General features: G+C 50.8%; 4 protein-coding genes, 1 long non-coding RNA gene and 1 pseudogene across 19 annotated transcripts; all 6 read left to right on the top strand.

Annotated features, from left to right (window-relative positions):
- Positions 1-1,460: 1,460 nt before the first annotated feature.
- Positions 1,461-6,874, top strand: LOC114813231. The gene is made up of 3 exons (XR_003760906.1): positions 1,461-1,674; positions 5,889-5,944; positions 6,516-6,874. It is a non-coding gene; the product is annotated as an uncharacterized LOC114813231 (long non-coding RNA).
- Positions 6,875-32,711: 25,837 nt separating this feature from the next.
- PLEKHA6 (pleckstrin homology domain containing A6) lies at positions 32,712-171,714 on the top strand. 15 transcript variants are annotated; one of them, XM_029068585.2, is made up of 27 exons: positions 32,712-32,759; positions 121,730-121,810; positions 125,163-125,277; positions 127,832-127,939; positions 128,450-128,522; positions 130,124-130,224; positions 135,037-135,239; positions 136,003-136,500; positions 137,135-137,654; positions 138,568-138,654; positions 139,927-139,980; positions 144,467-144,547; positions 147,837-147,905; positions 148,901-148,981; positions 149,186-149,335; positions 150,790-150,885; positions 152,419-152,530; positions 152,861-152,997; positions 156,025-156,174; positions 157,685-157,796; positions 158,281-158,390; positions 158,531-158,704; positions 159,735-159,923; positions 160,066-160,199; positions 160,496-160,641; positions 167,015-167,138; positions 167,937-171,714. In XM_029068585.2, exons 3-26 carry the CDS (start codon positions 125,176-125,178, stop codon positions 167,128-167,130), a joined length of 3,603 nt encoding a protein of 1,200 aa, XP_028924418.1. In that variant the 5' UTR covers positions 32,712-32,759; positions 121,730-121,810; positions 125,163-125,175; the 3' UTR covers positions 167,131-167,138; positions 167,937-171,714. The 15 variants fall into 15 exon arrangements, with proteins under 15 accessions (XP_028924418.1, XP_028924413.1, XP_028924417.1 ...); XM_029068580.2 differs by lacking the exon at positions 32,712-32,759 and adding an exon at positions 39,214-39,524; XM_029068584.2 differs by lacking the exon at positions 32,712-32,759 and adding an exon at positions 102,262-102,405.
- On the top strand, positions 123,184-123,284 carry LOC114813465 (annotated as a pseudogene).
- Positions 171,715-176,057: 4,343 nt separating the features above from the next.
- GOLT1A (golgi transport 1A) lies at positions 176,058-183,022 on the top strand. Its single transcript, XM_001508201.3, has 5 exons — positions 176,058-176,114; positions 177,717-177,808; positions 179,352-179,530; positions 179,878-179,941; positions 182,791-183,022. Exons 1-5 carry the CDS (start codon positions 176,090-176,092, stop codon positions 182,827-182,829), a joined length of 399 nt encoding a protein of 132 aa, XP_001508251.1. The 5' UTR covers positions 176,058-176,089; the 3' UTR covers positions 182,830-183,022.
- Positions 183,023-188,399: 5,377 nt separating this feature from the next.
- KISS1 (KiSS-1 metastasis suppressor) lies at positions 188,400-194,745 on the top strand. The gene is made up of 2 exons (XM_029068320.1): positions 188,400-188,502; positions 194,358-194,745. The coding sequence occupies exons 1-2, from the start codon at positions 188,400-188,402 to the stop codon at positions 194,732-194,734; spliced, it is 480 nt and encodes a 159-aa protein (XP_028924153.1). The 3' UTR covers positions 194,735-194,745.
- Positions 194,746-197,367: 2,622 nt separating this feature from the next.
- On the top strand, positions 197,368-223,136 carry REN (renin). Its single transcript, XM_029069655.1, has 12 exons — positions 197,368-197,388; positions 201,929-202,022; positions 204,524-204,737; positions 214,392-214,542; positions 215,812-215,935; positions 217,541-217,659; positions 218,148-218,344; positions 219,878-219,886; positions 220,361-220,483; positions 220,876-221,020; positions 221,703-221,801; positions 222,548-223,136. Exons 1-12 carry the CDS (start codon positions 197,368-197,370, stop codon positions 222,707-222,709), a joined length of 1,458 nt encoding a protein of 485 aa, XP_028925488.1. The 3' UTR covers positions 222,710-223,136.
- Positions 223,137-231,786: the final 8,650 nt, after the last annotated feature.

Genomic DNA, 231,786 nt, shown 5'->3' with positions numbered 1-231,786 from the left:
TGGTGCTTAAAATGGCAGCATAGTGAGTGTAAAACTTCCTTGGTGATGAGGTGTGTAAAATTACTCCAGTTCCTGAGTGTTGAGAAATCAAAAAGGACACCTCTTCTTTTTCAACTTTAAAATCAAAACCGTAACTAATGATCAGATTTTATTTTTGTATCATTTTAGAGGCAAAGTCAGGAGCCTTAGCGCCCTTCTTTATTGGCTCTGACAGATCCAAACTGATTTAATTGTATCCTGTTTGTTGGGGTTTTATACCTAAAACTATATTTCTGTGTATAGAACTATTTACAACTAATCTGTTAAATTGTAATAAAGATATTTGCAAGATATCAATTGTTTATTTTTTGTGCTTTAAATTAGTCACTGGTCAGGCCAGTTCTTTTGTGTCTTATTTGGTTAGGATATTAGTTATTCAGGAATCTGTAGCTGGTACAGAATCTTCTATTGAGTACGGAATGTAAAGTATTCAGCTAACTGTAGATTGTACATGAAAGTAGGTTGTCTGAGTGAAATTTGCACATAATTGCAACGTCTGATTTTTAACCCATCATTTTTAAACTGTTTCCTCCTCAGACTTTGCAGCCCAGTGGCTATAAAATAGTCAAATTGATTTAAAGTCTGTTGCATGCCTACTGCTTGAGGAAATGGTCATGAGTAATAAATTGATGAAGAGGGAGGAAAAGGGAATAATTCACTAACCAGATGAGAGTAGGTCTCAATCTCAGGCCCACTGGCTCAGTTTCCTGCTGATCTCCTGCTCTTGGCTTCTGGGCCTATAGTTCTCTTTGGGACTGGGCAGAAAATGCTTTCCCTTACCTGGGGCAGGGGAAGTGAAATGAGCGGCCATCTAGTCTTAGCCCCATTTTTAGAACTGGGCTGCTCTGTTGGCATGTAGCACAACCTGGAGTTTCATCACCCACTTTGGACTGTTTCCATAGTAGCATCTGTCCTCCTGGACCAATCTCCACCTTGGGGGTTAGTCTGAACCACTCAACCGGTAGGATGGGATGAGGGGAGAAAGAACCCCAGAGGAATGACAAGAGGTGAATAGACAGTGGAGGACCTGCTCCAGAAGGGCCCCAACTCGGCTAGGTAAAATCAGCCTGAAGTAGTCACTGATTTATCAAGAGTTTCCAAGGTTCTAACCCTCCAGTGCATTTCCTACTGCAAGGTGCTGCAGGGGTGGGGAGAAACCAGGGTCTACATGTCGAATAGAAAAATCCCTCAAATTTTGAGGAGCTTCGGTAGGCTGGATCCCAAACTTTATGGGCCTCAAACTCAGGCAGGAGAGATTGGGTTGAATCCTGGTGGGCTCCTAAATCCAAACCCAGCTGAGGCAGGACTCTATCAGGTTGTTACCGGATAACGTGATCACATCCAGCTAGTATCAATCAATTAGTCGACGGAATTGAGCACTTCCTGTGCTTGGGAGAGTACAATATTAACAGTCGGTAGATGTGTTCCCTGACCACAGTGAGTTTACAGTCTAGAGGGGAATAGTACAGCTATCTGTTGGCTAATTTCAAGCTGCATCTATTGTATGTGTTCTGTATTTATTAATGTTTAATTTGCTTTTGTGTAGGTAATGGTGTCCTTTTAAACTGGAAACACCTCTGGCAGGACCAAGAGTGAATGGTACTGCACATATCAGCACTATAATTAGTCCTTCATGTAAGTTCTCAGTCTTTTATGTCTTCTGTTAAACGCTTACTATATACCAGGCACCGTTCTAAACACTGGGGTAGATACAAGGTAATCGGGCCCCACCTGTAGCTCATAAATCTGAATAGGAGGGAGTAGAGGTATTTTGCAGATGTGGGAACTAAGGCATAGCGTGAAGTGACTTGCCCAAAGTCACAAGCATGTACACAGCAGAGCTGAAACTAGAATCCAGGTTCCTCTGACTCCCAAGCCCATGCTCTTTCCACTAGGCCATGCTACTTCAGCGTCAGTCCTGAAATTTTTTTGTTTTCTAGGACACTCCATCACCCGAAAAAACAGGTATGTAATATTTGTCTTAGTCTGAGGTTAGAGACCTTACTGGTGATTCTAGGTATGACGTTCCCCCAACCTTCCACTTAGAAATGCGCTCTTCGCTCTTCTACCCCTTAGACTGTAAGCTCCTCGTGGTCAAGGAACAAGTCTACTAATTGTATTGTGTTGTACACTTTCTACAGTGTACAATTTAACAGAGTTGGTAGACATGTTGACTCTATTTATTGCCACTGTTCTCGTCTGTCCGTCTCCCCCGATTAGACTGTAAGCCCGTCAAACGGCAGGGACTGTATCTGTTGCCGACTTGTTCATCCCAAGCGCTTAGTACAGTGCTCTGCACATAGTAAGCGCTCAATAAATACTATTGAATGAATGAATAAACATGTTCCCTGCCCCTGAGCTCACACTGTAGAGTGTTCAGTCCTCTAGACTAAATTTCACTTCTGTCACTACAAATTGAATTTGGGCTATAATCTGTCTGAAGACTTCACTTATCTAATGGCACCCCACATGAGATTTCTCCATTGTCAAAGTGGTGTAGAGGAAGAAAACATTATCAAGTAAGACTCTCTTCTTTCAAGATACCCAGGCAAATGCTTCAACCCTACTCTTGTCTTACTAAAGAGGCCTAGCCAACAGTACTGGGGTTTTTGATAGGTTCAGTGAAGTGGGAAATAAAAGTTGCCCCAATAATTTTGTTCTTAGGCAGCCTTGCTGTTCTACTGGGTTCCAGTTTGTTGTGGCTCAGGCCTGATGTAAACTGGACACTGCGTTGGAATACTGAACTACCAATTGGGCTAACACTTTTTTGAGGAGAAAGTTTAGCCCCAAACTGACAAAAGGAATATGTCAACTCAGAATATGCCTATAGAACTGAGAAGCAGTGTGACCTATGGAAAGAGTGCAGGGCTGGGAGTCAGGAGACCTGAGTTCTAATGTTGACTCCATCATCTGCCTGCTATACTTCTCCATACCTCAGTTTCCACATCTGTAAAATGTATTTAATCCATGTTCTCCCTCCCCATTAGACTGACATAGGGACTGCAGCCAACCTGATTATCTTTTTATTTACCTCAGTGCTCAGCGTGACTCAGTAGAAAGACCCAGGGCTTGGAAGTCAGAGGTCATGGGCTCTAATCCCGGCTCCGCCTCTTGCCATGTGTGTGACTTTGGGCAAATCACTTAACTTCTCTGGGCCTCAGTTACCTCATCTGTAAAATGAGGATTAAAACTGTGAGCCCCACGTGGGACAGTATCACCTTGTCTCCTCCCAACGCTTAGAACAGTGCTTTGCACATAGTAAGCACTTAACAAATACCACCATTATTATTAGTAGTAGTACAGTGCTTGGCCACATTATGAGTACTTAGTAAATATCATAATCATTTGTTATCCCTTCCACTTGAACTGTGAGCCCCATATGGGGAAGGGACTGTGCTATTTGATTATATTGAATATACCCCAGGGCTTAGCCTATGGTGACTGCTTAACAAATACCACAATTATTTGTGGTACCACAAAGTCTTGAGGGATGCTATAATGAAATACTAATCCAAAGAGGACAGAGGTGTTCCATTTCTAGACTGTATGCTTCTTGTGGAATGTGTCTAACCAAGTGGCACAAACACATAGTAGAAGCTCTGTGCACATAAGTGCTCTATAAATACCACAGATCGATTGATATCTCCCCAGTTTATGAATAGATGCCGCATTTGTGGTCAGCTGAGCTTTCTAAGAGTCCGTGTTCCCTCTGCCCTGAAGTGATCAGCTGGTGTTTTTCAGACCAGGTTTACCAGGTGATGGTACATAAAATGGCTTTTGACTTATTAGGCTGAATGCAGTAGTAATAGATTTGGGAGGCCTTTTTGTGTAGTAATCATAATTGTAGTATTTGTTAAACACTTTACTAATTGCTGGGTTAAATAAAAGATCATCAGGTCAGACTGTCTCCATCCCATATGGGGCTCCTGGTCTAAGTAGGAGGGAGAGCAGGCATTGATTCTTCATTTTGCAGATGGGAAACTGAGGCCCAGAGAAGTTGTGACTTGCCCAGGTCACACAGCAGGCACATAATGATGTTGGTGTTTGTTAAGTGCTTACTATGTGCCAAGCACTGTTCTAAGCACTGGGATAGATACAAGGTAATCATTTTGTCCCACGTGGGGCTCACGGTCTTCATCCCCATTTTACAGATGAGGCAGCTGAGGCACAGAGAAGTGACTTGCCCAAAGTCACACAGCTGACAAGTGGAGGAGTCGGGATTAGAACCCATGACCTTCTGACTCCCAGACCTGTGCTGTATCCGCTACGCCAGGCTGCTTTTCTAATGGCAGATCCAGGATTAGAACTAAGGTCCCCTTTACTCCCAGGCCTGAGCTCTTTTCACTAAGCCATGCTACTTCCTCATGCAGTTCTCAGTGAACATCTTCAGAGTTCTGATCACCTTAAGCAGTGTGGACCTTAATAATAATGGTATTTAAGTGCTTACTATGAGCCAGGCACTCTACTAAGCACTGCGGTGGATACAAGCAAATCAGATTGGACACAGCACCTTTCTCACATGGGGCTCATAACTAGACAGGATGGCCAGAGAACAGAACAGGGGGATGGCTGAGAGAGGGAGAAAGAGGGGCAGTGAGAAGATGAAATCTAAAGTCATGATCCCCCAGCCAATTATGTGCCAGGCCAGGATGGGCCAGGAGGAATTGAGACCACCACTTTCGCTCAGATGGCAGTAGGAAACAGGGGTCCCAGTTCAGCTGCAAGCTGGGCTTGGGCATAAGAGATGCCATGGTGGCTCCCAAGACCGAAACCCCTCCTAGCCTTGAGCTTCAGAGTGCAGTTTCCCTCAACTGCTCATTTCCCTTCCCATTCATTCAATCGTATTTATTGAGCGCTTCCTGTACAGAGCACTGTACTACACACCGCCGCCTCCCCACTTTCTCCCTTTCTCCTGCTTCTCCCCACCTCCTACCATCATCTCCTCCATTATATAGGAAGAGAGAATCTTACTACTCTTTCCCCTCTCCCTCTGTTCTCCCTCCAGCAGGCCACTTTAATTTTTAGGGGCAGCAATCAGGTAAGCTTTGCTCTTTTGGGGAAAACAAAAAAGCTAAAGTGGGAGAAAGGACCACAGCCTTTTTGAGGCAGATTCATTCAATAGTATTTATTGCGCACTTACTATGTGCAGAGCACTGTACTAAGGGTTTGGAATGTACAAATTGGTAACAGAGAGAGACAGTCCCTGCCCTTTGACTGGCTTTCAGTCTAATCCGGGGAGACAGGCAGACAAGAACAATGGCAATAATCAGATCTGCCAAGCTCACAGCTCACCGTGGTGTGGTAGAGCAAATCCCTCCATTTCTATCCACCTCAGGTCTTCCTTGTTCTTCCCTTTAAAAGCCACTTACAATAATAATGATGGTATTTGTTAAGTGCTTACTATGTGCCAAACACTGTTTGGGAGTTACAAGATAATGAGATTGTCCTACGTGAGGCTCACAGTCTTAATCCCCATTTTACCGATGAGGTAACTCAGGCACAGAGAAGTTAAGTGACCTGCCCAAAGTCACACAGCTGATAAGCGGCAGAGCTGGGATTAGAACCCATGACATCTGACTCACAAGCCACGCTCTTTCCACTAAGCCACCCTGCTTCTCTTGTATGGTTGTACCAATGATAATAATAGTGCTATTTATTAAGCGCTTACTATGTGCCAGGCACAGTACTAAGAGCTGGGGTAGATACAAGGTCTTAATCCTTATTTTCCAGATGAGGTTAACTGAGGCCCAGAGAAGTGAAGCGACTTGCTCAAGGTCACACAGCAGTCGTGACAGCTGGGATTAAAATCCAGGTCTTTCTGACTCCCAGGTCTGTGCTCTATCCACTAGGTCACGCCGCTTCTGGAGTCAGAAAAGTTTCCCTTAAACTTCGTTTTGATTGCCAGGTGAGTCAAGAGGCTTGGGATTTTTGAGTGTCAGAGCTATTGGCCCCATCACTTGGGGATTGTTCAAGGTCCTGGATCATTCCTTGGGTTATAATTCTGCATTTAAGAATAGAGGATTCTGATTTGGGACTGTTGTGGAGAACACAGGTAGTCATTTCTCAACTGTATTGGCTCTTACAAACAGCAGCATGGCCTATGGAAAGAGCCCAGGCCTGGGAGTCAGAGCACCTGGGTTCCAATCCCAGATCTGCCACCTGTCTGTTGTGTGACCTTAAGCAAGTCATTTGACTTCTTTGGGCCTCTGTTTCCTTGCCTGCAAAATGGGGATAAAATACCTGTTTTCCATCCTACTTAGACTGTTAGTCCTATGTGGGATAGGGACTGTGTCCAACTTGATTATCGTAAATTGACCCCAGCGCTTAATACAGTGCTTGACACACAGTAAGTGCATAACAAATAGCAGCAACATTATTATTAGTGGGGTACTATGTTTGTCAAATATGACTTGACAACACACAGTGTGTTACAGCAACATGGATTGTCTCACATCTGTCCTTTTCTTCTCCCGCAGCCTGCAGTCCTGAAGGATCCATCAGATGGGCCATCAATGAATCAAGATGACTCAATCCTGTTAGTTTCAGGAGAAATCCTTTCACACCCAGGAGTCGGCTGAGAATTGCAGCCCGAATTACAGTGTAAGAGTTATGGTTACATCACCATCTTCGCAGCCTCCACTGACTCTTTGATCTCTTCCCCAGGGGCAGCCGGGAGGAAAGAAAACTAAGATCTGGAGAGGATTCCTGGGCTGGTGAAGTCCTGATTGCCAGTCAAACCCAGAGGAGCTCCTATTTTCTTTTATAGTCTTTGTTAATATCTAGCACTATTCTAAGCACTGGGGTAGGTGCAAATTTATCAGCTCTTGCAATTGGATTTATACCCTTTATTTTCACCTTCCTCAGCTCTACAACACTTATGTACATATCTGTAATTTATTTATCTTGATGTCAGTTCCCCCCCCCGGACTGTAAACACGTGGGCAGGGAACATGTCAATCAACTCTGTCCTATTGTACTCTCCCAAGTGCTTAGCACAGTGCTCTGAACACAGGGAGTGCTCAGTAAATATGGTTAATTAATCAGTTCCTTGTCAGTCTGATCAAGATTGACCAGATTACTCAGTCGTCTTTTCATTCATTCATTCATTCATTCAATAGTATTTATTGAGCGCTTACTATGTGCAGAGCACTGTACTAAGCGCTTGGGATGAACAAGTCGGCAACAGATAGAGACAGTCCCTGCCGTTTGACGGGCTTACAGTCTAATCGGGGGAGACGGACAGACAAGAACGATGGCAATAAACAGCGTCAAGGGGAAGAACATCTCGTAAAAACAATGGCAACTAAATAGAATCGAGGCGATGTACAATTCATTAACAAAATAAATAGGGTAACGAAAATATATACAGTCGAGTGGACGAGTACAGTGCTGTGGGGATGGGAAGGGAGAGGTGGAGGAGCAGAGGGAAAAGGGGAAAATGAGGCTTTAGCTGCGGAGAGGTAAAGGGGGGATGGCAGAGGGAGTAGAGGGGGAAGAGGAGCTCAGTCTGGGAACGCCTCTTGGAGGAGGTGATTTTTAAGTAGGCTTTTGAAGAGGGAAAGAGAATCAGTTTGGCGGAGGTGAGGAGGGAGGGCGTTCCGGGACCGCGGGAGGACGTGACCCGGGGGTTGACGGCGGGATAGGCGAGACCGAGGGACGGTGAGGAGGTGGGTGGCGGAGGAGCGGAGCGTGTGGGGTGGGCGGTAGAAAGAGAGAAGGGAGGAGAGGTAGGAAGGGGCAAGGTGACGGAGAGCCTCGAAGCCTAGAGTGAGGAGTTTTTGTTTGGAGCGGAGGTCGATAGGCAACCACTGGAGTTGTTTAAGAAGGGGAGTGACAGGCCCAGATCGTTTCTGCGGGAAGATGAGCCGGGCAGCGGAGTGAAGAACAGACTGGAGCGGGGCGAGAGAGGAGGAAGGGAGGTCAGAGAGAAGGCTGACACAGTAGTCTAGCTGGGATATAACGAGAGCCCGTAACAGTAAGGTAGCCGTTTGGGTGGAGAGGAAAGGGCGGATCTTGGCGATATTGTAGAGGTGAGACCGGCAGGTCTTGGTAACGGATAGGATGTGTGGGGTGAACGAGAGGGACGAGTCAAGGATGACACCGAGATCGCGGGCCTGAGAGACGGGAAGGATGGTCGTGCCATCGACGGTGATAGAGAAGTCTGGGAGAGGACCGGGTTTGGGAGGGAAGATGAGGAGCTCAGTCTTGCTCATGTTGAGTTTTAGGTGGCGGGCCGACATCCAGGTGGAGACGTCCCGGAGGCAGGAGGAGATGCGAGCCCGAAGGGAGGGGGAGAGGACAGGGGCGGAGATGTAGATCTGCGTGTCATCTGCGTAGAGATGGTAGTCAAAGGCGTGAGAGCGGATGAGTTCACCGAGGGAGTGAGTGTAAATGGAGAACAGAAGAGGGCCAAGAACTGACCCTTGAGGAACTCCAACAGTTAAAGGATGGGAGGGGGAGGAGGCTCCAGCGAAGGAGACCGAGAATGATCGGCCAGAGAGGTAAGAGGAGAACCAGGAGAGGACAGAGTCCGTGAAGCCAAGGTGAGATAAGGTATGGAGGAGGAGGGGATGGTCGACAGTGTCAAAGGCAGCAGAGAGGTCAAGGAGGATCAGAATGGAGTAGGAGCCATTGGATTTGGCAAGAAGGAGGTCATGGGTGACCTTAGAGAGATCCTACCAGCTCTGGGGGGCTGACCTCACCTGGGCATCTCCATTCAATAGTATTTTTGAGCGCTTGCTATATGCAGAGCACTGTACTAAGCGCTTGGAATGTACAATTTGGCAACAGACAATTCCTGCCTAATAATGGGCTCACTTCTCTCCGAGCACCAACCTAGCTCAGCTCTCTGTATTCCAATTCCCTTCGGTTCCACAAAGAATGTACTCTGGACCCTGGAGAGGGAAGGCAGAAGAAGGAAGGGGTGAGTAGAAAGATGCACAGCCTAGTGGTTACAGCACGGGCCAGGGAGAAAAAGGACCTGACTTCTAATCCCAGCTCTGCCACGTGTCAGCTGTGTGACCTTGGGCAAGTCCCTTCAATTCTCTGGGCCTCAACTATCTCATCCACATAATAGGGATTAAGCCCATTCATTCAATTGTATTTATTGTCTTACTGTGTGCAGAGCACTGTACTAAGCACTAGGGAGAGTACAATATAACAATAAACAAACACATTCGCTGCCTACAATGAGCTTACAGTCTAGAGGGGGAGACAGACATTAATATAAATAAATTATTGATATGTAAAGTGCTGGGCTGGGAGGGAGGATGAATAAACGAGCAAGTCAGAGTGATGCAGAAGGGAGTGGGAGAAGAGGAAAAGAGAAGAGGGGGGCTTAGGGGAGCAATAAGGCTTTGAAGGGGAGAAGTGATTGTCAGATTTGAGGAGGGAGGGCATTTCAGGCCAGTTGGAAGACTTGAGTAAGGGGTATGGAGGTGAGATAAGATAGAGGAACAGTGAGAAGGTTGACATTAGAGGAGCAAAGTGTGTTGCCTGGGTTATAGTAAGAGAGTAGTGAGGTGAGGTAGGAGGGAGCAAGGTGATTGGGTGCTTTGAAGCCAATGGTGACGAGTTTGTTTGATGCCGAGGTGGATGGGGCAACCGGTGGAGTTTCTTGAGGAGTGGGGAAACTGTTTTTGTAGAAAAATGACCCGGGCAACGGAGTGAAGTATGGACAGGAGGCTGGGAGGTCAGCAAAGAGACTTGATACAGCAGTCAAGGCGGGATAGGGAAAATGATTATATTAACTTGGTAGCAGTTTGGATGGAGAGGAAAGAATGGATTTTAGTGATGTTGTGAAGGTGGAACTGACAGGATTTAGTGAAGGATTGAATATGTGGGTGGAATGAGAGAAAAGAGTCAAAGATAATGTCAAGGTTACAAGCTTGTGAGGCAGGAAGGATGGTGGTGCCATCTACAGTGATGGAAAAGTGAGGGGGAGGACAGAGTTTGTGTGGGAAAATCAGTTCCATTTCGGACATGTTCAGCTTGAGGTGATGGGAGGACATCCAAGCAGAGATGTCTTGAAGACAGGAGGAAATGCCAGACTGCAAAGAGGGAAAGAGATGAGGGCTGGAGATGTAGATTTGGGTGTCATCCTCATAGAGGTGATAGTTGAAGCCATGGGAGCCAATCAGTTCTGGTGGTGACTATAGAAGGAGAATAGAAGGGGACCCAGAACTGAACCTTGAGGGAATCCCACAGTTAGAGGTTGGGAGACTGAGAATGAGTGGCCAGAGAGCTAAGAAGAGAACCAGGAGAGGATGGGATCGGTGAAGCCAAGGTTGGATAATGTTTCCAGGAGAAGGGGGTGGTCGACAGTGTCGAAGGCAGCTGAGAGGTTCAGGAGCATTAGAATGGAGTAGAGGCCATTGGAATTGGCAAGAAATTGGTGACATTTGAGAGGGTAGTTTCTGTGGAGTGAAGGGGACAGAAACCAGATTGGAGGGGGTCCAGGAGAGAATTGGAGGAGAGGATTTTGAGACAGCGAGTGTAGACAACTCAGTTGAGGAGTTTGGAGAGAAATGGTAGGAGGGAGATGAGGCGATAATTGGAGAACTAGATGGGCTATAAAAATGGATTTCCCTACAAACTCTTTCTTGGGTGCTCTCCAGGCCAACCATTTTCCCTTGAGAAGCAGCGTGGCATAGTGAATAGAACACGGGCCAGCGAGTCAGAAGGAGTCAGTTCTGATCTCAGCTCTGCCATTTGTCTGCTGTGAGATCTTGGTTAAATCACTTCCTTTCTCTGTGCCTCAGTTATCTCCTCTGTAAAATGGAGATTAAGACTGGGAGTCCAATGTGGGACAAGGACTGTGTCCAACCCAATTATCTTGTATCTACTAGTGCCTGGCACATAGTAAGTGCTTAACAAATGCCACAATTATTATTATTTTCACTAACAAGTAATCTCCCTCCCTGTGCCCTGCCCAGGTTACTTGGCTTTGAGTAAGGTCACTGGCCACTTTGGGTAGTAAAAATAATAATATTACCAGCATAACTCTGAGAGCTGAGGGCCTATTAACCCCAGTGTTCAGTCTAGAGAATAGTAATAGTGTTGGTATTTGTTAAGAGCTTACTATGTACCAAGCACTGTTCTAAGCGCTGGGGTAGATACAGGGTAATCAGGTTGTCCCTCATGAGGCTCACAGTCTTAATCCCCATTTTACAGACGAGGTAACTAAGGCACAGAGAAGTAAAGTGACTTGCCCACAGTCACACAGCTGACAAGTGGCAGAGCTGGGATTCGAACCCATGACATCTGAGACTCCCAAGCCCGTGCTCTTTCCACGGAGCCACACTGCTTCTCTAAAAACAATGATTTAGACAATGCTGCACATCCCAACCAAAAATGGGGCGTCAATTGTTGAAGAAAGATCCACGTAGCACACTGGCATCCTGAAGGGAGTAGTTTTCTTTGAGTGAAACCTTCTTACGGAGAGAGAGACAAGGAGGCAAAAGAGAAAATTACCAATCAATCAGTAATATTTACTGAGCACTTACTGAATACAGAGCACTGTCTGAAGTGCTTGGAAGAGCACAGTATAATTGAGTTGACAGACACAATTCTTGCCCTCAAGCCGGGGAGACAGATATTAAAATCAATTGTAGATAGAGGTAGCAACAGAGTAGAAGGTTATGCACCGAAGTGGAGTGGGGTGTATGTCAAAGAATTTATGGCGACACATGCAAGTGCATACTGTCACAGAAGGGAGGGCAAATGGGCTGGGGAAACGAGGCTAGTCAGGAAAAACCTGAGAAACATCTTGACCAGTGGATAGAACACAGGCATGGGAGTCAGAGGGACCTAGGTTCTAATCCTAACTCTGCCACTTGTCTGCTGTGTCACCTTGGGCGAGTCACTTAACTTCTCTCTACCTCAACTGTAAAATGGGGATTAAGATTGTGAGCCCCATGTGGGTCAGAGACTGTGTTCAACCTGATTTGCTTGTATCCACCCCAATGCTTAGTGCTTGGCACAAAGTGAGTAGTTACCAAGTGCAGCGGTTATTATTATTGTTTTGGAGGAGCTACGATATAGCACCTGAAAATAACGCCAGGTGCTACAAACTAAGGACAACAACACAACAGAGGGCAGCCTTTTTGTGTTCCCAGTGGGGCCAGGATTATGGAGCTCTCATTGGCCTTTTCAGTCACCTGGGCACTCACAGGTAAACTTCACCACCTGTGGTGATTCCTTTTGTTGTGGGCAGAGAATGTGTCTCCCAAGGGCATAGTACAGTGCTCTGCACGCAGTAAACACTCAATGAATACAATTGACCGACTGACTGACTTTGAATATGAAGGGCGGCTATATCCATCCCAAGCACAGGCTTGGGAGTCTGAGGTCATGGGTTCGAATCCCAGCTATGCCACTTGTCAGCTGTGTGACTGTGGGCAGGTGACTTAATCTCTCAGTGCCTCAGTTCCTCATCTATAAAATGGGGATTAAATCTGTGAGCCTCATGTGGGACAACCTGATTACCCTCTATCTACCCTAGCACTTAGAACGGTTCTCCGCACATAGTAAGCGCTTAATACCAACATTATTATTATATTTGTTGTTTCGAGGCAGGTGAGAAGAGCTTTGGGTCACAGTAGGAACAGCTCCCACTCTTGGAGAACTTTTGTGCTCACAATAACTCAACATCCTTGTGCAAACCTATTTTTCATTCCTCCTCCCTCCCCCCAACTCCGGTGTCCTGTTTGTAGTTAGGCACCTTTGAGTTATGGCCCAATAAATCATTCCAAGATGTTTTCCAGATGTAAGTGCTTTGGATTTTCTATTTTATCACTCCTCCAGCCCAGTCCGCAAGGAACACTTGTCAACAGGTGGGTCCACTAGGAGGCAAAGACATCGATCCAATCAATTAACTGATGGCATTTGAGCACTTCTGTGTGCAGAGCACTCTTGATCTGCTCTTCAACTCGATGGATGAAGGGCTCTGGGCAAGAGAGGGGAGGAAACTTCTGTGATCAGCAGAAGGGGATCGATTTCATCCCAGGGGGAGACCATCTCAAATGGTTTGAATCATTAAAAAGGATATGGGCAGAGTGGATGGGTTCAGAGTATAGAGTGGACAGGAGTCCTCTAAACTAAGAAACAGGACGCTGGGGACACTTCAAACCCAATTAAGATGGGCTTGGAGGCTTTAGTGGGCAGCACAAGGTGGGGTGTGTTTTCCAGGGATTTGATTTCATTGAAATCCACCAGGTGGCGGCAGCCACTGGCCGCTTTAGAATCTGGAGATTCTAGTTGCTGGTGGTGAAGTGGTTCCCCCCGGAAGTTCATTCATTCATTCCACAGTATCTATTGAGCGCTTACTCTGTGCAGAGCACTGTACTTAGCGCTTGGAATGGACAATTCGGCCATAGATAGAGACAATCTCTGCCCAGGAACGGTTATCATAGGGCACCACCGCAGAGTAAATGGACAGTTCTGGTCCTACCTGAAGTGACTCTACTTTGTTAGGACAGGCAGACGGAGGATGTTCCTGACAGAAAAAATAAAATAGGACTCTTTTTGGCTGCCACAGTCTTATTGCCTTTCCTCTTCACATCCAGCAATCACTTTCCCCATCTTCCAAACTCTTTTTAACAGCACATCTCCTCCAAGGGGCCTTCCCTGACCAACTACTCATTTCCTCTTGTCTCACTCCCTTCCAAGTCACCCTTGCACATGGATTTGTACTCGTTATTCACTCCTCCCTCGGCCCCACTGAATTTATGTGCATATCTGTAATTTATATTAATTAGTGTCTGTCTCCCCCTCTAGACTGTAAACTCACTGTGGGCAGGGAATGTGTCTACCAACTCTGTTATATTGTACTCCCCCAAGGGCTTAGTACAGTACTCTGCAACAGTAAGAGCTCAGTAAATACAATTGATTGATTAACTGAGGAGAATGACCTAACTATTGGGAGTGAATCAGTTGATCATGAGTGAGTGAAGGGGTCGAAGGAGATCGTCTTGCCTGAGAAGACTAACTTCCCTGACTAAGCTCCCTCTTTTTTCTCTGCTCTCCCTCCCCTCTCCATCACACGGACTCACTCCCTTTGCTCTATCCCCCTTCCCTGCCCTGCAGCACTTGTGTATATATGTACATATGTATAATTATAGTTCTATTTATTTTTTATTAATGATATATGTATATATCTATAATGCTTTTTATAATAATGCTACTGATGCCTGTTTACTTGTTTTGATGCCTGTCTCCCCACTTCTAGACTGTAAGCCCATTGTGGGCAGGGATTGTTTCTATTTGTTGCTGAATTGTACTTCCCAAATGCTTAGTACAGTGCTCTGCATGTAATAAGTGCTCAATAAATAATGAATGAATGAGTGCAGACTGGGTTTTTAGATCTTGAGGTTTGTGGCTGGTTTCTTTTCTTGTTTTGTGTTTGGGTTTGTATTAAAGGCTTACTGTGTGTGTAGCAGTGCTGTGCGAAGCCCTGGGGAGAATTCAAGGACATTGATTGAGGCTGGGATAATGGCTTCCAGGGGGGCTTACCATCTAGAGCCGGAGAGGACAGACCAAGTGAATCCAGCAAAAATCCAGCAAAAACACAACCATTGAAGGAAAACCTCAGTGGCCAAGGTAGGTTCTCAGCCTCCTCACCCCCTCAGAAGAACAACCCTGATCCCTACTCCTTCAATCAATGGTATTTATTAAATGTTTATTGTGTGAAGAACACTGTACGAAGCCCTTGGGTGAGTGCAATACAACTGAGTTGGTAAATGTTTTCTGCCCGCAGTGAGCTTATTCTGTAGAGACAACACCCTTCTCAGGGTATTGGGTCTAGTTTTGGACAACTTCCTCTTAGGAAAGATGTGGAGGGCCAGAGTCACTAAAAGAAGAGAAAAATCAATCTAATGGTAAAAGGTAAGGAGATCTAGGAGGATTTAGCATTGAGAAGAGAAGGCTGGGAGTTCACTTTTTTATGGTATTTAAGTGCTTACTATGTGCTAGGCACTGTTCTAAATGCTGGGGTAGATACAAGTTAATCATGTTGACAAAGTCCCTGTCCCACATGGGGCTCACAGTCTCAATCCTCATTTTACAGATGAGGGAACTGAGGCACAGAGAAGAGAAGTGACTTGCCCAATGTCACACAGCAGACAAGTAGCAGAGCCAGGATTAGAACCCTGTCCTCATTGCTCCCAGGCCCTGCTCTATCCACTGAGCCACGATGCTTCTCACTGAATAATTGCCTTCAAGTCTGTGAAATTTTTTTCTGGGAAGGGGCCCTGCCAAATCGTCCTCCGTCTCCACTGAGGTTAGAGCAAGAATGGATGGACTTAGATGAAGCAAGAAGGGATTTGATATGCAGGGAAGGTAGAACACCTTGACTGTCATGGGGATCAAACTCAGAGATAGACAACAAGGAAGTCATGGCATCTCCACCCTTGGAAATCTCATCCAACGACCATCTGCCCTGGTTGATGTAGTCACTCGTTCAGCTGGAGGCAGGGGGCTGGATCAGATGATCTCTCGAGGGCTCCCCGGGCCCTGGGAGTCTCCGATAATGAGGCTTATCTGGGTCTGAGCATGCTCGTCTCCCCTCGGGGCAGACCCCAGCAGCAGCACTGAATGTTGCCATTGTAACCCAGTATGGCCCCAGGGAAGAGGGGTTTGGTAGTTGAATGAAGATCTGGTTACTGAGTTAGGGCAGGGAGCACCCTTGGTGGAAGAAGAGCAGGTGCAGTGTTGTACAGCTAATTTACCAGGCCCTTTGGGGTGGGGGGGGAATCTGGTGGCTGCTGTTTGATTTGGATTCTCTCCTCTCAACTCCCTTTGCAAGTGTGCAAAGTCAGTATAGATGGAATGCCCACTCTGGGCAGAACCCTGTACCAGGTGCTGTAGGGAGTGACAGAGCTAGGAGAAGAAAGCCTGAGAAGGAGCATGGCCTAGAGGATAGAGCACGGGCCTGGGAGTCAGAAGGTCATGGGTTCCAATCCCAGCTCCGCCACCTGTCTGCTGTGTGACCTTGGCAAGAAACTTTACTTCTCTGGGTCTCAGTTCCTTCATCTGTAAAAGGGAATTGAGATTGGGAGCCCCATATGGGACAGGGACTGTGTCCAGCCTGATTTCCTTTTATCTACCTCAGTGCATAGAACGGTACTTGTTGCATAGTAAGTGCTTAACAATTACCATCATTATCACTGTTATTATTCCAGTCTAGGCCCTCATGAGCTGTCGGTCTAAATGACAGAACATGTGTTTGCCCGGGAACACGTGCCCCCAAAGGCAGCCACATTCTAGTCAAGAAGCGGCATGACCTAGTGGAAAGAGCATGGGCCTGAGAGTCAGAGTACTTCAATTCTAATCCCAGCTCCACCACTTGTCTGCTGTGGGACCTTGGATAAGTCACTTCACTTCTTTCTGCCTCAGTTACCCCATCTGTAACATGAGGATTAAATCCTCCTCCCTCCAATTTAGACTGTGAGCCCCATGTGGAACAGTAACTATGTCCAACTTGATTATTATCTACCCCACTGCTTAGTACTTAGTACGCACTTAACAAATACCATAAAAAAGAACAGAAATAAAATTCATACTGATAATTAAGACATAACATGTGGCAGATACTTATACCCATCACTAATGCTAATAGAGATTTTTGTTTGTTTTGGGTAAATCAACAACTCTTTTGAGACAAGAGTGTAAACCTGAGCAGCAGTCTTCCCTACATGGCTCTGGGTGAGCCTAGTCTTGAAGCTGCTCCCAGGAGAGACTGAAGAATCCTCTAGCTGTTAAAATGGGTTATCTTATTTCAGAGTCGCAGGAGGGAGGAGGGTGAGGGATGCAACTTGTGCTAATAGGAGGCCGGGTTCTGTCTGAGCAGGAAACAGCTTGAATTTTTCTGTTGAGGGTGGGTAGGGAGGCACAGGCTATTTTTAAGAACGGGCTGAGAATGGGCTGGGGAAATTACTATGTTCTGTTAATGAAGCCTTGCCTGCCAGTGGGGAAGCCAGCCTGCATTGTGCTTCCTCCATCCCTCTCTCTGGCTCACTACCCTATTACCATACCCCCTGCCCCTCCTGGGCACAATGCCAGTATAAGATGTTTGGATGACTTTCCTTGCCAAGGATGGTTGTCGTGCAAGGAGGGCAGGGACCTGCCCCTTCCCTAAGAGGGTATGTGCGGTGGGAACCTGGAGCAGACTTTATGGGGTTGGGAATGTAGAAAGAAAGGAGAGACAGGGAAAGCCAGGCTGGTCTCCTGGTTGCTTGGCTTTGCTGCCACAGGTTGGCTCTTTGCGGTCATTTCTGAAAAATGGCAGATCCAGGGATGCCCAGGTGGCTGCTCAGGAACACCACAGTACTCAGGAACTTTAGAAAAGTGCGCCTCTGTTTTTGCCTGAATGAATGGGGCAACATGGCCTGAGTGATTTTTTAGAAAAATGATCTGGGTGGCAGAGTGAAGTACAGATTAGAGTGGGATGAGGCAGGAGAAAGGGACGTCAGCAAGGAGGCCGAGGCAATAGTTGAGGAGAGGATATGTCATTTTTTTACTATTGCTATTGCCCAGTCATTATTTACTATTTTTCAGATAAAGTTGATCATCAATTATGATAGTAAGGACATTTGCCAAGTGCAGTATTTTAGAATCTTATAAATTAAAGTGGCAAAGACACTGGCTGCCTACCAGAAACTGTTGCGCATAATTGTCTTTTACTTCTATTGCGAGTTCTCAAGGGCCTTAAATCCTGTGTTCTGCAGACAGTAGGTTTTAATGATGTTGATGATGTTGATGTATCAGGAATTTCTGATCTCATTATGCAATCTGCTGCTCCTTTAGAGAAGTGGCAGATAGGCTGGTCAGAGAGTCTCCTTGGGGAAGTGTTAGGGAGGATGGCTGAGGGGATACTGGGAGAGCTAGACTCCCACCAGCCCTCATGCTTCTCAATCAATCAATCAATTGTGTTTACTTAGTGCTCAGTATATGCAGAGCACTGTACTAGCACTTGAGAGAAAAATGAAACAGTTTGCAGACACATTCCTTGCTCACAAAGGAAGCTCGTTGTGGGCAGGGAATTGTCTTCCAAGCACTTAGTACAGTGCTATGATGGTGATGGCATTTGTTAAGCGCTTACTATGTGCCAGGCATTGTCCTAAGTGCTGGGGTAGATACAGGCTAATGAAGCTGGATAGATTCCCTGTCCCATGTGGGGCTCATAGTCTCAATCACCATTTTATGGATGAGGTAACAGGCCCAGAGAAGTGAAGTGACTTGCCCAAGGTCACAGAACAGACAAATGGCAGAGCAGGAATTAGAACCCATGGCCTTCTGATCTTACTCTGCACACAAGTAAGTGCTCAATAAATATGATTGACTGACTGAACAAACTTAAGGTCTAGAAGGGCTCACTTAAGCTCCTCCCTTAAGCTCCCTTGGTCTGGCTTTCTCCAGCAGCCTATGATTGCAGAGCCTCTGAGGTTAGTCATCTCTTTTTGGGAGGAGAAATTATCTGGGTTATGTGACAGGTATTCTAGGTAATAATTAATATTATGAACAACATATTGATAATAATGATGATGCTCATAGGAAAGTGTTTAAGAGGGGCTGGGGAAGCTGGAACATGGCTATTAATGCATTTTAAACACATGCTTCACTCTTTCCTTAGAGCTCGGAAGCAGAAAGACCAAAGACCCAACAACTGGGCTTCTTGTTCCTAGGGGCCTTTCTGGGCAAGACACTTGTGAAGCAGAGTGAAATGAACCTAGCTCCATTTTCTGTGGTCTGGAAACGGGGGTGGGGGTAGGGGGCTCCATTTTCAGGGACTTCAAAGACCAGTTAAATACAAGTCACTCTGGTTCCCATTTTCATCCCCCAACCTATTTCTGAGGCAGCCCCCAGCCAGTTGCTGCTGTTTTTATTTTTTTAATGGTATTTAAGCACTTACTATGCACCAGGAGCTGTACTAAGCACCGGAGTAGATAGAAGTTAATCAGGTTGGACACAGTTCATGTCCCACGTGGGGTTCACAGTATTAATCTCCATTTTACAAATAAAGTAACTGAGGGACAGAGAAGTTAAGTGTCTGACCCAAGATCATGCAGCGGACAAGGGCAGAGCAGGGATTAGAACTCAGATCCTTCTGTCTCCCAGGCCCGTGCTCTAATCCATGTGCTGCTCTGTTCAATTTGGGAGTGCTTTGCCACAGGGATCTTCCCTTGGGCCATCTTGTCTCGGGCCCGGTCTGGAGAGGATTGGCATCCTATAGCAGAGGGGCAGATCCCACTGCTCAGTGGCTTATCAGCAGAACCGGATCTGCCAGTGTTGCCTAACCTTCTTCCTGCTGGGCTGGGCTTCAGGGAGGCACCTGCTTCCTCTCTGTACTTTTCCAACCCAGCAGCCCAGAGGATCTCCCGTCCTTAGACCTCCATCTCCTTGACCTCCCTTAGTTTAACCTCCTGTGAGATTCGTTTAGCTGCCTGTTCTGGGAGTGCAAGGCAGAAGCCGGTCGAGTCCCTTCTGCCCTTCATCATCATTATCATCATCATCAGTGGTATCTAGCAAGTCCTTATGTGCGGAGCACTGTATGGAGCACTGGGGATAATACAACAATGGAATTGATAGACTTATTGCCTATCCACAGTGAGGTGTCAGTTTGGAGGAGGGCTCTTGGAACATAAGTAGAATCTAGATCTGTTGTTTCCGTGGGTAGAATCTAGGGCTCCTTGGAGATGTTTTGTCCAGTGCATGCTGCGTCAACATGATTATCTCCAGCATCTCCTTTCCCATTTGGAAATAGGCAAGATGTTCCTTGTAAGAATGATTGCAAGTCTGGAGCCTCTCCCTCTCCCCCTCTCCTCTTTTCTCCATTCCTCTCTTTCCTTCTCTCTCCCCCTCTTTCTCCCTCTCTCCCCCATCTTCCTCTTTCCCTCTCCCAACCCCCTACTCACCTAAAATTTCTCAAATTCCCTTTGGCTTGCTGATAGCTTGCTAGCCTTTCCCCCTTAAAACCGTTTGGAATTGGACCATCAATTTACAGTTCTAGTTAACTTCTAGTCTTGAAAAAGTTGCCTAAGAAGGTGACAGGTTCAAATTCTTTTTCTATTTCTCTTCTTCAGTCTCTGGAACAAAAATCTTTTGAACATCAACTTCAAGGCCTTTCACCCTCCTGCTACATCCCAAACCAATGTCTATGGGTCTTGAGTCCCCCAAGCACTTAGCACAATGCTTAGCACACAGTAAATAGTCAATAGTTAGAGAAGCAGCGGGGCTCAGTGGAAAGAGCACGGGCTTAGGAGTCAGAGGTCATGAGTTCGAATCCCAGCTCTGCCACTTGTCAGCTGTGTGACTGTGGGCAAGTCACTTCACTTCTCTGTGCCTCAGTTGCCTCATCCGTAAAATGGGGATTAAGACTTTTAGCCCAACGTGGGACAACCTGATTCCCCTGTGTCTACCCCAGCGCTTAGAACAGTGTTCTCCTCATAGTAAGCGCTTAACAAATACCAACATTATTATTATTATTAATAAATACTGATTGATTTATTGGCTCTTCCATTTCTAACCTACTGCCTATGCCCTCACCCATTTCCCCCACCCCCCAGCTCCACCAGCCTAAAACGATGCCCCCCCTCCCTCCAGTTTGGCCAATCATGTTCTTCCTCTCCTTCATAATCTTTCTGAAAAGCCACCTCCTCCAGGAGGCAGTCTCTGATTAATTCCCCTGCTTTTCCAGTCTGATCACCCCCTAGGTCATGTCAGTCTCTTTTGCCCTTCCTGATTGATTGATCCGCTAAAGCTCATTCTTCCTCTCTATTCTCATGCTTTTTAAACTATAGTTTCATCCATGGATGTGGACTTGTCTTCCCCTACCTAGGCTGTAAGCTCCTTGAGAGCAGGGACCCTGACTTATACTTCTGTCTGTGCCCGTAAACATCTAGTAAAGCACTCAGCATCCAGCAAGTGCTTAGCCAATACCACCGATATGGATAAAGATGGTTTCCTGCACTATTACGTTTGAACAACTTAACAGCTGTGGGAGCTATTGTTGTCTCTGATTTTTATTCTTATGCTACAAGGTTGCATCCCTTGATTGGGTGCCAGCTGACAAATGGATCAAGTAGATAAAATCATCTGAGAGATTCAAAGCCTCACTCATCATGGTTATCAGTTCTTCATTTCTGAACATTCCCAATGGGCTAGGCACCACTATAACTTGCTCCACCCTGGGAGAATATGAATATCAGATATTCAAATATCAAAATCATCATTTGAGTTTTTTCTTCCTTCCAAGAAATGCTGAGAAGCAGATAATAATAATAATAATAAATAATGATGGCGTTTAAGTGCTTACTATATGCCAGGCACTGTACTAAACACTGGACAGATACAGGCAAATCAAGTTGAACACAGTCCCTGTCCCATGTGGGGCTCAATCCCCATTTTACAGATGAGGTAACTGAGACCCAGGGAACTGAAGTGACTTGCCAAGGTCACGCAGCGGACAAGTGACCAAGCCAGGATTAGAACCTGTGTTCGTCTGCCTCCCGAACCTGGGTTCTAGCCATTGCACCATGCTGCTTCTCAGTGATGATGATGATGAGGATGTCCTGGTGTGGTCTCAGGTGGGAGAGAACCCACTTACATTTCCACTTAATCAAAGAAGACTTCTTGGATGAGGTGGCTTTGAGGGAAAGGCAGAGTTTGGCTGAACCGATGCCCTCGTCCCCCCCGGGGGAGGGTTGGGGATAGTAGCTTGGGCAGGAGAGGGATGGAGAGTCAAAGGTCGGGAGGGGGTGTGGGTGGAGAGAGGCAGGAGCTCTTGAAATCCATGTCCCACCGCACTCCCGACTCCGTCTCCCCCCTCCCTTCTCCTTAATCATCGAATAATAAATGATGATTGTTAAGTGCTTACTATGTGCCAAGCACCGTTCTAAGACCTGAGGGAGTTACAAGGTAATCAGGTTGTCCGCCGTGGGGCTCACAGTCTCAGTCCCCATTTTACAGATGAGGGAACTACCGCAGCACAGAGAAGTGAAGTGACTTCACAAGGTCCCCCAGCAGACAAGTGACGGAGCCGGGATTAGAACCCACGACCGCTGGCTCCCAAGTCCGTGCTCCTGGGCCGTGCTGCTTTAAACCTGCCCCTTGCCCTCTTGCAAACCCACCCTGCCCTGCCTTCACACTTCCCCCTTTCCGGGAGGCCCAGGACCGGTTCTTTACCCGGTGTGAGTCACAACTCCGCTGGCCTGGCAGCTCAGCCCAACCGGTTCGCCTGCGCCCCCGGAGCGGGCAGCAGCTGGACGCTCGAGGGCTCTGGCTGGGGGTGACCCTCCAACCCGGAGGGGGTGGCCTTTTGCTCCCCCTGCTTTCCTCGAGCCGGGGAGATCTCCGAAGCCAAGTCTTCCCAGAGGAGGAAAGACCCCCCCCCCCCGCCCCCCAGGCCTCTCCCAGGCCCTCCAGCCACCAGACCCAGCGCTGAGCTCTCGCCAGGCAGGGGCGGGAGAGGGATGCGCCCTGCTAGCCAAGCGGGCCGGGCAGGTGGACGTCACCCGGGGCCCGCTCTAATTGCGGGTCATTAAAGTGAAGGCAGCAGCAGGAGGAGGAGGAGGAGGAGGGAGGGAGGACTGCTGGGCTCCCAAGCAGCAGCAGCAGCAGCAGCAGCAGCAGCAGCAGCAGCAGCAGCAGGAGGGAAGTGGTGGGCAGGCCGGACTTGGGCAGCAGACAGGTGGGCAGCCTCCCGGTGCCAGTTCTACCGAACTGGGCTCTCCAGCCGGGCCTTCAGTCGCCCCTGGCTCGCCCCCCTGCCAGCTGGCCAGCCGGGGCAGCTCGGACCTAGCCACCTTTTGGAGCTGGGCCCTCGGAGGGCCCCTCCGGGCCTGGGATGGGCGAGGACGTGGCCTGGCTGGACCTGCCCGGCCGCTGGACCTACGGCGTGGACGGCGGCGGGAGAGTCTTCTTCGTCGAGTACGTTGTCCCCCCTCGCCCTTGGGCGACTGGGGGGTGGGAGGGTGGGGTGGAGGTTTGGGGGGGCTTCTGCGGGTCTCGAGGTTCGGGCCGGGGGAGGGGGTGTCCGGGGGGCTGACCACGGGGCCGGAACGAAAAAGGGAGTCATTTTCCTCGCGCCTTTTTTCCAAACGGGGCAAAGTCCTTTGGCGACTATTTGCTCATCACTCCAACGTCGCTGGGGTGATGGGGGCAGGGAAGGGAAAGGGCATTTTCTTTCCGTAACAAAGAGGGGGAAGAAGGATCGGGACCCAGGGGGCCCGGGGCCCGGACCCTCGTTTTGGACGCCCCAAAAGGGGCAGCGGTGGAGGGCTTTGGGAGCCTGAGACTTTCCTTGGCTCTTTCAGAATGGGAATAATAATAATAATGATGATGGTATGCGTTAAGCGCTTACTATGTGCAAAACACTGTTCTAAGGGCTGGCGCTGTTCAAAGCGCTAGGGGCTGGACCTCGAGAGGAGGGAACCCCGAAGGTCATTTCGCTGTGGGGTCTAGGTTCAATTCCTTGCCCTCTCTGAGGCTTTTCGAAAACAGGCAGAATAACTCGCTCCCACCTTCACAGGGCTGAGGGGAGCGGGGAAGAGACGGTGCTCGGGCAGATTTCTGAATTGTCCATTCCTAGCGCTTAGTACAGTGCTGTACACCCGGGAAGCGCTCAATAAATACGAATGAATGAATGAGTCCCCTGGAAAATAGCACGTGTCATCGTATCCGCTTTATGGCCTTAACTAAGCATATTACAATCGTCGGAGAGGAGGTAAAAAACAAATTCTCCCAATATCCAGATGTGCAGTGCCTCCGTCTGACTTGAACCAGAAGGAAATTTAGTCCTTAAACGGGGTTAATCGATCATCCGATCGCTTTTATTATGGAAATTAACCGCGCTGAAGCCCCTGTCTCCCGATCTGTATCTGTACCTTAAATCAGACTTAAAGACCTTCGGTTCCCTTTGGGCACATCACAGCCCTATCCTTTTTTTTTTTTTTAAAAAAAAAAAAAGGTATTTAAGTGCTTACTGTGTGCCAGGCATCGTACTAAGCGCTGGGGTAGAGGCAAGCTAATCAGGTTGGACACGATCCCTGTCCCTTGTAGGGCTCCAAATCTTAATCCCCACTTTACAGAAGAAGTAATAATAATAATAATATTTGTTAAGCGCTTACTATGTGCCAAGGACAGTTCTAAGCGCTGGGGTAGATTCAAGATAATCAGGTTGTCCCACGTGGGACTCACAGTCTTAATTTACAGATGAGGTAACTGAGGCACAGAGAAGTTAAGCGACTTGCCAAGGTCACACAGAAGACAAGTGGCAGAGTCGAGATTAGAACTCACGTTTTCTGACTCCCAAGCCCGTGATCTTGCCACTAGGCCATGCTGCATGCTGCAAATAATGGTGGTATTTGTTAAGTGCTTACTATGTGCCAAGCACTGGGCTGGAGTAGATACAAAGTAATTAGGTTGTCCCAAGTGAGGCTCAGCGTGGCTTAGTGGAAAGAGCCCGGGTTTGGGAGTCAGAGGTCGTGAGTTCTAATCCCGGCTCCGCCACTAATCGGCTGTGTGACTTTAGGCAAGTCACTTAACTTCTGTGTGCCTCAGTTCCCTCATCTGTAAATTGGGGATTATGACTGTGAGCTCCACGTGGGGCACCCTGATTACCATGTGTCTACCCCAGCGCTTAGAACAGTGCTTGGCACATAGTAAGTGCTTAACAGATGCCACTATCGTTATCGTTAATCCCCATTTAACAGATGAAGTAACTGAGGCATAGAAAAGTGAAGTGATTTGCCCAAGATCACACAGCAGGCAAGTGGTGGAGCCTCATTAGAACCCAGGTCCTTCTGACTTCCAAGCCCTGCTCTATCCACTAGGCCACCCTGCTTTCCTCTCCTCATCTGTCCACCTGGCTGGACTTCCTGGCTTCATGGACTTAACTGAGCTTCCTTTTTTTGTTCTCCTCCCCTTGAGTCCTAAACTCAATTGATCCCTGGATTAGGCTTGGTCAGTGAGAGTGAAGGTGGCTCACAAAATATAAACTCTTTGTGGGCAAGGAATGTGTCTGTTTTATTGTTTTATTGTACTCCCCCAAGTGCTTTAGTACAGTGCTCTGCATCCAGTAAGCGCTCAAAAAATACAATTGAAAGAATGAAGGAACAGCCTGGGAATTCTGGCCCTGGCTATCATAGTCCAGAGGCACGAAGGTGGAGAAGTGTCTGGAAGTGGTTGCTCAGTGGAAAGAACATGGGCTTGAGAGTGAGAGGTCATGGGTTCGAATCCCGGATCTGCCACTTGCCAGCTGTGTGACTGTGGGCAAGTCGCTAAACTTCTCTGTGTCTCATTTACCTCATCTGTAAAATGGGGATTAAGTTTGAGTCTCACGTGGGGCAACCTGATTACCCTGTATGTACCCCAGCGCTTAGAACAGTGCTCTGCACATAGTAAATGCTTAACAAATACCAACATTATTATTGGAGGAGCTGGCTGGGGGACTCATCTCCAGAAGTGACCAGGATGGGAGGGAGAGGGGAATCTCATCCCTCTGCCTCCCCTCCCCTTTCCTTCGCCTTCCCACCCCCTGGGTTTTCCCTCCTTGAGTTGCAGCTCACCTCCTCCCCTCAACCTCCCTACGCAAAAAATAAATAAATAAATACAATTGCTTTCCTGTGACTCATGAAAGTGATGCTTTCTTCCCCAAGAGTTGAGAAATGTGTGAAAGGATTTGAACCCCAACTGAGAAAAGTAATGCCTCTGCTGGTGCTTTTCCAAGAGAGCAAGTTAGAGGATGAGCCTGGAGCAGAGAAGGCTGAGGGGTTATTATTAGAATGGGCCAAGAGAATCCCGGGACCCGCCCACCCGCTTGCCCATGTCCTCCAGTGCCTGCACGAAGCCCAGCTCTTAGTGCTTTCCCCATTTACTCAGGGGTCAGAAGCAGAAGGGCCAGGTTTGAACTACAGCAGCAGGGATTTAGGTTAGGCATCAGAGAAGCAGCATGGAGAAGCAGCATGGCTCAGTGGAAAGAGCCCGTGCTTGGGAGTCAGAAGTCAGGGGTTTTGAATCCCGGCTCTGCCGCTTGCCAGCTGTGTGACTTTGGGCAAGTCACTTAACTTCTCTGTACCTCACTTACCTCATCTGTATAATGGGGATTAAAACTGTGAGCCCCACGTGGGACAACTTGATCACCTTGTATCCCCCCGAGTGCTTAGAACAGTGCTTTGCACATAGTAAGTGCTTAACAGATTCCACCCTTAGTGTAGTGGACAGAGTATGGATCTGGTAGATGTCATGGGTTCTAATCCTGGCTCTGCCACTTGTCTGCTGTGTGACCTTGGGCAAGTCGCTTCCTCTGGGCCTCAGTCTCATCTATAAAATGGGGATTAAAACTGTGAGCCCCATGTGGGACAGGGACTGTGTCCAACCTAATTATCTTGTATCTACCCCAGCGCTTAGAACAGTGCCTGGCACATAGTAAGTGCTTAATAGATACCATTATTATTATTATTATCATCAGGGGGAGCTTCCTGATAAAGAGATGATAGGCAGAAGAAGGAGTAGTCAGGTGGCATGCAGAGTCTCCTTCTCAGGGGGCTTCATCTGCTTAGGATGGTTTTGGGGGGGTGTTGATAATTGCCCCAACCCCTCCTTTCTGAGGATCCTAGGGATTTTTTAATATTTTATTTATTTATATTAATGTGTGGCTCCCCCTCTAATCTATAAGCTCTTTGTAGACAGTGAACGTGTCGATCAACTCTGTTATAAATAATGATGACATTTGTTAAGCGCTTACTATGTGCCAAGCACAGTTCTAAGAGCTGGGGTAGATACAAGGCAATCAGGTTGTCCCATGTGGTGTTCACACTCTCAATCCCCATTTTACAGATGAGGTAACTGAGGCACAGAGAAGTTAAATGATTTGCCCAAAGTCACACAGCTGATAAGTGGTGGAGCCGGAATTAGAACCCATGCTCTCTGACTCCCAAGCCCGTGCTCTTGCTACTAAGCCATGCTGCTTCTCACTGTACTCTCCCAAGCTCTTAGTACAGCGCTCTGCATCCAGTGAATGCTCAATAAATATGATTGGTTGTTTATTCTACTTCTCAGAAAGCCTGGATCACCTGCTCTCCAGATGTTTCAATCCTTATCTACTTTGTGACCTTGGCCAAGTCACTTCACTTCCCTGTGCCTCAGTTTCCTCATCTGTAAAATTGGGATTAAGACTGTGAGCCCCATGTGGGACAGGAATTGTGTCCAACCTGATTGTCTTGTATCTACCCCAGTGCTGAGTAAGGTGCCTGGCACATAGTAAGTGCTTAGTAAATACCACAATTATTATTATTCAAGCACATCCACAGTCTGGAAAAGTCTACTTTGCTTTGGGAAGTGAAGATGGCTCCCAGTGGACGATGTCATCATGTCCCATTCCAGATCCAGTTCCCAGTCAGGGATTGGGACTTCAACTGGGATTGGAAAAGCAGCATGACCTAGTGAAAAGACCATGGGTCTGGGAGCCAGAGGACCTGGGTTCTAATCCTGACTCTGCCAATTTCTTGCTGTGTGACCTAGGGCAAAGCACTTCACTGCTCTGTGCCTCATTTCCCTCAATAGTAAAATGTAGATTAAATAATTATGGTATTTGCTAAGCACATACTATATGCTAAACACTGTTCTAAGCGCTGGGGTAGATACGAGGTAATCAGGTCGTCCCACATGGGGCTCACCGTCTTAATCCCCATTTTACAGATGAGGTAACTGAGGCACAGAAAAGTGAAGTGATTTGCCCAAAGTCACACAGCTGATAAGTGGCAGAGCCGGGATTAGAACCCACAACCTCTGACTCCTAAACCCGGACTCTTTCCACTAAGCCACGCTGCTTCTCATGCCTGTTCTCCCTCCTACTTAGACCATGAGCCCTACGTGGGACGGGGGCTGGGTCCGACCTAATTAACTGTACCTACCGCAGCGCTTAGAACAGTGTTTGACACATAGGAAGTGCTTGACAAATACCGTTAAAAACAAACAAACCCTTTGGGGAGGCTCACAGCTGAGGCAGAGTTAGTGGGGGTAGGAGGAAGGGAAGTGGAGTGTCCCAGAGGGGTCGACAATCTCTTCTCCGGAGCCTCACATGTCCCTCTCTGTCTTCTTCACAGCGATGAGACCAAATCGACCAGCTGGTTGCATCCCGCCCAGGCCAAACCCATCCAGACCGGACACTGGTCTACCTCGGGTAAGTAGTTGGCCAGATGGAGCCCTCAAGCCCCTTGGTCTCCCTGGCCCTCTGGCCACCTGCACTTGCCCTCTTCAGTGGGAATAACTTGAGGGAATCATGGCGGTGGACCTCGTTGCCTCCGTCCAGGGCTGTGGCAAGGCTGTGGCTGCTTCGGATCCTACCTGAGGCTGGGAACCCAGGCCTAGGAGCCGGGGTGGGACCTATAAAATGCATGAAAGCATCTCGGGACCAGCTCCAGAGATGTTCTCCTCAAGGAGTGGGATTGGTTCTCCCCCTCTGGACTATAAACTCACTGTAGACAGGGAACATGTCATCAAGCAATCAATCAATCATATTTATTGAGCGCTTACTCTGGCAGAGCACTGTGCTAAGCACTTGAGAGAGTACAACATAACAGAGTTGGTAGACACGTTCCCTGCCCACAACGAGCTTACAGACTACTAACTCTGTTGTATTGTACCCTCCCAAGGGCTGAATACAGTGTTTCACACACAATAAGAGCTCAATAAATATCACTGATTGATTTTCGTGTACTTTCTAGTGTTGGGGAGGGAACGGGAGCAGGGAAGCTAGCTAAATTATTATTGTTATTGTTATTACTAAAGAATTCAGTCCTGTTCTCAGCTTAAAAGTACTTGGGCACCGCCCTATTTCCATCTTATCAATCAACCAATCATTGGTATTTGAGTATCTCTTCCTTTAGACTGTAAGCCTGTTGGGGACAAGGAACGTGTCTGTTATATTGTTATAGTGTACTCTCCCATGTGCTTAGTACAGTGCTCTGCACACAATAAGTGTTCAGTAAATACGATTGATTACCATATACAGAAAACTGTACTAAGCGGTTGGGAGGATACAATGATGAAAGTAGACACAATCCCTCCCCTCTAGGAGCTGATAGTCTAGCTTACTATATGCTAAACACTGGTAGATTAGATGAAACACAGCTCCTGTCCCACATGGGACAACTAAGAGTGTATTTATTCTTGCTGTCTCCTTCTACTTTTCCACTTGAACCCCTTTTCTCCTCTGACTCTAGAGATATAAGCAAGGTGAATGCAAGTGAATAGAAGCAGAGAGTTTCTGTGCCCTTTTAAAGATGTCCTTTAAAAAGTTAGGAGCAAAACTCTTTGCCTCCCAAAATCCCTCCCTAGCCCTTCTCTCCTTTTCCACAGTCAGAGGAAATATATCAATTAATTGATGGTATTTATTGAGCGTTAACGGTGCAGAATGATATACCAAGTGCTTGGGAAAATACAATTCAATAGTGATAACAATAATTGTGGTATTTGCTAAGCGCTTACTATGTGCCAAACACTATACTAAGCACTGGAGCATATACAAGATAATCAGGTCCCACATGGGGTCTCACATTTGAAGTAGGAGGGAGAACAGGTATTGAATCCCCATTTTACAAGTGAGAAAACTGAAACAGAGAAGTTAAGTGACTTGTCCGAGGTCACACAACAGACAAGTGGAGGAGTCAGGATTAGAACTCAGGTCCTCTGACTCCCACACCTGTACTCTTTCCACTAGGCAACCCTGCCCTTCCCAATAGAGTTGGTAGGTAAGATCCCCGCTCACAAGGAATTTACAGTCTGATGATCAGGAGCCCTGTCTCCCTGTTGCAGGATTTTGTGGGACCTATATGCTATTCAGACAAAAATTGCTATTTGCTGGTTGCGTGATTTCTACTTTTTCTGCCCCCCAGCCTATGTTCTTTGTCTTAGCTGGTTTGATCAGCTCAAAAAGTTGTACTGAGGTCTGTAGAAAGTGCTCGCAGTCCATGTTATAGATGCAACAGGATGCTTGCTCTCATGGGGTTTCCAGTCTAAAATCACATCAGTGTGTCCACTGCAATGCATGGCCAACCAGGGGTTCGCAGAGCCGGCCACAGTGGGAACACAAAAAGGGTAAAAAACGGTAAAAAAGGGTAAAAAATGAGCGCCCGGTGCTCTTTTCTCTTTCACCTCCTTGTCTCTCTTCCCATCGGAAACTTAGGCTTTAAGAGAGCTACTCCCTTCTTCATGTCAGAGAGCCAGGCTGGTCTATATTGAGCACTTCACTCCCAGTTTTCAGCTGGGTTGCCCTCTTGCATGAGGCTTTGTTTCACTGTGTCCTTAAAATGCTTCCTCTGCCCTCCTTGCTTTCGGTTTCTCAATTTCAGCTCTCCATTCAGCCGCTGTTTGGATGTCCTGCTGTCCTTCATTTTCCTCACTTGCGTACTCAGTGCAGCTGTGTTAAGGTGAGCAGATTTTCGATGCTAGCTTGTGATCTTGTCTGGCCGTTCGATTTTGAGTGTGGCCCACAAGTTATGCTATAGGAAATGTTCAAAGAACCTGATACAGCTTTATTCAATCGCATTTATCGAGAGCTTACTATGTACAGAGCACTGTACTAAGGACTTGGGAGAGTACAGTATAACAATAACCGAATTCCCTGCTCACAGCGAGCTTTATGGGATCCAGGTCTCTCAGCCATAGAGGAGGTTGGACGACACTAGATTTTCTGGAGACCTTTAGTTTGGTCTGGAGCCTGATACATGCTGTCAACATACTCTGACAGTCTCCCAAAGAGTGTACTGGCTTTCTTGATTCTGTTTTCTATTTCTCTTTCTATCACTGCATCGTTGGACAGTGTGCAGCTCAGTAAATATTATTATTGACAACTGATGGATCAGCATATTCTGGACACAATGTCTGCCAACATTAGCATTAGAGAAGCAGCGTAGCCTGGTGGATAGAGACTGGACCTGGGAATCAGAAGGACTTGGGTTCTAATTCTGTTTCTGCCACTTGTCTGCTGCGTGACCTTGGTCAAGTCACTTAACTTCCATGTACCTCAGTTACCTCATCTGTAAAATGGGGATTAAGACTGTGAGCCCCATGAGGAACAGGGACTGTGTCCGCCTTGAGTAGCTTGTATCCACCCTAGTACTTAGTATAGTGCTTTTAATGGTATTTGTTAAATTCTTACTAGGTGCCGGGCAATGTACTAAACTATACTATGTGCCAGTGCCAGTGCTTGGCACATAGTAAGCGCTTAACAAATGCAACAGTTATCATGTATTATCATCAAAAATAATAATTCCAGATGGTCCCACTACACCCATTTTTACCTCTCAGTGACACTTTTCCAGATCAATCCCTCAAAGTCGAATATTTCCTGGAGAGGTGGCTCTGAATTATGATGCAGAAGAAGATGGTGGAGGGAGAGGAGGGGGTGAAGAGAAGCAGCAAGGAGCAAGAAAACTATTTCAGTAAAAAAGGAATGATTTGGGCAAAGGCTCAGAGAAGGGAAATAGGAGGACCTAATATTCCCACAGGCCTCCATCACCCCACCTCCACCACATCTCTCCAGGGGCAAATGGTCACTTCCTTAGGGCAGGTAATAGAGTCTACCATGTAACAAGAGAACCCTGGCAGGGAGAAACTGAGTGAGAAATTTCTGTTTTAGGAAAGGTGGTAAATTATTTGCTCTTAAACCAACTCTGAGTTATTCAGGGCTCATCAATCTCATTTTTAGAATAACCAGACCCTTTATTTCTCTGTCGGTATATTGGGGCAGAGCTTAATGAACCCCTCCTAACTCCCATTCCCTCTTTTCCTGCTGCTTCACCCTCCACCTTCTGCAGTACAGCTCTTCCCTGTGCCCCTGTTTCTGATTCCGTTAGAATCTAGAATCTAAAATTCCTCTAGACTGTAAGCTTGTCTCTAGACTGCAAACTCATTTTGGCCAGGGAACATGTCTACCAGCTCAGGTGTACTGCTCTCCCAAGTGCTTAGTACAGTGCACTGCACACAGCAAGCACTCAGTCAATACTATCAATTGATTCAAAGATTGATTTAGAAATCACACACCAAGAACTTGGAGCGGCTGTCCGGACCCCAACTTTTCAACCTCGGTCTTGAAGCAGTACTGGAGGAGGTGTCCCTGCTCCATCCTGCCTTCTCATCTGAGTCCCTACATGGTGAGGAAAGGAATAGCTGATAAAATCAGAAAAGAAGAGTAAAATGAGCCTGAGAGTCAGAAGACCAGGCTTCTAATCCCGGCTCTGCCAATTACTTATTGTGTGATCTTGGGCAAGTCACTTGACTTCTCTGTGCTTCAGTTTTCTCAACTGCAAAATGGGGATTCGATACCTATTCTCCCTCCTATTTAGACTGTGAGCCCCATGAGAGGCAAGGACTGTGTCCGAACAAATTAACTTGTACCTCCCCCAGTACTTAGAACAGTGTTTGACACATGGTAAGCGCTTAACAAATACCATAAAAAACGAAAACAGAAGAACTTATAAGAGCCATGCCAAAACTTGAACCAAAAGCCAGAAGAAACCCAACCGGGTCTCAGAGAGATCACCCTCCTCAAACCTTAGAAAAGCCAAACCCACCATGGCTTCCTGAGGAGCAAGGACGGAATTCCATCGGGTGAGCCAAGGAGTACCGATCTCTGCTGACTGTGTGGCTTTCTTTGTGTCTGCAGAGCTGGCCCCGGGCTGGGAGATAGGCTTCACCTCGCTGGGAGCTGTCTATTTCATCAAGTAAGTATCTTGTTCCCCTTTCCTGCCTCACCTTGTTTCCTAGAAAGGGTGGAATTTGTTAGTCAAGGGAGAAATCGGGTTTATTTTTTTGGCAGCAGGAGGGAAACGCCTGGGGTTTGGTGGGGCAGCTACTGGTAATGTTGGAAGTGGGAGGGAGTGGGGGATGGAGGGGCACCTTAGAACCTAGGAGAGGTAACCCTGGTACCCGGCTTGACCGGAGGTGGGGAGCAGGAATAAAAGTCATAATTCACCAGGCATCTATAGAGCGGGCATGAGACGCTTGGAGTTTGTGCTGGATAACAATAGATAACAGACCACATTCCTCCCCTTTGGTAGCAAGCCGTCTAGTAATAGCAGCATGGCATAGTGGACAGAGCACGGGCTTGGGAATCAGAAGGTCAAGGGTTCTGATCCTGGCTCCGCCACTTGTCAGCTGTGTGACATTGGGCAAATCACTTCGCTGGGCCTCAGTTGCCTCATTTGTAAAATGGGGTCGAAAATATGAGACCCATGTCGGGCAGGGACTGTGTCCAACCTGATTTGCTTGAATCCACCCCAACGCTTAGTACAGTGCCTGGCACATAGTAGGCACTTAACAAATGCCATAATTATTATTATTACTATTATTAATAGTGACAGACAGCACACGGCCTATCTGCCTCAGTGCCTTATTCCATAGAGAGACTGGAATGGCAAGAATGATTTGAGGGGAAAGAACTGTTGAGTTGTACTAGCCTGTAAACTCATTGTGGGCAGGGAATAGGTCTGTTTATTGCATGGCTCGGGAGAAGCAGCGTGGCTCAGCGGAAAAAACCTGGGCTTGGGAGTCAGAGGACCTGGCTTCTAATCCCACCTCTGCCACTTGTCAGCCGTGTGACATTGGGCAAGTCACTTAACTTCTCTGTGCCTCAGTTACCTCATCTGTAAAATGGAGATTAAGACTGTGAGCCCCACATGGGACTACCTGATTACCTTGTCTACTCCCCAGTGCTTAAAGCAGTGCCTGGCATGTAGTAAACACTTAAATGCCATTATTATTTTATATTGTACTCTACCAAGCACTTAATTCAGTGCTCTGTATACAGTATGTGCTCAATAAATATGATTGACTGATTGGGAAGTGGATGGGGTTTATTGTGGAAGACCTTCTGGGGGAGGTGGCCCAGAAGTGGATGGGGTTAATTGCGGAAGACCTTCTAGGGGAGGTGGCCCAGAGCTGTGAAGGGAAAAGAAAGTGGTGGAGGCGGTTGACGGAGAATAGAGCCGGGGAGAGGTTCCGGCCCGAGGTTTGAACCAGGGCTCAGGGAAGGGAGCCGCAGGAACAAGTGAGGTTTCCGGATCCGATAGGAGAACTGGAGGGGAGGGGAGAGCCAGCCACCGATCCCATTCTCACAACCTTGGGGCTGCAGTACAGAGTAGTGGATAGAGCAGGGCCTGGAAATCAGAAGGTCATGGGTTCCAAACTCGGCTCTTCCATTTGTCTGTTGTGCAGCCTTGGGCGAATCACTTCACTTCTCCCTGCCTCAGTTACCTCATTTATAAAATGGGGATTAAACTGTAAGCCCTATATGGGACAGGGACTGTGTCCAACCTGATTTGCTTGTATCCACCCCCAGGCTTAATTCAATGCTTGGCACATAGCAAGCACTTAAGAAAAACCATAATAATAATAATTATTATTACTATACCCAGTGGGCTCCTGGGTCTTTCCCTCCCCCAACCTTCCATACCCTTCTGGCTGGGAGCAGGGTCCTGGCTCAGCCCAGAGCTCCTGTTCTTAGTCCCTGGTACTCCTAACCCACTTCCCCTTTCCCCAACTCTCTCTTGTTCCCCCACTCTGATCTGAGAAATGGTGTGGCTTAGTGGAAAGAACACAGGCTTGGGAGTCAGAGGCCATGGGTTCTAATCGCGCCCCTGCCATTTGCTGTGTGACGTTGGGCAAGTCACTTAACTTCTCTGTACCTCAGTTACCTCATCTGTAAAAATGGGGGTTAAGACTGTGAGCCCCACGTGGGACAACCTGATTACCTTGTATCTATCCCAGCACTTAATACAGTGCTTGGTACATAGTAAGCGCTTAACAAATACCATAATAATTATTATTATAGTGTACTCTCCCAAACGCTTAGTATAGTGCTCTGCACACAGTAAGTGCTCAATAAATATGATCGACGGACTGACTGACTATTGTCTTGGGCCCTGGGAGGGCTCTGGGAGGGACCCGAGGCGAGGTCCCTGCGAAAGGCTCCGGCTTGGTTACCTCGGCTCCTCTGTGTTTGAGGTGGAGATGGATCGTCTAGTTCCATTTGACTTGGACTCTGGCCCCTCTCCCTGGTAAGGACCTTTTCCTGACTGGTGGAGGCAGGATCCTGGAGTGAGTCCACCCTGCAGGGCCCCACCCCCCCACGCACAGTAGGAACGGGTAAACCCATCGGTGGGATGGGGTGGGGTGGGAGGAATCTGCCCCAAGCCCCATCTAAGAAGAGTGTCTCTTTCCTTTTCCATTCTCCTTTTCCATGTTGTCCTCGGGCTGGGACCAGAGAGGTCAGCTGACCCCTCCCCTTCACAGACATTCTAGCAGCCCCTGCATCAGCCGTGAGGGAGCCATGGGTGTCACCGTATCTTTGACAGCTGACCCTGCTGGTCCATGACTCATACCTTTCCCTCCTCTCCCATCTACCCTCTTCATTTAGTGAGGCTCCCCTGGAAAACTAACTGCAATCTCCCCCACCCAGGACCTCCCCCTCACCACCCAACCCCCAACACCCCGGCTGCCAGGAGGATGAGGAGGGTGGAGTGCTGGAACAGGAAGGGGATGGATGAAAATCCCTGCTAGGCCCCTGGGGACCAGTAATGGAGATAAGGGGTGGGAGGGGCCCAGCCAAGAAGCCAGGGTCGGGCTGGGCGTTGGCCCCCTTTTCCATTCTGGGTGCACGTATCTGGCTGAGCCACCCCTGCCCTCCTCTGCAGTGGCATTGCAGTGGGGCAGCTCGGGACATGTAGGCACCACCAGGTTTTTTTTGCATTTTTTTTGATGGTATTTGTTAAACGTTTACTATGTGCCAGGCTCTGTACTAAACACTGAGTTAAATGCAAGCTAATCAGTTGGACACGGTCCATGTCCCATGTGGGGATCACAGTCTTAATCCCCATTTTGCAGATGAAGTAACGAGGCACAAAGAAGTGAAGTGACTTGCACAAAGTCACACACATTAAACAAGTGATGAAGTCAGGATTAGAACTCGGGTCCTTCTGACTCCCGAGCTCGGGCTCTATCCTCTGGGCCATGCAGCTTCTCACTAGGCCATGCTGCTTTTTGGTTTGCTTCGGTTTGCTGGCCTGGCCAGAGTTCTGGCTTCGGGCCAGAGAGATGCCTGCGGTTTTGAAAGTGTCTTGTGATGCCAGGGTGTGAGCAGAGTTAAACTCTGGACTGAGGACTGTGCATGCTTTCAATTAGGCACCCCTAGAGGGCCCCAAAGCACAGATGACCGGACCTGGGGGCTTGGCTCTAGGTAATAATAATAAATAATAATAATAATAATGATGATGATGCTAATTATGATATTTGCTAAGCCCTTACTATGTGCCAGACAGACACTGTTCCAAGCGCTGGGATAGATACGAGATAATCAGGTTGGACACACTCCCTGTCCCACATACCACTCACAGCCTTATGGGAAGCGGCATGGCGTAGTAGAGAGACCCTGGACCTGGGAGTCAGACAGTCGTGGGTTCTAATCCCGACTCTGCCACTTGTCTGCTGGGTGACCTTGGGCAAGTCACTTCACTTCTCTGGGGCTCGGTTTCCACATCTGTAAAATGGGGATTGAGACTGTGAGCCTGTTTGCTTGTATCCACTCCAGAGCTTAGTACTGTGCTTGGCACACAGTAAGTACTTAACAAATACCAGAATTATTATTATTATTATTATTATGAATCCCCATTTTAGAGATGAGGGAACTGAGGCACAGGGAAGTTAAGTGACTTGTCCAAGGTCATACAGCAGACCAATGGGGGAGTCGGGATTAGGATCCTAGAATTCTCTCCCATCCTTGCCTGCTGCCTTCACTGCCACATTTTGTCTCCCTGGGTCCCCCGTTCCCCCGTCCCCCACCCTCCTGCTTCCTCCCCCATCTCCTATCAGCCCCAGGCTGAGGCTGTCCCAGGAAGGAGTGGACCAGAGCTAAACTCTGGGGCACAAAGGAAGGCAAGAAACCTTTGAAAGACAATCTGCCTCTGGGCTCGGGGAGGGATTAGAGGATCAAGGAGGTATTTTTTTTGTCTCTGAGCTGCTGAGTCCCCCCAATCCCCAGTGCTCCTCTCCCCTACACCACCTGCACCTCCGGTTCATCCCCTCTGAATCCCAGGGGCTCTGGGTCCTGTCACCTGGGACTAGCACTTTCCCTGCTGAATCTCACCAGTCAGGGTGGGGTCTGGCCAAGGACCCAGTCAGGGAAAGGTACAGCAAAGGTCCGCTTCACAGCCTTCCCACCCCCGGGGGTGAAGGGAGGGGGCCGCTTCACCCAACATCAGAGGGGAGAATTGACACCAGAGAGGTCAAGCATCTGCCTAAGGTACAGGGGCAGAACTGCCAATGGAGATTTGGACTCTTGGTGTGCCAGCCTTTAGGCTGTGCCCCTCTGCCCTCTCCCCTTCTCACTGTGGGGAGAGGGACATGCTCTGATTTAGAGAGGTGGCTATTCTTACCCCCAGGGTTTCCCCCTCCCTTGACCACTTCATAACCAAAGAAGGTTTCTGTGGATTCAATACCTATTCACCTCCTACTTAGACAGCGAGCCCCATATGGGACAGAGACTATGTCTGACATGATTAACTTACGTCTACTCCAGCACTTAGAACAGTGTTTGACACATAGTCATTGATTTATAATAATAATAACATTAGTATTTACTTGGTGCAGGCATTTAGAAACTTCAAAACAAAGAAACTCGGCTCCCTATCTACAAGGAGCTTACAGTCTTGCAAGGGAGACAGATATAAAAATATTTACAACTAGAGTAGTCAAGACAAATACTTGACTGTATAAGTGAATAAATAAATAGAGGATAGGCACAAATAAGTTCAAAAGTTCTAGTGTTGGCTGATTGGGGTTTATACTGTTCAAGTTGTTGACAAAGTAATCAGGGACGTCTTATTGGGCAAGGGATTCTTGGGCTTCTCCATCTCAATAATAACTGGGATGTTTTGTTAAGTGCTTACTATGTGCCAAGCATTGGGGCATATACAGGACAGTCAGATCAGACATAGTCCCTGCCCCACACGGGGCTCGAAGTGTAGAAGTCCACCAATGTGATATAGTGGTTTGGATGGGAAGGAAGGAGCTGAATCTGGAAAGGTTGTCAATTAATTAATCAGTCAATGGTATTTATTGAGCATTTGCTGCATGCAGAGCACAGTACTATGTGATTGGGAGAGCACAATACAACAGAATGTGCAGACACTTTCGTTGCCCAAAAGGAGCTTACATTCTAGAGGGAGAAGCAGGCATTAATACAGATAAACAATTTATAGATGTCTATGTAACTGATATGGGGCTAAGGCGGGGTGAATTCCAAATGCCTAAAGGACACAGATCTGAGGGCACAGGTGACAGTATCTTTTTAGAAAGCAGGAGATCCCAGTGGCCGAAAAGCCACAATGCATCCATTCCCCTGCCTCTGGACAAGTCAGCTGCAAGTCCTTACTATCCTTGCAGAATAGCAGGTCCTTGCTATCTCCAAGGAAAGAATCTACACAGCTCTTTTGAAGAAAGGAGTCTGGGATTTTGGGTGTGGGGAAGGGGGTCTTAAAGGGCCCCTTTGTCTGATCTGGACCAGTGACTCCAAATTCTCTATTTGCCTTTCCACTTCCCTCACTCCAGTCTGCTCTCATCACTGGAAAGGAACCAAGTATTCGGGCTTTATGTCTCCAAAGCTCCGGCCACCTCCACCCCTTTCGGCTAGCGTCCCTGGGGTTCAGGTCACGACTCCCCTCAGGGGAGGGGGAGAAGGGGAATTCCCCCAAGATCCGCCTGGCCGGCCTAGGCCAGAGCAGTCTTCTTCTCTGTCCCTCAGACTCCAGCTTGCTCTGGCTAACCAAACCCTGGCCCCGCCTCCCCCCCCCACCCCCGCACTGCAGAGAGACGGAGAAATGGGGGCATCTGAGGCCTCCAGCAGGGCCCAGCTGCCTCACTCCAAGGCCGAGGGAGGAGGACTCAGAAGGTCCCAGCGGCCAGTTCTGACCTCCCTTTGGAAAGGGACAGAGGAGCTCTTGGGCCATCTCCAGGACCCTCTGCCAAGCTGGCAGCTGTGGGGAGGGCAGTGGACAGGGTCTAATTGCAGCCTAAGACCCCCACGATGCCCCCCTCTCCCTCAGCAGGGTCCCCTTTTTCCCTCCCCCCCCACAACCCCGGGGCAGCAGACGGAGTCAGCGGCTTTCAGGGATCTATTTACTCCTGATCCTAAGTGACAGCTAGGGAGGGCCGGTCACGTGGCCCTGAAATCCCCACTGGGAGCCGATGGAGCATGCCCAGCTGCTCCTGCCTGGGAAAGATGCTGGATTCTGCAGCAGCCACAGCAACCCCCGCGCGCCGAGCCAGAGTCCCGCCGGGCCCCCGGCGATGAGTGATTAGCCCACGGACGAGCCAGGTTCCCTCTTCTCGGACTGGCCGCAGGGAGGACGCTCCCAGCCGGGGGACAGCGGGAGGCAGCAGACAGAGGGATGCTAGGAGAGGAGGTTGCCAAGCGGACCGGCTCTCCCAGACCGGTGAGTGGGCTTTGATGCGTCAATAGCCAGAGATGGAGCGGGGGGGAGCAGTGGGGAGAGAGATGGCCTCTGATTTGGGCTGGCAGCAGCCTAGAATCCAGAGCCCAGGCAGTGTGATTGCAGTACCCGTTCCTCTGCCCACCCCCTTCCCTGGCAGCTTTTCCCAACAATCATGGAGGCTGGGACTGCTAATTATCGGCCCCGCTCCGAGCTCTATAAATATCGAAAGCCCCTGGACAGGCGGAGGTGTCTACGCCCCTGGAGCCCGCTGGATCTGTACCTCCGCCCGATGGCTAGAGGAGACCAGCCTCCCCTACGGGTAACTCCTCGGGTGGCCGGGACCCAGGTGTCCCCACGCTGATGGGAGAGCGGTGGCTTTTTGAGGGGCCTGTACCCACTGCCATCCCCACTGCCGAGGCAGCACTGGTGCCTGTGGAGAGGCCGAGTGGGTGATGTGTCTGACTATACAACAGCACCAGAGGAGAGGAGGGTGCTCAGGGGACTGGGGGAATTGGGGTCTGCAGGGATGAAACAGGAACAGCGGAAGCTCAAGCAGCCATGGGGGTCTGGGCCCTGGTGGGGAGTGGAGAATGGATGGGGTGCTGAGCCTCGGGTGGAAGCGATGCAGGGGTGACTGGGAGGAGGGAGAGGAGCCCCAGAGCAGGGAGAAGAGAAGTGAAGTCTCTTTAAGGGGACTGGGTTGGGGGGCTCGAGGGGAAAGAGAGCTCAATCAGGAAGTCAGAGAGAGAGAGAGGGGAGTAACAGCGGGAAGGATGAAGGGATGGGGTGAGGAAAATCAAGGGGGCGGAGGAATGGCTAGCAGGAGACTGGGTTTGCGCTGGTGATGGTCTCTGGAGACTTGAAGCCTATGGAATTGCCCAGACTTTCCAAAATCCCCTCTCCTCCCACCCCCTCCCATGCTCTAACCCTTTGAGGCTCCCCTTCCTCTGCCAAGGAGCGTTGCCCTGGTGTTGCGTTCAGTCATTGCGCGGAGGCTAAACGGGGCCTGGTGCTCCTCAGGAGGCGAGGAGACCTCTGGCGGAAGGGAGGAGGGGCGAGGGTTGTTGGGATGGTTTATTGCCTTTGTTATGGGTTTGCTCTGTCTGAGGCACTGGGGACTGGGACAAGGCTATTGAAGAAGACCCTGGGTTTGGGGCCCACCTGGGGCTCCAATCTAAACATTGGGATTTTCTAGGAGCAGGTTGGCGATGCCAGGAACAGACCTTCAGATGGGGGCACCTGAAAAGGTGAATTTGGCCTGTGCCTCTTTATCCAAGGTTTGAGGGAGCGAGGAAGAGCCCCACGACAGGGTGGTTGTCAGTCAGGAAGTGTTGGTGTTTTGCGTTTCAGTATCGGCTGTGCACCACCCCAGAAGTGGCTGCTTTCGACGAGAAGGGAGGAGGGTGGCCCCCTGCAAGGCCTACTCTCCCTGGCAGTGGAGGTTTTTTGATCTTGTTTGCTTTGGACAGATCTCTATCACCTCAGAAACCATGGCAGAGGGGGAAAGGAGAGAGAGAAATTCTACCTTGACTCAGGGAGTCCCCTCTCCCCTCTCTCTGACCTAGCTTCCCCTAGACCAAGCAAACTAGAATGCCTGTGTCACCTTTGCCCTCCGGTGCTGGAGTGAGAATCACTGGAGACCTAGGGGCCTCCCGGTCGGCGGAGGTGCGCTAACCAAGTTATTAATGATGTGCGAGGAATCCCGAATGCTTCCTGCCACGGCTCAGACAATAGGGTCAGGCTCCTATCAGACCGTGGCCCTGTTGCTTCTCTACCCCTGCCGCAGGATGGCAGAGCGTGGTAGCTCAAAGCCTCCCTCCGTGGCTGGTTCGTTCTTTGACGTGGATCTGCCCAAATGAAATAATTACTGGGAATGCTGGAGAGCGAGGCTGCCAGCATAGGCTGGGGAGCCCCGGAGCCGACCCCGCTGAGGTTCCCTGAGGCTCAGAGCCAGCCCCCTTCTCTAGGCTGAGCCAAGCCCGATGCACAGGCTCTGCCTGACGACGTGACTTCAGCGGACTTCAGGAACCTCGGCGGGGGAGAGATGGGGAGTTATGGGGGACTTCTGAGAGGTCTGGGGGAGCCTTCCTCTAGAATTTAAACTCGTTAGGGGCTGGGAATGTGTCTGTCATTATATTGTACTCTCCCAAGCACTGTAGACACTTCACCCACATCCTGCCTCTGGCCTGGAACACCCTCCCTCCTCAAATCTGACAGTTACCGCCCCCCTTTCAAAGCCTATTGAAGACACATCTCCTCCAAGAGGCCTTCTCTGACTAAGCCTTCCTTTGCTCTTCTCCCACTCCCTTCTGTGTTGCCCTGACTTGCTCCCTTTATTCGTCCCCCTTCCCAGCCCCACAGCATTTATGTACATATCTGTAATTTATTTATATTAATGTCTGTCTCCCCCTCTAGACTGTAAGCTCATTGTAGACAGGGAATGTGTCTATTATATTGTACTCCCCCAAACACTTAGTACAGTCTTTGCACACAGTAAGCGCTCAGCAAATACTATCGATGGATTGACTTCAAGATGATTAAAGCCAAAGGAAAGCGTGGGGAATCCAGTTGCTCCTGGTTTGTCTCAGCTCCGGAAACACCTTGGAGATTTCCGAACAAGTGAAAAGTGAAGGTGGAGGGATTGAGATAAGACTTCAAAAACTTCCTGGTAGTGACGCCTGTAAGATGATAGATCAGGTGGTGGAATTTTCTCGTCTGAATGTCTTGGAACGCAGGATCCATTCATCAGATTGGGTTGTTGTGAGGAGCCCGACCATGCGACCAGGGACTGTGCCTACGTCTACCATCTCTATATTGTACCCTCCCAAGTGCTGGCATCTTCCAGGTAAAAACCTTCCATCAATCAATCAGTTGTATTTATTGAGTATTTACTTTGTGCAGAACACTGATTTGAACAGTTGGGAGAGTAAAATATAACAGAGTTGGTAGACGTTCCCTGCCCACAATGAGCTTACAGTCTAGAGGGGGAGACAGACATTAATAAAAATAAATTATTTATGATTTACCAGTCGTTCCAAGGCCATCCAACCCCCCCCAGCTATGGTCACTTTTCAAATTTTGCTTGTCTCCAGGTCCTTGTTAGTCTCCTCACACCTCCACCCCTGCCACCTCCCTTGAGGTATTCAGAGGTTTATTGGTTTGAGGTACTGTTGTGGCCTAGAGGGAGGGGATGGGCTAGAAGAGGTAGGTAGTCAGGAAGTTCTACCTGGAGAGGTAGGAGGCAGGACGTTCTTCCCCACTCTGAGATTTTGCGTCTGTCTCCTCAGGGAGCACACAGAGTGGATAATAATAATAATTGTAGTATTTGTTCAGCGCTTACTATGTGCCAAGCACTGTTCTAAACTCTGAATAGAGCACAGGCCTGGGAGTCAGTAGGTCATGTGTTCTAATCATGACTCTGCCATTTATCTGCTGTGTGAACCTGGGCAAGTCACTTCACTTCCCTGGGCCTCAGTTACCTCATCTGTAAAATGAGGATTGAAACGGTGAGCCCCATATGGGCCAGGGGCTGGGCCCAATCTGATGAGTTTGAATGCACCCCAGAGCTTAGTACAGTGCCTGGCATATACTAAGCACTTAAGAAATACCACAGTTCCTATTATTATTATTAGGGAAACCTAAGATTTCCCCACCTCTCCCCAAGAATCTGGTTGTTTCTGTGGCCTGGATGGGGCAAAAGGAATAGATTTGGGTTGAACTCTAGACTAGAAGCTCATTTAGCTCAATATGGGCAGGAAACGTCTAATTCTGTTGCCCTGTATTGTCCCAAGCACTTAGTATATTGTTCTGCACATAATAAGCCTCAATAAATATGATTGGTTGATTGATTGAAAGGAAGCAGTGGGTGAAGAGGCTGAAGCAGTGAGTGAAGGGGGTGTAGAAGTCTTCAGGAGAGGCTGAAGACTCACCCCCTCCCTTGTGAGGAACAAGGGTGGGCTGGAACACTCGGGAACATGGAATCCTTGAATTCCCGAAACTGGAGCAGCCACGGGAAAGGAAGGAGGAGAGGGAGGGAGTGTGCAGAACTGGGGAGGTAAGGAGAAGGAAGAGGCTCCCAGAATGGAGGAGGTACAGTCTCTACCACCAAGGAGCTGCTCTCAAAATGAGGTCACCCACATGGTCCTAGCTGAAAGAACCGGGAAGGGCTGTAGATTATACACTCTAAGCTCCTTGTGGTCAGGGAACACGTCTACCAATTCTGTTGCATTGTACTCTCCCAAGCAGTCGAGTCCTGAGTGGCTAACTCGTGACCAGAGATTATATTAGAGGGTTTGCGTCTCGGGGCCGCCGAGGGAATGATAACTGCAACTTAGAAACTAGATATTTTACTGTACAGCATGCAGTTAGCAGAAAATCAGAGATTCAGCTACAGCAACAAATACAACTGTAACCTGCCCAACCCAGGCATAGTATTCTCTTACCACGAGGTGATCAATCTCGTCCAGTGTTAAGGACGCACAGGCGTCCCTGGCCTAAGATGTCCCTAGGCCCAGGCTCTCTCTACCTTCCCTTCGGAGGATAGTGAGAAGCAGCTTGGGTCTCTTTTCCCCCTCCTCTTATACTATTCTAGTTGACCGTAATGTCGAGCTTCTTCCGGGAAGGCCCTAATCTTTTTACCACCAAATGCTTTGCACGGTTTTAGCATTTTGGGATGACAGTGCAGTTTCCTTTCCTCTTTGGTTTTCCTTTCTTCTTCGCTTTTCTTTTCTTCTCTAATCGGGAAGCCGGGGACTCCTCCACCTTGGCAGGATACGATAAACAGACGGCTGGGGATGGCGTGTTTGTTGAGAGAATTAGTTTAGGAAGTAGATGTTAAACGAGTGAGCCTCAAGAAGTGGATTCAGGGATCGGGTTAATGCCGGGGTTTTTAGTTTAGCCTGTTTTCCTTCAGCACTCCACCCCGGCCACAGCAAGAGCATGGTCCTGGCTTGCTTCCAGTGTACAGGATGTGAGTAGCCAGGGAGGAGAGAAGGGTGTTGCAAACCTGGCATCCCTTACATAGAGGCAAACAACAGATTATTAGGAGAATCAATAGCCATAAAAATATGAGGAATACAAAAATATCTATTATCATCTGGTCTTCACTTGGAGCCTATCTGTCCGCCTGGTTGTGATGACAGGAAGTGATATGCTGTAGGGCATTAAGTTTAACATGTTGTTTACGCAAGGTGCAAACTGCAGTCGTTACAAGTGCTTAGTAATAATAATAATAATTACTGTATTTGTTGAGTGCTTACTATGTGCCAGGCACTGTATTAAGCGCTGGAGTGGATACAAGCAAAGCTGTCCCACGAGGGCTGACAGTCTCAATCCCCATTTTACAAATGAGGTAACTGAGGCCCAGAGAAGTAAAGTGACTTGCTCAAGTTCACACAGCAGACAAGTGGAGGAGCTGGGATTAGAACCCGACACCTTCTGACTTCCAGGCCTGTGCTCTTTCCACTAGGCCACTAGAGAAGCAGCGTAGCTCAGTGGAAAGAGCCTGGGCTTTGGAGTCAGAGGTCATGAGTTCGACTCCCGGCTCTGCCACTTGTCAGCTGTGTGACTGTGGGCGAGTCGAGTCACTTAACTTCTCTGTGCCTCAGTTACCTCATCTGTAAAATGGGGATTAAGACTGTGAGCCCCACGTGGGACAACCTGATTCCCCTGTGTCTACCCCAGCGCTTAGAACAGTGCTCAGCACATAGTAAGCGCTTAACAAATACCAACAAATACCAACATTAGGCCACCCTGCTCTGCACCCAGTAAACGCTCAATAAATACCATTGAGAGAGTGAGAGGGGGCAAGTATACAGGTAGGCCTGTTATGTGATCTTGGGCAAGTCACTTATCTTCTCTGTGGATCAGTTTTCTCACCTGTATAATGGGCACTTGTTCTCCATCCTTTTTAGACTCTGAGCCTCTTGTGGGCTAAGGATTGGGTCTGATCTGATTATATTGTCGTTATTCCAGTGTTTAACACTGTGCTTGGCACACTGTAAGCACTTAACAAATAGCACAAGTATTAGTACTGAGAACCTCCATAGCTAAAGTGCTGTACGGAGTGTAATGGGAAGTGATGAGTGCAAGAAGAATCTGTCTCAATCCCCAAGGAGCTACGGATTCAAAGGGAGAGAACGAGTAGTTATAGCTTTCTAAACATAAAAATAGGCATAATTCCTAAGTGAAAGCAACACAAGACCTCCAATGTCAGAAACATGAACATAATTTATGGAGATTCCCTCATACTCAGAATCACACCTGAGAGTGAAGTACTGCGAAAGGCCTGGCTGGGATTAGTGATCAGAGGGGATAGTGATGAGTGACAGTTGATGACTTCGGCCCAGGAAAGCTTTCTGGAGGAGGTGAGATTGGAGCTTGCATGAAAGGACAGCAAGTATAATCTAATTTAAAACACTCCGGTTGCTTTCTTCTTCTCTGGTTGAGGAGCAGAGTGGCCTAATGGAAAAAGCTTGGGCCTGAGAATCAGAGGACCTGGGTTTTCATCCTGACTTTGCCACTTATCTGCTGCAGGTCTAAGTGCTTTGTGCCCAGTTTCCTCATCTATGAAATGGGGATAAAATACTTGTCTTCCCTTCTATTTAGATTGTGAGTCCCATGGGGGACAGACACTGTACCTAATCTGATTATCTTGTATCTACCTCAGTGCTTAGTGCATTGCTTGGCATATAACAGCACACTTAATAATAATGATAACAATAATAGTGGCATTTTTTAAGCACTTACTGCGTGCCAAGCACTGTACTGAGTGCTGGGGTAGGTATAAGATAATAAGGTTGGACACAGTCCCTGTCCCACGTGGGGCTCACAGTCTCAATCCCCATTTTAGAGATGAGGTGAGGCACAGTGAAGTGACTTGCACAAGGTCACAAAGACAAGTGGTGCAACTAGGATTAGAACCCAGGTCCTTCTGACTCCCAGGCCTGTGCTTTATCCACTCTAGGCCATGCTGCTTCTCTAAATGAACAAATACTATTAATATTATTATTGTTGCGGTTATTACTATTGGGGTGGAAGGTCCTGACTAGCGGAAACCCAAAATAACAAAACACAGGCCCCTGGGCTCCGAGAGTTCTGCGGTTTCATCCTCCTCCTGTTTGTGGGCAAATCTGGGGACCCTGAATTTGGATTAGGTCTCTCCCAAGAGAAGGAACCCAGCCACCGGCCACCCCACGCTCAGCCTCCCAGCTGCTTCAGGATGTGACCATTCCTTGACCTACCCAGGCAAGGCAGCGTGGCGGCCATGCTGGGTTGCTATGGTAACCTCCTGGCACCCCGCTGAGTTGTCATGGTAACCAGCCTTAAGGTGAAGAGGGGGTAATGGGAAGTGTCAGGGGAAGGGGTGAGGGGTTGAGGCAGGGGACGGAAGGAGGAGGGGAAGAGACCGGCAGAGAACAGTCTGCCCTAAACCCTCTCCAGAGGGGCTGAGGGGAGCTGAACTGGGCAGAGACAGGAAGGAAGGAATTTCGGGGGGGTTCTAGCTGCTATTTTGCTATTTTTGCTATTTTGCAATATTTTGCATATTGCAGGTCTGGATTTGAGAGATGGGACACTACAGGCAAGGAACTTTTCAGTGCTATTAACACCTTGTATTTCCATCCACCCCCTGTTCATCCCTACAACATCTCTGTGAGCAAAGGAAGGGGCAGAGGTGATTCTTCTCACTTTTCAGATCAGGAAACCAATACACAGGGTGTTTGAAGACTTCTCCAATGTCACCAAGCTGCTCAGTGCTGGTTTGGGACTGATAATAATAGTTTGTTAATAATAATAATTATTATTATTGTGGTATTTATTAAGCACTTACTGTGTGCCAGGTACTGTACTAAGTGCTGGGGTAGATACAAGTAAATCAGATTGGACACAGTCCCTGTCCCACATGGGGTTCACAGTCTCAATCCCCATTTTACAGCTGAGGTAACCGAGTCACAGAAAAGTGAAGTGACTTGCCCAAGGTCACATAGCAGACAAGCAGCAGAGCCGGGATTAGTACCGGTGACCTCCTAATTCCCAGGCTGCGGACTATCAACACACCATGCTGCTTGTCTTTGTTGAGCGCTTACTGGGTGCCAAGCACTGAGCAAGATGCTGGAGTAGACACAAGACAATCAAGTTGGATACAATCCCCGTCCCACATGGGACTCACAATCTAGGGACTGCAATTCAGGTGTCCTGGCTCATGTGTTACCCATCAGACCGCCTCCTTCTAGGGTCCTTCACAGGTTACAGTAGTACTGGGGAGAGCTGGGGCCATTTCTATAGAACTAGTGTGGGGCTTAGTGGATCAAGCGCTTAGTACAGAGCTCTGCACACAATAAGCAATAAGTAGGATTGAATGAATGAAGCGTAGGAATGAAAGAATAAAACATAGGCCTGGGAATTAGAGGATCTAGGTTCTAATCCTGGCTCCTTCCCATACTTAGTGTGTGAATTTGGGCAAGTCACTTCTCTCCTCTGTGCCTCAGTTCCTTCATCTGCAAAATGGGGATTCAATACCTATGCTCTCTTCTACCTAGCCTGTGAACTCCCTGGAGGACATGATTCACTCGTATCTACCCCAGTGCTTAGAACAGTGCTTGGCACACAGTAAGCACTTAACAGATACCACAGTTTTCTTTATTATTATTATTAATAAAGCTGTAAATATAATATATATATAAATATATATAATATAATAAAGGGAACTGTAACAAGTGCAGCTTCTCTCAATTACCCAGAGGTCCCTTGTTCAGTTTGTGCATTATCCAGGCCCTTTGCGGTTCCTCCATCTCTGCACCTCTTGACTATTGTTCTGCTCAGCAGTGAGGCCTCCAGGGGGTGGGAAGGGGGAGAGAGTGGCAAACTGACAGCCACCCACGCCCGTTCCTGGTTTGGCAGAGGAGGAGGGTGGAGCTGTGAGCCAGTGTTTTTTGGGCCATGGGTGGGTTTCAGTTATCCAGGCTTGTCCCATCTCCCGCTCTTGAGTGACTGAAAGGGATTTGATTTGGGATTAGCCTTCCGGGGCAGTGGGGTTGCCTCCACAGAGCCTGCTCTGGCTGGGCAGGTTTCTCTCGTGGCCCTGAAAAACCACACTCCCTTTTCCAGTCCTTCCTACCTGGTTGACTGGAAAAACACGTTTGGGTCTTCCCGGACAGTCGGGATTGAGGGGGCTCCGCCACTCCCATAGCTGATAGCCTGGGCTCAAGGTAGAATCCCGGAAACACTCCTTCTCTGTGGTCCCCGGAAGCCCGCTCCTAGTTTTTTTTTTTAAATTTATGGTATTTAAGTGTTTACTATTTGTCAGGCACTGAGCTAAGTGCTGCAGTAGATACAAGATACTACACAATCCGTGTCCTACATGGGATTTACAGTCTTAATCCCAGTTTACTGATGAGGTAACTGAGGCACAGAAAAGTTAAGTGCTCACTGAGTTCACACCGCAGTCAAGTGGCAGATACAGGATTAGAACCCAGGTACTTTGACTCCCAGGCCTGCGTTCTTGACATCAGGCCAAGCTGCTCTGCTGTCCTCTGACATCTCAGTGAGTGACCAGGAGCAGATTAGCTCCTCTCTTTGGGCCTCAGTTCCCCCATCCTCACCTCAGGAAAATCATTCTTGGGTGGAGGAAAGGCCTGGGGCCCACCTCCCTGGATTCATTTAATCTGATTAGTTCTTCCCTTTTCTTCCTCTCCCCACCTGTGTCCTTTGCCCTCTGAACAAGGAGGAACCTGAGGGTTGGGTGAGACGGAGTCACCCAAAAGGCATTTCCAGTTGGACGTGGATTTCTCTTTGACCAATTGCCTTATCACCCCAGCCCTGGCCTTGAAGACTTCCTGGATTTAAACGAGGAGAGGCTAATATGAAGGTGATGTCATCAGATTCAGGGGAAGCATATGCAAACCAGGCTCTGGACAAGGAGGGACATATTTGTTTTATGAATATATTGGGTTATGTGTTTGTGAATGAATTAAGAAGCAGCATAGTCTGGTGGAAGAAGTACTGGCTTGGGAGTCAGAGGACCTGGGTTCTAATCCCAGCTCCACCACTTGTCTGCTGCGTGAACTTCACTACTCTCTGCCTGTTTCCTCAACTGTAAAATGGGTCTTCAATACCTGTTCTCCCTCCTACTTAGACCGTGAACCCCATGCAGGACAAGGACTGTGTCTGAACTAATTAACTCGTACCCACCCCAGCACTTAGAACAGTGTTTGCCAAATTGTATTTATTCATTCATGTACAAAGATTTGTACTACGTGCGTGGGAACCTACAGTATAACAATAGACGTATTCCCTACCCACAACAAGCTCCACACTTAACAAATACCATGAAAAAAATAGGGTCGAATGTGTGTTGTTTGAGTTGTTCATTCATGTATGTTATGTAAGTGTTATATAAGTTCTTAAGCGTGTACTGCGTTGTTAATAAATTGTGTGGGTTTGTCTAGGTACTTGTGCAGTGGCAGTAAGGAGGCAGTCAGAACTTGGTCCTGGGAGATGTGATCCTGACTCTACCTCTGAAGTGCTGTGTGGCCAAGCCTCTGAGCCTTTCTGGGCCTCACTCTACCCATCTGTAAAATGGAGAGATCCACCCCCATCTCACAGAGAAGTTGGGGAGACAAGTTGAAACCACAGATGAGAAAGTCTCTTAAGATCCTGGGAAGGGGCATAGCTCAGTGGATAAAGCACGGGCCTGGGAGTCAGAGGACCTGGGTTCTAATGCAGTCTCTGGGGATAAAGACTGTGAACCCCATGTGGAAATGGACTGTGTAAAACCTGATTAGCTTGTATCTGCCCCAGCGCTTAGTACGGTGCCTGGCACGTAGTAAGCACTTACAGCATGACCTTGTGGACAGAGCACGGGCCTGGGCGTCCGAATGACCTGGGTTCTAGTTTCGGCTGTGCCGCTTGACTGCTGGGTGACTTCATTTCTCTGGACCTCAGTTCCCTCATCTGTAAAATGGGGAATAAGACTGTGAGCCCTATGTGGGACAGCGACTGCCTCCAAACTGATGAGCTTGTATCTACCCCAGTGTTTCAAACAGTGCCGGGCACATAGTAAGTGCTTAACAAATGCCATAGAAAGAAAGGACCTGGGTTCTAGTCCCAGTTCCGCCACTTGTCTGCTATGTGACTTTGGGCAAGTCACTTCACTTCTCTGTACCTCAGTTCCCTCATTTGTAAAATGGAGATTAAGACTGTGAGCCCCGTGTGGGATAGGGACTGTGTCCAACCCAATTTGCTTGTACTTACCCCGGTGCTTAGTAGAGTGCCTGGTACATAGTAAGCGCTTAACAAATACCATAATAATAATAGTAAGTACCATAAAAAAGTGGCTCTAGCAATCCAAGTAGGTTTCACTATCAAAATAATTCCTTATCCCGGAATATCTGACCGGCCTGGCTCCCAGCTGGTCTTCTGCATCCGGCCCCTGGGGCAGCAGGTGGCAGGCATCAGTTCTGTGGGAGTGAGGAGGGGTTGGGAGGCTGCTGGCCCTCCCTTCCTCCCTACCCACCCCCCTCCACCCTCCTGCACAGAGGGCTCCTCCTGGGCCTCTCTGAGGGGAGGCACGCAGAGAGGGTGTGCTTGGAGGAATTCCTACCTTTGTGACCACACCCCTCCACCCCCACCCACCCCATCTCTACTGTGCCAGCCCATGCACGCCTGCCACCCACATGCCCGCCTGCTTTCTTCTGGCGGGCAGAGCTTTAATCTGCAACTTGGGCCTCCTGTCAGTGGGTATGGAATCCAGTCCAGAAGGCTGATGTCATCTATCCTAAACCCGGGTATTACCAGCTTAACCCATCCCCTGGAGGCTCCAGCTGGGTGCTCGACTCCATCCCTCCCACCTTTCCTCCAGGACTTGACTCCCCTGCTCTGGGACTCCTGCTTCCTTCACTTCGAGGACCCGGGTTCTAATCCTGATCATGTCGCTTGCCTGCTGGGTGATCCTGGGCAGGTCACTTTCCTTCTCAGTAACCGTTTCCTTATCTGTAAAATGGGAATAAAATACCTGTACTTCCTCCCTCTTAGGCTGTGAGCCTTATATGGGGCTGGGGCCATGGCCAATCTGATTACATTGTATCTACCCCGGATCTTAGGACTGTGCTAGGCATAGTCACAACTATTATTATTATCATTATTATTATTCTGCCTAGTAGTTCTGGGGACTTCTGGTGTCTCGAGGGCTTGGGAGCATGGGGTTGCTTTCTTCAATGCCTCTGGCCGGGTCCGTGAATGGTGTTACCCATCTGAGTTGGTGTGGGGGGAAAGAGAGAGACCAGGGGAGGGCTCTGTAGGGGGAAAGAGTGTTGCTGCCTGAAGGAAGTCTGTGCCAGGGCACTAATGGGGTGGATGGCAAGATCCGCCCTTTCCTCTCCATCCAAACTGCTACCTGACTGTTACAAGGTCTCATAATATCCTGACTGGATTATTGCATCAGCCTCCTCTCAGATCTTCCATCCTCCTGTCTCTCCCTGCTCCAGTCTAAACTTCATTCCGCTGCCCGGATTATCTTTCTACAGAAAGGCTTTGGGCAAGTCACTCCCCTCTTCCAAAACCTCCAGTGGTTGCCTATCAACCTTCACACGAAACAAAAACTCCTCATTCTTAGCTTCAAATCTTTCCATCCCCTGGCCCCCTCCTGTCTCACCTCCCTTCTCTCCTCTACAGCCCAGCCCGCACACTCCGCTCCTCTGCCACTAACCTCCTCACGGTGCCTCGTTCTCGCCTGTCCCCCCGTCGGCCCTTGGCCCACGTCCTACCACTGACCTGGATTGCCCTCCCTTCTCACATCTGCCAAACTAACTCTCTTCCCCTCTTCAAAGCCCTACTGAGAGGTCACCTCCTCCAGGAGGCCTTCCCAAACTGAGCCCTCCCTTTCCCTCTGCCACTTCTCCCCTCCCCATTCCCCCTACTCCCTTCCTCTGCTCCCATTCCCATTCCTCTCCCCACAGCACTTGTGTATATTTGTATAAATTATTTATTACTCTATTTTATTAATGACATTTATATATCTATTTATCTTGATGGTATTAATGCCTGACTACTTTTTTTGTTTTGTTGTCTGGCTCCCCAGTTTAGACTGTGAGCCCGTTGTTGGGCAGGGATTGTCTCTCTCTGTCGCCGAACTGTACATTCCAAGTGCTTAGTACAGTGCTCTGCACACAGTAAGCACTCAATAAATACGATTGAATGAATGAATGAATGAATGAGGAGCAAGGTGAGGCCTTGAGATCCAACTGCTTCAACCCCCGGCCACCCCCGGAGTTAAATCAGAGTCCAGGTTGGCTTGGAGGAATGTGTTCCATTAGGCTTTGGGAAGTAGCATGTCTAGTAGAAAGAACACAGACCTGCAAGTCGGAGACTAATCCTGCCTCGGCCACTTATCTGCTGTGTGACCTGGGGTACGTCACCTAACTCTTCTGGGCCTCAGTTACATCCCCTCTAGACTCACTGTGGGCAGGAAATGTGTCTTGACTATTATATTGTACTCTCTCAAGCACTTAGTATAGTGCTCTGCACATAGTAAGTGCTCAGTAAATATGATTGAATGACTAATTGTCATCTATAAAATGGGGATTAAGACAAGTCACAACTTCTCTGGGCCTCAGTTACATCCCCTCTAGACTCACTGTGGGCAGGAAATGTGTCTTTATTATATTGTGCTCTCTCAAGCACTTAGTACAGTGCTCTGCACACATTAAGCGCTCAGTAAATATGAGTGAATGACTAATTGTCATCCATAAAATGGGGATTAAGACTGTGAGCCCCATGTGGGACATGGACTACGTCCAATCTGATTAGCTTGTATCTGCCTCAATATTTAGTACAGTGCCTGGCACGTAGTATGCGCTTAACAAATACCATAAAAAAGTGCACCCTGCATCAGCATGAAGGGGACAGGAACCTTCCATATCTTTGTCTCAGTCTGAAAGGTCTGCTCCCAGCCAACCTCTGGCAGCCTGAACCTCACTGCGGGGAGATGAGGGACATAGGAGGAGGAATCTAGGACTGGGTCGGAGAGGAGCAGGGTGATGGATGGAGAGAGTCTGTTTCGTCCAGGAGGAATACTCAGATTCCCGGCACATCGACTCTGCTCCCTAACCAAGTAGAGAGGGCAGAATGACCAAGGGCACGACCTTTCTGTGGGAATGGAGCAGGATGGCACTTTGCCAGGTTTAAACTGGACAGTTTTCAGATGATCTGTCCCCTTTCTGGTCTGTCCCCTGCATGTATGTGAGTGGTAGCCAGGGAGGAGTTGGCAAAGGGGGTCTGGTATGTTTGAGTGCTGTCTGTAATAATAATAATTCTGGTATTTATTGAGCACTTGCTATGTACCAAGCACTGGGGATGATCCAACGTAATCAGGTCAGACACACTCCCAGTTCCACATGGAGCTCAGTCTATTTGGGAGGAAGAAGAGGAGAAGCAGCATGGCTTAATGGAAAGAGCCTGGGCTTGGGAGTCACAGATCATGGGTTCTAATCCCAGCACCGCCACTTGCCAGCTGTGTAACTTTGGGCAAGTCACGTAACTTCTCTGTGCCTCAGTTACTTCATCTGTAAAGTGGGGATTAAGATTGTGAGCCCCACGTGGGACAACTTGATCACCTTGTATCCCCCAGTACTTAGAATAGTGCTTTTCATATAGTAAGCACTTAACAAATACCATGATTATTATTATTTAGTCCCCATTTTAAGATGAGGAAACAGACTCAGAATAGGTCAGTGAACAACTGACAAGTGGCAGAGCTGGGATTAAAACTCAGGTCCTCTGACTTCTATTATAAATAATAATGAAAACTGTGGTATTTGTTAAGCTCTTACTTTGTGCCAGACACTGTACTAAGCACTGGAGAGACAAATCGGGTTAGACACAGACCCTGTTCCACATGGGGCTCACAGTCTTCCTCCCCATTTTACAGTTGAGAGGCACAGGAAGTGAAGTGACTTGCCCACGGTCACACAGCAGACAATTGGCAGAACTAGAATTAGAACTCAGGTCCTTCTGACACCTAGGCCTATGCTCTTTCCATTAGGCCTTGCTGCCTCTTCATCCCCACCCTAATCCCTAGGAGAGGTCAGGAGATTTATATTAATATTCATTCATTCAGTTGTATTTATTGAGAGCGCTTATTGTGTGCAGAACACTGAACTAATGCCTGTCTGCCCCGCAGGACTATTTAAATTCGTGAGGGGCAGGGAACGTGTCTACTAATTGTCGTATTGTACTGCCCCAAGTGTATAGTACAGTGCTGTGCTCACAGTAAGTGCTCAATAAATACCACCGATGATGAAGGAGGGGAGAGCTGGCCTGCTGCCCTGAAGTCCTCCCGTTGGCTGAGAGCTGGCAAGAAGGTAGTCCAGGTGACTTTTCCTCCAGATTATTTGTTTTCTTCCTTGGAGTTTTATGCCTTTCGTCAGAGCAAAGGCTCAGATTTCCAGCCAGCAGGTGGCCTCCTCCCTCTTCTTCCTCCTTACTAGACTCCCTTGGTGTGCGGCACAGCACGGCTCCCGAGTGTCTTAACCACGAGAGGGTGGCCCTAGAACCCAGCTCTTGGGTGGGGAGGGCGGAAAAGGGAGCTGAGGGAGGAAGTAGACCCTGATTTTCCCATTTCCCACAGTTGTTCCCTTGGCCCAGGTCAGAGGAAAGGCAGCCAGATTTAGGAATGGGTATTGGCAGATTAAGGCCAAACTTGCTTTTCTGCTCCAGGTATCATGGCAGAGCAGGAGCTGGTTTACAGATGGGGAAACTGACAAGGAAGGCACCTGTCTTCGACAAACAGAGGGTCTTGAAAGGGACCTCAGTGCAACTCTCTGCAGGTTACATTAGGATATTCCCTGGATAGAGGTGGGTGGATAAAATCACTCTGGAAAGAGCATGGGCCTGGGAGCCAGAGGTCTTGGGTTCTAATCCCAGCTTTGCCAGATTTCTTAGTACACTGTTCTGCACCCAGTAAATAAATCAATAAATACCACTGATTGATCACTTGCTTGTGGCCTCAGACAAATCGCTTAACTTCTCTGTACTTCAGTTTCCTCATCTGTAAAATGGGAGTTCAACACCTGTTCTCCTTGCATCTGAGACTGTGAGCCCCATGTGGGACAGAGGCTATGATTAACCTGATTAACCTGTGTCTGTTCCAGTGCTTAGAATGGTACAGATAAGTGCTTAACCATTACCATAATAATAATAAAACTTTAAACCAGTGGAATCTCAACCTCTCTCATCCCATGAATCCTTTGACAGCTCCTAAGTGTACCAGACAGTGAATGGCACTTATTGAGTCCTTATCACGTGCAGAGCACTGTACTAAATGCTTGGGAAAGAACAAGAGTTGATAGCTTTCCTCATCCCCACCTGGCACGGTTGCCAGTTCAGCAGTTCAGAGCTCTAAAGCTCATATCTCTGTGATTCCCAATCCTGGTTTGAGGAACATTGAGTGGGTAATTTGGACAATGTAAGAAGTAGAGACCCACCTGTCTTTGAGACTCCCTCTGCCTCAATGATTCTAAGATGTTTCTGCCAGGTCACTGGAGGGAGTGGCCCTCAGCAGGCCCCTCTCATTCATTCATTGAGCGCTTACTGTGTGCAGAGTACTTTACTAAGCGCTGGGAAGAGTACAGCGTGACAATAAACCAACACATTCCCTGCCCACAACGATCTTACAGTCTAGAAGGGGAGACAGATATTAATATAAATAAACATAAAGTGCTGTGGGGCTGGGAGAGAGGAGGAATAAAGGGAGCAAGTCAGAGCAACGCAGAAGGGAGTGGGAGAAGAGGAAAGGAGGACTTAGTTGGGGAAGGCCTCTTGGAGGAGAAATGCCTTCAATAAACCTTTGAAGGTGGGGAGAGTAGTCCTGAGTCTGGGCATGAGACCTCCCTCTCAGCCCTCCTCCCTCGCCCTTCTGTGGACTGCCGAGGATTCTTCCCGTACTGTTTGATATGCCGCTCGGGTTTCCGGACCTGCAGATGGCGGCCCAGGGGGAACGGAGCCTGGGTTTCACTCTGGTAGTCCAGGACTCCCTTGCCATTTGGAGGCACAAAGCTTGAAAGACTCTGGGCATCTGGGATGAAAGGGACCAGGGCATCCCGGTTGCTGCTTCCTTTCTGGATCAGTACCCCAACGTCAGCCCCTCTCCTATTTCTTTGAGCAGATGGTCCAGATGGAGAAAAATAAACCATTTTCACGGTGGGCAAATTCCCAAATCTGGTACGCACCCAATATTCATTCATTCAATCGTTTTTATTGAGCGCTTACTGTGTGCAAAGCACTGTACTAAGTGCTTGGAAAGTACAATTTGGCAACAAATAGAGACAATCCCTACCCAACAACAGGCTCACAGTCTAGAAGGGAGGAGACAGACAGCAAAACAAAACATGTAGACAGGCATCAATAGCATCAGTATAAATACATAGAATTATAGATAGGTACGCATCATTCATAAAATAAATATAATAATAAATATGTACATATATACACAAGTGCTGTGGGGTGGTGTTGTAGAGCAGAGGGAGGAAGTAGGGGCGATGGGGAGGGGAGGAGGAGCAGAGGAAAAGGGGGGCTCAGTCTGGGAAGGCCTCCTAGAGGAGTTGAGCTTTCAGTAGGGCTTTGAAGGGGGTAATTGTGCTATTTTGGTGGATATATGGAGGAAGGGCATTCCAGGCCATAGGTAGGACATGGGCCAGGGGTCAGCTGTGGGACAGGCAAGAACGAAGCCCAGTGAGGATAGTCCAATAGTCTGTTTCCTTGGTCCTCTCTTATCCCAGGAGCTCCCTGTCCCCTGTAATAATAATAATGATATTGGTTAGCCCTTACTATGTGCCAAGCACTAGGGTAGATATGTTAATCAGTGTGGCGCAGTGGAAAGAGCACGGGCTTTGGAGTCAGGGCTCATGAGTTCAAATCCCAGCTCTGCCACTTGTAGCTGTGTGACTGTGGGCAAGTCACTTAACTTCTCTGTGCCTCAGTTCCCTCATCTGTAAAATGGGGATTAAGACTGTGAGCCCCACGTGGGACAACCTGATTCCCCTGTGTCTACCCCAGCGCTTAGAACAGTGCTCTGCACATAGTAAGTGCTTAACAAATACCAGCATTATTATTAATCAGGTTGGACTCAGTCCCTGTCCCACCTGGGGCTCAAACTCTTAATCCCCATTTTACAGATAAGGTAACTGAGACCCAAAGAAGTGAAGTGACTTGCCCAAAGTCTCATAGCAGACATGTGGCAGAGTAGGGGTTAACCCAGCTCCTCCGGTCTCCCAGGCCCATGTTGTATCCACCAAGACACGGTGCTTCCATGCTGCTCCTTCCTTTCTCTCTCCTCTCCCCATCCCCTGCCAGACTTCAGCTGGCAGCCTGTCTCACCATACAAGCTTCTTTTCTCCCCTTGTCTGGAGTGGAGAGAGAGAGGAAGGGACAAAATACTACCCACCCACACTGGCCAGCACCTCCGAGCATTCTACCCAACACCCACATCGATCAGTCAATCAGTTGCTTTTACTGAGTGCTTATTGTGTGCAGAGCACTGTACTAAGTGCTTGGGAAAGTAAAATATAACAGGGTTGGTAGATAAGTTCCCTGTCCTCAAAGAGTTTACGGTCTAGAGCGGGAGACAGTTACTAATATAAATTACAGGCATGTACCTAAGTGCTGTGGGGCTGAGGGAGGGGGTGAATAAAGGGTGCAAATCCCAGGGCAAGGGTGAACCAGAAGGGAGTGGGAGAAGAAGAAATGATAGGTTAGTCAGCAAAGCCCTCTCGGAGGAAATATGCTTTTAATAAGGCTTCGAAGATGGGGAGGGTGATCACCTGTAGGATACGAAGAAGGAGTGCACTTCATCCAATTTGCTCGAATCTACCCCAGCGCTTAGTACAGTGCTTGGCATATAGTAAGCACTTAAATTTCACAATTATTATTACTATTACTATAATTATTACCCACATCTTCACATCTACATTAAGATGTTTGAATCTTTATTTTCAAACACACCTCACGCCACTTCTGCTGGAAAACTCAGCTTTAATTGCCCCATCTCTGTGGATCCAGGCCCTTCCAGCCGGGCAACTCACCCCTAGAAGGGAGGGGCTTCAATCGACCCTTTGGTGGATTGATTGATTCCAGTGTGGGTGAGGATCTATTTACTTCAACAGCCTCCCCTCTGGCAAGTGTTAATTGCAGGAGCTCTAGAGGCGGTAATTACAGGCTAATGAGGTGGCTTTTGTGTGAGTCCGACTCCCCCGCACCATGTCGCCAAACACGGGGGGGGGGGGGGGGGGGGGTTGTTGCTTAACACCCATCATAGCCTGCTTGCACGTGTGGGCTTCTCCACTCATTTCCTCCTCCTTCCCCTGGGCTCTTCCGCCCCCTTCCTCCCTTGGGAAGCAGGAGAGGGTAGAGGAGAGGGAGGGTGGCACAGTCCCACACTTCACCAGCATTGTTGGGTGGCATGGGTTGGGATGCTTACCCACACGTAGCCTGAGCCTGGGGTGGAACTGGGCCCCAGCAGGATTCTGGAGTTGTAGGGTTAGATTGGTTTAAATTGAAGTTAAATCCATCGATGGTATTTACTGAGTGCTTACTGTGCACAGAGCACAATACAAAATGCTTCGCAGAGTACAAAAGAGAACAATTCTAGTAGTAAATAGAGAAGCGGTGTTCGCATCCCGGCTCTGCCATTTGTCAGCTGTGTGACTGTGGGCAAGTCACTTAACTTCTCTGTGCCTCAGTTACCTCATCTGTAAAATGGGGATTAACTGTGAGCCTCACATGGGACAACCTGATTACCCTATATCTACCCCATTGCTTAGAACAGTGCTCGGCACATAGTAAGCACTTAACAAATACCAACATTATTATTATTATTTAGTGGATAGAGCATGGGCCTGGGAGTCAGAACCACCTGGGTTCTAATCTGCCTCTGCCACCTGTCTGCTGTGTGACCTTGGGCAAATCACTTCACTTTTCTGTGCCTCAGTTACTTCATCTGTAAAATGGGGATTGATTGTGAGCCCCAAGTGGGACAGGGACTGTGCCTTACCTAGTTATCTTGTCCATACCCCAGCGCTTAGTACAGTGCCTGGCATAGAGTAAGCGCTGAACAAATACTATTAAAATGCAATAATAATATTATTAATAATAATGATGGTACTTGTTAAGTACTATGTGCCAAGCACATACAGATGAGGTAACCGAGGCCCAGAAAAGTTAAGTGACTTGCCCAGGGTCACATAGCAGATATGTGGCAGAGCTAGGATTAGAACTCAGGTCATTCTGACTCCCACGACTGTGTTCTATCCACTAAGGTATGCTCCCCTCCCTTCCCTTTCCTGCCAGGGCTTCTCTGAACATGCAAGACAGAAGAACCAAGGATGCTGGGTCTTCAACCCCAAACTGGCCTTTATTCCCCCTCCTCATCACCTGCCTGTGATTCTTACACATAATGAGGAATCCCGAATGAGCCTGGGAATGGGTGCACTTCCTCCTATCGTGGGGTTCCCAGTCACTTCAGCCAACTCCTCTTCCTTCTTCCCCCTGCTCCATATCAGGCCTTAGCAAGTGGGTCCAGGCTGCAGGTCAGGGTCAGAAACTTCTCGGGACTTTGGGTCCTCTCCAGGGTCAGCAAGCCTTGGTAACTAGAGGCCAGGTAGTGTACAGGGCTATTCTCCATGTCGGCCTGCACCGAATGGGGCTTAACTTCACTTAATATCACTGAACTTCTCGGTGCTTCAGTTTCCTCATCTGTAAAATGGGGATTAAATCCCATTCCCTCCTACTTAGACTGTGACCCCCTGTGGGTCAGGTCTTTGTCCAACCTGATTATCTTGCACCTACTCCAGTGCTTAGTACTGCACATGGAACAGACTAAGCGCTAAAGAAATGCCGCAACTATTAATTATTATGGGGGCCTTGCCTTTGGTCAGAGACAGAACTGTAGGTGGTCTTGGTCAAAGGAGAGGCAGTGTAGTTCAGTGGCTAGAGCTCTTTTTTTTTTTTGAAGACCTGAATCTTCCCACAACCCAACCCTCTTGCACTTATGTATCTTCATATCGTATTGCTTTCTCTTAACTGTAATGCATTTTAGTGCCTGACTGTGTCATCTGAAGGTTCCTTGAGGGCAGGGATCAGTTCTACTGATTCTAATATACTCTCTTAAGCACTTAGTACAGTGTTCTGTACACAGTGATGGGAGTGAGGCATTTATGGATTGCAACATTCCCTAGTGTTCAAACTAGTGAAGACTGTGCTGCTCTGGCCCCTTCTGCCTGCTTTAAATAGCACCAGTCCATGCAGGGACCACCTCGGGACTGGAAAAATCTGAGGCGAATGACAAATACAGTTTCCTAAACCCTGGTTTTCCCAGGAGACCATCCTGTGTCCCATGCCTTCTTCTGTTTACCCAGACAGTTTTCATTTCCCTCCTGAAACCAAGGGGTTCCCACTTTTCCGGGCACTGAATCTGGGGTTCGGCTTGTTTGTCGGAAAATCCCTCAATTTACTTATCACCGAGTGAAATAGAATCCTCTTCAGCTGACTCACAGCACAGGACAGAGTCACCAGTTTATAACATACCTGGAATGTTACGGTATTTCTACATACATTTATGCTCCCAACCTCTCCGCTGAACGGAGGATGAAACAGAAAGGTTAAATGACTTCTACAAGGTCACCCAGAAAAAAGCCTGAGAGACTCCCTATACCTTGCTCTCCTGGAGGGCCCCCATTCATCAGGCCATTAGACTCAGAGACTGGAGGCCCCTTGGCCCGGAGCCCACTTGTGGGAGTAGCCGCACAGGGCCCCGGGGGAATCCCAGCTGCCTTTTCTGGCCTTGTGACTGTCTGCCGTGTGCATGAATATGGAGCGAGAACAAACTCCAGCCAGGTTAAAGACTGTGTTAACCCTCTGGCCTCTGGAACTGGGGTAGGAGGGGCAGGAGGAAACAGCTAAATTCCTCCGATTGGCTGGCTCCTGTGCCCTCCCCTCTTTCTGGTACATACACCCTTCCCGCCGGCTCCCAGGAGGCAGGTGGATTACACTTGTCTCCCGCCTGGAGTCTGCCGTACAGCAGGAAAGGATTAAGCCCAGTGTGAGGTGTACCTGCTGAGCCAAGCAGGCTGTCTGTTCCTGCCCTGCCTGGTAAGAGAGCTGCTTCTGGGTGCCTCTGAGCTCTGGGTGCATGGGGAGACCGGGGGTGGTAGGCCGGATGGGGAGACCAGATGGGAGACTGGGGGGAGAAGGACGATTACGACTACTTCCTGCTGGCAGCCTGGCAGGGTGTTCTCCTGCTTCCTTGGTCCCACAGGAGACAGACGCTTACTCCCCCTCTAGCAGGTCCATGCGCTTTCTTTCCTCTCTCCTTTCTCCTCTCTTCTTTCAGCTTTCTCCTCTCTCCTTTTCCCTCCTTCCTGCTCTCTATCTTTCCCTTTCTCTTTTTTCTTTCTCGCTCTCTTCCCTTTCCCTCCCTTTCTCCTTCCCTCTTTTTTTCTCTTCCTCTGGCCCTGCATTCTGATTCTCTTCCTCTGGCTGTTTATTACTGTATCTGGGTCCCTGTTCTTTACATATCTTTTCCTCTCTGCCCCTGTCTTTTTGTCTCTGTTTCTCCTCTTGGTATTGCCCTTTTTGTTTCTTTTGTATTTCTCTCTGAATAGTGTCCCCATTCTTTGCCTCCCTCTTGGTTTTATCCAATCTACCTCTGTGCCTCTACTTTTTAAATAGTATTTGTTAAGTGCTTACTATGTGTCAGACACTGTTCTGAGCCCTGGGATAGATGCAAGTTAATTAGGTTGGACACAGTCCCTGTCCTGCGTAGGATTCACAGTCCAAGTAGGGGAACAGGAGAACTGAAACACAGAGAATTTAAGTGACTTGCCTTAGGTCACACAGCAAGCAATTGGCAGAGTCAGGTTTAGAACCCAGGTCCTCTGCCTCCCAGCCGATGCTCTTTCCACTAGGCCGTGCTGCTTCTCCTTGTCTTCCTCTTCTGGTCTTCCCTCTTATTCTTCCAAACCTCTCTATGTCCTTGTTCTCTGTCCTCCTGGAGTGTTTTCTGCCCCTTGGATGTCTCTCCTGTGCGTTCTGCAAGTCCGAATCTCTGGTGGTTGGGGTCAGGGAACCCACTGGCTAGGAAGACACCTTGGGTAAAGTCTGGGTCAGGGAATCCTCATGTTTACCCAAGGAGGGGCCAGAGTTATGTTGGGGGCATCTGGCCGTGGATGTCCTCCTCTCCTCTGCCTCCTCTCCGGCTTTACCATGGGGCCCGGGGTTCCCACTTGGCTCCGGATGGTCTTTTCCTGGGAGAGGAATTTCTCTGTCCCAGACCCCTGGAGAATCTCAAGAACAGGTTTTCCTGCTCCCTGAGTTAGGCCAACAGGATTTACCTAGGGAGGTCCATAGAAGGGGAAAGGCCAGACTAGGTGCTGGAAGATTTTGCTTCCTGACTAACCCGGGAACCCTCTGCTGGGGAAAAAACATTCTCTCTATGAGAGCCCCAGCCCTTTTGATTCTTCTCCCCATATAATTTGCTTTAGTATTCAGCCAGGAGAGACTTTTTAAAATATGGTACTTGTTAAGCACTACTATGGGCCAGATGCTGTACTAAGCTCTGGGGTAGATACAAGATAATCAAGTTGGACACAGTCCCTGTCCCACATAGGTCTCACAGTCTAGACTGGAAGGAAGAGGATTTAATCTCTATTTTATAGATGAGGTACCTATGGCACAGAGAAATTACAGTGATTTACACAAGGTCACAAAGCCGAGATATGGCAGAACCAGGAGTAGAACCCAGGTCTTCTGACTCTGGGACCTGGGCTCTACCCACTGGGTTACATTGGTTCCTTCTCTCTCCAGGGAGGTAGAAAACCAAATTCTCTGGATGGCTCTCCCTCAGCCCAGCACTTATCATCGCAGGGCCTAATGATCTGTTTATAACCAAGCCTCAGGGCTCCTCACTGCTTTGGCCTGAAGCTGAGTCTCCTGCAGGAAAATTTTCTCTCAATAGTTTCCCCCTCTAATATAATAATGGTGGTATTTGTTAAGTGCATACTATGTGCCAAGCATTGTTCTAAGGGCTGGGGTAGATACAAGGTAATCCCGTTGTCCCACATGGGGCTCACAGTCTTAATCCCAACTTTATGGATGATGTAACTGAGGCACAGAGAAGTTAAGTGACTTGCCCAGTCACACAGCCGACAAGTGGCAGAGGCAGGATTAAAACCCAAGTCCTCTGACTCCCAAGCCCGTGCTCTTTCCATTAAGCCATGCGGCTTCTCCCAGAGCTCTCTTCTACAGAGCTCTAGACTGTGAGCTCACTGTGGGCAGGAAATGTCAGTTATCATTCCTCTGCACACAGTAACAATCCTCTGTACACAGTAAGTGCTCAATAAATATGATTGACTGACTGGATGCTGGCGTTGAGTGATGATGGAGAATGAATGGTTGATGTGGGGTACTGCTGGAACTTGGTATTTATGTTCGTTCAGAGCTAAATATGTATCAGGTGCTGTACTCAGCACTGGGTTAAATACAAGATAAAAATGAGAAGCAGCGTGGCCTACTAGAAAGAGCACAGGCCTGGGCGTTAGAGGACCTGGGTTCTAATCCCAGATCTGCCACTTGTCTGCTGCGTAACCTTGGGCAAGTCATTTAACCTCTCTGGACCTCACATCTCTAAATGTGGAACTGTGTCCAACCCAATTATCTTTTATCAACCCCATCTCTAAATGCAGTGGTGTTTGTTGAGTACTTACTATATTCCAGGCACTGTGCATAAATAAGCGCTTAACAAACACCATAAAAAAAAAAAACTAATAGAGTCCCTGGAATCCCTCAGACCTTGGTCCCCGTTCTTTCATGTGGCAGTAAAATGAACTCCAAGGACTTGGTGCTGGAACAAAATCAGGCAGCAGGGCCTAAAGCAGTTTGCCCAAGGGACTATGTGTCAGAGAGGAAACTCTGGGGTGGGGGAGGACCGTGGAGGTCTCTGAACTGAGGGAGCTGGGAGCAGCCGGAGGGGTGGAGGGATTGAGGAGGGGAGAACATTATGGAATGTGGATGAATGGTTTGGAGCCATATAATTTTTGCCTCTGAAAGATTTTGAAAAATGAATCCGAGGAGATCCGATAGTTGGATGGAGGGCAGGAAGGCCCCAAGCCGGTGAACAGGAAACTGATGAATTCGAAAGGAGGGGCTGTCAGGAAAAATTAGGCCCTGCCTCAGGTGGCAGCTCTGCCCACACCTGAGCATGTTGCTCACATGGGGGCCCTGCCCTGCCCCGCCCCTCCTTGGCATTGCTGGGGGCATCGGGAGCTGTTATTTAAGAACATCCCCACTGTGAAGAAGAAAAAGAGAAGTGAACACAATCACGGTCTTTGGCTTCTTGAAAGCTGCTCCCACAGCTACAAGTGTCTTTGAAGGTTTTCTGAGGAGAATGTGAAGGAACCAGTTGCTTTCCAAATCCACAGGAGATTGACCCAGAGGAAGCAGTCTTACAATTAAAACAAGAGAGACTCAGGAAAGAGGGATTAGATCCTTCTTCTTTTTCTTCTTCTTCTTCTTCTTCTTATGGTATTATATTTTCATTCATTCAATAGTATTTATTGAGCACTTATTATGTGCAGAGCACTGTGCTAAGCACTTGGACTGTACAATTTGGCAACAGATAGAGACCATCCCTGCCCAGTGACGGGCTCACAGTCTAATCGGGGGAGGTAGATGGACAAAAACAAGACAACATAATCACGATAAATAGAATCAAGGGGATGTACACTCCATTAAAATAAATAGAGTAATAAAAATATATACAGATGATTTTCCAAATGCTTAGTACAGTGCCCTGCACACAGTAAGTGCTCAATAAGTGCGACTGAATGAATGAAATTCTTTTTATGTGTCATGCGCTGGGGAAGATACAAGTTAATCAGATTGGACACAGCTCCCACACAGGGCTCCCAGTCTAAGTAGGAGAGAAAACAGGTATCCAATCCCCATTTTACAGATGAAGAAACAGGTAGAAGTGAAGTGACTTGCCCAAGGTCACACTGCAGGCAATTGGCAGAACTGGTATTAGAACCCAGGTCCTCTGACTCCCAGGTTTGTGCTCTTCCCAGTAGGCTAATGCTTCAGATGTTAAATCAGGCAGTGGAGGAAGGTTGAGAAATCATCTTTGAGGATCTTCAAACGGAGAATAAACACCTGTCTCCTCATCTGTAAAATGGGACTAAATACTTGTTGCCCTGCGCCATGGACTGTAAGATTTAATGAGTCCTTAGTGTGTGCAGAGCACTGTACTAACCACTTGAGCACTATACTAACCGCTTGAGCACTAAACCAAGCACTTGATTGACAAAGCAGTCTGTTTGCATTGTCTTTCCCCCAGTACTTAGAACAGTGCTTGACCCATAGTAAGTGCTTAACAAATACCATAATAGTAGTTGCCCAGGATGGTTTAGGCTTTTCCTGGCCTGGGGAAGGGGATTTGGACTAGGTTTCTAGTTTGAGGATTCTGGGACTTTATGTCCTTTTCTTCCATCCTCCAGTCCTTTCCTGCTCTTTCCTGGGCTTGGTCCCTGAGCTGCAAGGACATGAATTCTGACACTGGGCACCTCCAGAATCTTGGTGTATCACTTTCTCTGGGGAGTCTCCAGTGTCGGTCATTAAGGACCTCAAAGCCCCAACTAGACCTGATCCTTCTCCCCATTAAGGCCAGGAGGTGGGAAGGTGCCAGAACTCTGATTTCTACCTTGCAGTCAAGTACCCAGGCCAGAAAAATTAAGCCTGGTCAAGGTGACCTGGTCAATGCAGGGCAGACTGGTTTTGAAGCCTGAAGCTCTCCAAGCCACTGACCTCTGTCCAGAGGGTCCAGAATGGCAGATCAAATTAGGCAATTGCAAATAATGATAATAATAATTGTGGATATTTGCTGTGTGCCGAGCACTGTAAGTGCTGGTTAGATAAAAGATAATCTAGTCCCACATGGGGCTGTCAGTCTAAGTAGGAGGGAGCACAGCTATTGAATCCCTATTTTGCCAATGAGAGAACTGAGGCACAGAAAAGTTAAGTGACTTGCCTAGAATCACCCAGCAGACACATGGCAGAGCTGGGAGAATCACCCAGCGGACACATGGCAGAGCTGGGATTAGAGCCCAGGTCCTCTGATTCCCAGGCCAGTTCTCTTTCCATTAAGCCACACTGCTTCTCTAAACATTAAACATAACAGTGTGCTTGCACATCTGTGAAAAGCTACTAAGGACATACTATCCATTGGGGCAACTAGCAGACCTTCTCGGATCTGCCTCTAGAAGCTACTGAGCCAGCGGCAGGGTAGGGGAGAGAGACACAAAAAGCCTGGCCAAAGATGTCGATGCTGGATGGGGAGAAGCAGTGGGAAGAGCATGGAGGGAAAAACAGGAGCAGGGAAACAGCATGACTTAGGTGAAAGAGTATGGATCTGGGATTCAGAGGATCTGGGTTCTAATCTCCGCTCCACCACTTGTTTGCTGGTGACCTTGGACAAGTCACTTCAGTTTTCTGGGCCTCAGTTACCTCATCTGGAAAATGGGAGTAAAGACTGTGTCCAAACTGATTATCTTGTATCTACTCCAGCATTTAGTACAGTGCCTAGTACCTAGTAAATGCTTAAGAAATATCAAAAAAAAAAAAAAGAACCAGAGCTACTGGATGCTGTCCTCTCTGAAGGGTTAGAGTAGGCAGATCAGATGCAGTTGATCCTTCTCCCTGCTGCATTCTATCGGAACGGTTCAGTTTAACCTCGCTCCTAACTCCCTGCCCATGAGCTACCGCTGTTGCTCTGAGCCTGGGCTGGGGCTTGAGCTTATGGGCCTCTGAGGGAAGAGTAAGAAATGGAAGGAAAAGCGAGTGTTCCAGAAAGTAGGAAAGAGAAACAGGTGCTCAGGCCGGTGGTTCCTCAGCCCCAATCTCCCCTGGAGATCCATATACCATACTGGGTCCTGCTAGCCTTTCTGATTGTTCTCTCTCACCCACATAGTCATTCTCTCACTCTCCCTCCCCCCAGATCCCTCTCCCTCTCCATCTCCCCCGCTTCCATTCTTCGCCAAGGGCCTACGGCTCTACCCTGAATAGGAAAAGGTCATGAGGGGATGTTGGGGGCATTGATGATTAAACAGGTGTCTGGGGGAGGGTGGTATTTCAACAGTGCTTCTGCGAACATCCTCGAAGAGAGCTGCCCAGTAAGGGGCTGGTCCTAGGCGCTCTGTGAATGCTGAGGTCTGGCACCTGGGCAAGGTCGGGGCACTGGCCGAGCAGAATGGGGTTAGCAGAACTCCTAGTTCTTCCCCAGGAATAAGCTGTGCCCTGTCAAGCTGTGCCCTTTGTTTTGGGCAGGGACCATGTCTACCAATTCTGTTATATTGTATTCTCCCAATTGCTTGGTACAGTGCTCTGCACACAGTAAGTCCTCAATAAATATGATGGATTGATTCTTGGACTCAAAGACCAAACCCCGTGCTGCAGTAATTCCCCTTCTTAGCAGGGCAAAGGGAGAAATAGCTCCAGTCTGACTTTTTATTTGCCCGCCTCCATTCCTCTCACTGTAGACTTGGAGGAAGCTATAGGGAGGATAGATTTAAAGAGAAAGGACAAGTGATTGGCTCTCTGGCCCACCTGTCTCCCCTGGCTCAGGCAACCGGCGCCTAGACGTCCCCAGGCCGAGTTCCGGGTCAGCTGGCGGAACCCGGGTCAGAGGCTTCGGCTGCCTAGGGCCTTGGAGAAAGTCGACCAAGCAGGACCAAACATGTTGGGAGCTCTGTAAAGCAGCTTAGAGGAAATTAAGTGGATTTCCTGGCAGAGTGGCAGAATCATGCCCCAGGCTTCATCATTCCGGAGGGGAGAGGGAAACCGGGTAGAGCAGGTGGGCAAGCCGGGTGCCACCGCTTTCATCGGCCCAGGGGCTGGTCCTCCTGCCAGCTTCAGCTATCTCGACAGACCCCTGATGGGACCTAGCAGTCCCCGGACGACACATAGTTTGTCTTGGCACTCCCCTCTCTCCACCCTCCTGTGTCCCACGGGCTCAGGGAGTTCCCAGTTTGGGACTAAATGGCTGAGGAAAAGCCTCAAAGCAGAGGAGGAGCGAGCTGACTTTGGGATGGATAGAGAAGTTGCTTCCTTCTAAGCGAAGCTTGGAAACATCTCACCTGAAGGGAAAAAACCAAGTCAGAGGGGACATCCCAAACTGTATTTGGTCCCCAGTGGCATGCTACAGATTTAAAATTTCATGTGTGGATTCAAACTTTCTTCGCAACGCATTCAAGTAGAGCAATGGGTTGAGATGCTGAGTGGTTCAATGGGAGAAAAGGAGGCTCAGAGAAATTAAGTGACTTGTCCAAAGTCACACAGCATCCCGGGGGCAGAGCAGGGATTAGAATCTAAGTGTTCGGCACCCCCTTCAGGGAAACCCTTACCACTTGGGGAATTGAATATTTTCCAGGACAAAGATCTCATTTTGCACCAATTGGTTTCTCTGGCTGCAACAGGCATATTCATGTGTGGATCCCTGGGGCGGTCCTCCCTTCCCCTGCCCTTCAAACCTAGTTAGCGTCCCCGGGTGTTACATAAACTAAGGAGAGGCACTCGTTCTTGCTGTCCGCCGGCACAGAACTCACTAGCGCTGGCAATGCCCTGCAGTCCCATTCCCACTGGGCTAGGGTGAGGCACTTAGCAGAGAACTCTCCTTCCTCCTTCAGAGAGAGAGAAGGCCCAGGCCACCTCCCTTTTTCCAGGAAAGGGAATGAATTTACCCAGAACTGAGAAGAGCCATCCCCTGCACTTCCACATCTGGGATGGCTTCAGAAACATGTCACCCCACCCAGGTGACCCTACACGTCGGACACACAACATCAAGCATTGCTGTCATGCCCAAGTCTGCCCAAGCCCCCAAACTTTATTTTTCTGAGAGGTCCTTCTGTCCACCCCCACCCCCTGCACAGCTCCAGAACTCATCCTTCTTGATGCAGGTGGCGCTTCCCATTTGGGCAGAGGGAGGCCGGGAGCCCCCCAGATCTTCAATGGCTGCTGCCTCCGGCCAACCCCTCTGATGGCCAATGCTGAGGTAGCCTCCTCTTTTGCTCATCCCTCTCATCTGGAGAGTTTAAGCTTCTTTCTTATCCTCAAATCTCTCTCTGAGTCAGGCAGGGCCAGGAATGGTTCTCCCGGCTTCCTGGATGGGGAGAGTGAGGCTCAGAGAGGTGAAGGGATCTGTCCAGGGCCAAATCTAATGGACAACTCCCAGTCCCCCGGAAGTCACCTGCTCTTAGACCATCCCCAGCCCCAGTCCTCCCTACTGCCATCATTCTCCCAGTCATCTACCTATTCAAGATGGGGCATCCCTCCCTGCTTCTGACTCTCTGGAGGGTTTCCTGCTGTCCATTATTCCCTTATTATTCGCTCCTCCCATTTTTCTCTTAGCCCCTGCTTAAGCACATTAACCCTGCACTTGGCCAGAGCCCCAAAGTAGCAGAGGAGGGGCAGTGTGGCCTAGCAGATAGAGCACGGGCCTGGGAGTCAGAAGGACCTAGGTTCTAGCCCTGGCTCTGCTGCTTGTCTGCTCTGTAATCTTGGGCAAGTCACTTAACTTCTCTGGGCCTCAATTCCCTCATCTGCAAAATGGGGATTATGACTGTGAGCTCCATATGGGACGTGGACTGTGTCCAACCTGATTACCTTATATCTACCCCAGCACTTAGAACAGTACCTGGTACACAGTAAGAGCTTAACAAATACCATTAAAAAATATAAAGTGGTTCTGTTGCTCCCAGCTGGCGCCAGGATGGAGCTACCGGCCACACCCTGGACCATAAAGGCTTTAGTCACCAGATAGCTCTTTATCCTATTTACAGTTCCTTTCCTGTCTGCTGTCCTAAACTCCGGAGAGCGAGTCACAGTCCCCACCTCCCATCCCAGAGTTGCTCTCCAGGGCCTAGTCAATCCATCAGTCAATCAGTGGTATTTATTGAGAGTCTACTGCGTGCAGAACACTGAACTAAGCACTTGGGAGAGTACAAAAGAGTTGCTGCCGAGCAGCTTGCAGTCTAGTGCTTTAGAGCATATCTGCCAACTCTAATGTACTGTTCTCTCCTAAACACTTATTACAGTGCTCTGAAATCAATCAATGATATTATTGAACAATTACTGTGTGCAGAGCACTGTACTGAATGCTTGGGGAGATACAATATACAGAGCTGATAGAAACATTCCCTGCACACAATGAGTTTATAGTCTAGAGGGGCTGGGGGAGCTTAGTCTGGAGGAGGAAAGCAGGGAGGGGCAGGAGGTTTAAGCAGCAGAGTTACTTCACCAGAAAGCAACTCCACTCCTTAAATATTACTCTGCCATCCCTCCCCAGGTTCCTGCTAGGAAAGCTCTCCTCCTTCTCAGTGCAGTGAAATCAGCTTGGCTCTATTAAATCCCTTGTTTTTTCAACTTGAAAGATGTTGAATAAATAGTATTGCGAAAGATTCACATGGGTTTCCATTGAACATAGAAACACAAATTGTCCTCTGTTGCTACACATTTCCAAAGACAAATGTGGGAGTTCAGAACTGAATTTGAAAGCAATGATGTTCAAAATCCCCATCACCAGGAAAGTCACTTGAGCGAAATGGATGATAGGCGGCCCTGCTCCTTTTAAGACTCTGCACTTAGGGTGGCTCTGGTGCTGTGGATCAGATGAGGTTTCTTGTATTTTCTGGTCAAAATCACTTCCATGTCTTCTCTATCTGCCTGTAGGCTTCCAATTTTCTTACAGGGACAAAGACACCTTCTTAGTGTGCCAGATTACAAAGAAAAAAGAAAACAAATGATCTCCCCCAACAGTAGTGGAAGGGGACTCTTGTGAATTCAGATACCTGATCTTTTAAATAGTCCCAATTCAATCAACAGTATTTAATGATAATGGTGATATTTATTAAGCATTTCCAAGTGCCAAGCACTGGGCTAAGCAATGGGATAGATGTAAGATAGTTAAATCAGATAATTGCTCTGGGATTTAGCTAAGAGGGAGGGGGAGCAGATACTTTATCCCCATTTTCCAGAGGAGAAAACTGAGCTATGGTGAGCTTACTCTGTAGGGAGTGTTGTACTAAGATCTTGGAAGAATCCATTAGAAATTAGTAGTCAAGATTCCTTCCCTCAAGGAGCTGACCAAAAAACTGGGGAGACAGACAGTAGAATAAATTACAGCCAGGAGGAAGCAATATCAATCGTATTTACTGAGCACTTACTGTGTGCGGAGCACCGTACTCATCACTTGGGAGGGTACAGTATCAACAGAGTTCTGTGTCCACAAGGAGCTTACAGTATAAAGGGCTGGATTAGAGAATAAAGAAATAGAGAATAAAAATATATGTGAAGGTGTGCGTAGTGATATTTTAATAGTATTAGTTAAGCACTTACTATGTGCCAGGCACTGTACTAAGCACTGGGATAGGTACGAAGTTGTCAGTTTGAACTCAGTCCCTATCCTGCATGGCACTCACAGTCTAAATCCCCATTTTAAAGAGGGGATAACTGAGGTAGAGAGGAGTGAAGTAGCTTGCCCAGGCTCACACAGCAGACGTGGTGGAGCCAGGATTAGACTCCCAGGTCTCCTGACTCCCAGGCCTGTGCTCTATCCACTAGGCCACGCTGCTTTCAGTGCCTCTAGGGGTCTGCTGAAGTGGCTAAGAAAAAAACTACCTTCCAGGATCTGACAGGTTCTCAATCGTGTCAATGATCAATATTAAGCCCGGTGACTTGGGGCTTCTCTAACCAATTTTAATAAGTCTCATGCCGGTTTTCTCGAGTGTTATGGCATCTTGACAGCCTTCCTAGGTGGCTCAGCATCCCCTCTCTTGGCATTCACCTTGCCTAGAGGCCTGGAATAGACCCTGGGACATTTTTTGTAGTATTAGTTTAGCGCTTACTACATGCCAGGCACTGTACTAAGTGCTGGGGTAGATACAAGTCAATCAAATTGGACACAGGCAAGATCTCACCTGGGGCTTCAGTCTTAATCGCTGTTTAACAGATGAGGTAACTGAGGCACAGAGAAGGAAAGTGACTTACCCAAAGTCACACAGCAGACAAGTGGCAGTGTACCCAGGTTCTTGTGACTACCGGGTCCATGCTCTAACCTGCTCTATGCTGCTGCTCTTCTTCTTTAGAAAGCTTCCAGTTCTAGAATTTGAGGAGCCAATCTTGGAATATGCTTCTCCTCTAGGTGTACTCAGAGACCTGTAAGGCTCGGCTAGGCCCTCGTCTTTACTTCCTTTCCCCTTTCTGAAACAGCCCGCCTTCACCCATCGTGCCCTATCAGGGCAGGGGCTATTTTTAGGACAGCAAGGTGGGCCTGCTGGATGTGAATACCAGGGAGGGTGAGAGTTGAGGCCTCTACAGCCTGGCCCCCTTGACCTGCTTCCCTGCCACTCCCCAATTCATGAGCCATCAGAGCATGGAGAAGTCATAGGAGGGGAGTTCTACACCCTTACATCAGCAATCGGTTTCCCTCAGTCCACCAAATAACACCATCATTTTCCCACCTTCCCCATTTGTCCCGTTATCTAATGATCCCCATTTTACAGAGAGGAAAAGTGAGTCCCAGAAAGTTTAGGTGATTTGCCCAAGGATGTAGAGCAAATGAATAGTAGAAATTGGACTAAAATCCCCAATCGATCAATCGCATTTATTGAGCACTTCCTTTGTACAAAACACTGAACTAAACACTTGGGAGAGTACAGTACAAGAGATTTCTTGCTCCTAATCAATAAGCTCACCCTGCTTCTACTGTCGAGCTTCTTCCCATGAGTCTTTGCCGACCTTCCAAAAGGCATCAGGTATAATTTCCCTTGTGGCCAACCCGTTTCGTCCCGCTTTGAGTCTTGCAACAAGCTTGCCTACTTAGAGGGCCCAAAGTCACTTGGCCTTGACTTTTCTTGGCTCACAGGAGGAGCCACAAGAGCCACTGGGTTAGCCCGAATAGTCGGGCCCTCTGATTGGCATGGGCCCGGCCCAGTGGGTGGATTTGTTGCCTTTTATCAGCAGGGATCAGAAAGGATTTGTGGAGTTAAAGGGTGGAATTTTGGGTAGTTCAGAGGCTGCACCACCCCAGACTGTATTTTCAGTTTTCCAACTCCCATCCGGTCATGGAGGGCATTGCCTCTCTGGGTTGCGGTAGGAGTGTATCAAGCCGGGAGAAAGACCCCAGCCTCAAGGAAGCTGCTGATTTGGCTCCTGGGATGTTCAGCATCAGATTACTCCAAGGGTGTTGGAGCATGTGCTTAGTGGTTCATAGGCTGGTCCTCATGCAGCGTGGCTCAGTGGAAAGAGCACGGGCTTTGGAGTCAGAGGTCATGGGTTCAAATCCCTGCTCGGCCACATGTCAGCTGTGTGACTTTGGGCAAGTCACTTAACTTCTCGGTGCCTCAGTTACCTCATCTGTAAAATGGGGATTAAGACTGTGAGCCCCACGTGGGACAACCTGATTCCCCTGTGTCTACCCCAGCGCTTAGAACAGTGCTCGGCACATAGTAAGCGCTTAACAAATACCAACATTATTATTATTATTATATTTTCAAGGAGGAAAAACAGTCACATCTGGCTGCCCCTTCCAATCAACCAACAGTATTTATTGAGCACTTACTCCATGAAGAGCACTGTACTAAGAATTTGGGAGAGTGCAGTTGAGTTGGTAGACAAGGTCGCTGCCCTCAAGGAGTTTACAATTTAGTCAGGGAGGCAGACACTAAAATAAATTACAGATAGGGGGAAACAACTGTGTTGAGTACCCAAGTCCTTAATCCTTCCCTATTGATATTTTACAGTCCCCAGAAGTCCCACTCAATCAGTGGCATTTATTGAGCACTTACTGTGTGCAGAGCACTGTATTAAGTGGTTGGAAGAGTACATCTCCTCCAAGAGACCTTCCCTGATTATGTCCTCGCTCCTTTTCTCCCACTCCATTCTGCATCACCCTGATTTGCCCGCTTATTCACCTCTCCTCAGCCCCATGTTCATATCCATAATTTATTTATTTATATTAATGTCTGTCTCCCTCTGTAGAGTGTAAGCTCTTTGTGGGCTGGGAATGTGTCTCATATCATTATATTTACCCTCCCAAGAGCTTCAGTGCTCTGCACACATAAATGCTCAACCAATATGATTGATATAATACATTCCTCCCCAAGAAGTCTCACCTACCTCTCCTCCCCCAAAGCTCAGCCCAGTGTGACCCAGGATCATGGAAATCTGCCCAATGGCTAGGCAGAGGTGACTCAACCGTGCACTCTTCCTATACTTGCAGAACGAGCCTGATGGTCTTCCCACTTCCCTAATGTGGGATGAGTGCTGCTCCAGATAGAGCTGACCAGGGGCGCTTCTTTCCAAACTTCTCCTCCCCACAGGGAGGCTACACTGGATGGGTCCATTGCTCCTGCCTGTCCTCTGCTCCCACACCCCAGGGACCAGATGAGAGGCCTACAAGATTCTCCCATTCTACAGTCAATTCCACAGACCCGTGTTTTCCTGTCGAAAAACCGGCTGGGCAGGACTTGGGGAACTCATAGGCTCTTAATTCTGAGGTGATCACTGTCAGCTGGTGGGAAGTGGAGCGGTGAGGGCCTTAGCCACCGTTTCCAGCTGCCACTTTGGAACATTCGTTTAGACCTAAATTCCTCTGAGTCCAACCCCTAAATTCTATTTAAATCCTGAGACAGGCTCTGATGCTAGCGTGTCTCCTCTTAGAGCAGGGAGAGCAGGGTTTGCTGCCGCTGGTTCCAGAAAGAGGGAGAGCCGCTCCTTGCCCTGGTGCCAGGGGAGACCCTCCCGACTTCCTGTCACCTGTTGATGATACTGATTTCCCCTTCAATAGCCTATTGACTCAGAATTCCCTGCTTCTCCTCATGGTGACTTATACCGCTCTCCTTCCCACTAGTAAACAGAATGAGCTCCTTGAGGACAGGGATTGGGTCTACTAACTCTATTGAATTCTCTCAAGGGCTTAGCACCGTGCTCTGTACACAATAAGTGCTCAATAAATACCATTGATTGATTAATTGCCAAGTGAAATGGTGAATAGTAAGCCCCAAAAGGGGCTAGCTAAATGGAGGCAGCAGTGGCTATTTCTAGTCTAATTCTAGTTCTGCTGTTAATGTGCTATCTGACCTTGGGCAGGAAACACCACCTCTCAGAGCCTCAGTTTTTCTGGTGGGGATGTGTTGTTGGAGGAGGGGAGCAGGGTGGAAGGAAGTGTGGTTTGTTCAAATGAAGAGCCCATCAGTGTCCCTTGCTTGAGTGCCTGAGTTGGCCTTTATCCCTGAATGTTTTTGAAAGTTTCCTGCAGCAGTAGGGATGGCTCAGGGTACCTGAATCGATGAGCCATTGCAGCTCACTTTCTGTTCTTTTCTTCTGGCCTCCTCCCCCTCTGCTGCAGGGTTAGGGGGAGGGTTATCAGCTGGCTTGGGTGAGAGATGAGGACAGCCTAGGAGAGTGAATTCGATGCCTTGTCTGATTGGGACACAGAGAGGACTGTTGAGGTGGGAATGGGGATGTGTTCTTAGGAGCTGGGAGAGCCAGTCAGAGCCAGGCACTGATTGTTAGGAGTTTCTTCACTCTTCCAGTCTTTTGGGGTCCAGCCCAGAGCCTCCCACTCTTCTAAGTATTGTTGATGGACTTTGTGACCTTGGTTGAAAAACTTACCTGCCGTGGACTTCGGTTTCCACATTTGTTAAATGGGGTTAATCACCTCTGCCTCTTAGGACTGTTGGGAGGACAAAGGAATTAATAAAGTGCTCTTCCTCCTTCAGGAGTGGAGGTCATGATGAGCTCTCCTCCTTTCCATACCCCTCCCCGCAACAGAAGGCTGGGATCAATAAAGAATAGGGGAGGTCTCTTTGGCCCCTCCTCATCCTGCTTGTCCATCTGTTTCTTCAGTCCCTTCTGGTCCAGCCTCCCCTGTAAGCAGGGGCCGAGGTAAGCACCTGGATTGTAGACAGATGTTTCCACTGGCAATATATCCCCCAGCTCCCCCAGCCCTTATCTTCAGAGCGCTCCTGCCTAGTTACTTTGCCTAGAGATCTTTAAAGCAGACTAGACTCTCATCTAGCTGTGCCGAATCCTGCCCAGAAACAGGGGACTGAATTTGATGGCCCCTTTAGTCGGGATTTGAGGTTCTCTTCTCTTCAAGAGAGATTCCCGCAAGAGCAAATGAGGTCAAGGGGTCTGAATTGGGTCTGGCAAATTTTGACCTTGGGACTACAGAGATGAGACCTTTTGGGAGAGGGGATTGTGGCTACCAGGTCAAATCTGGACTTTATCTTATCCCTTTGGAGACCCAGGACATTCATGTCTGGGGGCCCCCCAGAGGTTGGGTGCCGAGTAGGGGGGAGAGGAGGTAGCAGTTAGAATAATAATAATTGTGGTATTTAAGCATTTACTATGTGCCAGGCATTGTACTAAGCGCTGGGGTAGATACAAGCAAATGGGGTTGGGCACAGTCCCCTCATTCCACATGGGCTCACAATCTTAATCCCCCTTTTATAGATGAGGTAACTGAAGCCCAAAGAAGTGAAGTGACTTGCTCAAGGTCACATAGCAAACAAGTGGCAGAGCCGGGTGGGATTAGAACCCAGGTCTTCCTGACTTCTAGGCCCATTCTCTATCCACCAGGCTTCACTGCTTCTCTAAAAGCATCAAATCAAAGTTCGATGAATCAAAATTAAAAGCATCAAATAAATCAACCCATCAATCAATTGTATTTACTGTGTGCAGAGCACTGTACTAAGTGCTTGGGAGAGTACAGTACAACAGTGTAGCAGATACATTCCTTGCCCACAATGAGCTTACACTTGTCCTCATGTCTACAGCTGCTAAGCTGTTTACTGACTGCATTACGAGGCCTCAATTACTAAGATATTTAGATGGCCTTGTACTAGCCAAAACATGTGCTCGTTATGGGCAGGGAATGTGTCTGTTCATTGTTGTATTGTACTATCCCAAGTGCTCTGCACATAGTAAATACTCAATAAATACAGTGAACTGACTGCCCCTGTGCCTCAGTTTCCCCCTCAGGAAATTCACGCTCCTTGTAGAAATAGGGAAGAGAGAGAGTCAAGCTGTCATCACTTATCCTTTCATAGTGCTCCCCCAAATGGAGTTGCTTTCATTTTTGAATTGACTTTTTCACTAAGTAGGTAGGTGGAAAGCTTTAGTGGGAAAGATGGAAGTTGGACCTCATTTTCTACCTTGAAAACGTCCTCAGCCTCCTAGCTGACCTCCCTGCCTCCTGTCTTTCCCCACTCCAGGCCATACTTCACTCTGTTGGCTCCATCGTTTTTCTAAAAAATGAATCCACGTCTTCCCACTCAAAAACCTCCGGTGGTTCACCTCCACCTCAAACAGAAACTCCTTCCCATCAGCTTTAAAGCACTCAATCAGTTCTCTCCCTCCTACCTTACCTAGCTGATCTTCTAGAACCCACCCCACACACTCTGCTCCTCTACCCGCACTCTTTACTCTAACCCGCACTCTTTACCCTAATCTCGGCTATCCCATCACCCTCCCCTTGTCCACATTCTTCCTCAGGCCTGGAATTCCCTTCCCCTTCATGTTCGACAGACCATGACTCTTCCCACCTTCAAAACCCACCTAAAATCACATCTCCTCCAAGAGGTCTTCCCAGACTAAGCCCTTTATTGATCTATAAAATGGGGATTAAGCCTGTGAGCCCTATGTGGAACAGGGACTGTGTCCAATCTGATCAACTTGTATCTGCCCTAGTCTGGCACATAGTAAGCACTTAATAAACACCATAAAAAAATCTTACAGTGTACTGTCCTCTCCCAGTTGCTTAGAACAGTGCTCTGCACACAGTAAGCACTCAAATATGGTTGACTGACTGGCACTTAGTAAGCGCTTAACATGTACCATTTAAAAAAAAACAAACAGCACAACTTTCTCACAAGGCCTGACCCCTTTCACCCCATCTCCAGGGCTGAGTGATGCTATTAGTGAGTCTATAATTTAAAGATTTAGGAAAATATTTTCAATAAGTCAATGCTATTTACCAAGTGCTTACTGTATGCAGCTTCATCTGCAGTTTCTCCTGGAAACTTCTAGACCATACAGACTGGAAAGGAGGGCCCAGCCTAAACAGTAAGACTTTTTAAGACCCTTCCTCCCTCCTCCCTGGCTAGAGGGTGATTCCCTCACCTTCTTAGGTCACTCACTCTGTTGTCATTGCAAAGTCTAATCTAAAACCTTCCCACTGCAAGCTCAGCCCATTTCTTCTTGGTGTGTTCTCAGGGGAGATGGACTTCAATGTGCCATCCCTCAGGAATGGTTCTTTCATTCATCCATCCGATTTTATACGAGGCAGTCCAGTTTCCTGCTTATCTGCTCCTGTGAGATACGGATATGACAATGAATGTCTTTATGTCCAGTATTTTCATTTTAAGTGCCCAGCTGCCTGCCATCCTGACTTTTGTTGCTGAGTTCTGTGGCTTTGAAGTGTTCCTTGTGTACGCAGGGACCTGGGAGAGGAAGGTAATGATTCTGGAGCAAAGGAGTGTGTTGGCGGTGAGAACAGGGTTCAGGATGTGGGTAGAGTCAGGGGAACATCTGCAAAATATGGCATAAGACATCTGCATAACACCTCACACACAGTACGATGGACATGTGTCATACATGTCCCTTCTACTTCACCCTGACCTGCTCCTTTTATTCCCCCTCCCACCACAGCACTTCTGTAATTTATTTATATTAATGTCTGTCTCCCCCCATAGAGTGTCAGTGCATTGTGGTCAGGAAATAGGTCTGTTTATTCTAACATTGTACTCTCCCAAGCACTTAGTACAGTGCTCTGCACATGGTAAGTGCTCAATAAATACGATTCACTGACTGTGTAAGAGTTGAGGATCCACAAGGGCTGTCAGTGCCTCCTTTGCAGGAGCCTTACCAACCTCTCTGTTACTGCCGTCAGTGGGATGGAATTCCACAAGAGGAATGCTAGGGAAGGGAAAGGAAAGGGAGTATGCCGGGGGCTGGGCCAAGCCAGGAAAACCTCAGACTGTGCCAAGACACCGGGGACCAACTCCTCTGGCAGCTGCCCTCCTCGTTCTGCACATATGTGTCTCTTAAGGGCTGGGCCGGTGGCATCGAGCAGACTGAGTGCCAGCCTGGGAGTTGGAAGTTGTGGGTTTGGCTCCCAAATCTGCACCCAAGGCTTGCTCCTCAACGGATGGCTGGCTGTATCTTTCTGCAAAACAGGCCCCACGACTGAGGCTCCTTCTTCGCCTTCAGGCAGGTTGGGAGGGGAAAGGAAGGGAGGTTTGCCCAGCACCTGGGACTCCTGGAAGCAAGGATGCAGAGAAAGGCCAAGTATTACAGCAAGAGGGAAGACAGAGGAACTAGCCACAGCCCCCACATAAGTCCTGAGGCTGGGCTATAGCCTCATCTGAGAACGAGGGCATGCCAAGCGAGTTTTGCAAGCAGCAGGTGTCTCTCCACTCTCTACGCCCTGGATGAGACCTTCCCAAAATGTAGAGGGAACGACTTGGACCGAGCATCTGCTCCAGTTCCAGAAATTGCACTCTGCCAACCCCTTTTACCCATCCCCACTCATCTGTCGCTTAAGAGAACATCCTGGGGGGAATTCTGAGTCAGTAACACTTGGAGACAGCTGGAGTTGGTTTAGGCCCACTTTCTGGCCTTCCCCCATATCATGATAGCAGATGGAACATCCCATTTAAAGGGGAAACAGGTGAGTGCACAGCACAGGTGAGCAAGTTAGAGTCCAGCCCTCGTCCGCGCTGAGACGAGGGCACAGGCAGGAGAGAACGCTTCAATGGGCACCTCTGCTGATTTCCTTTCAACTCATCTGCTGAGTCGGGCTATGCCAGGACGGTAGGCTCTGGTTTTCTGCTTCCTCCAGTGCCCAGGTAAGAAAGTGGGCTTAGACCAGAGCTTCCCTCCTAGAAGCAGGAGATGGAGCCTTTCCAGCACCCCCTCCCCAAAACTAGCTGGGTGCGGGAGATGACAGGGCCTGGGGAGGCTATCTGTGTTTATGGGCAAACCTTTCCAAGAAGGAGTGGGAAGAGAGTCACCTGTAAGAGGACACCTGGGAGTACACAGAGGAGTGGTGACTTGAACAGGCTTACCATCCTGGGTGTCCGGTTAATTAGGCACCTACATGGTGCTCGCTGCTAATGACCGTGACATCAGGGGAGATCACAGATAAATAAGGCAGGCAGCTTTAGCCTGCCGGACAAAAGCTTCCTTCATGGCCCAGAGGGTATCTTTCAGGGCAGTGCCTGGCCCAGCAGCTCCTCCTGACAGCTGGGAGAAGGAAGCGGTTACCTTGAGACTGAGGTCTTTGATCTCTGCTCCTCACTCCCACTCCGTGAGGTTCCTAGCAGGTGAGGCGAAAGGGTTTCCTACATAGGTACTGAGTGTGGCCGGGGGGGAGTTACAGGATACCTGGGTTCACTCCCTGGCTCTGCCTCAGTTGGACTAGGTGGCCCTGGGCCAATCACTTAACCACTCTGAGCTTCGGTTTTCCCGTCTGCAGAATAGGGCGGGGAGGATGCGTGATTTACGGATTAAGAACCGGACTTGTTCCAAGGCCGAACGTCTCTGTTCTGAGCCCAACTAGTCGTCTGCCCAAACTGAGGCAGGGGATCAAGCCGGAGCAGGGATTCAGGACTTTGAAGTACAAGTAGTAGGGGAGAAGGGCCTTTTCTGTGCAGTGTGGAATTAAATGAATAAGATAATAGTGATGAAAATAATAACTGATACTTAAGTGTTTATGTGCCAGACACTGTACGAAGTGCTGGGGTGGATACAAGCAAATCGGGTTGGACACAATCCCTGTCCCACGTGGGGTTCACAGTCTTAAATCTCCATTTTATAGATGAGGGAACTGAGGCACAGAGAAGTGAAGTGATATGACCAAGGTTGTCGAGCAGAATGTCAGAGGCAGGATTAGAACCCAGGTACTTCTGACTTCCAGGCCCATGCTCTATCCACTAGGCCACGCAGTTTCCTTCCAAGATGTGAATTAAAAGAAAAATTGCTTTGTAATTAAGAGCACGGGGACATGCGATAATCACAGAAGGTTGTTAACATTTAGACACCTACTTGTTTCCCTTGGATTGTTATCACTATTAATAATAATGATAATATCACTATTAATATTTTGGGACAGTGCTTTCACTTCAGTGGTTGCCTCATTTTATCCTTAGAGCACCCCTGGGAAGTAAGGATTAAGGCAGATGAGGAAACAGGCAGAGAGGTGGAGTTCCTTGCCTTATATTCCACTACAGACCAGTGGCAGAGCTGAGAGGTCTTGGTTACAGTGGAATAGCTGGGACCCCCTAGTCTGCTAAAAGCAGCATCCTGGGGGGATGTTCCTGGCAGCTCTTCCCTAAAGGGGGGGGACCACCTGATTCTCGAGCTAGCCCCAGACTTCTGGGTCAGACAAATATTTACTACAGAAAGGGCTGTGGAGCAGAGGAACCGGTGCCCAGGTAAACGCTGCACTTGTGCTGGCCGAACAATGCCGTCCTTTATGATACTCTTGGCCGCTGCTGCCCTGGACCTGAGCCCACTCCGCTGGGGCACAGAAGCAGTTGGGGCAGCAAGTACCGCAAAGACGGATGGACTCTGGCCACCTACTTCTCCTCGGACAGGCTCAGGGGCCTTTCAACCTGTGGTTTTTGGGCTTGGTTCCTTCCTCTTGGGTTCTAGAACAGGAGCTTGGCTGGAAACAAGGGGAACTAGGGTTTGTCTCAGACTGGTGTTCCCTCAGTATGATTGGGGTCCTTTATTGGGCTTTTTGGTCATGCACACTCCCGTAGGTGAGTTTTGCTGTGAGTGGCGACTTCGAGCACAAAAGACCACTGTGTGTATGGGTGTTTCTACTGAGAACGGATCTAGAAGGGGCAGAATTGGCAGGAGGAAGGATTTAAGTTGGACTGTTAGGGTTAGTTGGGACCCTCAGACACATTCCAGAAAGCCTTGCGGGTACTCCTCCCCCTTCACCCTCACTTGCCAGCAAGGTGGAGAATGTGAACGTGGGGGAAGGGAGGGAAGAGGTGGCTTCAAATAGCAGGTGCTGCAGGAACAAGTAGTCCCAGGGCCAAAGCATGCATTTTGGCAGTTTCTTAAACTCCCAGTATGCCAGCGTCAAACTCCAAACACAGTCACTGGCTGGTTTGGATGTGGTTCCATGTTCGTAACGGCTCTGAACACAATCTGGGCTTCCGTGGGCAGGGTTCCCTGGAATCTGCTGGGGCCTTCATTTAATCAATCAGTGGTATTTATTGAGCATTCACTCTGTGCAGACCACTGTACTAGGTGCTTGGGAATTACAGTGAGTTATTAGTTATGCAATCTCCTGAGCTCATATCAAAGAGACGATCACTCTCCCCACCTTCAAAACCTTATTAAAGGCACATCTCCCACAAGAGGCCTTCTGCACTAGATGCTCATTTCCTCCTCTCCCACTCCCATCTGCTTCTTCCTTGCACTTAGATTTGCACCCTTTACTCACCGCTCCCTCAGCCCCACAGCATTATGTACATATTTGTAATTTATTAATTTATATGATTGTCTCCCCCTCTAGTATGAGTGCTTGTTGTTTTTTTTAAAATGGTATTTAAGTGGTTACTATGTGCCATCCCCTGAACTAAGCACTGTGGCAGATATGTTAATCATGTTGCACACAGTCCCTGTCTCACATAGGGCTCAGAGTCTTAATCCCCATTTTACAGAGGAGGTAACTGAGGCAGAGCAAAATTATATGCCTAAAATTACACAGCAGACAGGTGGCAGAGCCAGGATTAGAACCCAGGTCCTTCTGACTCCCAAGCCCATGCTCTATCCTCTAGGCCACGCTGCTTCTCTTTGTTGTGGGCAGGGAACATGTCTTCCAACTCTGCCATACTGTACTAAATAGTGTTCTGCATAAAGTAAGTGCTAAATGAATACAACTGATTAATTGATGGAGTACAATGCAAAGAGTAGGTATAGACCATTCCTTCCCACAGATTAGAGGGGGAGTCAGACATTTAAAATGAATTACAGATGGATATGTATATACGTACTGTGGGGCTGGGGGAGTGGTGACTATCAAAGTGCTTAGGGGACCTCCAAAACCTCGAATGGGCCCCCTCAACCTGCGGGGTCTCTGGGACACTTACCCCTGGTGACTTTTCCTGAATAGTTTAAGGCAACCCTGCCCAGAGGCAGGGGATGGACTTGACTACTTCTTGAGTTCTCTTTGAGCCCTGTGATTCCCTGTCTGACAAACCCTTCAAGCAATTTGAGAAAAGAGCTAGAAAAATGAATAATTCTAACTTTTTTATGTATTAGACACCTCACTAGTGGTCTACCCACTCCAGGTTTCCATGGAGCGGCAAGCCCGTGATCCGGGGCTGGAGGGGAGCTGGGCCAGGCTGGGCTGGCTGGTCTGGACTGAGGTCAGGGCCGGGAACCCCTCTTGGGGTCAGCTGGAGAGCAGCGGGAGCTCCGGCCCGGAGCTTGGGCCGAAGCCTCTAGAACCAGGTCAGCACATGGTCGCCTCTGTCTGGTTGCCTTCTGCCCACCACCCAGCCTCCTCCAGCCGGCACCCCTGTGACCCAGACCGAGCCCAGCACCCCTTCTTTCCAACTGGCCCTGCGGGGGAGAGGGTGAGGCTCCCTCCCACCCTGCACCCAATCAGTTAATCAGGCAGTCAATACTAGTCAATACTTCCACTGCGGACTTGCATGGAGGGATGGGGTGATCCCGAGCAGTGGCCTGAAGCTGGAGGCCTGACAGGTGGGTCAGCGGGAAGCGGGGCCGGCTCCCTCCGACTGGATCTGGGGGCAAATGGGGCTGCCCCGCTGCTCCTTGGACAGAAGCAGGGTGAGCTCTGTGAGGGGAAAGTGTGGGGGTGGCAGGTGGGTGGACTGAGCCGTGGGGGTGTAGGATCTGGGATTGGACTGTGCTCTGCCAGTCTCCCGAGGAGGCTTGCCTGTCTGTGAACTGGAGAGTGATCTATGTGTCTGGAAATTGAAGCACCAAGTTTTTATTTTGAGCTTGGGAATGAATTGGATGGAGTTTTGAGTGGGTGGGCTTTCCAGAGAGGTCCCTTCTTGCTGGGCACATAAAGATCCCCATGGGCTCTAGAGGGTGGCAGGGACACAAAATATGCCCACCCACCCCCCACCTGGCTCAGGGCTGAAGGGGACTTCTCTGGTGTACCCCCAGATCTGCCAGGGACCAGAGGAGCCCCCAGCTCACCCTGTACTTGACATCTGGGCAGTTCCACTTCTGTCTGCCCACCATTGACGCCAAGGGGCAGGGTGGTTTGGCATTGGCTGCCCAAAATACAAGAGTCTTCACCCCCATGAACCAAATTTTGGGAGGGGAGACGGTGGTCCCTACCCCTTGCTTCAAGGTGGCCCTTGTGCTTATGAGTGAGGAGTATGGCCAGTTAGTAGCTGGACTGAGAGATGTCCATCCTGGAGTGCCAACTTCCCGAAGCCTCAAACCATCTGACCTAGTTGTGTCAGCTCATAACCAGAAAGGAGAGATTGCATGTTCACTATTAATTTAATTTATAGGTGTTGGACTCCCCAGGAGGCATACCAATGTACTTGGCCCTATGGTGCTGTAAGGGAGAAGAATTCAGGGCCTTATTAATTTTTTTGTAATGGTATTTAATTGCTTACTATGTGCCAGGCACTGTACTTAGCACTGGAGTGGATACTAGCTAATCAGGTTAGACACAGTCCCTATCCCACACAGAGCTCACAGTATTAATCCCCCTTTTCCAGATGAGGTAATTGAGGCAAAGAGAAGTGAGGTGACTTACCCAAGGTCACAAAGCAGACAAGAGGTGCAGCCGGGATTAGACCCGAGGACTTTCTAACTCCCAGCTCATGCTCTGTCTACTAGTCCACACTGCTTCTGATCTCTTCCCTCTAAGAATTTATAATCTAACTTGAGCATTACAGACCATGGAGGAGAATATATGTAAACCATGATTACATCCCTCCATGAGGGACAGGGTCCATGTTTAATCCCCACCTGTGTATTCTAATAATAATGATGTTGGTATTAGTTAAGCGCTTACTATGTGCCGAGCACTGTTCTAAGCGCTGGGGTAGATACAGGGTAATCAGGTTGTCCCACATGAGGCTCACAGTTAATCCCCATTTTACAGATGAGGTAACTGAGGCACAGAGAAGTGACTTGCCCACAGTCACACAGCTGCCAAGTGGCAGAGCTGGGATTCGAACTCATGACCTCTGACTCCCAAGCCTGTGCTCTTTCCACTGAGCCATGCTGCTTCATTCTCTCCCAGCACTTAGTACAGTCCTCTGCATACAGTAAGTTCCTAAAATACTATAGTTTATTTTATATTGCAGGATGATTCGACATAATTACTCATCGATTTGTAAGGGGTTTTTTCTCCTTATTAGACATTCTTCAGAGTACAGGATATAAAAGCAAGAAAGCCTTATAGCTATCATATTTATTGAATCGCCGTGTTGTTCAGAGCACTGTACTAAGGGCTTGGGAAAGTAGAGTATAATTAGAAGACCTAATCCCTGCCCTCAAGGAATTTACAGTCTAGCTGGGGAGAGAAACACTAAAATAAATTTCACATGGGATAGATACATGAGTTAATGTTAAAGTAACAGGGTATGTGAGATAGGTGCAAAAGTGTTTCAGGAGTTTGTGAGTACTGAAGTGTGTAAATATTGTAGATTTGTTGGAGAACCAGTAAGGGGGATATAGCCAGAGGAAATGAGAAATTAATCGAAGACCTCCTGGAAGTGATGTGATTTCAGAAGGACTTTAAAAATGGGGAGAGCAGAAGTCTGGAATTTGAAGGAAGAGAAAGTTCTAGGAAGTGAGTAGATTAGTTAGCTCCAGAGGAATGAAGAAAGTGAGCTGGCGGTGTACAGGAGGAAGAGAGTAGATAAAGTAGGAGAGAGAGCTTATTGAATGCCGTAAAGACGGTGGTCAGGAATTTCTGCTTGATGCGGTGGATGGGGAACCCATAGATGGTTTTTAAGGAATGGGAAAAATGATCCAGGCAGCAGAGTGATATATGGAAGGGAGAGACTGGGAACCCGCCCTTAGATGGATTCCATAATCAGTCAATCAGGTGTATTTATTGAGCACTTACCGTCTGCAGAACACTGTACTAAGATCTTGGGAGATTGCAGTATAATGATAAGCAGATACATTCCCTGCCTACAATCAACTTACAGTCTAATGGTGGTCAAACAGGCCAGAGTCTTTAGGATTCTCATCAAATTCCCAGAAGAGTCCCCATCATGGCCCTTTTGAGGCAGCTGCTATTGTGTGTCTCCACTGTCCCCTATATTCAGGTTAGGGTGCCCACTGATGATTCTCCCAGATACCAAACCCCCAGATGCTTGGGTTGTCGAATGTCAAGCTCACAGAGCATCCGAAACCACCGGAACGTAGAGCATTACTCTTGGGGGCTCCCAGCCCCACAGCACTTACCTACAAATCTGTAATTAATTTATTTTTATTAATGTCTGCCTCCCCTTTTAGACTGTAAGCCCACTGTGGGCAGGGAATGTCTGTTTATTGTTGTAGTGTACAGAACTCTGCACACTAAGCGCTTGATAAATACGGTTAACTGACTTGTGGGTGGAGGGTCACCTGTCGCCCTTCCCCACACCCACTCACTAACTTGGTCGAGAATCTTTGTGTCCCCCTCCTGGGTCCCTTTGACTACAAATGCCGCTTCTGACCTGCGAAACCTGGTGGTAGCAGGGCACTTAAAACTACCGGATATAAGGGCGACCATTGCCATGACTGGACTGGGGGCAGATTGGTTGAAAACTGGCCTGACCAGTTTAAAATCGGGGAATGGCTACCCCACTGGTGGAGAAGGTGGAATCCAGCAAGCTTCAGCCTTCTGCCCACTGTGAGTCTCAGCCGAGGGGAGGGAAGTGAGAGAAGGGTGGGAATGGAGTCTTCCTCCTAGATTGGAGCATTCCAAGGCCTTTGTAGTCATGGGACTTAGAGGACAATTGGGCTCTTAAAGCTCATGTTTCAGGGATTGTTGAAGCCAGGATGATATGGGGTAGTCAGAATATCCCACAGGCCATTTGGGCAGTTGCCTGCTGGCCTGCATCCTTAGGAGGAGGGAGTCATTCCATCCATAGCCTCGTCCCATGGGCATCCTCAACGGTCTCTACCACTCCCCCAAATTGTCCTCCTCTCTAGAACCTCTGCCCCAGGATGGCATCGTGGGAATCAGTCAGAACTTCTGGTAGAGGCAGGCCAACCCTGATCTGGGGCTTTCTGCTTTCTCCTTCCTTTGTGTCACGAAAAGCTGACCCCTGGCAGAGGAAGAAGCATCAGAGCAGGGAGAGAATCTGGGCCTGTCTTACAGAACAGACTTTCCCCTTGTCCTCTGCCCCAAGGGAGGTTGAATCCATGGGTTCATTGTATCCCCAAGTTTCGCTTTCTTAGAAGCATAGCTTGGCCCTAGCCCCTTGCCCTAGGCTCAGTACACAGAGTCTCAACTGATGTTGCCAGTATATTTGCTGATTTGTATCCCCACCCAATCCACTCATTTCGTGTTCTTTCAAAAAAGCCTCTCTCTACCAGAACATCTCTCCTATTCTCCCAAGTTGGAGCAAATTATAAACTTCCTGGCCCGGAAGAAAGTGTGAAAGATCATTTTGTCCTCCATGTTTCCTCCAAGCAGGACCTCACTAAACTGTTCTAGTGAGCTTTGATAGTCTCATATTTTTTTAAAAAGGAAAGGGCACTCTACAGCCTCCCTTAGCCACCCATTCCAGTGTTCAAATAATTCTTACATCTAGACCAAGTCTCTTTTGCTGAAACTATTGCCTGTCTCCTCTTGTTCTGACCTCAATGGAATTGGTAACCTCAGATCTCATCTTTTATATAATACTTCTTCCCCCATTTCCCCATGTACACTCTGTCTCCCCGTCGTCCCTCCCTGGGCTCCAGGCCCCTGCCCAATCCTAGAATAGACACCCTCCTAGTGGGAGAGTGGTCCAGGAAAACCCATCCCCCAAGCTAGCCCTAATGGGCAATATCTTCTATCTCCAAATGCCATCACACCCTGCTAGATGTTAGGGACCTCAGCTGTTTACTTAGCACGCTATGTGAGCATGCTCCGTGCCCTTTCCTTCTTCAGCGGATGGGCCAGTGTCTGTTCCTAGTTAGCACAGAAACCCAAATCAGACTATTTGGCGGCTCCTCAAGGAGTTTTCAGGTTACCAGAGATCTCAGATAGGTGGATTGGTGTGGCTTTGTTGTTCTGGGAATGCTCCTCTCATTTGGGAATGCCCTCCCTGCTCCCGTAGACCCTTTTGGTTGGAAAAGGCATCCAGTGGATGGAAGGAAAAGACTTCTGGCTTCTTAGTCATTTTGAATGGCTTTAGAGGTCAACTAGGGGAGCAGGGAATACTTGGGTTCTCACTCTATCACCACTTGGCCTTGGGTTTGACGTTGCTTCTCTGAGTCTCCCCACTGGTCTATCAGCCCAGTCATATTAACTGAGTGCTTACTGTACTGTAATAAGGACTTGGCAGCAGGTCACTTCTTTGCTCTGGGCCTTGGTTTCCTCATCTGTAAAATGGGGGTTTGGCCCCCCTTCTCCCTCCTATTTGGACCATGAGCCCCTTATGGGCCAAAGACTGAGTCCCACTTCCTTCTAGACTCTAAGCTTGTTGTGGGCAGGGAATATATCAGCTTATTGTTTATATTGTACTCTCCCAAGTGCTAGTACAGTGCTCTGGACCCAGTAAGCCCTCAATGGCATGATTGAATGAATGAGAGTACAATTAAGCCATATAACAGACAGATTCCTTTCCCATATTGAGCTTACAGTCTAGAGCCGACAACTAAACATCAGATTTAGGCCAACAAGAACTTGAGGCCTGGGGTTGGAGGACAGGGCAGGGAACTCCATGACCCCAGTGGTCCATCTCTGGGCCCACCCCCAAACATTTTAAGAGACTTTATCTTTGGGCTCTCTGGAAAGTGTTTAATCCTAGAGGGTTTCCTGTGCTTTTTCTTCAAGTCGACTGTGCTCTCCAAGTCGACTGTGCTGGTGGATCCCCCAGGTAGGAGAAAGGGTGCACCCCCTACCTTTCCCCAAGGACCCCAAGAGAGTCTGGAATTCCCCATTGCCCCAAGAATTTTCAAGCTCTGAAGTTTTTAAGAATACTGGGTGGTGGCTGTGCTCTCCATCCTTCTTTTCCTTAACCTGGCAGCAGTCTGGGTGTGATCCTGAAGCAGACTTGAGGGAATCCCCAGGGAGATTTTTGCCTTCCAGTTCTGCTCTGCAGAGTTTTGGTAGAGTTTGTGTTTGTGTGTGCCCATTACCCTTATACATTCCTCATGGGTGTGGAGGCAAGGAGATGGACCGGTTGTCCTCTGAAAGACTCTTCCACGCCTGGTAGTCTATGATCTCACAGATGTCATGCCCTGTGATCTAGAAGCGAGACAGTCTTTTTGTGAGGGAACAGAGCGAGGGGGCAGCAGAGAACGGAGCAGATTATAAGGACATTCCAGGCTGATCAGCTGGTCAGGGTGACAGGTGACATTTTATCAGTGGCCATAGCTAAAGATGTGTAACAGGGCTTCCCAGTGGTCAAGTTTTAATAATAATTATGGTATTTATTAAGCTTTTTCTATGTACCAGGCACTGTACTAAACAGTGGGGTGAATACTAGCAAATCGGGTTGGACACAGTCCTTGTCCCACTTGGGGCTCACAGTCTCAATCCCCATTATACAGATGAGGTAACCGAGGCACAGAAAAGTTGTGTTGCCCAAGATCACCCAGCAGACAGGTGGTGGAGTCAGGATTAGAACCCATTCCCTTTTGATTCCTAGGCCCCTGCTCTATCCACTACGCCATATTTCTTCACTCTTGTACACAGTTGTGCTCAAGAGTGCAATGAGAAATGTGGGACTCGGTGTCAGAACTGACTTCCCATCCTCCGAGAAGTTCTTACTGCTCAGCAGGCTGTGGACCTCCTGGAGTGGAGAAGGCTGAGGAGTGATTTAAAAGCGATTTAAGATACTGTGAACTGCAGGGCGAGTTATGTCATTGATGCCCTGAACTGAAACGAGGCCCTGCATTCCTCCGGTAGCTCTGCCTGAATGAGAGTACCTTTTTTTTTTTTTAATTGGCATTTAGACGCTTACTCTGTGCCAGACACTGTACTAAGTACCAGAATAGGTACAAGCTAGTCATGTTGGACACGGTCCACGTCCTACATGGGGCTCACAGCTTTAATCCCCATTTTACAGATGAGGGAACTGGGTAAAATGGGGATTAAGACTGTGAGCCCCATGTGGGACAACCTGATTACTTTGTATCTACCTCAGCACTTAGAACAGTGCTTGGCACATAGTAAGCACTTAAATACTGTGATTATTATTATTATCATTGAAGTTACACAGCAGACAAGTGGCAGAGCTGAATTAGAGCCCAGGTCCTCTAATTTCCGGGCCTGTGCTCTTTTCTCTAGGCCACACTGTTTCTCATGATCGCCCCTTGATGATTAATCACTTTGCTCGGCAGGGACCCTCTGCCTCACATTTGTCAGTGGGCAAGGCTAAGCATCGTTCACAAGGCCTGTACATGTGTGCGTATGTGGCGGGGGCGGCGGGGAGGGCATATGAGCGCAAGCACGTGCATACGTCTGCTGGCAGGTAATTCTTTTTTTTTTTAAAAAAAATGTTTTTTAGGCACTTACTATGTGCCAGGCACTGTATTAAGCACTGGGGCGGATACAAGATTGTCAGGTTGGACACAGTCATTGTCCCACATGGGGCTTGCGCATTCATTCAGTCGTATTTATTAGGTGCTTATTGTGTGCAGGGCACTGTACTAAATGCTTGGAAAGTACAATTCGGCAACAGATAGAGACAATGCCTACCCAACAACCTGCTCACAGTCTATAACGGGGAGACAGACAACAAAACAAGTAGGCATCAATACCATCAAAATAGATAAAATCATAGATATATGTGCAGTCACAGTCTTAATCCCCATTTTACAGATGAGGTACCTCTGAGGCACAGAGAAATGAAGCGACTTGCCCAAGGTCACCCAGCAGTCTTCTGCTCCAGTAAGTGAGGCCACCTGGTGCTGAGCCTGGGGTGGAGAGCCACTGCTGTCTCTCTTTATTGCTGAATTGTACTTTCCAAGCGCTTAGTACAGTGCTCTGCACACAGTAAGTGCTCAGTAAATATGATATAAATGAATGCTGATGAGTGCCTAGGAAGAAAATGTCCAGAGGATCTCCAGGTCCACAGGGAACTGTACTAGGGGAGTCCAGAGAGTTTTTAGTTCGGCATTCCTCTCTACTGGTAGTTTTGAACCCTGGACAGGCAGCCGAGGGAGATTGTGAAGTCTTTATTAAGCAAAGCATGCCTTTTTCAGCCCTGGGAAGTTTAGGAGTTCACTTGCCTGATGGCAGGGGACTGACTCTGATAACCTCCTGAAATCTCTATGAGCTGAAAGATTCTTGGGAAGTCCTTGAGACAGTCTTCTAGGAGCAGCGCAAATACACTCAAAGAAACTCGAAGGGTAATTCTCAAGGGTTTAGAGTGTGTGTGGCCAGTGTTACAGCATACCTCCTCCAGTCGTATCTTGCCGTTGTATGGGGGTGGGCTTGTGCAAGGGATTAAACAACAACAGCCACTTCCAAGGCAGCTAAAGGAGAATATCCACATGTAAGGAAGCCAGGAAAAATTACTCGAAAGAGTCTGAGGAGAAGAGCTTCCAGGAGGGAAGCAAACACATAACCTGCTGGGAAGGGGGAGCAGAAGCTAATCCAGGCCTGGGGCAATCAGAGTATGGGGTGGGGGTGGAATCAGAGATTTGCCCCCAACTCTGCATCGCGGAGGCCCAGGAGAAAACCACCACCAGGATCAAACAGATGCCCAGTGCTTAGGGCTCATCCTGTGCAATCTTCCTCGTGCATGTGCAGCAGAATAGAGGCAACAGTGCAATCTTGGAACATATTTAAGGAGGTATATCTTTAAGAAGGAAAGTTCCAGAGTGGGACAGGCTGTACTGGCAGAGATAGGCAAGGGAGATGGCGATGATGATATCTGTTTAAAGTGACGAGAGTGCAGGTCTGGAAGTTAGATGATCTGAGTTCTAATCCAGGTTCCACAGCCTACCTGCTGTGTGACCGTGGGCGAGTCGCTTAACTTCTCTGTGTTTCAGTTCCCTCACCTGCAAAATGGGAACTCAGTGCCTGGTCTGCTTCCTACTTGCAGCGTGGCTCAGTGGAAAGAGCCCGGGCTTGGGAGTCAGAGGTCATGGGTTCGATTCCTGGCTCTGCCCCTTGGCAGCTGTGTGACTGTGGGCAAGTCACTTAACTTCTCTGTGCCTCAGTTACCTCGTCTGTAAAATGGGGATTAAGAATGTGAACCTCACATGGGACAACCTGATTACCCTGTATCTCCCCCAGCGCTTAGAACAGTGCTCTGCACATAGCAAGTGCTTAACAAATACCAACATTATTATTTTTATTATTACTTAGACTGTGAATCCCATGTGGGACCTGATTATCTTATATCTACCCCAGTGCTTAGTACAGTGCTTGGTGCGTAGTAAGCATTTAACAAATGCCAAAATTATTTTTATCATTTTCATTATAAATGTCATCATTATTTTAAGTCTTACTATGTGCTAAGCACAAGCGTAGATGAAAGAGAATTAGATTGGGGCTGAGAGTCTACGGGGGAGGGAGAACGGATCTTTCATCCCTGCTTTTACAGCTAAGGAAACTGAGGTACTGAGAAATTGTGACTTGTCCAACGTCATATAGGCAAGAACTGAGCATGAGAGAGGCCTGCTCATAAGTAGTTAAATCATTAATAAAACATGCCGTGTCTGTGTTGATTCCAAGTGAGGGTACAAGATGGACGATAGCATAATGTTGAGGGAACAGCATAGAAACTGTTGACGGGGAGGGGAGGGGCTTCTTATCTGCCCCCAAATTGTGTGGTCGCGGCATGTGTCCATCATCCACATGGGCAAAGGACCAACTTCCTGTCCTGAGCCCCGTATAATCTAGAAGATGAACCCAAGCTGTTTTATTGGCCAGAAGGGTCATCACCCACTGGAGCCGCAACTTGGGAGTGCTGCCTCCTTTCCCAACTGCTGATGTCCAGCAAAAGTCCTGCCCCATCCCTTGGTAGAGTAGATGATGATCCGGAGGGTCACAGAGGTAAAGGAAACAGCAGCATCAGCAGTCGGCCCCGAATTATGTCCCCGAAGCAGGGGACCCAGGCTGAGAGCGTGTGGGGTTGTGAGAGATCCGAGAGGGGGCTTCTGAATTTTCCTTGTGCTGCTAGATACGGCTGACTGGGAACCCATATCCACAGCTGCCCAGGAGCACTGACCTAGGGTACTCACCCTCTCTGGGGCAGCCACACCCCATCTTTCCTCACACAGCCATTTGGCCCCGGGCGGCCCGCCTTTCTACGAAGGCCAGGCTGCGACGTCTCCCGCGTCCCTGCCTGAAAGTTGCCACGTGAGGTATCTCGGGGGGCCCCCTTACCCTGCCTCCCTTTGGTGAGAAAGAGGGCAACGAGGAGTGGTCGGGAAGCTTGCTCTAGGAGGGTGGCCAGGGCCGGGTTTTCCCCTTTGAAAAGCCACCTGGGGGCCATGAAACAGTATCAGGCAAACACGCCAAACCCGTTCCTCTGCGGTTTGGACGCTTGGTGTTTCCCACCCCCCAAGAGCGTCCCATCTCTGTTGCTACGATTCAAACACCTCAGCTTCCTTCCCTCCCTGCCCCCTGTACCTCACCTCATCTCTCCGCCGGGACCCCCCAACAACCCTGCCCCAGTCTTCCTGATTCCCAGGAGGTTTGCTTGCTCGGGAACTGAGTTTTGCAAATGATCGCAGTGGATGGGCCTTTTGTGGGAGTGTGGATAAGGTGGGACAGGAGCAGGGTTGCGGGGGTGGTGGCTGGAGAGAGGGCTGGGGCAGTTCCCCAGGGGATGGGGGAGGGGAGACCAGGCATGCGTGGAATTCTCCAAGCATGTCCCGACCTGGCTCTTGCCCCAAATAACAACAAAATGCCAACCCCACCCCCAGCTGGACTCCCCAAAACAACCAATCCTCAATGGGCAGGTGGAGCGGGCTCCGTGGTGGGGGCCATGGGGGCCCCCACCCATCCTTCTTCAGGGAGCCAGACCCTCCCCCGGGGCTCTTGATCAGGATGAGGGGTAAAGCGGGACCTGGCGCCAGCCCAGAGCCGTTGGTGCCACTCGCACCAGGGTGGCAGTGGGGCAAGGCCCTAAGGCATCATTCGCTCCACAGGGGTGGAGACCTGGGGAGGATGAAAGAGGGATGGAGTGGGTCATATTCCTCTCCCCCCCCCCCGACCCCTTCCCTGAGCCTGGGACCAGAAAGCCTTCAGAGCAGGGAAGGAATGCTTTCTCTCCTGATTTGGAGCATTCCTGGTCTGCAGGTACTCAGATTTTGGCTACTGAGATCCCCCCCCCCCCCCCCCCAAGACCGAAAGTGCTGGAGGAAGGAAGTCTAGAACAACCCACCACTGACACTGCCCGGAGCGGGGATCCCAACTGGCAAGAGTCGGGGAGAGCCGAGGTTGGACACAACTCAGATTTTCTGTTAGCCAGAGGCCTTGTCTGCAGTGGTCAGGATGCTCTCCGAGGTCCAGGTTGCATCCTTGGTCATCACAGTGTGCCTCTTTCCATCGTGACTAGGATAGGCTGTGGCAGTGGGGCAAACCTCAGTCAGTCGTATTTATTGAGTGCTTACTGTGTGCAGAGCACTGTACTAAGCCTTTGGGAGAGTGTAATATAACCATAAACAGACGCATTCCCTGCCCAAAACAAGCTTACAGTCTAGAGAGGAAGACAGACATTAATGTAAATAAATTACAGACTTGTCACGCAAGTAAGAGGAAATGGGGAGAGATAAGATCCTGCATTGGCTGTGGGGAAACTGTCCACAATTCCCAAGTGGGAGAGGTTTATCTTTCCGTTGGCAGGGTTATGGTTTGCATGCTTGACTTCTTGTGGGGGGGCTTGTCAGATGTGGGGTTCCCCCTTCCAGTCAGTTGAGATTTGAGCCCAGGAATCCTAATGAGATCCTGTGGTCCACTGCTCTGCTACACTGCCTCGGGATGGAAGGGAGGCCCCATTTGAGATCACTGAGATCACCAAGAGCCATATTGAACAGGAAATGCTCTGGCAGCTATTCATCCAAAATCCTGAAACCAAAGCAGGGGTTGTAGGTCAGTTGCCATAGGAACTAAAGAACCTGCTGTAACGAACTAAAAGAGAGAGAGACAATAGAGGACTGAGCAATATTGCCTTAATGAGTATGGCTAGAGAGATTCAGCATGGCCAAGTAGAGAAAGCACGGGCCTGGGAGTCAGGATATGGGTTCTAATCCCAGCTCCACCACAGCATGGCCTAGTGGATAGAGCATGGGTCTGCGAGTCAGTAGGACCTGGGTTCTAATCATGGCTCCGCCATTTGTCTGCTGTGTGACCTTGGGCAAGTCACTTCACTTCTCTGTGCCTCAGTTACCTCATCTGTAAAATGGGGATTAAGACCGTGAGCCCCATGTGGGACAGCGACTGTGTTCAACTTGATTTACTTGGATCCACCCCAGTGCTTAGTAGTGTCTGGAACATAGAGCGGACTTAAGTACCATTATTATTATGTCTGCTGTATGGCCTTGGGCAGGTTACTTCACTTCTTTGTGCCTCAGTTTCCTCAACCTTAAAATGGGGATAAAGACTGAGTCCCCTGTCTGACCTCCAACGGCTCTAGTCCCCCCGCTCTTTCATCTCTATCCAAGGATCTCTCCCTTCTCAAAGAGTCTGGCTTTCCTCAGAGCCCCCTCAGGTCCTTCCCCCCACATCTTGAGTAATGTCAACCCGGCCCTGAGAGAACATGGGAATCAGACTCCCACAGCGAGATGTTGTACTTGGGCTGAAAGCATCCCCAGAGTGAGTGCCTCAGTTCTGGGTACAAGCTGCTTTTGATGATGATAATGACATTTGTTCCATGCTTCCTGGGTGCCAAGCACTGTACTAAGCACTGATGTAGATACAGGATAATCATATCCAACACAGATGATCTGGGTTCAAGGGGACAGAGGAAGGTGGGTAATTGAGAGATTCACCTGACCCAAGTGCCTCATTTTGGCCTCTAGCTTCACTCTCCTCCACTGTTCCAAGTTAAAAGATAAGGAGTTTGATGGCACCTGAGCCCCAGGGATGGTAATCATACATGAATAGGGACTTCTTTAGAGGCAGTCAGGCTGGTAAAGGTTAAACGGCGACCTGTTTCACCAAATATCCTGGTAGATGGTGTGTGTGTCTGGGTGTTCGTTCACTGTCTCATTTTATTAGCCTCTGCCTTTTCTCTATCTCTGTCTTCCTGCCTCCTTTGTGTCCTCTTCTTTTCTTTCTCTCTCACACACACACATTTTATTTCTCTCTTCCTCTGTCTCTCGTGCTTCAGAATCTTGCCTTTGTTGTAATGGAGTTTTTCTGTTTCCCTGCTCCTTGGCCTCCCCTTACCCCTGGCTTCTCACTCCTTCCATGCTCCGTTAGGGTGAGAACAGTGCTCCCGCGGGAAAAGGGCTCTCTCTAGAGCTGGAGAGGGGAGGCAGGCCAGCTTGGGTGAACCTGAGGAGTGACAAATGGAGGAGCAGATGGGCCTGGGGCTTGGGGAAAGGCCAGGCCTCTCCCATCGGCTCCGCTCTTTCCTGGTTCCCCCAGATACAGGGGGATTGGGCTCGGAGAAGGAGGGTGGCACCTGGGGTATTGGAGGGAAAGGCTGAAGGCATGTGTGAAAGAAAGGAGGATGGGAGGCCTCATCTCTTGCCAGCTGCAGAAAAGGTCAAATGCTGGGGTGCCTTCCTGGAATGGGAAGGGCAGGGCTCTGGTGGAAGGGGTTCGGGTCCCGGAGTTTCCATGCTGTGTTAATCCTCTGGCCCTTAAAGGGGAAGACCAGGAGGCTCAGTGGAGCACTGTGGGCCCAGGGAGCAGTGGAGGGAGGGTTCTGGTGGGACCTGAGGGAAGAGTGTGGTTGAATGGGGACAATTTCTGCAGAGAAAACTCGGGGGGAGTCAGAATTCACTCCGTGTCTGTTTAGAAGTATTCAGAAATTCAAACCACCCATGAACAAGAAACAGCTTCTCCTGCATCCCTCACCCACATTCCTCCCAGCCCTTCTCGCCCTCTACCCTAACCCAAACCCCCTTCCCCTGGTCTATTCATAAATCAATCTTAGATATGTGCCCTATGCTCCACAGACACACACCCCACCCTCCTTCCTTCTGAGGTTTCTAGTTATAACTAGAAAATTGTTCCCTCTAGAACAAGTCCAATTTTCTCTCTTTGATCTGGAGGCCCCAAATGAGGCTTGGTGTGGCTGGGTCAGAGACAGTTAGGAGCTCCCTCCCCAGGGACAGATAAATAATAATGGTTGTATTTGTTTAAGCACTTACTATGTACCAGGGACTGTAGTAAGTGCTGGAGTAAATGCAAACAAATGGAGCTGGACACAGTCCCCATCCCATGTAGGGCTCACAGTCTCAATCCCCATTTTACAGATGAGGTAACTGAGGCACAGAGAAGTGAAGTGACTTGCCCAAGGTCACACAGCAGATAAGTGGTGGGCCGGAATTAGAACCAATGACCTTGATACATCTTCCCTCCCTAGCCTATAGGCTTTTTACTTCCACCCCTCTCCTCCTCCCACACCCCCATCCCAGTCCCCATTGGTCCTGGATCCTGCCTCACCTGCCTCTCTGTCTTGGCCTTGTTTTCCTTTTAGTGGGTGTGTTCTTTCCCTCCAGCACTTGATCTCCAGGGGAAGCAGGGCAGAGCTTCTGGAGCGTGAATGCTCCAGCCTGCTCCTCAGCAGAGAGTAACCTCGCAACGTTCTTCTGGAAAAACTCAGTGCTTTTCAATTGCCCTCCAAGAAGCCAGACAGAGGACAGGGGTGATTTTCCTCCTTTTTTCAGATGGGAAACTGAGGCCCAGAGAAGGGGCTCTTCCTCCTATTTAGACTGCAAACCCCACAAGGGACAGGAAGTGTGTCTAGCCTGCTTAACAGGAAATGTGTCTAGCCTGCTTATCTTTATCTAAGCCCAAGCACTTAGTACAGTGATTAAAAAATGCTACTTTCATTATTATTATTATTGTTGTGACTGCACCCTGGTTCTCCTGATTTCCAGCCCAGGGCGCTCTCTGCTTGGCCTCAAACCTCCGGGCTTGAGGTCACACGGGTCAGAAAGGGGCCTCACCTCCCAAATCAGATTTCACCTTTTGACCCCCGAGGACTGGACTGGGTCCTGATGAGGATTTTCCTTTGCTGGACCATTTCAGTGGGGTGAAAAGGAGCACGGGGGGATATGGTGGGCATTTTCCAGAAACGGACACTGCGGCCTCTTAATGCTATTACTACTAGTGGTATTTCTTATGTTTTTTTCCTCTGTGCCAAGGGCAGTACTAAGTGCTGGGGCAAATTCAGGGTAATAAGGTCAGATGCAGTCCCCATCCCGCCCGGGGCTCATTGCAGAATGGGGAGGGAGAAGAAGTGTTTCCTCCCCATTTTACAGATGAGGAAACTGAGGCACTGAGAAGTTAAGGCCTGTGTGTGACCCAAGGTCACACAGGCAGCTGGCGGAGCTGGGATGAGAACCCAGGCCCTCTGACTCCCAGGCTCGTGCTCTTTCTTCCAGGCCAGGCGGCATCCCGTGCTGTGGAGCTGGTATTGCCTCTGCTGCTGCAGTTTTTATCTGCCTCTGGTGGCTCAGGCCTGTCCCTGTCAACCAAGTGAAGGCCCAGGCAGACAGGGCGAGTGGTGGGAGCAAGGTGACGGACATGCGGTTTCCTCGGGCCCCCCGTGCCAGAAGCTATGGGACCCCTCTCTGTCATGCCATCCTCCGGTGGGCTCATTGCTGGGCTAGGCCCAGGGGACACCCCTGAGCCCGAGATTTGGCCAGTTGGTGGAGGGGTTGGGGTACCTTAGTGATGCCAGAGCCTAGAGATACCTACTTGCTCACTCCTCTGGAGGCAAGAGGTGTGTTAGAGTAGAGTCTTGACACTTATTTATTTATTATAGTATTTGTTAAGCGCTTACTCCATGTTGAGGTATGTTAGGTAGAGTGGGGACTCGATTTATTTATTTACTTTATTATGGTATTTAAGCACTTACTCTGTGTCAAGCATTGTTCTAAGCGCTAGGTAGATGCAAGCTAATACTGCTGGACCCTGGCCCTGACCCACATGGGGCTCATAATTTAAGTAGGAGGGAGAACAGCTTTTGAATTCCCTTTTTACAGTGGAGAAAACTGAGGCCCAGAGAAGTTAAGTGACTCACCCAAGGTCTGTCTTCTCAGGTATCCTTTGCTCCCAGCACCTCTTCAATCAATGATATTTGAGTACTTTCTGTGTGCAGAGCTTGGGAGAGAACAATATAATAGAGTTGGTAGATGTGTTCCCTGCCCAGATTAGAGGGGGACTAGAGAGAGAGAGCACACAAGCAAGCTTGTGAGCTGCAAGGAGGGGGACCACGCTCCACCAGTGCCCCCTTAGTCAGCTGTGAGCTGGACCGCACTCCAGCTTCCCAGTATTCCCCAGCCTGTCAGGAGCATGGCTGGGCTCAGGGCCAGGACCCTCTGTGTCACCCAGCGGGCGGGGTCGGGGGCTGGGGGCTGCGGGGGACTGGCGATGTGCAAGATTGCTAACAGCATCCAGCTGGTCCCTGGTCTGCCAGATTTCCTGCCTTCAGGGTTTTCTTTTCATCAGAGCAAGAAGCCCAACCCAAGAGTGGGGAGCTCCCCACCCCACACCCTGCCCTGCCAAAATTCTGGCCTCTTCCCTCTGCCTCCTTACCCTCAGCCAGTCCCCGACCCTGAGATAACGGTCCCCTTCTTGGAGGTCACTGCTCCCTCCTCGGAGGTCGCCGCCACCCCCTCTTCTGAGATCCCCATCCCCCCCCATGTGATTGCCATCCACTCTTCCTGACTCTGCTGGAAATGACAGGAGTCAGGATGCTGGCCTTGGAGCCCGGTGACAGCAGAAAAGTGTTCTTCCCCTGGGGGTTGAGGAGGTGAGGAAGAGAGAAAGACATCAGTAAACAATGACCACTTTTAATGGAATTGATTGGGAAAAACCTACAGGAGGAGTAGCGTGGTCTAATGGAAAGAGCACAGGCCTGGGAGCCAGCCACCAGCCTGCTGAATGACCTCGGACACACCAGTTCATGTCCACAGTTTCCTCATCTGTAAAATGGGAATGAAGTATTTGTTCTCCCTCCCCCTTAGACTATGAGCTCCGTGTAGGACAGGAAGTGTGTCTGACCTGATTATCTTGTATCTACCCCAGCACCTAGTACAGTGCTGCACACATAATGAGTCCTTAAGAAATGTCACAATTATTACAAGGAGGCAAACTGGATCACAGCACATGAGGGTAACAATCTTAAAAGGAGATTAATGCTAATGAAAGAAAAAGGTCTGGTTCCTATAGGTCAGCCCACCGGAGTTTGCCACCTAGAGAATCAATCGATTGATCAGTGGTCTTTAGAAGGTTGGGATGTCTCCGCTAGCAGTTCCAGGATGCTTAATCATGGTGTTGGGTTTAAACAAAATTGCACTCAATTCAGAATGCCCAAAGGCAGAGTCTAACCATTCATTTTTAATAATAATGGTAATAATAATTATATTTGCTAAGCACTTACTGTGTTCCAAGCATTGTACTAAGCGCTGGCTAATAAGAGCAGGATAGTCTGGTTGGTCACAGCCCCTGTCCCGTATGGGGCTCCCAGTCTAAGTAGGAAGGAGTAAGGATGATTTCCCATTTTACAGCTGAGGAAACAGGCACAGAGAAGTTGTTACGTGCCCAAGGTCACACAGCAGCCAAGTGGCAGAACCGGTACGAGAACCTAGGTCCTCTGACTCCCAGGCCCGTGCTCTTTCCATTAGGCAATGCAGTAACCTGACCGCCGAGCACTACGAGATTTAGCAGGGGAGAAATGATGGAAAAGGAACAAGGAGCGGAGGGGATCTTTGGGAAGACTGATGTTCAGTAAAGAACATGAATGATCTGCTTTGCACATTAGCATCCTTTTTTTTTAATGGTACTTGTTAAGCGCTTACTATCATTCTAAGTGCTGGGGTAGATACGAGCTAATTCATTCATTCACTTGTATTTATTGAGCACTTACTATGTGCAGAGCACTGTACTAAGTGCTTGGGAGAGTACAATTCAACAATAAACAGACACATTCCCTGCCCACAACAAGCTTATAATCCAGAGGGGTAGATCAGCTAGTCAGGATGGACCCAGTTCATGTCCACATGGGGTTCACAGTCTTATTTTCTACTTTACAGACATGGTAACTGAGGCACAGAGAAAGGAAAAGACTCACCCAAGGTCACATAGAGGGTGGAGCCAGAATTAAAAGCCAATTCCTTCTGACTCCCAGGCCCCTGCACTATCCACTAGGCAACACCGCTTTTCAGCCCCTCTCCGTATTTCTGGACTCTGACACTCTGATGACGTCAGTAAACGGAGCCAAGTTCAGATTTAGGACTCTTGGCTGTCTGGGAGGGAGGTGGGGCAGGAAGCATGTTTCTCCAGGCCCGGTGGGTGGTGCATGTGCTTGTTTGGGGAAGCCAGAGTTGCCGGGCTGCGCGTAGCAGGACCCCTAAGATGAGAAGGTGGGAGTTGCGCTGAAGTCTTTTTAAGAAGCTGAGCCTGGCTGGGTGCCCGCTCCCAGAATGGAACCCTGGAGAGATGAGAGAGTGTCCATTCCGCCTGGGCGACTGAACGGTGAGCCGGAAACAGAAGGGATAATGGGGATCCAGAGCCCTGGACGGCTAGGGATGGCAGAGGGGAGCTGAAGCACCCAGGCTGCACACTGCAGATATAGCGATAACATTTATTAAGCATTTACTGCGTGCAGAGCACCGGAATAAGTTCGGGGAACAAGGTGGGAATTAGGGTCGCTGCTCCCCAAGGGGACCACGTTCGGTGAACGTAGGTGGGGGAGAGGAGCGTATGCTCAATAAGCTTCACTGATTGAGCAATAACACAGTAAAATACTAAAACAGCATTAAAAAAAGACAAATATAAAAAACAAAAACAAGAGTCAGCGTGCTGTGACCGAAAGAGCAGAAATTCCGGCTCCCTGTGATTCGGAGTTCAAAGCCCACCCAAAGCCACAGGGGCGGCTACCACGGCCACTCGTCTTTCCGAAGTTTTACAGAGGCCTCATACTGCAGGTGCTTTTTTCTTTCCCGCCGATTCCAACCAGGGTGGTGGAAAGCAGGCCAGGATGGGGGTCTACTTGACGGTGCAGAGAGAAGCTGGTGCTGGGTTCTGGGGAGGTGGTGTGGCTGGCATGTGGAGCATGTTGGGGCAGGGGCCCCGGGTGGTCGGGAAGGAAGGCAGTTTACCTGCCCGCGGTGGAGGGTGGCCGAGGACGCACGGGGAGGCGACTAGCAAGCTACTGGATGGTTCGTTCAGCCGTGCTGGAAGAGGGGATGAAGAGGCTCAGTGGCGGCCTTTGTCCCCGGCCGGGCGTGGACGAAGCATGCTGGGGGCAAGTGGAGGGGGGCCGGGAGAGAGAGTGGACTGGAAGCCCCTGGACTGGGATGGGAGAAGGGAATGGGAAGGCTAAGGAAGAAGGGGAGCTGATGTGTGACTTCCTTGACGTGCCCGGCAGAGAGAGGAACCGATGGTGGAGATGGAAATGACCTAGTTTAAGAGCCCTGTTCGATCATTTGCATAGATTTGCATAATCCATGCCCCCCACCATTTGGACTTTCCCAGATCGATGGTCATTTGTGAAGGAGGGGAGGGAAGTGAGGAGTTTGCTTACATCCACACTTGCCTGGTCTCTCCTCAGCGGTCTCTTTAAATAAATTAAAAGGCGGCATGCCTTATGCAAATCTATGCAAATGAGGCGCACTGGTGGCGAGTTCTCTGCAGCCCGAGGGGCTGGCTACAGCTGAGGCAGGAACAGACTAGCTCAGCCATCCCTGAGCAGCCGGAGAGGAGGCTTGGGTGAGAGGGAGGGTGATTTGGTCTGAGAGGCCCTGGAGCTCACAAACGAGCTCTCTTTCTTTCTCTCTCTTCTCCCCCCTGCACCCCCATCCCCACCCCCAAGATCTCTATCCCTTCCTCCCCATGGCTTAACCCGGCCTGGGCAGACGGTTGACCCCGTTTGACACCTCAGGGAGAAGCGGTTGTCACCCCCTTTCCCTCCCCACTAAAAATCTCCCACTTCCCCCATTGGCCCGCTGGGCAAATATTTCCTAATGTGGGCTCATCCGATTGGGCCTGACGCCAGCACCGAGACCGCCCCGGGTGGCGTATCTGCTCCGGTCGGCCAGGCCGGGCTGGGTGGGTATCCGCAGGGTGGGTATCCATCCTCCCTCTTCCACGTGGGAGGTAGAGGCGCTACCTTGAGTGGAGGTTGTCGAGTGCCTGGTGCCCACCAGCCGACCTTTGGGGGTCTCCGAGGAGCAGAATAGAACGGGGGCGTTCGCTGCCTGTCAGGAGCCTCCGGGTGTTGAAAGGGTTAAGATGGTCACCATTGAGGTGGCTGTTAATGATTGTTACAGCCAGGGACCTATTGGGTTTTAAAAGGAAAATACTGAAGGAACCTTAAAGGAGCCCTGCTGGAAGATACAGAGAGGAGGAACGAGAGGTGAGTGACAGAGAGATTGTTTATGTTTTTGTATTTCTTGTGAGCACGCATGCCACGAATCCTCGGTGGAGCTGGGTGTTTTCGTTCTAACTTACGTTTTTATTCTGACCAGTTCTTGTCTTGTGGGCCATTTCCTCTATCTGGAGTGAAATACCGAGCGCAGAGAGATCGGGTACAGAACTGAATTATAGTCTGAGACCTGGACATTGTGGCGTATCAGACCCTCTTCCACCCCAGGTGGAGGACAAAGTATGTCCGATCACACAACGCTGTCCCGAGACCCCTTCTTTCTTTCCTCGTCCCCACCTAAGCCATTGTCTGTGGAGAGGGACCAGGCTGGGGAGAGCAGCCTTTGAGGGAGTGGGGGTGGAAGATGAGAGGGACCTGGAATGGGGAGAGGAACCAGGCTGGGGAAGGTGACCAGTGGGTGTGGACGGTGAGAGGGACCGGGCTGGGGACGGTGGCCTGCATTGCGGGGTGGAGGACCAGGTTGGGGAGGGTGGCCTGCGGAGGCTGGATGGGGAAGACTATGCTGGGGAGGATGACCTGCAAGGTTCCTCTGGCCCACGATATCTTCAGGGCAGGAGCCGCCTCACTCCAGTAGGGAGGGATGGTGAGTGACCAGTGCAACCTAGGGAGCCTGGGACACTTGAGGGAAGGTGAGGGAGAATGGCTAGGTGGGCAATGGGAGAGGTAGCCCCATGTGGGGGACAAGGTCAGGTGATGAGGATGATGGTTGATATTTGTTAATAATATAATGATAGTTCTGGCATTTGTTAAGCGCTTACTATATGTCAAGCACTCTTCTAAGCACTGGAGTAGGTAAAACTAATCAGGTTGGACACAGTCCCTGTCCCACACGGGACTCACTGTTTTAATTCCCATTTTACAGATGAGGGAATTGAGGCCCAGAGAAGTTGTGATATACCTGAGGTCACACAGCAGACAAGTGGTGGAGCCACCATTAGAACCCAGGTCCTTCTGACTCCCAGGCCTATGTTCTAGCCACTAGGCCACAACGCTTCTCATCAGGTGTGATGACCATCAGGGAGCTTGCAAGGGGCACTGGACTGCCCCCCAAAGGGTAGCCTTACAGAGCAGTCTCAAGCCAGTGGGCTTGCCGAGAAATTCCCTGGGCAGCCCCTAGACACCCAGGGAGGAGTCGGGGAGGCATCCACAGCCTCGGCCAGTAGCCCCGGTGGCAGGACCGTCACGGAAATGATCCCAGCCCCCAGCAGACCTGCCAGTTGGCTAGCTCCTCTCATCAGGGTTGGGGGCAAGCGGTCAAGGATTCATCGGCACAGCTGCTGGAGCTCTGGACAGCGATTGGGTGGGGGGGTTCAACCCTGCACCCCGTCGGGACCTCCCTGCCACATTCTGCCTCTTTACCAAGCTCTCGCTGCCTACTGTTACCTGGGCAGCCCTGCCCGGTCTGATTTCTCCCTTTCTGCTCCCCTTCTCTGCTCTTTTCCTGTCCTTTTGAGCCGGCAGACACTCCCCCGCCCACAGTCTGCCTTGGCATTGCCAAGAAAGTTGATCCAACTTCCCCCAGTTCTCAGTCTTTTCTCTCTCTCTCTCTCTGTGTCCTTTCCAGCTGGCTTGGCAGCCAGGGTGACCAATGGGCATTGGGGTTCAGGGAGGCTGACCTGTGCCCTGGGTCACGTGCTGATTGTTTTGCAAGAAGGCACTGTTTCCCATTGGTCCACTGGCCGGGGCTTGCTGGGGCCAGGTGGGGCATGGTGATGCCGCTTCCGGCGGATCTGGTACGATTGACAGCGAGGGCCACTTGGCCTTCTCTCCGCCCCGTTGTGGATCTGTGGGCCAAAAGCTCCCCCTCCCATCCTCCGGTCAGCATCAACTACAGATAGTGGGCAGGGAACGTGTCTGCTACTTCTGTTGTATTGTACTCTCCCAAGAGCTTAGTACAGTGCTCTGCACACAGTAATCACTCAATAAATATGATTGACAGCAGTGTCCCAGTAGTTGTATCTTTGGATTCTCTCTCAGTGCTTAGTAGAGTGCTCTGCAATTTTAATTATTTATATTGATGTCTGTCTCCCCGCTTCTAGACTGCAAGCTTGTGGTGGGCAGGGAATGTCACTGTTTACTGTTGTGTTGAACTTTCCCAAGAGCTCAGTACAGTGTTCTGCACACAGTAAACAATAAATACGATTGAATGAATGAATGCTCTCCACACAGTAAGCGTTTAATAAAACCTATTACCACTGGTTCCCAAGCAAAGTATGGGTAAGGAGGAGGAAATTGGTGATTGGAGATATCTCTGGTCTGTTGCTCTCATCGCCCGCTACCATTTCCCTCAGTGCCCCACCCACTGCAACCTTAGACCTTTCTTCATGATCCCCCTCTCTGGCTTTCTCTGGTCGGGGCTGAGAGCACTTCTAGATCTGCTCTTCCATTTATCTTTCCATCGTCCTCTTGGAGTGCGAAAAGACAGAGAGGGTTTCCCCCAGTTTTGGAGGCAAGAAACGGGTGCGCAGAGTCACCAAATAATTTACCCAAGATCACACAGCACATCAAGGGCAGAACCAGTACTTGAACCCAGGTGTCCCGGAGTTCTTTCCACTGAGAGGCACTGTCTCCCCCTTCCCTTTGGCACAGGAGCCTGGAGATTTCCATCCTCCCCACTCTTTCTCCTATCTGCTCCTCTGGGCCTCCCAGGCAGACAGAAATCAGGGGAGTTTCCTGCAGCTCCCGGGCCCTTGGCCAGCCCCCGACTGAAACAGAAGCCCCGTTCGGATGCGTCTCCTCCATCTGGGAGTGATGTTCAAAATTCCCCCGATCCATATGTGGAGCCTGGCTGGCCTCTCCCCAACCCTTCCGGAAAGGGGCCCACCCTTGGCTCTCCCCGGGAGGTTCGGGGCTCATCTAGGGAAGCAGCATGGCCTAATGGATAGAGCACGGGCTTGAGAGTCAGAAGGAGCTGGGTTCTAATCCCGACTCTGCCACTTGCCTTATGTGTGACCTTGGAAAAGTCACTTACCTTCCCTGTGTCTGTTACCTCCTCTGTAAAATGCAGGTTAAGACCGTGAGCCCCAAGTGGGACAGGGATTGTGTCTAACCTGATGATGATGTATCTACTCCAGCACTTAGAACAGTCCTTGACACCTAGTAAACATTTAACAAATACTATGATTATCGTTATTAACTGGGATCCGGCAGATCATGGGGAGGGCCCTGAACTCACAGGCGGTTGGGATCCTGGGTCCGATCTGCTGTCCCACCTGCTCTCTGAGCGGAGGCGGTTTTGGGGAGATAAACCTCAGAAGGAGTCCTTTGTTTCCAGCCGTTTCTCCACGACCGCCCCCCGCCCCGCCGTCCAGCCCAGTAACCCACCTGAAGTTCCTGGCTGCTCTGCCTCACAGATTGAGCAGTCCCTCATTTCCTCTTCCCCAGACAAAGCGACTCTTCGGTGGCATCGGCTCGGGGCCGTGGGCAGGCGTGTGGGGCCCCCGGAGGAGCCCGTTATCAGCCGGAGGGGCACAGCCCAGCCCCGGGTAGGACCTGCCCGTCCCATCCTACTGGCCAATGGGTCTGAGGGTAGTGGCTGAGCCCCAGGCTCACGGAAGCCACCCCTCATTCCCCGGCCCCCTCTGTCTCTCTGTCTCTCCATATAAACTACGTGCATCTCTGCACTGCGCCGTGTGTGTACCCACACAGACACACACACACACTCTGCCCACAATGTAGGCAACACCACTTACCCCCCCAAACCTGGTTGAGGCAGAGAAGACTGCAATCAAACAAGTCACAATGGGCAGATGTGGAGAAGGAAAGAAATCGAACCAGTCTCTGCGTTCAGGAATACTTACCATACCCTGACACAGAAAACACACAATCCCCCCCACACAATACATGCAAGTGCTGAAACCAAACTCCAGAAGCAACCCACGTAACGGAGGCATAAAGCCACACACTCAGACCACAGACAACACATAAATGTCTCCAGTCAGGGTTCTTGCTGCTGCAGATGTCTGAGGGAGAGAAGCTTTATGGTTCTCATTATCCAGTGTTCTCACCTAAGGAGTGATTTACAGGGTCTGATTTATTAAATCCGCCTCAGCTCCCTTCTGAAGCAGGAACTTAGCACCGGGAGAGAAGGAGCTTGGTAGGAAGCAAAGCAGCATGGCGTAGTGGATAGAGCGTGGGCCTGGGAGTCAGAAGGTCATGGGTTCTAATTCCGACTCTGCCACATGTCTGCTGTGTGACCTTGGGCAAGTCACTTCACTTCTCTGGGCTTCCGTTCCCTCCTCTGTAAAATGGGGATTAAGACTGTGAGCCCCACGTGGAACCAGGACTGTGTCCAACCCAATCTGTATCCACCCCAGTGCTTAGTACAGTGCCTGGCACCTAGTTAAGGGCTTAACAAATACCATAATTATTATTATTATTATTATGAAAGAGCTTTACTCTGTACTGTCTTCCTTGCTCATTCTGCTCTTCTCCTCTGAGCCTCATTTTCCCTTAGCTGATAAATGAGTCTTAGCATTAGCCCCCTTCCCTTCTTTGCAGCCAAGGAGGACTTGTGACTTCCTTCAGCTTGGCAGCCTCCCTGACAGAGCTCCGTGCCACAGGGGTCGTGCCCATTGTCCAACTGGGGAAACTGAGGAAGGAGTGATTTAGTTCCCCAGAGAGGTAAGATTAGAATCCAGGAGTTGTGGCTCCCAGGATGAGGAAAGGTGGGGATGTGGGTGCAGGGGGAAAGTGAAACCCAGCAAAATCCCATCTCCTAGTGGGTGGGAGAAATGGAGGGGATGAGAAGTGTGTTTCAAGGAGGCCAGATCTGCTGAGCCGGAAGAAATTTTTCTGTTGACCTTTTGCTCATTTTGGAGATTGACAGTTGGTCTCTCAGCCTCAGAAGGGGAAGGCCACTCCTTATCCCCAGCCCGCTCCCTTTCTCTCTCCACACAAACCATGTGAATCCCAGCACTGCACTGTGTGTGCATACACACACACATACTCTTCCCATAGGCGCTATAGTGGATAGTGCATGGGCCTGGAAGTCAGAAGGACCTGGATTCTAATTCCTGCTCCACCACTTGTCCATTGTGTGACCTCGAGCAGTTCATTTAACTCCTCTGTGCCTCAGTTACCTCATCTGTAAAATGGGGATTCTAGACTGAGCCTGTTGTTGGGTAGGGATTGTCTCTATCTGCTGCCGAATTGTACTTTCCAAGCATTTAGTACAGTGTTCTGCACATAGTAAGCACTCAATAAATATGATTGAATGAATGAATGAAGACTCCGAGCATCAAGTGGGGCATGGACTGTGTCCAACCTGATTAGTTTGTATTTACCCCATCCCTGACTGAGTACAGTGCCTGGCACACAGTAAGCGCCTAACAAATGCCTTGAAAGAAAAGATTTGTCGGTCCAAAAGGAGTTGTTGGGTGAAGGTGGTGACAGGATTACCCCTAGAGGCACAGGCCAAGGTCGGGGGAGAGGGAAAGGTCTCTCTGAGGCAGAAGCATGGCAGGAGGGCGAGGGTCAAGAGGGAAGAAGCAAGGCATAAAGCTGCCTGTGCTCAGCATCTGGCTGCCCTGGAATTGGCCCTAATAATAATAATAATAATAATGGTATTTCTTAAGTGCTTACTATGGTGCCCAGCACTGTTCTAAGTGCTGAATGGACTGAATGGATACAAGGTAATCAGGTCAGACACAGCTCCTGTCCCACATGGATCTCACTGTCTTAATCCCCATTTTACATATGAGGTAATTGAGGCACAGAGAAGTGAAATGACTAGTTCAAGGTCACACAGCAGACATGGTGGAGAAGGAATAAGAACCCATGTCCTCTGATTTCCAGGCCCATGTTCTTTCCCCTAGGGTACACTATTTCTTGGATGGGGCCAGCCCTGAGGAGCTCTCCCGTGATCAGGGCTGCATCCTCCACCGGCTTCCCCGACTCCCTCATCACCTTTGATGGAGAATGTGAGACTCCAGGGGGAGCGTAGTACCCTGAGATGGCATCGAGGAGCCCACTCTTTGCTCTATCTGGCTACCCCTTTGCCTTCCTTCGCCTTAGCTAGGTCTCCCACCACAGGAGAAAAAGATATAAGGGTCAACTTGTTGGGGGAGGATAAAAGGAAGGGAGCAGAATGAGAATTCAGCCACAAACAAGAGAGGCCAGGCACCTATCCACACCCAGCCCTAGGCAAGAGGTGAACTGTGACAGTCCTGGTTTTGAATTGGTCCTTGGGAGGCAGGTGGTGACATGAATCTATGAAGCCTGGGTTCACTGGGACAAAGGATTCTGACCCTATCCTATGTCGGGGAGACTCTCAGAACACTGTAGTCGGGTAGAATACAGCTACTTCTGGGGTGTAACAGCAGCAGCTGGGAGAACAGCCAGGCCTTGACGGGAGGAAGATGAGCCAGGGGAGTGTATTCACAGCTGGGATAGCTCTGGGAGTCAAGACTCCGGCAGTCAAGCAGGACGCACTGACCCAAGTAAACGGAATTGGTTTTTAATTGGGAGCGAATGCGGGGCAGATACGGCTTCCGGCTTGTAACGAGGTGAGCGGGAATGAGAAGAGGGGCCCGGAGACCTGCCGACCTCCCACTACGGGATGGGGCTCCGTGCTCCGAGTAGGCAAGATGGAGTTGGCCGGCAGGCAGGCCTGCGGGGGAGACCAAAGAAGGGGAGCGGGGACAGCAGGTCGGCGTTCTTCTCTTGTCACCCCCCGCCCACCCCAACTTCCTCCCGTCCCCCTCGCCCCCATGTCGGACTCCAGCCAGAACCTTTTACGAGCTGTGATTCCGGCAGCCGAAACTGTTCAGGACCGAGGTTGGGTTTGTTCGGCCCCACTTGGCAGAATCCTGGGGGTTGTGAAGATAGGGTTGACTTAGGTTGTGAGGAGTGAGTTGTGGGAAGGGTGGAGCGGCAATCCCTTGGCTCGGTGTGCCTGGCACCAGTGGGAGGGTGATCTCCCTTGGATTCTGACCGCTTTCTGCCCTCTCAGAACTGCCAGCTCAGGATCCTTAAACGCCCTAGAGTTCATGTCTTTCCTATCGGGTCTGGCGGTCTGCTGGCCAAGGCCCAGAGCTGCAGCTCTGCCTGGGGGAGGTAGGGATGAAGCCGATGAGCTCTTGCTGGAGTCTGGTCTCCCCGGCCTTCCCCCCCCTGCTCTTCCCTCCCTCTGACCCCTCCACCCCCATCCCTCCCTCACTGGCAGATGGGTGATGTGAATAACAGGGCCCCTGGGAGGTGGCTGGGATTTACAGCCGTTTTCTCTGAATGTATTATCCAGCACAGCAATCAATCAGTGATATTTATTGAGCTTTTACTTTGTGCAGAGCACTGTACTAAGCACTTGGGAGCCTACAGTACCACAGAGTTAGCAGACACGTTCTCTGCCCACAGTGAGCTAAGAGTCTAGAGACTTGTGGGCCTTCCTCTCTCAGGAGTAGCATTCATTTGGGTGCTAGCCGGGGGATCCATCCTCCAGACTTCCAAATCTGCTAATTCGTTGCATTTGACTCTGGCCGGGTGTTGGTTTGAGGCAGTTGCTCTCAAAGGCAGATGCTTTGAGTGTGGTGAATTAGGGCAGACTAGATCGAGGGGAGTTGTGTCCCTCATCCTCCAACTCCATTAGGAACCAAACAAAAGCAGAGGGACATGAACTAAGCAGGAGGAGTTGAATTCGGACACCAGGAAGAACTTCCCAACCACCCAGATTGAGGGATACTGAAACAAGAGGCTGGGGAAATTGTGGAATCTCCTTCCCTGGAGTTCTTTCAATCTAACCTAGATCCCTACATCTGGACTAAGTTGAACAGTCTCAGGGATAAGGGGAGCTAGTCTCAGCTAAAATAGAAGAGGCTGTGATTGGGTAACCTTTGGATCTTATGGAGGTCTCTCTGAACCTGGGTTGGACTCAATATTTGCTTCTCAGGCTAATTAACTCTGGGGAGACCAGCTGGTGCCTAAAATGACTGGTCTTTTCTCCCAGCTACTGTTCCCCCAGCCTGCAGTCTCAACTGACTTGGGCTTGCCCAGCGGTTTTGATCAGCGTTGAACCTGGGGGCAAGAAACACGTGTGTAGGCCTGAAAGTCCCGAGCGGCGACAAAAGGAGGTTTGGCCAGCGCAGGGACTTGCCCAATTTTTTGGAGTGGCTCAAGTTTCTATTGTTTGACTGACTCTTGTTTTCGATAACTGCTTGTTTGGGTGACAGATGTTTAGGCAGTCAGTCCTCTAACTGGACTTGTTTTTCGAGCTGATTGAACATGGATTAAGCTCCATTCATGCAGGATGGCGGAGTACAGCGTGTGCATGCCAAGTGGTGACTCTGAGGGTAGGCGGCTGCCCGTGGGGGGCTGGGGGTGACAGGGGCTGGGCCCGGGGGTGGGGGGTAGGGCAGAGAACAGTCAGTCACCTTTGGACTGACGTTTGGGTGTCTCTCTGGGCGGCCTCTTGCGTCGGAGAGGGTTGGGGGAGTTGGGAGGAGAGCAGAAAGAGGGTGGGTCTGCGGCCCGGTGTGTTTACCCATTGGTTATCTCGATGGCCATGGGGATGAACGGGTGGGCAAGGGAGAAGAGGGATTTGGACAAATCCATCAGTTGGAAACGGCTAGGAAACAGGCAGGACGGGCCGATGCCAGATGAAAAGATGCTAGTCTAAAGCAGGAGGATTTACCTCATTTTTTGAATGATGTGTGGTGGAAAACAGCATGCAGAAGTTGAGGGGAGAGCTGATCCCAGCCATTGCCCTCCCTTGGCAGCTGAATGGCCCGTTCTGACCCGAAGAAACCCCGGGGTAATGGTTAAATGTAAAAAAAAAAATCTGGATAATTCAGGTTGACCCATTTTCAGGTATTCCAGGCAGATGAAATTTTAGCCTAAAATATCTATACCATTTCCACCACGGGATCTTTTGTTTTCCAGATTCAGTGGACAATTTTCATGCGTTGACTTTTATGATAGAGAGACCTGTCTGTGCTAAAGTTCATTTAACCCTCTTCTTGCCAAAACCATCGATCCCTGCCTTGAAATGAAGATCTCTTTTCTCCTCACAAAGGAAGAGAATGCATATTCTTCCTTTTTCCACCTCCTTCCCCAGAGCAGATGACTTTAATTTTCTTTCGTGGCTAATGAAGGTGGCTGTGAGCCAAGATGAGTAGCTAGGAGAGCCTGCCTGGGAAACCATGTGGCGAGGGTTGAGGTCTCTGAAGTACAGTGATTTTTGAAGAGGAAGCAATTCGTTTCATTAGTGGAAGAGAGTGGTAAGGTCCCAATTTATCCTTTCCTGGCCCAGAGGCCCAGTACAGGCAGCCCCAGAGCAGGGCAGGGGCAGAGGCTGGGGGATGGATGTCACGGGCTCAGCTTCTAGGGGCATATAAGGCAAGGAATTGGGGAACAGGGCGTGGAGAGGGGGATGGAACCAGGTCTCCATTCTTCCCTGGACAGGTCTTTCCCCAATCAGCAGAGGACACCCCCTTCTGTGCCCTCTCCTGGAATGAGGGTCCTTTGGGTCCCAAGCTAGGTTGGGTGAGCACCCCACTGAAAGCAGTGAAAGCACATGCCAGGCTTAAATGCCCCTCCTCTATTTTGGACTAGTGGGGCTGAGGCTAGGCAGTTATTGTGGGCCGGGAATGTGTCTACCAATTCCGTTATATTCTCCCAAATGTTTAGAACTGTGCTCTGCACACAGTAAATGCTCAATAAATACAATTGATTGATTGAAGGGACCTCTCCACACTCCTAAGGCGGGGGTGGGGGGCGAGGTGGATATTTTCCTCACAGGAGTGTTTATCTCTGAGATCTTGTTTCCCAGCAGCCCCTGGGGCAGCCACAACCTCCTCCACTCAATCAGTAATATTGATTGAGTGCTTACTGGGTGCAGAGCACTGTACTAAGTACTTGGTAGAGTACAATGTAACAGAGTTGGTAGGCATGTTCCCTGCCCACAGTGAGCTCCACGTGAAGCCTAGGCCGTTTCCGCTCTTGCTCAGACCAGACTGGATCACAGTCCACAGCTCTGTTGGGCTTTGCTGGGCCGGGCCCTGACTGGGATTATAAACTCACTGTAGGCAGGGAGCGTGTCTATTATTTTGCACCCAAGCACTTGGTACAGTGCTCTGCACACAGTACATGCTCAATGAATATGATTGGGATGGGCTGGAGACTTTTGAATCTCACAAGGCTGTTCCCCAAATCTGAAAGGTCATGCTGAATTTCAAAGCTCTAGACTAATATTCGTCAATTGCCATGGTAAACCGGTCAGGATAACACCACAGAGCTCCTAGGTAAACTGAGGTAGCAGTGGCTGTACCAACTGAGCATGTGGACAGGTCAGCCTTCGGGATCAAGACCGTTTATGATGGTAGAGGCAAAGATTTGATGTCTGACTTTGTGTCCATATCCCAGTTGAACAGTTCTCTCTTCCATTTGCAACCAGTTGCAAAAGGTGTCTCCCAAGTCACCATCACCACAGATGGTGATGTCCAAATGACTGCTGGAACAGGAAGAGAACATTGCTGGAGGCCAACGGGGCCTCGGTTGGTGTCGGACAGCAGGAAGAATTTCCTGTCTGTGAAGTGTTGGTGAGACATTCGAGTGGCCAAGAGAGTCTGAGGGATCTTCCTCGCAGGAGTAGAAGCAATAGTATTTATTAAGTGCTTATTGTAAACAGAGCACTGTACTAAACCCTGGGAGAGAGTACCGGAATTAGACATGATTCCTGTCCCTCAGGGTGCTCACCGTTTTAGAGTATGAGTGGAGAGAAATAATTGGATCAGGACTGTAAGGAGCAGTGGTAGTTAGTTGTAGCATTTATTGGGCCCCTTTTCGGTGCAGGGCACTGTATGAAACACTTAGGAAGTACCGAATAATGAAGTGACATGTTTCCTGCCAATCAGTTAATCACAGTGGCATATTGAGTGCTTACTGTGAGCTAAACACTGTACTAAGCTCCTGTGAGAGTACAATAGAGTTGGTATACCCAACTCCTGTCCTCAAGGAGCTTACAAGTCTAGTGGAGCCTGCACTCTAACCAGGGAGACGAATATGAAAAATATGAACAACCCTGTGAAAATAAATAATTGTAAACACACATATATATGAGTGCTAAGGAGGCTGCAAATGAATTTGTAAGTGCTAGAGAGGGCTGAAGGGATGCTGTGGATCTGGAAGCTGGGAAAGCATGTCAGAGAAGTGAAGGGATTTCAGGAGGAATTCAAATGTGGGGAGAGCTGTGCTCTACCTCAGGGGGCAGGGAGGGAGTCCCAAGCTCAGGGAGGGATATGAGTAAGGAGACGAAGGTGGAGGAGTCAAGAGGGACATTCTGCTATAATTAATGAATCATGTTTATTGAGTGCTTACTGTGTGCAGGGCACTGTACTAAGCATTTGGGAGAGTACAGTATAACAGAGTTGGTAGGCGTATTCCCTGCCCACAATAAGCTTATAGTCTAGAGGGGGAGACAGATAATATAAATAAATAAATTACAGCTATGTATATAAGTGCTGTGGGATTGAGGGAGAGGTGAATAGAGGGAGCAAATCTAAGTGCAAGGGTGACACAGAAGGGCGTGGGAGAAGGGGAAATGAGGACTTAGTCAGGGAAGGCCTCTTAGAGGAGCTGTGCCTTCAATAAGACTTTGAAGGTGGGTAGAGTGATTGTCAGGTATTCATTCAACGGTATTTATTGAGCTCTTACTTTGTGCAGAACACTGTACTGGATATGAAGAGGGAGGGTGTTCCAGGCCAGAGGCAGGATGTGGGCGACAGGTCGGCGGCAAAATAGATGAGAACGAGGTATAGTGAGTAGGTTGGCATTAGAGGAGCAAAGCGTGAGAGCTGGTTTGTAGTAGGAGAACAGCAAAGTAAGGTAAGGAGGGGACAGTGTTGACGATTGAATGAATGAATGAATTTAGTGCTTTAAAACCGACGGAAAGAAGTTTCTGTTCGATGCAGAGGTACAGAAGCTGTACCTTATATGGTTACAAGGTATGTTTGGAAGCATTCAAGGACAAGGAAGACCCTTTTCCAGACCAGAGGCAGGGTGGAAGGACCAAGAGGTCTCTTCAGGGTTTTCCAAACCTAGATCCCTAAGAAATTAATAGGGAGAGCCCTTGGATTCCAGAGGAGTAAATGATAGAATTTCTCTGCTCCTTCTGTAACCAGCTGGACTATGTAATCTCACATCTAGACAGATCTTCAAGCATTTATACCCCGTCCCCAATCCCGGCCTTTTCCCCCTCCTCTCCCTTCTCCTCTCCCCACCCGGCCAACTCTCCCCTTGGGGAGGTGAAGGAACCAGCTTCTCCTTCTCTTTTCCAGGATGACTCAGGGCATCAGAGCTCACTAAACCCCCACCCCATCCTATCGCCCCAGTGCCATCTCATGCCGGTTTCGCCACCAGCCAAGGAGTCCGCCAGAAACAGAGCTGAGCCGGACAGCGCCTCGCTGACTGGCTAATAACCAAGCCGGGGAGAAAGCCTCGTGTGGCCTGGCCGGGAGAGAGAGAGAGCGCGTCAGATAGGAGTCTATTGCGCTGATGTCTTCATTCATTTAGGTCCTGCGGCCACGGAGGGGATAGGCAGAATCAGCAAGAGGAGAGGGAGACTTATTTAACCAACCTTATCTCCCCAGGCAGCAGCGGCTTGGCCGCGGGAGGAGGTAGAGGCAGCAGCGATGAGCCCAAAACGGCTTCAGCCTCCTTAACTCTTGATCTTCCAGCATCCCGATGCTTCCCGGCTACAGCAGGGGCTCTCCTATTGAAGGAGAGAAGGGGGTCGGGGCTTTTGTCCAGGGTGCCACTTGGCACCGGGCATGTGCTGGGCATTTACAAAGGCAGCCGAGGTCCCACTTTCGTCTTCTTCTGCCAGCCGGGCTGGGCTGAAGTTGTCTACCTGCGCTGTGTATGTGTGTGATAGAGTGAGTGAGTGTGTGTGTATAATGTGTGGCGCGCACCCTTCACCTCTTTCTCCTTGGAGACTCGGCCGGGATGGTCTATTTCCCTCCTCCTTTAGCAGCGAGGGTTCAGTTTGAATCACGAGCCGGGTCAGTTAGATTCTCCCTCTCCTGGTGCCCAGAGGGACGACCGGTCCTCTCCCTCCCCGACCTGGAGAAAAAAGCGAGGGAGCCCCCGGGCCCAGGTTGGCCGTGCTGGCCCCGGTAAGAGCCGGGGCCGACGGAACCGCGGATGCTGTGGAGCCGGGGAGAACGCCGGCTGCAGGATGCTGAAGTTCCGGGCGGATCGGAGGGTCAGGTAGGACTCCTCGGAGCCGAGGTGAGGCAGGCGGAGGGGCTCGGCTGGCCTGGGGCCCAGCCCGGCGACTCCAGGCTAGAGGAGAAGGGGTGTCCGGGTCTGCCGGACTGGTGGAAGAACAGCGGGGTCGGTCAGTGGTTGCTGCATTGCAGTGTCTGGAAGGAGGTGCTCAACTCTGGAATCGGGGAGCTGGGACAGGAGAGAGGACATGGTTGCAGGAGGTGGGGAAGACGCGGGGAGATGGCGTTGTTTTTCCCAGGAATGGCTCCGGAGTGCTGGCAGGGAGGAAGTGTGGGTGTGCCGGGGAAGCGGGGAGCCCGGCGGAGTTTCTGCAGGGACTGTATGGTGCGGGGGAGCAGATGGAGCCTGGGGCCACTGGAGAATGTGCCAGAGAAAGCGGCAACTCGTGAGCGAGCTGGCAGCTGGCAGGTTCAAAGTCACTTCTCTAGACCAAGAGCCGCGGGGAGCTCGGCCCCCACAAACCACTGCTGCGATGACCTAGCTCTCCCAGAAGCACTTGAGAGAGGGCGGGGGGGTGTCCTTCGGGGCCCCAGGCAATGTCCAGGCTGCCCACCCTCCTCAGGATACCCTGCTGACCCAGCTGAAGGAGGTCCCCAGGCCAAGTTGATTGCCGGCAGGAGGGAGCCGCATGTGTGTTGTCAAAGGTCGATAGAGGAGAAGGTGTAGAGAGAGACTCCGACCAGGGTAGGGGTTGTCGGTCCCTGCAGGCCTCAATCGGAGGGGCTGAATGAGTCGTCGGGGCTTTAACCCCATAAATCTCCATCTCTCTTACGAGCACGTGGCCTAGTGGAAAGAGCAAAGGCCTGGTAGTCAGAGGATCTGAATTCTAATTCTGGCACTGCCAATTGCTTGCTGTATGACCTTGGGCAAATCACTTAACTTCACTGGGCCTCAGTTTCCTTTACTGTAAAATAGGGATTAAATCCTATACTACTTAACTCAGAGCCCCATGCGGGACAGGGGTTGTGTCCAACCTGATTGACTTGCATCTACCCCAGCGCTTAGAACTGTGTTGAACACATAATAAGCACTTAAAAAATATCACAGAAAAAAGCGCTGGAGCCAATTCCTCACTTCTCATCCTGCTTCTCTGTGCTGTGCCTGGGCCTCTCTCCTCCCTATCTCTCTGAAGCCAGGCAGCTCTTCAACCTGAATGCTTTGAGGACATCCAAGGCCTCCCTGGATCGCTGATCCAAGGTGGCCCGGGAGATTGTGGGTGATAGGTGAGGCCCCTCAGGGTCTGCCTTGGGCACAGTCGCCAGTCTCTGAACTGGTTTATGGAGTGCGGCCAGTCAGTTCCATGAGAACTTAGCCAGAATGGCACAGTCCCCGAATGGAGCACAGAACACCATAGGTGACACTGTGGGTTCTCCTCTCTAGGTCAGCTGCTCCTAGTGTGGATTAGTGGAAAGAGCACGGGCTTGGGAGTCAAAGGACGTGGATTCTAATCCCGGCTCCGTCACTTGTCTGCTGTGTGATCTTGGGCGAGTCCCTTTACTTCTTTGTGCTTCAGTTACCTCATCTGTAAAATGGGGATTAAGACCGTCCCACGTGGGACAACCTGATTACCTTGTATCTACCCCAGCGCTTAGAACAGTGCTTGGCACATAATAAGTGCTTAGCAAATACCATCATTATTATTATTACCCCTTCTCCACTGTCTGCCCCTGGGACTTGGCCAGTCTCCCAGCCCCAGTCCTCTCCCTCCCTCCCGCACCGCCCGCCCCCCTCACCTATGGAAATCGGTTAGTGGGGTTCTAGAGGAGAGGCCTTGCTTGAACCCCGCCCTCCCCTGACTTTCCCATTACGGTAGCCGGCACCACCGTCCTACCGGTCTCACAGACCTGTAACCTTGGCATCATCCTCTACCCATCTCTCATTCAACCCACATATTTAACCTCTCACCAGATCCTGTCGGTTCTGTCTTCACTCAAATCTGCCCTTCCCTCTCCATCCAAATTGCTACTATGCTGGTCTGAGCACTTATATCCCACCTTGACTACTGCATCAGCCCCCTCCCTGCCTCCTGCCTCTCCCCTCTGCAGTCCTTACTTCATTCCACTGCCCAGATCATTTTTCTAAAAAGCCATTCAGTCCCGGTCTCCCCACTTCTCAAAAACCTCCAATGGTTGTCCATCCAGCAGAAATACCTTACCGTCAGCTTTAAGACACTCAATCACCTCACTCCCTCCTACTGTACCTTACTGATTTCCTACTACAATCCAGTCTTCACTCGTTCCTCTCACTATACCTCGATTTCGTCTATCTTACCGCTGACCCTCTGCCTAGGTCTCCCCGTGTCCTGATATTCCCTCCCCTTTCACATACGTTAGACCACCACTCTCCCCACCTTCAAAGCCTTATCAAAAATCACATCTCCAAGAGATGTGCCTGACTTAGCTTTCCAGACTTACCCCTCACGTCCCCTACTCCCTCCCCCTTCTGTCTTATCCTTGAACTCGGAATTGTACCCGTTAAACGCTTCGTATTTACCCCTCCTTCTTTGCCCCACGGCACTTAGGTACGTATTTGTAATTCATTTGTATTAATGTCTACCTTCCACCTCTAGACTCTAAGCTCCTGATGGGCAGGGAATGTGTCTATCAACTCTGTGGTGTTGTAGTCAATCAATCATTCATAGTTATTGAGCTCTTACTTTGCAAAGAGGAATGTATACTACAACAATATAACAGACACGTTCCTTGCCACAGTGAGCTTGCAGTTTAGAGGGCGAGACAGATGTTAATATAAATAAACTGCAAATATGTACATAAGTGCTGTGGGGCCGGGAAGGGGGGATGAATAAAGGGAGCAAGTAAAGGTGACATAGAAGGAAGTTGAAGAAAAGGAAAAGAGAGCTTAGTCAGGGAAAGCCTCTTAGAGGAGATGTGCCTTCCATAAGGCATTGAAGTGGGAAGAGTGTACCCTCCTAAACACTTAGTACAGTGCCCCGCACACAGTAAATGCTCAATAAATATGATTGACTGATGGATAGCACCCAGATGCTGACTCTTCCATCTGCCTGTGCAAAGACCCAGCACCGAATTCTTGCCCTTCCAGACTACCAAGTGGCCCTGCAGGCCCAGGCCCCCACCTCAACTGCTCGAATCCTGCAGTCAGTCCAGCCTGGGCTGGGCTGGCCCCCGGTCTTGCAGTCGCTGTACCAAGAAGCTTTGCACCAGGAAGTCTTGGGACCGGGGTGAAATGAGGTCGTGACTGACCTCTGAATCAATGGGCCTCAGCCATTTCTCAGATAAAGGCTGGACCCACTTGCAGAGGCCCAGAGCAGTGAAGCTAGAGGGTATGGAAGATCCAGGAAGGGAACACAGGAACAGCAGGGCCTAGTGGAACGAGCGTGGAAGTTAGAGGACCTGGGTTCTAATCTTGGCTCTGCCATTTACCTGCTGGGTGACCTTGGGCACTTAACCTCTCTGTGCCCAAGTTTCCTCATCTGTAAAATGGGGATTTAATACCTGTTCTCTCTTCCACATGCATTGTGAGCCCCAGGTGGGACAGAGGCTCTGTCCAACATAATGATCTTGTATCTACCCCAGTGCTCAGTACAGTGCTTGGCACATAGCAAGCACTTAACAGATACCACCGTAATTGCCACTGGTTCTTAGTGGGGCCTGAGGACTCTGTTTAAGCCAAGAGTCTTTCGGGACCACACTGAAAGGGTTAAACACTGAGCCGTCTGTTCCACCCCACCCCTGGCGGCAAGCAACCACCTGAATTGGCATCCAGGAATTATGCTGTGGGGAGCAAGATTGGGCCAGAGGCAGTTGCCAGGTGGCCCTGACCTGTTGACTTATTCTTTTCTTTGGCCCATTATCCCCACCTCACATCTGTCCCTAAGACTTCGGCTGCCCCAGCTGCGGTCTTGTGACCTCCCACTCAACCTCTGATTTCCATCAAAATCCCCTTGCCCTGGGGATCCTTTGGAGGCCCTGCCCTCCTACCTATGGCACTGGGCTCAGTTCCTCAGGTCCTTTACCTTTTCCTTTTTCCATTTTCCCTTTTTGCGTTTCCCTTTGTCCCTTTTTCTTTGTTCCCCTTTTTTCTCTTTTCCCTTTCCTTTCCTCTTAGTGGGATGTTCTAGGTGCTTGGAAGAAGACAAAAAGACAGTCTCCACCTTCAAGGAACTTAACATCAAATGACTCACTTCCTTTTCTTTCTTTCTCGTTTCTCCAGCCACAATGAAAAACGGACCACGTTTCTCCATCCTGTGACGGGCCAGATCGCAGAGGAAAACAAAAGATTTGACTTGAAGCAGTAGGTTTGACTTTTACCCTGATAATCAGTCCACTGAGTGCTTACTTGAGTGCTTACTTGATCATCTTTAATCTGTTTTAATGGCTGTCTCCCCCTCTAGCCTGTAAGCTCCTTGTGGACAGGGATCGCGTCTACCAACTCTGTTGTATTGTATTTTCCCAAGTGCTTAGTACAGTGCCCTGCACAGAGTAAGTGCTAAATAAATACCATTGGCAGATTGGTTGATTGTGCAGCATGGTGTAGTAGATAGAGCATGGGCCTGGGAGTCAGAAGATCATAGATTCTAATCCAGGCTCTGCCACTTGTCTGCTGTGTGACCTTGGGCAAGTCACTTCATTTCTCTGTGCCTCAAGATTATGAGATTATGAGCCCCACATGGGTCAAGGGATTGTGTCCAACCCAATTTGCTTGTATCCACCTCAGCGCTTAGTACAGTGCCTGGCACTTAGTAAGTGCTTAACAATCAAAAGTATTATTATTATTACTGTGTCCAGAGCACTCTAATAGGAGAGTACATCAGAAGCTAGAACCATGGTTCTGCCCTCAAGGAGCTTACCTCAAGGGGAGGTGGGTAGACAAATTATCTGTGAACGGGGGAGCAGGAGGATCAATCAGTCAATTAGAGTATTTATTGAACATTTACTGTGAGCAGAGCACAGTACTAAGCGACTGGGAGAGTAAAATACATCAGAATTAGCAGAGACGTTCCCTGCCCATAATGAACTTTTGGGGAGGTCTAGGTGTTCTGGGGAAAATTGAGTGGTATTTATTGAATGTTTACTTTTTTTCCTCTGGAATTTAACTGCTTACTCTATGCCAGGCATTGTATTAAGTGCTGGGGTAGATACAAGATAATCAGGTTGGACACAGTCCATCTCCCACATGGGGCTCACAGTCTTAGTCCCCATTTAACAGTGAGGTAACTGAGGCACAGTGAAGTGACTAGTCCAAGGTCACAAAGCCAAGTAGTTGAGGAGCCAGAATTAGAAGCCAGATCCTTCTGACTCCCAGTCCTGTGCTCTGTCCGTTAGGCCACGCTGCTTCTGTTTCTGTCAATAGAGGACTGGAGTAAGCACTTAGGCTAGTAGAGTACATACAATAGAGTATGTAGGCATGATCCCTACCCCCAAAGAGCTTTCCCACTGGAGAAGGAGCCAAGCATTGTACTAGCTTGATAGATACAAGATAAACAGCTTGAGCACCAAGTCTAAGAGGAGGGGAGAACAAATATTAATCGGGGAGGTTTTCTGAAGGAGGTGCGATTTCCGGAGGGCTTTGACGATGGAGAGAGCTATGGGGGTAGGTATGAATGAAACTTGGGAGAATTCTGAGTGAGGCCTAGCAAGGAAGTTAACTTAAGAGGAACAAAGAGTGTGAGCTTCGGCAGCATGTATACTAAAATTGAAATGATACAGAGAAGATTAGCATGGACCCTGTGCAAGGATGACAAATTCATGAAGCGTTCCATATTTCCCCACTAGACTGTGAGCTCACTGTGGGCGGGGAATGTGTATACCAACTCTATTGGATTATACTCTTCCAAGTGCTTGGTACAATGCTCTGCACACAGGAAGTGCTCAATAAATACAATTGATTGATTGAGCTGGAGTTTGGCCGATGAAGAGAACAGATGAGAGGGAGAGAGGTGACAGATCTTGGAAGGTAGTGGTCAGGAGCTTCTGCTTAAAATGAAGAGAAATGGGCAACCATTGGGTCTTTTGAGGAGTTGTGGTTTTTTAAAGGTATTTGTTAAATCCTTACTTTGTTCCAGGCACTGTACTAAGTAAGCACTGGGGTAGATACAAGCTAACCAGGTTGGACACAGTAATAATAATAAAAATGATTGTGGTATTTGTTAAGCACTTACTATGCACAAAGCACTGCACTAAATGCTGAGGTAGATAGAAGCAAATTGGATGGACAAAGCCCCTGCCCACAAGGGGCTCAGTCTCAATCCCCTTTTTACAGATGACAGAACTGTCCCACATAGAACTCATAGTCTTAATCCTCAGAGGAGATAACTGAAGCACAGAGAAGTAAAATGATTTGACCAAGGTCAAAAAGCAGACAGGTGGTGGAATCGGTATTAAAACCCAGGTCATCTGACTCCCAGGCCCATGCTCTTTCCACCAGGCCATGCGGCTTCTCAAATTTGGGTTGAGAGATTTGTACAATATGATGCTTTAGAAAGATGATCTGAGCATCAGAGTGTAGTGTAGACTGGAGTGGGAAGAGGCTAGAGGCAGGGGAGCCAATGAGGAGGCTGTTATCTTGTTGGAAATACAGTAAGTGCTTGAACCAAGGTTGGTGATAGGAAGGGGTGGATCTGGAAATGTGGAGGCAAAACTGATAGGATTTCATATCAGACTGAATATGAGTGGTCAAAGACAGCAAAGAGTCAAAGACTACACTAAGATTGTGCAGAGAAGCACTGTTGCCCAGTGGAAAGTGCATGGACCTGGGACTCAGAGCACCTGGGTTCTAATCCCTGCCCTGCCACTTATCTGCTGTGTGTTAGGCAAGCCTCAGTCGCTTAATTTGTAAAATGGGGATTAAATTCTCTTCCTTCCAATTTAGACTGTGAGCCCCATGTGGGACAGGGACTGTGTCCAACCTAATTATCTTATATCATCTACCCATCCATTAAGTGCTGACTTAATAGAGTACCTGGCACATGCCATTAAAAAAAAATGGGGACTTCTGGGAATGGGAAGGTGGTTGTGCTGTTAATGGTTACTTGTCCTCTCCGGCCCCCTCTCCTTTTACCCCGCAGCTGGAAGGGAAAGGCCGAGGACTCTGAGTGGAATTTCAACTCTGATTCCAGGTGCAGAGGGCCAGGAGTCTGGGGTGGGGTGGGTTCAAGCTACTGCCAACAGCTTGAAATCTTGGCCCACTTTCCCCTAGTTCTAGCCACTGGATCGTCTAATTCAGTACCCACAGGAAGGACTGGGAGATGGGTCTGCAGATTAGGACCCGAGCTGGAGAGTTCCTTGAAAACGGGGTGGATGGTGGGGGTAGGGGGACTCCAAAAGGATGTCCCTTTCCTCTCATCACCATTCCCAAATAAGAGTCCAAAGGAAAGAGGAAAAAGTCATAAATTAAGAAGAGATGGCTGAGTGTCTGCCTAGCGAAATGTCACCTCTGAAGACAGGGACTCCACGTGGCCCCGGATAGCACCTAGGAGTTCTAAGGGTCCAGTCACAGCGGTCCATCAGATCAGTCCAGATGTACCACCTGCAAGCCCCCAGGATCCTGTCGTGGGTGGGGGTCTCAGTGGTCAGCTCCCACCCCCGCAATCGTTTCCCTTAGGACCTGACACGTCTCCTTCTTCTCTTGTCGGATCTGTGTGTAGCTCGTCTGTGGACATGTCCAGCAAAACAGGCGGAAAGCGACCAGCCAAAGCCCCCAACGACACGCCCGGCCACAACATGGTGTCGGAGACCCCCCCGGAGCGGCCCAGCGTGAAGGTGAGTCCCTCCCTGTGGAGCTGGGTGTCCGTTGAGGCCAGAGCTGGCAGAGAATAACCGAGAACTCAGCATCCTGCCCCACTGGAGTGCTTGTTTTTTAAAATGGTATTTATTAAGTGCTTACTACGTGCCAGGCACTGTTCTAAGCACTGGGGCAGGTACAAGCTAATCTCACAACCTTAGCCCCCATTTTGCAGATGATGTAACCGAAGCACAGAAAAGTGAAGTTAATTGCCCACGGTCATGCAGCCGTCAAGTGGCGGAGTCGGGAATAGAACCCAGTTCCTTCTGACTCTCGGGCCTGTGCTCCGTCCACTAGGCCAAGCTACTTAGCACTCAGCACTGGCCAGGCACTGATAGTGACATCCCTCGGGCCAGAGATGGGCAACTACTTTTGTGGTTGAACTGGGGGCTGTTGGAGGGCTCAGTTGCAGCAGTATTTATTAAGTGCTTCCTGGGTGTAGAACACTGTATTTGGAGCTGGGAAAAAATATCCAGCTGAGAGGTAGACCCAGTCCCTGGCCCTCCAGGTGTTCACAGAAGATAAGGAAAGACTGGGGGACAGACACCATAGGGAAGATGAAATCATATAGAATCATATAGAGAAATAGTGTGGCCTAATAATAATAATAATAATGTTGGTATTTGTTAAGCGCTTACTATGTGCCGAGCACTGTTCTAAGCGCTGGGGTAGATACAGGGTAATCAGGTTGTCCCACGTGAGGCTCACAGTTAATCCCCATTTTACAGATGAGGTAACTGAGGCACAGAGAAGTTAAGTGACTTGCCCACAGTCACACAGCTGCCAAGTGGCAGAGCTGGGATTCGAACTCATGACCTCTGACTCCCAAGCCCGGGATCTTTCCACTGAGCCAAGTGGCAAGAGCACAGGCTGGGGACTCAGAAGACCTGGGTTCTAGTCCCGGCTCTGCCACTTGTCTGTTGTGTGAGACCTGGGGCAAGGCACTAAAATTCTCTGTGCCTCTGTTCATTTACAGAATGGGGATTCAATACCTGTTCTCTCTCCTACTTAGACTACGAACCCCATGTGGGACCTGATTATCTTGTATCTACCCCACCACTTGGTTCAGTGCTGGACACATAATAAGCGCTTAACAAATGTCGCAATTTATTTTAGTATTATAAATACAAAGCATTGTAAAAGCATAAAAATACAGCATCCCAAAAGTGAGAGATTGAAGGGGATAATAATGATAATAATGGTATTTATCAAGCTCTTACCATGTGCTGAGCACTCTTCTAAGCTCTGGGGTAGGTACAAGGTAGTCAGGTTTCCCCATGTGGGGCTCGTAGTCTTAATCCCCATTTTAGAGATGAGGTAACAGGCACAGAGAAGTTAAGTGATTTACCAAGGACACACAGCAGCGTCAAGTGGCCGAGTTGGGATTAGAACCCATGTCCTCTGACTCCCAAGCCCGTGCTCTTGCCATTAGACCATGCTGCTTCTAGGAGTCTCAGGGCACTGCTACCAAGGTCATTGAGAGTCCAGTCACATCTTCCCACATGGTTTTTATTTTTTTTTAATTTTTTTAATGGTGTTAAGCACTCACTATGCTCCAGGCACCATACTAAGTGCTGGGGTAGGTAGATACAAGCTAATCAGGTTGGACACAGTCCCTGTGCCTCATGAAGCTCATAGTCTTAATCCCAGTTTTACAGATGAAATAACTGAGGCACAGAGAAGTGAAGTGACTTGCCCAAGGTAATACAGCAGGCAAGTGGTGGAGCTGAGATTAAAAGCCAGATCTTTCTGACTCTCAAACCCGTGCTCTTATCCACCAGGTCACTCTATTTCTGTAAAATTTTCTAAAATTCCACTATTCTAAAATCTGTGGATTTTAGAAATATCCTGTTCTCCCTCCTACGTAGAATACAAATACTGTCGATGCCGCGGCCTGAATCTCCACGGCTCCGCTTGCATGGGTCCTAGCGGGGGGGGGCATCACTGGGGGTCGCGATGGGAAGCCCTGGGCAGGGGTTTCCGGTGGTTCCCCCGGTTGGTTGGGGGAGAGAGAGGCCGAGGGGCGGGTGCTGGAGGAAGGTCATTTGGACCTTGAAGCCAAAAGGATTTTCCCAGTCTCAGGGCAATCCCTCTGTCCTCCTCTGCTCTGAGACCACTAAGTTTCTATTCGGTATAGGGAGAGAGGTGGGGATCTAGTGTGTCTGGTAGATCAATCCCCTCTGCTTCAGGCCCCAGGAATTCCCCGGGCTCCAGTCCAACCTAAACCAAGACACCCACCCTGTTCTTGGAACACTCCCAGGCTCCTCTCCCGGCCTTCCCGGCTCCCCCTTGTTCCAGGCTGCTCTCTGAAAAGGTTGAGCATCAGTTTCTGGCCCCGCCCTAATGGGAAACGTTGCAGAGAGAGTATGAGTCCTGCCAGGGCGCGGCGGCCATTGAGGTGCCACAGATGGGGGCAACAGTGAATGGAAACACTCCTGCCCGGGGCCCCACTCCCCCTGTACTCCCAGAGAAGTCTGGAAGAGAGGCCAGAGAGAGGAAGACTGAGCTTCATGTATTTCTCCCCCCCATCAGGCCTCCTCACGCTCATCTCGCAAGGCCATTGCCTTTGGCAAGCGCTCCAACTCCATGAAGCGCAACCCCAGTGCCGCTGTCATGAAGGGCGGCTGGCTCTTCAAACAGGTAAAGGCCCCGGGCCCAGTGTCCTGCATCCCCAAACCCACCACCCCTTAATAGTCATCCCGGAGAGCACTCACCGCCCATGGCCTCATTTAGCCTTCCAACCTCCCTTTGGGCTAGGGAGGGACAGAGATCGTTCTCCCTTTGGAATAGCTGGGAAACTGAGGCCCAGAGAGGTGAAGTGACTTTTCCAAGGTGACACGGGGTAGCCGAGCTAGGCCGAGACCCGGGGTCTTGTGACTGCAAAGCTCAGGGCTCCGCCGCCCACGCACCTCCACCCTCCTCTCCGACCACTCCTCCCAACCTGCCAACCTTAACTGGAAGTAGGAGAGCATCTTTGCGGTTCTTTCTTTCTTCGAGACCTTTCTTCCGGGGTCAGGGGAGGAGGTTGGGGACTCTGCCCAGATTTCTCTGGCCCACTTCTGCCACTCCGCCCACCTCTCCCCTGCTTGGGGAGGCCCTCACCCCTGGTCTAACCGATGGCTTCCATTCTGCCTCTCGGCGCGCCCACAGGCCAGCTCTGGGGTGAAGCAGTGGAACAAGCGCTGGTTCGTCCTGGTGGACCGCTGCCTCTTCTACTATAAAGGTGAGTGTGCTGCAGGCCCTGCCCCGAGCAGCCTCGGGCGGGACCCCAGGAACCTCTGTTGGTCTCCTGTTTCCTTCCTTCTGGGGCGGGATGGAAGGATCCAAGCACAAGGGATGTGGTGGAGTGAGGCCTGGACCCTGACCTAGAGTGAATACCAGAGGGCAAACCGAGAACGGGGCAGAGCAGAAAAAGGGGAAAAAGGAGAAGGGTCTCATCATCTTTGATGTCAGTTTTTCCTCAGCTCTTGCCATGGCCCTTGCTGCTTTTGTTGGGGTGGGGCCGACCAGCTGTCTCGCCACTGCCCAGCAAGAGCGAATCTAAGGGAGGGAGGGAAGCTGAGAAGAGAACACAAAAGCAGCAGGGCCTAGGGGATTGGCAATCTCCTGCTGTTAAAAGAGGAGGGAACTGACCAGGCAGGTGTGAGGAGCACAGTCTCCTTATAGCTGTAGAAGCTGTGTGCCGGACCCCTGAGTCTGAGCCTCGCCTTTTTGAGAGGAGGAATGGGGCTGGGCGGGCTGGAGCTTGGCGGACCTGGCTGGGGTCAGGAGGGCTTGGGCTGGGCAGGGCAGTCAGAAGCCTACAGTACATCATTAACTTGGACAACAAATCCTGCACCCAGTGACCGCCCCCGCCCACCCCCCCCCCCGATCCCCACCCCCTGTCAGCACTAAGCACCCCAGGAATTATCCCCGGACTGGTGGTCGGACAGAGAGGGGACAGGGCGGGAGCAGCTGAGCAGGAACACAGCCAACGGATCGGAACAAATGGGCAGCCCTCACCCTGCCTCCCGGCTCCCTGACGAGACTGGGGCCTCGAAGAGCCAGAGGATTTAGGAGAAATGAGAGCCCAGGAAGCCAACCGGAAGGCCAGGGAGAGAACGTTTGGGTGCGAAAGGGATTGAATTGCTGTGGAGTCGGGGGTGAGGAGGACTGGGTAGGCTGGAGTGAGAGATTCAGACAATCCCTGTCCTGGAGGAGTCGAGGTGGAGTCCTCCTTGTCCCAAGGGAATGAGGAGGAATCCCAGACCAGGATGGAGTTTGGGCTGAGTTCCAGGGAAGCCCCCAGCTGAAACTTGAGTCTGTGGGCTGGTGGCACTCTGGGGCTTTGAGTTCCCACTCAGCCCAAGCAGAGTTCCCTCTCACCCCCAGTCAAACTCATCCTCTCCCTCCCATGGTTCATACACCGAAGTGCCTTCCTCCCTCGCCCCCTCCCCCCCGCCCCCCCAACGGGGAGTTCTGCACCGCGCTAATCCGCCCTGGCTGCTCCGGGAAGCAGAAATGAATAATTCAGGCCCCGCTATTGTGCTCCTGATCCCCGTCTCTGGGATGAGAGAGCCGGGCGGCTTTTGCAGTGAAGAGGGGTGGGTGTCCTGGACCCCCGGGCGGGCCTCCCACAGGCCGAAGAGCCGAGTGCCGGAAGTCGGCCGAGCTTTGGAAGCAGCTGTCCTGGCGGTCATGGGCAGGGGGTGGGTGGGCCCGGATGGGGTGGAGTGGGAAGCGGGGGCAAGCCATGGGCCGTCCCCAGTACCCCATATCTCCTGCTCCCTGCCCGGGCCCCTGCCGGGACTCCCTCTCATGGCTCTTTCCCCGACACATGCCCAGATGAGAAAGAAGAGAGTATCCTAGGCAGCATTCCGCTCCTGAGCTTCCGCGTGGCCGCTGTGCAGCCCTCAGACAACATCAGCCGCAAGCACACGTTTAAGGTCGGTCAGTCTGCCCTCCTGGGACTGGGGAAGGGGAGGGTGATGGATCTCAGCCATGGGGTGAGGAGAAGCGACATGACCTGGTGGAAAGAACACAGGATTGGGAGCCAGGAGACCTGGGTTCTAACCCCAGCTCTGCTACTTGCCTGCTGCGTGTCCTAGGGCAAAATAATTTAACTTCTCTGGATCTCAGTTTCTTCATCTGTAAAACAGGGATCCAATACCTGTTCTCCCTCTCCCTTAGTCTGTGAGCCTTATGTGGAACCAGGCCACGTCTGGTCTGATTGTCTTACCCCAAGACCAAATACAGTGCTTGGCACGTGCGAAGTGTTTAAGTGAATGCTTACTGTGTGCAGAGCACTGTAGTAGGCTCTTGAGAGAGTACACTGTAATAGAATTGGTAGAAATGTTCCCTGCCCCAAATGAGCTTTAACATATGCAATTATTAATATAATAGTAATAATCAATGGTATTGAGAGCTTACTATGTGCAGAGAACTGTACTAAGCGCTTGGGAGAGTACAATACAACAGAATTAGCAGACATATTCCCTGCCCATAATCTGCTTACGGTCTTAATAAATAGTAATAGAGCTGAAGTATGGAGGGGAGAGGTTTCCCAGAAGTTATTCATTCATTCATTCGATCGGGTTTAATGAGCACTTACCGTGTGTAGATCACGGTACTAAGCGCTTGGGGAAGTAGTGCACGGCAAATACCAAGTTAATCTATAACATAATTATAATTATATACTATAATATAACGATTATAATTATATAATATAATAACAATTTTAACAAGTTAATACTGGGCCCTTTCCCAGGGTTCCCCAAGATGTGGGGGAACTGGATAAGTAACAGATTTTGGGGAGCCTGGAGGAGCGTGCTCCCGGCAAGGCTTACCAAATCACTGCGAAGGACATCATGGGGCTATTAGCCTTGGGTCCTTGACCAGGTGGGAAGGTCAGAGATTCCCAGTGCTTCAAAGCTGGGCGGTAACTTGGAAGGATAGCGTATTGTCCTATCTTTGGGCCCTGAGATTTCCTGTTAAACCTCACCTAAACTCCCTCCGTAGAGTCCCAGGTGTTGGAAATGAGCCCATTTGCAGAATTTCCTTCTCCCTCCCCTCGCCATCACTGCAGATCTGTTACCTACATTGCCTTATTCATTCAATCTTATTTCTTGAGTGCTTACTGTGTGCAGAGCACTTTACTAAGCACTTGGGAGAGTACCATATAACAAACAGACACATTCTCTGCCCACGATGGACCTCCTCCTCTTCCTCCTCCGCCCACCCACCGATTTTTAGAGGAGCTCTTCTAGAGGCCCAGTTAGCCAGGAGAGTGACCCAGGCCCCCTCCCACAGAGCAAAGGGCCAGTCTCTCGGGTCCTCAGCTATTTTTGTTAAATGCTTATTATGTGTCGGGCACTAGACTAAGCACTGAGTAGCTGTAAGTTAATCAAGTTGGACACAGCCAATTTCCCAACGGGGTGTCACAGTCTTGACCCCCATTTTACAGATGAAATAACTAAGGCCCAGAGAAGTTAAGTGACTTTCCCAAGGTCACAGAGCAGACAAGTAACCTAACCTTCAGGGAGCAGAAAGGAAGGAGGAAAGTTAAAGTACTGGGGAAATTGCATGGTGCAAATGAAAAATTCATCTTCATTTGTCCAATGGCCTGGCAGCTGGGGTGTGAGGGAAATGAGCAATTAACCAACCCTGGCACTCCCAGAAGCTGGTTCCAGCTGGGGAAGTGGGAACGGGGGCTGAGAGATTGAAAGCAAATAGTCTTCCTTCCCGATTCACACCCACACCTCTCTACGCCATGGCTCTGGGCCCACACACCCACACACTGGGTACGCACACAAGCTTAGCACTCATCCCCTAACCAGATGCACACACCCCTTGTGCTAACACAAACCACACACAAAGACTGTCTCACACCATTCCATGTGGAGCCTCCCCCATCTACAGCCTGCACACACACACACACACACACGAGAAGGAGCATGGACGAGTGGATAAAGCATGGGCCTGGGAGTCACAGGACCCGAGTTCTAATTCTGGCTCTGCCACTCGTCTACTGGGTGACCTTGTGCAATACACTTCACTTCTCTGAGCCTCAGTTACCTCATCTGTGAAATGGGGATTAAAGCCGTGAACCCCAAGTGGGTCATGGACTGTGTCCAACCCGATTACCCTAGCGCTTAGTTCAGTACCTGGCACATAGTAAGTACTTAACAATTATTATAAAACAGCAGATAACCAAACACTAAAGACCCCAATGGTTTAATCCCCTAATCTTCAACTTACATAAATTTGTACTTGAACAGGATGGGATTCCTCACTTAACCAAGGCTGTGTTTCCTGTACAGAAAGGGAAGAAAGGGAATGAAGTAGGATGAGGGACAACAGGAACACAGGGAAAGTTCGTCCAGGCCGTGGCATTCAAGAGAGGAGCATTCCAGGCCGTGGCATTCAAGAGAGGACCCCAGATCTCCATGGGCACAGGTGCCAACAGATTAGCTCCTTCCTGTGCCCCAGGAGAGTGGGCTCCTCTCTTGAGATGTCAGGCCCTAGTCCGGCATTCCCGCCTTTTTCCTATTTGGGCATCTGATTATTCCTTTGCGTGTTTATCCTCAGCCTTCGCTCCCATCCTGCTGTCACCCTGACTCCAAGTCTTTCACCCTTTTCTTCCAATACTTTCTTCCTCTAGACCGTAAGCCCGTTGTGGGCAGGGAATGTGTCTCTGTTGTATTGTACTCTCCCAATTGCTTAGTACAGTGCTATGCACTCAGAAAGCACTCAATAAGTACCACTGATTGATTGATTCCTAGCCCCTGCTTAGTTGTCCTTCAGATTCAGAATCTTCTTTGGATGCCTTATCCCTTACTCGCTCTTCCATCCCAGACCTCGTGCTTATGCTCGCGTTTTCTCTCTCTCTCCCCCCGCTTTCCTCCCTCCCCACAAACTCAGTAATATTCTTAAATTCCTGAGCATATTCAGTGAGCCCCAGCCCTCCTTTTGGTGAAAGCAGACCAGGGTGTATCCCCTGCTGCTCAGCAGTGCAGGTGGGGGCATTTTAAGACTTTCTCCTGGCTCCGGTTTCTGCCTCCCACAGAATTCCAGGCCGGGCTGGGCTGACGAGTACAGTGGCTTCTGGCTGAACAAAGGGTGAAGAACTAGGGGTAGGGGAGAAGAGGAGGGATGTGCAGAATGGATGAAAGTCCATGTCCCGTAGAGTCCTCCATCCCAGAGCACCGTGGCAAATATTAAATCCAAGAAACTACAGGTCCCTTGGGGCGGTGGGTGAAGGGGAATCCGTTCCATTTCAGAAATTCACTTTTGGGCCTCTGGTTCAGGCTGGAGCCTCCCTGGGAACAGCATGGCCTAGTGGAAAGAGCACGGGCCTGGGAGTCAGGGGACCTGGGTTCTAATTCCAGCTCCACTATTTGCCTGCTCTGTGACACTGGGCAAGATGCTTAGCTTCTCTGTGCCTCAGTTTCCTCAACTGTAAAACGGGGATGCGTTCTCCCTCCTACTTAGACTGTGAACCTCGTAAGGTACAGGGACTGTCTGACCTGATTTTCTTGTATCTACCTCAGCGCTTAGGACAGTGCTTGACACACAGTAAGCACTTAACAAATGCCATTATTATTATCACCGTCACTGGATGATGGCAGAGGGGTAAGAGATTTGGGAAGGGGAGCGTGGGTTCGACTCTTCTGGTCTACACTCTCACTCTCCCACCTTCCTTCCTCCTGACCCTGCTTGAGGATCGGAGAGCCGGTTTTGCCATCCTGTTAATCGGTCATATTTACTGAGAGCTTACAGTGTGCAGACCACTCTACTAAGTGTTAGTTTTCTCCCCTGTTATATCGGGCGTACAGCTGGGACTAGAACCCAAGAGTCCCAGCACCTCTACCTCCCTTCCCATCAATCAATCAGTGGTATTTATTGAGCTCTTACTGTGTATAGAGCACTGTACTAAGCGCTTGGAAGAGGACAGTAAAACAGAGTTGGTAGACATGTTCCCTGCACAGAAGGAGCTATCAGTCTGGAGGAGGAGCTTACAGTTGACGCTTCTTGGAGCGGGCACTTGTGGTTTCCTGGGATCCTTCACCTGCCCCTCTGGTAGGCTTGACCTGGCTGTGCTGGAGGCTCCGGGCCCACCTCTCCACCCCGTCTCCACTGGTCTTCCCCTCGGCCTTCCCTCCACCCACCTCTCATTTGCCCTGGTCCCTCTCTGGTGGTTGACCTGTTCTCTGTCTCTCCTTCTGACTGCGTGAGGATCCCCCTCCTCTGGACAGGAGACCTCCTCCAGGTACCCGTCTGCCGTGCCCACACGGGGCCACCGACTAGGTAGTGTGCTCCATGCGTGTGCCGGTGCATGCCCCCCATGCCTCCGTGGGCACCCTGCATGTCAACTGCACGCCCAGGGGTACTTGTGCTCGGACGTGTAGAGAGCCAATGAGATGTAGAGAGCTTTTCTGGGGCGAAGCTGGTGTGGGGAGGCTGGTGGGTGCTGACCAGGCTTAATTGTCATTAAAAAACTGGGCGGGGGGGGGGGAGAGATGCCTCGGGTGTCTTCATTTGGCCAAGAGCGGGGAAACGGGCAACTGGTTGTATCTGCTAGAGGTAGAGCTGACCGTGGGGTGCCCAGCAATGCCAAGGGAAGGGCAGAGTTGGCAGGAATGCCCTCCCCGGAGGCTTCCAGAGGAAGGCATCCGGGGGTGGGTGCCCATGGTGCCCACCAAGAGGGCGGAAAAGGTGGTGACCCAGGCCACCGGGCCTTCTGTTTCCTCTCTCTGCAGGTGACGGTGTGCTGGGTGGAGGAGCCGGGGGTCGATCCGATACAGCGCCTCTCCCCACAGGCCGAGCACGCCGGCGTCCGCACCTACTTCTTCAGCGCCGAGAGCCCCGAGGAGCAGGAGGCCTGGATCCAGGCCATGGGCGAGGCTGCCCGCGTCCAGATCCCCCCGACCCAGCGGTCCACGCCCCAGGCCGTTCGCCCCGTGTAAGTCAGGGAGACCCAGCGGGCTCGGGACCCACAGCGGGAACTACTTCTGGTTAGGAAGGTCTGAGGCTTTCAAGGTTGCCAGTGGTCATTGGACCCACCCCCCTGATGCCTCAAAGAAAGGCCAGCCCAGCTCTCCAAGAATAGAGGATGTATAATCCTCTCTGGTCACCCATGGCAGGGTCTCACGTACCTGACTTGCCATGAGGTTCCTCCGAAATCTAGCCTGGATTTCTCCCGTTGCAATTTAAACCCATTTCCTCTCATCTGCCAGGGAGATAGAGAAGAGCCACTCACCTCTCTCAGAATGATAACTTAGAGAGGCTATGGCTAAGTTCCCCTCTTCCTCCCTTCAGGCCTCCTCCAGGATGGTTATTCCCAACACCCAGTTCCTGCTTTCTAGCTTCTTAATTGGCAACCCTGTTCTTCTCTGGTCTCTGCCCTATTTTGGCTAGTTAGAGGCCCCCCAAACTCAAGCCAGACCTCTAACTAGGGCCTGCCTTGACCCTTGTCCCGCCAAAGGAGGGCATCCCTAGCCCTTTTTGTCAGACTTCCTGGATCTCAGAGTCCCGTTGGTCCAAAGCCGCTGATGCCGAGTTTTGAGCCCTCCAGGGGACTGGGGAATGGGGATGCCCTGGCCATACAGGGGAAATCAAGAGCACGGCAGCTCCTGCGGCCACCAATCGATCCTGTTTCCCGGGAACGGTAAAGGTAGGGAGGGGTCGGCAGTGTCCTGACGGGCGACATTCCTTGGGCTCCACAGACATGAGAAGCAGGACTCGGAGAATATCCCGCCCCGCAAACAACAACAGCAGCAGCAGCAGAAGCAACCAGCCCGCAATGGGGTCCCCAAGGCGGAGCCCGAGGCCAAGACCCGAGGGGAGGGGGATGGGCGGGGCTGCGAGAAACTGGAGCCGAAGCCAGAGCAGCCGGAGCCCAAGAAGGAGCCGCTGGCGAAGGCCAACGGGGTCGCTGAGCGGGAAGCGGGCTCGGAGCCCGGGAGCCCCTACCCCGAGGGCCCGCGGGGCCCGGCCAGCGGGGAGAGGCTGGCCCAGTCCAATGGCTGGCAGCAATACGGCTCGCCCAGCCGACCCAGCAGTATGGTCTTCCCACCCCAGGATGGGGAGGGAGGGGTCCAGCGGAGAGGCCTCCCCGCCCGGCCCAACCTGGACAAGATTGCCCAGCGCAAGAGCTGCATGAGCCAGCTGCAGCAGTGGGTGAACCTGCGGCGAGGGGTGGCCCCGCCTGAGGACCTGCGCAGGTGAGGCGGGGCGTGGGGCTGGCACGGCCGGGGTGGCAGGGAGGGGACCTGGAGGCCTGGAACACCCTCCCTCCTCAAATCCGACAGACAGTGACTCTCCCCTACTTCAAAGCCTTATTGAAGGCACATCTCCTCCAAGAGGCCTTCCCTGACCGAGCCCTCCTTTCCTTTTCTCCCACTCCCTCCGCGTTGCCCTGACTCGCTCCCTTTATCCCTCCCCCTCCTCCCAGCCCCACGGCACTTATGTACACATCTGTAATTTATTTATATTATTGTCTTTCCCCCCGACTCGACTGTAAGCTCATAGTGGGCAGCGAATGTGTCCATTGTCATATTGTACTCTCCCAGGTGCTTAGTACGGTGCTCTGCACACAGTAAGTGTTCAGTAAATGCAACTGACTGACTGACTCCCACTTGCTCCATACCTAGAGGGTCTCCAGAGACCAGAGCAGATGCTTCCCCCTGGAACCCACTCCCCTGCTGCCCTCGTCCCCTACCGGAAACTCCTCCCCTACTGCTCCCCACCGGAATTTGCTTCCCCTCTGGAACCCGCTGCCCCATCCCTCTCCCCCGAACCTGGTCCTGCGGGGTCCCTGAGGCGGATCGACCCTGTGACCGTGGCCCGGTATCTCAGCCCCTCCAGGTTTTACCCACCGCCGGGCCGCCGGGGTCCCGACTGCTACGGCCCCTTCTCGCCGCCCTTTCCTGAGGATTACCAGTACTACCCTCCCGGCGTGCGCCCGGACAGCATCTGCTCGCTGCCCGCCTTCGAGCGGGTCAGCCCTTCCTGGGGGCTGGAGGACCGGCCCCACTCCATCCTCAACGGGGGCGGCCCCCACTTCCAGATGCGTCAGTGGAGGGAGGCGCCGGCCTTTGCGCGCCAAGACGGCCCGGTCTGGGTCACCAGTCCCACCCGGCATTCCGGCTGCTACGACGAGGTGGACGCGGCCTCTGGCTCCCTGCGCCGGCTGTCCCTGCAGCCTCGGTCCCGCTCCGTGCCCCGCTCGCCCAGCCAGGGCTCCTACAGCCGCCCCCCCGGCTACTCCCCCGCCCGCTCCCCCAGCGCCCGCCTCGACCGCCTGCCTCCCCGCGGCGAGGAGATCTACACCGACCCCTCAGCTTACATGCTCAGGAGGTCTGTCAGCTCGCCCAAGGTGAGCTGGGAATGGGAACGGGGGACGGAGGCTACAGGAGAGTTGGGGTTAGAGGGACCGGGCGAAGGGAGGGGGGGTCGGCAGCCGGGAGCCGAGAAAAGGCACTTTGACTATGGGTGCGGGGCAGTGCCAGTGGGCACCCATTGTGGGGAATTGGCACAGCCAGGGTGATCTATCAGACCATCAGAGGTATTTATTCAGTGATTAGAGAGTAGCTGGACACTGTCCCTCCCTTCAAGGAGCTTACCAAGAGAAGCACTATGGCCTGGTGGAAAGAGCGTGGGCCCGGGGGTCAGAGGACCTGGGTTCTGATTCTGGCTCTGCTCCTTGCCTGCTGTGTGACCTTGGGCAAGTCACTTCACTTCTCTGTGCCTGTTACCTCATCTGTAGGGATTAAGACTGTGAGTTCTTTGTGGGACAGGGACTATGTCCAACCCGATGAACTTGTAGCCACCACAGTGTTGGATAGAGTGACTGGCACATGGTAAGCACTCAACACATACTATTAAAAGAAAACAAAACCCTCCCCACTAACTCATTCCAAGACAGGCTAGTTAGATCGAGAGCTACCCGGCTACTAGAGGTTTTCCCCCCGGGAATAGATACGTTGTGGTGTCTCGGATGGAAGCCTGTCTCTTCCTGATGGCCCACCTACCTGGAGGCAGGGGATTGGACTAACAAGGTGGCTTCTTCAGGCTCCTTCCAGCATTAGAACTGGGTCTCCCTGGTACTCCATGACTCCTGACAAGGATGCAGACAGCAGATAAAACTAAGGGAGGGGCCCCTGGCTTCCTCCATCCGCTCACCCACTGCTTGGCAGCTCCTCCAGGCCTGGGAGCACAGGGATTCCTTGCTGAGTCTTTTCCTCTCAAGGGCATGTGATCCTCCCTCCCCACCATCTCCTCTCTTCCAGTATGACTATCTGGGCGACCGGAGGCCTGTTCCTGCAGGAATGTACCCCTACAACTATCCGCCATCCCCCACAGTCCACGACAAAATGGTATGTATGCTTTCCCCTCTGCTCTGGCCCTCGCAGTCTCTCTGCCGGCCCCAGCCTAAAAAGGCAGCATCAGGGTGGCTGCCGGACTCCCTTGGTGGCTCTGGGATGCCCCTCTCCTCTGCCCTGAGCCTGGCTCCCACCTCTGGCTTCGCTCCCCGCTGCCCTCTCCAACCCTGGGGATCCGGGGCACCTGCAGCTCAGTCCCGGAGCAGAGAGGGACTGGGCATTGGCAGCCTGGGTCGCTCCGCAACTTCTTTCTCATCTTGGTGGGTGGAGGGGCTGGGGACCTGAGCTAGGTGGGTGGGCCAAGAAGGGACCATGCGGAGTGACTGCTCTGGGCAGTGTCTGCTCAGAATCCTGCTGGTCCTTGGTTGGGAGAAGCCCTGGGCATGGGGAAATGGGAGAAGGGAGAGTGAAGAGAGGGACACTGTGGGTGCGGGGAGGGAAGATCCTGGTTATAGCGCAACCCCCAGGTGCGTGAGATGCCAAGAACCCACCCCCACTCACACTCTAAGGGGGGAACTCTGCCTCCTGGGCCCTCTGCTGTGGCCCACTGCTCGGAAGAGGTAGGAGCAAGCACCGGAGAAAGTGGGGAGCGGAGGGTTCAGAGACACCCCCTAATCCCATCTGCCCTCTGCTGCTCCCTTTACCCTATCTCGTCTCTGTCTCTGGAGATGGCTCTCTCCTTCATATTTGCCCCTCACCCCCCGATCCAAGGGACAGAAGAGGACCCAGAGAGAGGATCCCCAGCCAGACTCCTCTTTCCTTGGGCACAGCTCTGACCCACACCCCATCACCAAAGCCAGATGCACAGAGGAGTCCAGGCTTGATCCTCCAGCTGCCATTCCCCCCACACAAACACACCCTCCTATTTCCTCTAGCTCCCCCATCTCTCCACTCCACTCCCTCTCTGTATCCCAAGATTCTCTCCCTGCTCTGGAATCTGACCCAGGGAACGTCTTCTCTGAACACTTCCCCAGCACAAACTTCTCCCAGGAGAAGAAACTAGGGAGGGATCCTGAGGCACTCGATACTCCAGGGCTCAGGGTCCCTGTAAAGCCCTTTCCTCCTTATACACTCTGACAAACACACCCAAACGTCCCCATCCTCTCCCCGGGACCTCCAAGGATACAGATAGAGAGAGAGAGAGCTCTGTCCCTGCCTAGCTAACACCTAACTGCTTTGCTTCCTTTTTTTGTTTTGTTTTGTTTTTTTGTCATGTTCCTGTTGGTTTGTGTTGCTGTTTGCCTGTTGTCCTTGGGCTCCGGGTAGGATGAACTTTTAGATCTTCAGTTGCAAAGAAACCTAGAGTATTTGGACCAGCAGGTAGGCAGAGCTGGTGCATCCTTCCTTCTTCCTCCCTGCCCCCACTGCCACTCGTGTCTCCATCTCCCAGCCCTTCCCTACTGTGCCCGCCCGCCCAGCCTCCTCACCCCTCTCCAACACCCACTGTCTCCATTCGTTTTTGTAACCTTTGTTGGCATAACAAGAATACAACAAAGTGGCTTGTCTTTTGGTTTGCTCCTTCTCCATTTCTCTCTTCAGTTGCTGAGAAACAGGTTTGCAAGCTCTTTAAGGCAGCTGGGGGGAAAAGAAAAGTGATCAAAGCAATGTGTTGTCGGACTTTGTTTTCAGACAATCCTGAAGCACTTTAATAATAATAATTGTATTTAAACGCTTACTATGGGTCGAGCACTGTTCCAAGCGCTGGGGAAGATACAAGATAATCAGGTCTCGCACAGTCCTTGTCCCACACAGGGCTCACAATCAAAGTAGGTGGGAGAACAGGTATTGAATACCCATTTTACAGTTGAGGCGACTGAGGTACAGAGAAATTAAGTGACTTGCCCATGGTCACACGGAAGACACATGGCAGAGCTGGAATTAGAACCCAGGTCCTCTGACTTCCAGGACCCACGCCCTTTCCAATAGGGCACGCTGCACTTCTACTAGCAGGTTTTGGTTGTCAGGAAAACTATGTAACAGAAGGGGACACTGAGGCCCAGAGAGAATGAGTGGTTTGCCCAAGGTCACATGGCAAGATTGTGGCCCTGCCAAGGGTCTGGACTGCTGAGCCACTGGACCACCTTGCCTCTCAAGACCTTGAGAGAACAGGGGACTTGAACCTCAGCTGTTCACTCCATGTAGGTTAGAGCCACTTCTTCCTGGGTTCCCATTCCTTAGTTTCCCCAGGAGTCCAGACTATTCCCTAAAGAGCTCTAGAGAGACGGGTTGGTACTGGGCTTCTCTCACGGGCATGGGGGAGGAATGGTGTGGTGAATGAAAATCCCCTGGGGCAGCGTCTGGTCCACAGAACAGACCCACACCTGTTGTAGGGACAGAAAGAAGGGCGGGCGATGAGCTGGAGATGGGCGGGGACCGGCTCAAACCCCTGAAATTGCCGGTGGCTACCCGACCCAGAGTCAGGCAGAACTGGGCCTCCCTTGAAGCTGCAGGTTACTAGACAAAAGGCAAACACCTTTCGACTCTCTGCTCCCAGACCCCTTTAAATGTCCTTGTGCCAGTGCCTTGGAATTGCTAATTCTCTGTATCAAGCAGGGGCCGGGCTAGAAGAGGGCTCTCTCCAGACCCTGGGCGGGAGGAAGAGACTGTTTTCTGAAGTGGGCTCAACCCTGTCCCTTCTCCCCCTGCCTCCGTCCTCTCTATCCCCGCTGGAGTCTTTTCCTCAGGGCGGAGTTTAGGGGGTGGGGGTGATGTCTGGGTTGCCTCCGCCTTTTCCCGTCCCTCCAGGGAGGGGCTGTGACCAGCTGGTTCTCCAGCTCTGTCCTCGCTCAGCTACCTCCCAGCTGGTTCTCTGGCCTGTGGCTAGGGCTTGATAAATATTAAAGAGTGGAATGGGAAGAGAAGAAAGCCTCATCCCAGGAGCCTTCCTGCCCCAGGTGGTGGGAGCTAAACTACCCATTTGAATGCTTTTCAGAGCCAACCTATTGGACATAGGCTCCATAAATAATAATAATAATGTTATAAAGGTTCTTTGTGCTCACTCATCTGTTATTTTATACTATTCTCTCCCACCGCCCCCAACCTGGGTGAGTTGGGAGGAAACCCATTCTACAGTTGGAGGAAAGCTGAGATCCGGAAAGCCTGGTGACTTGCCCAAGGTCATGCAGCGCAGAGCCAGCCCATCCTTTCCACTCTTCAGTGTTGCTTAAGTCCTCTGTGAGGCTGGGAGTTCATTGCAGCTGTTTGGAAAGCAAGGCTTTTGGCTGCCTGCCCCTGGGCACTGCCCCGAGGAGTGGACTGTGCCCGTCCCCTCCTCTCCAGGGCCTGAAGGGTGAGAGCCCGCCTAGGGGAAGGAGTGAGCTCCTCACCCTGACCAACATACTATTAGCGAAGGTCAGGGGCAAATTTGAAGCTCAAATCAATAAGCACAAGGAGGTGGAAGCCCAGAGCACTGTGGGAAACCCAGGCTGGACAGAGGTTTGTAAGAGTTGGGGTGGAATCTAGGCACAAATGGGCAGAGGCTGCCTCATTAGGGTAATGGAAGAGGACTGACCCTTAAGCATCATCCTCAGGGCCTCTCATGACCTTCAGTCTGGGCCAAGGCAGGGGCAAATCGCAAACGTTCCATTAGGGAAATTGTAGGCCGTTGCCGGGCCGGTAATTCCCACCCTCTGCCCCTCCTTGCCTCCCTCTGTCCCATCCCCACTTCCTCCTCTGCCATCCTTCAGAGCAGTTTAGTTAAAGGGACACCCCCGAGGACTCTCTTCAATGGAACAATCGCTTCTCTGATTCTCCGTGTCTTAAAAGCACGTGATACAGTTGCTTTCTCACTTACTGATTAGGCTCATTTTGGGCCACTGCTTTTCACCTTTATATGTCCAGTTGGCTGTGAAAATTACTGGGAACGAGGGATCCCCAAATCCCATCTTTGGTTCCTTCTCCACCTGCAAAAGTTCTTTGAATGCTACCTTGTGTCTGCCCTTCTCTCCTGCAAGAGATATACAGATTTTATGCAATCTGTTCAATCAATCAATGAATGGTATTTATTATTATTATTATGGCATTTGTTAAGGGCTTACTGTGTTCCAAGCACTGTACTAAGTGCTGGGATGGATACAATCAAATCGGGTTGGATACAGTCCCTGTCCCACTTGGGGCTCACAGTCTCAATCCCCATTTCACAGATGAAGTAACTGAGGCGCAGAGAAATGAAGTGACTTGTCCAGGGTTACACAACAGAAAAGTGGAGAAGCCGGGATTAGAACCCCTGACCTTCTGACTCCCAGGCTCTATCTACTATGCCATACTGCTTCTCACTACTGTTTATTGAGTGCTTATTGTGTGAAGAGTGCTGTACTAAGCACTTGGGAGAGTAAATTTGGTAGGCACGATCCTCGCCTTCAGGAAGCAAAGTCTTCCCCCAACACTAATCCTCAGCCAAACCAGCATAAACCAGTATCAGATTCCATCATCAGGCCCCCCAGGGGAGTGAGAAGTCAGTGCCAAAGCCCTGCTGTCGCTTTAAAATGGCTTGCTGGAATGGGTCTTCCCAGTATCACCCAAGACTTTTCTGGATGCTACTTGCCCAACTCGAGACTCCATGTTTGCCAATTCCATTTCTAGAGCCAAAAGAAGGTGTGTGTATATGTGTGTGTGTAGGGGGCTGTCCAAGATCATCCCCCGCCTCCTGGGGGCCGTATACCTTTATAAAAATGTCTTTTGCAGTGGAAGGAGGCTCTAGGGGCAAGAAGACTTCATTCATGTGTCTGTGCGACTGAAAAGACAGTCACGTCCGCACGTCCAAATGGAAAGGCGCTGTTTGTGGAGACCCTACTTAAATCTATATAAAAATTATGAAATTTGTTAGCACCTACTATGAGCCAAGCACTGTACTAAGCATTCAGATAGGTATGAGATAATCAGGTTGGATACAGTCCCTGTCCCATATGGGGCTCAGTGGGAGGAGAACAGGCATTGAATCCCCATTTTATAGAAAAGGGAACTGAGGTACAGAGAACTTGTGACTTGCTCAGCATCACAAAGTAGTCTAGAATCCAGGTCCTCTGACTCCCAGGCCCTGCACCTTCTACTGGTCAAAAGATTTGGAAAAAGTCTCTTTACCAGAATTATTTTCTACACTCGGAGGTAACCTGGAATGGGCTGGATCAAGTTAGAGTGGCTTTGTTTTTTTGTTTTTTTGCTTCAGTTGGTTAAAATCCCAGGAGCTATCCTGCAAAATAACATCCACCCGGAACACAATAAGCAAAGGATGAGACAAATTTAATTTTCTTAAGCTTCGGTGTGGGGTGGGAATGGGGTTATCTGAGTAGATGGGCTGCAAGAAGATGCTTGTGGACTCTAACTGAAGGATTCAGGGAGCAGAAGGAGGGGGAGGGGTGTGGTTGGCAGAAGAGAGCGTCCGGGAAATGTTGGGGGTACGTGAATTTTGCCAGATGAGGATTTATGGAAAGTGAATCTGGAGAGGAGCACACAATGAACTGTTACCTGACATCCCTCTACATGGCAAAGACTCTGGTTTGTCCATAGATGAATTAGTCCATCACTGACATTTATTGAGCACTTACTGTGTCCCAGAGCACTGTACCGAGTGCCTGGGAGAGTATGACGCTCAGTCTGGAGGCGGGGGGGCCAGCCAGAAGAAGGGGGGGAAGCCTGCCTACGCAGAGGAAGCAGAGCCCAGCTGGCAGACGGTGTCACTCGGGCTCTACCAAGCCCCAACAGGCAGGTCCTGGAGGTCCCCCATCCCCCGCAAGCTGGGAGAGGGGTTCCGGTCCTGCGGCGGCTGCCGCGCCCCAAACCATCTGAACCATTCCTTCCTCTGTCGCAGATGAGTGAGAGTGAAACTCTCATCAGTATGGTGAATCGCATGGTGGAGAGCTCCTCCCCCAGGGCCCAGCTGTTCATGCAAGTAAGACCCCCGCCCAGCAGCTCTGTCTTTGCTGACACCATCTCTCTGCTGCTTTTGCATGGTCAAACCGATCCATTCCCGTGAGTGCCCCTCCTCCCGCCCGCTCTCACATCCATCGAAGTCCCCTCAGGAAGGGCTCCATAGCCGAGTGTCTCTGGGGCCCCGGGCCCTGCCCTGCCCTCTCGGGCTCCATCGCCGCCTCCATCGAGCCATCCGTCAAGTGCCGACATCTCATCGCCGCCTGGGGAATCATGATGCCGTGGCTCATCCCTTTTCCGGGTACCTGCCGTTTGTGGGCAGATATCCCCTGGGCTAATACTGGCTTTGAGTTGGGTGACGTATGCCAGGAAATGGGGTAAACTGCTCCGATTCTCTCACCGGGGAAGTGTGAGCTGGGGCTTAGGGTGCCAGTCCACTCTCCGGTGCCCAGTGCTCTCTCTGCTGTGCCAGAGGGGGAGGAAGCTGTGAAGAAGCTGACCCCAGGACCGTCTGTGATCTGGCTGGATGGGTGTCCAGACCCGAGATGTTGATGTGATGGGGCCCTGTCCAGCCCCTGGTTCTAGAGCAACCGGTCGTTGCCCAGCAGGCAGTTGGGCAGCCTGGCATGTGCCACCTAGTCCCAAGCTAGGCCATCCAGACTAGTAGTCCTCTGTTAAGAATAATAACTGTGGTATTTAAGTGCTTACTCTGTGCCAAGCACAGTACTAAGAGCTGGGGTAGAGACAAGATAATCAGGTCCCTCAAGGGGCTCACAGTCTAAGTAGGAGGGCGAACAGGAATTGAATCCCCATTTTGCAGATGAGGGAACTGAGGCACAAAGAAGTGAATTGTCTAAGTTTACATGGCAGGTACGTGGCAGAGTAGATAGTAGAACACGAGCCCTCTGATTCACAGGCCCATGCTCTTTCCACTAGGCAACACTGCTTCCACAAGAAGAAAGAAAGCCAGGAAGTAGATGGAGCCCCAGTACCATGCCAGCACTAACCACTGTGGGCCTGGAGCCACTGGGGAACAGATTGGAGGGAGGAGAGGGCAGGGCAGATTGGTTATCAACTGCCTTGGAACATATTGCAGCCTGGACTTCTGGGAGTCCAGAAATCAATAAATCAATCAATGGTATTTATTGAGCACTTGCTATGTGCAGAGCACAGTACTAAGCACTTGGGAGAGCACAATATAACAGGCACATTCCCTGCCCATAATGAGTTTACAGTCTAGAGGTGATCAGAGGCAACTTGGGCACTCAATCATATTTATTCAATTGTATTTATTGAGTGCCTTCTATATGCAGAGCACTGTACTAAGTGCTTGGGAGAGTACAATATAACAGACACATTCCCCTCCCACAGTGAGCTTATTAAGTACTTAAGGTGAACAGAGCACTGTGCTAACCACTTGGGAGTGAATAATACATTAGATCCCTGCTCTCAAGGAGGTTACAGTCTAACTGGGTAGACAGATGTTAAAATAAGTTACAGATAGGGGAGATGGCAGAGTAAAAGGGCCCATACATAAATTCTCAGCAGGTTGGGGTAGGTAATGCTTAAGAGGGTAAGTGCAATAGAAGACGCAGAAGGGAGGGCGAATAGGGTGGGGAAATGAGCAGTTAGGGAAGTTATCTTGGAGATGTGATTTTTAGATCTGAAGATGGCAAGAGTGTTGGTCTGTTGGGTATGAAGGGAGAGGAGGTTCCAGGCCTGAGGTGAACACGAGCAAAGCACAGTAAGGTTTGCATTAGAGCAACAGAGTATACACACTGGGTTGTAATGGGAGATAAGCAATGCTAAGTACGTGGAGGAGAGCTGATTGAGTTCCTTAAATCCAATTGTAGGGAGTTTCCATTTGATGATGCAGAGATGGATGGGCAATGATTGAAGGTTTCTGAGGAGTGAAGAGATGCGTGTGGGATTTTTTAGAAAAATGATCCGAGTAGAGTGGGGAGAACCTGGAGGCAGGGAGGTCAGGGAGGAGGTTGATGTGGTAATTGAGGCAGGATAGGATAATTAGATCAGCATAGTAGCAGTTTGGTTGGAGAAGAAGGGGCAGTGTCTAGAGATGTTTTGAAGGAAGAACTGACAGGTTTTGGTGACTGGACAAGTGGGTTGAATGTGGGACATGAGTTAAGGATAATGATAAGGTTATAGGCTTGTAAGACAGGGAGGATGGGGTGTTGTGTACAGCGGAGGGAAAGTCAGAAGAAGGAGAGGTTAGGTGGAAAGACAAAGATGTTGGCAGGACATCAAAGTATAGATGTCCTGAAGGCAGGAGGAGATGCGAGATTGTAGCGGAGGAGAGAGGTCAGGGCTGGAAAGATAGATTTGGGTCATCTGTGTGGAGGTGGTAATTGAAACCATGGGAACAAATCAGTCAAACTATTAGTCAATGGTATTTATTGGGAGCTTACTATGTGGCATTGAATGAAGGGTTTTGGGAGAGTAGAGCATAGTAAAGTTGCTAGACGCAATCCCTGCCTCGGTGAGTTTACAGTCGAGTGGAATGCGTTCTCCAAGGAAGTGGGTGTAGAGGGAAAGTAGAAGATACTCAGAACTGAGCCTCGAGGAACCCCCACCTTTAGGAAATGTGAGGCAGAAGAGGAGCCAGTGAAGGAACCTGTAAAAGAGCAGCCAGAGAGATAGAAGAAGGAGGAGGAAAGGACAGTGTCAATGAAACCAAGGTTAGGTAATATTTCCAGAGAAGAGGGTGGTCTGTGGTGTCGAAGGCAGCTGAGAGATCAAGAAGGATTAGGATGGAGTAGTGGCCTTTGGATTTGGCAAGAAGAAAGTCACTAGTGGCCTTAGGGCTGTTTCCATGGAGCAGAGGGAAGTGGAAGCCAGATTGCAGGAGGTCAAGGAGAGAATTGGAGGAGAGGAAGGTGAAACGGCGGATGTAAGCCACTCACCCGAGGAGTTTAGAAATGAAGGGTGGGAGGGAGATGGGGAGATAACTGGAGGATGCTGGGGAGGTCAAATAGGGTAGACTCAGACATAGCGGCTCTCCCGACGGCCCCCACCCCCCAGCCTCCTGGGCCCTACTTCAGACTGGGCCCAAGCCCTGGTTCCAGTGGCTTAAAGGCCGGGGTGCAGTATCTATAAGGCAGTTTCCAGGTGCCTGAATCCCTCTAGGCAGGCAACAGAATCTCTTCTCCCTGCGGTGTGGCTGGACGAGCTGGAGGAAAATGACAAAGGACGGCTGATGGGCCAGAGGACTGTGGGATCCGGAACCCCATCCACTAGCCCCCGGAGGCTCCCGACCAAGGCCAGCCATGGTCACCGAAACCATTTTCTTTCAGGTCTCCCCTTACCCAGGCATGTTCCGGGACGGCCTGCACTCCTACAAGATGAGCGAGCAGGACACCGATGTAAGAGCGTCTTTCCCTGCTTCCTCTGCCCTCCCCGGGCCTCCAGCTGTCGTCTCCCACCTGTCCTGTCTTCACTGGATGTCCTCTCTCCGTCCATCTCTCACCTGTCGGCTTTTCATCCATCAGACTCATCTCCTCTCTCGTCTCCTCGGACACCACGGCCCAACCCGCTCCCGTCCCCTCTCTCTCTCTCTGCCTCTCTCCACGTCCTCCCTGCACTGTCCGTGTGTCTGTCCGTCACCCCCGTGTCAGACCCACCCTCTCCGCTGCCCTAGCCGAGGAAGCCGGGAGGGGAGGGCGGTCGGTCTTGGGCCCCGCTCAGGAACTCGCCACCTCCTTAACCCGGCTCTGCTCCTAGGATTCACCTGGTCCATTCTCCCTGGACACTCCTCCATCTTTGCTGGCAGGCCCCAGCCGATGCCGCTGTTTCCCTCACAGACTCAGGACACGCTCCTGCACCCCCGCCTTGGGCTAAAGTCGGGGCCTGAAGGTCCCAGACCATATGCCCAGAGAGGGGCCCTGCGTTGCCTGGCAGAGGGGAGCTTCCATGGCATTTGGCTCTGGGCCGGGTTTCCCTTCTTTCCCCTTTTGAGAGCACAGGCAGGGAGACGGAGAGGAAAGGAGCGGGAGCCTTGAGGCCCGGAGACGATCCACTCCACGTCTCGCCAAGGGGGGATACCAGCGGAGGGCCGCTCATTCGCTCTGTCTAGGAGGGAGCTGGGAAGACCCGGGAGAGCGTGCCATTCCCTCCTCTCTCCTCAGGCTCTCAGGCTGCCCCGGGATCCCAACCCCCCAAGCTTCTGGCCTCTCCGAGGCCTCAGGACAGGAGATCCCTGTTCCCGGGTGAGCCCAGCGTGCCCAGGCTGGGGTGGAGGGGGTGGATTGGCTGAAGAGCGTGGCAGCTTCCACTGAGGAGGCTGGCTCTCTCTCGGACCCGGGTCCCTATCCAGCTGGAAGCTTGCCCTTCCTCAGGCCTCTCTCTGTCGCTCTCTCAGAATCTGCTGGGCAAACTGTGTGAGCAGAACAAGGTGGTTAGGGAGCAGGATCGCCTGGTACAGCAGCTCCGAGCTGAGAAGGTGAGTTCCCGGGGGCGAGAGCCATTTAGAACTCATGTCAGGGACCCCTGCCGAGAAGGCAGCTAGTGGGGAGAGTGTCTCTTGGAACATGGGATGGGCCGCCCGGGAAGGGAAGAGATGGATCCGGGCGAGCGGGGCCAGGCCGCCCTGGCCCTCCTGCTGGCTTCCCAGAGAGCGAGGCTCTCACGGCCGGCCCACCCCCAGGAAAGCCTCGAGAGCGCCTTGATGGGGACCCACCAGGAGCTGGAGATGTTCGGCAGCCAGCCTGCCTACCCCGAGAAGCTGCTGCACAAGAAGGAGTCTCTGCAGAACCAGCTCATCAACATCCGCGGGGAGCTCTCCCAGGCCACCACGGTATTCGGACAGGGTCGGGGGAACCCCGGGTACCCCGAGACTGAGTGGGGCCGGAGGGGGAAGCCCTGGAGACCCAAAGATCAAGGGGGTTTGGAGTAACCCTGACACCCCAAGACCGAGCGGGGTTGGGAGAAATCAACAGAGACCCTGAGACTGAGCAAGATTGGGGGTAACCCCTGGGACCCCAAAACTGAGAGGAGTCAGGGGAACCCTCAGAGACCCCAAGCCCAAGCAGGGTTTGGAATAACCCTGAGACCCCGAGTCTGAGCGGGGTTGGGAGTAACCTTGAGAGACCCTGAGGCCAAGCGGGATTGGGGGTAACCCCTGGAATCCCTGAAACCCTAGAGGACTCGGGAGAACCCTTGGAGAACCTGAGAACGATTGGGATCGGGGTAACCCTTGGATGGCCCTTGAAACTGAGCAGGGTCAACCCTTAATTGAATGGAATTGGGGGGAACCCCTAGAGATGCTGTAAGTGAGTTAATGCTGGGGGTAACCCCCAGAGACCCCATAACCAAGCAGGGTCAAGAGTAGCCCCCGGAGACCCCTTAACTGAGGTAGTCAGGGGTAACCCCCAGAATCCCCGTAACTAAGCAGGGTCAGAAGTAACCTACCGAGATCCCATAACCTACCGAGATCCCACCACACCATGCCAGTCAGGGAAAGTTCTAGAATTCAGTCCTGGGCTGCCCTGGTAACTGGGAGAATGCAAGAGACTTCTGAGCCCCGAGGCCAAGCCATGGAACACACTGGCATCGTGGACAAGCATGTGCGTACACACATAAAAACACGCACACCCCTCTCTCTCTCACACTCACTCATGCACTCACTCACTCTGTAGGGAAAGCACCTCCCCAGACAGCTTGACGTTTAGGGGTGGTGGCGAAGGAAAGAATGGTTTTCCCTTTGCCAAGGGTGGATCATGCAGTGACTTGGAAATTACCACCAAGCTTTACCAGGCCCTGCACGCTGACCAGCTTAGCCTCTGTGGGAGTGTTGGCATCAGCCCCTTGCTCCTTCCTTTGCTTTCCTGCCAACTGGACCGGCATCTTGCTCTACCCCGTTCTACCCACCCGCATGCCCTTGTTGCTGGCGGGAATGTTTGTAGCTCTGGTTCTCCACTCCCCGCTGGGAGGCAGGAGGGTGATTTGCTCTGATGCTTCAGGGCCAGATTCAGAGGCTGAGGATTCCCCATGCTGTTGGGTGCCTGGAATTCCCCCCAGTCCCACCAAGATCTCGGCTCTGCAACCCCCTTTCCCTTCTGACTCCTCCCACCCAGTCCTCGCTCCCTGTCCCTGGCAAGGTGCCTCTGGACCACCGCGGTCAGTGCTGACCCCTCCTGACCAAGGCCATTCTAGAGGAGGGGGAGGTGGGTAAATTGGGGACTCGTGGCGGGGGGCTGCTAGGGGTTGGTGACGGATCCACTCTCCACTGTCCGCCTCACCCCACTGCAGGCCCTGACCAACAGTACCCTAGAGTACGAAAACCTAGAGGGGGAAGTGTCTGCCTTACACGATGACCTGTGGGAACAACTCAATTTGGACATCCAGGTGAGAGCCAGGGCAAGAGTAGCTAGGCTTCCGGAGAGCCCCGGGAGGGCCGAGGGGGGTCAGCCACCAGAGGGTGGACGGTGCTTGGCTATCCAGGGAGGGAGGGTGAGCATTAGAGCCAAGTCCTCTGCCTTTGCAGGCCCTGTTAGCCGCACTCTTGCTTTCAGGACTTAGAAGTTTGGACTAAAGGCCCTGGGAGTGTTTAGGTTAGGAAAGAGGAGGCCACAAGGGGACAAGACAGACTTCCTGTCTGGGAAAAGCCATTCATCGGAAGGTGGTTCACAACGGGTATTCTTGGAACGTAGAACAAGAGGGCTTGGACTTTAACTGCAGCGGGATGAGAGGTGAGGCACAGGAGAGAGTTTCCAACTAACCAGGCTGGACAAACACCAGGACTTCCAAGGAAAAAAGAAATGTGGGGGTTTCCATTGGCCTTAAATAGCCTGCTTTGAGGCAGCAGGATGAGCGGACTAGATGACTTTAGGGGGAGTGCATGATACCTTCCTTCAGGGGTCTCCTTGCAACTAAGCTCTGCTGCCCCTTCTAGCTCTAACTCTTCCCCAAGGGAGCCTCCTCCTCTCTGCTGCCTGGGACCCTGGCTTCCTCTCCCATCACCCTGCCCTGGCCCAGAAAGGCTCCATTTTGCTCTCAATCTCAACGTGAACCCACCGGTTCTTCTGGTATAAATGGACTCCCGGCTGGCTCCCAGCCACTCCCTGTCCCAGTGAGCCCAAGATGCTGCCGTTCAAGCTACACTTTGCGGCCCTCAGCAAGACAGCGAAACCCACAGAAATTGATGTCCGTGAGGCTTTGGGCTTGAGGGCTACTGGTACAGAATTGGGCTGTTTCTACAAGACAATAGGACTCACTGTAAATCAGAAAGAAGCGAGATGTTATGGGAAGCACAAATCCGACCCTGGGGATTTGAAACACTGGGCTGTGGACTTGGGGATGTCCCGTAAGAATCCCAGACCAAATGGAAGTCCTGGGGCATCTGGCCGATCACCTGAGCTGGGGTAGAGGTCCAGAACTAACTGACCTCTTTGAGCAACCTTGGGCCCTGGGGCAGCCGAGGTGGATCTGGCCGTTCTCTGGAGCGGAGATCTCCTGTAACCGGTGACATTCTGGCCAGTTAACTGGACTAGACTGGATGCGTGGATCCATCGGCTACTCACTCACCAATCCCATCTCTGCAGGCCACAGCTGTTCTCCCCAAGGCCTTCCCCAGAGACCAAGCCATTCCTGGGCCCAGAGGGTGACATTGTCTTCCCAGGTTTGGGTGCCCTCTGGCAGACATGTTTTCCAAAAGATCCAGGCAGAGGGCTGTGGGTCAGGGAAAGGGACCAGGGGAGGAGCAGCCGATACAGACTGGACATGAAGAATTCCCTCTTGGAAGGGTGACTCTGGGCAGGAAAGTTGGCCAGACCTGAGTCCGGTCTCTGGTGGGTAAGGTGGAATGGAGGAGCAGGGAGGAAGACCTGGGGGGCCCAGGGATTCGGAGCCTACTTTGACTCGGTGCCGGGGCCATTTCAGAATGAAGTGCTCAATCGGCAAATCCAGAAGGAGATCTGGAGGATCCAAGATGTGATGGAGGGGCTGAGGAAGACCAACCCGTCTCGGGGGACTGACACGGCGAAGCACAGAGGTGGGGAACCCCCTGCCGGCCCCTGCCCGTGGTGTTGGACCTCTCCTTGCCAAAGCCCTGGTCCAGGATCTCCCAACTGAGAGGGAATCTACAGTGAAATGGGGGTCCCTACTGGTGCCCAGGACACTGTTGGAAGTGTTGTTGCCCTGGCACCTTCCCTCCAGTGCCCTCAGGCTCTTGTCCCCTCAGGACCATGGGGCCCACCCTCTCCAGGGCAAATTCCTTCCTCCCCCCGGGACCAACCAGTGACCCAGCCCTCTGCTACCCCTCCACTTCACCTTCTGCCAGCCCGAACCTTCACCCCTTTCCTGCTCTGTTTCTCCTAAACAGGTCTGGGCCCCTCTGGCACCTACAGTTCCAACAGCCCAGCCAGCCCTCTGAGCTCTGCCAGTCTCACCAGCCCCCTGAGTCCCTTCTCACTCGTGTCAGGCTCCCAGGGGTCCCCTACCAAGCCGGGACCCCATGAGGTAACTGGGGGGGCTGGGTTAGGGGATGGGGATGGGGATCGTCTTCACCGTCATCGTTAAGCTAGACCGAGTATCCACAAGATGTGGGGCTCCAGATAGGTACTGGGACCTCCCTGCCCGCTGAGGGAGTTAGGACAGACCCATCATCATCAATGGTATTTCCTGAGCGCTTACTATGCGAAGAGCACTGTACCAAGTGCTTGGGAGAGTATGATGCAACAGAGTTGGCAGACACGTTCCCTGCCCACAGTGAGCTTACAGTCTAGAGGGGGAGACAGACATTAATGCCTGGGAGTCAGAAGGATCTGGGTTCTGATCCCAGCTCCACCACTTTTCTCCTGAGTGACCTTGGACAAGTCGCTTCACTTCTCTGTGCCTGTTACCACGTCTTTAAAATGGGGATGTGAGGCCCAGTGGGACAGGGACTGTGTCCAACCTGACTTGCTTGTATCCATTTTATTATTAATATAAAGAAATTATAATATATAATTTAAAGATACGTACATAAGTGCTATGGGGTTGAGGGTGGGGAGAATATCAAATGCCCAAAGGTCACAGATCCAAGTGCATAGATGATGAAAAAGGGAGAGGAAACTAGGGATATGAGAGTTTAATCAGGGAAGACCTTTTTGGGAGAGAGTGTATTAAAAAGTTGAGAAAGAGTGATGAGTCTCAGACAAGACTGGGTGGACGGGATTATTCACGGAAAGCATAGTAGAAGGAGCTGCCTTGAGGAGCAGTGCACAGAGAGGGAAAGAGAGTTAGAATGGTGAGTAGGAAAACCATTCCCTGCATAAGAGCCAACTGGTCGGAAGGCGGGACATCGGCCATCTCACCATCATCTCGGCTTGTCCAAGGACCACGGCGAGCTGCCATTCAGATGACCATTCCAGAGCCCCTGGAGAGGCCGGGATATGGTCCATGTGTTAAATTCATTGTGGGCAGGGAATGGGTTTGTTTATTCTTATATTGTACTCTCTCATGCACTTAGTATAGTGTTCTACACACAGTAAGCACTCAGTAAATGATCGAAGGGGACTAGACACTGTCTACTGATGAACAAAGTGGTCCCAGGGGAGGGAGATTCAAAAGAGAGAACTGGATGCTATCCCCAAAGGGTGCTGTTCTGCCCCAGTCTGGAAGAGCCAGCCAGCCACTGGGGATACGGCATTCCCTGAGAGTTGAAAGGAGGGGTTCATCCCAGGTTCCCTTCCCTAACTTTTCATCCAAGAGGAGATATGTCTGTTTAGAACTCATCTCATTCATTTCCCTGCCTGGGTAATTCTCTAGGATGCAGGGAGCCTGTCAGATGTGTGTGTGTGTGCATGTGTCAAAGGAAGTGATGAAAATGGGCAGTGCTCTCTTCCATTGCTCCCTTCACCACTCCTTCCCACTCAACATTTTTTCTAAGGGGCCCAGGGGCCAAAGTCTTCCTGGATTTCCCCACCCTGCTCCGAGGGGCAAGAAAAACAACAGCCGCTGCTGCCACTGACCCTTCTCTTTGGCTTTGGCTTTTAGGTCATTTCCATTCCTGCCCCCTCTCGCTGGCTTTGGCTTTCATGTCATTCCCATTCCCTTTTCGCTTCATTTACATCCAACTGTACATCTGGTACCTGTGCCTGAGGTCTGGACTGGAAGCCCCTTGTGGGCAGAGAACGTGCCTTCCAACTCTGTTATGTTGTTCCATCCCAAGTGGTTAGTACTGGGGTTCTGCAGACAGTGCTCAATAAATACCATTGACTGATTGATTGATTGACCTCCTGTGGATCCTCTGAGCCCCACATCACCCCTCACCCCTCCACCAGGTCGTCTTCCTCTCAACATCCTTGCAAAGTCAAAGCTGAGGAGGAAAGAGGGGCAGGAAGAGGGTCCAGGAGGGGGAAGCCAGTCAGCCCATCTAGATGGCCCGCAGCATGCGGACACATCCCCCATGGCTCCAGGTTGAGATGCCCTGGCCCAACTTTCCAACCAAATAACTTTCCACAAAATTGTCGCTTCTCAGTGGCTTCATATTTCCTACCCCTTTTTAACAATGTTAAGTCCTTATTATGAGCACTGTTCTAAGCACTGGAGAAGCATGGCATTAATGGGTAGAGCATGACCTGGGAGTCAGAAGAACATGGGTTCTAATCCCGGCTGTGCCCATTTGTCTGCTGTGTGACCTTGAGCAAGTCACTTCACTTCCCTGGACTTCAGTTCCCTCAACAGTAAAGTGGGGGTTAAGACTGTGAGCGCCACATGGGTCAGGGACTGTGTCCAGTTTGGTTTGCTCATATCCACCCCAGTGCTTAGTACAGTGCCTGGTTCATAGTAAGTGCTTAACAAATACCACAAACACTATTATTGTCATTATTATTATTATTACAAGTTAATCAGATTGGATTCAGTCTAAGTAGGAGAGAGAACAGGTACTGAATCCCCATTTTATACCCTACTGTCATTTGCCATACTCTCCACCCTCAGGCCCCTTCCTGCTAAGTTTTTTTTTGTAATGGTATTTGTTAAGCGCTTACTATGTGCCAGGCACTGTACTAAGCACTGTGGAAGATACAGAGTAGTTTGGACACAGTCTATATCCCACGTGAGATCACAATCTTAATCTCCATTTTATAGATGAGGTGACTGAGGCACAGAGAAGTGAAGTGACTTGCTCAAGGTCACAGCAGGCAAGTGCCAGAGCTGGGATTAGAACCCAAGCCCTTCTGACTCCTAGACCCATGCTGTGTCCCCTAGACCATGCTCCTTCTCAGTTTTGTGCTTGTTGGCATCAGGTCAGTCTGTAGGGATGCTTGCCCATCGCAAAGATCAGGGAACCTCAGGCCAGGGGAACAAGGGGAGATGCTGAGTGGGGGGAGGAGGGTTGCAGAGCAAGGTAGTATTGATTCCAGATGATCCCAGGGGCCTACCTTGATTTTCCCAGTTTCCAGCTGCGGTGTGTCATCTCTGCCTTCTGCTAATGCTCTCTTCCTTCCTGCTCTGCCAGTTGACACTCTGGCTCCTAACCCTCCGGCTTCCTCTCTGCCTCAGGAACCCAGTCCACCTCGGCCTCCCCTCCCCAAATCGTACGTCCCCCTGGAGTCTCCTCCGACGTTCCCCCCGCTCCCTGGCGAAAGCCGCCTGTGGCCCTACCCCGGCTCCCCTTCCTGGCACCACAGCAGCGAGGTGATCAGGGGACAGGTACCTGCTTCCCCTGTCTTCTGGGGCTAGGGGACCTCCTCCATGGCGGGGGTGGGGGGGGCTGCATGTGGGATGGGGAATGGGCGAGGGGCAGGAATCAGAGAAGGTCTGCAGGGATGGATGTCCATTTTGGATCCACCTAGAAGAAACAGTTTACACACACACACCCCCCACCCTGTCGCCCTCAAGTCTTCCCTCATTAACCCCTGCCACCTGATGGCATCAAGAGCCTGAGAAAGGCAGCGGCAGTCGGCAAAAGTGTCCAAGTATTCCAATTTGTACTTACCCACAGCCTGATTTCTTCCAGTACCATCTAATTTCTCCCAGGCCCCTTGTAGTGACTGGAGTAGCCGAGCCGGGCCCGGTGAGGAGGACAGGGTCAATCACTGCTTCAGGGACACACATCCCATTCTGGCCCTGTTTGGCCTGGATGGGAACTGGTGCTCTGGCCCCAGCCTGGGAGAGTCCAGGACCACCCACCCACCCACTGCCCTCCAGTGGAAAGCGGGGGCCGGATCTTCTCCCTCCCTGACCCCTTCCTTGGTCCTGGCTTTCTCTCAGTGTCCCTCCTGGGGTTTCCTGCCACTCTGGTCCCTCGTCTGGAATGAAGCCCTCCCGCAACTCCCCCCTGCCCATCTTCAGTCCAGGGGCTGGTAAAGGCCTTTGCGTTAGCCTCGGCCCAGCCACGACAGAGCATTGGACCTTTCTCTCTTCCGCACTCATCTCTGCCGACTGCAGCCTGGTAATCTGGGCCCAAGCAGACTCTTGGACCTGACAGCGCCTGGCAGTGGCCCTGCATATACTTAGGCTTGGGACCCATGAGTTATCTGAGTTAACTCAGGTGACTCAGCCTGGATTTCAGCTGCTTGCCACTTTTATCCCCCCTACACCCGGCCCTCCTGCCATCTCCTGTTAGTGTTAAGGAAGGCCGGAAACTTTTGGTCGGGGCAGATAAGAGGCTGCCTTCTGCTAGAATATGGCTGCTTCTTGGCGTGATGGGTGGAGCTTGGTGGCCAGGGTCTTGGGAGTCCTGAGCTTAATGCCAGTGGAATCAGGGCAGAGGGAAAGAGGAGGAGGGAGCCAGATGGAGTTCAGTCACACTGGCCCTGGTCAGAGGTGTCCTCTTCTTAGCCAGCCCCTGCCTGCCCCTCCTAGGGCCTTTGGGGAACCCTTTCTTGAATCAAGACTGCCCACTCTGAACCAGACTTGAGCAAGCGAATGTCTGCCCAGGGCGATGCCCCTAGGAGCCCAGGTCTTCCTTCTCTCCCATCTGCTTTTTCCACTGAGCTGAGAAAGAATCTTCTGGCCCAGGCACCAATGGGATTGAGCTCCAGGCCCTCTGGGCTTCTCAGCTGCTACAACTGAGGGTTCTCTGCTCCCATGTCAGACAAGGAGTGGGTTTAAACCCGCCCTCTATGGAAATCCGGGAACCAGAGACTGAAAGCTTGCTACCCAGCAAACCGTGGGTTCCCACTCCCCTCTGCTGAGGGCAGCTGTGTTCTCTCCCCAGGCAAAACTGAGCTCTGAGTCGGGCAAAGACTCTCAGCAGATGCCCCCGCTGGGCGCCCCCAGGGACGTCAGCCTCACACCCACCTGGCAGGACCCAGAAGCTGTCAACAAAGGTACCGTTCAGCCACCCCTTCCGGGGGGGTCGTTGGAAGTCAGGGCTTCTGGTTCTTGTTCCCCTGCTGTGCTGCGTGGCCTGGGTGACTGGGCCTCAGTATCCCCCACTGTGCACTGAGGGAGATTGCACTGAAGGAGCCCAAGACTTAAGCACAGAGAGAGGATGGGAGGACCCAGGACAATTGCCCTTGGGCTTCCTCTCCTCCACTTCAACCAAAAGTAGCAATATGGTCTCATGGAAAGAGCACGGGACCAGCGGGCAAAAGTCCCAGATCTGCCACTTGCCTGTTTTTATAACCTTGGATAAGTCACTTCACTTTTCTGAGCCTCAGTTATCTCATTTGTAAAATAGGGATTCAATGCCTGTTCTTCCTCTCCCTTTGCCTGGGAGCCCCACATGGGACAGGGTCTCCGTCCAACTTGATTATCTTGTGTCGACTAGAGCGTCAACCACAGTGCTAACAACTCCACGTTCCCTTGCAGTTGGCATCGTGCCCCCCCGGACCAAGTCCCCCACGGATGAGGGAACGGCGCTCCCGTCGGCCGTGGTGAGGCGGGGCGCCGGCGGCTTGGTCAACGGGCTCTTCTCCCGGGTAAGCATCGGGCCTGCCCGGCGACCGCCGGGTCGGAGGAAAGAACGGACGGACCCGACCGCCCTGGGAAGGGGTGGGGCGGTTCCCGGGCGTGGGAGACAGACGGCGGGCGGTCAGCATGTGACCTCGATCCCCTCCAGGAACGGCCCAAGAGCGCGGTGTTCCCCAGTGAGGTCAAAGTCAAGATGAGTCTGGAGGAGCAGATTGCCCGCATGAGGCGGCACCAGAGCGGCTCCATGAAGGACAAGCGACGCAGCCTGCAGCTTCCCGCCGGGCCTCCGCCCGACCCTGCCGCCCGGCCTGCCTACAAAGTGGTAATCCCCTCCCTCCCACCAGCAACCCCACTGTCCAAGCCACCTACAAAGTGGTAGTTCTCCCCTGAGCTTGCTGTCCAGCCCACCTACAAAGTGGTAGTTTCCTTCCACCACTATCCCCAGCAACCTTCCTGTCTGACCTGCCTACAGAGTGGTAATTCTCCCCTCACCTTGCTGCCCGGCCCCCACTAAAAAGTGGTGATTTCTTCCCAGCGACCCCCCCCCCGCCGTCCGACCCGCCTACAGAGTGGTAATTCTCGCCTGACCCTCTGTCCAGCCCCCCTACAAAGTGGTAATTTTCCCCGAGCCCTGCCCCTGCAACCTTCCTGTCTGACCCACCTACAAAGTGGTAATTCTCCCAACCCCGCTGTCTGACCCGCCTACAGAATGGTCATTCTCCCCCGCCCCAAGCTCATCCCCATTGGCCACTAGCCTCTGTCCCTGGGCGAAACTAGATGGTCAAGGATGCTCCCTGTGAGTGTGTCCAGTGGCCTGGGGGTCCAGTGGGTGTCAAGCAGCAGAAAGAGCCCAGGCCAGGATCAATCAATCAATCATATTTATTGCCTACTACATGCAGAGCACTGTACTAAGGGCTCGGTGGTGTATGATACAGTCGGTAGAGGGGATCCCTGCCCCCTGGCAGCTTCCATTCTACTGGAAGAGCTTACAACATTGGAGAAAGGCGAAAACTTACCGAGGTGGCCGGGAAGGGAGGAGAGATCTTCCAGGGGCTGGGGAGATAGCAGGATGGCCTGGTGGAAAGCATAAGGATTGGGAATCAGGATACCTGGTTCTGATCCTGCTTCTTCCACTTCCCTCTGGAGAGACCTCTCTGGGCTTCAGTTTCCTCAGCTGTACATTGATATCGGAATACCAGCCTCTCCCTGCCTTCCAGGGATGAGTGAGGAGGGAAATGATTTGAAGCACCTCGGGGAAAACCCAAAGTGCTCAGTGTATTCACGGTACTGGGGAGGGAGGAGGAGCCCTGCTTGGGCTTGGGTTGGTGATTGCCCGGCCTGGCTCTGAACAGCGAGGCTGTGCTGGGCCCCAGGTTCGCCGGCACCGTAGCATACACGAAGTAGACATCTCCAACCTGGAGGCGGCCCTGCGCTCCGAGGAACCTGGCGGGAGGACCTACGAGACGCCCCGTGAAGAGATCGCTCGTCTGCGCAAGATGGAGCTGGAGCCGCAACACTATGACGTCGACATCAACAAGGAGGTGAGGGGTGACTGAGGACTGTGGGCCGAGCTCTCCGCCCTGCCGGAGGGGGAGGGAGAAGGGCAGGGGCAGGGAAAGGCTGCAACGGGGTTCAGTGCGGGGAGTCCCCTTACTTCTCTGCTTCCTTCCCCACCACCCCCAGCTCTCCACTCCAGATAAAGTGCTCATCCCCGAGCGCTACATTGAACTGGAACCGGACACCCCACTGAGCCCAGAGGAGGAGAAAGAGAAGCAGAAGAAGGTGGAAAGGATCAAGACCCTGATCGCCAAGTCCAGGTGACTCCTCTTCCCCCTTCCCTCCCACCTTCCATCCACTGTGGGGTCTCCCTAAGGCCGAGCCTCTGGCCCTGAGACTTTCCAAACTACCCATCCCATTTCCCCCTCCCGAATCTTCCCAAAGCCCCGGTTCCAGGTGTTGTCACCTCTCAGTAGCTATTGAGAACTCTGCAGCTGGGGCTCCTTCTGTCTCTGACTCTTTGTGCTGCCATTCTCTGCCTCGGTTTGTCCAATTATCTCTGTCTCTGGCAATATCTGTCTGTCTGCCTCCCGGGCCTCCTCCTTCTCTCCCCCAGCATGCAGAATGTGGTCCCGGCCAGCGAGGGGGAGTCGGTGGACGTGCCCCAGGACTCAGAGAGCCAGCTGCAAGAACAGGAGAAGAGGATCGAGATCTCCTGCACGCTGGCCACGGAGGCCTCCCGACGGGGCCGCATGCTGTCGGGTAAGAGGGTCCCCGGTGGTCTTGGCTTGGGTGGGCTGGGAGGGGGCGGAGCCTCACAGAGACCTCCCCCGAACAGCCACCGGGAGAAGAAAGGCAAATTCCTTCCCTTTCTTGCCCCTGGATAGTAGGCCAAGCACTGTTCTAAGCACCGGGGTAGATACAAGTCAATCAGGTTGGACACAGTCCCTGTCCCACATGGGGCTCACAGTCTTAATTCCATTTTACAGATGAGGTAACTGAGGCCCAGAGAAGTTAAATTACTTGCCCAATGCCACACAGCAAACATGTGGCGGAGTCAGGAGTAGAACCCAGATCCTTCTGACTCCCAGGCCCATGCTCCATCCACTAAGCCACACAAACCAGAAAGTACTTGCTGAGCCCTAGGGGTGCACCAGAGTCCCAGGGGCAAGGGAGCTATTTTGGACCAGTGTAGTAGTTAGGAAGGGTATTTATTAAACTCTTACTGTGTTTAGAGCACAGTACTAAGTGCTGGGAGAGAATACTCAGGTGGAAATTAGACATGATCCCTGCCCCTCGGTGCACTCACAGTCTAAAAAGCAAAAAGTAGAGAAGGACCTGACGACAGAAACGTAAGAAGAGATGAAACAAAAAAAAAAACCCACCAAAAAGAATAAAGGCAAAAACAAAGATCTATAGGGCACCGTAGCAGGAAGAAGAAGAATTTCAGGCTCCTCGTGGCACAGGTACAACTGCAGCTACGGTGACCACTACATCAGTGAGGTGCCACAGCCTTCCCAAGATTTTGTGGAGGGGGGACCAGGCTTCATAGGGATGTTCAGGCCAAGGCATTGAAAAATCAATGTTGTCAGAAGGCCTCACAATGATCCTCAAGAAGGAGGTTTGAATATTGGGCAGCTCCAAGTGAGATAGGACGCAGGTGGGACAAGGGACAGAACTGGGTTAAAGTCAGAGGATGGGAGAGACAGAGAGAGAACTAAGAGATGTGGGGACAAAGATGGGAGAGAAGACAGGGACAAAGGCCAGCAGGAAAGGGACCACAGACTCCCAGGCCCCTTGCCCTAGTGACCTAGTTGCCTCCGTGGTCACTGGCATCCCCATTTCTCCCTCGCCCCCCCCCCACCCCAGGCATAAAGCCATAAAGGTGAAAACAAAGATCTGTAGGGCACCGTAGCAGGAAGAATTTCAGGCATAAAGGCAAAAACAAAGATCTGAAGGGCACCGTAGCAGGAAGAAGAAGAATTTCAGGCTCCTCGTGGCACAGGTACAACTGCAGCTACGGTGACCTCTACATCAGTGAGGTGCCGTGGCGATCCGGCTGGCACAGGTGGTGACTGGAGTCCCGCACCTGGAACCATCCCACCTAGCGCAGACTCGCCAGATCACAGTAAGAGGAAGTTGCCTTTTTCTTCACACCCTCACTGAGCTCACTTCTGTCGACTGCCAGGTGACATCCCTTTTTTACTTCTTTGTTCTTTGTAAGCTGGCCTAGGGAGGAATGTGGCCCTGGAAGGATAAGGATAGCGGAAGATTCCACACAGGTGAAGAGGAGATGGGCGTGATTTGGGCTAAGAGTATAGCAAGGATAACAAGCAGGGCTGTGGTCTTCCTTTCCCCTCCCCTGATCCCCTTCATGATTGGTATTTTGAACATTATTGTTTCCAGACACCCTTCTCAGCTTCCACGTTGGTCTTTGAAATTGATAGCTGGGGCTTCAGGGAAGCCTTTTCAAATTCACAGCAGCAAAATGGATCCAAAATGGGGAAATTGGAGTGAGATTGGTTTGCTGGACCCATTTATATTTCGGGGCTCCAGCCCATCTACTTCCCACCACCACCCCCGCCATAGCAGAAGGAGAGCGACCACCAGGAACTAAAACCAAAATAAGACCCAAAGAGCATTTCGAGACCTTTTTCTTTATGGTATTGGTTAAGCGTTTACTATGTGCCAGGCGCTGTTCTAAGTGCTGGGCTAGATACAAGGTAATCAAGTTGTACACAGTCCATGTCCTAAGTGGGGTTCGGTCTTAATCCCCATTTTACAGATGAGGTAACTAAGGCACAGAGAAGTTAAGTGGCTTGCCCAAGGTCACACAGCAGATAGAACGGGGATTAGAATCCAGATCCTTCTGGCTCCCAGGCCCACGTTCTGGCTCCTAGGCCTTGCAGCTTCTCCTAGACCTCTGTCCTGTGCCCAAAGGCACTGCCAGTGAGATATGCCAAAATCCTCCCGGCAGTTTATGTCCCACGCATGGCATCCTCTGCCCAGCTAGTGGGTAGCTTATCTCTGAGGGGGGGGTGTGGAAAGGGGGACCTCATTGTATTCTCCCGAGTGCTCAGTTCAGTGCTCTGCACACAGTAAGCGCTCAATAAATATGACTGAATGAATGAATAAATGAATGAATGTACCTCCAAGGGAGCACTAGATGCAGAACCACATACAAATACCGAGACCGTGACTTTGTCCAAAGACAGTCTTCCTTCTGCCCTTCCACAGCCCCTCATCTCAAGGGTCTTACAGTCCCAAATACTGGTAGATATTTACAGAGGAAAAAGTCCACATCCACCAGCACTTATGCACACACAGCATGGCCTAGTGGATAGAGCATGGGCCTGGAAGTGAGAAGGACCTGAGTTCTAATCCCGGCTCCGTCGCTTGTCTACTGCGTGACCCTTGGACAAGTCACTTAACTTCTCTGTGCCTCAGTTACCTCATCTGTAAAATGGGAATTAAGACTGTGAGCTTCTTGTGCGGCAGGGACTGTATCCAAACTGATTACCTTGTATCTACCCCAGCCCTTATTATGGTGCTTGACACATAGTAAGTATTCAACAAGTACCACAGTTATCATTATTATTATTATATGCGAGGAGGCCAGTGCAGCTACACAAGGCAGAGCGTTATGGAGCTAGAGGAGGATGAGGGTTTGTGGTAGGGTGAATAGTATGGAGGGAGGAAAGTTAGCGGCCGCTCAGAGCAGGACGACTGCTTTGAGGAGGTGAGGGGCTTTGTGTCAAAGGACAGGAGGGATGAGGTTTAGTGGAGTGGAACAGGGAGGCTGAAACCAGTCTGAGGGGTTGACCCAGATAAAGCGAGGGTGGGTGGAGGGGACGGAATAATTTGGCATTGTGTTTGTGTGTCCCGCCTCCTGCTTAAGACAGTGAGGTCTCTGAGGGCAGGGGCTTTGTCCATGCTCTCAGTGGAGCACTCTAAGCGACTAGAATAGGGCTTAGCACCTCGGGGACTTGGTATCGACTGAGTTCGGTAGCCTGGGGACTCAGTATAATTGCAATAGGTTGGCAGATTGCATCACATGATTAGCACGTGCTCCAAACGAATCAGCTCCCATCTGCAAGAACCGTCCGGAGGACTCGGCTTGAAAACTCAACCCCTTCAATTCAGACCACACCCATAATCCAATCTAACCTTAGGGAGTTTGCACCCATGTAGGGTACGTAGCAGGTGACCTAAGGCAGGGCAACGGTGGCTAGTGAGTGAGGTCTGTGAGATACGGTGATGGCAGAAGAGGGCGGTAGGATCAAGAGTGTGGTCCTAGCCAAGGGAGAGGGAGGAGCCAGTGTAGACATCTGAAGGACCGGAAAGCTCAGACTCCCCATCTCAATTAGCTCCACAGCGGTGTGATGGACCTCAGCCCTGGGCTCTGCTGGAACCAGCTGGGTTGCCTTGGGCCGGGGACTGGGTCAGGCAGGGCTCTAGTTCCTAGGAGAGCCTGGCGCGATTAAGAACTGGGGTTCCTGGGTTGGCAAAGCCCAGCTGAGGCTGAGCCAGATCCAGCCAGTGAGGGGCTGGTAGCCAGCCTGGCAATTGTTTTTCAGTTGGGCCCAAACGTGCCTTGTGGAGGCTGGGGGAGGGAGGGGAATAATAATAATTGTGGTATTTGTTAAGCCCTTTATATGTGCCAGGCACCGTACTAAGCGCTGGGTTAGATACGAGGAAATTGGGTTGGACACAGTCAGTCCCTGACCCATATGGGGCTCACAGTCATAATCCTTGTTTTACAGATAATAATAATAAATAATAATGTTGGTATTTGTTAAGTACTTACTATGTGCAGAACACTGTTCTAAGCTCTGGGGGAGATACAGGGTAATCAGGTTGTCCCATGTGAGACTCACAGTTAATCCCCATTTTACAGATGATTTAACCGAGGCACAGAGAAGTGAAGTGACTTGCCCACAGTCACACAGCTGACAAGTGGCAGAGCCGGGAGTCGAACCTATAACCTCTGACTCCGAAGCCCAGGCTCTTTCCACTGAGCCAACGGAGGTGCAGAGAAGTGAAGTGACTTGCTCAAGGTCACGCAACAGACAACCGGGATTAGAACTCAGGTCCTTCTGACGCCCAGGCCAATGTTCCATCCACTAGGCTGCGCTCATGATGTAGTAGAAAGAGCATGGCTACGGACATTGCAGGACCGGGTCTAGTCCTGGCTCTGCCACTAGGCTGGTCAAGTCACTTAGCCCCTGTTTGCCTCAGTTTCTCTGTCTGTAAAATGGGGGTAGGGGTGTATGAGGACAAAGTAGAGATTAAATAATGTGTAAACAATAGAATCAAGGTCACGTTACAGCAGCTATTAGCAGGCTGGGCAGGAAAGAGATGGGGTTCAGAGGTCACAGCCCACCTACCTTGTCACTCCTTGGCCTGAGCTCCCATTGGCCCGGACCAAGACCCAGGCTGAGCAGTTCTAGTGACTAAGATAGGGTGTGTACTCTCTCCCTCCGGAGATCCAGCAGAAGAGCAGAGGACCCAGGTGGTCTGGGCTGGATAGGGTGCAGTGTGATGGATGGCGGGGGAAGGATAAATTGGCTTCGGGGATCCCATCCTGGGGAAGAGCTCAACTGGTCACCTCCGTGAAGGAGACGAGGGAACTGGTTTGACTCCACCGTGGCTTTTCTTGGACTTGCCAACTTCTCCATTTCAAACTGAACTTGAACTTCCAAAGGTCAAATTCCACACGCTCCAGGCAAGAAATGACTTCCTGTTTCAAAGGAGAAAAAAATCCTTTACCCCTCAAACTGACCCCTACATCCCAGCTCTCAGTTGTCTCCGACCCATTCACCCAGCCAAGAGTTCCGGGAAAACAGATCCCAAACAGGCTGGGGTTCCAGGCACCAAGAGCAGGGAGCGAGCAGCCGTTCGGTTTTGCCAAAACCCCAGGTATTTGAGAAATGACTCAGAGCTGGCCAGAACCCAAACACAGCCTCCTACCTCCAAGATCTAGTCCTTGAAAATTGCAGGAAGCCAGACAGAGAGAGAGAGAGAAAAAGAAAGCAAAAGAGAAAGAGTAAGAGTATTGTTGGGAGCATATATCATAGGTAAGAAAATGTCCTGAGGAAACTTTCTCGGGATCCTTTCTTAAATGATATATGGTTTTGAATGTGTCTTCACACACGTGTGTGTTTTGTATGCAGTTTATTTGTGTTGCGGGTGTCCCTGGGTTGGTGTCCCTAGTGTTTGTGCTATGTGAGTATGTGTGTGTGTGTATACGTGTGTTTTGTCATGCTTCAGTACCCTGTCTGTAAGCCTCTCGCTGCTTGCTGGCCTCGTTCATTCACAAAATTCCTCCTCCTGGAAGCGGCATCTGAGCCCCCTATGCCAACCTCCTTGTTTACCGCAGGCCAGAATTTTGGAAGGGCAGAAGGCCTGTGGCCTTGGCTCCGCTCATCGGTCTCCGTGAGGTGGGAAGGAGACCAAGGAGCCAAGCTGGGCTCCTGCCTCCGGGGGAACGGCGAAGATGAGGAGCAGGAAAATGCCCTGAATCCCCTGCTCATAATAATAATGATCATAGTAATAAGTCATGGTATTTATGCCCTGAATTCCTTGCTCATAATAATCATTATAATAAGAAGTCAGGTGTCTGTTAAGCGCTTACTATGCACCTAACACCATACTAAGCACGAGGGTAGGTACTGCATAATTAGGTTGGACACAGTTGTCGTCTTACATGAGGCTCACAGTTTAAGGGGGAAGGAGAACAGGTATTTTACAGAAGAGGAAACTGAAGCCCAGAGAAGTAAAGCGATTTGCCCAAGGTCCCACGGCAGAGCTGGGAAGAGAACCCAAGTCCTCGTCCCCCTAAAGCTAGGCTCTTTCCACTAGCCCACGTTGTGCCATCCTCCTGTCTGCCTCTTGCCCTGGGGGATGAGTTCCAGACCATCCCAGTGGCTTCAGTCAGAGCTTCCAACGGACTGGCTGGGTGGGCGGACCAGGGGCCAGGAGGAGGAGGGCTTTGCCGCCTGCTGAGCAGCCCCCCTGCTTTGAGCTCTCCCCTCCCTGCTTGATTACCTGTCCGCTCTTCCTTCCTGCCTGGAGTCCCTACCCGCGGCTACCCTCATGCTTTCTACATTCACGTCCTCTTCATTTTTGTTTCCAGCTCAGTGCGCTACCCCCAGCCCGCCCACCTCCCCTGCCTCCCCGACTCCACCCGCCAACCCCCTCTCGTCGGAACCTTCCCGGGGTGCCGACGGCAGCCATTTTATGCGAGTCTGAGCTTGGACGTAAGCACATTTTCTACTGTATTTCATCGACCCCGCCCCACTCCCGGCCAGCGCCACCCTCCCGTCCCTCTCCTCCCTCCCCTTACCCTCTCCACCTCTGGACGCTGCTTGTCTCCCCGCTCCCCCGCCCTCCACTCCGCCTCCTCCATCTGCTTCACCTCCATGTTGGTGCTGGAGGATGGAGCTGGGATGGGCTCCCCTTCCTGGACCCCAAAATCCTGGTGGAGTTTGCAGCCGAGCCGGGGGTGCCAGGGAAGCCTGGATCCCCCAGGCCTAAGGCTGGAGGTAGGACCCGTGGTGTGGGGGATCTCAACCAACTGTGTGGGATAAATGGAAAGTCTTTGAACTTCCCGGCACTCCCCACCCGATCCACAACCCCTGAAGGCCAGGCCTCCCCCGCCGGGGATGACTGCCCTGTACACTGACCTGGAACCACTGGCCATTTAGTCTAGGCGAGCAGATGTAAACACCCTCTTTGGGGCTTCCAGGGAGGGAAGCAAGGAGGATGGGATGGGCCCCTGTTCGGGTGAGCCAGTAAATCCCAGGTTGGGTGATCTAGCTGGCAGAGACGGTTGAGGTCCCCGGGCAGCCGGTGGTCTTTTTCTCCCCAACTCCCCTAGGGCATTGCAAAGAGTCAGTCCCTTCTTGAAGAAGCAGTTGCTCCCCTCTGGGGGATGTGGCCCGATCCCCAGATTGCAGCTCCCGAGAGTGTTTGGTCTTCTGTCCCGCACCCCTCCCTTCTTCTCTCCCTCTCTCCCTTGTCTGGTCCTCTCTCCCTGAATTTCTCTGTCCTTCCAGTACAAGCCCTGGCCGAGGCCAACGCCGGGCAGCTCCGTGGGTCCACGTTCTGAATCCTCTCCGCCTTCCCGTCGCCCTCAGCGCTCTGGCTTCCCTCCCCCACATCTGCCCCTCGCCCCCGCCGGGAATGGCGACCAAGGTCAGGGGCCCAGGGAGGCTGGATATTGGCTCCTTTGGGAGGAGCGTGGAGATCTAATCACCTTCGGCTCCAACTGGGACCCCTGTGATGCCTCCCAGCCCCACCAGGACACCGGCACCCCACCATCCCCCAAGAGGGGCCTCATTTGCTTCCACGCTCATCAGGAATTGCCAGCAAGGTCGTGGTCCCCACCGTCCCCCACTCCTGCAATGTGGAGGGCAACAGGAGCCCGAACTGAAGCCACTCTGGCCAGGAGGATGTCGACCTGGACAAAAGAAGAGAGGCCCCACCCTGGCCTTAGGACTCTGATAGAGTCCTAGCTTGAAGCCAAGGGAGATCCACACGGCTACTTCTTTCCACCTCCGTGCTCTCCTACGCCTTGAACGCATCTTCACCCACGATAACCTGGAAAGGGGAGATCACTGGACCCGTAAGAGACTAGATAGAGCTGGGTCCAGGCAGGGAGAGGGGACCTGAGGGGGCAGGGGGGCAAGAGGGGAAGAGGCAAACCATCCTGCAAACTACTGAGGCCCAGCTATGTGGTCCTGGAAGGCTGGGAGTACCAGTGAGCATGGACAAATAAGTCTGAGCACTGTCCGAGAACAGGTTGAGAGGGGAGAAGGAGAGGCAAGGACAGGGGTCTGGAATTGGAAGAGGTCTGTGGATGTCTCCAGGCCCAGCGGGAGCTGCCGGAAGTCCATAGGCGGAAGTGGAAGGACCAGAAAGGAGCTGGAAGGTTTTTCAGAGCAGTTTGGCACAGGAAGAGGCACCAGTTGGTTTTTCACAGCTCAAATGTCCATTGTTTAAATAGCCCTTTGGAGGTGTGGGTTGAGGGGAGAACAGGAATGGAACCCTTGAGGCCTCCCAAGCCTCGGCCAAGGACCGCCCTTGGAGACTGACCCCTCTCCCAGTTCCAGAGAGACCCTCCTCCTCCTCTCTCTGGAAACTACCCCAAGAAAGATGGCCTTTTCCTTGGGGCTGAGGGGAAGCTGAAGAGAGAGCTCCCCTCTCCCTGCCATTTAGGGGCTAATGTGGCATTGACATTCTCAGCAGCTGTGACGCTCCCAGTGGGGACCTGCCAGGGCCTAAGAGGTTAAGGACTGGGGCTGCCCCAGTGCCCACACTCTCTCCACTGGTTTCACCCCATCGCTACCCAACTAGTTGGTAAGATGTCTTAGCCAGGTTCCACCCTCCCCCAGCAGAATGCAGTGAGAGAGGAATTTTATTGTCTCAGGCACCTGAGCCAAGGGCTCTCACCTGGGAACTCTCTGACCTTGCCTCCCCCCTACCTCTCCGCCACCCCTGCTGTCCGCCCTCAGCCCCGCACCAACGTGGAGACCCTAGAGGGGGAGAGCCAGGCACACTGGTAGACTCAATTCTCTGCCTCCTTCCATCAGTCAGAGGAGGGAAGAGGAAGAGAAGCGTAGCTTTCAGCTGCTTCCTGGCTCCGTGTCCGGGGAGTACGTAGTAGCTTATCATATTTAGCAGCCTGAGGGTTACTATGCTAGAAGTTGCCCCCAGCTCTGTGCTCTTAATAACCACTGCAGTCACTACTGTATCTTCCACCATTCTGAATACCAGCAGTAATTAAGGCACTGGTGTTAAAAGCGCGGTCCACACGTGAGCAGATAGTCTGATGCCCGGGAGAGCTAAAGATGAGAATAAGCCACTCGATCTCTTCGTGGGTCCCAGGCTTCAATGCCTGGGGCTTTCTTGTCCCTCTTATCCCTCAGCGAGTAAGGGTTTGGGAGAAGGATCTGCAAGGAGAAAACCAGTTCTGGAATGCTTGCTCCCATGAGATAGAAGGTTACACCCGGACGTCATCCGGGGCGAAAGAACAAGCCTGTCCTCCCGGACCTGCCGCCCTGGGCCCCGGAGTTGCGAAGAAGGTAGCCGGTGACTTTAGAGCGCTCTTCCGAAGGGTGTCTATGGGGCCCCACCCTTGCGGCAGCCCCTTTCCACCCTCCCCCAGCCGGACCTGTGGAGAGCTGTGCTGCCCCTTGGGTTTCTGTTAACCAATTTCCAGGGACTTCTCCTTCGCCCCCCCACTTCTCCCTTCAAAAAACCCCCATGCCACCAGGAAATAACCATCTGCCCCTCTACCCAGTTCTCACTCGGCCTCCGTTATTTCATAAAGCTGGTTCTTTATGTTGTTCCACATGCCTTAATATATGTTTTATGAAAATGATACATATTATATAGATATATAGATATATATATATTTGTTTTGCCATCTTATTCTTTCCCAGAGATCCTTCTTGGGCTCATTTTATCTCCCTCTATCCAAGCCTTTTTGGATCCCACGACGAAGTCAAACAGTTCCCCTGCCAGTTAATTCCCCTTCCTCCCCCGCCCCGAAGGAGACATATCTCAAAATAGATCTATTATGCTTTTATTAAAAGCAACTTTATTTTCAAGAATAAAACCTCAGTGGAAGGAGTTTGGGTCGTCTCAGGGGAGGCAGGTCAGGTGACCATCGTGGCCGCCCCTCACCCTCCACTCTATAGAAACGAGGACTGTAGAAGAAAGTCTGCCGTCGGCAGGGACCCCTCTCGGAGGGATGCACCCCCCTCCCCACCAACCTGGGGGCTCACTGGGATTTCCAAGCTGTCTCACATGATCATTTTGACTCGCCCCCTCCAGCCACGGCCTCTAACTCTGGGATCCCAACACGGACGCCTCTCTGCACGGGCCCTCGGGCCCGGGCTGCCAACAATGCTCTACTTCCTGCTCCCGCTGCCACGCGGGGTCAGAGTCACCTCAGCGGGAGTGGAGCCCCTTGTCGCGGCCTCAGAGATAAAGAGAAGGTGCAGCCACTTGGGCCTGGCCGACGAGGGCAAAGGCGTGACGTTGGGGCGTTCTCTGCCCCACCAGCCCGGCCCACGTACTGTTTATCAGCAGGTCGGCTGGCGGGGACAGAGCTGGAACGGAGAGCGCCGGGAAGAGCAGCACAGCCCAAAGTCATCCTGGGAGGAGTGTGTCGCCCCACCCTCCTCCTCCCCCCCCACGTACACACACACACACACACACACACGCCCACACGGGACCCACAGGGACTGTTCCACTCCCCGATAGATAACCGAGAGGCTATGACCAATTCCCGCTAGCGTCACTTTAAAGGTTTTCAAGGTTAGAGATCGTGCCCACGCTCTCTCTAGGGCTGAGGCAGAGTTGCCCGCCTTGGGACGGGACTCTGGGAAGAAACTGGGTCTCCTTTCTAACATGACACCTTCTGCCTGGCAGCTCTTGTAACTAGGACAACAGCATTTTAAAAAATATTTATGCCCATCTGGGGGTAAATGCGATTTTGCTAGTGTTAGACAATAAACCGTTCGAGGAAACCACGTAACGTCCATGTCTCTATTTTGTATAAAGTGACCTTAGAAGATAAATTTGACATTAGATAAGGAGAGAAGATCTCTCCGGTCCAAAAGGCCATAGCATTTCCCTGGTATAGTCTCTCCCCACGGTGGGGTTACCCTGAGAGTATCAACTAGCTGACTTGTTTCCTTCCTCCTTTCAGCAGCATTCGTTTTAGATGTAGCTACTGAAACGTCCCCACTCTCCCTGATCCGCATTTGTACCTGGCCGGTTTGTATAAAATCAAATACAGGAAATAAAATGGATGGTTTGTACAAATGGTGTTTCTCGGGGTCATTCTTTCGGGCGCTGGGGCTGAGAGGTGAGTCGGGGAGGACCCCTGGGAATGGAGGGGTTACCAGATAATATTGATGGTATTTGTTAAGTGCTTACTATGTGCCAAACACTGTTCTAAGCACTGGTAGGTACAAGGTAGTCACTTTGGACGCAGTCCCTGTCCCACTTGGGGATCACAGTCTTAATCCCCAATTTACAGATGAGGTAACTGAGGCACAGAGAAGTGAAGTGACTTGCCCAAGGTCACAGAGCAGACAAGTGGCAGAGCTAGGATTAGAACCCACGTCCTTTTGACTCCCAGACCCATGCTTTATCCACTATATGCTGCTTCTCTACCAGATGGTAAAAGTGGAAACAAAATCTGGATGTCCATTCTCTTGAGCTTGCAAGTACAATTCATTCATTCAGTAGTGTTTATTGAGCTCTTACTATGTGCAGAGCACTGTACTAAGCACTTGGGATGTACAATTCAGCAACAGATAGAGACAATCCCTGCCCATTGACCGGCTCACAGCATAAATTCCAGCTATTCTGTAGTAATAATAGTATTTAATAAGAGCTTACTGTGTGCAGAGCAGTACACTAAGCACTGGGAAAGAGACACAGTCTGTGGCCCTCAGGGCTCACAGTCTAAAATAACAAGGAAATAATAATAATCATGGTATTTGTTAAGTGCATACTATGTTCCAAGCACTTGTGGTAGTTACCAGATAGAATGAACACGGTGCCCGTCCCAACTGGGGCTCACGGTCTGTCCTGGCCCTTTAACATTTTGCAGCAGGAGTTTCGGGGTTGGGGGTGTGATAGAAGGTAAATGAAAATCCCTTGCTCCTGTCCTTCTTCCTGCCTAAAACACCCTCCTGTTTAAATCCACCAGATTAGGGTTTTTCCTGTCTCCGAAGCCTCCCTGAAATTGCATCTTCTCCAGGGGGCCTTCCCCAATTCATTTTTCTTCTCAGCAATCCCGCAATCGAATTTACTGAGTGCTGAGTGCTGCACTAGGCACTTGGGAGAGCACAATTCAACAGAATTAGCAGACACGTCCCCAGCCCATAACGACTTATGGTCTAGAGGGCAGATCGGATCCCCCCAAAATTCCACCTCGGCAGTTCTGCAACAATGACCCCCTTCCTTCTCTTCTCACACTCCCCCTGCAACAATGACCCCCTTCTCTTCTCACACTCCCCCTTGGCACTTCTTTATGTGCTATTGTTTTAATGAGATGTTCTTCCCCTTGATTCTATTTATTGCCATTGTTCTTGTCTGTTTCCCCCGATTAGACTGTAAGCCCGTCAAAGGGCAGGGACCGTCTCTATCTGTTACCGATTTGTACATTCCAAGCGCTTAGTACAGTGCTCTGCACATAGTAAGCACTCAATAAATACTATTGAATGAACTTCTTTGCATATCCCGTCACCCTACTTTTTAAGCGTACGTCTACCTAGCTATTTTCCCTTTCTCGTCTTTCTTCTCCAGCTAGACTGTAAATTCCTTGGGGGCAGAGGTCATGTCTATGGACTCTGCTGTCTCACGTTCCGCCCACAGTAGGTGCTTGATAAATGTGTTTATCAATCGATTAATTGAAAGCAGTCTCCTCGGTGACCTCAATCCTTGCCTTGGGGGGGAGGGCAGGTGGTTCTCGGAAGGCTGGGGCACTCCCGGCCTACTGGATAATCTCTGGATTTGCCGGGCCACAGTCTCGGGGTGGTTGAGGCCCGGTTGGGAAGAGAAACACTGGGCCTAGTTGAAAGAAACCAGTCCTGGGAGTCAGAGGACGTGAGTTCTTACCTCAGCTCCATCACTCAGCTGCTTGACTTTGGGCAAGTCTCTTAACTTCTTTGTGCTTCGGTTTCCTCAGCTGTAAAACGGGAATTTGATATCTCTTCTCCTTCCTACTTAGATTACGAGCCCCATGTGGGACCTGACTGTCTTGTATCTACCCCAGCGCTTAGTTTAGTGCTTGGCACAGAGGAAGTGCTTAGCAACTATCACAACTATTAGAATTATGAGGGTCACCCAACTTTGGCTTCCTCCTGAGAGAGAGGCAAGAGGAGGGGGAAGGGGAGAGGCGACTGGAGAAGGGACCGGAGTTGGGGGAAGGCAAGCCCAGAATCACCTCCAGGTGGGATAGATATATCTTGGGTGGGAATGGGGCCAGGCTAGGCGGGACCAAGGCTGTGGTCAGTAATAATAATAATAATGTTGGCATTTGTTAAGCGCTTACTATGTGCAGAGCACTGTTCTAAGCCCTGGGGTAGATAAAGGGTAATCAGGTTGTCCCATGTGAGGCTCACAGTTAATCCCCATTTTACAGATGAGGTAACTGAGGCACGGAGAAGTGAAGTGACTTGCCCACAGTCACACAGCTGACAAGTGGCAGAGCCGGGAGTCGAGCCCATGACCTCTGACTCCGAAGCCCAGGCTCTTTCCACTGAGCCACGCAATAGCCTGGGGGCCAGGGTCCACCGAGCACCACTAGAGGTGGCCAAAGCCTGAAGATCAAAGGCTGAGGCTGCAGGGGGAAGAAAGGAGGACCAGATTCCAAGAAACGCTTCCAGATCCTTCTTCTGTCCACACCTTACCCCTCCCCGCCCACCTCGGGTCCTCGCGTCTCGGGCGCAAGATCACTTTCCATTCCAGAGTCCTCCCGCCCCTGCCAAACCCAGAGGCAGGGCAGGCCCCCAACTCAGTGCTGTGCTTAAAACTGCAGCATGAGAGAGAGGGTGAGACTTAAAGAAAAACTTCCTGGTTTGTAGGGGGTTGGAGGGGAGGAGGGGGAGTGATAGTCACCTGCCATAGTCGCTTTAAGCATTCACCTGCCTGAAGCCGGGGATTGGGCCCCGAATCTATTTCTGTTCCGGGATCGCACACGTTCCCCTACCCCTGTTGCTGCCCCTGAACCTTCCCTGCTGTCCAGGCCGGGATGTCCAGCCCAGGGTGCCCAGCCCAGGAAGTCCAGCCCTATATGTCTTATTCCTGCCCAAAGGGTGGGAGTTGAAAGTCTTGGGGGCTGCCCCTGACCTCGTCTTGGTGCCTCAAGGCACTTGTTGCCCTTTAGCCTGAATCGGAGCTCTGCCCTCCTCCTCCTCCTCCTGCTCCTCCTCAGGGGCTCAGTCTTCACTGATCCATTAGTGGCCACCTCCACAATAAAACTGATCTTCACATGTGAAATTTCCAGACCCTACATATCCATATTTGCCCCCTAAGCCCATCCATTTTCAGGTAGGCAGATGAGTGGTGACGTGAGTAAATTTGGCAGTTCGCCCTCCTGCCCCACCCTGGTTTCCTCTGGGATCTCCAGGTGAGTTGGGGGCCTGCAGCCCCAGTGAACGTGGGCAGGCTGGGTAAGGGGGTGGGGAGCGGAACCCATAAGACCTCCAATTTCAGTCAGGTGAGGTATGAGGAGTTGCACACCCAACTCTGGCCCGCCAAACAGTCTGGGGGGTCTCCAGGAGCCCCGAGGTGAAAGAGTCTCCTGGGCAGGGGTCCCTGGGGGCTGGTGCCTCAAGTGGGGATGAAACCCCTCCAAGGGAGCTTATAGAGAAGCAGCGTGGCTCAGTGGAAAGAGCCCGGGCTTAATTACTTAATGTTGGTATTCGTTAAGCGCTTACCACGTGCAGAGCACTGTTCTAAGCGCTGGGAGGGATACAGGGTAATCGGGTTGTCCCACACGGGGCTCACAGTCTTCATCCCCATTTTCCAGATGAGGTAACTGAGGCACAGAGAAGTGAAGTGACTCGCCCACAGTCACACAGCTGACAAGTGGCAGAGCCGAGATTCGAACCCATGACCTCTGACCCCCCCAGCCCGGGCTCTTTCCACGGAGTCAGAGGTCATGGGTTCGAATCCCGGCTCTGCCACTTGCCAGCTGTGTGACCGTGGGCGAGTCACTTCACTTCTCCTCAACCGTAAAATGGGGATGAAGACTGTGAGCCTCACTCGGGACCACCCGATGACCCTGTATCTCCCCCAGCGCTTAGAAGGGTGCTCCGCCCATAGCAAGCGCTTAACAAATACCAACATTATTATTATTATCAAGGGCCGGTCCAAGAGAGAGAAGTCCAAGAGGAGGGGGGCAGTGGAAACCGCCACTGAGGGGGGCCGGCGGGGGGAGCGGGAGCGACACAGGGGTATCGGTTGAGATGCAGAGCGCAGGCTGGGGCCGGGGGTCTTTCTTGGACGGGCAGGGTGGGGGAGATCTGGGATTAAAAGGCAATCTCCAGCTTCTGGGAGTTAATCATTTTCCTGATGACGAGATTTACAGCCTTGCCAAGGGTCAGCCTCTGGGTGGCAGCAGCTGTCAGCTCCCGGCCACCCGCTGCCCCCAACCCCGGCGGCGCCTGGGGCCGCGGCCAACATGGTGACCATCACCGAATGGCAGAGTGAGTCCTGGTGGTCCATGGGATGGATGACCGGGGGACCGGGCCCATCCGGCTCTCGGGCCCCGCGGGGAGACGGGCCACCAGAGCTAGGCCTCGTCGCCTGCGCCTTCTCCCCGGGAGACCCGCTCCCTGAACTCTGGAACCGGTGGCCGCTGGGGCTCCAGGGCCGGAGCGGTGGGAGGCCACCGGGGATGGGCGGGGAGGCTGGCGGGTAGGAGCGGACACAGGTGGGGACCACGATAAGAGGAAGAGGGAGGCCCGAATGGGGATTCCGTCGGACGCCGGGGGAAGGATCGTGGGATTCGGGAGACCCGGATCGTAGTTCGGAGCTGGTTGGTCTTGTGATCCTACCCACCTGGGGCCGCGGTTCTCCCAACAGGATAGTGGGGAGATTCATCCCGGTGTATTGTTATGATTACTATGGTTGTTGTTGTTACATTTGTTAAGACCTTAGTATGTGTCGAGCGCTGTTCTAAGTGGCAAGAGACAAATTAATCGCTTCTGACATAGTCCCTGTCCCGTATGGGGATCGTCGTCTAAGCAGAAGGGAGAACAGCAGTTTAATCCCCATTTTTCTGTTGGGGAAACTAACTCACCGAGAAGTAAATGGTTTGCCCAAGGTCACACAGCAGGCAAGTGAGAAGCAGCCTGGCTTAGTGAAAAAAGCCCGGGCTTGGGAGTCAGAGGTCGTGGGTTCTAATCCCGGCCCTGCCACATATCAGCTGTGTGACTTTGGGCAAGTCATTTAACTTCTCTGTGCCTCAAATTACCTCATCTGTAAAATGCGGATTAAGACTGTGAGCCCCACTTGGGACATACTGATTACCTTGTATCTACCCCGGTGCTTAGAACAGTACTTGGCACTTAGTAAGCGCTTAACAAATATCATCATCATTATATCGTTAGTAGAACCCAAGTCCTCTGACTCCCGGGCCCGTGCTCTTTCCACTACATTATGCTGCTTCTCAAGCTCTCAGTAGAGGCTAGAGCTTGAATTGAGGCAGTGTGATTGAAGACACTGGAAACTAGGGGTGCTAGAGAAATTTGAACTAGTGGGGAGTCCCAGGACTCTAAGTGGGCCCCAAAGGAGCCAACCAGAACAGCCTGGACTAAAGTTCGGTTGCCGGAGGGACAAACAGGATGAAGTGGAAAGGGGGAGACTTGAGGGTAAGTAGATACAATTCTGGCTCTCACCGTTACCCCCAAGTGAGATACTGGGGAGCCTGGTTCAGAGGACTCCAGTGACCCCTCCTCGACCCCTCCGGATTTCTCTTCTGGTGCCCCCAAGACAGTGGGGTCTGTGCTTCCCCTGAGACCTGAAGCTTGCTGCCCCGGGGAGAAACTGGCTCCTCTGTAGGTCTGGGGCAGAAGGATCATCAGAGCCCAACCTGGCTGTAGGGGTGGGTTCTCCTCCTCCGCTTCCTCCCTCTCTTCTGGGATCCGCCTCCTCACCCCACCAAACCCCACTGACATCCCCAAGTCCTCCTAGACCCCCAAGGCCTCACGAGAAGACGGAGGGGCCGCAGAGGGAGGGAGTCTCAAAGCTGTGGGAGGTATCAGTTTACCCAGCTCCTTAGCCCCACCACTGGGCTCTGCTTACAGAGATCGGCGTGGGCACCGCAGGCTTCGGGATCTTCTTCATCTTCTTGGGGATACTCTTGCACTTTGACTCGGTGCTTGTGGCCTTCGGAAACGTGAGTAACCTCGGGCCCAACCCCCCCTCCCCCCCTCCGCCCCCCGGAACTGGCAATTAATCAACAGTGGTATTTTGAGAATGTTCAGCACACTGTACTTGGGAAAGTATAATACAATAGGGTTAGTAGACACGATCCCTGGAGACAGACATGAAAATCAATGAATCTAGAAGGGGAGACGGACATTCAAATCAATTACAGGAAGGGGTAAGCAAGCAACAGAGTTTAAAGATATGCCCGTAAGAGAAGGGTGCTGAGGAAGGGGGGGAGTACCCAGGTACTTAGGGGATGAAGAAGTGATGAAGTGCAGTTAGTTGGTGGGGGTGGGGAATAAGGTGGGGATCAGAGGTTAGTCAGGGAAGGCTTTCCAGAGGAAACGTGATTTCAGAAAGGCTTTGAAGATGGGGAGAGTGAAGCGGGAGAGAGGTCCGGGCAGGAGGGAGAACTGTGAGAAAGAGGTAGAAGAGAGATCAATCGATCGTATTTATTGAGCACTTACTGTGTGCAGAGCACTGTTATAAGCGCTTGGGTGAGTACAATATAACAGAGTTGGTAGGCAAGTTCCCTGCGCACGACGAGCTTAGTCTAGAGGATGAGAACGAGGAACCCCTGATATGTCTCCTGGAAGTCGGGGTCCCTTCTCCTCTCTCCTAGGAGAGTTGAAATAGCAGAGCACCTCCTTCTCCGGCTGCCTGGGCCCCATGGACAGGACCAGGCCCTGCCCAGAGCCAAGCATCTCTGTTTAAGTTTAAGCAGCACACGTTAGCACTGTAGGCCATCTATACATCTAGCCTGACTCTAGGGTAGTCAGGATCTGTGGGTTTTAACCCGCTGCTGCTTAGTGCATGATTAGTATCACTACTATGGCATTTATTAAGCACTTACTATGAGGCAAACACTGTTCTAAGCTCTGGGGTAGATGCACGATACAGTCCTTATCCCAGATAAGGTTCACAATCTAAATAGGAAGGAGATCAGGCATTGAATTCCTATTTTACAAATGAGGAAACAGAGGGACAGAGAAGTTAAGTGACTTGCCCAAAGTCATATAGAAGACAAGTTCCAGAACCAAGATTAGAACCCAGGCTCCCCGACGCCCAGGCCGGTGTTCTTTCCATTAGGCCAAGCTGGTCTGTGTGATCTGTATGCTATCTGGGTTCCCAGATTCCCCATCTGTAACATGGGAACAGTCAACCAGCCCCTCCCTACCCCTAGGGGAAGTTAGACGATCGGAGCTTTGAGAGGGACTTTTGAGTTCTTGGGAATATGAACCCCCTAGAAAGTTGGGGGTCTGCTATGCAAAAGAACCTGCCAGGAATCATCCTGTCTAACCCTCTGCCTCCAAGCAGAAACCTCCCTCCCTTAGCTGAATCTGGAGAGATGGCAGTGAGGAGGAGGTCTGTCTCCTCAGAGCCTCCATCACTTTGTCTGTCTGTATGCCTTTCCTACCCCCTTGGCTCCTAAACCCTATTCCTCAGTCCTGGGGCAGAACCGTTTTCTTCAAAAGGGGCATCAAGACCCTCCTCTTCTCCCCCCCGGACAGCTCCTGTTCCTCTCCGGCCTCTCCTTCATCATCGGACTCAGAAGGACCTTTGGCTTCTTCTTCCAACGGCAGAAGTTCAAGGCCACCAGCTTCTTCCTGGGTGGTGTGATCGTTGTTCTCCTACGCTGGCCTCTCCTGGGGATGATTCTGGAGACTTACGGTTTCATCAATCTCTTCAAGTGAGTCCTCAATCTCTCCCATCGACCCGTGGCCATCGGAACACCTTCCGCTCCCTCTGCAGACGCTCTCCTTGGGTCCCTTGACAGCAGTGTAAATCTCTCCTCCCCCGGCAGTTAGTTCCAAACAATTGGGAGGGGGTAGAATGGGGAGCCCTCGTCAGCCAGGAAGCGCTGACCCTCTAAATCAACATGGCTCTTCCCCAGACTCAGCTGCATCTCCAGGAAGATAGAACTTCTAATAACCTAGATAGGCCCCTCGCTTTCCCTTGTGCTCGCGCCACCCTCCTCTCAACCCCCATCAGAGGAAACTTGTCAGACCCCAACATCTCCCTTCCTTTTGTTCCCAGGGGATTTTTTCCAGTCGCCTTTGGCTTCCTCGGCTCAGTCACAAACATCCCACTCCTGAGTCCGGTAAGTTGAGCCCTTGGCCCTGGGGTCCTGGAATTGGCAAAGCCAACAATCAGGAGAAATTCTTTCTTCCCATATCAGTGGTCAGCGTGGGAAACTCATTCCCATAGAGCAGAATGGAGACATCAACAAGTTCAGGGGGATTTGGCTTTAATCGTGGGCAGATAGTCTTTAAAGAGGGGGAAATGGGAGGAACGTGAGCTGGAACCCGTGAGATGGAGAAGGGATGTCCAGGAGGACAGAGATGGAATGATTCCTCCTGGTCTTGCTTGCAGAATCTTGGGCCGGATGGGCCAGGGCTCTGACCCAGTAGTGGCCTTGCTTATGTTCTTGGGTTCTCACCAACCAGCACCAAAATTATATCATAATTTACCCTTTGGTTCTCTTCTCAAAGGAGATGAAGCCAACCAAACATGGCTGTCTTTCTGTGTCAACCCATTTATCTTGTATCTACCCCAGTGCTTAGTACAGTGCCTGGCACACAGTATGTGTTTAATGAATACCACAGTTATCAGTATTATTATTAAGAGATTCTCCTTTCGTTTCTTCATTTCTCCCCTTCCCATATCCGTGCCCTCTTCCAAGCCACTCCCCACATTCCAGGATCAGCCTCCCTCTCTCTTCTGCCATGCCCCACTCCCTCCCTATCTCCACAGGCAACACGCTAAAGGAATCCTTCCTCGGCTTAAATGTTCTACTAGCAGTTACCCCCACCATCCACCTATGTCCCTGTAGCTTATTGTCGGGCTGGAAGCCGGGGGCAAGTGGGCATTCAGCACTCCCAGCACTGGGGCCCTGGAGGGGTGGGAGATCTGCAACTGAGCCTAGGGAGTGTGGCGTTCAGGACCAGCTCGGGTCCAGCTGGAACTAGAAAGAGACTTGGCCCTGGCCTTTGGGAGGATGTTGCTGTGTGTGTACAAAAGTAGTCAGTCGGTGAGTCAGTATATTTATTGAGCACTTAATGTGTGCAGAACACTGTACTAAGGCCTTGGGAGAGTACAAAATAATAAACAGCCCACAACGAGCTTACATCAGGTAAGTACCCCATGGAGACCAGGAGCTTCCCAGCCTGCCCCGACCCCCTTTCCTCCCCACAGTCCCAAAGGTTGGAAAGGGAAGGGAACCTGTGGGTGTATCTGAGCCATCCAAACCAGGCTGTGTTTCTGAGAGACCAGCAGGACTTCCCAAGCTTTGGTTCCCCCTTACTTTGGGAGGAGACTGGTCGGGTCTCAAGCACCTCCCTTCCATTGCCAACAGCCCCAGCGGGATCTCTCTGTCCCAGAGAACCCCAAGCCCGGGGTCCGGGGAACTCAGAACTCCAGGGACTTGGGTGACTGCCCCAGATGCCCCAAACCCAAGAAACAGCAATAACTCCCACCTGCCTCTGCCCAGGGTGCCACCATTCTCTTACCCACCCCTGCCTCTGGCCTGGAGTGCCCTCCCTATTCATATCTTACAGACAATTACTCTCCCCACCTTCAAAGGCTTATTGAAGGCACATCTCCTCCAAGAGGCCTTGCCTGACTAAGCCCCCCTTTCCTCTTCTTCCACTCCCTTCTGCATTGCCCTGGCTTGCTGCCTTTATTTCCTTTATTTAGAGAAGCAGCGTGGCTCAGTGGAAAGAGCCCGGGCTTGAGAGTCAGAGGTCATGGGTCCCCGCTCCACCACTTGTCAGTTGTGTGACTTTGGGTGAGTCACTTAACTTCTCTTTGCCTCAGTTACCTCATCTGTAAAATGGGGATGAAGACTGTGAGCCCCATGGGGGACAACCTGATCACCTTTTATCCCCCCAGCGCTTAGAACAGTGCTTCACACATCGGGGGGTGCCTAACGAATACCATCATTATTATTTATTTATTTATTCATCCCTCCTCCCAGCCCCACAGCACTTATGTACATATCTGTAATTTTATTTATGTGTATTAATAATAATAATAATAATGGTATTTTTTTAGTGCTTACTATGTGCCAAGCACTGTTCTAAGCGCTGGGGGAGATACAAGGTTGTCCCACGTGGCGCTCACAGTCTTTAATCCCCATTTTACAGACTAGGTAACTGAGGCACAAAGAAGTTAAATAGCTTCCCGAAAGTCACACAGCTGACAAGTGGCGGAGCGGGGATTAGAACCCACAACCTCTGATTCCTAAGCCCGTGCTCTGTCTACTAGTCACGCTGCTCTTCCCCTCTAGACTGTAAGCTCATTGCGGACAGGGAATGTATCTGTTATAGTGTTGCATTGTACTCTCCCCCGTGCCTAGTACAGTGTTCCGTACTCTGTAAATGCTCAATAAATACATTGGACTGACTGACTGACTGACTGAGAGTCTCTCAGAGCCCAGGACTGATGGAACAGGTCCCTCCCGGGGAGCTCTGGGCCGGGTAGTGAGGCTCGGCTGTACCCCAAGAACTGCAGGGTCCCAGAGCCCAAGCCAGCGGCCCCCAGCAGCTGTCTCTAGCTCCCAGTCAGGCAGCCTAAATTCCCTCTGCTTAAAGACTCTTCCCTAATCCTCTCCAAAAGAGACGTTCTTCCTGCCCCTCTGTCCTCCGTGGGATGCTGGCACACGACGGTAGGGTCCAGGCCTCGCTGCTCTGCTTGGCACCTTGCCTGACGCAGGAGCCCAGAAAAGGCTAGAGGGCATGGGGGCTTGTGGAGGTGATGGTGAAGAGCCTCGCACCCGGCTCCAGCACCCAGAGGTTCTGCGGGCTGCTCTCTCCCTCCGCCCCCTCTCGCCGCCTCTGCCGAGCCTCGAGCCGCAGTCCCCGGACCGCTCCACGCCGAATCCCATAATAAGCTGGATATTGAATCTGCTCCGCCAGCATTGTCCTCAATAATGATTCTTCACTCTGGCAGCTGTTCCGCAGGCTTCAAGGCACCAGCTCCATGGTCTGACCGGGACAGGAAGTGATCGAAAGAGGTGGACTCATCCGTGATATGGGATCTGTGCCTTCCCAGCCCCCGCTTCCCTCTTCTGACGCAGACCCGGCTTCTCTTTCCTGTCGGGAGAGGGGAGGGGGGTTTCGGGGGTTGACTCTCCAAAGCCAAAGGTGTCTTTGCTACTGGATGTGGTCTCTTTGAGGGTCTCGGAGCCCTGGGTGGCGGGGTGGCGATGGGGTGGGGGGGTGTCAAAGAGATGAACCACACTGGCTCAGAGCCTGGGAATTGGTACTTGGGTTTTACTTCTGCCTGGAATGGATGGAAAGATTAAAACTCTAAACTGAGCATTCTCAGTGGTGTGCAATTCCAGCCCCTGCTCCCAGGCTCTCTGGGTCAAGCGTGCCTTGGGCTGGTCGGGCCTCCAGGAGTCATTTCATCCTCCTCCTTTAGACGAATTGTCTCCAAAATGTCCCCCTTCTTAGAATCTCTTGAGGAAAGAGATTCCCCTCCATTGTGCCAGGAGAGTCTAACAGCCATGACCGGAAAGAAGCTCTTCCTCCTCACTTAAATCCCTCTTGCTGCAGATGAGGACTGTTTCCTCCTGTAATCGGTGGAGAGCAGTTGATATCACCCTCCTCAAATGAAATCTGGCTTCCGAGCTGGGCAGACGGGAAATAAGAAAGAGGAAACAGAGTTCCAGTTGAGAACTAATTTCCAGTGCTTCTCGGGGTCCCTGGAGGAAAGGAACCTAGATCACAAACCCAAACCCCCGCTGTCTCCGTGGGCACGGTGCCCCTTCCCCAACTTTCAACCCTCCCTGCGCTCGGGCGAGATTCAATTAGAGAAGGTGGGCAGAAAAGAACAAAGGAGTAATCAGACCGGCTGCCTTTCTGGCGGAAATGCAGGCCCGCCAGGGGCAGAGAGGCCTCCGCAATGACGAGTTGGTGGGACCCCGCAGACCTCCACTCCATTCATCACCCGAATTTGTCAGACGGTATCCAGCCAAACCACCGTCCCTCGGTTGGGCTCATCTGACACCCCTTCTGGCAGATAGCTGTCCGCTTATACTGGAAACCAGAAAACAAATTCCCAGATAGTATAGTTCAATTTAGAATGACGCAGATTCCCAAATTCCCCTCTGTCCCCCACCCCCTCAGGACTCAGCAGAGGAAAACCTCATAAAGTTAACAAAAGGAGATTTCCAGGTTTGAATGTGTCGGTGGGTGGGGACTCAGAAGGGAGGCCACAGCATCCTTTACTTCGAGATCCCCTGGAAGTATGTTTTGCGCTCGTCTCTGTGGCACAGAGTGAGGTAGAAGATGTGGTCCCTGTTCTAGGGGAACTGATCATCTCTGGAGGGAGACGGGAAAGACACCAATAAAAAACGAAAATTTTCTAGTGATCGATACATACACGTGGAACAAGATACACAAGGGTCTGAAGTAACATTCAAAGATGCAGTTTAACCAAACAGTATCTAGAATGATTGGAATTACTTGAGGAAAATGAAATTCATCTGGGATAGGTTCTTGGAGAAGGTATATTTTTAGTAGTTTTAAAGGAGGGAAGAGGCTTGGTTGGGGAAACAGGAAGAGGACACGTAGGAATATTGGCCTGGAGGGAAGAGAGTCTGGTATAGAAGACAGGGAGGAAATGTGCTTGATTGGAGAGGAGAATAGTGGGGTAACTGCAGAGAAGGCTGTCACGCCTAAAGGGTGCTGTAATAATAGTAATTACGATATTCGTTAAACGCTATGTACCAAGCACTCTTCTAAGCACTGGGGTAGATATAAGATAATCAGGTTCCACATGGGGCTCACAGACTATAAGTAGGAGGGAAAACTGATATTGGATTCCTATTTCATGGAGGAAGGAACTGAGGCACAGAGAAGTTAAGTGATTTGCCAAAGATCACACAGTAGGGACCGTGCAGAGCTGAGGTAAGAACCCAGATCCTCTGACTCCCTGATCTGTGCTCTTTCTACTAGGCCACGCTGCTGTAGATGAAAGATAAAAGAGGTCAGAGTGAGCCTGGCAAAGAGGGTAAAAAGAAGAATTTTAGGGGTTGGCAGTTCTCTTCTCCAGGAAACTGGGTCCTTTACTATTTGTTTCACATGAAACTAAAGCTGCATGTGTTTGCTCTCCCTCCTTCCCCCATTTCCCTCCTCCTTGAGTGACAGAAGCCCCTTTAAAGACAATTACCCATTAACGGCACCAAAACTAAGCCCCATCTGTAACTCAGAGTTGTCATTAGGGAGGACCGTTGCAGGGTCCTGTTGGGCTGTATGGTGGCCGGAGAAAGGGGAAACCCTTTGAGGCAAACTGATGCCAACCCTCTGGGAATTTTCATCCTCACCCTCTCTCAGGGGTCAAACCATAAACAACCGGACTCAGGGGCTTAGAGGGGACAAAATGAGGGAGAAAGGGAAAAAGGGATGGGGTGGGCTTGGGAAGTGGTGGGTAGGAGAGGAGAGGAAGGACAGAAGCAGTTTCTCCTGAGTGAGCCCGGAGGGAGAGGCTTCAGGGAGAAAGGACCGTGCCCGGCTTTTTCCCTGAAGAGGGCTAAGGGAGGGGGGCGCGGAGGGGAAATAGAGGTGGGATGGAGCCGGGAGACGTCACTCTGACTTGATAAAGAGGAGAGAGGTTCTCCTGGAGTTAAAGAGAGAGACAGAGAGCTGCAGCCTGGGGAGACGCCCGGAACTGGCCAGACCCAAAGCGAAGGTAGGTGGCCAAGGCGAGGTAAGTGGCACCTAACTTACCCCCCAGGGAAACCTGAGAGGGGGCAGGGCCCGAAGAAAAGCCTCTGCTGAGCCAGAGCAGATCCGGAATATTTGGGGGTGGCACAGGCAGGTGCAAGCCAGGGGGCTCCTTGAACAGAAGGCGTTGGTTCTCATTTCTTTTTCATCAAATAGGCTCCCCGCATCCCCATCTCAAGGGTAAATACTGCTATCCTGTTCAGTATGAAGCTGGGCCTCGTATGCGTGCAGGTACTCACTGCTGAGGCTCAGACCTCCAACCTGGAGGGCAACTAAACTCCAACAAGTGGGTCAGAGGAGGCTGGTCCTACAAGGGGAGTGGGCAACCGACGGGAGAGGGAAGGACCAAGCGGGCACGTCCCGCAAGGCAACCCCGAGCGGCGACCCAACACTCCGCCAACCTCCAGAAGGAGCATGGCCTAGTGGCAAGAGCACAGGCTTGGGAACCCTCTGACGTGAGTTCTAATCCCAAATCCGCCGCTTGTCAGATCCTTAGACAAGTCGCTTCACCTCTAGGTGCCTCAGTTCCCTCATCTGTAAAATGGAAATTTAGACTGTGAGCCCCACATGGGAAAACCTGATTATCTTGTATTCACCCTAGCAATTAGAACCGTAATTATTATTATCATTCAGCTCATCAGTCCAGAGGCAGTGTTAGCATCCACAATCCCAGTATTGTGCACACTTCCAAATCCTTAGTACAGTGCTCAGCGCATGGTAAGCACTCAATACATTTTACTGAAGGATGGATGGACTGATGGATGAGGAAGGGAAAGGCAGATTGTTGCTTCTCTCCTTGGGAGAGGAAAGGCAGGGATGAATGAGGGCACGGCTGAGAAGGGGGGCTCTGGGTGAGGGGACGGGTCAGGAGGAGGGGGAATCCCAGCAGCTGGGCTTGGAGAGCCCGGAGAAGAGCAGGCTGAGGATCACATGAGATGAGGGCTGCAAGAAGCCGTAAGGTTTCATTTCCTCTTCTCCCACTCCCTTCTGCCCTTACAGTTGGATTATCTCCCTTTTCAGAGACTAGGTGAGCTTTAAAAATGCACAGTGATTATGATCCTGTAGCTCAGTCCTGTAGCACTTATATATATGTCCATAATTTATTTATTTGTGTTAAAGTCTATCTCCCGCTCCAGACCGTAAGCTCGCTGTGGACAGGGATTGTGTCTACTAACTTTTTTATACTGTACTCTCCCAAGCTCTTCTTACAGTGCTCTGCAATAAATATGATTGATTGATTGATGCGGACAAGTCACCGCTCCCGAGCAGTTAATACAAGGACCGGGGCTTCCACTGGAATGAGAGGGATTTAGATTAGACTGAGCACATCTTTCCTGACAAAGAGGTTTGTGAGTCACTGCTATTAATGCCCAAGAACAAGGCCATCCCCTTCGGGAGTTGCTCGTCTGTCATTCAGATATGGTCCTTCCCCAAGAAAGAGAGATGGACTGAGTGATACCCTCTAGATACCCTTTCAACCCTGCAACTCTGGAGGCCTGTCTCTGAAATCATAATCACTGTGCACTTTTTTTAAGTGCCCCTATTCTCTGAAAAGTTGGGGATGCTTCACAAAACCCGAAACTCACAATCCAAAGTGTGGCAGGAAAGACCTCTATCCTGAAAGGGATCACGAACTGTATTCTTCGGATCTTATTTGTGAAAGCTGCTTTGAGGAAATTAGAATGCCACGGGAGAGGAATTGAGCCTATACATTCTGTCATCTAGGAGATGGGCTGAATTTTCTAATAAGGGGGAAAGAATTATGAAACCATATCCCGGTGCAATTAGCCCTGAACTCAGATGCGTTATCACGAACCCTCAAATCACAAAGGATGGCTGCATCTCCCATGAGTTTAAATTAAATTGATTCTTGAATTTCAACAGCCAAGACGTAGAGGGACAGGGTGCCCTCTCTAAAAGAGAAACCATGGCAATTAGCTTAAGAGCAAAGTAGGGCAGGGCAGGGTAGGACAAGATGAGTAGGTTAGGCTAAGGTAGGGCAGGGCAGAAAAGAGCAGGGCAAGACTGGCTAGAGCAGTGCAGGAAAGGGCATGGTAAGGCTGAAAGTAAATTCGTTAGACTGGAGACCCCTTGAATTCATTTTTATGTTTTTATAGTCTTCTTCCTTCCCCCCAGTATCTGGATAGTCTGTTAAGCCAAGTCTTTTCTCAGTGTGACTTAGAGTGTGGATTCGAATGCATTCCAATAAACACAGAAATGCAAAGCTCCCATTTCTGATTGTGGCCATACATTTTTCAAGGTAAATGGGAAAGTTCCAATTTGGATCTGAAAAGCATAATCGTCAAAACCACTAAACTTGCCCCAGTTGAATGGAAGGGAGACAGAGACTCTTACAGGAACTCAACATGGTCTCTCTTTGTCCAGTGAACTCCTTTAGATGAGAAGTTACTAGGGGACGGGTGCAAGGTATATGATCTGGTAAGAACCTAGGGCATAGTAATACAGTACCTTGAATGTTTCCAAATTCCCTTCGCATCATTTCTCTCACCTCTCCTCACCTCTCCTCACCCCGAGCCCATGAGCCAAGAAGGGGCAGAAAATGATTCTGATTCTTTCCATCTGACAGTTGGAAAAACTGAGATGTCCAGAGAGGGTAAGTTTCTGGTCAAAAGTCAAAGAGGTAACAGAGCAGGGGCTCGGCCCAGGCCCCTTAACCCCCATTCAGAGCTCTTTCTGCTAGCCCACTTGGGCTCCGTCGTTATGAACCGAGTGCCGGGGTAATGGCTACTTCCAAGGTGCCCCGTTTAGGAAACAGTCTTTTTTTTTCTCATTCCAGGACCGCCCTGAAAACTCCCTCCGCCTCCCACGATGAGCTCCTTGACTTCTCTGCTGCTGCTGCTGTTCCTCTGCGCATTCCCATTTGGAGAGACAGTGGAGAAATTCACCCCCATTCAGAACCCCAGATTTTCAGGTAGAGCAACCTGCCCCGGGGGGACAGGGAAGGATTTGCGGGATCTCTGGATTTATTTTTTTTAAATGGTAATTGTTAAGGACTTACTATGTGTCAAGTACATTGGGATAGATACAAGATAATCAGGCTGGACATTCATTGATTCATTCAGTTGTATTTATTGGGACACAATCCCTGTCCCACATAGGACTCACAGTCTCCGTCAGAGGGAGGAGGATGTAATCCCCATTTTTCAGATGAGGTAACTGAGGAACAGAGAAGTCAAGTGACTTGCCCAGGGTCACACAACAAGCAAGTGGTGGAGTTGGTCTGAGAACTCCCAGGCCTGTGCTCTTTCTCCTAGAGCTTACTGCTTTTCCCGGCATTCCTGAAATGTTGGCTTCTTCGGGAGGGCGAGGGGGTGACAGAGCTAAAATTGCCATGTGTCTCTCCCCCGATTAGACTGTGAGCCCATCTCTGGGCAGGGATTGTCTCTATCTGTTGCTGAATTGTACATTCCAAGTGCTTAGTACAGTGCTCTGCACATAGTAAGCGCTCAATAAATACTATTGAATGAATGAATGAATGAATGACATGCTGTTAAGAGACAACATGGCTTAGTGGAAAGAGCCCGGGAATCAGAGGATCTGGATTCTAATGTGGCTCCACCACTTGCCTGATGTGTGACCTTGGGCAATTCACTTCTCAATTCCCTCATCTGTAAATTGGGAATTCAACTGGGGGAAGCACTATGGCTTAGTGGCAAGACCCCGGGCTTGGGAGTCAGAGGTCGTGGGTTCTAATCCCCGCTCTGCCACTTGTCTGCTGTGTGACCTTGGGCAAGTCACTTAACTTCTCTGTGACTCAGTTAGCTCATCTGTAAAATGGGGATTGAGATTGTGAGCCCCATGTGGGACATCCTGATAACCTTGTATCTCCCCCAGTGCTTAGAACAGTGCTTGGAATATAGTAAGCACTTAACAAATACCATAATAATAATAATAATACCTCTGCACACAGTGAGTGCTTGATAAATACGATTGAATGAATGAATACCTGTTCTCCCTCCCGGTTAGATTGTGTGCCTGGTGTGGGACAGTGACTCTGTCAGACCTGATTACCTCCTATCTACCCCAGCGCTTGGTACATAATAAGCACTTAACAAATGCCATTAGAAAAATAAAGCTCTTTGATAAGCGCACCAGATCTCTTTGGAGGTGAAACCTGTGAGGCACTTCCTTTTGGTCCTCCCTCTCCGGGCCGCACAAAATCGTTACCTGGGAAGCAGAAACCTGAATGCCACGCTCCCCAGGGCAGAAGTGGAAAGGGCTTTGGCATGGGATTCAGAGGACCTGGGTTCTAAACCTTGTCCTGCTACTTGCTTGCTGTGTGACCTTAGGCAAGTTACTTAATATCTCTGTGCCTCAATTACCTCATCTGTAAAATGGAAATTAAATCCTCAACCCTCCAACTTAGGCTGTGAGCCCCATGTGAGTCAGAGACTGTGTCCGACCTGATAAACTTGTATTTACTCCAGCAGTTGGAACAGTGCTTATCACATAACAGAAGCTTAACAGATACCATTATGAAACAACAACAAAAAACGCGGTGGTATTCATTAAGGGCAGGGAACATGTCCACCAACTATGCTATACTGTACTCCCCCAAACGTGTAGTATAGTATTCTGAACACAGTAAGCACTCAATGAGTACGATTGATCGATTAACTGATTAAGCATTTATTATGTGCCAAGCACTAGCTAAATGCTGGGTTAGATAGTTTATACGTGTCTCGGATGCAGTTTATACGGTGTCAGCCCTACCTCCTTCCTTTGAAGGAGCCTGGCTTAGTGGAGCATGGGCCTGGGAGTCAGAAGGACCTGGGTTCTAATCCCACCTCCTCCACTTGTCTGCTGTGTAATCTTGGGCAACTCATTTTGATTCTCTGGGTCTCTGGATCGTTCCCAGGTAACGATTTTGTGCAGCCCAGAGAGGGAGGACCGGCAGAAAGTGCCTCACAGGTTTCACCTCCAAAGATATCTGGTGCACTTACCAAAGAGCTTTAGTTTTCTAATGGCATTTGTTAAGTGCTCATTATGTACCAAGCACTGTTCTAAGCGCCGGGGTAGAGACGAGATAATCAGTTCCCTCGTCTGTAAAAATGGGGATTAAAAGCGTGGGCCCCACGTGGGAGGGGACTGTGTCCAATCTGATTAACTTGTATCTACCCCACCACTCAGAACAGTGTGTGGCACACATTAAGCACTTAGTAAGTACTATTATTATTATTATTATTATTTGACCGGCCTCTTAAGGCCGAGGTGTCTTCTCTGACGGACACCTCAGCACCAGGGCAGGGTTGCGACAGAATGACCTATCCTCTGGGGTGGGTTAACTTCCAAATCCCTCAGAGTGGCCCCCAGAGTGGTCTTGGGCCCCCTGGGTGTCTCGCTCCCCAGGACAAGAATCAGGGAGAGGGCACCACAGTAGTCAGGTTTTCAGACCTCTGTGATGGTCCCAGCGGTCAGGATTCTGGGGTTCTCTTCGGGCCTGCTGCCTCACAGTTGAGATGTCTTGGGCTGTTAATTCAGCATCCCCTACTGGACTTCGGTGAACATCTTTCCCTGACTCCCGTTGTTGGCGGGCCGCACGTGGCCTAGTGGAAAGAGCACGGGTTTGGGAGTCAGGGGACCTGGGTTCCAATCCCAGCCCCATCACTTGCCTACCGTGTGGAATTTCTCAGTCACCTCATGTGTAAAATAGGGATTAAATAAGTGTTCTCCCTCCTCTTTAGTCTGTGAGCCCTGTGTGAGACAGGGACTGGGTCCGACCTGCTTGTGTCGTGTGGTATTTGTTGAGTGCTTACTGAGTGTGGAACCCTGAACTGAGAGCTGGGGTAGAAACAGATCAGGCCGGATACGATCCCCGTCCTACACAGGGCTCGCAGTCTAACGTCTCAGTGTCTGAATCTGAGTCCAGTCCCACCTACCAAAAGGCTCCCAGGTGTTGAAGGGGCCCCGCAGCTCGAGGAAAAATCCATCGCTCTCAAACTCGGCCAGCACCTCAGGGGTGATGTTGGCTCCCGGCCAGGAAATCATCAAATCCACACCTTCCCTGTTAGCCTCTCCTCCCTCTCCACCCGGATCCCTGTCCAGCTCTGTGGGGGTTGGCAGCAGTTCACAAGAAGCACAGAGCCTGGGCCCTGCCTCCACCCCCACCCCACGGCTTCCAATTGAAACTAATCAACGACTGCAAATGGTTGGATCCATTGTGTCCGCTGAGAACTGGTTACCCTGATCTCCCTGCCAAATACGATAATCACCCTAACGAGACCAGCTCCTCCTTTCTGAAGTGCTTTCTAAACCAGCCTCATTAACCCCAAAGGATGAAAGGGAAAATGAGATCCAGAAAGGGGAAAGGAGTCAGTTCAGGTCACCCGGACAATCCATTTCATTAAGCATTTAGTTAGCTTTAGTTAGCCTCCTTAGAGCTGGGCTATTACTTCAATCAGAGATGGAGGACAGAGGTCCCGGTGCTTGTCTCTATTTTCCCGGGGAGGAAACTGAGGCCCAGAGAGATCGTGATTTACCCCAGATCACCCAGGCAAACAGAATGAGAACATTCAGCCCCTGGGCTCTGTGGCGGGCAGTAGACTTGACAGTCACATGATCTCCAGCGGGTCTACTTCTGGGGCTCAAAGGAAAGACCCCCTAAGACATTCCCCCAAGGGAAGCAGTGTGGCCTAGTAGACAGAGCACGGGTCTGGGAATCAGAAGGACCTGGATTCTAATCCCAGCTCCATCACGTGTCTGCTGTGTGACCTGGGGTAAGTCACTTCACTTCTCTGTGCCCCAGTTACCTCATCTGTAAAATGGGGATTAAGACCGTGAGCCCCACTTGGGACAGGGACTGTGTCCAACCTGATTATCTTGTAACTTCCCCAGTGCTTAGAACAGTGCTTGATACTTAGTAAGGGTAACAAATACTATTATTAGTATTACTGTTATTATTATTGCCCCCTGGGCAGAGAGAAAAGACTGGCTGAAGGACCAGGTGAGCAGTGAGCTTTTGTTTCGTTTTTTAATAATATCTGTTAAGCACTTACTAAGTTCCAGGCACTGTACCAAGCACTGGGATAGCGTGGCTCAGGGGCAGGAGCCCCGGCTTGGGAGTCAGAGGTCATGAGTTTTAATCCCGGCTCCGCCACTCGTCAGCTGTGTGACTTTGGGCAAGTCACTTCACTTCTCTGTGCCTCAGTTACCTCATCTGTAAAATGGGGATTAAGACTGTCAACCCCACGTGGGACAACCTGACCATCTTGTATCCCCCTAGCGCTTAGAACAGTGCTTTGCACATAGTAAGCACTTAAATATTATCATTATTATTATTATTACAAGATCATCAGACCGTAGAAGAGAAAAAGGGGTCCTAGCCAAATGATATCTCCGAGCTCTCGGTGGGGCCAGGCCCCACCCAGGGCTGTAGCTGAAGCTGGGAGACCTGGTGAGAGCTTTCCCAGGGGAGGTTAAGCCCATCCTGATGATGATGGTATTTGTTAAGCGCTTAGTAGGTAGCATGAGCTATAGTAGAGACAAGATAATCAGGTTGGACACAGGTCCTGTCCCACATAGGACTTCCTGTCCCACATAGGACTCACAATCCAAGGAGGAGGGAGAACAGGCATTGAATCCTCCTTTTACAGATGAGGAAACTGAGGCACAGAGAGGTTAAGTGACCTGCCCCAGGTCACACGGCAGGGAACTGGCACCAACCCACGTCCTTTGATTCCCGGGCCAGTGTTCTTTCTGCTAGGCCACGCTGCTTCCTTGGGAGAAGAGGGCAGCGACCGGGAGGGCCAGGGAGAAGGAAGGAAGGAATAGAGACTGAGGATTGAGTGTTTGAAGGGAAATGAATAGGAATGACGGGACTGGTATCCAAATAGTATTCAAATCAATGCAAATGAGAAGCAATGATTCCCACCATCCCAGTACAGTAAGACTAGAGTGGGAGGCCGCTTGGGGTAAGGACCGGGATGGGGGCCAGCCTGAGAGTGGATAAAGATAATAATAACTGTGGTATTTATTAAGTGCTTACTATGAGCCAAACAGTGAAGTAGATAGAACGGGATCAAATTGGAGAGAAGCCCCGGTCCAAGGGGGGCTCACGGTCTAAGTAGGAGGGAAAGCATGTATTGAGTCCCCAGTATACAGAGGAGGAAACTGAAGCGTGGAGACATTCAGTGACTCACCCAATGTCACACAGCAGGGAGTGACAGAACTGGGATTAGAATACCGTTTCCCTGACTCCCGGGCTGCGCTCTTCCCAGTAAGTCATGTGGCCTGATGGATAGAGCGGGGGCTGGGAGTCAGAAGAACTGGATGCTAATCCTGCTTCTGACACTTATCTCTGTGTGACCTTGGGTAAGTCACTTAACTTCTCTGGGCCTGAGCTACCTCATCTGCAAAATGGGGATTAAGATTGTAATGCATTTATTTGTATTGATGTCTGTCTCCCCCGCTCCAAACTGTAAGCTCATTGTGGGCAGGGGATGTGTCTGTTTAGTGTTGCACTGTACTCTCTCAATCGCTTAGTACAGTGCTCTGCACACAGTCAAAGCTCAATAAATCCGATTGAATGAATGAATGAGCCCCATGTGGGACAGGAACTGTGTCCAACCCTATTAGCATGTGTCTATTCCAGTGCTTAGTACAGTGCCTGGCATATAGTGTTTTAACGAATACCGGAACTGTTGTCATTATTATAATTATTACTTCCTAGGGGATCTTGGAGCCAAGGAGGTATGATCCTGAAACTTGTCCTTCGGTTTCCTTCGGGCTTCTCTCCTGACAGCCCCTCTCCCTGGTTTCCTGTTGCAGGAAGGCGGTCTCGGCAGCTAGCCAGCCTGTTGGAGCAGACCCCGGGCCTGTGGGAACCTGTCCGGGAGCGGACTCGGGGCCAGTGGGAGCGGACCCCGGGCCAGTGGGAACGGACCCCTCCGTGTCTGGACAAGAAGCCCGGGCCAGAGGCAGCTGAACAGACCGCCAGGTTGGCCCTGCTCTGCCCGCCGGAGGAGTCCCCGGGCCAGGTGTGGCGAGGGCTCTGCCCCACCCAGAGCCAGCTGGTGACGGGCCCCCAGGGCGGCATGCTGGTGGAGCAGGAGAAGGACCTGTCCGCTTACAACTGGAATTCCTTCGGCTTGCGCTATGGGAAGCGGCACGCGGGCGTGCTCAAGGCTCGGCTGAAGATCTGGTAGAGGCCGGCAGGTTGGGGTGAGGGGGCTATTTGAAATGAATTTTAATGTGGTGGGGTGGGAAGGGGGGGATCAAAACCAGGGGCTTTCAGGAGAGGGTGTGGGTGGGATCGATCCAGGGGCCAAACTCTAGGGGAAGAGGGGTCAGGGCAGGGATTAGAGGGTTTTTCCTTTGGTGGGCTTGGTACCCAAAGGAGCCGAAAGTGGAATACAGAGATGGCCCATCTTTGGGGGCAGGGGCAGTGGACTACTGTCACGTGGGTGACCGCGGAGCAGGACATCTCTGACTCCCACTCTGGCTGCTCCACACTGTACAGCCTGGGGCCTGCTGCAAAATGGCCAGTTGTTTAGTCTAGATGAGGCTTGGTTCAGCAGGTCTAACCCGGAATTTCCTACCCAAAGTCCACCTAAACTGAGCTTTTATGACTCACCCTGCCCTGCGGGGGGATGCTCTGGGCCTGAAACCATGACAACCCCACAATCTCCCAACTGAAGAGGTGATACCCAAGGAGGATGGTAACCAGCAAAGGGAGGGAGACAACATGGGGTTGTTGCGATAACCGAATCCCAAATACATGAGTCTTTCTCCTGGGTCGGAGCCCAGCCTCTAGTTTTTTCCTTGTGCTGGTGACATTGCGTGGGTCACATCACTGGGTCACCTGTTCCGTTATCGAGACATCGCTTTTCTTTTTCGGGGCACACCTCATCCCCCACCTACCCCCACTTGGAAAACCAGGGCCAGCGGATGACATATTCATGTACCCGTGAGGGTACAGGTACTGTGGGTGGATCGTGTGAGTTTTGTGGGTATAATGTGTGTGAGCCCTTGCAGTTAACATCCCTCCAGTTTGCACTGTACCCCAAGTCCTGGGGATCCCTAGAATTCTTCCTCCTTGGCCAATCCAAACACCCCTCTAAAAGGAGACAAGCCCGACTGTGTCTATTACGGAAGTTTGTGAATTGCAATCTGATGAATAAAGGCAAATATCTGTGTTATGGTGTAATTTCTGCATATCCCGCTGACGCTGCCCATGGTAGCATTTAGTGTGCGACAAACCCTGTGCTGAGCACTGGGGTAGATGCAAGATAATCAGGTTGGACATAGTCCCTGACTCATGTGGGTGATAGATCCACACCAGGGGGCTCTCTGGGAGGGATACGGGGTGGACCAATCCAGGGAATGAACTTTAGAGAGTGAGGGAGGACTTCTCAGGAAAGGAAACAAGTATTTCACCTCCACTTGACAGATGAGAAGGCTGAGGCATAGAGAAATTTAGTGACCTGTCCAAGGTCATGTAACAGGCAAGAAGTAGAGTCAAGCCTAGAGTTCAGGTCTCCTGACTCCTAGTCGTCCATCTTTCCACTAAGCCATGCTGCCTCCATACAAGATTCTTGTCCTCACACATGATGTGAGAGAGAGACTTTCCATTCCAAGGGAGTTTCAAGCCCAAGCCCCCACGGCATTCCAAGACCCTCGCCTGGACTAAAGATGGAGGCCTAGAAATGCAAACTACACTAAAATCCACCCTTTCCTCTCCATCCAAGCTGCTATCATGTTTATCCAAGCACTTATCTTACCCCGTATTGATCATTTCATCCGCCTCCTTGCTGATCTCCCTGCCTGACCCTCCCCACTCCAGTCCATACTTCACTCTGTCGCACTGATCATTTTTTTACAAAATCATTCAGTCCACATTTCCCCCTTCCTCAAGAACTTCCAGTGGTTGCCCATCCACCTCCACATCAAACAGAAATTCCTTACAGTCGGTTTTAAAGCACTCTAAACCTGGCCCCGTCCTACCTCACCTCACTGCTTTCCAACTACAGCCCAGCCCACACACTTCACTCTCCTAATGTCAACCCACTCGCTGAACCTCGGTCTCATCTATCTCGCCACCAGCCTCTCACTCATGTCCTGGCCTCAAACACCCTCCCTCTTCATATCCCTCTAGGATGTAAGCTTGTTGTGGGCCGGGAACGTGTCTGTTTGTTGTTGCATCGTACTCTCCCAAGCACTTAGAACAGTGCTCTGCACGCAGTAAGCGCTCGATGAATACGGCTGAATGAATGAATGAATGAATATCCAACAGATGATCACTCTCCCCACCTTCAAAAGTAGAGTAAAAGCCCTCATTTCCTCTTCTTTCACTCCCTTCTGCTTCACCCTTGTGCTTGGATTTGCTCCCTTTATTCACCCCACCCTCAACCCCACAGCGCTTATGTATTTATCTGTATTTTATTAGTTTATATTAATGTCTGTCTCCCTCTCCAGACTGTAAGCTCACTGTGGGCAGGGAACGTGCCTACCAACTCTTTTATATAGCTCTCTCCCAAACGCTTAGTACAGTGCTCTGTACACGGTAAGCACACAATAAGCGTGGTTGACTGATTGATTGACAATTCTTCCAGCTCTGGGCTCACCCAACTCAAGAAAACCCTTGGCCGACCTCTCACCCCCACACAGCATCAGGCGGGGGACAGACTGGCTGAAAGTGGACAAGTGGCTACCCCTATGTGATGACCAGTTTCCCTGGCCTTCAGACTTAGGAGAGGGAGGAGGAAACCAGGAGAGTCTCTTCCCTGAAAGTCTAGCCAAACCAATCAGAGAGAGGGATTGAGGAGGAAAAAGGGGGTCCATGTTGGGTGCCATCTTAGAGGTGAGAGATGAGTGAGCTGTGTCTCTAGGAGAGCAGGACATAGGGAGAGCTCATGCTTGTACATTCCAAGCGCTTAGTTCAGTGCTCTGCACGTAGTAAGTGCTCAGTAGATACTATTGAGTGAATGAATGCTGTGGATCCTGGATGGACACAGGGAGAGATTGGAGAGGATCCCTGGAAATTCAAAGTGCAGCGGCTAGAACTCTGGAAGAATGAGGCTCTTGCTCCTGACACGGAGAACAATGTTGGGACACCCTGGGACAACCGTGGGGAATTACAGTGTCCTGGAATGGGAAGTAATAGATCCAGGGTCAGGATTTTCATTTGTTATCTTGTTAAGAACTTATTAAATATTGTGAAGCTCTCAGGTCTTGGTGTCTGCCTCTGGTAGAGGCTGGAGGAGAAACTCTGGGAACCGGGTAGACATGTTGATTGGGGAGCTGTGGATGTGGGAAGAAGCACTCTGTCCATGAACTTTCTGGAGCCAGCTTAGGGATGGGGGTGATAGACTAATCCCTGATGACCTCTACGCCATCGGTGACTTCAGCCATCGAGTGGTGGCAATGATATGGCTGCAATCAATCAATCAATCAATCAATTAATCGATGGTATTGATTGAGTGCTTACTACGTGCAAAAGCTCTGAACTAAGTGCTTGGAAGAGTGTTGTACAATAGAGTGGGCTGACTTGGTCCCTGCCCACAGCGACCTTATAGTCTGGAGGGGGAGACAGACATTACTATCAATGAATAATTTATAATATATAAATTAAAGACTTGGGGAGCAATGAGTAGGTTGCCCCCAAAGCCTGCTTTAGAGGAACAGATAAACTGGAGGGCTTTAAGGTCCAACAGAGGTTGACTGGGGTCCACGTGACTCCAGGGCTTTTTCAGCCAGAATTTAGGGCTGAAATACGCTGGTAATATCACACCCTTCCCCCCTTTTCCCCAGGATCAGTGCCCACATGGATTATAACTCGAGCTTCTGAGGAGGCACTGATGTTGGGGGGTGGGGGCTGTGGCCAGGACTAGGCCCCCAGTGGGTGTCTCTGGGGGCTTCTCTCCACGGGGATTTTTATTTAGTGCTGGACTTGGTTCTCTCTCCTGGTCCTTCTCGACTGAGAAAATTCCTCCCTGCATTCTCCTACCATTAGGCCAGTCTTCCAAATGCCTTGGGAGAGTTGATCCCTTAAGGACCGGGAAGACAGACTCGGACAGGGCCAAGACCAAGGGGAAAGAGCCAAGATTGAGGCCCAGCAGAACGGAGAGAGAGCCTGGGGCCAGGGTGGCGGGATGATGTCACACTGCTGCCGTTTTTATAGAAACCTGCCTGATTCAACCAGAATCTCCCCAAACCCTAGAACATTTCTTCGGGGATCTCTGGCCTCTGACTGTTCCCAGAACCACAGCATTCCCATCCCAGGTCCAACCATGTGCCAGCCTATGGAACTTGGAAGCTGGAGTCCCTGGCTGGGCACAGTACTTGAGTATCTTGGGCGTGAGAAAGTGCCCGATTTCGTCCTAGTTCCGGCAGGGGACAGGCCAGCTGAAAACTAGGAGGATGGTTACCGTAACCCCATCTGGGCTTCCCCTGGCCACCTCAGAGCCAGGGGGCCCAAGTCCCTCTGCTGGGGGTCTGGGTCAGGAACACCCTGGTCCTGAGACCTCAATCGGTTTCCTCCATGGGTCCCCAGGAAAGCAACCGGTTCCCACCCCTCAGGACCCTCCCGCTTCAAGCTCACGACCCCGTCCCCGGAACTCTTCACTCAATTGTTCACTCCCGCAGTGCACGCCCACACAATGCCGCCTTTCCACCGGCTACGAAGGCCCCGTTCGTCACCCTTTCATTCCCCTTCAAGGCCTCAGCTGCTCATCTCCGCATGCAGGGCCCGGCCCTGATTGAAAAATTCCTTTGAGGAACTGGGTTGCTGCCACCTGAGGCTCTGGGAGAGTGCAGGGTTGAGGGGGCCACTGGAGGAGAGGAGGCCGGGGAGGAGGAGAGGCTGGGGAGAAGAGGCCGGGCCCCGGTCACGGGTGAGTCGGGCCCTGGCAGGAGGCAAGTTGAGAATCGACCCACACTGCCCTGGGTCCCCAGAACCTTCTTGCCCTGGGACAGGTGCCCGGCTTGCCGCTGCTAACGGTGGAGGGAGAGAGTAAGGGGGCCTTGGTTTACAGGTTAAGAAATCTCCAGCTTTCCCAGTTCCTTGGGAGAAAGGGAGAGGAAATTTATGTGTCTCCCAACCTGTTCTCACGTCCCTGAGGCTCTCCCGGGCTCTGGACCCAGGTAACCTGAGACTTCTGTCCCACCCTCTTGTGACCCCGGTGTGACGCAGCCGGGGGCCCCAGCAGTCAAAAGGCCCCAAGAAGTCTCTGTGGGAAAAGTCTAGAGGCAGGCAGACTTCTCGGATGGAGGCACCTCGTAGATGACCTCAGATAAATTCCCTCCCCTCTCCCATTCTCCCTTCCTCTCACCCACCATGGGAAGGAGTTCAGGGCCTCGGGGAACCCTCTTCTGGGTAGATGTGGGACCGGATTCTCGGCCAAGAGAACGTCAAGTCCTCCTGCTCTGGCGAATACCAAGCTGTTCGGTGGTCTTAGTGGACTAGGCTGTTTCCTTTGGCCGAGTTGGTTGGAAAATGTATCCGACGGAGAGGGAAAAAGTCCTGCACTGTAACCCGGTGGGATGATCTGCTGCGTTTCTTCTCTTGTTCTCGGTCTCCTGGTCTATACGATCAGGAGCCGTATTCCTGCTCTGCCCCAGAGGACTATGGGAGAATGTGCTCATACCAAGGAGAAGCATGAACCACTGGAACGGTGGCCAGGAGAGATGGCATAAACTCTCTTCCTTTGAGTATCCTTTAGCGGAGCAGGAACCCCAGCTGGGGCTGGGGGAGCAGCCGTTGCCCACCGCTCCTCACCTTTGGCTTCAAAGCACTCAATCACCCTGCCCTTTTCTACCTCACCTCATCCCAACCCACACATTTAGCTCCTCTAATGCTAAACTCGATCTTGCCGCCGACCTCTCACCCACGTCCTGCCTCTACCCTGGAATGCCCTTTCCCTTCTTCTATCCAACAGACAATTACTCTTCCCAACTTCAAAATCTTATTGAGGGCACATCTCCTTCCAGAGGCCTTCCCTGACTAAGCCCTCTTGTCCCACTCCCTTCTTCATCACCCTTTCTTGTTACCTTTATTCATTCCCCCTCCCAGCCCCACAGCACTTAAATTTATATATATGTTAACGTCTGTCTCTCCCTCTAAACTGTAAGTTCGTGTGCAGGGAATGTGTCTGTTTGTTGTTATAGTGTACTCTTCCAAGTGCTTAGTACAGTGCCCCGCACACAGTAATAATAATGTTGGTATTTGTTAGGCGCTTACTATGTGCAGAGCACTGTTCTAAGCGCTGGGGTAGATACAAGGTAATCAGGTTGTCCCACGTGAGGTTCACACTTAATCCCCATTTTACAGATGAGGGAACTGAGGCACCGAGAAGTTGAGTGACTTGCCCACAGTCACACTGCTGACAAGCGGCAGAGCCGGGTTTCGAACCCATGACCTCTGACTCCAAAACCCGTGCTCTTTCCACTGAGCCACGCTGCTTCTCTAAGTGCTCAAATACAACTGAAAGAATGAATGAATGAATGAATCAATCAATGAAGGCAGGGGGATGAGTGAGTTGAGGTGGGAAAGATCCTTCGGTAACAGCGTCTGTAAAACTGCTGAGTTCTCCCCGGAGACAGGGCTCTAGAGGTCCAGTGCTTTTGTCTTTGTTCCCTGTGTGACCTTCCCAGCTCATCACTTACTGCATGAAGACCCTCAGGCCCCCAGCATAATCAAACCGGATCCCCCTCTTCTCTATTTTATGGAGAAAGGAGCCCCCGAGGTGGGAAGAAGAGAGGTTGGAACCCAAGAATCCTAGAACCCCAATTGTGGGTCACCGCTATCCTTCCCCCAGCCCCGGGGATCGGCTCCAACATAGAGACCCACCCACTGACTCCCTGCTCCCCTGCCCCTGAGTGGCTTTTGCCCTCTGAGGGGTGGACCGGTTCAGTCCCAGCTCAGGAGGCTGTTTGAGGAGCTTGCGTCAAGGGGCCACTGTGGGAAAGGAAGCAGAAAGCAACGGTCAGAAGTGTCCCCCGGTCCCAGGGGCCTTGTCCAGCCGAGTCAGAGCTTTCCCAAAGCCCAGAGGAGGGTTTCTGGACTCTAAGCCCCCTGAGGCTCTGGGGTTGCCCATGACCCCCGGCACCCTTGCCCTCACCTCAGCTCAGTCAGTGGGGTCTGCCGACACCAGGTGTACCCCTGGACACGAGATTGGCCTTCTCTGAGCTACCTGGAAAGTCAGGCAGCAGAGTCTCTCTCCTTTGGGCCTCAGGGGGTGGGCACAGGGGCTTTCACAGGGAGCGGGAGTTGTTCCAGGTGACCTCTTGTCAAACCTCTTCAATATTCATTGCCACGTCCTTGCCGGGCACAGTGGGGATCCGAAAAACAAAATGCAACCTGTTCTGCCAGCATGTGTGTTTTCACTGCCCATCCTGGCTAGAAAAGCGATGGCAAAATTCGGGAGCCTCCTCCTACAGCCTTTGTCCTCCTGGATCCGGCGCTGAGAGGGCCAGTAGTTTGGTGGAGGGCACAAGGTAAAGACCGAAGTGAGATTCTCCCTCAGTGCAAGGTTCTGCCAACGTGTAGTGCCGGGACTACGTCCCTGTAACGTTGAGGTGGCGTTAGTCTGTTAGCTCGTAGTCTGCAGGGAATATGTCTGTGTGTCGTTGTATTGTACTCTCCCAAGTGCTTAGTACAGTGCTCTGCACATGGTAAGCACTCAATAAATACAACTGAATGAATAAATGAAATCCCGTGACTCCGCCATGGTAAGGAGAACTCGTACCCTACACCTTGTCCCGGATCTGGTGCCACGTGCGTGTTTGCAGCTGCTTTCTTCAGTAACAGAGCACACTGAGCCCGGACCAGCTCATGGCAACAGAAGGGCCTCCCTCACTCCCTAATTGCAGTTAAGCCAAAGAGTCCGGGAAAACGTGCTATAATTGTGGTATTTGTTAAGCGCTTACTACGTGCCAGGTACTGTACTTAGCTCTGGGGTGGATACAAGCAAATGAGGTTGGGCACAGTCCTTGCCCCACGTGGGGCTCACAGTCTTAATCCCCCTTTTACAGATGAGGTAACTGAGGCACAGAGAAGTGTAGTGACTTGCCCAAGGCCACATAGCAGACAAATGGCAGAACTGGACTTAGAACCCACTACCTTCTGACTCCCAAGCCCGTGCTCTATCCACTACACGTTGTGTTATGACAGTGTGACCTTGTGAGAGGAAGCATGGTCTAGTGGACCTGTGTTCTAATGCCGGCTCTGCCACATATCACATTTGTCCTGTGACTTTGGGCAAGTCACTTCACCTTTCTGTGCCTCAGTTACCTCATCTGTAAAATGGGGATTAACTCTCATTCCCTCCTACTTAGACGGTGTGCCCCACGTGGGACAGGAACTGCGTTCACCCCGATTAGCTTGTATCTACCCCAAGGCTTAGAAGAGTGCTTAGCTCACGGTAAGCACAAAAGAAGTACCAGAATTATTACTAATGATTATTATGGCAGAATTGAGGGCATTCATCATTTTAACCCTTCTCTTCTCAGTTCCAATGACCTGCATTCACTCACCTCAGTTTAACCCTCTCCTGACCTCTCTTCCCCTCCCCACATCAAGCCACCCCCTCGGATGTCGTCATTTAACCTGTCGTCATTTAACCTAACATCGTCCAACAGCTTGAGAAGACTCTTTAAGTGTTTGAGAATCCAAGGCCTTTGCATTGTGTCTCAACATCCCCTGGTGGAATAAACCCACAGAAAAGGATGGTCTCATTTTAAAGAGGGTGGGGATGGGGGGCAACCAAGACTTAAAAGAGTTAGCAAGACCACCCAAGCTCACCCAGGTCATTAGTGGCAGGGCTGGGATTAGAAGAATCTAGGTCTTCTGGCTCCCACAGTCCGGGAGAGGAAAGGTCAGCAACCTCTGTAAGACTCAGGGTTGCCTTCCGGACAGGCAATGGGTGGGGGTGGAGAAGAGAGGGAAGGTGGTGGGTGAACGCATGAGCTTAAGGAGGAAAGTGGGGAAGAGGATCAAGGGGTAGAGAAAGGAGAGGGAGAAAGAGAAAATTCTAGAAAGAACCCCAGGAGGGTTCAGGGTTAGGGTTTGTTTTAGAGGAAAGATTAGGGTTAGGATGTGAGTTTGAGCTAGGGTTAGGGTCTGGATTATTATTATGATTAATCGTATTTATTGAGCACCTACTGTGCGCAAAGCAACGTAATAATAATAATAATAATGGTGGTATTTGTTAAGCACTCACTATGTGCAAAGCACCGTGCTAAGCGCTGGGGGGATACAAGCTGATCAGGATGCCCCACGTGGAGCTCCCAGTTTTAATCCCCATTTTACACATGAGGTAACTGAGGCACAGAGAAGTTAAGTGACTTGCCCAAAGTCATACAGCTGGCAAGCGGCGGAGCCGGGATTAGAACCCATGACCTCTCACTCCCAAGCCTGGGCCCTTTCCACTGAGCCACGCTGCTTCTCTGTACTAAGTACTTGAGAGAGTACAATAGAACATTCATTCAGTAGTATTTACTGAGCGCTTACTAGGTGCAGAGCACTGTACTAAGCACTTGGAATGTACAAATCGGTAAAGATAGAGACAGTCCCCTGCCTTTTGACGGACTTACATCAAACACACTCCCTGCCCACAACGAGCTCACAATCTAGAGGGGAAGACAGACATTAAAACAGATTAGTAGATAAATAAATGTTGCAGATATACATATATATACGTGCCATGGGGAAGGGAGAGAGGATAAATGAAGGAGCACGTGTGAGCGGCGCAGAATCGTACTTTCCAAGCGTTTAGTACAGTGCTCTGAACACAGTCAGCGCTCAATAAATTCGATTGAATGAGTGAATGACTGGCTTCGGACCACCCTCCCCGGTTCTCCCCTACTGGTGCCAAGGGGGCTGGGGAGACCCTGCCCCCCGCCGGGGTGGCCAAAGGATCTGGCATCATCTCCTGCGTGGAGCAGGTCTGGCCGCCCCTCCCGGCCCCCTCACCTCCGGCCACCCTGCCCTTGACCAGGAACTGGGACGGTGTCCCATAAATCAAGAGAGGAGAATCCCGCCCAGGAGCGGGAGGATAAAAGGCAGCAGGAGCAGTTCTGGAGAGGCTCAGGCGACCGGCGATCCCCGGGAGACGGACCCGCCGCCCGACGGCAGAGCGACAGGATGTGGTGCTGGTGTCTCCTGGTCGTGGTCTCGGGCTTGTTCGGTCCAGCCACCGGCTTCTTCAGACGGTAACACTGGGACAGCAGGCAGCCCCCAGGGCTGGGTCTGCTTCTTGTCCCTTACTCTTCTTCCTGGGGCCAATACGGGGAGGGCCAGGGACCGGAGGGGAGTGGGGGGCGGGGGTAGAGGTGGAGACAGGATAAACCTAAAGGAGGCTGGTTTGGCTCAAAATCTGGGCAATCCCCACACGTGAAGGAAATCTGAAATAAGGACGCTTCATGGCCCTCATCCGCTTTCCCCTGCCCTACACCCTCACTCCTGGGTAGCCTCTCTTTTGCCCGGTACTTTAAGGTACTTTCATTCATTCACTCAATCATATTTATTGAGCACTTACTGTGTGCAGAGCACTGTACGATACAACAACAAACAGACGCATTCCCTGCCCACAACAAGCTCACGTGCTTCAACCACTGGTCCAACTGGCCTATTTTCCAGGATCCGTTTCACTCAGGGTAGGGAGTGTCCTCCTCTCCCACCAGCTGCAAGCCTCTTCCCTGTGGGCCACTGCATGGAGGTAAAAGTCGTCCCAGCAGGGCCTTTCCGGAAGCGGCTCCCCCAGCCACGAATGCTAAGCCTGTTCTCTAGAGAGGAGGGAAAGGGGACCTGGGGGGGCTTGGGTTTTTTTTATGGTATTTGTTAACAGTTTACTGTGTGCCAGGCACCGTTCTAAGCCCTGGGGTAGATATAAGAAAATCAGGTAAGATCCGCCCTTTCCTCTCCACCCAAACGGCTATCTTTCTGGTACAGGCTCTCATAATATCCCGGCTGGATTACTGTGTCAGCCTTCTCTCTGATCTCCCTTCCTCCTGTCTCTCCCCGCTCCAGTCTATTCTTTACTCCGCTGCCCAGCTCATCTTCCTGCAGAAACACTCTGGGCCTGTCACTCCCCTTCTTAAAAACCTCCAGTGGTTGCCTATCGACCTCCGCACGAAACAAAAGCTTCTCACTCTAGGCTTCGAGGCTCTCCATCACCTCGCCCCCTCCTACCTCTCCTCCCTTCTCTCTTTCTACCGCCCACCCCGCACGCTCCGCTCCTCTGTCGCCCGCCTCCTCACCGTCCCCCGTTCTCGCCTACCCCACCGTCGACCCCTGGCCCACGTCCTCCCGCTGTCCTGGAATGCCCTCCCTCCTCACCTCCGCCTCTTCAAAGCCCTGCTGAGAGCTCACCTCCTCCAAGAGGCCTTCCCAGACTGAGCTCCCCTTTTCCCTCTGCTCCCTCAGCTGACTCTCTGCCCCCCCCTTCACCTCCCCTCAGCTAAGACTCCTTTTAACCCCTCTTTCCCTCAGCTCCTCCCCCTCTACCTTCCCCTCCCCTCAGCACTGTGCTCATCTGCTCATTTGTATGTATTTTTATTGCCCTATTTATTTTGTCAACGGGATGTACATCCCCTTGATTCTATTTATTGCTACTGTTTTTGTCTGTCTCCCCCGATTCGACTGTAAGCCCGTCAATGGGCAGGGATTGTCTCTATCTTTTGCCGAATTGTCCATTCCAAGCGCTTAGTGCAGTGCTCTGCACATAGTAAGTGCTCAGTAAATACTAATGAGTGAATGAATGAAAGGTAATACAAGGTCCCACAGGGGTTCACGGTTTTAATCCCCATTTCACAGATGAGGTAACTGAGGCACAGAGAAGTTAAGTGATTTGCCCGAGGTCACACAGTGGACAAGTGGTGGAACCGGACCAGAACCCAGATCCTTCTGACTCCCAGGCCCGTGCTCCATCCCCTAGGCCACGTTGATTCTCGGGCCTCACTGCTTCGTCTGGGGTCTCTCCCTCCCTCCAGGGCTTCCCCCAAAAGGGCCCACCAGAGTAAGGGGCTCAGCCGATGGCCTCTTGGGGTCCTATCAAACTCTGGGACCTCAGTCTTCCCCTCCCCTCCCCGACTTGTGCCTCGGGGACCCAGAAGGGGAACTCGAGCGCTGCTTCGTCACTCTTTTTTGACTGTTGGAAACTCTCAGTGAGGTCCGTCTACTTGGTTCTGCTGTCTCAGGGCTATTCCAGACCCACCTCAGGGGGTGGAAGCGAGAGGAGAAGGGAGCTGAGCCCAATAATAGTGACCCCCCCCCAAGGACCCCCACCCTCCTTTATCTACCCCAGCTCTAGAACAATGCTCGGCACATAGTAAGCGCTTAACAAATACCAACATTATTATTATTAACATGGCTGGATCATTGTTCTGGGTGCCAAATCGGACCTCTGCCCCTTCCAGCCTGGAGTCCCACGCTCAGCACACAGTAGACTCTTAATAAGTACCACTGATTGATTGGCCCTGACTCCCATTCTATTGCCGCCTCCTGCCTAAGTGACCCGCAGGACTACAGATGGGGAGGTCACTGGGGTTCCAGGACGACCCAGCTCTTAGCCCCGGCAGGGGAGAGAGGTGATGGCCTCACGGAGCCCAGGGCTGAGCAGAGTTGTGGCCAGGATGTGTGGGCGGATCCACCAGGATGCACTGTGAGTTGATAATAATGTTGGTATTTGTTAAGCGCTTACTACGTGCAGAGCACTGTTCTAAGCGCTGGGGTAGATACAGGGTTGTCCCACGTGAGGCTCACAGTTGATCCCCATTTTCCAGATGAGGTAACTGAGGCCCAGAGGAGTGAAGTGACTCGCCCACAGTCACACAGATGACAAGTGGCAGAGCCGGGAGTCGAACCCATGACCTCTGACTCCGAAGCCCAGGCTCTTTCCACTGTGCCACGCCGCTTCCCGTTGATGGCCAGTCCCGCTACGGGGGCCAAAGGGAGCCCAGAAACTTAGAACGGTGCTCTGTAAACAGTAAACATGCTTTACAAACGAGTGATTGATCGATTGATCGATTGATTGATTACCCTCTTGGTGGGACTCCCAGCTCATTGAGAATGGGGGGGGGAGGGGGGAAGGGTCTCTCGCAAGTGGATATCTGCTGCCCCCTGCTGTTGTATAATGGCACTGAGGCAGCTCCCTAGATGGGCCTTCCCCAGCCTTCATCTTCTTCCGAAACACTAATAATAATAATAATATCTGTTAAGCCCTTACTATGTAATAATAATAACAGCGTTGGTATTCGCTAAGCGCTTACTATGTGCAGAGTACTGTTCTAAGCGCTGGAGTAGCTACAGGGTCATCAGGTGGTCCCACGTGAGGCTCACCGTCTTCACCCCCATTTTACAGAGGAGGGAACTGAAGCCCAGAGAAGGGAAGCGACTGGCCTACAGTCACACAGCTGACAAGTGGCAGAGCCGGGAGCCGAACCGCTGATCTCTGACTCCCAAGCCCGGGCTCTTTCCGCTGAGCCACGCGCTGTTCTAAGCGCTGGGGGAGATGGAAGGCGATCGGGTTGTCCCACGGGGGGGGGGGGGGCTCACCGTCTTCATCCCCATTTTCCAGATGAGGGAACTGGAACCCCAAGAAGTGAAGTGACTGGCCCAAAGGCACACAGCTGTTAAGCGGCGGAGCCGGGATGAGAGCCCACGACCTCTCACTCCCAAGCCCGGGCTCTTTCCACTAAGCCGCGCTGCTTCTGATAGAAACCCCAAAAGCAGTGAGGAGTTTAGGATTCCTCGTGACTATGGGTCCTGAAACTACATTGGTGACCTCTGAGCAGAGGTGTGGGGTAGGCCGGGCCAAAACCCGCTTTAGAAACCCACCCGTTGCCCACACTTAGCGAGGCCCTAGCCCAGGGCTTGCCCTCATGCTGGGCCTGGAGATGCTTAATAATAATAGCAATAATAATAATAGCAGTATTTGTTAAGCACTTACTATGTTGCAGGTACTATGGGCTAAGCTCTGGGGTAGATGTAAGCAGGTTGGACACAGTCCCGGTCCCACATGGAGCTCACAGTCTCAATCCCCATTTTACAGAAGAGGTAACTGAGGCACAGAGAAGTGAAGTGACTTGGCTAAGGTCGCACAGCAGACAAATGGCAGAGCCGGAATTAAAACCCAGGTCCTTCCGACTTCCAGGCCTGTGCCGTATCCATTAGGCTACAGCGTGGCGCAGTGGAAAGAACACGCGTTTGGAAGTCAGAGGTCATGGGTTCAAATCCCGGCTCTGCCACTTGTCAGCTGTGTGACTGTGGGCAAGTCACTTCACTTCTCTGGGCCTCAGTTCTCTCATCTGTAAAATGGGGCTGAAGACTGTGAGCCTCACAAGGGACAACCTGATGACCCTGTATCTCCCCCAGCTCTTAGAACAGTGCTCTGCACATAGTAAGGGCTTAATAAATACCAACATTATTATTACTCTGCTTACTAAGTCCCCACCTGCACAGCAACCGGGGGTTGGGGAACCTCTTCCTTTTTCTATAGGGAAAGAGTCCTGGCTGAGGTAATGATGATAGACTTCACATTTGTAGCAAGAAATCTTTTAAGATGTCTCCAGGTACAGTGTATTTTTTGACAGCTTCTCCTGCATCTTGACAGAAGAGTTGAAAGAACTGAGATTTTGTATTTAGCCTGAGGAAGAGAAGGTTAGGGTATGGAGAAGGTTGGGGGTGGAGGTGTCTTAATTTGTTTTTAGGCTTGGAAGGGGTGAAACCCTTTCTTCCTGCCACAGAGTCAGAGGTCCTGAGTTCGAATTCCAGCTCTGCCACTTGTCAGCTGTGTGACTGTGGGCAAGTCACTTAACTTCTCTGTGCCTCAGTTCCCTCATCTGTAAAATGGGGATTAACTGTGAGCCTCACGTGGGACAACCTGATTACCCTGTATCTACCCCCAGCGCTTAGAACAGTGCTCTGCACATAGTAAGCGCTTAACGAATACCAACATTATTATTATTATTATTATTATTATTATACTGGTAGGAAAATTGCTGAAGGAGGAATTTAGGGACCAGGAAGACTTTAAGGTCCACTCAGTTCTGCCCTAATGGGTAGTTTCACTATTTATTTCAGCTAGAATAAGGGTAGGGAATTAGGGACTGTGCTTCCGTTAGCGCAGATCTATCTGGCTACAGCTTCCTATTGTGTCAGAAGAAATGGTCTTACTCGAAGAGTAAGACTGAGTTTTCCTTAACATTGGTTTTGCAAGAACATAACCCCCTCAGACTTCAGGAGAACTGAATGTGCCATTAACAATAATAATAATATTGGTATTTGTTAAGCACTTCCTATGTGCCGAGCACTGTTCTAAGCGCTGGGGTAGATACAGTGTGATCAGGTTGTCCCACGTGAGGCTCACAGTCTTCATCCCCATTTTCCAGATGAGGGAACTGAGGCCCAGAGAAGGGAAGTGGCTTGCCCTCAGTCACACAGCTGACAAGTGGCAGAGCTGGGATTCAAACCCATGACCTCGGACTCCCAAGCCCGGGCTCTTTCCACTGAGCCACGCTGCTTCTGAGGAGCGAGATCTCAGAGTCACTGTCGTTCCGTCACTGATCCACTGGGCAGCGGCAACCAGGAAGGCCAACTAAACCCTGGACTCCATCGGGGAGTGGAGGAAAAAAAAATCAACCCGGCAATCAGTCAGTCAGTGGCCCTTATCGAGCTTTTCCCGTACGCAGAGCACTGTGCAAACAAACAGCCCCCAAGCTGGGCCATTACTGTCAATTCTGAGATTTTAGCGTGGCCTAGTGGAAAGAGCAAGGGCCTGGGGGTCAGAATACCTGGGTTCATATCCGAGTGCTGCCCCATCCCAACTGTGTGACCTTGGACAATCGGGATCCAATACCTCTTCTCCCTCCCACATACTCTGTGAGGCCCCTGTGGGAACTGATTATTATTATTACTGTTATGGTATTTGTTAAGCGCTCACTATGTGCCAAGCACTCATCTAAGCTCTGGGGTAGATATGAGGTAATGAGGTTGTCCCACTTGGGGCTCACAGTCTTCATCTCTATTTTACAGATGAGGTAACTGAGGCACAGAAAAATCAAGTGACTTGCTCAAGGTCACACAGTGGACAAGTGGCAGAGCTGGGATGAGAACCCACAGCCTCTGACTCCGAAGCCGGGGCTCCTGCCGCTAGGCCATACTGCTTCTCAACTGGCTTGTCAATTAGCTTGTCAATTGCTTCTCAGTTAGCTTGATTACTTGTATTAGCTTCCATGACTTGAAGAAGCAGCATGATTCAGTGGAAAGAGCCCGGGCTTGGGAGTCAGAGGTCATGGGTTCCAACTCCTTCTCCTCCGCTTGTCAGCTGTGTGACCTTGGGCAAGTCACTTAACTTCTCTGTGCCTCAGTTATCTCATCTGCAAAACGGGGATGAAGACGTGAACCCTACATGGGACAACCCGATTACCTTGCATCTACCCCAGAGCTTAGAAGAGTGCTTGACACATAGTAAGCGCTTAACAAATACCAACATTATTATTATTGTTTGCCCCACCTCTCAGTACAGTGCTTAGCACATAGTAAGAGCTTAACAAAAGCCACAATTATTATTGTTATTATGCCAATACAAGAGTTTTTACTGTGTGTTTTGGATGGAGAACCGGGCAGAATCAGAGAGCATTCTTCCAGCGGCGTGTCTTGGCCTGTAGGGAACATTCATTCAGTCGTATTTATTGAGCACTTACTGTGTGCAGAGCACTGTACTAAGCGCTTGGACATGATGTGATGTCACAGGAAACTGCCGCGTGTGCGCTACGTTGGTCCAGGAAGAAGTACTGTAGCGTGGGGCTCTCCAAGAACACAGTCCCTGCATTCTAATAATAATAATAACTGTGGTACTTGTTAAGCACTTACTATGTGCCAAGCACTGTTAAATTAAATGCAGGTTGGACACAATCCCTGTCCCACATGGTGCTCACAGTCATAAAGCCCGTTTTACAGATTAGGTAACTGAGGCCCAGAGAAGTGAAGTGTGTTGCCTAAGGTCACACAGCAGGTGTGCCAGAGTCGGGATTAAAACCCAGATCCTCTGACTCCCGGGCCCGTGCTCTTTCCATTAGACCACGCCGCTTCCCAACATGGTCTAGTAGAAAGATCACGGTTCTTCCTAAAAGAACCAACCGTGAACTCTCGGCACCTGAAATGCCGTGTGCCCTTCCAGCAGTTGCATCTTAAGGAAGATTATAATGGAGCTGCCGAAGGTATCGCAGGAGGACGAGCGAGATGTTCAGGGGAATGGAGGCATTTCCACATGAGGAGACATGATTGAAGTCTACCAAACCATGTAGAGTATGGGGAGGGACAACAGCAATAGGATAAAAATAATAAGAATTAATATGGTATTTGATAAGCACTTAGTATGTGCCAGGCACTGTTCTAAGCACTGGATAATTATGGTATTTGTTCAGCGCTTACTATGCGCCTAGCACTGTTCTAAGCGCTGGGGTAGTTACAAGGTAATCAGGTTGTCCTACGTGGGACTCTCAATCCCACTCCCCATTTTACAGATGAGGTGACTGAGGCACAGAGAACCTAAGTGGCTTGCCCAAGGTCACACACAGCAGACGAGTGGTGGAATCGGGATTCGAACCCACATCCTCTGACTCCCAAGCCCGTGCTCCTTCCACTAAGCCACGCTGCTTCTCTGATTCATAAGATTCATTCATTCAATAGTATTTATTGAGCGCTTACTATGTGCAGAGCACTGTACTAAGGCCCTGGAATGTAATGAGGGGGTCCCCAAGGAATCTGAGGGTGGAAGGTTTGAAACAAGTAAAAACTCCACAGTGAGAGATGAGCAGGTGGAATTCATCGGCCCAAGTTGTGCAGCATGAAGACATCAGTTGGTTTATTTCTTTGCTTTGTATGGTATTTTTCAAGTGCGTACTATTTGCCAAGCACTGTTCGAAGCAATGGGGTAGGTACACGTTAATCGGGCCAGATACAAGCCCTGTCCCATATGGGACATTCAAGTAGGAAGCAAAACAGGTATTAAATTCCCATTTTCAGTTGAAGACACTGAGACACAGAGAATTCAAGTGACTTGCCCAAGGTCATACAGAGGCAAACGGCGGAGCCGGTATTAGAACCCAGGTCTTCTGCTTCCTAGACCCTTGCTTTATCCACTGCGCCATGCTGGTTCCTGGTTGAAGGGGGACTGGATAAATTCAAGGATCGATCTACAATTCCTAATGGGTTACTAGAGGGAAATCTAGAGACGTGGAAGGGAAATGTTAAAGGTGCTGGATGATCCAAACTTAAACCTTAGGATGGATATTGAGGGGCAGCCCTTGCCTAATTAATGAAATTATTATTATTGTAGTGGTTATTTTTATTTTTGTTGTTGTTAACATTATTACATTAATTCTGCACAGAAAAATTAAGTGACTTGCCCAAGGTCACACAGAAGGCCAGGGGCAGAGTCAGAATTAGAATCCAGGTTTCTTGACTTCCAGACCACTCTTTCCATTAGACTTCTCTGCTTCCTCCGCACTTTCCTGCCAAGTTACTGGTTTGGGTGGACCTCTGATTTTGCCCAGAAATGACCTTACTTTTTTTTTTTTGGTATTTGTTAAGCGCTTACTATGTGCAGAGCACTGTTCTAAGCGCTGGGGTAGATATAGGGTAATCAGGTTGTCCCACTTAGGGCTCACAGTCTTCATCCCTCATTTTACAGATGAGGTAACTGAGGCACAGAGAAGTGAAGTGACTTGCCCAAAGTCACACAGCTGACAAGTGGCAGAGCCGGGATTCGAACCCGCAACCTCTGACTCCCAAGCCCGGGCCCTTTCCACTGAGCCACGCTGCTTCTCTGACGGGTTACTGATGGGTTTATGCTTTTAGTACTAGAATGAGAGGCCTAAGGGAGGTGACGGGCTCTGTCCTAAGAGTACGGGCCTGGGAGTCAGAGGACCTGGATTCTAATCCCAGCTCCACCAATTCCCTGGTGCGAGACCTTGGGCAAGTCACTTAACCTCTCCGGGTCTCAGTTACCTCATCGGTAAAATGGGGATTTAATCATCCTCCCTTTGATTTAGCCTGATACCCCCATGTATGACAGGGACTGTGTCTGACCTGTTCGTCCCGTAACTACCCCAGGGCTTAGAACAGTGTCCGACACACAGTGAACACTTAACAATTCCAAAAAGACACACAAATCCAAAAAAATCCCTCAGAATAGGAACAGCTCCAGTCCTTGGGACTGGGTTGGGCTCCTCCTGCCACCATGGAGGTGGGAGGAGGGGAGTGGAGGACAGAAGAAGAAAAGGGAGGGGGAAGGAGGGACAGAGTGGCCTAGTGGATAGAGCACAGTCCAGGGAGTCAGGAGGGCGTGGGTTCTAATCTCAGCTCTGTCACTTGTCTGCTGTGTGACCTTGGGCGAGTAATTTCACTTCTCTGTACCTCACTAATCTCATCTTTTAAAAGGGGATTAAGACTGTGAGCCCCAAGTGGGACAGGGACTGTGTCCAACCTGATTATCATGTATCTACCCCAGAGCTTGGCAAAATGCTTGACACATAGAGAAGCAGCGTGGCTCAGTGGAAAAGAGCCCGGGTTTAGGAGTCAGAGGTCATGGGTTCGAATCCCGGCTCTGCCACTTGGCAGCTGTGTGACTGCGGGCAAGTCACTTCATTTCTCTGGGCCTCAGTGACCTCATCTGGAAAATGGGGATGAAGACTGTGAACCCCACGTGGGACAACCTGATGACCCTGTATCTACCCCAGCGCTCAGAACAGTGCTCTGCACATAGTAAGCGCTTAACAAACACCAACATTATAGTAAGCGCTTAATAAATACCATCATTATTATTATCAGACTCTCTGCTTCTCCCTCCTTCCTCCGACCAGGATCTCTCTGAGGAAGATGCCCTCTCTCCGGGAATGCATGCGAGAGCAGGGTCAGGTCACCATGAAGACGGACGCTGAACTAGGCTTCTCTGCTGGCCCGGGGTCCCTTGAAAACAGGACAGTCCCCATGCTTCTCACCAACTACTTGGACGTGAGTCAGTTCGACCTCCACCTCTCTCCGTCTGTCTCTTCTAATAATAATAATAATAGTGATAATAATGTTGGTATCTGTTAAGCGCTTACTATGTGCAGAGCACTGTTTTGAGCGCTGGGTTAGATCCAGGGTGATCAGGTGGTCCCATGTGAGGCTCACAGTTAATCCCCATATTACAGATGAGGGAACTGAGGCCCAGAGAAGTGAAGTGACTTGCCCACAGTCACAGAGCTGACAAGCGGCAGAGGCGGCATTCGAACCCATGACCTCTGACTCCGAAGCCCAGGCTCTTTCCACTGAGCCACACTGCTCTTCTGTCTCAGTTTCTCCTTCTGGGTATTTTTCCCTTGCTTCAGAGCGCTGACCAAGTCCCAAAGCTTTCCTTCCCCTCCATGGGTATTTACCAGGTCTTATAATAATCTTCCCAGCAACGCTGAGAGATGGGACAAAAATAATTGTCCCCTTTTTACAGCAACTGAGGCTCAGAGAAGCTAAGCCCTTTGCCTAAGTTCACCCAGCAGGTCGGTAGCATCAGAACTAAAATCCAGAAGCCCTGATTAACCTCCAGATCCGTAGCTTTCTACCTTAAATCCCTTGGAGAGCTTTATCCCAGTCGGTTTCTGGCCCCCTCCATCTGAATTTGAACCCAAGTTCACTCCTTTTTTTAGGGTATGCGTTAAGGGCTTACTATGTGTCAAGCACTGTCCTGAGCACTGAGGTAGGTGTATGTCAGTTACGTTGGACACAGTCCCTGTCCTGCATGGGGCTCACAGCGTAAGTAGGAGGGAGAACAGGTATCGAATCCTCATTTTACAGCTGAGGTAACTGGGGCAAAGAGAAATCCAGTGATTTGCTCAAGGTCACCCGGCAAGCAGTTGACAGAACGGGAATTAGAAGCCAGGTCCTCCGATTCCAAGGTCCGTGCTCTTTCCACTAGGCCATGCTGCATCTTGAGCACTCCTATTGCATCTTTGGCAGCATTAACCCCCTCGTAAGACCCCCGTTAAGCATTAGTCCTCTTAAATCCTCCAGTTATTCTCGGTTCCACGATCCCCATTTCCCTTTCAACATCCATGGGTGGTAAGAAGGGGCGTGAATAATTTGTCTAGATGAGGAAAGTGAGACCCAAAGAAGTTAAGCGGCCTGCCCAAGGTCACCCAGCATGGCAGGGCAGAACTGGGACAAGAACTTGGTTCTCTAGTGCTTCAGTCCTAGCTCCAGGACGCTACCAGCTGCCCAGAGAAGTTCCTTCCTTCTGCCTCGCAGGCGCAGTACTTTGGCGAGATCGGCATCGGCAGCCCAGCTCAGACCTTCAAAGTCATCTTCGACACGGGCTCTGCCAACCTCTGGGTGCCTTCCATCAACTGCAAGCCTATCCACTCTGCCTGCGGTGAGCCACGGGCCTCCGGGAATGGGAAAGAGAGGGAAGGAACGGTAGCCCTGCCCTGAATCGATCCCGGTTTAGGCATTCACCTGCCCGGAGGCAGGGTCTGGACCGGGTGGCCTGCTGAGGTCCATCCAACTTACCGATATACCCTAACTGCTGCACACCCGCTGGTTCTGTAATCCCCCCACTTCACCTCCTCCTTGCTGCCGTTCCAGCCTACTCCCTCCTGTCCCGTCACCATCCTAGTCACCCAGGGTGGGATGGTGGTGATTCCGGCTATCTCACCGCCAACCTCTCGCCCACCTCCTATCTCTGGCCTCGGATGTCCTCCCTCTTCATATCTGACAGATGATCACTCTCCCCACCTTCACAGCCTTATTAAAAGCACATCTCCTCCAAAAGGCCTTCCCTGACTAAGCCCTCATTTTCACTTCTCCCACTCCCTTCTGAGTTACCCTGACACTTGAATTTTCAGCTTTTATTCTACCTCTACTCAGTCCTACAGCACTCTTGCAGATCTCCATCATTTATTTATTTATTTTAGCGTCTGCCTTCCATTCTAAGCCGTGAGCTCGTTGTGGGAAGGGACCGTGTCTACCAACTACGTTACCCTGTACTCTCCTAAGCATTTAGTACAGTGCTCTGCACACAGTAAGCACTCAAAAAATACAACTGATTGACTGATTGATTCTATCCTCGTTTCAGATGCGCGTAAGTGACTTGCCCATGACAGCACACTGCATTAGGGCTCCGGAGTCGTGGCTGCTCATATGCTTTGTTGTCAGCCAGACCGTTCAGTCAGTGGTTTAATCGGGGCTTACGGGGGAAGGAACTAGATCAGAGACCCTGGGAGAGTCACCCTGCTGCTCAAGTCTCCCGTTCGACTGCCTCTTCTAACATCTCGGCCTCTTTGTATTGTACTTTCTCAAGCGCTTAGTACAGTAAAGCCAAGAGGTCTTCCCTGATTAAGCCCTCTTTCCCCCAACTCTCCCTTCTGCGCCATCTATGTCCTTGGATCTGTATCCCCGGGGCATTTGGTATTTACCCCACCCTCAGCCCCACAGAATTTATGTGGATATCTGTAATTCATTTATTTATACAAACCTCTGTCTCCCCCTCTAGACTGTAAGCTCACTGTGGGCAGGGAACATGCCCATCAATTCCATTGTAGCGTTCTCTCCCAAGCACTTGGTATAATGCTCTGCACAGAGTAAGCACTCAATAAATTCATTCAATAGCATTTATTGAGCACCCACTATGTGCAGAGCACCGTACTAAGCGCTTGGAATGTACAATTGGGCAAGAGATAGAGACAATCCCTGCCCGATGACGGGCTCACAGTCTAAACGGGGGAGACGGACAACAAAACGAGAGTGAGGCCGATGTTGTTAACCGGGGCCATCGATCTGGCCGGCCAGCCATTCTCCCTCCCGCCCCGGGCTCCTCCAAACAGACCCTTCACCCCCATCCCCGCCTCGGGCCTCAGGCAGAGACTGGGGCCCAGGGGCCTACGCCATTAGGCCGCCCATTGATTGATGGATTGCACTGCTCTGCACACAGTAAGCTCTCAGTAAATAACATGGATTGATTAATTGATTTGTCCTCCAGAAACCCATAACCTCTACGACGCCTCCCAATCGCAGACGTACATGGAAAACGGGACCCAAATAGCCATCAGCTACGTCTCGGGGACAGTGAAAGGATTCTTGAGCCAGGACTTGGTGACCGTGAGTCTGGGGAAAGGCCAGACCCAAGGTTTCTGGGGTTTCTGCCCTTTCTATACTTCCCTTCCCTGCCTCCTATCCCTTGAGTCAATAGGACTTAGGGATGTGAGTGGCCAATGACTTGAGGAATTTAAGGGCCTCTAGCCCCTGAATCGGGATGCCGACGTTTCCTCACTTGCTCCTAGCTAGAGATGGCCAAAAGGGGTCCAGGACTCGTCTGACCTGATGACACCTAAAATAATCGGGACTCTGTATATAATTTGCATGTAAGCCATTTAAAGTAAAACTAAAAACGGGTCCTGCTCCTCTCACCCCAGAACCCTCAGCTCTTGTTTACCTGTCGCCAGTGCCCCCAACCCTCAACCTGAAAGGGTTCCTGCTTGTCTGCCTCGGGTCCGCTGGGCCAGAATGCCCAGCAGTGGGTCAGCCATCTCTCCCCTCTGTTCCGCCTCCCTCCCTCCCTCCCTATCCCTGCCTCCTTCCTCCTGCAGATTGGTGGCATCCCAGTCATTCAGATGTTTGCCGAGATCACGACCCTGCCCACTTCCTCCTTCATGTATGCCAAGTTTGATGGGGTGCTGGGCATGGGCTACCCCGCCCAGGCCATTGGCGGCATCACCCCCGTGTTCGACCACATCCTCACCCAGCATGTCCTGAAGGAAGATGTCTTCTCTGTCTACTACAGCAGGTGGGGCAGAGCTTCCTGTGGGGGTCTCTCTCTTAGGGTGGGGGCTGGGGCTTTGATGTCGGGCAAAGGGGTCATCTGAGAAGGTTAGGTCACTCAATGGGGTCACGGGGTCACTGAATCCCCACTGTTCATTCACTCCACCCCCACATGAGCCCGGTTTTAGGGCAGGGAGCTGATGAACTGAACGGTCATGGTGTCGTAGCCGAAAGAGACAAACCAGCTGGGCATCCCCTAAGGAAGGCCAACTGAGGCAACTGGCCTGGGACTCCACCTTTAGGGGTTCCTGCAGAGCTACTTAGATTAGAAGAGATCGGTCTGGGAAGGGGCAAGATCAGCTCCCAAAATCAAGGGTTTCTGGGCTCAGTCCCAGGAAGGCTGATTTAAGAAGCTGAACTGTGGAACCAGTAAATAGTCTGCCTCCCGAAGTCCCCTCCCCTCTCTCTCCCGTCCACTAACCACTGGCCACGCAGCAGTTGATTTGCCCTCGGCCTACGACATCTAGGGGCAACCCTGTGGCACAGGATAAGATTAGAGAAAACCTGAGACAGTGACAGTGAGGCAGAGGCCGCTGCAGGATGCAGCTCTTTCACACACTCCCAGACAGATGCATAGTTACTATAAATTCAAAAGCACAGTTCTCTCGGAAAACTACGAATGCACATGCTTATAGGACAAAAGACACAAATACATCTACACACAGACTCTACACCTGCTAAAAAATACATCTGTGTGTAGGAGCATGAGCCTGGGAGCCAGAAGACCTTGGCTCAAGTCCCGACTCGGCTACTTGCCTGCTCTGTGGCCTTGGACAAGTCACTTAACCTCTCTGTGCCTCAGTTTCCTCAACTATCAAATGGCGATTCATTACCTGTTCTCCCTTGTACTTAAACTGTGGACCCTGTGTGGGACAGGGACTGTATCTGGCCTCATTCACGAGTATCTACCACAGTGCTCTTTACAGTGCAAAACACAAAGTAAGTACTTAACAAATACTGTAATTATTAATTATTATCATTATTATTATTTTACATAAACACCAATCCAAGAAGAGGCAACAGCATAGTTACTGAGGGCTAACTGTGTGGAGAGCTCTGTCCTGAGCACTTGGAAAATTACGGTAGAGTAAGTGGACACAAAGCCTGCCCTCAAAGAGCTTACAGACTCGTGGGGGAGGCAGACATTAAAATAAATTACAGGTAGGAAAGCAATCTGTATGTATATGGAGGTATATATCTATATCTATATAGAGAGATCTATCTACTTAGGTATAAATAGAGGTAGAGGTGGATAGATACGTAGATAGATGGATATGGATATGTACCTAAGTGTTGTGGAGACGGGAAGCTGGGGTGAGCAAGCAAATGCTTGCAACGCCATACCCACACGCGGACCCGCACACACAACTCACACACGTGCAAAATTGTCTGCTCTTCGCCTTCTCCAAACACGTGATTCCCCAGAGAAGCAGACCCTGGCATGGCTGAGGGTTTGTCTTGGAACCTGGGTTATCCTCCCTTCTTTCTTTCTTTGCAGGAATTCCAAGTAAGAAGGCCATTCCCACCAGCCCCTCCCCAGCCAACTCCTCCTGCCCCATCCCTGCTCCTGGTGGTGACTCAACTGCCCTGGACCGGCACAGTGCCCTTGGGACTCGGGAAGCCATCCAGGACCCTGAGATGCGCGGGAGGGGCCCCAGAGCCCAACCCCTGGGTTCTTGACCTCCAAAATAGAATGGATGATAACTTGCAAGTTGCATGCATTTGCTTGCCATTCTTTCCCCACGGGGACCTTCCGAAACCTCAGCTCTGGCTGGATCCATTGTGCGGCCCGCAGCCTGGAAAAATGGCTGGGCTAGACCCCCCAAGCGTGTCCCAGACTTGACACCCAGCTCCCTGGAGGGCGGCCTATGAGCCTCCTTCCTGCCCCACTTCCCTCCCCTTCCTATCTCCCTCTCCTTGACTTCTTCCTTGTGGTTGCCCCCTCGGGGCAGACATCCCAGAGTCACGCTCTGTCCCACAGGAATGACCACATGGTGCCCGGCGGAGAGATCATCCTGGGAGGACGTGACCCGACCTATTACCAAGGCGACTTCTACTACCTGGATGTCAGCAAGAAGGGCTTCTGGCAGGTCAACATGAAGGGGTCAGGAATCTTGCTCTCCTCCCCTGCCCCTCTTCCTTTCACCAACCCCCCACAGCCATCTGTCTTCCAAACTCTTGAAGCACAGCTTCCATTGGGGTGGACCCAAGCCTGGAGGAAATGATCTCACATTTCCTCCTCACTTTCTTCATCCTGTCCCATCCCCTTCCCCAGCTTCTGAATCGCAGAAGAGCAATGGACGACGACCCCTGGGAAGAGTCGTGTTCTGGGCAGGCAATCTGGGAGGGGGGCAGGCTGGACGGTCGGGATGAGCAGGGATGAGGGGGCCCTGAAAGGGGAGCCAGGAGGGCGCGGGTGGGGTGCTCCTTAGGGAAGCCGGGGAAAGGTCAGTCCTAAGCTTGGACGATGGCTCACGTTCTGGATCTTTCTGGCAGGGTGTCCGTAGATCGTACTCTACAGTTCTGCCAGGAGGGTTGTGCCGCCATGGTTGACACCGGGGCCACGCTCATCACTGGCCCAGTTAAGGACGTGAAGCACATGATGGACATCCTCGGGGCTCAGAAGATTGGAGGAAACATGGTGAACCGAACTGGTCCCCTGGGCTTTCACCCAGCCTTCCCTTTCCTATGCCCAAGGCTTCGTCCAAGCTGACCCAACTGCCCGCCACAGCCTCCCTTCCCATTTCCAATGGCCCCTCCATCTCTTCCTTTACATCCCAGCTAAGACACCGGCCCTTCCTGGAAGCCTTCCTTTAATAAATCCACCCTGTCCTCAACCTGCCAGCCTAGCCTGCCGCCCACCACGCCCCCCACTTCGAGATCTTGTCATCACTGTAGCTCTCCAAGAGGCAGTGTCCTCCTGGGCATCGATCTCGGGCCTCACTGGCTGCCTCTATATGATGGGGACTCCCTGAGGGCGGTTCTTGAAAGCATAGTTATGCACCCTGTGCGCAATCAGTACAGACTTGGGCCAGATCCACTTTGGGCCTCCCCGTTATGAAGAGGCCCCAAAGGGCAGTGAACTCACTCCCCACGACTCCTGGCCCAAAATCCACCAATCCACCCGCTGCTTCTGGGTAGAACTAAGTTTTCAGATTTTATTCCAATCCACTTTGTCCACTTGGCTTTCCAAGCTTTCTTCCCCGGCCTCCTGAAGCTCCCATCTCCTGTTGCAGGTGCCTGAATTTTGCTCAAACGATATTTATTGAGCGCTTACTGGTGCAGAGCACCGTACTGAACCCCTGGCTCTCTCTCCCCGACAGTATGCTGTGGACTGTAAGGAGGTGGCTCAGCTCCCTGACATCTCGTTCCATCTTGGAGGAAGAGTCTTTCCACTCAGCAGCTCAGACTATGTCCTCCAGGTGAGAACTAATTTCTTCAGGGGCTGGAAGTGGAGGCGGGGTGATTGAAGAAAAGGGCAGGCAGCTGATAATTAGGAACTTCGCTGCCTGAGGCAGGAGACTGGACCGGATGACCTGTGAGGCACCTTCCTTTTCTGGGATTCTAAGATTCTTTGGGCAGTTTGATTGGGTAGAGAAGGGAAATGGTGGGGGTGAGAGGGCAAGGGGTGGCCGGGAGAGATTCATCATGGATCATGGGGAGGCATTTCAAGTGAGAAGCAGCATGGCCTAGTGGATAGAGCGTGGGCCTGGTAGTCAGAAGGACCTGGGTTCTAATCCCGGCTCCGCCCCTTGTCTGCTGTGTGACCTCGGGCAAGTCGCTTCACTTTTCTGTAAAATAGGGACTAAGACTGTGAGGCTCATGTGGAACGTAGACTGTGTCCAACCTGATTAGCTTGTATCTACCCCAGGGCTTAGTACAGTGCCTGGCACGTTCATTCAATCGTATTTATTCAATCTTATTTATTGAGTGCTTACTGTGTGCAGAGTAAGCACTTAACCCATACCATAAAAGAAGAAAAGTGAGTTGGAGAGCCAGGAAGGAGATTGGAGAGCAGAGGCCCAGTGAGTGGAAAGTAGAGGGGACAAGAAGGTGTGTACGGGGGGTAGAGGAATCGGAGTGAAAGACTAGGTTTCTAGAAACTGAAGCTTCCGTCAGATCTTGACTCTGTGGTCCTTTGTGGCGGGGACTGCCTGCCCCTCTGCAGGATTCTGACTTCGACGACGTCCTCTGCCCCTTGGCCTTCAAAGGAGTCGACGTTCATCCTCCTCTTGGGCCCCTCTGGGTTCTGGGTGCCAGCTTCATCCGCCGCTACTACATCGAGTTCGACCGGCAAAACAACCGCATTGGCTTCGCCATGGCCCGTTGAAGGAGGCTGGATGGAACCCAGCAGCCGGGCGGGCGCAGGGGGCCGGCCCCGGGAGGGCAGAGTGAGTCCAGATCTATCTCTTTGGAGATGGCGGAGACACCGTCCACTTTCCTGGCATCCGCCCCTGCCCCTGGCCAACCTTCTTCTTCGCATCTGGCCTCCTCTTCGGGCCCACAGGCTTTAGGAAACTTCACTGTGGTTCCCCTCTGCCTCTCACTCCCCCAAAACTCCAATTAATTCTCAGCAGGATTTGGAGCGCCTTCTCTCACTGTCTTTCCGTCCCTGTTTCTCTTTCCCATTTGTGTTCTATTCCTCTGATTGGAGTGGGATAGAGAAGTAAGTCTTCAGTATTGCTTGCCTCTGCCCTCTCTCCCCTCAGTCTCTCTCCTGCACTGATTATAAAGTGAATAAAGTCTTTCTGCTCAGATATGTGTCTGGGATATCAGATCTATCTTGGGGGGCTTGGAGAGTTTGGGATCTCACAGGGTTTTCCTGAGAGAAATTTTTTAAATGACTTATCTACACACAAATACGCACACCAAATGCACACCTAGAAACTCCCAAACAACACAGGTCTACCTATGGGAACCCATGGATACACAGATGGGTCAATCAATCAAGTATTTTTTAATAATAATAATGTTGGTATTTGTTAAGCACTTACTATGTGCAGACCACTGTTCTAAGCACTGGGGGGAGATGCAGGGAAATCAGGTCGTCCCAGGTGAGGCTCACAGTTAATCCCCATTTTACAGATGAGGGAACTGAGGCCCGGAGAAGTGAAGTGACTTACCCACAGTCACACAGCTGACAAGTGGCAGAGTTGGGATAATAATAATAATGGGATGATAATAATAATAATGATAAATGATAATAATTGTGGTATTTGTTAAGTGCTTACTATGTGCCAGGCATCGTGCTAAGCTCTGGGGTGGATTCAGCTGGGGTTGGACACAGTCCCTCTCCCGGGTGGGGCTCCCAGTCTCCATCCCCATTTTGCAGATGAGGTAACTGAGGCCCAGATAAGTGAAGTCACTTGCCCAAGGTCATACAGCAGACAAGTGACAGAGCAGAGATTAGAACCCCTGACCTTCTGACTCCCATGCCCATGCTCTATCCACTACTCCAAGCTGCTTCTCACTGAACTGAGCTCTTGGGAAAGTATAATACAGTAGAATTGGTAGACCAGCTCAACCCCGGCCCTCAAGCAATTTACAATCTAATGGGAGTGACAGACATTAAATAAATGACAGATAGGGGAGGCAGCAGAGGATAAGAATAGGTCTACAAGTGCTATGGAACTGGGAGTGGGGTTAGTGAGATCCCCGTCTAGATGGTCTAGTCTAGATGGGGAGACAGATATTGATAAATTACAGATATTTATCAATATCTGTCTCCCCATCTAGACTAGACCATACCAGACTATAAATTACAGATATTTATACAGATTTATATATATATAAGTGCTGTGGGACTAGGAGGGGTGAAGAAAAAAGAAAGCAAGACAGGGTGACTCAGAAGGGAGTGGGGGAAAAAGAAAGGGGGGGGGGGGTCAGTCAGGGAAGACCTCTTGGAGGAGATGTGCCTTCAATAAAGCTTTTAAGCACTGTGTTACCCCCTCCCCTCCTGAGATCCCACCTCCTCCATGAGACATTCCCCAGTCCATTTTCTTCTTCCCAGGTCATATCCTCCAAACTACTTTCCTAGAATTTATACACTCACAACTACCGGGAATACTTTTGATATGTAACACATACGCGTAACATACTCTAATTAATGTCGTATTTATTCACCTTTCTTTATTTCCACTGTCTATTCTTTTCATGATATATGTTAAGCACTTCCTATGTTGAGCGCTGGAGTAGATACACGTCTATCCAGTTGGACACATTTCCCGTCCCACTCACAGTCTAAGTACGAGGGAGGAGGGCTTAATCCCCATTTGACAACTGAAGAAACTGAAACACGGAGAAATGACTGGCAGAGGCAGGATTCAAACCCAGCTCCTCTGATCCCCAGGCCCGTGCTCTTTCCACTAGGCCACACTGCTCCTCCTCCTATCTAAATTATTTCGCGCCTCTCCCCTGGGAGACTGTAAGTTCCCTGAGGGCAGGGATTGGGTCTTCTACTTCTCTGTACTTCCCCTGGTGCTTAGGATAATAGGAGTTTAATAAATATAATACGATTGAGCAAGACCAAAAGTTATACAATTGGGCCCCATCTATCCCAATTTTCTGTCTCCAGCCCTGGCAAAACCTGGAGAAAATGTGTGATAGTTGCCCTCCTTACACCTACCCTTTTATCTGCACTTGAGTTTGTACACTTTAGGCATTTACTATTTACCCCACCCTCAGCCCCGCAGCATTTATATACATTACCCTTATAGGTATTATTTATTATATTCAAAGCTCCCCCTAGACTGGATGCTCACTGTGGGCAGGAAATGTGTCTTCCAGCTCTGTGGTATGGTACTCTCCTCGGCGTTTAGTAAAGTGCTCTGCATACAGTAAGTGCTCAATCAATATGATTGATTCATTGATCTATCCTAATAGGTACGGCTGGACCACCTAATATCCCTAATGTTCTACATTCCTGACTTTCCCTCTGGTGAGCCTTTATAATAAGAATGTTGGTATCTGTTAAGCGCTTACTGTGTGCAGAGCACTGTTCTAAGCGCTGGGATAGACACAGGGTAATCAGGTTGCCCCACATGAGGCTCACAGTCTCAACCCCCATTTTACAGATGGAGTCACTGAGGCCCAGAGAAGTGAAGTGACTTGCCCACAGTCACACAGCTGGCAAGCGGCAGAGCCGGCATTCGAACCCGTCACCTCTGACTCCCAAGCCCGTGCTCTTTCCCCTGAGCCACGCTGCTTCTCTGGGGGCGTATGGACTTCTGGTTCATGAATTTATCTAGACCTTTCTTCGGGCCTATTGCTGTTTTCCCTCCACAACTTCCTGGGGTAACAAATCGCCTGCCCTGCCCACCCACTCTACGAAATAATGATTCCTTTTGCCTGTTTTGAAGCTTCCGCCTTCGGGTTTCCGTGGGTGGTCCATCATGCTAGTGATGTAAGATTTGGAGAACCCAGTTCGGGATGAAAGAGCTCGGGTCTGGGAGTCAGGGGAGCTGGGTTCTAATCCTGGCTCCACCGCATGCTTGCTCTGGGACTTTTGGCAAGTCACTTAGCTTCTCGGTGTCTCTGCTTCCTCATTTCTTAAATGAGGATGGAATACCTGTTCTTAGACTGTGAGCCTCATGTTGGGCAGGGACTGTGTCTGACCTGATTATTTTGCATTTATCCCAAGTGCTTGGCCCATAGTAAGCACTTATCATTACTATCGGTATTACTATTAATAGTAATCATAATAACGCCATCATCACCCTGTCCATTCCACTCATTAATCTGTAATCTTCAGTTAGTTGGACTGCGTCCCACTCGATCTGCTTGTATCCACCCCAGCGCTTAGTACAGCGACTGTCACGTAGTAAGTGCTGAACGAATACCGTCGTCGTTCTCATTTTTATTCCCCTCAGCCTGACTGTCCACATTCGAGAACTCCAACCTTTTCCGTTTGTTTTATAGGGGTTAGAGAGGGCAGAGACGATTCTCCCCATTCTGAAGATGGAGAAACTGAGTCCAGAGAGGATAAGAGCCCCAGGTAGAAGCAGGACCTGGTGTCCTCGCTCTGAACTACTAGATGGGGGGAAAAGCGGGGAGATTTGGAAGGAAAAAGAAATCCTGGCTGGGAACCTGGAGATAAAGATGAATAAAAGGCATTTGGGAACGGGGAGCTACTGACACAAGGAAATCCTGGCATTCCCTGTGGGGAAAAGTTTGGAAACCACTGGACTCAATCCAAACCCAACTGCTATTAATCAGACCAACGCTCAGCTCCTCCCAAGCCCTTCGGCTGTAAAGAAAACCTTTACTCCTCCTCCTCATCTTCCTCATAGTAATAATAATGATGTTGGTATTTAAGCGCTTACTATGCGCAGAGCACTGTTCTAAGCGCTAGGGTAGACACGGGGGAATCAGGTTGTCCCACGCGGGGCTCACAGTCTTAATCCCCATTTTCCAGATGAGGTAACTGAGGCACAGAGAAGTGAAGTTGACTTGCCCCCAGTCTCACAGCTGCCAAGGGGCAGAGCTGGGATTCGAACCCATGACCTCTGACTCCAAAGCCCGGGCTCTTTCCACTGAGCCACGCTGCTTCTCCTCATCCTCCGCTTCCTACTACTCTTCCAGGGCCTAGGACCCTCCGTCCCAGGGGTCTCCGAATATACGTTCCTCACTTTCCCTGTCACTTTCTCTGGACTGTAAACTCGTTGTGGGTAGGGAATGTGTCTGTTTATTATCATGTCGTCCTCTCCCAAGTGTTTATTACAATGCTCTGCACACGGTAAGCGCTCAGCAAATAGGATTGACCGACTGACCGAGATGCTTCTCTGAGGAGAATTGCATTCACACCTCCGGACTGTAAGCTCGTGATAGGCGGGGAACGCGTCTGCTAATTCTGTTGGAATAATAATAATGATGATGATGGTATTTGTAAGTGCTTAGTACGTGCCAAGCACTCTTCTAAGGTAATAAGGTTAGGAAATATATATAAGGTAAGGTAATATAAGGTAATATAAGGTAATCAGGTTGTCCCACGTGGGGCTCACAGTCTTAATCCCCATTTGACAAATGAGGTGAGGCACAGAGAAGTTAAGCGGTTTGCCCAGGGTCACACAGCGGACAAGAGGAGGACCCACTTGTCCCACGACCTCTGACTCCCAAGCCCGTGCCCTTTCCTCTAAGCCACGCTGCTTCCCAAGCACTCAGAACAGTGCTTCGTACATAGTATGCGCTCAATAAATACTATCGATTGATTGTCTTCTAATAATAATAATAATGTCGGTATTTGTTAATAATGATAATAATGTTGGTGTCTGTTAAGCGCTCACTATGTGCCGAGCACCGTTCTAAGCGCCGGGGTAGCTACAGGGTCATCAGGTCGTCCCACATGAGGCTCACAGTTAATCCCCATTTTCCAGATGAGGTAACCGAGGCACAGAGAAGTGACGTGACTTGCCCGCAGTCACACAGACAAGTGGCAGAGCCGGGATTCAAACCCATGTCCTCTGACTCCCGAGCCCGGGCTCTTTCCACTGAGCCACGCTGCTTCTCTTTACCCACACCCCGGGGGAAGGAGTGTTTAAATCTTTCCAGCTCGACAGGTTGCGTCCTGGGGATGGATCGGTGTGGGGAGGAGAGCGATCTGGGTCTAACCACAGAGGGAGGTGGCAGAATGGAGGGGTGAATTCATTCATTCATTCATTCATTCAATAGTATTGACTGAGCGCTTACTATGTGCCGAGCACTGTACCAAGCGCTCGGAATGGACAAATCGCCAACGGGTAGAGACCATCCCTGCCCCCTGACAGACTTACAGTCTAATCGGGGGAGACGGACGGACAACAACAAGAAAACTTAATCGCAATAAATAGAATCAAGGGGATCGGAATTGGCGTAATGAAGTCCGACGGGGGCTTGGCACGGACACGGGTTTCCAAGGAAAAGCGGGGCGTCTCTGGCCTGGAACACCCTCCCTCCTCGAATCCCACAGACAGTTGCTCTCCCCAACTTCAAATTCTTATTGAAGGTACGCCTCCTCCAGAAGGCTTCCCTGACTAAACCCTCCTTTCCTCTTCTCCCGCTCCCTTCTTCGTCGCAGCCCTAACTTTATTTATCCCCACGACACTACGTACGCATCGGTCATTTGCTCATTTATATTAAGCGGCGAGAAGTGGCTGGGCCTATCGGTAAGAACACGGGCTGGGGAGTCAGAGGACGTGGGTTCCAATCCTGACCGCGCCCCTTGTCTGCTGCGTGACCTTGGGCAGATCACTTCTCTGTGCCTCAGTTATCTCATCTTTAAAATAATAATGTTGGTATTTGTTAAGCGCTGGGGGAGGTACAGGGTCATCAGGCCGTCCCCCTTGGGGCTAACAGTCTTCATCCCCATTTTACGGAGAAGTGAAGCGACTTGCCCACAGTCACACGGCTGACCAGTGGCAGAGTGGGGATTCGAACCCATGACCTCCGACTCCCAAGCCCGGGTTCTTTCCACGGAGCCACGCTGCTTCTCTGTGGGGATTAATAATAATCACGTTGGTATTTGTTCAGCGCTTACTATGGGCCGAGCCCTGTTCTAAGCGCTGGGGTAGACAGAGGGGAATCAGGTCGTCCCACGTGGGGCTCCCGGTCTTCATCCCCATTTTACAGATGAGGCCACTGAGGCGCTGAGAAGTGAAGTGACTCGCCCACAGTCACACAGCTGACAAGTGGCCAAGACTGGGAACCCCATGTGGGCCAGACACTGTGTCCAACCTGATTACCTCGTGTCCACCTCAGCGCCCAGAACAGCGCTTGGCACGTAGTAAGTGCTTGACAAATACCACCTTCGTTATTATTATTATTAATACTAATAATAATGTCTGTCTCCCTCTCCAGACTGTAAGCTCTCTGTGGACGGGGAACGTATCTGCTTACTGCTATATTGTACTCTCCCCAGCCCCGAGTACGGTGCTCTGTGTGAGGGATCGATCACGGGCCTGGGAGTCGGAAGGTCACGGTTTCTGATCCCGACTCTGCCCCGTGTCAGCCGCGTGACCTTGGGCAAGTCACTTTTCGCTTCTCTGGACCTCAGTTACCTCACCTGTAAAACGGGGGCGAAGACTGGGAGCCCCAGGTGGGACGGGGACCGCTTCCAACCCGATTAGCTTGCATCCACCCCGGCGCTTAGTACGGTCCCCGGCCACGCGGCAAGCCCTTCTCTGTGCCGCAGTGACCTCATCTGTAAAATGGGGATTAAACCCGTGAGCCCCACGTGGGACAACCCGATCACCTCGGATCCCCCCAGAACGGTGCTTTGCACGTAGTAAACGCTTCACAAATACCAACATTATTGTGATTATCAACGGATACCGCAATTATTATTATTATTATTATTATTAATAAAGGCGATTGGCTCTCTCTGAGCGGGATGGCTCAGGCATCTATTGCCCGGCCTCGAGGCTGGGGCGGGGCTGGACCAGCCCTGGGTGCGAAGGACTCAGCATCCCCTGGTTCCCACGGGCCCAGGCTAAGGTCCTGGGGAGGGAATTCCATGAATTCGCAGCGTGGCTCAGTGGAAAGAGCACCGGTTTGGGAGTCGGAGGTCATGGGTTCGAATCCCGCTCCGCCACCTGTCAGCTGTGTGACTTTGGGCAAGTCACCTCGGTGCCTCGGTTACCTCCTCCGTAAAATGGGGATGAAGACGGTGAGCCTCACGCGGGACAACCCGATGACCCTGTATCCACCCCAGTGCTTAGAACAGTGCTCGGCACACAGTAAGCGTCTGACGAATACCAACACTGTTATGAATTCCATGGATCTGGTGGGATGGGAGGAGATGGGGGCGAAAGGGGTGGAGAGGGAGGCGACTTTCTCCGGGCCGAGAGAAAGCGGGGCGCCCTCCCCGTTGCTCCTCTGAAGGGAGGCGGACGGGGCTGGGGGCAGAAGAAGAAGCAGCGCGGCTCGGTGGCAAGAGCCCGGGCCTGGCAGTCAGAGGTCATGGGTTCGACTCCCGGCTCCGCCTCCTGTCAGCTGTGTGACCGTGGGCAAGTCACTTCACTTCCCTGGGCCTCGGTGACCTCATCCGTAAAATGGGGATTAACTGTCAGTCTGTATCTACCCCAGTGCTTAGAACAGTGCACTGCACAGAGTAAGCGCTTAACAAATGACAACATTTATCATTATTATTATGTGCTTAACATATAACAGTGCTCTGCACATAGTAAGCACTTAACAAATAACAGCATTATTATTATTATTATTATTATTATCATGTGCTTAATATAGAATATCATGTGCTTAATATAGAACAGTGGTCTGCACATAGTAAGCGCTTAACAAATAACATTATTATTATTATTCTTATTCTTATTATGTGCTTAACATAGAACAGTGGTCTGCACATAGTAAGCACTTAACAAATACCAACATTTTTATTATTATTATTATTATCATGTGCTTAATATAGAACAGTGGTCTGCACATAGTAAGCGCTTAACAAATGACATTATCATTATTATTATTATCATTATTATCATCATTATTATTATTATTATTATTATTATGCGCTTAACATAGAACAGTGGTCTGCACATAGTAAGCACTTAACAAATACCAACATTTTTATTATTATTATTATCCCCGGCCCGACCCCCCCAACCCACCCCGGCCATGACGTCATAATCGCCGAGGGGTGGGGGTGGGGGCCTGTCGGGGAGCAAGAGGGAGGGGCCAATAGGCGAGGCTGGGGGCGGGGCCTATCGGTGATACGGGGGCGGGGCCTAGGGAGGATGCTGGGGGCGGGGCCGAGAGGTGAGGCCTGGGGGCGGGGCCTAGAGGTGATGTCGGGGGGAGGAGCCAATAGGCGAGGCTGGGGGCGGGGCCTAGAGGTGATGTCGGGGGGAGGAGCCAATGGGCGAGGCTGGGGGCGGGGCCTAGAGGTGATGTCGGGGGGAGGAGCCAATAGGCGAGGCTGGGGGCGGGGCCTAGAGGTGCTTTCGGGGGAGGAGCCAATGGGCGAGGCTGGGGGCGGGGCCTAGAGGTGCTTTCGGGGGCGGAGCCAATAGGCGAGGCTGGGGGCGGGGCCTAGAGGTGCTTTCGGGGGCGGAGCCAATAGGCGCGACTGGGGGCGGGGCTTGGAGGCGATCCTGGGGGCGGGGTCGAGAGTAGAGGCTGGGGAGGGGCCGATAGAGGATGCCGGGGGAGGGGCCGATAGAGGATGCCGGGGGCGGAGCCAAGAGGCGCGGCTGGGGGCGGGGCTTAAAGGTGATCTCGGGGGCGGAGCCGAGAGGCGAAGGTGGGGGCGGGGCCTAGAGACGAGGCCGGGGGCGGGGCCAAGAGGCGCGGCTGGGGGCGGGGCGTAGAGACGACGCCGGGGGGGGCGGAGCCAATAGAGGCGGTTTGGGGCGGGGCCTCGAGATGACGCCGAGGGGCGGGGCCAAGAGGCGCGTCTGGGGGCGGGGCCGAGCGATGACG

This window comes from Ornithorhynchus anatinus, chromosome 7 (genome assembly GCF_004115215.2).
Source record: "Ornithorhynchus anatinus isolate Pmale09 chromosome 7, mOrnAna1.pri.v4, whole genome shotgun sequence".
NCBI lineage: Eukaryota > Metazoa > Chordata > Mammalia > Monotremata > Ornithorhynchidae > Ornithorhynchus > Ornithorhynchus anatinus.
The sequence above is the reverse complement of the archived record's forward strand: the minus strand, read 5'-3'. Positions and strand labels throughout refer to the sequence as shown.

Coding starts and splice junctions, on each gene's coding strand:
- KISS1 (XM_029068320.1), top strand. CDS start 188,400: ATGAGCTCCTTGACTTCTCTGCTGCTGCTGCTGTTCCTCTGCGCATTC. Junction 188,503..194,357: donor TCAGAACCCCAGATTTTCAG/GTAGAGCAACCT, acceptor TTCCTGTTGCAG/GAAGGCGGTCTCGGCAGCTA.
- PLEKHA6 (XM_029068573.2), top strand. CDS start 117,486: ATGCTGAAGTTCCGGGCGGATCGGAGGGTCAG. Junction 138,655..139,926: donor CCACAGTCCACGACAAAATG/GTATGTATGCTT, acceptor GGCTCCGGGTAG/GATGAACTTTTAGATCTTCA. Junction 152,998..156,024: donor CCAAGCCGGGACCCCATGAG/GTAACTGGGGGG, acceptor TCTCTGCCTCAG/GAACCCAGTCCACCTCGGCC.
- REN (XM_029069655.1), top strand. CDS start 197,368: ATGTTGGGTGCCATCTTAGAG. Junction 214,543..215,811: donor TTCTCACCAACTACTTGGAC/GTGAGTCAGTTC, acceptor TCTGCCTCGCAG/GCGCAGTACTTTGGCGAGAT. Junction 217,660..218,147: donor TGAGCCAGGACTTGGTGACC/GTGAGTCTGGGG, acceptor TTCCTCCTGCAG/ATTGGTGGCATCCCAGTCAT.
- GOLT1A (XM_001508201.3), top strand. CDS start 176,090: ATGGTGACCATCACCGAATGGCAGA. Junction 177,809..179,351: donor TGCTTGTGGCCTTCGGAAAC/GTGAGTAACCTC, acceptor CCCCCCGGACAG/CTCCTGTTCCTCTCCGGCCT. Junction 179,942..182,790: donor ACATCCCACTCCTGAGTCCG/GTAAGTTGAGCC, acceptor TCACTCTGGCAG/CTGTTCCGCAGGCTTCAAGG.